This window comes from Typopeltis vanoorti, chromosome 4, assembly GCF_054136105.1.
Source record: "Typopeltis vanoorti isolate ZY-2024b chromosome 4, IOZ_Tvanoo_1.0, whole genome shotgun sequence".
Taxonomy (NCBI): Eukaryota; Metazoa; Arthropoda; class Arachnida; order Uropygi; family Thelyphonidae; genus Typopeltis; species Typopeltis vanoorti.
In genome coordinates this window covers 124289752-124578109 of record NC_143552.1, presented here as the reverse complement: position 1 = coordinate 124578109, position 288358 = coordinate 124289752, and the positions used below count along the sequence as shown (strand labels likewise).

Sequence of the window (288358 nt, the reverse complement as noted above, 5' to 3'; positions counted from 1 at the left end):
TTTTGACAAAATTAAATCATTGATTTTTAACTAAAATACTTGACAAATGATCAATATTTAACTTCAGATGTTTAAAATTTTTCAAGCTGCTGAATGAATCACAACTAATATCAATTTTTTTTTTAAATGAAAAAAAAAAATATATATATAAAAACTCACTTTACAATTCTTCCACCAAAATTTTCTTTTCAATTTTCCAGCTTGCTGTTCAAACTGTGAGGCACCTTGCTGTAATGCATCTGTTTCATGAAACAAGAAATGACTATTTAGACTTTAAACAAGAACAAAACTATGATGAAGAGAAAAAATCATGATGTGAAATCATGCATACATAACTGAGAATTTGCACTTTCAAACTGAATATTCAAAATGCACAGTACACTTCCATCAGTTAAAAGTCCCAACAGATACTCATAAATAATCACACTTATATATGGTTTACGTTCAAAACAACGTTAGAAAATCTTTAAAAAGCATGTGTGCACAGTTTGGATATGGTATGGCCTCTGCACAATTAACAAAGGACAAAAAGTTTAATCTGCAAAAGTAATACCTTTACAGAGATAGTAAAGGGTATTACTTTAGAACTAGGTATGCTAGGCATTCACACAAACTCGCAGCAACTGCCTTTGGTAAATGAAAGTAAAGAACAACTAAAGTAAAAAAAAAAAAAATCAATATGGATTGAAAAAATTATATTTAATAAAACTAAAATATAACAGAATTCTTCTCTTCGTTCATTTCTACAAAAATATAAATTAAATGCTAAAATAAAATAGAAAAAAGAAAAACCTCACAATATTTACCTATTATAACAACAACGATTAATTTGTGTTTGTGCTCGTGTAGTAGTTTGTACTTGGGCTGCAATGCTACCAGCCACACTGCACACAAATCACACGTTACCCCTGCTAGGTAGCGGTTTGGTGCAGTCTGCATTGAATGCAGCTCCAGCCCACACAGCACATTGACTATTGCAAAATACAACTATTGCTACAAAATGAATTATATAAAATACTATTGAGTGGTATTGCATTACAAAGAAGAAGAAAACTATTTTTAGATGCATTTTAACAACAAGGACATTAATTTGTGTTGTTTATGCTCGTGTAGTAGCAATGTATCTTGGGCTGCAATGCTACCAGCCCAAACTGCACATAAATCATGCATTACTCCCCCACTAGGTAGTGGTTTGGTGTGGTCTGCATTGAATGCAGCTCCAGCATCGAGTATACTAGCTAGTACTGATACTAGTCCTAGCCTGCACAGCACATCGACTATTGCAACAAAATGAATTATATACAATACTATCGAGTATTTTTTGATAGTATTGTATATAATTCTTCGAATATTTTTTGCAAAGATAGTAAACAACCAGAACTCCATAGTGGTTTAAGAAGTTAAAGAATACGCAGTCCTGAAAAAAGGATGCATACTGAAAGCTCCCAGCAAATAAGTCAAAATGGTCTCTGAAGACTACAAAAATTATCAAGGTGGCAAAATGGTCAACTGTTAATAAGTAAAGCTTAGAAAGAAGGAAAAGTATTATAAAAGAAACAGAACATAAAAACTGAAAACAAAGATATTCTTGATGTCTGGTGATGTAATTATAATTCCTCTGAAAGACAGTAAAATGAAACTAGTAGCAACAAAACACAGTAGAAAATGTTCTTCTTCAGCTGCTCCCATTGCTATATGGGGTTGCTGTTTCTGATGAGTCTTCTCCACTGGTTTCTATTGCAGACTGCATCTTTGTCTAGGTTTTTCTCTTCCAGATCTTTCTACATTATCTTTCCATCTCTTCTTCCTTGTATTTCCATCATCATGATACTTCATCCATCATGTTTTTCATTTCATCACATTACATGCCCATATCGTCTTAATTGTTCTTGTATTTTGTTTGTAATTGCAGTCACTTTTACAGTACGTCTGATGATCTTTCCTTATTACTCCACACAACCATCAAAGCATCCTCATTTCTGCAGCACTAATCTTGCTTTCATTGTACTTCATAGGCAGTGTCTCCATTCCATATAACATCGTAGGTCTCACTACTGTTCTGTATATTTTTCCTTTCAATTTCACTGGAACTTTTCTATCACAAAAAAATTCTTCATATTTCTTTCCAATTCTTCCATCCTGCCTGAATTCTGTTATTGATTTCCCTTTCCACTTCACCTTTACTATTCACTACTGAACCCAGATATTTGAATTTATCTACTTTCTTCATGACCTCTCCATTCTGCACTACATCTTCAGTGTCAACATTTTGACCACACAGATATTTAGTTTTTCTTCAACTAACTCTCTGTCCTCTTTCTTCAAATACTCTATTCCATCTTATCAGCTTTTTTTTCTCACTTCCTCTCTTGTTTCCATGCACAGTACAACATACATTCTGCATATAACATACTCCAAGGTGCTCTCTCTGACTTGCTCTGTCAAAGAATCTATTACCACATTAAAGAGTAAAGGACTGAGTGTTGATCTCTGATATTAACCAACTGTTACTTCAAAACTCCCAAACAGTTCCTAACTGTTGCTTGCATATTTCTTGTATCAGGAAATGTACAGAATCTAACTTGTATCTAACATATTTTTCTGGTACTTTCTTTTCTCTTAGACTTCTCCAAATCTTTTTTCTAGGTACTGTGTCATATGCCTTCTTCTAGATCTATAAAAATGACATGTACAGTCTCTGTCCAAAAAGGAAACGAACTTTTGATAGAAAATAAAACACAGGCCAATTATAATTATTCAAATCATTTATTTCAATCAATATACTCTCGCTAAGCTTCGATACAGTGTTTGGCGAGGTCAATTAATTCGTTAAATGATTTTTTTTTAATCGGTTTTTGGGAAACTATTGAGGGTCATGGTTACTGCCACTCGAATGTTTTCAATGCTGTCATATTGCTTTCCTTTCATTGGCAAATGAAGTCAGAGGAAGAGAAAGAAGTCAGAGGTCGCTAAATCAGGTGAATATGGCAAGTGATCCAACACACAAACTTGGTTTTTGCTCAAAAACTGTCTCACAATGTTTGAACGATGAGATGGTGTATTATCGTGCAAAAGTGACCAGTTGCCAAATGCTGCATCAACATATTTTTGAAACGATTGATAGCAAATTCTCGCTATCAATCGCTTCAAAACTTCGACTTTTGAAGTTTTGGATTTGAAGCAAAACTCACCATTGACCGTTTGGCCAGGCAGAACAAATTCTTTTGAATAATACCCTTGGAATCATAGAAACAAATCAGCATTGTCTTTACTTTTGACTTCTCCAACTGACTTTTTTTTTTGGATGCCCCTCTTCTAGTGGTCTCCACTCAGCACTCTGTTTTGGGATCAAACTCAAAACACCACGTTTCGTCACCAGTAACATTTGTTTCCCTTACAAGCAGTTTTAATGAGGTCCTTGCAGTGCTCAATTCGATACATTTTTGGTCATCGGTCATCTTGTGGGGGACAAATCGCAAATTCAATTTATGAGGGCCCAAACTCTCGGTCAAAATGTTGTACACAGTTGATTTTGGAATCCCCAATTCATTTTCAATCAATCTCACGGACGATTTCATATTTTCTTTGATGAAATCATGCACTTCTTGGATGTTAACTCCACTCAGTCCAGTTTTTGGAACGGCCCGACTTTTCGTCGTCCTCAAGCGTCTCACGACCACTTTGAAATCGCTTAAACCACTCGTAAACTTTGAGTACGGGATAAGCATTCAATGCGTTTTGGTAAAACTTTTACCAAGTTTAACACAAAAGTCAATCACAGCTCTCTGTTTGAAACTCATTTTCCAACCGTTCGTCAAAATACACTATCACTCGGCTTCCAATGAAACAAATGTCATAAACAGTTGACACAACACTAATGAAGATGCCACTTTCGACAAGAAAAAGATACAACAGGTGGCGCCACTAGTTTCTTCTATCTTCGAAAAGTTCGGTTTCTTTTTGGACAGAGGGTGTAGTAGCTTTTGTCCTTTTGTTTTTCGATCATGTGTCCCAGAATAAATAAAGCATCCATAGTTCTTTGAGGCATAAAACCAAACTGTCTTTTGCAATATTAACTTCTCCCAACTTTTCATCTATGATTCTTTCCAATAACTTCATCGTATGAGACATAAGTTTAATTACTCTATAATTACTATAGTCATGTATATCTCCCTTTCCCTTATATATAGGTACCACTACACTGTCCCCATTCCTCAGGAATTACCTCTTGACTATAGATCTCCAATAGATTCCATATTAATTCAATGCTTTCTTCTAACACTTTCCATACCTCCACTGGTATTATCTGGTCCAGCAGCTTTTCCACTCTTCATTTTGGCCATTGCTCTCACCACTTCCCCTAGTCATTCCTTCATTTGGTAGTACCTTTTCCTGATTCATCAACTTCTCAAAATATTCCTTCCACCTGCTCCTTTAATCTGCTTCACTTTGGAGATGTCTTTCATTGCTTTACTCTGATATTCAGTCAACCTGTAAACCTTCTTCTGTCCTTCACTCGTTTCTCATCATAAAATTTTTATATGCCTTTGCTTGCACCACTACTTTTTTTTTTGCATTTTTCTTCTATTCTCTATAGAGTTAATGACCTTCATCCCTCTGGGAGGCATCCCAAACTTTCTTTGCTGCTTTCTTCCTTTGTATCGCTGCTAGTACATTTTCTTCCCATGTTTTCTCTTATCTTGCCTGATGTTTCTCCCAGTATCTCCTTGCTACATTTCCTAATTGTGTCTGCACTGTATTGCCACCATTTCTGGACCACTGAAATCTCTTTTTTATCTCTTTAAGTACTATCTCTTTAAATCTGTTCTTCACTGTTTCCTCCCTTAGTTTAAACCATTTTATCCTGTGCACTCCTTGTGTTCTTGTCTTTACTCTTTGGGATGCAAGTCTATGCAAAGCAGTCAATGTTGTGAAGTGACGTGGTCTCCAGGAATTACCCCACAGATCCTCACTTCCTTGAGATGTGTTCTTCTGTACATCAATTTGAGATGTTATGCTGCCGCTCTTGTACATGATCAGATGTTCTTCCCTCTTGCTGAAGAAAGTATTTCTCCAGAGCTATTTCAAATGCAACTGCAAAATCTATTATTCTTAAACCTTCCTGATTTGCTTCCCATATCTCATGACCTCAATATTATGTACTCTCAATGTATTCTCTCACCCTGTTCATTTTTTCTACCTACATGTCCATTTAGATCGCCCCCAATAATCACATGTTCATCTTCCTTCAATCCTTGCACAACTCCATCCATTTGAAAATCTTCAAGGGAAACATTATCAGGAGTACATATCAATACCTGAGATATAAAAGCTATTAAACACCTGAAATGGCAGCTGGAGTAGATGATATTCAACCAGAAATGTTCAAATACAGAGATATAAAAGTTTTTCAGTGGCTGCACTGTATAATTCAAATCTTATTCAGAAATTCAAATTCCAGAATGCTGGAGTTTGAATATGCTAGAGTTAGAGAAAATGCTAGAGCCCTCATAGTACCCATCCATAAAAAGGAAATAAAACAATGTGGGAATAGAGGAATTTCCCTACTGAGTGTTATGCAGTTAAGTTATACAAGCATGCTTAATCTAAAAAAATTGTGGAAGAGAAACTCAAGGAAAAATAGTTCAGACCAAATAATATTTACCATTTCACTGATAACAAAACCCGAGATGTTAATCTTTATGTTACGCAAATGTCATATACTTAAATAAATCCAGTGCATCTCTTTAGGATTCCTTAATTAAACTGAATAATTGTTGCAAAAAAAAAAAAAAAAAAAAAAGTGAAAGTTAGCAATAAAAATAAACCCAAACCATGAAGTCCTCTTAAACGATGACTTCTTCTAAGGCCGGAACAGACCACACTAGGCCTAAATCCTTGATATGCATGATGATGATGAAAATAGACACAAACATGGAAACGTGAACTGCATTTTCTATGTTAAATATATGGAACTAGTAAGATATTTTAATTATTCAGGGTTTTTATTTTTTTATTTTTTTAAATTTAGTGAAGACAGCAAAATCAAAATATGGAAACAATAATAAAAGACAGTAAAATAAATTTGTATGGAATAAGAGAAATCAGTTAAAACACTGAAATAGATGTATAGAAGTGCTAACCAATTTAACCTGCAGATATGGGGGCTAAGTTAAAATTAAAACAGTTGATCAAAGAGATGATGCATTGATATGAGAGCTCTGAGAAAAATTAGAGAATGAAGAGATACCAATGCCAATCATTAGAAATGAACATATTTAGAAGAAACCTGACATTGTTAGCATTTCGGAATGTGTGAGATGAACTAATCTGAAGTGGTATGGTCACTTAAACAGAACGAGCAGAAGGTTAGTAAAAAAAACAGGTGTCTGATGCCTGGCAGAAAACCCAGAGGATGACGAAGTTTAAGTGGAATGAAGTTAGTAATAGTGCTTTAGACGACTGAAATAAGATCTGACAATACTGAAATCATGACAAATAAGACTACTTCAGAGGGAGAATCACAACAAGCACTTAGTAATAATGTAAATTTATCTTGTAGTATCATAATATCCTCTATAGCCCCTTAAACATATATGTCAGAAATTTGATGAGGTGCTTAAAGGTCAAAGTTTCTCCTTCTTGTGGTACACCCCATTTGTAAGTAGATTATCTAAGTGGGTACTAAATGAATGAGGAGGACTTGCAATTTAAGATTTAGCCAACTAAACTCTTATTGGCTGAAACCAAAGATAAATGGTACAACATGATAGAATTTCATGCTGGGCAGGGTGTCATGTAAACGAATACTCCTGTTGTTTCCATTAGAGAGCACCAGGGCAAACAGCATAAATGTCAACTACCGGAACCAACCTTAGCAAAATATCAGATTTTGAGATTGGTGCATCATATATAAGCAAGCAATGGAAAAGAAATGGATAAGTAAACAGATTAATATAAAAGGTGTTGCTGAAACAAAGACAAAAAGCAGGAGAGATTTTTCTGAGCAACAAATACAAGATGTTATATTCAGGCAATCAATAAGGGAACAGAAGGAATAGCTACAGTATTCAACATTAAACACAAGGATAATCTTCTTGAATTGGTGGCAACATCAAGTAGTGATATGATTAAATATCAGAATGAGAAACTGGACAATGTAGATTTATTTGTGCATATGGCCCCATAGAAGGTTTTACTAAGGAAGAAGTGGAGAAATATTTCAACACATTGGCTGATAAAAAAAAAGTATTCTTGTTGGATATCTAAACAGCAGAGCATGAGATGAGTACCAAAATATAGATTTGGGAAATTTTTGAGAAAAGAGCAAAGCCAATGATAATGGTAAGAACTGGCTGGATTTCTGTTCAGGACATGGACTAAATTATTACTAACACAATGCTCCCACAAAGATGTACACAAATTCAGAGAGAGAAGATACAATAAATGAGTATCGCTGACTGTTATTTTTGATAGATGTCTTCACATTGGTTCAGGACAGAAGAATATACAGGGTATGTGAAATTGATCATTTAGTTTTGAGCAGGATAAATTAATATCATATTGAAAAGAAAACTGTATAAAAAATTTCAAAACAAATCAAAGCTTTCAGAGGTGAACTGTAGACTAAAATACACAAATATTATTCTAGAAAAAATGAAAGAATTTCCAAATAAGAACCAAACCCTGAAGAAAACATTGATTTAGCCAGAGAGGCACATGGTAAAGTTGTATATGTGGATAGAAAAATCAAATCTAGATGGTGGGTTCAGTCTGAGAAAAAAGGAAAGCTTATCAAAAGTTCCTGGCAAGTAAGTCAGCTTGCACTCTGAAAGAATACAGAGAAATGTAAGAAAACAAAGCACTGTAAAACTAGCTAAACTACACATCATGGACTTACAGACATGGAAGAATTCAGTAAGAACATAGAAAATAAATATTGGGAAGGTGGAAAAATATTCTGGTGATTATTCAAGAAAGTTCACAAATACAGGAAGTGTACTATAAAAGGAATCAGAAATCAGATGATAAAGGTCACATGAAAACTGAAAATGTCTTGAGTAATTACTTTGAAAGATTCCTAAATGAAACAAATAGTGACAGGTGGTAGAAACATTCAAAAGGAATGCAATCAGGGCAATATTAGAAGTAGAAAAAGCCATCAAAAAACCTAAGATGTGAAAGGCAGCTAGAGTAGATGACATTCAACAAAAATGCTCACATATGGAGGTATAAAAGTTTTACAGTGGCTACATTTCATAATTCAGAAGACCTGATCAGAGGGTCAAATTCCAGATCCATCTCTAAAATGAGAAATAAAACAATGAGAATCAAAGCAATTCTCTAGTGAGTGTTTCTGATAAGGTTTATATAAGTATACTTGAGAAAAGGAAGAGAATTGTGGAAGGGAAGCTTGCAGAAGAATAAGTCAGGTTCAAGACAAACAGAGGTTGTCAGGATCCGATTTTCACTTTGAGACAAACAGTTGAAAAATCACAGGAATATAACAAGGATTTTATCTAAGTTTTGTACGAGGGTGGTCTGAAAAGTTCTCGGCCTAACAATGAAAAAAAAAAACAAATTTATAATTTAAAAATTATTTTTATTTTCAACATAATCTTCCTTAAGACTAATACATTTATTCCAGCGATGCTCCTGCACCATTATCGCATCCCTGTAGTGGTTCTCAGCAAGATCTGCAAAATACCCATCTACAGCTTCAATCACTCTTGATTTGAAGAAAAAATGCTGACCAGCAAGGAAGAGTTTTAGTTTTGGGAAGAGATAGAAGTCAGAGAGAGCCAAATCTGGGGAATAGCATGGATGTTCCAATAATTCATAGTACAGATCCCTTAATTTTTCCATTGCCAAAACACCTTTGTGGGCAAGTGCATTGTCCTGATGAAAGATGATTTTTTTTCTTCTGAAAACGGGTCTTTTCTCACGAATTTTTTCATCTAGTCTGGTTAAAAGATTGGAATAATATTCCCTGGTTATTGTTTTACCCTTTTCAAGATAATTAATAAACAAAATACTTTTAGCATCCCAAAACATCTTTCCTGCTGATGGAACAGATTTTGTCTTCTTTAGTGCTGAACAACCAGCTTCTGTCCACTGTTTTGGCTGCAGTTTGGATTCTGGTGTGTAATGGTGAATCCAAGTCTCATCCATAGTAATAAATCAATGCACAAAATCTGTTTTATTCTTGTTAAAATGGTCCAAGCAGTGTTCAGAGATTTTCAAGCGAGTGCGTTTTTGATCTGCTGTGAGCAAGTGAGGTGCTAATCTTACGCAAAGCTTTTCCATTTGCAATTCTTCATGCAAAATATATCCTACACGTTCTTTTGAAATGCCTATAGTCTCAGCATTTTCACGCACTTTAACTCATCAGTCATCCAATACCATATCGTGCACTTGATCAATAATTTCCAGTGTTGTTACACTTTGCGGACGTCCTTCACATGGATCATCTTCAAGGCTGGTACAATCAAGTTTAAACTCGGCAGCCTATTTTGTTAATTGTCGAAAATGAAGGAGAAGAGTGCCCATAAACTTTTATGAAATTTGAATGAATTTCTTTTGACGTTAAACCTTGTTTTAAAAAGAATTTAATAACCGCACGATACTCATTTTATCCATTTCAAGGGATACAGAGAACACTTTTTGCTTCAGACAGCTGTATAAAAAAAACTACTTGATAGAATGACTTGCAATTTCACATGGATGCTTATGACAGATGTACCAACTTAGAAAAAAAAATCCTGCCGATAGTGTTACCATCTATGGTCGAGGCCGAGAACTTTTCAGACCACCCTCGTAGATCTGGAAAACGCATATGACATGTGTTACGAAAAAAGCTGTTTAAAATATTGCAGTTATATGGTGTAAATGGGACATCATATAAAGCAATACATAGTCTATATTGAATATGGTTTAAATATGGAATAAGGCACAGGAATATGGTTTAAATGTTGAATCAAGTGTGAGACAAGGATGTATATTATCTCAACTATCATTTCTCTTCTATATTGGATCATACTATGAAAGTGGCATTAAATCTAATATCAAACTTGGAGATTTTACACTCCTAAATAAATAGTAAGGATTTCATAACTAAACTGAATAACTGCTATAATACATCTGGTTTGAAAATTAAAATCAGCAATAAAAAGACAGAGGAATACAAGCAGAAACATTGAAAACATCAAATGCATCATGAATGAAAAATTCATAGAAATTTCTGTTATTTAAGCACAATTTTTTAGTGAAGATGCATATTAAATTTGGAAATAGACAACAGAATTAGCAAAGCTGGTATGTGTTAGGAAGTCAGATGAAAAAATTGATGGAATAATATAGAAATCAGTAAACTAGCATATAAAAGAGTGTCCAAATAATATTCTAGCATATGAATCTGAGAATTCTTTCTTACATAGTGATCAGCATTCATTTCAATTATGGAGATGACTAATATGTTATAGAAATAACTTCAGTTTAATATAAACCAAAATAATCACATGAAGTTTTAACCTTCTTATTAAAGTGATCATCTTGGGTATACAAAGAGACAGGCAACATTACATATAGTATGCTATGACCAAATTAATGGTCAATAGTTGACCATCAATTTGGTCAACTGTTAATGCTGTCCTGACCTCTGGTGGAAAAACAAAACTTCTACATCAAAGCTAAAGTTCTGTTAATAGTTTGGCTAGAAATTACTAACAGATAAATTAACAAAAGTCAGTTGTTTTTTTTAGTACCCCCCCCCCCCACCAACCATAGATTAGGCCAGTGTTAAGAGGTAACCAAATTAATCTGTATCTTTAAGTGGACAATTCTGTTCTTCACACACTGTGGTCACAGTCAGAATAGGCGCTTTTCTGTATAGCATGATAATGCACCTGCTCACAAAGCAAGGGCCATAGCTACATGGTTTCAAGATATGGATGTGGAAGAACTAAACTAAAATGCCCTGACCTCAATTCTGTTGATCATATTTGGTGAGCTGGAACAAAAGGTTGCATGCCAGACCTACTTACCCAACACTCATCAGCTGTTCGCCACACTACAAGAGGAATGGAAATGAATTCCAGAAGCAGTTTATCAGAACTTAGTGGAAACTACTCATATTGACAGCAATGTTGTAACAACAGTAAATATAAACAGCTGCTGTTTGGACACTTTTGGCAGCATAGTGTATATTACTAGCTGTTAAGCACAACTAGTCATATAGCTGTACAACTATATGGCCAGCTGTACTTAACACTGCAAATATGAATGCTGTGCAGCAGAGGATAAATGTCGAAAATAAATTTTATGAAAAACTGTAAACAATATGATTCTTTTCTTAGACACATGATCATTAGCAGAGTAGACATTCTTTGTTATTATAATGAGTGGACAAAAAGACTTGAGTCCATTCGAACATGGTATGATAAATTATGATATCTATTAAATTATTTATGAGAGACTAACACCAAAGTAGGAAAATAGACAAGACACAGACCAATAACTGGTTCAGAAAGCCTGCATAACATCAGTAATGACAAGGAGATTAGAACTAATCACTACTATGCACACTTCAGAGGACTTGGTAGCATATCTTCCCAGAAGTAATATCCATAAATTTTGTCTTCTCGACATGTAACAGTAAGCAACCAAACAGACAATGAAATGATAGACAAGGCATGCATAAGAAACTATCGTACCTACAGAGGAGCTGATGTAAATTGTTTTCAGCCTTCTACTAGGAGAGAGAAATCCATTTCAAGTCAAATCTTCTATATCTCAATATGATGTCCAGATGTAAAGTATGTAATTTTTTTCACATTCTTATCAGATTTAGCATCTCTATGGCTGAAAACCATAGAGATGAAAAAACTTATAGAAAAAAAAAATCAGATAGGTTGGAGTGCAATAATTAATTTTTTTTTTGTGCTCTACTACACGTCAGTAAATCATGTAGCATACTTTCTTTTGTTTTTTCCCCTAAAATTCAGCCAAGCTCAGCTCTGATGACTTTTGTGTTTAGACATTCATTTTTCTTACCTGCTTATTCATTTTTTTCCTAGACTTCCATGGAAGTTCTATCCAAGAACATCTATAACTTATTATACTTTCTCCACATCTTGTGACAAAAATGGTTACACTTCAGATAGCTCTATACAATGATATTAGTAGAATAATACATCTCTAATAATAACTTTAATTCCTTGTTAAAAACAAATGGTAGTGCCTTTTTTATAAAAATTAAGTGGATATTAAATCCAGCATTATTTCAAAGCTGAATATAGAGACTATAAAAGTTTTGTATGAAATTTGACAAGAGAGCTTACAGGAATACACTCGCCGATATTTACGAGTTGCCCTACGTTATAGGAGAGACAATCGCTATACCCAAGCGTCCATATATTCCCCTCCTATTGATCCATTTTGAAAAGGTTTCACTGGCCTGACAGCTGTTTTAAACTTGGTTTTCATCAGAGACTAGGCAGAAACCTTAAGAGAGCAAAAAACTCTCAGTACTAAGCAACTTGAAATATCAGACATGTATTTTTTTGTAAGTGAACTCTATTAAGTTTGAATTTGTGATATTTTGATGGATTTCAAACCATCTTAATATATAGAAACACTTGTCACAGACCAAAGGAACTACAAATTGATTCCATGGTTATTTGACTAAAGTGCACTTGGTCCAACACCTGTATTCTGCGATTGTGCTCTTAGTGAGGATGCAGTTTTGAAATTTAGCAAAATATCACAAACTTAAATCACTGATTTTGCTTTTATGTGGTGGTGTTAGTCAATACTTAAAAAGCATGAAATTCTTCTGGAATAAAATTCTTAAAAATCCTAAGGCTGATGTATGTTTGTATATAATTCACTTTCAGCAGTAACTTGAAATCCAGAAAAGCTAGGGTCTTTATTCTTGCCTCCTCAATTTCCAATACCACAATTTCCCCTGAAGCATACAAAAGGATTAATTATAAAACTATTCAAATGTTTGTCTTTCTCTCTTGCAATTATTTAGTTATTTATATCTCTACATTTTAATTTATATTTCAAACCAACATCCTCACTCAGAGAACAAACATTTATCACATAATCAATGAAGTTAACTTAAGGAATGTAGAATTCCACATATAGAATTCTACATCACAAGTTAATTTCTGATGGTATCTTTGATATCCCAAAAGCAAATCCATTTTCTTCTTTTCATCAGTGGATGAAAGAAAGTTAAGAGAAAAGAATTTATGGTTGATTTTCTCTCACCTTTTTCAGTGCAATAGTCAAAATGTTGCAAACCTATAGTACATTAGTACTGCAAGTGAGTTACTTTAATTTAAATAGTTTATATATTAGGGTTATCAGAACTTTTCAGGCCACTTCAATCTTCCAGTAAGAGGGGTACCAGTCTCACAATGGGAAATGAAATTCATCTATCTTCTAAAGACATTCACAAACAGATTCAAACCTACAGTCTGTTAGTTGTAGAATGGGTTTGCTATCTACTCGCCCAACCATGCCAGCAATTCCGATTTCTGATTTGTACACCTGTTTTGCAACAGAGCTCCTTACTGAGTCTTGTTGTCACCACTGACTAGTTAATGGGGCCAAGATGGTGAGCTATCAACAAGTATCACCATTTTGACTGATCTGGTCTTAAGTTACAATTGAAAAACCTTGCTGCCACAATCACTATTTTCCAACTAGTCTATCAATCAAGCCCACCAGACTTTTTATGAAGATCACTGAAATGCATCACACCTATTTCTTCTGGAGATTTCTAATTGAAATGTCCTCAGAGGAACAGATATGATATACAACGAAGTGTGGATGCCATTACTTTTGAGCAGGATGGCAAGCTTCTTTTACATCCTGAGGATGGGATTCCCCCATGGATAAGATCCTTCCTTGTCCAAAGCAAACTCATATGCCAACAGCTCTGAAAGTCCAATGCAGTTCTAATGGCTTTGTGCCATGTAAATTTCAGTCTTCCCATGGGTCTTGTACCATTCAGAGTGCCCTCAAATATCAGGCAAGGAAATCTGTCTGGTTCTATTCGCACAATGTGGCCAAACCAACAGAGCTGATGCCTTTTAACTGTCGTTAAGAATTGTTGAATTAGAGATATTAAAATCTTGTAGCACTTATGCATTACTGTTATGTTTTGTCCAATAAGTTATGTTTATTTTCCTAAATTGATTTACTACTAAATGATCATGTGAATTTATTTTTATAGTAAGGAACATAAGTAATTAATGCAAAGACGTTAAAAAGCAAATCATTTTTACATTGCATGCAGATATTAAGAAAAAATTACATTCTCAGATTCCCTATAAAAACTAAAAATAATTATGAGTTGGAGTCAGTTGCCACTTTTTTCTAAACAAGCTCATCTGAATATTGCCAAATTACAAATGTGTCATTGACATAATTAAACAAGAATGTTGAGGATGATAGAACTGAAATAAGTTCTTACAAATGTTCATGAAGAGAGTGGGCTACCTATGAAATTTCCGGCATATTGTTTATAAATTGTTTTTCTAAGTTAAATAACCAGATTATAACAAGACAAAGCTTGAAAATATATATCATCATTACATAAAAATTCCAGTGTCTGCAGTGGTGAGCTATAGAAATTTTAACAAAGGGCTCGCATTGTCAAGCAAAAAAAAAATTTTATTTCACACAAAAACTTATTAATACAGCTTGTGTACAAATTCCAATCAATAAGTATGAGAGGACAATCAACCTCTAAAGGCTATCATTTTTAAATAAATATTTCATGATCTAAACATGAAATATTTGCACACAATCAACTGTGTTAATTTATCTCACATAAGAAAAACATTTTTCAACTATCAAAATATAATAAGAATGAAATCTTTATAATCTTTTATTAAACATTTTGGCTACTGATTTACCATACGATTGGCTACTAGAAGAGAGTAGGGTAAAGATAGCACATGCGCTTATTTTATTTTCAAACTTGGGCGCATTCATTATAGATGAGTTGAAACAATAATTCCAAATAATCTATACACTGCCGAATAGACTCATTTTTGTTAGGTTACAGTATGAGTTTGTCGCTTAATATGTTTCAAAAAAAAAATTTTTTTTTTAAAATAAAGAAGTAAACAAGAACAAGAGGTTCGCAAATTTGAGAAAATTTAACAAAGGGCTTGCGCGAGCCCCTTATAGCTAACCACTGAGTGTCTGTCAAAACATATGAATAAAAAAGAATATATGTTTGAAACTAACTACAATTTCAGTATTACTGTTACCATTAACTTGCTTGTTGCTTAATTCACTTAAACATCAGTTTAGTTTATTTCACCCACCTGAAGAAGTGTACTATAATGCACAGACAGTGGAGGTTAAAACTTCACAATTACTATTCAATAAACAGTCTCCATTTGAAATGTACAAGACAAACTCATTACCATTCATTCCCAAACTACTGTACACCTCAGACATGGACCAACACAAGTTACAAGGAAACAGCCAGATCACTGAAAGAGGGTAAACAGAATTAAGAATGAATTAATGAAAGAAAAAGATTGAAAGTAAGATAATTTCTTCTATGATGAAGCAGTTTCAAGTGTACACTAAGAATCAACAAGGAGAGAGCTGTAAGATCTTTGAACGACAATGTCACGCATGAGATATGAAACAGGGTAGCTTACATGAATGGATAGAAAATTTAAATTATCCACCAGATGTGTAAGAAGGTGATGAACTGCCAGTTGTATTTGGAATGCAACTTTCCACTCATTATATTTTTTTTTATATACTTCATGGATTTATGCAACTAATATAAAAATTATTGCAAATAACTTCTAAATACATATACTTCAATTTTTCGCCGAGTTCAGTAGTGATATAAAATTCAGAACCATGGCCCTGTAGACTCTAACATTAATTGATACTTAATGTAATATTTCAAAAACTTTATTTCAAACCATAACTCTTCATAACTCAGAAAAATATGCAATTAAACACTATAAACTACTCGTGAATATTGACATCAATATTAATAACAAAAAGCTATCAAAATTAATTTCAATCAAATATTCAAATGAAGAACTTAAACTATTTATGATTTACTAAATTATATAAAAAAAAGAATTGCAAACAGCCACTATAAAGAACAGAACAGCATTAGAATATATCATAAAAATTGAAAATATTACCTGCACGATCATCCAATTCAGACAACTTCTGATCTCGTTCCAATACTTTCTCCACATTGGTACGCATGATATCCACAACCTAGTCAAGGATGTGGTCACCAATCCAAAAATGCAGCAACAAAACAAAAGAAAAATAGCAAAATTAGTATTTAATTGACAGGACAGAATTCCACCAATAGCAAGGCAGGGCAAACTTTATAATAACTGTCAATAAAGATGCTTATTTGTATATTGCAATTTTATAATCCAGTGTTTTACGAGTTGCCTCAATTTTCAGATTCAAGTGTGGACAGGAATTTCTAGAATATGATCATCTTTGCATGACTAAAATGACTTGTGACAAAGTTTGGGTTATAAATATATGTTGAAGCCTATTATATCTGGCAAATGCAACCATAAATTTCATTAAAAAGTATGTTGATAGCTTATGAATAAGGAAGTGGTTACACAATTTAACCATTTTTAGTCAATCCTGTATATTAACACATGGATAAATAAGACAAATGCTGCTTCAGTCTCAAAGTCAATTCTGTTTATGAGGAAAGTATTAAAAGAGTTAACTAGATTTATCAGCAGTATTTAACAATAAAAGAAGGACTTCACCTACCAATTCATGATCAATTTCTTTCTGGAAACAGTATCATTTATATGACTTTCTAACCCATGATTATAAGCTTTTTTTTTTTTTTTGGACACGTTTATTTTTTGCTTGTGTATGTAATTATGAAAAACTACTGCTGTAATAAAATTAAACTATCAATCACTTCCCTGCCAAGCATTTTGGCTGAATTCAACCCTGAACATGGTAGGTAGATGAGTGCTCACCTGCACGGTCATCCAGATCGGATAGCTTCTGATCTCGTTCCAGAACCTTGTCTACATTGACACGCATAATTCCCACCACCTACAGCAGTAATAAAAGTGGTTTTCCTGATTTTTTTCATAACTTCAATGGATTTGATGGAATAAAATTATATAAATAAAAGTAACTAAAGAAAATTAGTACACACAAAACAGATGTACATATTGGGCCCCCCAAAAAAATAAAATAAAAAAATAAAAACAAAAACTAATATATAAAAATTTACCTTGCACTAATGTAGTAAAAACAAAAGGCAAGGCAAACACTTCTGCTAAGATGGTGGGAACCATTTAGTCCATGCAGTCAGCATGCTCTCAAAAACCATCACCAATGATTTTTGAGAGCAGTCATACTGATGTAATTCTAGGCATCCTTTCAACATATGGCTATAAACTACTTTCTTGCAGAAGATTGAAAATTTGAAAGTGTAAATTTTTGACGGTGTTAGATAAATGAACTTTAGTCAATTCTCAAATGTGAACTTGCATCCAAATGTACACATTACTGGGTTGGGGGGGGGGGGGGCAAGAAGTCTGAAAACAATAAGCAGAGCTTAGACGAAGCAGCAAAATATGGAGAAAACACTGATATTTAACTGTGGAGGACAGGGACACATGAAATTGCCTCCAAGGATAGAAAATTAAGAATTCTATGATGGCCACAGGAAGTCAAAGCAGCTGATAAAAAATAAGTCAATAACATTCCTGGTTGGCAAGTCAGAATGCACTATTAGAGAATATACAGGAAAATATAGAAAGGCTATGTGTGTAACAGAACATAAACAAGTCTTAGGAAAATTTCGGAAAGCATGCCCAAAAGATAAATATCATGAAGATATAATTGTCTCATATTATGTCAGTATAACAATATTTTGGAGAGGGGGAAAAAAAAGTAGCAGATTAGAAATAACTGGAGAAAAGAATATACAAATCAGACAATGGTGATATGAAAACTGGAGATAACATTCTGAAATTATAAATTACTCTGAAAAATTAACTGAGGTAGTAAGAGCCAAAAAGCACTAATAGAACATATCTAAGAGGAATGCAATCATAAGTATACTTCAAAATGGAAATAGAGAAAAAAGCCATTGGAAATTTCAAATATGGAAAGGCAAAAATATAAATGGCAGTTGACAGCATTGCTAATCTTCAACTAATGGGGAAGCAAGTTCAAATCCCAGTAATAATTATGGATGCGTCTGTAAGTGATAGATGAATTTCATTGTATAGTATGAGACTACCACCTGTTACTAGAGAAATGAAGTAACATGGAAAAGGTCTGCACTTGGTCTCAGATTACCTGCACCTTGATCCACTTGTAAAAATGTCACAATTATTTTACTTACCGTATATTTTCGCGTATAATGCAATCCACGTATAATGCGAACTAGAAATTTTGTTTGAAAACTAGCCCTAAAATGTCATGTCCACATATAATGCAATCTGTTAATCTTGTTCCCTAACATTATAAATAAAACAATACGAATTAAGAAAGAAATATTTTAAAACAAAATGTCAAAATACTTTAAATTCTTCTTTATATTTTGAGTCATCAAGCATTTCATTTATAAATTCATCTGTAGACATTGCATCATTGTCATCATGCTCTCCATTTTGTTGTGCATCATCCTCGTTTTCATATATCTTTGGATCCATCCAATGAATTACTTATTCCACATTTAAGAAATGAGCATTAAATCATTTCAGATGGTATGGAATCCCAAGCTTCTTTATTTAAAGAAGCCATTTAAAGTGATCTTTAAACAGCTTAATCAAGCGGCTACAAAATGGAAGTTAAACCACCCGGTATGAATGCTAGGTCTGTATACGTAGCTCATGCTTTCTCTTTGCTTGCCTCCGTTAAATGTGCCCGGAACATATCCAAGACTAGCATGTTTTGTTGACATAACAAGCTACCTGGATGTTCCATACCTGATCCAGACACAATTGTACACCTTCTTCATCCATCCAACCTTTCTGATTGGCGCGAACAAAGACACCTGGTTGAAATTTCATATGCTTCGGAATTGTCTTCCTTTTAAATATCACTGTCGGCTTTAATTTGGTTCCGTCTGCCATGCATGCTAGAACAATGGTAAAATGCATTTTTTCATGTCCCATTGTTTTTATGAGGACACTCTTTTCACCAACTGAGTTTACTGCTCAATTCCCAGGCATATCAAAATGCATGGGCATCTCACCCATATTGCCTATTTGGGAAAGTTCATATCCGTGACACTTCCGAAATTTTATGATAAATTTATGGAAGGAGTCCACTTTTTCTTCAAGCTGCTTTGGTAACTTCTGCACAATTTTTGTTCGGTGTCGTAATGTTAATGCTTCGCATTCCATAAATCTGTTGCACCACCCAGGCAAAGTAAGAAAAGATTAAATACCTGGTGTGTCCTTGAATTTACCATTCTTGAGTTGTAGAGCTCAAAAACGTATAATGCCATCTTGTCAGTGCATCAAAATCCATTCATTTAGCTCTTCTTTGAGTTCTGGAAAGGATGCTTACATATCCATGATGGGCACGTTTCATTTTGGGGATTTTTTCAAGACACTTTTTGCTTACCCCCAAAGTCTAATATTACTCTCTACTACACCAAATTCTCTCATAGCAACACTGTTATTATGTTCTTCTGCAAACTGCACGACACGCAATTTAAATCCTGTTTCAAAAGATGAACGTTTACATTTTTGTTGGCTCATTTTCAGGCTAGGTTTGTGTAACGATTAATATTTAAAATGAACTGTGGTTAAACCGATATAACTGTGCTAATATCCCACCAAGGGGGCGAGATATTAGCACTACTTACATTAACGGGCTTTATGTGCAGATATGATGCACGCTCAGTCGCCAAATGTGAGTGGGTCAAGTAGATTTGGTTGCATAGGCATTAGGTAGTATATATTGTGTGCGTGCCAGTCTAATAAGATGTTATATTTTTTAAGATCCGTATATAATGCGAACCCCTAACTTTAGACCAGAAATTTTAACCATAAATTTCTTGCATTATACGCGATAATATACGGTATGTCCATTTCTGAACAGTATTATATATATATATATATATATATATATATATATAATAAAATCAAAAAAGGTTTATGTTAATGGATAAAGTCATCTTTAAAAATATATGTATGTGTTCGCATTTAATAACATAATTGTATATGTTAGTATTACCAGATACCACCATGTGGTTAACCGGTGGTGATGGAAAAGATTTAAGATGTATTTAATTAGTCAAGAACATATCTAAGAGGAATGTTCTTAGGAATTTATACAAAAATTGCATGTATATTATTGTGTTTTTTTTTTTCATAGTAGTATTCTCATGTCATGCATATTACAACATATGTGCACTGTGCTAATAGTTTCCATATTGTCGCTAGACTTACACTTTGAATCTTGGTAATGGACATGCACATTAGTAACGAGTTTTTAGAATAGCTATTGCTGCACAATGAGAACACTAGCAAGCAAGTAAGCAAGCTAAAAAGGAGGAAACAAAACTAGTGAGTTAAGGGACCTTTTTATATAGCTGATATTTTTAAATAAAATATATATAAATGGACAAATAACAATAGAATGGAATACAAGTATAGTAATACCTATATTTAAAAAAGCAGATAAAAGAAAACCTGCTAATTACCAAACACGTTACAAAATATATAGTGAAAAAATATTAGAACATCAAAATGAATTTAGTAAAGGACACTATGATAGATTCACAGTCTTTTGTACTATTTACAGAGAAAAGAGAATTTAATTTAGAAACTCACCTTTTGTTTACAGATCATGAAAAAGCACGTTGGAGGCTTAATGGATTTTTTAGAACACTCAGAAAGGATTAAAACAGAATTTACTACTTCCTATATTTCGTCCTAGTCACTAGAACATCTACAGGGATTACAAAAACAACTAATGTAACATTAACACAAATATCATACAATACTAAGCCCAACCACGTGGGTGACACTAAAGTCCTATCTAGGTGGAGCACCCTCTAAGGGCGGTTGTAGCTGGCCTGGAATGTAAGGTGGGACACGTCTGGTGATGAGTGTTTCCCAAATCTTCAGAAGCTTAATGCAACCGTATTTATTAAGATTTGGTTGATTTCTGAGTGCTGCTCTCTCTTTCTTGAATTTGCTGTGGAGAATGGTGGTTTTCTTCCACAATATCCTGTGGATGGTGTCCAAGACATGGTCAGCCAAGCCTGAATGACCATAATTGTGTTTACAGATGTAAGACTTGTGTTCCTCCAGGCAGATGGATGCTGATCTGCTGTCTATCCAAAGTACCCCAGCTTACAGGAACAGGGTACTTTGTAAACTCCAGGCAGAGAGAGAGAGAGAGAGGAGGGAGCTGATCTTTCATAGAAGGGATAAGGGTAGCAAGTTTGCGGTGGGGCTTATATGCTGTGTGTAGGTTGTACTTTTTTAGAATCTTGGTTATTTTTTGGATGTGCCACGAATGTAGGGTATGGCGATGGCATTTTTAAAATCTTGTTGACGAGAAGGACGGAGAATGGGGGAGGAACTGATAGCCAACAACATCAGACTTGACGCAGCCAACATCCTCGCTCATTCTTTGCCTCCAAAAAGTAATTTATCGTATGAATAAATTACTCTCCTGAAATTACGGAAAGAAAAAAGTATCGTCATCACCAGAGCGGATAAGGGTAATGCCACAGTCGTTGTTAATACCAATGAATACAATCGTAAAATGAATATTATCCTCCGCGGTCGCACTACCTGCATCCAGCTAGAACACGACCCCACAAAAACACAAGTTAAGAAATTAAAAATCTTACTTAAAAAAGTATCTTCCTGGTCTCCTGACATCACGAAAAAACTTAAACCTTTCCACTCCCGTCATCCCGAATATACGGCTTACCAAAAATCCACAAACCCAATTCCCCACTCAGACCTATAGTAGATGCCACCAATGCACCTTGCTACAGACTGTCTAAACAACTGGCCAACTCTCTGATCCCCTGCCACTGGAAGGTCCACTTCCTATATAAAAAACTCGACCCACTTTAAAGCCCTCATAGAAAATTTAACCTTGAATAACTCAGACATATTGGTAAGCTTTGATATCTCCTCTTTGTTTACCAATATTCCCTTAACTGACACCTTATCTCTCTTAGAAAACGTTTTTCCGTCTGACATCTTAGATCTCTTTTCCTTTGCCATTAACTCTGGGTATTTTTCTTGGAAGAACAAAATCTACAAGCAGATAGAGGGAACCGCCATGGGTTCCCCCCTCTCGCCAATTTCTATATGGAAGATTTCGAAAAACGAGCCATAGACTCAGCCCCACTCAAACCTTCTATCTGGCTAAGATATGTAGATGATGTGTTCTCTATTTGGCCTCATGGCCCAGACACGTTAGACTCCTTCCTCAGTCATCTCAATAGCCTACATCCAAGAATCCAGTTTACTATGGAAAAGGAAAAGAACAACTGTTTATCCTTCCTAGACACCTTAGTTACACACCTGCCTAATGATACACTTGCCTTCACTGTATACAGAAAACCCCCACACACAGGCAGATACATTCACAAACTTTCCCACCACCACCACCCCTCTCAACAATATGGCATTATTAAAACTCTTACCAAGAGAGCCCACAATCTTTGTTCCGGTGGAACCGCCCTCACTACTGAGCTTAACCACATACACAGCACTTTCCTCTCCAATGGCTACAGTGATCACAGTATCAAAAAAATAATCAGTTCCTCCCCCATTCCCCATCCTTCTCGTCAACAAGATTTTAAAAATGCCATCACCATACCCTACATCCGTGGCACATCCGAAAAAATAGCCAAGATTCTAAAAAAAGTACAACCTACACATAACATATAAGCCCGACCGCAAACTTGCTACCCTTATCCGTTCTACGAAAGATCAGCTCCCTCCCCTCTCTCTCTCTGCCTGGAGTTTACAAAGTACCCTGTTCCCGTAAGCTGGCATACTTTGGACAGACAGGCAGATCAGCATCCATCTGCCTGGAGGAACAAAAGTCTTACATCTGTAAACACAACTATGGTCATTCAGGCTTGGCTGACCATGTCTTGGACACCATCCACAGGGTATCATGGAAGAAAACCACCATGCTCCACCACAGCAAATTCAAGAAAGAGAGAGCAGCAGCAGCTCTCAGAAATCAACCAAATCTTAATAAATATGGTTGCATTAAGCTTCCGAAGATTTGGGAAACACTCATCACCAGAGGTCCCACCTTACATTCCAGGCCAGCTACAACCGCCCTTAGAGGGCGTTCCACCTAGATAGACTTTAGTGTCACCCATGTGGTTGGGCTTAGTATTGTATGATATTTGTGTTAATGTTACATTAGTTGTTTTTGTAATCCCCATAGATGTCCTAGTGACTAGGACGAAATATAGGAAGTATTAAATTCTGTCTTAAATCCTTTCTGAGTGTTGTAAAAAATCCATTAAGCCTCCAACATGATGTCCTCATAGCACTTAAGCCTCTACACATGGATTATGAAAAAGCATTTGATGAAGTAAAAAGATATTGTTTGATATATTACAAAGAATAAGTATACCTAATATTTTGTCACAGGCAATACTGAATATATATATTATATACAAAAGATAATTAAATAAAAATAAATGAAAATGTCTGAAAAACAATTTATAAACCAAGCAAGTGAGATAGGGATGTCCTCTATCTCCAACACTTTTTAATATTTATATTAATGAAATACTAATTAGAAACCTCCTGGAGTAATAAAATAAATGTCATTTGCAGATGATCAGATAATATCAGCTAAAGAAGACACTTTAAAAAGAGCAATACAGGAAAACCTCGCTTAACACAATTAAGTAATCCATCAATAATGAGCACTAAGCGAATACAATGAACATTTAATAATAATTCATCCATCAGTGAGAGTAAATTTAAAAAAATTATAAGCTATATTAGAGGATAAAATCATCCAAGTTAATAAAAATCAATTACCTAAAATTTTATTTAATGTCTAAACATTTGATTACTTAATTTTTTTGTAAAAAAGTAGCTCAACTTTTCATCTTGTCATTAAGATTTCAGCAGACTTTGAAGCTTTTCTCCATATCAGGATCAGCATAAAAGAAAATTTCCTTAGCATGTTCAATATGATTGAAAACTAGCTCAAGTTCTTTTGAAGTTAGCATCTTAGTCGTAACATTCTTGCTTAACTGTTCTGAATGGGAATCAAGCAAGTTTCTCACATCTTTATTATCCAATTCATTAAATCCAATTTTTTTCCCAACTGGGCTGATTTCTCCAATAATATTATCAGCTGGGTTATTAAAACCAATGAAATCATTTGCACAATGAGGTAAGACCTGCCACACGGCTCTCATATTGCTGGCAGTGACTTCCTCCCATGCTAAATGAATATTTTCTACTGCTTGCTCGATATGTTATTTTTTTTTACAAAACTCAGGTAAAGAAATTGCATCTTCTTTACTTATTGCTTCAAGGGCCTGGGCAAAGGTTCTATGAAGGTAGTATGCTTTAAACGAAGAAGGTCTTACCTCATTGTGCAAATGATCCCCTGGTCCATCTGCTGAAGTAAAGAAGTTTTTTACTTCAGCAGATGGACCTTCAAAAAAAAAAAAAAAACAATCTTCACATTTTCATTAAGATAGGCAAGCCCCCTAGGATGACCAGGAGCATTATCCAATAACAAAAGGACTTTAAAGGTAAGCTTATTTTTCTTGCAGTAGTCTACGACTGAAAGACAAAAATAACAGATGAACCACTCCTTAAAAAGAGTTTATCACCCAAGCCTTCTTATTTGATTTCCAAATTATTGGCAGTATTTATTGGTTATATCCTCTTAATGATCTTGGATTTTGCACACAATAAATAACATAGGCTGGAGTGTAAAGTCTCCTTCTGCATTGTTTGCTAATAAAAGAATAAGACGATCTTTAGATACTTTGTATCCTGTTTGAAATGCTTCAGTTTTAGCTAGGAAAGTTTCTGTTGGCATACATTTCCAAAGAGACCAGTTTCGTCGATGTTGAATATTTGGTGATCATCATAATCACCCTCCTGAATTATCCTGTGCAATTATTCAGGAAACTTGGCCACAGAATCTTTATCAATACTAGCAGATTCCCCAGTTATTCTTACTTTATGCAGTCCAGTTGGATTTTTAAAATGGTCAAACCATCCTGAACTCTAAGTAAAGCTTTCACATTCCTCTTGAAATTTAGTCTCTTTTCAATGATGTAAAAATATTGAAAGCTTTTGTCTGAATATTGCTTGTACTAAGAGGTATTCTTTTTTGGTTACAATCCTCAATCCAGAGTAATAGAAGGCATTCTGTCTCGATCATTAAATGGCTTCTATTTGTGTGATCTGCATGCTTAAAGAAGCAGAAGCAAGTTTTCCTTGTTCTTTGCTCTTATTTAATACAGTAGACTCGCTGTATCCCAGGTCTCGCACAATCATTGTATTACTAGCACAACTTTCATGTCTCTTAATAACTTCCAGCTTCTCCTCTAACGTAATTACTTTTCTTCTCTTTTCCACATCAGGAGTTGAATACAATAAAGCTTTATAGGTATCTAAATTAAAGTAAAATGAAGGAAAAGTTACTGAGCAAAAGAACAGTGTTTGCACGTATGCTTGAGACAAAAGCTTTGAGTCAACTGCCAAGTGTTGCCAGCCACAGCACTGCCACCACTCGCTGCAGATTGGTGACAAAAAATTTCGCACACCATAAAAAAAAAAAAAATCACGTTAACTGATTATTGTGCATATTGAATTCGCATTAAGCAAGGTTTTTCTGTATGTAATTTAAACATTACAGTAGAACAGTTAAGAAAAAAAATATCCATAAATCAACTAAAACAATGGCATTTTGTGGACAACCTCCAGTTACAAGTACAACAGTTAATAATGAAATAATTGAACAGATAAATATTTTCATCTATCTTGGATGTGAAATATCATATGAAACAGAAAAAGGCAAAATTAAAAACTTTTTTTTATAGGTTATAGGCCTGATAAATAGAATACTCAATCTGAATATTGTACAAAAAGAAACATACCTGAAAATATACAATATTTTAGTAATACCTACATTATTATATAGCAGTGAAATTTGGACAATAAACAAAAAGATAAAAAATAAAAAACAAGTGAAATGAAATTCATGAGAAGAGCTGCAAAATAAACAAAAAAAAAAAAGGAACAAAGATACCTTAAAAGAACTAAAATTAAATCAATAGAAGAAAAAACTAAACAAATATAAACAAAATTGGATAGCACATGTAACTGAATGGCCAACACCCGATAACCTGAACAATTAAAATATAAACCAAATGGGAAGAGAAGGCCACAAAAGAGGCGATTAGATTAAATGTGATATTAGAACAGATCATGAAGACTATATCTGTATTAAACATGATGATTTCATTTGGCACTTTGCCATATGCCTTTTCCAGATATACAATACAGATCCTTATTATATTCCAATACCCAAACTATTTGTTTTGAACTTATGACTGTTAACCAGCCTCTATTTCGTCTGAACCCAGCTTGTTAGTCAAGTTTCCCTTTAACACTTTCTCTTCCTAAGTATGACTGCATAAATCTTACCAAGAACACTCAGTATGAAAATTCTTCTAATTCTCACATTATTTCTCTTTTTATAGATGGGTATGAGGGTTCTATTCTAATCATCTGGAGTTCAACCTTCTGACCATACTTTCTGTGCAGCAATGTAAATTAATAATATATGTACTCTTGATTGCATTCTTAGCTATTTTTTTTTATGGTAATTACTCCAGATATATAGAATATCTTCAGTTTTCATTTTACTTTTATCATCTCATTTCCTCCATTTCTAAGCTTTTTTAATGATCACCAAAACCTCTTAATCACTTTTACATACTACTTCACTTTCTTATATTTTTCTCAGAGCACATGTGAATTACTTAATAGGAATCTCAATATATTGAGGTTCCTTGAGCATCCACGGTGGAGTTCTGATTTTTCTATCTTTACACACAAATTCACCACAAATCTCAATGTTTTCTGCAGCATCCACCACTGAATCCCCAAGGTCTGGTTCTTGTTTTTAAATTCATTTTCTAAAAACATGCACATATTCACATCCTCCATATATACTTGTGTCTTGAACCAATGTGAAGTTATTGCTATCAACAATAACACAGTCAATGAGACTCTAATTACTTGTCTTCTCTTCCATCCAAAGCAATATTATTATTCAGGCCTCCATGGAGTCAAAAGACTCATCGTGGGAGGTCCTTCCTAAGAACATAAAGTCTGTCAAGAATCATCGAGGGGAGATCCCCCCCTAAGAAACACAAAGTCTATCATACCACTCTTTAAACTCATTGACCTTTCTCGCTCCCACCACTCCATCAGGCAATGCAATCCACGATTCAACCACCCTCCACGCAAAGAAACCATTCCTTACCCTCTTGCTCACAGTTTCTTTTCGTAACTTCCAGGGATGGCCTCTTGTCATCACTCCTTCCCGCTGTTCAACCAAGCAAAAGAACTCCCCAGTGTCAACCCTGTAACCACCTCTCAACAGTTTAAAAGTCTCAATCATATCACTTCTCCTTCTATCCACCAAACTGCAGTCCACATTCCCTCAGCCTATCCTCATAACTATCCTTGTACAGTCCTGAAACCATCTTTGTCATCCGTCTTTGTACCCTTCCCACAGTTAATTTATCCCCTTCAAATCCTGGGGACCAAATCTGAGAACAATAGTCCAAGTGTGGTCTGATCAGAGACTTATACAACGGAATGATAACCCTCTATCTCTGCAGGTCAGTGTCCTTCTCATAATTGCAGCAATCCTCTGTGTCACCTTCACCACCTTTGCAATATGTCCCATAAACTTCAGGTTTCTATCAATCAACCCCAGATCTCGTCTCCCCTACTTACTCTAGTATAACTCCTCCCATAGAGCATGCAGCATCCCATCAATGTGTCCAAAACCTCAAGACCATACATTTTGCTGCATTAAACCGATACCCCCATTCATTTGCCCATCTATCTAGCTTATTTAAATCCTCTTGCAGGGCTACCACATCTGCACTATTACTAATAATCCTTCCCAGCTTCGCATCATCTGCAAACAACTGAATATCCCCTTGCAATGTCACTGATATAAAGGTTAAACAATATAGGTCCTAGTTCTGAGCCCTGTGGGACCCCACTTGTAACCCTCTGCCTCCTTGAAACTGCTCCACCATACACAACTCTGAAATTATAAACATCTTTATAGTGGAACATTATCATTAATCAACTATTCCATGCCCTGAACAGAAAGCCACCAGGTACTTAACATTAGTTTCACTCTTTTCTCTAAATTTTCCCAAATGTTTCTATACATCCAAAATTCATTTCTGAATACTATGTAGATCTCCAACAAGGACCAGCTTTTGGTCAGATGCCTTCTCGAATGCTTAGAAAAATTCCTCCACTTCTTTCTTAATAGATTTCTGTGAGACATTAGGCACAAACAAGCCACTAGTCAATTCTCCATCCTTCCTTAATTATTACCACCTGAATATAACACAGTATTCATCATTTAAAAGCATCTCATCTTTCGTTTTGGTAATTTCAATTATGCTGATCATGGTAGCTGATGTTAAATTATCCAATTTAGTGCTTGTGACATGTATCTATATGAAGACTGTTCCCTAATAATCCCAATTTGACTCTGGTGAGAGATTGGAAGTATTATTATTTTTTTTTAATTACTTTACCTTGTATGTTGTAATTATCCTTCCTAAAAATATCAGTATTATGAATGATCAATGTAAAAGTGTGCCCATTAGTCTTAATTCTAAGATTAAAGCATATTTCATATTCACTCATACCACAACTTGACAGAAAAACTGGGGTCACTTTGAAACAGAATTAAAAAAAAATCAGTCATTTGGTACTATCAAGCATGCAAACAGTTATAAAATTAAATCTAATTAATTTGAATTATTTTAAAATTTTCTTTCTTAAAAAGCAGAAGTATTGTGTTTTTGCAACAAAACATCTGAGGGATCCGGAAACCTTCTCCAACTGCACTTGGACCAATTTTACTTGTCTATGAATTTTGTGACCTTTTTAATATCATGTCATTAACTGAACTTGAATCTTATACCCTGAAGTAATGCAGAACATTAAAAAAACATTCCAAATTACAACTGAAAAGGTACAACTCTTGTAAATGCATTTTTATTTTGGGTTTAAAAAACAGGAAAAAAAAATTTTTCTGTCATTTTTGTGAAGGATAGTCTGGTTCAGTTTTTAAAATATCTAATCACAGCTCTAACTGGAACATTAAGTTTAAAGGAAAAAACCTCAGTTTAATTCTGCAATTTTTCACTTTTTTTTTTCTTACTTTCATTTTAAGTAATTTTTTTTGTGTGTTCTGCTCACACAGGATGGCAACATTCACCAAGCTATGTGGATAATAACTTTGCTATATGAAATCAATGGGTTGGCATTGGAAGGAATAATTATGAATTTACCAACTTGCAAAGCTGTCTTGAGCACCAATAAACACTACAAGGGCTGAGAGCATGATGTAAAGAGTAAGAATCAAAGCTGAAAAATTCCATGATAGTCATAACCTATAAATTTAATGACCTTTGTGTTTTAAAATTTTGGTAAGACATCAGAAAATGAGTGCTGCATACAACAACTAACACTCATTCAGCATTCTAGGATCAATTCAATTACATTTTAGAAAGGAAATAATCATTCAATTACATCTGAAACTGAATCAGTATCGGGTTTTGATTTGCATCTAGAACTGTCTGTGCAGTTAGTTCAAATTCATGGATCAATGTTTTTGCATTGGCAGTTGCGAAATCATACATCTTCAATCTCGCATAGAGTGTCATCCGAGTAGGATGGCCTGTGACTTGTCTGTGTTAGGCTACTTGTGCTTAAAATATTATTATGCTTATGTGAATACCCACGGATTCTAAATGACGTGCATCTGGTGACAGACAAAAGCTAAAAAGGGCCAAGAAAGTGATGACTTTGAAAGAGAAAGTACAAATTCTTATAAATATTGAAAAGGGCTCATATACCCTTGATATTGAATAGTATGTTTGATATCAATGAAAGTACTGATACATAAGGAAACAAGATCAGATATAAAACTGATCACAAAAGCAGTGTGCAACTTATGAATGTGACAAAGTGATGTTAAAAATGTAGAATCTTTTGGATTGAAGACTAGCACAAGAAAATCTTTCCTGTGAACATTGGCATAATTCTGCTAAAGCCCTTGTACTTTATAACAAGGGCCTAGCAGAAATACCCCTGTACTTGCAGCACCACAGAAACCACTTGCACTGCCTGCCAGTAAAAGGTGGTTCAAGAAATTGAAAAGGCTTTATTCACTTTGTAATGCAAAGATTATGGGTGAGTCTGCTTCAGCTGATAATAAGACTGCTAAGGCTCATCCTGCACAACTGAAGAAGTTTGAGAACAAAGAGATATAAACCTGAACAAGGTTTCAATGGCAATAAGATAGCATTATTCTGGATGAATATGCCTCAGTACACTTATAAAGCTGTTGAACAGAAGAAGGCCCAGATTCAAGGCAACATGAGATCAGGACATGCTAGTTGGAAGTAATGCAACAGACTACATGACAAAGACGCCTAATTTTCCATCAGCTGAACCCAAGAGCTCTTAGAATGTAAGAAGAATATACTGCCTATAGGATGTGGAATGCAAAAGACTGGATGACAAAGAACCTCTTGCTGAATTGGTTCCACTAGTGCTTCATCCTCCAAAGTCAAGGCATATCTAGAGAAAAGGCATATCCAGTACAAGTTTGAGTGTCCTAATGTATTTTCCAGTACTCCTTGTACTGGAAAATACATTAGGACACTCAAATGATGCAGAACACTATGCAAATGAAGATGGAGAGATGGTCTTCCCACCCCTCTCCCCAATGTTACCTCCCTTATCTACCCACTGACCAGGGGATAATCAAGGTCTTTAAAGCCAATTACATGAAGAGGAGTATGAACCAAATCACCGAGGCCAAGGACAGCGACAACTTCAATGTTCTTCAGTTTTGGAAGGACTTCATCATAGCTGAAAGTCTCTCCCTAACAAACTGCATGCTGGAAGACCTCAAGGACAGGTCTGCAAATGCCTGCTGGAAGAACCTGTGGCGCTTGGGGTTGTACATAACTTCAGTCCCTCACACTCCTGAATCAGAAAACATGTAGAAAGGCTTATGTGTTCATCGTACATGGTGATTAATTTTAACGGTATAGATAAGAACACAGACTGATAAGAAATAACTATTTATTAACTTATTGCTGATATTTCGCTGGTATTCTATCCAGCATCTTCAGAGCACAAAAATGGTTTGTTACAGTACACGGAACAACAACAATCCAGCAGTATAACAATGGGACTAGTTTGAACAATTGTAACGTACAACAAAGATTAAAATCCTAATTAGGCACCATCTATATCGGGGGGGGGGGGGAGAAGGAAAGCAGGTATTAATTAGGCCTTAAGATAACTGTCTCTCAAATCTTTGGCAAATTTATACTTGAGGTTTGGAGTATGTTTCAGGGCTTCTACTGATTCCAAGAACAATCTTCCTGACTTACAAGAACTTCTGTGCAGTACTTTGTTTGTTTTTTTCAATTGATCCTGTGTGCAGGAGCTGGATGTATTTTTTAAGTTCACTGAGGCAGATGTCCACAGTTCTTCCAGTCTGTCTATAGTAGGCTCAATCACATGAACAGGACACTTCGTAGACTCCTGGATGTGATGAAGAGATTCTGTCCTTGGGTGAATGGATGACAGTTGGCAATTTGACATATGGTTTAAATAGTGTAGCTGATGTTTCTTAAGCATTCCAGATATCTCTTCAGATGTGCCTTGAATGTATGGGATGGTGACAGTTTTGCCATAGTCTGTGGTAGACAGTGGGGAGGGGGATTTCTGGGGAGCATTTAGTATTTTGTCTATTTTATTGGGATTATAGCCATTGGCTAAGAAGGTGTGATGTAAGTGAGCAAGTTCAGCAGTGAGAGAACTGTCATTGGAACAAATTGCTCTAGCTCTGTGGGTTAGTGTTTTTAAAATACCTTAAGATGGGTGATGGTGTGATTGTTTGTGTAAATATCTCCCTATATGTGTTGGTTTTCTATAAACCTAAAATGATAAGAAACCATCCGGAAGATGTGTGATTAGTGTATCCAGGAAGGGCAGACAGTCATTAGCTTACAGTTTCATTATAAAGTGAATTTTTGGGTGGTGGCTATTTAAATGCACTAAGAGTGACTGTGTTGATAGCTAGCTTTTTTTAAGTGTTCTATGTACGTTTTCTCTGTTTTAATTTTTTTTTTTTGCTGGATAGAATACCAGCAAAATATCAGCAATAAGTTAATAAATAGTTATTTTCTTATCAGTCTGTGTTCTCACCTATACTGTTAAAATTAATCAAAATCCTGAACCACAAGTGTCTACATCAGCCAAATTTACTTCAAGCTTCTGAGACACCCTTACTATTCAGGAATACTGAATCCTATGGTGAATATCCTGGTGCATGCCTTATTCTTCACTATGTAACAAAATTCTTATATAGTATTTTCAAAACATGGGCCTAAAATAAGACATTTGTATCTATGGTCCCACAGAAGGTTCTACTAAGGTAGAAGTGGAGGAATTTTTTTGAAGCTTTAGAGAAAGCAACTGACACAATGAAAAAGGAAAAGTTGGTCCTTCTTGTGGATCTAAATAGCAGAGTAGGAAATGATTGTCAGACATATAAAAATATTTTAGGAAAATTTGGAGAGAAGAGCAAAGCTAATAATAATAATGGCAAATACCTATTATATTTCCGCTCAGGAAATGGACTGATTATTACTAACACAATGTTCCAACATAAAAATATGCACAAATTCACATGGAGAGAAGAGGCAAGGAATAAGTAATGTCTCATTGACTATGTTATTGTCGATAGTGATGTTTCCTCCCTGGTGCAGGACACTAGAGTGTACAGAGGATTTTAAATTGGAAGTGATCACTATTTAGTCATGAGCAGAATAAAATTGAAAAGAACATGTAAGAAAGTTTTAAAGCAAATCAAAGTTGAGCAGCTCTCAGATGTCAACTGTAGATTAAAATACAAACATTATTCAAGAAAAAAAATGAAAGAGTTTAAGAACAGGAACCAAACCTTGGAGATTCAGTTGCAAGCCCTGAAGAAAACACTAATTGATTCAGCCAGAGAGGCATGTGGTGAAGTTGTCTACAAGGATAGAAAAATCAGAACTCCATGGTGGACACAGGAAGTTAAAGAGGCAGTGAAGGAAAAGAAGAAAGCATATCAAAAGTTCCTAGATATGTCAGCTTGTGCTCTTAGAAAATACAGAGACAAATCTAAGAAAGCTAAACACTGTGTAAAACTAGCTAAACAAAAGTCATGGGAAGACTTTGGTAAGAACATAGAAAATAAATATCAAGAAGGTGGCAGGATATTCTGGAGGTTGTTGAAGCTCAGAAATGGAGGAAAGAGCACTATAAAAGGAATTAGAGATAAGGGTGACAGGAAAACTGGAGAAAAAAAGATATCCTTGCATAGAGTAATTACTTCAAAAAATTGCTAAATGAAACAAGCAGTGATGACAGCACAGTGGTAAAAAAACACTGCCCAGGCATGCAGTCAATACATATTCATACTTGAAGTAGAAAAAGCTATCAAAGGCCTGAAATGTAGAAAGGCAGCAGGCGTAGATGATATTCAACAAGAAATGCTCAAGTATGGTGGTATAAAAGTCTTACAGTGGCTGCACTGCATAGTTTAGAAGGCATGGACAGAGGAACGAATTTCGGATGATTGGAGTAGAACTCTCATAGTACCCGTATATAAAAAGGGAAATAGAACTGAATGCGAGAATTACAGAGGTAATTCTCTACCGAGTGTTCCTGGTACGATTTACGCAAGTATACTTGAGAAACAGTTGAGAAGGATTGTGGAAGAAAAGCTTAGTGAAGAACAAACTGGATTCAGCCAAATAGAGGCTGTCAGGATAAGATTTTCACTTTATGACAAATTATTAAGAAATCATGGGAATATAACAAAGATCTAAAGGGTGGGGGGGTTTAAGGTATGGGCAGTAGGGGTAGCACTACTGTCCATAACTGAGCACCTCTGCCTGCTCAGCAGTTGCATGAAAATATTTGGTGGGTGGGTGGAATTGGTCCCCATTGCTAATGCAATTCTCACTTATGGTTCCAAGTAGCTGGTAGAGTGCACCAGTGGCCAAACCCTAGGACCATGCCTCGACTGGCATGCAAAACTAAGGATATAAGCATTTTATGCTGTAGTGAAGGAGAACGTCTCCTCCTTGTTGCACTTGAAGACTAGAATGGTAGAGTTAGCAGGTGACCAAATTTTAATTTGACAAATGTGACATAGTCCAGGACCACTCTGAGATAAAACAGAGATATGGCCAATCACAGTGGAAGAGACAGTAACCTCACCATGTAACCTTCCGTAATAAACCATGAAACAGAGAAAAATGTCAGATTTAAGCAATAGAGACAAGGTTGGACCCTCTGCAACTTTTGTCTCTTGGAAACATTACAATGAAGAAGAAGAGAAAGAAGCTGGGGAACGTAAGACAGATACTATGAAAATAGCATATGATGAAGATACCTTAAACCCTCCAGGGAGGGTATCTCCTGATCCTTCACATCTGAACACCAAGAATCTTCTCTTAAGGCTTGCAACTTGGAATGTAAGGACCTTATATGAAGCTGGGAAGTTAGATAACCTTATACAAGAACTTGAAGCAATGAAAATTGACATTGCTAGTATCAGTGAAATGGACTAATAGTGGAAAAATAAACAGAAAGAGCCATTCAATTATATATACTCATGTGGAGACAGTCATAGGAATGGAGTGGCATTTGTACTAAAAAATAAGATTGCGCAATCCTTACTTGGATTTTGGCCCATAAGTGATAGGATAATTGCATTAAAAATTGCAGCTTAACCTTTTAATATTTTTATTGTCCAAATATATGCACCTACTTCTGATTACCCAGATGAAGATGTAGAATGTTTCTATGAAGGCATTCAAAATGCACTTAACACTAAATCAGATGACATACCTATCGTTATAGGGGATCTAAATGCTAAAGTAGGCTCAGAAAAGATCTCTTCCTGCATGGGAAACCAGGGCCTGGGACATAGAAATCCAAGAGGAGAAAGATTAATACAGTTCTGTGAAGAAAACAATCTGTAATAACAAATACTTTATTTAGCCACCCTCCTACAAGACTTTACACATGAAAAGTCGCAGAGACAGCTGTCGGAACCAGATTGACTAGATAATGATTAATAAAAGATTCTGGAATCTTACGAGCTAAAACATATCCAGAGGCTGATATTGGATCAGACCACAACACTGTGGTCTGATCCAATAAAATAAACCAGCAATAAAATTAAAGAAACAATGAAACCTATAAACATAGAATAATATGATCTTGGCTCCCTTAAAAAAATCAAGAAATACAAGATAAATTTTTAAAGGAACTGACACAATCCACTGCTGCTAATGTTCCTGATTCCACCAAGTATCCTTATCCTAAAGATGAGATTGAGAATAGATGGCAGAAATTTAAAGAGGGCATAAAAAAGGCAATAAAACAATTCCCAAATTTGAGAAGAAGATGAGTAAACCCTGGATGAATGACAAGACACTGAAAATGATGGAGAAAAGAAAGAAACACAAAAATCATCCTAAATAAAAGAACTTAAACAAAGAGATCAGGAAAGAATGTAGGATTGCAAAAGAACTATGGCTCAACAACAAATGCAAGGAAACTGAACTTTTGGAGAAAAAGCACAAAATCAGAGAACTTCATGAAAACGTTAGGGAGCTAACTAGCAAATCTGGCAAAAGGATAGGTTCTCATTGCATTGACGATACCAGTGGAAATATCCTAATGGAGAATGACAAAATAAGGGATAGATGGGTAGAGTATTCAAAGGAACTCTACAATTATGATAGAATAGATAAGCGGATGCAAGAAGATTTAAAGGGGGGGCTACTATTTTTACCTGGGAAGTAACAAATGCCATTGGGAAACTGAAACCAGGAAAAACCCCAGGAATGGATGGAATTATAGCAGAATATCTAAAGGCTTTAGATGATAAGGCTATAAGATCACTTACTGATATGTAACAAAATATATGAAACTGGACACCTGCCAAAAGATTTTAAGCACTTGACATTCCTACCAATACCTAAAAAATCGAAGACAATCAAATGTGAAGAGTACAGAACAATCAGTCTGATCAGTCAGATAGTTACGTCAAAAGTTACGTCATATATCATCCTAGAAAGAAAGAAATATAAAATCAAATTGGAAATAATCAATCTGGTTTTCAGGAAAATAAAGGAACCAGAGAAGGAATCTTCAACATTAGAACTATTATAGAAAGATATCTGGAAAAGCAGAAACACGTGTACTTATGTTTTATTGACTACACAAAGGCCTTTGACAATATACAACATGAACAACTAATCAAATGCATCAGAAAATTAGGAGTAGATGGTAAAGATATCAGATTACTGATAAATCTATATTGGGAGCAAATGGCCTCAATAAAAATATCAGGAGAAAACCTCGGAGGAATTCCCAGTAAAGAAGGGTGTCAGACAAGGCTGTGTTCTTCTCCTATATTGTTTACCCTCTATACTAAAAATATCTTCCAGTAATTAGAAGAATTTAAAGGAGTCAGCATAGGAGACAGGAATATAAACAACTTAAGATATGCAGACAATACAGTACTGCTAGCTGAAAATAAAAAAGATCTTCAAACCTACTAGAAGAGATGCTGAAACTAAGTGAAAAATATGACTTAATTTCAACTTCAAAAAAACCAAAACTTAACAAGAGAAAAACTGAAAATATCCGATATAAATATTAAGATCAGAGGAAATGCATTAGATAAAGTAGAGAGTTATATATATTTGGGTCAACTAATTACAGAGAATGGAAAGTATGATAAGGAAATATTAACAATACAAATTGCTAGATCAACCTTCAATTAGCATGAAAAGCATTCTAACTGGAAGGGAAATTCACACAAAAACAAGAATTAGGCTGTCCAAATGCTACGTATGGTCAACACTGCTATATGGAGCAGAAACCTGGACAACATCAAAATATGTGTGGACAGACTTGTGTTCGTCGAACATGTTGTTTATTATTTTAACGGTATAATAGAACACAGAAACTAAGTAAATAATTAATTTATTAACTTGATGCTGATATTTCGCTGGTGTTATAACCAGCATCTTCAGAGCACAAAAACACTGTTTGTCACAATACGCGAGACTAAAACAAAATTGTAGCAGCAACACAAAGACTAGAGTCCTGATTTTGGCGCCCTCCATGGAGGGCGCCAAAATCAGGACTCTAGTCTTTGTGTTGAATAATATGAGTCCTGATTATATGAGATTATATGAGTAGTTGAATAATATGAGTCCTGATTTTGGCGCCCTCCATGGAGGGCGTCAAAATCAGGACTCTAGTCTTTGTGTTGCTGTTACAATTTTGTTTTAGTACACCATGTTGTTTTAGTCTCGCGTATTGTGACAAACAGTATTTTTGTGCTCTGAAGATGCTGGTTATAACACCAGCGAAATATCAGCATCAAGTTAATAAATTAATTATTTACTTAGTTTCTGTGTTCTATTATACCGTTAAAATAATAAACAACATCAAAATATTGTGAAAATAAACTAAAAGCCTTTGAGGATCCTCAGAAGAATTCTTAGAGTCCCATGGACTGCCAAAAAAACTAATTTAGAAATATTAGAGATGATTGGAGAAGATAGGACTCTGTTGAGAACTATTAAGAAAAGAAGATCACCTACCTTGGTCACATACTAAGGCATGAATACCTGAAAAACACTTCTAGAAGGAATGATACAAGGAAAAAGAAGAAGACAAAGTACAGATTAGATGAGAAATATTAAGGACTGAACTTTTTTTGTCCTATGAAGAATGTAAAAGAGAAGCACAAAACCATACATGGTAAAAGCTCATGGTAGTCAACCTCCTGGAAGGAGATGACATCTGACAAGACAACAAAGATCTGTATTTAAGTTTTGTAGATCTAGAAAAGGCATATGACAAGATGCCAAGTGAAAAGCTATTCAAAATGCTACAAAATGGTCAATGGGGCATTATATCAAGCGATACTTATAAGGGTAGTTTTCTCAGCCAAACAATGAAAAATAAACAAACAAATTTATAATTTCAAAAGAATTTTTATTTTTCAACATATTTTTCCCTTAAGCCTAATACATTTATTCTAGTGATACTCCAGCACCATTATCCCATTCCTGTAGTGGTTCTCAGTAAAATCTGCAAAATACACCTCTACAGCAACAATCACTGCATGATTTGAAGAAAAACTCTTACCAGCAAGAAAGAGTTTTACTTTTGAGAAGAGACAGAAGTCAGAGGGAGCAAAATTTGGAGAATAGGGTGGATGTTGCAACAATTCATGGTGCAGATCCCTTAATTTTCCCATTGCTAAAATACCTTTGTGTGTAGGTGCATTGTCCTGATGAAAGATGTTTTTTTTCCCTTCTGCAAACGGGGTCTTTTCTCATGAATTTTGTTTGTCTAGTCTGGTTAAAAGATCAGAATAATATTCCAAAATCAGTTTTATTCTTGTTAAAATGCTCCGAGCACTGTTCAGAGATTTTCATGCGAGTGCGTTTTTGATCTGCTGTGAGCAAGCGCAGCACCCATCTTGTGTAAAGCTTCTTCATTTGTAATTCTTCATGCAAAATATATCCTACACGTTCTTTTGAAATGCCTATAGTCTCAGCAATTTCACGCAATTTGACTCGCCAATCATACAATACCATATCGTACACTTGATCAATGATTTCTGGTATTGTTCCACTTTTTGGACGTCCTTCACATGGATTATCTTCAAGGCTGGTACAGTCACATTTAAACTCGGCAGCCCATTTCTTAATTGTTGAAAAGGAAAGAGAAGAGTGCCCATAAACTTCGAATGAATTTTTTTTGGTGTTAAACTTTCTTTTACAATGAATTTTATAACCGCACAATACTCAATTTAATCCATTTCAAGGGATACAAGACAACACTTTTGCTTCAGACAGCTGTATAAAACAAACTACTTGATAGAATGATTTGTAATTTCGAAAGTTTATTTTTCACTTGGTCAGACTATAATAAATTTAGTTTAATCCTTTATCCAAGTGTGTGCAAACAAAGTTTGTGCCTGAAAGTATCTTCAGGACTGGGGTAAAGTGGTACAACACCGGGCAACTCCTTGCAAAGGTGGAGCAAGCTACCAACACTCCTATCTCGGTATCTCCCATAATGCAAAACACATCTCCTTGCAAGATATGTATAATGTTATGCATTAAGGGAAAGGCCACTACCCAGACTAGTTTCGACCTTCATTGAGGTCTCTTCGGTGGGAGCCAGGCCCAAGTGGAGATACCAAGGCAGAAGCATTAGCAAGGTCATCTCCTCCTACAGGAGCTGCCAAACGGTGTGCCACCTTTTTATTAAATTACTCTGGATTTATGGGTAGTGGCCCTTCCCTTAATGCATAACATTATACATATTCGCAAGGAGATGTGTTTTGCATTATGGGAGATACTGAGATAGGAATGTTGGTATCTTGCTCCACCTTTGCAAGGAGATGCCCAGTGTTGTACCACTTTACCCCAGTCCTGAAGATACTTTCAGGTGCAAACTTTGTTTACACACACTTGGATAAAGGATTAAACTAAACTTATGATTTGTAATTTCATATGCATGCTTATGACAGATGTACCAACATAGAAAAAAAAAATCATGCCAATAGTGTTGCCATCTATGGTCAAGGCCAAGAACTTTTCAGATCACCCTTGTAGTCTTTATTTGAGTTGTAAGTCAGCAGTTAGAACTGAAGCAGGAAGATTGTTTAATGTTAAACCTAGTGTGAGACAAGGAGGTACATTATCCCCCTCTGTTATTCATTATCTATATGGATCACGTTATGAAGGAAAGTGGTATTAAACCTGATATCAAAATTGGAGATGTTAATCTCAGCTCTTTGCTTTATGTGGACGATGTTATTCTTTTAAGTATAACAAACTCTGGCAGCTTATTCCACTCATTCACTACTCTCTAAGTAAAAAAAAACCCTAGTTCTAACACCCTTGCTCAGTTTCCATGGATGGCCCCTAGTTCTCCCATCACCAGACCTGTTAAGAAAAATTTCCTCTGAATCAATCTTGTAAAAACCCTTCAGTAATTTGAATGTCTCAATCATATCACCCCTTTTCCACCTATCAACCAATTTCTGTAAACCCACAGATCTTCAACCTGTTCTCGTAAGGTTCTCGTAAGAATTCTTGGTCACTCGCCTCTGGATCCTCTCTACCTCCTCCCCACCAAGAAGAAACCCAGGGACCCAGATCTGGACACAGATGGGGGGTCTTATCAAGGCTCGATAAAGAGGAACAATAATTTGCTTATCTCTGCTCGTCAAAGTATTCTTCAGTAACCAAGTGATCTGATGAGCTGATTTAGCCACTTTTGCTATGCGCCCCCAAAACTTCAACTCCATATCCACCAATACACCCAAATCTCTGGCTTCATCAACCTCCTGAAGTACAGTTCCACCAATGTGATATACTGCTAATTTTTTCACCACAAAATGCATAACCTTACACTTTGCTACATTAAACTGACATCCATTCTCATTAACCCAGACTACCAATCTATCCAAATCATCCCGCAAAATTTTGACAACATATGCATTCACTATTGCTCTACCTAACTTTGCATCATCAGCAAATAAATGAACAGTTCCTCTCAAATCGTTTCCCATATCATTAATGAACAAATTAGATAGCAGTGGTCCAAGAACAGAACCCTGCGGCACACCCCTAGTAACTTCATGACTTATTTTTCACGGTATTAACACCACCACAAACACTTTTATCAACAAAGATGTTTTATTAACGCTTATATTTCGCTGATTTTCAACTCAGCATCATCAGAGCACAACACACTAGTAAATGCGACAGTGAGTGAGTGAAACAATATAATTGCAAAAGACAAAAGATCTAAAGTCCAATTTTTGGCGCCCTCTAATGAAAAAAAAAAAAAAAAAAAGCAGTTATCCAGGAGTTTTTCTTAGGATAACCGTCTCCCAAATTTTTGGCAAATTAATGCAACCATATTTGTTAAGGTTGGGAGAATTCTTCAAAGCCATTGCTGACTCAAAAAATAATCTTTCAGATCTATAACGACTTCTAAATAGCACATTCGTTTTTCTCCATCTAATCTTGTGTGACGGAGTGTCCAAAGCATGGTCTGCCAGTCCCGACTTGCCATAGTAATAGTAGCGAATGTATCTTTCATGTTCTTCCAGGTGGATGTTCACTGATCTTCCTGTTTGCCCATAATAGGAAGATCAGTGAACATTGACATGAGGTTTGAAAGTGATGCGTAGGCCATGTTTCAACAAAACTTTGGCTATCTTTTCCGATGTACCTCTGATATAGGGAATAGAAATGGTCATGTTGTATTCTTGTGTATTAGGGGAGGGCAGAGTAATGGGCCTATGCAGTATTTTATCCATTTTGTAGGGATTGTAGCCGTTGGCTAAGAACGTATGGCGCAGGTATTGGAGTTCAGTGGTCAGAGCTGTATCGTTAGAACAAATGGCTCTGGCTCTGTGTGTAAGTGTTTTTAATGCCGTACTGTTGGACTGGATGATGGTGTGATTGTTTATGTAGGTATCTTCCTGTGTGTGTGTGTAGGCTTTCTGTAAATAGAAAAAGATAATGATCCATCTGAAAGGCGGGTGACAGCCGTGTCAAGAAATGGTCAACAGTTATTTGATTCTTTTTCTACTGTGGACAAAAATCCACAAAACTAATATTCCCCTACACCCCATAGTTGATAGCATAGATAGTCCCACATATAAACTGGCCCGGCATTTAGCCAAGTCGCATTTAAGTTTTGTCGATTTGGAAAAGGCATATGACAAGGTGCCAAGAGAGAAGCTATTCAATACGCTGCAGTTATATGGTGTCAATGGGGCATTATATCAAGCAATACTTAGTCTTTATTTGAGTTGTGAGTCAGCAGTTAGAATTGAAGGAAGTACAGGAAGATGGTTTAATGTTAAATGTGGTGTGAGACAAGAATGTACATTATCCCCTCTGTTATTCATTATCTATATGGATCACATTATGAAGGAATGTGGTATTAAACTTGATATCAAAATTGGAGATGTTAATGTCAGCTCTTTGCTTTATGCGGATGATGTTATACTTCTAAATAAATCCGCTACAAGTCTGCAAGATTCTCTGACTAAATTCAATAGCTGTTGTAATAGATATGGTATGAAGGTGAGCAATAAAAAGACAAAGACAATGAAAATAGGCAGTATCATTGAAAATGTCAACTGTGTTGTAAATGGAGAACCTGTGGAACAAGTAAAACATTTCAGCTACTTGGCACGATTTTTACTGAAGATGGTAAATTAAATATAGAAATAGACAACAGAATCAGCAAAGCTGGTATGGTGGGAAGTCAATTGAATAAATTCATATGGAATAAAAAAGAAATTAGTCGGAAAACTAAATTAGCTGTATACAAGACAGTGTTCAAACCAGTTTTAACTTATGGATCTGAGAGCTGGGTCAGAAGTAAAACACTTGACCAAAGACTAGAGACCGCAGATATGAGAGTCCTGAGAAAGATTAGAGGCGTGAACAGATGGCATCAATGGCAATATCATATTAAAAATGAGGATATTAGGAAAGAACTTGACATTGTCAGCATCCTGGAATGTGTTAGCAGAGCTAATCTCAGGTGGTATGGTCACTTAAATAGAATGGGAGAGGAAAGATTAGCAAAACAAGTGTTCTCTGCCAGGTTGGCAGGAAAACGACCCAGAGGAAGACCAAGATATAGGTGGATTGATACGGTACAAAGTGCCTTAGACGATAGAAATATAATATCTGATAATGTTGGAGTCTTGACAAGTAACAGACTGATTTGGAGGAAAATTGTAGATAGGAAGTTAGTAATGATGTAATTTTTTCATGTAGTACTGTCATATCCTGTACACCCCTTGAGGGTACATGGCAGGAATTTAATGATGATGATGAAAGCAAACAGGACAACACTCTACAAAGGAGTCATGACTATCAAATGTGATGTGTTTAATAAAGATATTTCATACTATCTTAATATCTTTGATAATATACACATCGCATTTGGTAAAGTTAACCTTCAATGTGCTCTGAAAAGAGCCTAGATGACATCCTGAAGAGAAAGTGAAAAATTACCTTCATTCAACAAAAGAATGAATGAATGAATGAATGAAGGTCATCAAATGCTGTGGAAACAAACTGAAATTAACCATATTGCCTACAAAACAATTCCATCCACAAATTCAAGCAGACATCTGAAATGCTAAATATCCTCATCAAGAGTAACGAAAATGGAGGACTCATTTTACATTAAATCTAATTCCCCTTATAAAAGATCAATCTACAGATTTAGACTATGATGGACATTATGCTTTTTGCTACAAGAATACTCTATGCATGCACATATAATTGAAATTAATTAGCTGTTTATTAATATACCTGGATTGAATGTTATAACAGCTTCTGAATTTTTTTTTTTTTTGGTCATCCATATCAGTATATATTTCTGCTGAAGAAGTACACTCAAGTATAACCTGGTTAAGTATTACCAAACAGTTTTTCTTTTAAATTTGCTTTACTTCCATGTGATTAACACTAGTAATCCTTAAATACCATTGAAGAGTTTAAATGACAATCAAAGTTGGTCAAATCATCAAGCATTATAACAGATTAACTAATCTGTTATAATTTTGTTCTTATATAAATTCTGAAATATGATAAGTATATATGAGGTGTGGTAATTTAATTCCCAGAATGCACATGTAAAAAACACCTATGTTCAAAACTACTGTCACCTTCAAAGTAGTCCCCTTGTGCATTTATACACTGGTCTAGACAGTCTTTCTATTTTTGGAAACAGGCCTGGAACTCTTTCCGGAATACTCTCGAATTCCTTTATCACATTATACGAAATATCAGCAATGTGAGAAAATCTTTGTCCTTTTAGCACAGTCTTTAATTTTGGAAACAGCCAGAAATCACAGGGAACTAAGTCAGGTGAATAAGCAGGATGACTTAATTTGGTAATCGATTTTTTGGCCAGAAACTCTCTCACCATGAGTGCACTATGGCTTGGTACACTGTCGTGATGGATAATCCACTTGTCATGTCACCATTCAGGTCTTTTTCTCCTTTCTCAATTCATCAGCCATTAATCGGGCATTTAATCGTCTGTCAGATGATTAAATCTCACTATGTTCACATTTGCATCCAGCATTTTTGTTTTTGGCTGCTAACTTCTCGGATCGTCGTTCACATCCTCTCGCCCCCTTTGAATCTCTTATGCCACTCGAAGATACTTGACTTTTTCAGAGCATCCACACCATATGCCACTTTCAACAGCTCCAACATTTCAGTAGCAGTTTTGCCAATTTTCATACAAAATATGATGTTAACGTGCTGCTCCAAATTTTGATCACACATTTTTACATCAAAGTTGTCACGCAGATTCTCTCTTTTTCTCTCTCTTGTTTTTGCAATAGCCAACTAGCAAATGGCTCTATCAGCTTGAGTTTACACATGAATTAGTTAAAAGATATACAAACATGATTACTCAAGTGACTTCAAATCACCACATGGGCAACACTATATGGCTGATCCGAGAATTAAACTGTCACACCTTGTGTATTATGTTGTAAAGTATACGGATGTTTCACAAACCTCAACATACTGTTGGTGCAGCTTTTATTCCAATCACAGATGTCAACATCTGATTAAATTTGCCACCGAATGTTGATAAATGGATACAGATATTTGTCTATAATTGCACCATAATAAATCAGTTCCTGGAGTATCATTGGATGTGGTCATGCTTTAATATCTGCTTCCCAAACTGTAGAATTTAGACAGATCACTGGCCAGTCTAACCCTTGTTTTCATTTTCTCAGAACAAGTCACCGCCATTACAGTATAACGGTGCATTATCATCATGTAGATATTCAAATGAAACTATATCCACAGAAATGCCACTGTGTAGAAAATTCTCCATTCAATAAAGCCTTCTCATTTTTCCCAAGCACTATAAAATTGGGTCTCTGGTCAACCAGGAGAAGCATCCTCACACCATAGCAGTGAGAAAGATGATAGCTGGCCTATGGAATTGCATGAGGACAGGATGGAATGTGGGCTTCAGCTTGAGAAATAAATGTAGAGGAGAGATGACAATTTACTCTTTAGACAGTTTGCAACAGAAAGAAAGCTATATTAAAGCACCATGCTATTTAATTTCATTTAAAATACTTGCATGTCTATAAGGATTTGAGTAGGACTTTTCAAAAAAGTTTGTTACTTTGAATTTGCTATAATCAAATGTATACTATTGCCACCACTCAAACAGAATGATGCTCTAGCAAATAACAAGCTCCTAGCAGCTACCATGGCTGAAACATATCTTATGTATCATGATTCAACACTCCATTATCACAGTACACTGTCAATAATGTAGTGTTCATCCTCTCTGAACTATGTAAGTTAAACCAAACAATGCATGAAACAACATTTGGCTGTACACAATAACCTTTCCATGGAAACCGTTAGATAATGTTCTGGCACAAACATCTATGCTGATGCAAAACAGGAGGAATTTATATCTTTTTCAGCACCCTTTCAATAGTTTATTTGCTCTAATGTTTTCATCATACTGCTCAAGTGCTAGAATAAAATGAGGAGTAAAACCTTGTTGGAAGTCTTATTAATTAAACTATATTCCATTTCTAGTAATGCCTAAAATCTGCCATTATTTGGTATGTCTTCTTTACTTTCATATTTTGCCATGTCATATGGTTGTACAGTTATGTGTGATATTCAAAAAAGAGGGGATTGTATCTTTGCAATAGTATACATATATATAAATATTATTGGATTTTACAACTATATACTCTGAAAGGTACTCGAAAAAAAATTCTTCATTGATCTGAAAATCAAATCATAGTAGTCAACATTTTATCACATTAACGAATTATGTATAATGTTGGGTGAACAGAAACATTTCAAAAGATTAAATGACTGGAAAAATAAACAATACGTACCTCATCTACTTGGGCTTGTGTTTGTTGTAACCTTTTTTGAGCAGCTTGGTGCTGTGGATTTGGCTGCCTAGGAGGGGGTGAACCAGGCTCGGCACCATTTTCTGCAGTTGACCTAAAAATATTTTCATGAACACATGGATATCTTTTTATAAAGAAAAATCACAAATCTTTTATGAAAAAGGTTTTAATGAAGATTATAATAATGAAAATGTCAAACATGCACAACATTATTTTTACAGAGCTCACAACACAGAAATCTGAACTGTGGTAAACTTGCATTCTGTACAATCAAACAATAATACTTGCACTAGGATCAAAACTACAGAATTCTTAAGTTTCCTATATAAAATTTTACATTTCTCTTGTTATATAAAATTATTTAAACTAAATCACAGCATTTTCTTTACCCTTTCTCCTTTACCTAAAATTTCAATGGTGATTCTTTAGCATTATCTGGACTGCAGTACTGATTGTTGTATCCAAAAAAAAAAAAAAAAAGTGAGAAAGACTCCAAATCTATCATGCATTAGTGTGCCATGATAAAAGAATGGGATAATCCATAAAACTTCCAGAAACCAAAAGAAAACGCACATTGGTGATCAAAATCATCTACAACCTGGACATTAATAAAAATCCCTGTTGTGGGATTCTAATCCACTATTCAATTCAGTAATAATAGGAAATCAGGCCTTTGTGATCATGCAGCAATACTACAGTATAACTGTAGTGAATTACAACATAGCTTGTATGTGTGTACGCACTAAAGAAATGAATGTGAAGTCATTGGCCTCCTCATACAAGTAGCCTAGTCATGAATACTTCACATGCAAACTTTGTTTGCTTATACTTGAATAAAGGATTAAACAAGAATATAATTATTTGTCAAGTTTAATTTAATGTGTGTGTGCGCGTGCACGCACTCCTGATTTTTTGTATCTTAGTATGAAATTCAAAATGTGGAGCATTTTATTTTGAAGGTATTAATCCAACAGTATAATTTCCATAAGCTTGCCATAAAGAAACATTCCTTATTGCCCTTTCTAACTTAGCATTGGCAAATAGCTGGATATCCAATACAAAATTCATCAGCAAATTGAAAATAAAAATGCAAGAAAGAATTTTTAAAATACATTTAAAAAAAATACTATTTTGAGGCCTTTATAAACTAATGTATATGTTTGTAAAAGAGAAATGCATCAGCACCAAAAGGCATTTAAAAATGAGACCCATTATTTCTAACATAACTCAAAAACGGAGCTTCAACTATCTGAACAACAAAGCACAAAATTCCATTTCTCAGAGAATACTAAATTCTGATATGCTCAAATATTTAGCTTTGAAGCATGATTTTATAAAATCCAAATAATAACCAAGGTCATCTTCCTTTTCATAATTTAACTATCGAGCTGAAAGAGATGCTAAAATCTTTGCTGTTACTAATGGCCTAACACACATCTATTAAGCTTTGGAGAATAGACAATCACTGTCACTCCAATTTCTCACAGATCTCATACATTGTTTCTACTTTTTATGTGTTCCACTGAATTGGTCGTCACCATTCTTCCACTTTCCTCTAAGCAAATAAGCTATTTTAATAAAAATGTGAAGCTGCTGGACAACATCCATACACAATTCAACTGCAATGATAAACATCCTTCTGAATCCATTTAATAGTGCTGTTCTTTGGAAAAATCCTATCTTCAATTTTCTCCATTTGTATGGGTTTTTTTCTGTCCAATCATATGCAGAGTTGATATGTTAAAAAAAAAAAATAATAAATCTCCCCCCGTTCAAACCATTTCTAATATGATTCACAAAGTAATCAATCAGTGGTGAAAGCCATATAGTATATCACTGAGCACACTAAGAAAATTAGTGTGCTCAACAATTGTAGAAGTCATGGGACAGACCAAATGAAGGGACTTGTTCCAAACTTGGTCAAAAATCTTGGAAATAAAGAGCAGCCACTTGAGATTCAAAATTTTTTTATGACATTTGTCCAGAGATGATCAACATAAGCAGATCCTATGTTAATCGACAATACGATAATCCATACCAGCAACTATTAGTTGAATGCCTTCAAACAGCATCACAAAATTTGTTTTGATGGTACTTTAGAGAAGAACAAGGTGAGAGAGAAATTTGGCAGTTAATAAGCCAGTTACAGTACCCAGTCTTTTTTTTTTTAACTTGCACAGCCATGACAACCAACTCCAGTGATGTTAAGTATTATGCATGATCAGAAGGCCGAAAACAATTCAACCAAAAGAATGAGACACAGAGGTTATAACGATCACCTCCACCAGACATTCTTATAATGCCAGACAACTTGTGGATGAGAGTGGCTGTGCAACTGGGAAGAAAAGATCAGTTTTATTTTTCCTTCAATAACATTTGTATATTTGAGTCTATAATTCACCTCTGAAAGCTACATGAACTTTTTTTTTTCATACTTATTTTTGAATATCATGTTCACTTTCATCCTGCTCAAAAACAATGGTATTACTTTCTATTTCAAATCTTTCATATACTTGTGTCCTGAAACAACCATGAAGATACTGCTATCAACAATAACAGCTAATGAGACTTTTCTAATTTCTTATGTCTTTTCATCATGTGAATTTGACTAACATCTAAATGACAAACCATTACTATCCCCTGTGAATGATCTGCTAGCCCAAATTTCCTTGCACTTCATTGCATTCATTCGCCACATTCAACGTTACTGATGTGAACAATCATATCAGTACCATTATTAATTCTCCCAAACACACATGCCAATATCAACATCGATTTCCTGATATGATACAACAGGTGTTCAGCCACTATGACAGCACTACATGATTAAGTTTACATTATTAATAACCACTTATCAACAATTTTCCAACAAATTAGCCTACTTCTCAACCTTCCAACATTGTCATATCCAATATTTTGTTCTTCTAAGACACTTCTGATTGAATCAATCCAATCCACCCTAGACCTAGTTTACACCTGTCTTTTTTCCTGCTATCTTGGCATCAAACACCTGATTTGCTAACATTTCCTCTCCCATTCTGTTTAAGTGACCATACCACCTTAGATTAGCCCTGCTCACACATTCTTGAATGCAAACAATGTCCTTATATCCTAATGTCATCATTTTTCATACGATTCTGCAAATGCAATCTGTTCAGGCTCATAAATTTTCTAAGAACTCTCATATCTGTGCTCTCCAATCTTTGATCAAGTGTTTTATTTCTAACACATTTCTCAGATCCATAACTTAAAACTGGTTTTAACATTGTCTTGTATACTGCTAGTTTAGTATGTTTGCTAATTTTAATCTTATTCTATATAAATTTATTCAAGCGACTCCCCCACCCCAGATTTGCTTATTCTGTTGTCTATTTCCAGATTTAACTTGCCATCTTCACTAAGAACTGTGCCTAAATAGCTGAAATATTTTACTTGTTCTATAGGATCTCCATTCAGAATGCAGCTAAACTTTTCCATGTTCCTGCCTATTTTCATAGATTGTCTTTTTATTGCTGATTTACATGCCAAATTTGTTACAGCTGTCATTCAATTTAGTCAGAGAATCCTGAGGAGTTACACTAGATGTGTTTAAGAGTAACGCATTGTCTGCATAAAGCAAAGAGCTAAGTTTGATATCTCCAATTCTAATATCAGGTTCAATGCTATTTTCTTTCATGATATGTTTACATGTAAAGATAAGGATGTCATTTTGCCTTTTTACAAGGCCCTGATAAAACCTCACTTGGACTATTGTCTGCAGTTCTAATCTTTTGGTTTCAGTTGTGATTCTGATACAGTGAAGCGACTAACAGAGAGTGCTAAAAATGATATCAGGATTGTGGAATACTGATTATGAAGACAGATTGAAAATTTATAAGCTGCAGACAGTAGAAAATAGGAGTGATATAATTGAGACTTACAAACTTCTTAAAGGATCATACAGGACTTCAGTTGATGGAATTTTTCAATTTATGGAGCATGAGGAAAGGACAAGAAAGCATCCTTGGAAGCTGGGAATGAATGCTGCTAAGAAAGGGGCGGGGGCTAGATTTCTCTTTCTCACAGGGTGGTGCGTGATTGGAATGGATTGGATGTTGTGAGTACAAGCAGTGTGAATGAATTCAAGAATAAGTATGATAGCTGGTGAGTATAGTATGTGGCCTCCCTCGATGAGTCCCTGACTCCCTGGGGGTCTCTCTTAATAATATTATTATTAAACCTTGATGGAGTCAAGACTCACTGCAGGTCCCAATGTCACAGGGTATCATACCGCATATCAAACAATGTTCACTGTCTCTGCACTCATAACGCTCAGGAAATGTATTCCAATTGCTCACATCACCATGCAAAAAATCTGTTCCTGAACCCCCTTCCTTATACAGCTTACAGGGATGACCTCTTGTTCTCTCCCTGCCTTCACCCATTATGTGTATAACCTCCCCCACATTAATCTGGTAAGAATCCTTTAACAGCTTATATAGATGAGATATGATGATGATATCTCAATCATATTCCCCCCCATTCACCAGTTTTTGCAAAATGCATTTTCTCAATGTCTTCGTACTCAACATTGCAGATACCAGAAACCACCTTAATCAATTATCTCTGGACCTCATGAAGGTTATTTTCTTGATCATAAATTAGTAAATAATAATATTTGGTTAACCGATCAAGTGTTGATCAATTTTATTATTAACTGAACCAACTAGTTTCGCCACACTTATCTGTTGGCATCTTCAGGGCACTTACATATAGGTTTAAACACTCTCATAATTATGCGTAACTGCAAAACTGACAAGAATAAAAACCGACTAGAATAATTACAAATAAAATAGTATCGAACGTGAGTGAAACACGTATCGCGTGTACAAGATCAGCTAGCCGTTGCTGAGGAACTTTCTGTAGTTTGTATTAAAGTTCATTTCTTCCGTTTTTAAGGTTCTGATTAGGGTTTTCCATATCTCTGGGAGTATTAGGCCTTGATTTCTGTTAAGGTTCACAGTAGAACGGGCGACTGTGGCTGCTTCTTTGAAAATTCTTGAATGGTAATCTTCCTCTAAGTAAGGGGAACAGCTTTTGTCCCACTCGATGACATGGTTAGTTGTGGAGAAATGAGACGATAGGCCAGAAATGTCCTGTCTGTTGTTTTTGACATAGCCAATGTGCTCCTTTTGCCTGATTTCGAGGCTTCTCGAAGTCTGTCCGATGTAATTAGAGCCATGAGCATGGAATATTATAAACTCCAGCATATTTATAGAAAGGATGGTTGTCTTTTGGAGATCTTAGTAGTTTACGAATAGATTCTATAGGTTTAAATGTTACTCTTATTTTGTGTTGTTTGAGGAGATTGGCGAGCTTGTTGGAGATGCCACTTACAAACGGAATTGCAATCGTTTTTATATATTGAATCTCTTCTTGTTCTCTTTGTGGTGGTTCAGAGAAAAGGATTTTATTGACTAGTCTTCTTTGATAGCTGTTCAAGTACAGATTGTTGGAAATAAATTTTAACTCATCTTGAAGGGTCTTGTTGTGCATTGTGATGCAAATAGCTCTTTTCTTTAACATGTGTATAATGCTGAGTTTATGTGATATGTGGTGAGAGGAGTTAAAATGTAGGTAGCGACCTGTATTGGTCGGTTTTCTGTACACCGATAGATTTATACTGCCATCAGTTTGTTTTTTGATTAAGATGTCTAAAAACGGAAGTTGTTTTTCTCTTTCAAGTTCCAGAGTGAATTTAATAGAATGATGGAAGGCGTTGATCTTTTTGAGAAAATCATATATGTCATCTTTGTTATTGTTCCATATGATGAAGATATCGTCCACATATCTAAACCAAATTTTAGGTCTAGGAAAAATTTGTGATAAGATTTTGTTTTCTAAGTCTTCCATAAAGAGGTCAGCACATGAAGGTGAGAGTGGGCTTCCCATTGCCAAGCCTGTTAATTGTTGATAGATTTTATTTTTCCAAGAAAAATAATTAGAGTTTAGGCAGTGAGCAAACAATGCGGTTATATCTTGTGGGAACAAGGTACTTAAGATGTCAATGACCTCTACTACAGGAACGTTTGTAAAGAGAGAGGTGACATCTAAGCTGGCTAGAAGATTATCCGATATCTTGATGTTTTTTAGCTTTTCCACGAAATGTCCAGATCCAGAGTTTTTGATGTAACTCTGAGTTGTGGATGTGTTGCTGTAGGAGTTTCGAGAGATGTTTTGACAATAAGTAGGTGGAGAGTTGATTGCATCAACGATTGGGCGTAAAGGAATACCCTCTTTGTGCACTTTTGGAACGCCATAGAGTCTCGGAGTTAAAGGATGCATCGATTTTAGTTTTTTAATCAAGTCTGTTGGCCAGTTGGATAAATTGCGTAGTAATTCGTTGGTATCATTGTGATTTTTTAATGTTGGATCTTTTGTTAAAAGACGGTATACAGACAAGTCAGATAGCAGATGGTTAACTTTGTCCTCATAGTCCTTTGAGTTCAGTATCACAGTACTGTTTCCTTTATCTGCTTTAAGTATTATGATGTCTTTGTTGTTTTTTAAATCACGAATAGTTCTTTTATCTAGTGATGAGAAGTTTTGTTTTGTGGAATAGGGCGAGGAAAGTATTATTGAACTCAAAGGACTATGAGGACAAAGTGTATATCACTAGGACTTGATAATATGAAATATTATCAAGTCCTAGTGACATACATTACAGTTCCTCCTCCTCTCCTCCCACTGCATTCAATTTCTGCATGATGTCACATTCACAAGAATGAAATGCCTTTATAAATTGCTTATTGAATCCATACAACTTATTAACTTACACTTGATTTCACATCAAACCGTCATCCTGTATTCCCTTCAATTCTAACTGCTGACTTACAACTTAAATATAGACTATATATATTGCCCTAAATAATGTTTTATTTACCCCATATAACTGTAGTGTTTCAAGAAACTCTTTCCGAGTACCTTGTCACATGCCTTTTCTAGATCTACAAAAGTACAGATAATTTCTCAACTATCTGTTGAAAATGAAAATCTGATCCTGACAACCTCTATTTGGCCTGAATCCAGATAGTTCTCCCAGTTTCTCTTCCACAATTTTTCTCAGTCTCTTAAGTATGCCTGGAACACTTTGTAGAGAAATTGCCCTGTAATTCTCACATTCAGCTTTATTTCCTTTTTTTTATAGATGGAAACAATGAAAGCTCTACTCCAATCATCTGCAATTTGACCTTCTGACCAGGTACTCCGAATTATGCAGCACAGCATAATTAAGAAGGTCTGGTCAAATATCATCTGCACCAGCTGCCTTTTCACTAAGTTTTTCTACCTCAAGTATTGATATGTACTCCTGTTTGCACTTTTCATAAAAATTTTCTATTACAGTACAGTTCTGTCACTGTTTGTTTCATTTAACAGTATTTTCAAGTAATTACTGGAGACATCTAAGATATTCTCAACTTTAGGTTTCACCTTTATCAACTTTGATTTCTTTTTCAATAGCCTCTAGAACATTTTGCCACCTTCTATCATATTTACCTTCTATACTCTTACCAAAGTCTTCCTATGGCTGTTGCTCACCTGTTTCACACACAGCTGAGCAACAGCCAGAGGAAGACTGTTTGTTAATAAGTTGGCAGAGGCTCTAAAATAATACATTTTTTCTGTATTCTTTTAGAGCATCTGCCAACTGATTAACTTTACACTTTCTTCTTTTCCAGGACTGCTTCTTTAACTTCTTATGTCCACTATGGTGTTCTTATTTTCCTATTCTTGCAGACAATTTCTAAAGTCATCACTAACCTTCCTGATGACATTTCCTTCTGGCTCCAGATGTGTCTTGGCTGCCATCCCCTCCCCCTTTGCAACATATGTACTTCCTTACTTCTGCTTGGACTCATCTCTCTTCCAGTACTCTCCTCCATCTTTCCAATTTACCTGCCACTTCTCTCGATTCTGCACACAACATTGTCCAAAGCGTGTCTTCTCTCGCCACCTCCATCACAATATTAAACAGGAATGGATTAATGCTGACCCTTGATACAAACCAACTGTCACTTGAAAGCTTTCTGTCTCTCCCAGGCAGGTCCAAACTCGTCTTCACATTTCTGTACATCTCCTACGCCAACCTGACATATTTCTCCAGTACCTTCTCCCTCAGACACCTCGAGATTTCTTGCTTTGGCACTATCATACACTTTCTCCAGATCAATAAACACCAGATGTAGCTCCCGTTGTTTCTCTCGAAATTTTTCCATTATCTGCCGTAACCCAAAGATAGCATTCGTCATTGATTGAGCAGGCATGAAACCAAACTGCTTCTTTGCAATCTCCACTTCCTCCCTCAGTCTTCCATCAAGAACTCTTTCTAGGATTTCATTGTGTGAGACATCAACTTTATTCCTCTGTAATTCTTACAGTCTTGTTCATCCCCTTTACCCTTGTAAGAGACAAGAGTATTTTACTTCCACTCCTCAGGCATTTTTTTCCCTGTTGGCAAACTTTTATGAACAGATCCCACAGCAGGTCAATGCTTCCACTGGGATCCTGTCAGGGCCTGATTTTTCATTCTCTTTACAGCCTCCTCAACTCCCACTCTACTGATGTTCTGCACCATCCCTCTCATAAGGCTGCCCATCTTTTCTGCGAGTCTTCACATTTTCCTCATTCAAGAGCCCTTCAAAGTGTTATTCTGGCCTATGCTCTGTAATTCATCACATTTCTCCCAAAATTCCTTCCACAGCATTTTCTTCATATAATTTTTTAATGTATATATAAAAAAATCTTTAATCTTTTTATTATTATTATTAAACCAGTAGAATTAAAAATTAATTCCACTAGTAAAAGGTTGTAAACCTACTGCACTACCAAATGTGGGTGTTTTGATGTCCAGTTTACTTCATATCTAACCATATTTTGATGATCTAACCTTATAAAGGTTAGATCATCAATAAAATACTGCTCTATAGATCACACATGACACTGTTTCAAGCTTTCCCCAATGTAGAGATTACATAGAAAAACAAAAATATTTACTACAGTTTCAAAATCCAACTTTATTACTGAATATTTTTTACAAACTTACTCTCACTTGCAAAAAGTTGGGTATGTTAGTGCTAGGGAGTCAAGTATATAAATTTTTACTATGTTCTTAACACCCATGAAAAGTTTATTTATAAACATACAGTACATTCATTTGTATACTGCAAGCAGACTAAAGATTTTCCCCTTGATTTTTATTGTTATTTGAAAACTGTCTTTAAATAGCTCACTTAGTGTTTTGCTAATTTCTGTTATACCATATGATTTATTCAACTTGTTCCCTAGAAAATCAGCATTGCACATTCTATTACTCATTGTTCTATTTAGCATCATTGTCAAAACTGGACCTAAACAGCTGAAATATTTTACTTGTTCTATAGTTTCTCCACTGACTATGTTTACCATAATCCCAGTCTATTTTCAGTCTGTCTTGTTACTGATGTTCAGCAAACTCGTCACAGCAGATATATAATTCAGATAGCCCTGGAAGCTTAGATTTATTTAGAAATAGACATTACATAAAGTAAAGAGCTAAAAAATACGACAGTGTGTTTAAGCCTGTCTGCTATGAAGTAAACTAGACAAAATACCTAGTCTAGCTATAAATACTGTTACAACTTGAACCATGCATAAACTTTTAATCTATAAGTAAATCAATTACAGCTTTTAGCATATACAAGCCACATGTATAATGTGCATATACCAGCACTCAATGTTTGAAATGCCCCCACCCATTCTTCTGTTTTCTATGAAGCCACATATCGATGACGACACACAACATCCAAACAGAATGCCACTGCTTGTTCCATATCCATCTTCAAGCTGGTGATGGGGTGTTTTGTTCCTTGCAGGCTACTCTCTCAAGCTCCAACCACAATTTGAAGTCTAATGGATTCAGATTGGGACTTCCAGAAAGCAAATCAAATGGTGATACGTGTTCGGGCACTTTCACCTCCAACCACAGTTGTGTAGTAGTCCTAGCCTTGTGTGCAGGGACTAAGTCCTGTTGGAAAGTCCACTGCCTACTGTTGTTGTTCAGGGGCCATATCACAGATTCCAGCACAGTATCTTGATACACTTTGGTGGAGGTTTTGACTCTTTTCTCACAGAAATGCAACTTTGATACTCCCTGATGTCACACACCCTAACAAACCATCACTGACGGGGCGATGACTTCTCTGAATAATCCTGGGTACTATGGCACATGCTGTGCTACAATCCAGGCTATATACCCAAATGTTCTGACAGTTAACTCTTCAATGGTGAAAATCTATCTCTGTATCTGTTTGTGTACTGCTGGAGAAGTGTGTTTGATTTTATCACCCTCTGCCACATAAGTTGTAGTGTTAGGAAATGCAATAGGCTCTCAACTCCCAAGTTCATCAGTTAGTACATCTGGCATCATCCTCTGAAAAACTTTCATCTCTTATGACATTACTTTCTGAGTTCTCACAGGATTACAGCAGAGGAGTGCTTTCACAGATCTCAAGAGTTGTGATCTAATGCAGTGTGAAAGACTGTCAAACATGTCTTCTGTATCGTTATAATGGTTATTCTTGTTGAGAGGCTTATACGCTGGTTACACACGATAACTAATAATTAAGGAATCGACAGCGTACACTAGAAATATAAATTAAATAAACTTTAATATATACTTTCCGATATTTCGGCAAACGTCACGTTGCCAGCTTCTTGGGAATTTAATACAAAGACAAGTGCACACAAGTACTACATAACAGCAAATGAGAACCGAAGCTAGGAAGCTAACGTTTTCGTAAAGTCCTGATGGTGCCCCCTGGTGGGCTATATTGGTAGTTCTTGGCCTTTGGGCTGAAGTTCTTCTGATAAATGTTTCCCAAATTTGGGGCAGTCTCATGCATCCAAATTTGTTGAGGTTTGGCATGTTCATAAGGGCTGAGGCTGATTCCATGAATAGTCTTTCATCTTTGAACTTGCTGTGGTGTATTACTGTGGCTTTCTTCCATCTTATTCTGTAGCGAGTATCCAGAGCGTGGTCTGCAAGCCCAGAGTGGCTGTACTGGTGAAATCGGATGTAATCCTTGTGTTCTGAGATTCTGATATTTGCTGTCCTGTCTGTTTGGCCAAAGTAGGACAGTTTATAGCTGCAAGGGACCTGGTATACACCAAGTAGGTCTAGGGGAAGTGGTTGGTCTTTAGTGGAGCGAATAAGGGATGCCAATTTTCTATGTGGTCTGTAACAGGTGGTCAAGTCATGTTTTTTTAAAATTTTGTTGATTTTTTCCGAGGTGCCTCGGATGTAGGGAATGGTGATAGATTTAGAGTAATCTTTTTTGTGAAGGGGAGGGGATGGTGGGTTGTGAATAACTGGGTTAAGTATTTTTTGGATTCTTTTTTTTTGGGGGGGGGGGGGTAGCCATTGGCTGAGAAAGTGTCACAGATGTGATTTAGTTCAGTGGTTAGGGCTTGATCATTTGAACAGATTATTTTTGCCCTGTTGAATAATGTTTTAATAACTCCATATTGTTGTGAGGGGGGGGTGATGGGATTGTTGGTGAATGTATCTGCCTGTATGGGTGGGTTTTCTATAAACTGAGAAAACCAAGGTTCCATCAGGTTGGCGGGTGACTAGTGTGTCTAGGAAGGGGAGGTTATTGTTTTCCTCTTTTTCCAGGGTGAACTTGATTCTAGGGTGTTGGTTGTTTAAGTGTGTTAGGAAGGAGAGGAGTGAATCCGGGCCATGTGGCCAAATAGCGAACACATCATCAAGGTAGCGAAGCCATATGGTAAGTTTTAGTGGGGCTGAGTTTAAGGCTTTCTCTTCAAACATCTCCATAAAGAAGTTGGCCAAGGGTGGGGAAAGTGGTGAACGCATGGCTATCCCCTCTATCTGTTTGTAGAATTTTTCCTGCCAAACGAAATAGCCTGAATTCATCGTAAACTGAAATAGGGCTGAGATATCGGGAGGAAATTTAGCTTGGATTAGCTCTAAGGTTTCTTTGAGAGGGACATTCATGAATAGGGAGGAGACGTCAAAACTGACCATTATGTCATTATGTTGGAGTGCAAGGTTTTCTATACTGGCTTTGAAGTGGGCCGAGTTTTTTTATGTGTGATGGTGTGTTGCCAGTATAGTGTGAGAGCGCTTTGGCTAAATGCTTGGCTAGTTTGTAAGTGGGAGAATCAATGCCATCCACTATGGGACGTAACGACCCATTGTGGATGGCATTGATTGCCATCAATGATGGTAATCTCAGAACACAAGGATTACATCCGATTTCACCAGTACAGCCACTCTGGGCTTGCAGACCGCTCTGGATACTCGCCACAGAATAAGATGGAAGAAAGCCACAGTAATACACCACAGCAAGTTCAAATATGAAAGACTATTCATGGAATCAGCCTCAGCCCTTATGAACATGCCAAACCTCAACAAATTTGGATGCATGAGACTGCCCCAAATTTGGGAAACATTTACAGCCCAAAGGCCAAGAACTACCAATATAGCCCGCCAGGGGGCACCATCAGCACTTTAGGAAAACGTTAGCTTCCTGGCTTTGGTTCTCATTTGCTGTTATGTAGTACTTGTGTGCACTTGTCATTGTATTAAGTTCCCAAGAAGATGGCAACGTGACGTTTGCCAAAATATCGGAAAGTATATATTAAAGTTTATTTAATTTATATTTCTAGTGTACGCTGTCAATTCCTTAATTATTAGTTATCATGTTATAATGGTTAATAGTCCGATACACAAACATGCTACTGATCCAAGAGTTTTTAGCAACTTGAAAATAACAGATGGTTGCATCCCAACCCACTGCATGTTAACCCATAAAGCAAGACAACTTTCTCTCTACTGATAAACATTGAATGTTGACTGCACTACGTCACTAACAGAGCTGGGCTCATGCAATTCTATGGGCAGTACAGAAGTTGTAAGAATATTTATGACAAGACTGTGTACATAAGTGATACTACTACTACAGACCTGGATCTGCTGAAGAGGAATGAGCTGCAAAGATAAACCTCATAGATACAAAGGTAAGACTCATTGGGCAATTTCAGCTATGGGTACATAGACCAGAGAGGAGAAAAGTACAACAAGGGAAGTGAATTTATAGTTACTGAGGGATAACTACCAAAAGTAGCATGCGATGGGACTTGTGGTGCAACAATACTGGATCTAGTAATTTGAGAATCTGTATACAAATTAGTCAGCTGTTTTCTTCTGATGCAGGGTTCATATAGTTTTAACTTTAGCAATAACAAATCATGATGGTTTTGAATAAAAACAGTGTTTTGGAAAAGGTTAATGGATGATTAAACTACTTGGGTTTGAAGCCACATTTTCTCATCATGGTTAATATTGAAAAAAAAAAGTAAATAGATATCTGAAGAAAGCTACCACTCAGATTTTTTAGCAAGAAAAACTGTAGATCAAATACCAGGAGAAAGGCGATGGCCAGCCCAGGAGCAATTAAAAGTCCAGCAGGGTAGCAGCCATGAGGAGAGCAAAATCTCACTACGAAAAGCAGTTAGCCTTACAGACAATAGGAAATCTAAGAGAATTGTTTTGTTACGTGGCAAATAACAGGATGAATGACCACAGAAGAATAACTTTGATGAATGCAGAAGATAGGAAATAATCAGATATCTCGTAACTAGAAAGGCTGTTAAGTGATCACTCAAAATTCATTAAAAGTTGTGAGCACAAATGAATACTTGACTGATTAAAGGTTTAAGATTATAGTTTTTCTGCTACACATGGCACTTCGTTTAATAAACAAAGCTATAATCTTCCAAACAAATCAGTAATCTTATCAATAACTCAGGAGCTTCAAAATCCTCCAGTCAATCTACATTCTTGTTTTCATAAACACTTTCAAAATAATATCCATTCGCACTTGCTCTGTGAAGGGTTGGTTGTGCCTCACCAACTTGCTCATGTTTTATAACACAGTGACAGCTGAGTTGGATAAAGGTAATGTGTTACAGTGATGCTGAACTTCACAAAAGTTCTTTGACAGGATACCACATGGAATTCTAATCAATAAACTGCAGCACATAGGTATGTATGTAGGGTTGGTGAGGTGGATAAGAGGGTGGTTGATGGAGATAGCAGTTTATTTAGGAGTAGTCCAGAAGGAGAGCTCTGTTCTGGGCTGCTACTGTTTAATTTGTACATTAATGATATAGGAAAGGATCAGAGAAGAACTCGTGGATAGGCTTACATGTTCATCGGACATGTAATAGATTTAACGGTATTGATATGAACACAGATGGATAAGAAAATAACTATTTATTAAATTAGAAGCTAATATTTTGCTGGTATTATATCCAGCATCTTCAGAGCACACAACACAAAGTTTGTTACAAATGCAAGACAACCACAATTCGGTGTAACAGTGGGGCTAGTGGCGCCCTATTAGGACTTTAGTCTTGTGTTGCACGCTGCAATTACTTATACTAGCCCCACTGTTACACCGGATTGTGGTTGTCTTGCATTTGTAAACTTTGTGTTGTGTGCTCTAAAGATGCTGGATATAATACCAGCGAAATATTAGCTTCTAAGTTAATAAATAGTTATTTTCTTATCCATCTGTGTTCATATCAATACCGTTAAATCTATTACAACAGAGAAGAACTGTTCAGTTGTTTACTGATGATGCAAAACTGAGTAGAGCAATAGTTAATACAGATGATGTTAAAATAATTTTGCAGGATGATTTGGACAGACTCGCAGTCTGGGCAAAGGAGAACAAATGTAAGTTTAATATGGCAAAGTGTAAGGTTATGCATTCTGGGGTGAAAAGATTACGAAAGATATACCAAACTGATGGAACTGTACTCCAGGAAATTGATGAAGCCAGAAATTTGGGAGTGTTAGTGGATAAGGAATTAAAGTTTAGAGGGCACATAGCAAAAGTGGCTAAAGCAGCTCAGATTACTTGGTTACTGAAGAATACTTTCATAAGCAGGTTATTATTCCTCTCCATTAAGCCTTGATAAGTTGACATCTTGATTACTGTGTACAGATCTGGTCATCTGGGTTTCTTGGCGAGGAAGAGATGGAGAGGATCCAGAGGTGAGTGGCCAATATTAGCAAATCTATAGAAAGAACCTTATAAGAACAGGTTGAAGATTTGTGGGTTACAGAAACTGGTTGACAGGCAGAAAAGGAGTGATATGAATGAGACATACAAATTACTGAAGGTTTTTTTTTTACAAGATTAATAGAGGAAAATTTTTCAGAACAGGTGGTGGGAGAACTAGGGTGTTAGAACTAAATATTTTACTTCTAGATTGGTGAATGAGTGGAATAGGTTACCAGTGTCTTGTGGGTGCCATGATTGTGAATAAGTTCAAAGCAAAGCATGATGTTTAGGGATTTTTCAATGAGTCTAAGGACTCCATAGTATAGCCTGTAATAATTTAACATTAAATTTTGAATTCTGTTCACCTGTCCCCTCTTCCAATTATTTACAATCATCCTGTAAGGAATTGAGATGTGAAGAATTATCTAGTCAGGTTCATGTCAGCAAGCAAATGGAAAAATTGACTTAATAGTTGAACTTCAGGGGCCACTTAAGGTTTGAAGCCAGATAACTGGAAAGAAACCTCTATATAGCCATTTAAGAAATGGAAATTAATGGAAATTTTTCTGTGGTCCATTAGTAGGTATTGTTAAATCTTGAATAGAAGGAAGTTTAGTAATATAATACCTATTGTTCAGATTTAACAAGTATCAAAAATCCTGCTAAAATACTTGTCTGTTAATAAGAGAAATTGAGTGTAAATGAAATATCGTTAATGTCTTTTCCTTTAAGTTTTGAATATTGTATTATCAAATGTTTTGTATGAGAAAAGTAGAAATTGTATATGTGGTGAATTGTGCATAAGTATACCAAGGTCAAGCTAAAGCTCCAGACAAAATAAGAGGATTAATTCGTGACCTGCGGCTAAAACAAATGCAAAGGTCAATGTTGCGTAGGGGTTTCCCGTCAAAATGCAATGACAAGCAACGGTATTGGGTGCAGAGTGGACGATGACTTAAGAGCGGGAAGGTCATCGGAGCCGAATATATAGAAGTTTACAAAAAAGTCAGAGAGGAGGCCGTCCGGTCCACCGTCGCCGTCAGAGAGACTGCCCGGATGCACGTTGCATGAGAGAGGAGTTTCGCGCTTCTAGAAAGGAGCTTCTCGGTTCAAGATGTCGCTAGAGAGAAACTACTTCCATGCTGCAGACAAGGTTTCAAATTGCCGAAAGGAAGAGTTCCAATTGCCGGAGAAAAGTTTCCAGGCCAGGTTAATGTCAGACATTCACCAGTGTGTTGCTTTTTCATTACAATTTGATGAATCAAACGACTTCATTGATATTGACCAATTAATGGTATTTATTTGCATGGTATTTCAAGATTATTCAAGTAAAGAAGAACGTTTGAAAAGTATACCATTATTGGGAAAGATTGGGGGGGGGGAGATATTTTCTGCATTTGATGAATTTGCGAAACACCACAAACTTCCGCTTTTAAACTTGTGTCTATTACTACTGATGGTGCTTCTGCAATGATAGGTAACAAATCAGGCTTCATTTCATTATGTAAAAACGATGACAAATATCCAGATTTTTTAATGTACCACTTTATTATTCACCAACAAGTACTGTATAGTAAAAGATTAAACACAAAAGATGTTTGGATATTACATTTAAAATTGTAAATTCTGTTCGAGGAAAAGCCCTGCAATGGCAGTTATTTAAATTACAGGCAGATGATGATAGGAACTTCTGTTGTACAATAATGTTAGCTGGCTCAGCAAAAGTCAATTTTTAGAAAGATTTCTTGTAATTAACGATATAAAAATTTTTCTTGATGAAAAAGGAGATATTTATCCACAATTGAGTGATAAAAGATGGTTGTTACACTTATCATTTTTAGTAGATTTCTGTATGAAATTAAGCAATTTAAATTTAGAGTTACAAGGTAGAGATAAAAATTTAATTGACATGTTAAGTTCAATAAAAACTTTCCAACAATACTTACTTTTATTCAAGAAAAATATAAATGACCGCAAATTTAGACATCTCCCATATTGATTAATTTTTTTTGAACAAAATCAAGAAATGCTTCGCTATGATTTAAAAGAATTTATTCGTGAAATAGAATTAGTTTAGGAAGAAATAAATTCAAGATTTAAAGATTTTAATAAAACTGAAATGATTGTATCTTTTATCAATAATCCATTTCAAGAAAACTTGAACATCACAGAACTTTCGAAATAAAATTAGTGGGCTGTTTGATATAAACCAAGCTGAAGTAGAACTTGAGATAATAAACATTCAGAATAGTTTACATTTAAATCAATAAACAACGAAGTCATTTGGAAGTATGCACATGAAAAATTCCCAATATTAACTGATACTGCGAGAAAATTCTGTCGTGTTTCGGATCGACATACTTGTCAGAATCTGCTTTTTCAAATATAAACGTCATAAAAAAATCAATTAAGAAACCAAATTACAAATGATCATTTGGATGATTGTCTGCGATTGGCCACTCTTCATATCAACTTCATTACGAAAATATTGCGAGGTCCAAACAATGCCAAATTTCACATTAACTTTTTTTTTTTTTAATCAACCAGCATTTCCTGTAGCTTGTGAGTTTGTAATCAATCTGTTGTTTTTTCTAACTTTGGTTTTCCAAAATAGAGAAATAAATATTTTATTACAATATATATATATATATATATATATATATATATATATATATATATATATATTTTTTTTGTATTAAAATAATTAAAAGTGATAAATTTTTAAATACACAAAGTTTTTAGTTGTGTATTTGTGCATAATCAGATATCAGGTTGGGGGAACGTGATCTATATACGAGAGGAGATTGCCGAATAACTTATATATAAGAGAGTAGATTGCCGAATAATTTTTTATAGAAAAGTAGCTCAAGTAGTAAAAAAGATTGAACACCACTGATATATGTTAATGCCCAAGATTGGTTGTGTAGATAATCGATGCAAGTCCTGTTTAATAATTTGCAGTATGTAGCAAAGAAATTAGAGAGCTGAGCATTAGTCTGTAGGTGCATAAATGAATGGTGGAAGTTTGTATATTGCTTGTGTTAACTAACACATAGAAAGGTTACATATATTTTGTCTTAATATAAAATTGAATGCAAGGCTTTGCAGGCTAGAGACTTTTCACATGATAAATAAGTTGAGTATGAGACTTCTTTGTTTAATGTCTTAAGTGATTAACTTTACTTCAGAAATTGTAATTCAAGCACGTGATATACCCATTGCTGTTTGTAAAAATATTTGTTTTAGTTAAAATAAATGTGTTTAGTTTTGGAAGTAGCTTGCCTGATCACTGTTATCCAGCGCACTGTCTCCAAAAAAAATAATCGGACCTATGTGATCAAGGTAAAGTAATCGTCACGACTGTGCAATTTAGAGTTACTTGAGATTAATGAAAAAAGGGTGTATATATATATATATATATATATATATATATGCTTAGCAGATTCTCATGTTAGTAAAGAACAGAAAATTTACACAGACCTTCTTCATGCCACAGTCATTAATTGAAACAAATTTTTCAAGGACTATTAAACATGAGCATTAACGTTTGAAATTGAGGATTTTCCCTTAAATAGAAGTTGTTTTTTTTTTCCAAAATTCGACACTAGCACGTGTAAGGCAATGCTATAACCTTACAATATTGAGGTGGCGGTTAGTTAAGCGGATTACAAGTGGACTAAGCTCAAGTAATAGTATCAGACGCAAGTTTTAAGATTTAGAACATCTTAGGCAAAGACAGAGATTATCGTCTCCGAAGGAACTTAACATATGCTCAAGCAGACATAGATATTAATGTAAAGGGGGGGGGGGACTCTTAAAGGTAAGAGTAACTTGAAAAACAATGAATATTACAAAGGTGCAACTGACATTATATTTACACAGATATATTATTTTGAAATAAATAGATAAGTATTCTCAAACATTTTATCTTGCATAACTTGCAAGTCATCGCCATTATTATAAAATTCAGAGATAACAATAAACAAAATAATAATAATTTAAGAAGACTGATTTTCATTTATTTCACCTGCCAAATGTAATACAAAAGACAAATTTATATTCTTTTATTCTTCCACCACTCTTTAGCCCTTAAGTAGCTATGTGATAGTAGTGTATTATTGGAACAAATATTTTCACCATGTGAATTACCATATTTTCCCATGTATAAGACAAACCCTCATTTTTCAAACCGAAAATTAGGAAATCAATATTTTAAACATAAAACAGAACAGATCTGATATTTTTTTAAATATTTAAAGTATATTTAGTAATTTGGTAATATTTTTAAGATACATACTAAGAAATTATGTATCTCTCTCAGTTCCGGACATATCACTTTCTTCAACCTCTACTGCATCACTGCTGTCTTCTGAGTTACTGTCTATATATATATATAAGATCATCCTCAGTTCCATCCATAGCATTGCTGATTTCACATTTCTTGAAGGACTTCCATGAAAGCATGAAAATGTCTTCATTTCATGAAGGCATTTTCTGGGCTAACTTGGTTCGTATTATCATGGCCAACCCTTCCTTCCTCATGAAGTTGAAGCACCATTTTGCCTTTCCTGTGACATCAACAATGTCCATTTCTCTTGCAAACCTTTTTGCCTCATACTGAATAAGCTTGGTTGACATACATATCCCACTCTGGTACTGCTCCATAATCCAAGTCTTAAGCCTCTGCTCCAAGTTTGGCCATTTTGCTGGTTTTCCTCTTAAGGCCCTCTTCTTTTTTGGCATCTTGAGTAGTTGTTCTTCCTGTTTTCTCCACTGTCTAATCATACACTAAGTGGGAGGAGGCAAACTGTCTCTCTGAAGCTTATTACCATGTTCTTTTGCATAATTGATAATCTTTTAACTTGAATTTTGAAGAATATGACAATCTTTTTTTTTTACTTTAGGACATTTTTATGGGCTAGCGCTCAAAATATTGTTAATGCATTAACTTACTCTGCCAAGTTGCAAACGTATGAAGGAATTTGTTGACAGAGTTAAAGGCTAGTGATTGGTGGAAGCCTGTTCACGGAGACAAGGTACTGGCAGTTTCGCCACGGGTCTCTCTGAACCGGTTACCCCCCCCCCCTCCCATATAAGACGACCCCCAATTTTTGGTCTAAAAATTTTAGAAAAAAAGTATCATCTTATACACAGAAAAATACAGCAACTTAATGCAATTATATACTTGAACATTTTTCATAACGAAAAGCTTTTCAATAGTGTTATTTAAACCACTTCTCAAAGTGTAATCTGAGGCCCACTAGTGGACTGCTTAGTTATATGCTTTGTAGTGGACAGCCAGAAAAATTCGAGAAACAGCGATTTAAAAAACAATTATCTTGCAAAGATGCGTCATAGATAAGAACATGTTATTGACATGATATCATGAAAAAAGAGTTTGGCCCCACAGCTGGTGCTGAAAATTTTCTGTTGTCGTAAACTCCATTCTTACTCCTTAATTTCACTCTTCATTATGGAACAAATGAAAGAAAATGCAAACTACACTTTCTAGTTCTGTGAAACAGTGTAAAACAGAAAGCAAAGGTAAGAGGCCAGAAAATATTAAAAGCACTATAGAAAATATTTTTGTTGCACCATCAACAAAAACTAAAGACAAGCTTTCCAAGACAAATGGCTCAAGGAATTCAATAGGTGTGCTACAATGAGGAAATTGTAGCACACCTATTGCGCTACAATTTCCTCATGTAATGTATAAAAATTATCCTGTGACATATTGACAGAAACTCCAGATTAATACAAGGTTTAAGGCCTTTGTAAAGCAAAGATCATAACACATTCAATTTCACAAAAAAATTCTGTGGCAGCCTTTACCAGAAATAACCAGCTAAGATAACTCACTTTTAGCTGCCTCCCAAAGAAAGATGAATTCTAAAATATTTAAACACCAGAAGTGCCTTTTAATAGAGTATGTTATAAAACTGAATTCAATAAATTACTTTTTACTGTCTTCCAAAACTTATAGGCCCAGCAGTAGAGCAGTATCAAGAGATTCATCGTGGGAGGTTCCTCTTAGGAAACACAAAGTCTATCATACCAGCCCTTGAACTCATTGACCGTTCTTGCTCTCACCACTCTCTCAGGCAATGCATTCCACGGTTCAACCACCCTCCACGCAAAGAAACCACTCCTCACCCTCTTGCTCACAGCTTCCTTTCATAACTTTCAGAGACAGCCCCTTGTCATCACTCCTTTCCAATGTCCCACCAGGCAAAAGAACACTCCCAATGTCCACCCTGTAAGTGCCTCTCAACAGGTTAGAAGTCTCAAACATATCACCTCTCCTTCTATCCACCAAACTCTGCAGTGCACATTCCCTCAGCCAATCCTCATAACTGATATTGTACTGATGGATAACCATCTCTCTGTACCCTTTCTACAGTTAATTTATCCCCATCAAATCCTGGGGACCAAATCTGAGAACAATAGTCTAAGTGTGGTCTGATCAGGGTCTTATACAATGGAATGTTAACGCTTATCTCTGCAGCTCAGCGTCCTTCTCAGTACTGCAGCACTATGGGTTACCTTCACCTTTGCAATATGCTCCCTGAATTTCAGTTTTCTATCAATCATCAACCCCAGATCTCTTGTCTCACATACTTCCTCCAGTACAGCTCCTTAAATTGAGTATGCAGCCTACCATTGATGGATCGCAAACTTCAAGACTTTACATTTCGCTGCATTAAACTGACAACTCCATTCATTTGCCCATCTGTCTAGTTTATTCAAATCCTCATTGACTGCTCTTGTCACTTTATTATAAAAGGCAATCATATCACTAAAGCAAGAGCACCCCCTTAACAAATCCATGCTGATTCTCACAGATAACATTATCCTCATCTGCCCATCGCTGTATATATATATAGTCCCTCACTAATTTCTCCAAGACCTTAACTACTGACCCTAACACACAAACTGGCCTATAATTAGACACTTCCAGTCTGTTACTGCCCTTATGCAACTGCACTATCTTACCTTCCTTCCATTCCTTGGGTAGCTTTCCAGCAGCCAGACTTTTATTGAAGAGCCAGGTCAACGGAGCTGTCAGTTCTTTAGCACATTCTCTCAAAACCCATGGTGAAATACCCATCCAATCTGGGACTGGATAAAGACATCCAGAGTACTCAGTATTTGGAACACTCTCCTCTTGCACCTCTAAACCCTGAACTTGCCCTATCCCTCTAGTATTAAAACCTTCTTCTCCAGGATGAAATACACCAATAAAGTGTTCATTGAACAACTCCACTATGTCATCTGCATCAGTCACTCTATTCCCATTTTCATTCTGCAATGTCATTCTTGACACAATCATTTCTCCTCCTACTGGCCACATAGCTAAAAAATTCCCTAGGATTTTCTTTGGATCTTAGTGCCAATCTCTTCTCATATTCCAGTTTCACCTTCCTTACCATACTAGTCACTCTTCTAGCCTGTGTCATATTCTTCATGCATCTTCTCTTCGCCTGTCTCCTTATATCACTTCCATAGCCTCTTTTTCACATGCAGTTTCTGTTTAATGTTGTTTGTCATCCACTTTACACCAAATTGTGTTCGCTTCTTCACTCGTGGAATATAGCTTACTATTGTGCTAACAAATATTCTTCCGCAATTTCCAAAGCACTAATGATATCCTGGTGTTCTGATTCTGCCCTCCATGGAACAGCCCCAAGTTCATGTTTAAGACCACTTATAATCACCTGCCTTATAATTCCACATATGTTCCCTTTTCTTTGATACTCCTGCATGTCTATTCATCTTCCAAGTCAAAACCACATGGTCACTCTCTCTAACTGGTGGAAGAGATGTCATCTCAGTTATTATCAGCTCTTCTGATGCTATGACCAAATCCAAAACTCTTGAACCTCTTGTTCCCTTTATTACATGTTGCCTAAGACATTTGTCCCTCAAGAATTCTAGAAATTCCATTCCCTTATTACTACATACATCTTCCTCTTCCAAGCTTATACTGCTGTAGTTAAAATCTCCCATAACAATTATTCGTCTTGCCAAGCTCAACTACCTAAATATCTCCTGATCCCCCCCCTCCACCCTCTGTGCTCCTTGGTTTGCAGCAATGCCCTACTAAATATCCTGTCTTGGCCACTTCTACCTTACATCATATGCTTTCAAAACCATTAATGTCACTGCCTTCCATTTGTGTAAGCTCTTGCTGATATCATTAACCAAAAATTATCTACGAAATCAAAAGACTATTGTAATGAGTCGTCTGCTATATACTTTTACAGATACTTCAAATGGGGAAAAACTTAAAAGACGTTTAATTTTCTTGACCAAAAAGCTCTGGAAAAAATTTTATTGGGATTACATTGATCAAGTGTATATAATAAACAACTAAGTTATACCAACTAGTTTCACCAACTAAGTCTGTTGGCATCTTCAGGGTACATAACTGATGAAAGGCACTAAAAAGTAAAAAACTGTTACAAACTAAAATCAACCGATTCCAATTACATTAAACAAAGAACAGAGCGCATACAATACATTCATAGAGCGTGGATGATCTCACTTGTTGTTATTTAGGAACGTTCTATAGTTGGCACTATAATTCAGTTCTGGCGAGTTGAAGGATCTGATAAGGGTCTTCCAGATCACGGGCAAGATTAGTCCTTGGTTCCTGTTAAGGTTTTGTGTACAGCGGGCAACTGTTGTGGCATCGTACACGTTTCAAACGCATGATGATGTCAGTCAGTCACGTGGCCCAACAGTCTGCTATTTTGTCGCCTTAAAGTTGAAAGCACTGCTACAAGTTAGTCTTTGCACAGTGTTCGGGTTTGTAGTTATGATTACAAGTGGGAAGTTTTCAAAGACTGATCGTAATTCGTTGCAGTAAAGAGTTGTATATCCTTCTTCAAAAATGAAGAAAGAGAAAAATAAAGCTTAGAAGCAAAAATTTAGGAGGTAGTGGTTGCAAATGGAAATATTTAGTAATATTCCCAGACCGGGAACTTTGAAGGTAGATTAAAATTATTTCTTTGTTGTCACTCATCATTCAATAGTTGCAATCATCTAGTAGATCATTGCAAAACATATCATCCCAGATAGTCAAATTAAGCCAAAGGTAAAAATGCACCAAACTAAGTGCTCTGCAATTGTAAAGAATATTCTAAGTGAGCATTTTGAAGATCTAATCGCGGACACTGAAGATGAAAATTTCAGCTAGCTAATAGACAATTAGAATGAATAAGATTTTAGGAATGGCCGTCATTTATTATAGCAAAAAATTCAACAAAATTATGCATACATTTCTGAGCATGGTGGTTCTAGAAAAGTGTGACTAGTGGTATTGTGGCTGCACTGAAAAAAGAGCTCTTGCCCAAGAAACTGGACATTAAAAATCCCATTGCAACTGGTACAGACAATGCCAGTGTTATGGTTGGTGTCAATAAGGGCGTTTATGAACAACTGAAGACATATATTCCCTCCTTAATTTTAATTAGATGTGTATGCTATTCATTGCATGTCTCACACTTGTGCAGAATCTCTCCCAAGAAAATTAGAATTTTTAGTTGCCGAAACGTATAAGTGGTTTTCACATTCTTCTTCAAGACAAGCAGAATACAAAGAGCTGTATCAAACTATCAACAAAAATGATGCTCCTCTGAAAATTGTAAACAATTGTGTAACAAGGTGGCTCTCCAATGAACCTGCAGAGACAGAATTCTCAGCCAGTGGTTGGAATTAAAAACTCACTTCGAAGTCATGAGTGTGACTGAGAAATGTTACAAAACTCAAATTTTTTATGAGAGTAGGGGCACGCCAAGGGTTTTTGCCAACCGGCTGCAAACTTTTATTGGCTGATCCTAATACTGCATTGTATAATCCAAATTAGATATTAGCTGCATAAAATGATGCTGCCGCCCTATCAGTGTTGCTGCCAGGGTGCGGTGCACCCCTTGCATCCTCTGGTTGGTGCGGCCTGTATGGGAGATATACAAAGATGAAAGGAATCTGTTGTACCTTTTATTTTTGCATCCTGTTTTAGTTCAAGTTCAGCAAGTTAACAAAATTTTAGAATCTAACAATGCAAATAAGATGAGATTATTTTAAGACCTTTCTCGTCTGATTTGCTCTATTGCTAATATGTTAGTGCTACCATCATCCACAGTCGACTTTCTAGAGTCAGAGATTGATGACTATTTGGATCCCAATCCAAATCTTGGTTACAGATTTGAAAGAAAAATTTCAGCGCTGATGGTACAAAAGAAAACTCAAAATGATGAGCGAAATCTTAGAAGTAGAACAAGACAGTTTCTTCTTGGTCTCTTCAAACAGCTTAAGCAAAGGTTGCCTGAAAACTTGAATATTTTAAAAATGATGTCTTCTTTATCTGTTGACAATACTCTAAAACATATAAAAGAACCTTACTCCATCTTAGAAATCATGCTGAAAAAGATGTTGCTGCTGCTGAATACCAGTACAATACTATCCACTTAAATAAATGGACAAATATAGAAAACACTTGAGCTATTCTGGACTGAAGTATGAGAATATAAAGATGCATCTCGAATGAATACATTTAAAGAAATTGCTCAGTGTACAATAAATTTATTAATACTGCTAAATTCTAATGTGGAAATTGAACGAATTTTTAGTTCCACGAATGTAGTAAAACTAAATTAAGAAACAAGATGAAATTTCCAATGCTGACAGCTATTTTGTCAGTCAAATATGGCCTCAGGCATAACAACAAGTGCGGTACAGACTATCATTTACCAGTATCTACACTGAGTAATATTGAAACGATGGCCACATAATAAAGCTGAAAATCTAAGTGAAAATGTGAGTGAATTAAGCATAGAAGACCACATGGAAGATGTACTTAGCCACTTATATGCAAGTGGCTAAGTACATCTTCCATGTGGTCTTCAACTTGAATCAAGTAAGTAACTTAAAAGTATCAACTACTACTTTTAAAATTTTAGCTTCAATTTTTTATTTTCAACTACTTTTTAGCTCTCTCTCTCTCTCTTTTTTTTTTTTTTTGTGTTTTTTTTATGACAAATATAAATATAATTTAATGACACATTAAATTATATTTAATGTGTCATTTATGTTCTTTTTGTCTGATAGGAATTGTGCGTCCTGTTTCCCCTATATATGGTATGTTACAGGTGCAATAAATACGGTATACTCCAGGGTGGGCCAGCGGAGGAGTGGGTCTTTGGATGAGTTGAGTAGGATTTTTAATTTTGCAGGAGGTTTAAAGGTGGCTTTGAGGTTGTATTTTTGTAATATTCTCTTTATTTTATCTGATGTACCTTTAATGTAAGGAATGGTTATAGTTTTATTATAGTCTGGTTTATCTTTGTTTTTTATTGAGGTCTTGTAGAGAATTTTGTTAATAGTATTTTAGCTGTAACCAATTTTTAGAAAAGTATTGCCGATAACTTTAAATTCATGTTTTAGTGCATGTTCACTCTAGCAGATCTTCAAAGCCCTGTTTTTTAGTGTTAATGACACCTAGTTTTTGTGTTGGTGGTGATAGGAGTTTATGTATATATATTGGCTAGTACGTGTCAGTTTCCGGTAAACAGTGAAAGAAAGATTACGAGAAGGAAGACATGTGACAAGTGTATCTAGAAACGTGTGTGCTGCTTTTCAATCTCAATTGAGAACTGTATGCATTTGTGTTGTTTGTTTAGGTGGCTAAGGAAGGTGTCTAGTGTTTGGCGGCCATGGGACCAGATCACGAAAACATCGTCAACGTATCTAAGCCAGACTTTGAGTTTTAAAGGAGAGGAATCTAAAGCATGTTGCTCAAAATGTTCCATTTAAAAGTTAGTGATGGGGGGGGGGGGGGGGATTTAATGGCGAGCCCATGGCTGTGCCTTCTTTTTGTAGGTAGAAATCGTTTTGCCGTACAAAATAACCAGAATGTAATACATGCGCAAAGAGCACCGTGATATCTTGTGGGGAATTTGTTCTGCAAAAGAAGGATTGTGTCATTGATTGGGACATTCGTAAAGAGAACAAAGATGTCAAATTACCACATGGCCTGAAGATGAGGTCAAAAAACTATTTCCGCACTATGCTCGTTCCCCAAGAATTTTTGGGCTACTGAAAATACACAAACAAAACACACCACTCCGGCAGATAGTCAAAGGGATAGATAGCACGAAATATCACCTAGCAAAGAAATTAGCAGCAACACTCAAGGAGTTGGTAGGTCATTCCCCCTTCTATATCAGAAACACACAACACTTCATAAACATCATCAAAGACATTACATTAGAAAACGATGATTTATTAGTCAGTTTTGACTTCTTGCCCTCTTTACGAATGTCCCAATCAATGACACAATCCTTCTTTAACAGAACAAATTCCCTCCAGATATCACGCTGCTCTTTGCGCATATATTACGTTCTGGTTATTTTGTATGGCAAAATGCTTTCTACCTACAAAAGGAGGCACAGCCATGGGCTCGTCATTATCCCCCTACCCTATTGCTAACTTTTAAATGGAACATTTTGAGCAACATGCTTTAGATTCCTCTCCATTAAAACCCAAAGTCTGGCTTAGATACGTTGACGATGTTTTCGCGATCTGGTCACATGGCCGCCAAACACTAGACACCTTCCTTAGCCACCTAAACAAACAACACAGATGCATACAGTTCTCAATTGAGATTGAAAAACAGCACACATGTTTCTAGATACACTTGTCACACGTCTTCCTTCTCGCAATCTTTCCTTCACTGTTTACTGGAAACTGACACGTACTGGCCAATATATATACATAAACTCCTATCACCACCCAACACAAAAACTAGGTGTCATTAACACTAAAAAACAGGGCTTTGAAGATCTGCTAGAGTGAACATGCACTAAAACATGAATTTAAAGTTATCAGCAATACTTTTCTAAAAAACGGTTACATCTAAAACACTATTAACAAAATTCTCTACAAGACCTCAATAAAAAATAAAGATAAACCAGATTACAATAAAACTATAACCATTCCTTACATTAAAGGTACATCAGATAAAATAAACAGAATACCACAAAAATACAACCTCAAAGCCACCTTTAAACCTCCTGCAAAATTAAAAAGCCTACTCAACTCATCCAAAGACCCACTCCCTCCGCTGCCCCAACCTGGAGTATACCGTATTTATTGCACCTGTAACATACCATATATAGGGGAAACAGGATGCACAATTCCTATCAGACAAAAAGAACATAAACGACACATTAAATATAATAACCATGGTGATGCTGGCCTTTCTGATCATGCCCTGAATACCTTACATAGAATTGACTGGAAAAGCACTAGTTGTTTACATCACACCAAAACATGGCATGAACGCAAATTTAAGGAAGCCTGTGAGATTATTATCAACCATCCCCAATCTTAACAATAATGGTCTAAAAATCCCAAACATATGGAAGGCACATATTCGACCCACGAAACCTTCCTCTCTAAGAGTGGTTATAAACAGGACTGTAGATAATCCAGGATAGTAAATCAAATATAACAATTGTAATGCTAAAAATTGGACATCAATGTTACTGAAAGAAAACTATCTATAAGAAAGAACGTTTGCTGATGTTATCATAAATAAATTTAGCTTGATGTAGTTTTTAAATTAATTTGTAATTATTATTTTTTTCCACTAGAGGTCATGCCTGTAAAATAACCTGTGATCAAATCATTGTTTCTCGAGCTTACTGTATGTAATGTAACTCAGATTGTCTTGTATATGCTCCAGATGATGATCTTAATATGAAGATCGAAACGTCGGGAAATTAAGAGTTATTTATAACTGCTGTAAAGTCCATAACTCCAGAGTACCATTTCCCACGCTCTTTGCACCAGGCCAGACAAGTCATCTTGTTCATTATGTTCAACTGTGTGCTGCTGCTCTTCCATAAAACCAAGTAAATGGAGTTCTTTTCGTACAGTATTGGTGCTCACCATGGTGTTACTGGTGCTCTGGATCTTATCATGGATGGTCTTGGCCAACTGTAGCCTCCTGTCCCGTTCAGTCATTTTCTGTGGCCACTCTGGGTGTTTTCCTGCACTAGTGATGCCAGAACGTCTCCATTTATTGATCACATCACAAACCATTGATTTGGATGCTCCAGTTGAGTGGTAATGGCACATATGTACATGCCACCAATCTGACAGCCCATGATGATCACACCTCTTGAAGTCACCAAGTTCACGTTGCGTTACTATACCACCTGTATTCAATGATTACAAATCTTGCTCTGCCAAAAAAATAAAATAAAATAATCCAGACTAAGATTTGTTATTGGGCATGATAACAAATAGAGCTATGACAGCCATTTTAGGCATGCATTTCTGTAAATCCCTAATCCACTGAAATTCTGTAAATTCACATTTACAGAATTTCAGTGGATTAGGGATTTACACTCTAATAGGACAGTTGAGATAACCTGCTTTTACAGATGCTGGAGGCTTAGGTGTATCTAAAGTAAGGATGATGTTCCTGGTTGGAACCAGGCGACTATCTCTCCATAATTGGATGTGCCTCACACCTGTCACTTCCTGATCTTTAAGCTCTGAATGTATCTCCTCATCAGGAACATTAAGGAGAACCCATTCTGATATCACTCCTCCTCTACAAGAGGAGTGTTTTATGAGGTGTTAATGTGATTGGCATTCCTTCCAATGACGTTGTTCCCAGTAGTGTCTTGGAATGTTGCTGACACAATGTTTCCACAAGGAAATCACCAGAACCTGATGTACAAACTGAATACATAGTTTATGTATTCATTTTACATAAACTATGTAAAATGCAGAAGAATGCAAGTGATTTGTGGTGTGTTACAGGGCTCTATGTAACACACCACAAATTATAGGCTGCTATTTAATTTGTACATTAACGATATAGGAAATTATCTCAAGGAGATAATTCCCTATTTTGCTGATGGTGCAAAACTGGAGAAGATAATAGTTAACCAAGGGGATATGGAGACCTGCATGCTGATTTAAAGAGACTGAAAGTGGAGGAAAAATAATAAAAGACGGTCAGTTTAATGTGGTAGAGTAAGGTAATCTTTTCTTCTCACTTTAGGATAAAAAGATTACAAGATGTGTAATGAACTGGACTGCAGGAATCAGATAAGGCTAGAGGTTCTCTGTACTTCAGAGAGTCAAGGTTCAGAGAATATATTGGACAAATGGACAAAACAACTTAAAAGGTTCAGTTGGTTGTTGAACACAAAGGTGCAGGTATAAAGATTATTTCTCTCCACCCCTCTATAAAGTTTTTATACAATCACAAACATCATTACACACAAACAGATTTGTTTGTGCATAATGATCAGGATGGTGATGAGGCTGTGGAATGCACCTATGAGAATATACTGAAAGTTTGTGAATCACAATTTAGTTATTATTTGTCACCTCCAGAGAGTTCAAAGACTCATCAAGGGAGGGCATCTACTCGACAACTCTGTTTCCACCACTCACAATCAACCAACTGACCGCAACTATACCAACACCATCTGTCGCCTTGGAAGTTGTGTAGGGATGGTTAGAAAGAAAGTAAGGAATCAACATTTTTGCTTGGAGAGTGGTAGAGGAAGAATAGGTTGCCCAAAGTATTTGCAAGTGCCTTGTCAATAAAATAGCAGATATGATAGGGCCTGTGTGAATAATGGTTACTGTTGGTCTATTGCAATGGGTCTTGGGACTGTGGAGATGCCTATATAACAATCAAACAGGAATGTGTATTTCACGCAAGTGCAACACACAGTAAATGAGGAACGAAACTGGAAGCTATTCTTTCTCCTAAAAGTCCTGATGGTGTCCCCTAGCGGGCAATGTTGGTATTCTTGGCCGATTGGGCTGAAGGTCTTCTGATGTAGGTTTCCCAAATTTGGGCAGTCTCATGCACCCAAATTTGTTTAGGTTTAGATTGTTTTTTTAGGGCTGAGACTGAGTCCATTAATAGTGTATGGCAGGAATCCAGCGCATGGTCTGCAAGACCAAACATGTAGTATGGTCTTGCAGACCATGCGCTTACATCAAATAATTTATAAATTCAAGACAATTCTGAATATGCAATATTAAAATATTGTTACATGATTTGTCTTCATGTTAGACAGGAAACATGAAATAAATGTCTGACTATGACTTGAAATTCCAGACCATCCCTACAGTCCAGGGAAATTAGGATACATCTTTGTTTTAACATAGCCAAGAGGTTATAACATATGTAAAGCAATTAAAATTGAAAAATGAAATGGGAGAATATAACTAATAATGAATGCCACATAAGGAGATCCTCCCCCCCAAAAAAATACAATTACAGAAAACACAGAATAAAGTTTGTGCTTCTGCATTCCATAATTTCTCTTTAAAAAAAAAAAAAAAGGCAAATTGCAATCTGAAAAAAAAAAAATTAACTTTCACAAACAGTAATTTAAAAAATTTAATTTGAAATTTATGACATTCATTTTGTGTAAAATGAAAATTTTTCATGTGTCTCTACAACTGCCCATGAATAAGAATGCCAAGATTTTAACTTGGTGACTAGACTAATCAGATAAGCTGATCACCTACTCCCAGGCTATACTGTTCAAAATAATTTAAAGAGGACAGTCTATAGTTGAAATTCTAGAACAAAACTTCTGCAACATACACCTGACTTAAAACAACCTGTAGTTTGTATGAATTCTAATAGATTTACTGCAATACTTTGCATAAACTTGATTTGTTTTTCTTAGAGTTGGATAAACTGTTTTCTAACATATTCTGTGTAAAGCAAACTTATCAATTCCCGGAGAACTTCTGCAATATGATGAAAAGATTTCCCAAATTTCCAATTATGTCTGAACTGTAAAAACTCAACAAACACACTTTCCAGAAATTTCAGATGGATTTACAACATACGTTCTTCTTCTAGCCCTATGTTAAAATCATGCGTTTTGTTTGCTAAGGTGATTTATTCCAAACTACACGATGTTAATTTACAATATATCACATATTAGATATTACTATAAGACAATCTTCGTAGATGTTAAAAATTTTTCCACTTGGTTATACTATAATCTCTAATCCAGAGTATATTAGTAAAAAAGCGAAATTATTTCACCTTGGTATCACTTCTGCATCTTGCTCCTAGTGATGAGACCTCAATAAACATTAAAACTAGTCTGGAAAGTGACCCTTCCCATGTATAATAGCATTATCATCTGTACTGTGAAATTGATGACTAATCAAGGTTGCATGAAACTTACGGCATTCATTAATTAATTACAGAAGTTATAATCAAGCGTTTCACATAACATTTTTGTAGCAAGTTAATCATGTCTATGAATTACATTGGCAATCAAATTTCACAGTACAGATGATCAGTTCTACTCATCAAACCAACAGAGTTGTAGTACTAAATTCCTTTATTTTACCTATATTTATATATTAAACAAACAGGATTAAGGTTAGAAAAATTAACTGCTGCAAAAATTTTCGGCAAAATCTCAGTCATCATCAGTGGAATGTAGCTTTGTTACTTGGATGAAACAGAAATCAAGGAAAAAAGTTAAATTTGAATAAAAATTCTTCTACCATCCAAGTAACCTATTGATATTACACTGATGAATGTCATGGGAATTAGTAGTGTTTGTCAGAAATAAAATTCTCGTCAAGTCTTTCTGGTACAGGAGTATTTTTTTTGTCATGTGCTTAACTCATGTTTCTGTACATTTCATTTGGATGTTTATTGTTTCATTTTTTTGTTTTGGGCATCGGGATCACTTCCTGAAGAAATAAGTCAGGATGAATCTGAGAGTTTTTAATTTCCGTAAGTCCAAGCAACATTTTAAGCATTCAAATTTACATTTATCTAGGGAATAGCTTTAACAAACGGATACATCCCAAACACTTTCCCAGTTTATAAATAACTGAGAAAAAGAAAATCCCATTTCAGCACCGACAGCTTGGATGTTTAATAATCCCATTTTAAAACATCCACGTATTCATCCAACAATTACAGCAGCTTTCATATGAAATAAAATATGAATATTTTATTTCGCAATTATACAAAAAAGCAATAGTTTCATATTTTTCGTTTCAGATGCTAGAATAAACTCCCATCTACTATACATTACATTTACTAAAATTTAAACAATTACCCTTCGCATTTCTTCAACTAGAGCTAATTAGATTAATCAAGCACGTTACACACCTACCAACAACCGTCCGTCACAACTTGTTTACAAAGCATTTACAATCAGCTTCTGAAGCCTTAACACTTAAAACAGATTATAGTAGTAATTACTAAAACAACAACAAAAAAAAACCTCTTTCAAGAGCAGATAACTTTGCATTTTAATGCGACTGATTAATCTACAGTTAATTTTTTCCTTAATAAATGTTTGCGTTTATATAAGCCGAGACGGATATAATACATTAAGACCTCCATCTAGGAACAGATACTAATAAATAAATATAACGCTTAAAACTTACATTTTATTTCCCTATTAAAGTCTTCTTGCTTAACAAATATACACTATAGCTGTCCAGAATAACCTTAGGCTGAAATAACTTGAAAAAATCCAGTAAACACGTAATATACCTCTCACCACATACGAACCACAACCTTTAACAGCAATGGCGACAGATAACTCTGTACAGAGCCGTGGTGAAATACATCCGGGTATACATCATAAACAGAGTACTTGTCATCCGCTAGAGGCCAAAACATATAGCATTTTATGTTTGAACTACACAGGTCCATCATATACATATAATTTACTAGTGTGTGTATATATATATATATATATATATACATACAGCATATATAATTAAATATCTTATGTAGAAAAGATCAACCGGTAGGATTTCTTAACATCCAGGTACAGAGATTACTTAAACATTAAAAAAAAATTAACTAACACCTTTTATTCCGTTAAATGGAGTAGACTAGGCCGTTCTAGCCTTATCTAAATTTTGCACGCCGAGTGGAGAGGTCAGTCTCCCCTGGTCGCCAATCAGACATAGCTGGCGTAAGGCTATCACTAATTTAAACGGCACTCAGTGAAGAGACGGCTAATAAGTGCCGCTATCTCTTGGTCCAAAACCTTAACACAGTATTTTTAATGTCTGAAATAGTGGGGTCCTACGGTCGATTTTCTTGAGTTTCTGGGAGAAAACACCGGCCTGCTCGTGTAGGAGATCGACTAACTCGGTAATCGGTCGGAAAAAAAAAAAGGGGCTTAGAAAAAATTCCTCTAGTCGACGACTAGAATCGAAGTCATGACGCTCTTTCGTCGGGCTGTCAAGCACTGGGAAGTGTAAACACAACTTCCGCTGAGCGACACAGGACCTATCACATAGACATTAGTTATCTCAGCATTGGCGAAAGACGACAAAGGTGTTGTGTTCACAGTGGTGATGATGCTCATGGAGAAGATGCCTCCTCACATTTTCTTTAAGCTGCAAGCAGGTGATCAGTTGCTTTCCCAGTGTAGGTATCATTCTGTCTGGCAGGTGTATTGGAGATAAAAGTCATATATTTTTGCTTTCCCAGTAATTAAGAGATAGTTCCAATCTGGGTGATTTAAAGACTGTGTATGGACAAGATTGAAGAATTCTTCATCTGAGTGTAGCCTGCTGCAGGATAGAGTTGCATTTTCCCAAATGGTTCAATTCGTTGTTTACAGAACATTCCAAGTAGATATGACGAACTGTTCCAGTACATTCGCAGAAGAGTTGGGAGCAAAATTTTTGAAGTATAGTATGGATGGGGATGGGCATTGTGCCACATTCTCCACTGCATGACAGTCTCAGGTTTTATAGCTCTTCTTTGGTAAGATAGATCCAACTTAATGGCGGTTTGTTGAAATGAGGAAAGAGTCCACTGTGAACTTGACTGTTGTGATCTTTCGATTAAAAATTTGAATTCATATATTTGTGCATGTTGGATGTGCAGAGTGCTACCACTGTACTGTTTGTTTTCAAGAGATATGTAGGCACCAGATTTTCGTCTATTGGGTCTTGAAGGCCTGTTTCAGATAAAATATTTGGCAAGACTATCTCAAGCGCAGATATTATAGGTCCATTTGTTCAGATTGATTGCAATATTAAAGGGTTGCTAACGATTCTGGTCAGCGTCATATAAGGTTTGTGGATAAAACATCTGGTATGACTCTTATCTTCTCCCACTCCATGTTGGGATAAAAGCTGTTGGTTAGTGGTAGAACTTTGTATCATGTTTTTATGAAGCAGCAGCTCTTTGAGCATTTCCTAAAGTGAAGCTGCTTTCACTGTGTATTGTACATCGAGGTTTTTCCACTTTTGCACGGAATTTCTGTAGAAGGTGCCCAGATGTATTGGCACATGTGCAGTTACCATTCTTAGGACAGCAGAGAGGAAAAGATCTCTGGTGACAGAGGAGAAGATATATCCTGCTGTCTCTTTACGTAACGTTTCATGCTGTTTCTATGTTAGAGAAATCCTTATCATGGTGGGCTATAATGGTAACATTATCAGTATATTGCTTTGCTTGATACCAGAGATTAGGATGGCTGTTTTATCGACTCAGAAAGGATTTTGTAGCAACTATATAAAGAGGACCAGAAAGAAGACAGCCTTGTTTAATTCTTCAACTGTATGATATAGGTATGGTGAGGCTGTTGTTTATCTTCATGCAGAAGCGAGCGTTAATGTATAACATCTTAATGGTTTGAATGATATCTGGGTCAAAACCGAAGGCTTCTAAGCAACTGAAATTTAGGGATGTTCGATGCCGTCAAAAGCTTTCTCTTGGACAAGTGTTACAAGGTCCATAGTTTCATTGTTGTTGTTGTTGTGAGCTATTCTTATTAGGTCCGTTATATGATGTAAGTTTTCATGGATGGATCGTCCCGGAATAGAGTAGCTCTGGTACCTATCTGTTATTTCCTTCAGAGTGGCCTTGAGTCTGTTGGCAATAGCTTTTGATCTTATCTTACAGTCAGTGTTTATAATAGAAATAGGTCGCCAGTTAACTAAATTTATAAGGTCTCCTTTCTTTGAGATAAGCTTAATAACAGATGTTGTCCACACAGGGTGGTAAGCCATTGGCAACATTTGCGTAGCTCAATTGAAAGAATGACGTACATTGCTCCGTTTGATTGGAATAGGCCTAATTTCGATTCTCGTCGTGACGGGAGGAATCTTTATGTGGACTTTTTCAATCGAAAGTGAGTTAGCCGATCTCATACAAAGGTGGCTGGGTTTTTTCTCCTCGAAACTCGGGTTTTTCATCCCGCACACAGACAAATCGGCCCTTCAGAACACACGCAATTTACAGACAAAAAATACTAGTTGCGACGGCGGTGAGGGATAGATGGCGGCGTTAATGCAGATGATTGGTAGCAGAGGTTCTGTGTAATGGTGGAGACAGTTGTATAATGGGTGTCCTCTATGTGTTTTATAGTAGTTTTTATTATTATTGAAATTATGATTGTATATTCTGATTGCATATTTACAACACATGATACTACATATTTACAACAGGTTTAGTTCTTTTTTTTTTCTTTTCTGTATACTGTATTATATTCTTTCTTTGGGGGGCATTTCTGATTTCTTCCTCGAAGCTTAGCAGAGCTTATCTGAGGAAGATAATATATGGTGGTGTTTCAGATAATGTTTCTATACTGGTTGCAAACCAGGTGTTGATTTTACTATTTGTTGGTACGTGCTTGGAAGACTTCAACTGCTATTACAGTTTAACTTTTCTTTTCTTTCTTTTTTTTTTTTTTGCAAGTAGGGTTGGATTTAGACATAGTGTGTTTGCTTGTGTTCTTGAAGTGATGGCTTTTGAGAGGGGTTTGTCATAAGTGTGTGTGTGTGTGTGTGTGTGTGTGTGTGTGTGTGTGTGTGTGTGTGTGTGTGTGTGTGTGTGTGTGTGTGTGTGTGTGTGTGTGTGTGTGTGTGTGTGTGTGTGTGTGTGTGTGTGTGTGTGTGTGTGTGTGTGTGTGTGTGTGTGTGTGTGTGTGTGTGTGTGTGTGTGTGCGTGCGTGCGTGCGAGGGGGAGAGAGAGAGGGAAACAATATATAATATTTATAATATTTAATATAGCACCTGTTTCGGCTCTCTGTATGTTCCTAGGTTTCTATCGTCGAACGGCAGTTTGTTTGTCATGTCAGGTAGTAGAAGTTTCGGTGGCTTTGCGTCGTGATTGTTGTACTTATATGTTATGTAGTTTGTTGACTGGTCTTGTATGTGATATGTTGTTCTGGTTACTCTATAGGTTGGGCTGTAGTAATGTTTTAACATGACCATGTAGTGACATAAGTGTTTCACCTTAAATATTTTGTGTTGTGTCTGTGCTTCCTGCATAAGTGTGGGTTGTTCCCAGAATATCAGTTTTACCATTTTATCTTGCAACCATTGTAACCTGTAAAGTCTGTAGTCTGCGCAGAATGCATATGATGTAATTGCATACCTTAAAATGTTTTCACATAATGCTTTATAGATTAATATTTTTATGTGGATTGAGGCAATGTCTTAGGATAATAGCATGCAAACTATGTATAGTTTGCATGCTATTATCCTAAGCTTGGTATGTAGGTAGTTTGTATGGCTATTCCAACTTTGATCAGCATCGAAGTGAAGTCCGAGATAGCGTGTTGTTTTCATCTGTGTGTTGGTTGTGGTTTTAGGTTCTGCGCTTTGTGTATAGGAGGATGAATGTCGGTTAGCGAGATATTTAGTTTATATGGGCAGGGTTTTGGGGTTTTTGAATATCATTAGCTTTGTTTTTTCCGGAGTTTATATATATTCCGTTTTCGGTTAACCAGTTAGTGATTTGATTGATGTCGTGTTGCATATTCGTGTAAGCGATATTTGCGTTGTTGTGAATGGATACTATGGTCGTGTAGTCTGCGTACTGGAAGATTTTACTTTTTAGGGGGGAGTGGCTTATGTCGTGTGTGTATATGTCAAATAGAATGGGAGATAGGACAGCTCCTTGCGGTACTCCACAGGTTACATGTGCCTCTTTGCTATAAGTTGATCCTATACGTGTGGTGTGCTTTCTGTTTTTCACATATACTTTAAACCACTGGAATAGACGACCTCCAATTCCGATACGGGTTAGTTTCGTTAACAAGGTTTTGTGTGTTAGTGTCAAATGCTTTTGTTAGGTCAATGAATACCACTAATGTTATTCTGCTTTTATCCAATGCAGCGTTTATTAGGTCTGTGAAATCTTGCAGGAGTGTTGCTGTTCCTTTATTTTTTTGAAAACCATATTGTGTTTTGGGTATGATGGTTAAAAACTTTCAATGTATGTGGAGAGTTTGTGATCCATGATGTGCTCCATGATTTGGTTGATTACAGACAACGTGGCGATGGGTCTGTAATTACTTATAATGTTTATTTTTCCATGTGTTTGTATGGGTGTGATTAATGCAGTCTTTAGTGTTTCAGATATGTGTCCCGTTTCGAAGATTTTATTTAACAGTTTTTGTGTAACTGGAAGTAGGTTGGTTGAGTGTGTCTTGATGTGTTTTGGTCTGATTCTGTCTATCCCCGGTCCTTTGTTAGGGTTAATTTGTTGAATTGCCAGTAATACTTCTTCTTTTGTTACTGTGGGAAACCACATCAACAGAGCTGCTTTTGGACCTAGTGGAGAATGTTCGTTTGTGTGAGGAAAGGTTGTTTCTTGTAGCTTTTGGACAGAGTTCACGAAGTGCTGATTAAAATTGTTTGCCAAATATTTGAAGGATTTGGAGTCGCAGGCAAAACAGTGTTTTATTGTTTCTGAGGCAGTGGTTCTGTGTATATTGTCCAGAATTTCATTAATCAGGTGCCAGGTTTCTTTTATGTCATTCTGAGCTATTGTTAATTTGCTGCTGTAATAGTTTCTTTTTGCCGTTCTACTCTGTGTTGTTAGGACATTCCGTTTTCTTTTGTATTCAGCTTTTAAAGCGATATTCTTTGGCGACTTTTTAAGTTGTTTTCATAGAGCATCTTCTCTTTGTATGTCTGCAAATATGTTGTCTGTTATCCATGGATTTTGTTTCGTTTGGGGAAGAATTTTTTTTTTTTTGTTAATGCTTTGTTATATATTTTGTTAAATGCAAGTTTAAGATTATTATACGCAGCTTCAGCAGGGTCTAAAGATGCTATTTGCATCCAGTCTGTTTTTCGGATTTCATCATATACTATTGTTTCGTTTAATGTTATAATACTGTTTTGTAGTCTTAATGAGTTTTATGGGTTCTGGTTCAGTGTGTAACTGTAGTGCTGTGGAATAATAGTCTGGCAGTTTGCACATTATGACGGCTGCTGTGTGGCTGTTTGGAGGGGCCGTAATATTTATATGATCAATGCAGGATGAGGTTGTATTTCCGACTATCTCTTCTCGTGTATACGACTGTATGGATGGGGTTATGTTATATGCCGATAAGAGGGTCTAGGTTTTGTTCTGTGTTGTTATTTATGTTCCTAATGTTTATATTCATGTCTCCTATTATTATTAAGTATTCTGAGGCGCCTACTTCTGTGACTGAAAGCCATCTGTTTAGTTCATCTAGAAATTTTGTGGTGCTTAAGATGGGTGGTCTGTATATTGCATTTAATATCAAGGAGTTTTCTTGATTGATGTTTTTAATTTCGATGCATATGTTTTCTGCGTATTCTAATTTATAGTTTATTTCTGTTACTTCTAGTTTATGTTCGTAAATATTATTATACCACTGCCTAGTTTTGTTTGTCTGCAGTGTTTGTGTCGTTGGAATTGTGGCATTTGGTAGGTGGAAGCCTCTTCCTTTGTCGTGGATACTTCAGTCAGTATTAAAATGTCTATGTTGTCTATATCTTCATTCAGATAAGCTTGCAAGGTCAGCCAGTATTTTTGAATGCTTCTGATGTTGATGTGGAGAATAGATAGTCCTTTTTTGGGGATTGTCACTTGTTTCCATTCTGTTATTGATTTCAGAATGTGACAGTTATCATGTTCCGGGTTGATTACATCTACTTGATTGTCTGCATTCATGTTAGTTGGTGTGCTGTTCCTTCTTTACGAGTTGTCAATATTCCTTTCAATGTGGCAGCCTGTTGAGGTCTTCTATGGATTTTATTTGGATTGGTTTTGCGTCTTGTGTCTTTCTAAGGAATATTTTGCTGTCTCTTATCCATATAAACTGGTAATTGTTTTCTGTTTTTACTTTCCTTGCTTGGTAGAATAGTTTCTGATAATATGGCGTTAAGTATTCGGACAAGTATATTGGGGTATTGTCGGGGTCTCCTTTCAAATCCTTGACTATTGGTTTTTTAATCCTGCTAGCTTTTATAAATGTAGTTTTTTGTTGGGCTGTTGGTGAGTCGCACCAGGATGGGAGGAGGACGGGAATTATTTTCTCTTTTCCTTTTTTGTGGTAACCGATATACTGACTGGATATCGTTTGATTCAACGGGAGCGCCAATTTTTTGGCTTAGTTGTATTACGATGTCTCTTAGATGTTCCGTTGCAATTTCTGGGAGACCATCAATGATTAGATTATTTTTGTAGTGCTGTACAACAACAACAACAACAACAACAATAATAATAATAATAATAATAATAATAATAATAATAATAATAATAATAATAATAATAATAATAATAATAATAATAATAATAATAATAAATTCAGTAGCGAGACCGTCTATGCCAGGAGATTTATCTTTTGGTAATGACATGCAGCAGTTGTCTAATCAGGTAGCATGACTGAAAGTTTGTCTTATGCTGCATCGCGTATGACAGTGTTTTCCCATCAGAGAGGATTATACCAGTGGCATCGATGGGTGTCGTGTTTAGCTTTGTATAAGTTTTTATAGTATTGTAGAACATATAGAAGGTGCACCTTATATGTGAGCGCATCTGTGAAGTTTATATGCCTGCGTCATGTTCGTATTACGGCTCCTCTTGCAGAGCGCTCTAGATGGGAATGTACGGTGGTTTTAAGGGACTGGTATTCCTCAGAATCTGTATGATGTAATTGCAGTTGTTGTTGTTAGAGACGATGTAAGGCTGTATGTCTATTTAGATTCCTCTGGTAGCTATATTTTTTGAGTAATGACCTTTACTTTAGCGTTAAAGAGCGACCACCAATCAGAGATTGGTTGGGAAGTAGTCATGTCTCTGATTATAGTATTGATATAATTTCTGGAGCATCATAGATATTTTGTGTCCTGTAGGAAGAAAGATTAAGTATGCTCCATTGTGTTCAGTGTAGGGATGCAGATGCTTAGAGAGATGGAAATCATGATCTGATGTATCAGATGGAAGATATGTAATGCTGCTTATGATGAGTATTATGTACATGAATGGAAAACATCTGTCAAGCCATGTTTGGTTGTTTGGTAAAGAGTCCTAATAAGACCACCTTTATCCCTGCAGGAGAACACTTTTTATATGGATAAGGGTGTCTGAAAAATCAGTCAGCTCATAGTTATTGATTAGATCCTGGCTTAGCCAGTGAAAGCAGATATTTCTTGCATTGATGTCTGTCTATTTCAGAATCCAGAGTGCAGTTAAAATCCTCTGCAACTACGAGGTGGTCCTCATTAACTTCACTGAGGTGATCGTGAACAAACTCCAGGAAGTGCAATGCAAGGTATTCTTCCAGTAGTATATATACAGTAATTATATGTATTCTTTTCCCACTCTGAGTTGGAATGATTGGATAAACTGCACAACCTGGAAAGGTGTAAACGATCTGTAATTTTAGGGATCTTTTTTGGAAGATAACAACACTGACTCTTGATCCATGCAGTTCTATGAGAGAGCAGCATCGCATGGTATATGGCCAGTGCTTCCAGTTATTTTAAAGGATCAATTCAAGCCAGTTGATCAAGTAATATATTATTTTTTCTAAGATTCATGGCTTTTTTTCCTTTTTTCCAGAACAGTTCATAAATCTTCCAAATTGATAATTAGACCATAAGATGTGAGAATGTTTTGTGGTGAGCCTCGAACTTTTTTAAGGAAGTTCTGAGGCTGTTCAGCTGTCAACGGGCCTTCAGTGTGAGGAAGACCTGCATTTTGAGTTTCTTCTTCTTCGTCATCCGAGTACTCGGAAATCTCGTTCTTCTCATCCCTCCCTGCAGTTTGTTGAGAAGCTTCTAGAATGCTTGCAGGCAGGAGATCTCTAATGAACCGCGGTGGTTTATCTTTGGTTGTTTGGGCGGCTGTTTTGTTGCATTTGTTGTACTACTATTTACTTGCTTTGTTCATTATTTTTCTTATGTGGGTTTATTGTTTTTAGGTTCCCTGCTTCCTTTTCTTTACGGTTGCTTGTCAATGATGCAGTCAGCAGTTTTTCCAAATGTTTTTGGCGGCTTGATGTTGATTCCTTGCTGTTTGGCGAAATGTTTGGTGTCTGAAGCGTTTGCTCTTTCCTGAGAAGGGGTGTCTTTTTTTTACTTGATTTTTTTGATGTTTCTTGTTTTCTAATCATCTGGATCTGGTGGATTTGTAAGTTGATGTCTCATTGTTAAGAATGAGATTCTTATATGGCCTTCTTCATGGCAGCAAAAACATTGCACAGCCACAGATAGACAAATAGATATTATTTTATTTATTTAACTTGATAAAATATACTTTGGAAGATAGGCAACAAAAGGACTATACACATATTATAAAAATATATTATAGAGAAAAGGGATTTTCTTTTTTGGATATACAATAGAAAGTAGAGGCAAATGATACATGAGTGATAGAGAGAATTTGTCTTTTTAGTAAAAGAGCCAACATTACAGTTCAATATCATTATTAGCTATCTTTCAGTCAAAGTGTGTCATCGTCGAACATTGGCCTCCACGTCCTGAAGCAGAACCCCAGGCCAGGATTTTTGGCGGGCCCCCTACCTGTCGCTCAGGTTAAGGACAACATATTGTTATACAGTCAACAAGGTTTAGGATCAATTAATTTAAATGATAAATAAAATAAATCAACTAACCCCTTTTATTCCCTTATAGGCGAGGCCTTTATACCCTATCTAGCTTTTTGGAAACTGAGTGGGCAGTTCAATCTCCACCAGTAGCCAATCAGAGATAGCTGGCCCATGTCTGTCACTAATTATAGCAGCCACCGATGAAGAGGTTTAAATGATAACAAAAAAGTAATATTTATTTAAAAAACTACCAACATCTACATAACACAAACTAATAATAATATTCAAAATTACTTTAAAGTATATTTTCTAGTTTTTGTCGACGCAAATTTATCAATAGTGTCAGTAAAATCAATTCGCTTAGCCAAATCATTTTCGATGCACAAAATTGCTAGGTGATTAAGTCGTTCTTGGCTACTTGTGCTTCTGTGCCATGTTTTAAATGAATTGGCCAGTCTGCTGAATGATCTCTCAGCTGAAGAAACAAATAACTGGTATTGTTCAAAATAGTTTAATGGCGAGACAGATACTGGCAAATATACCTTGGAGGTTTTTCTCATAAATTGCGTTCAGAAGTCTCACCGGACTTGTTTCTGTGCCAAAAACTCTCTTATGAATATTTCTAAGGTGAAGAATTTCATTTCAATAACTCTTCTGACAGATCTTTTTCATACATATTCGCAAGTTTTGCTGGTTTTGCGATAAGTTGACCATCGTTCAAGTTGTGGAAATTTAAAATAGGTGAGAATAATTCACATATATCATCTGCTGCTTCAAACCTTGTTTTTAAATCATTCATAATGAAATTCAATACTGGATAAATTATGAAAATTTTGAAATCTTGTTCAGGTTCTACAGTAGTTTCTTGATTTTCACAAAATTGAGGTTGCACACCGATTGCTTCAGCAACTACTTTTGCTTCTTGTACAATACTTTTCCACGAGTCACTTAAGAGTTGTATCTCTTGCACTAATTCTCTTATAAGTTCAAACTAGACCTCAAGAGATATTCCTTTACTTTGTATAATAATGTTCTTATTGTCAATATTTGCTAATATTATGTGCCAAAACGTTGTCATTAGCATACCTTTATAAGATCTGAAATATTTTCCCAAGCCTTTAATTGGGTTCAGTGTTGAAGGAGAAAGCAAGATGGGCTAACGAAAACTAAAGTAAATCCTTTCAAATGGGATGTTCAGAGGAGTGACCATAAGTGTGAAAAGATGGATAATGGGTTGAAAATGAGTGCAAAAGCTGGTCCCTTTCAGCACATATTCATTCATGTTTTATAAAATTTCTTTTTGTCTTTTGTTAGTCTCACTTAACTGGCTGACCCAACAAGATGGGCCCCCTAATTCAGGGCACCCAGGCTAGAGCCCTGTCAGCTCCACCCTTGTGGGGGGCCATGTCATCGGCAATCCAAAACACAGTTCAATGGCATTTCATTCCTGAACGAATTTGGCTACAGTTTTTGTTTCTTTGTGATGATCATATTCCAGCAAAAGCCTACTTTGTAGTTTCCTATCTAGGTTCCACATGAGGGTTTATTCTGATTCGGTGATAGATGGTGGTTATTTCTTGTCTGCTTAATGTAGAAGTTGCAGATGACAAGGCCTTAGCATAGAAGAAGAGGAAGTTCCATATTCTGTGTCTCTTCTTTTCTGTATGCATTAAATTCCAGTATTCTTCTTGGTTGTGTCAAGGCATATCTGATCATCGTTTTGTTTTCAGGACAGGTTAAATATGTATGTTTACCTGGAACTTTGCAGAAGATACACAGATGCTATTCTCTAAGTTGAAATTTGTGGAGCTTAGTGGGAGTTGGCAAGATGTTTTGTATAGCCTCAACTGTATGTTGGATTCTGATTTGGTACACTTCGAGATTTGTAGATGACAGGGATACAGATGAATATGCGAAGGACAAAGTTGGAAGCACTGACATGAGAAAGTGGTATATTTTCTTGTAGTTGGAAGGAAGAATTGGAAGAAGAGCTTCTGATAATACAAGATGAAAGGTGAAGTCCCTGCAGTTTCTAGACGGAATTCGAATTCCCTGAGGCATAGCGATACCTGGAAAGGTTTTTTTAATAGCAGCTTGCATCTCTTGATATTTTATGGTTTTAAGGTTTTCCAGTGGTAGGCTTGTGAATATTCTCTACTTTAAAAAACCTTTTCATTCCCAGAAAAGAGTATATAGAATTGTTTGTTTTAAAATTTATATATCGCTTTGTTCTCAACTTTCAAGATCGCAGTAGCTGAAAATATTTCTGCTGACCTGCTAGCTGAAAGAAGATAAGATACGAAAGCGAAAGACTACCAAAATCTCGTACTCTTAATCGTAATTAACAATATTTTTGTTCTGTTCTCGATTTTTAAGCTTCAGAGTTAGAAACGTTGCTCTCCTTGAGAGAGAAAGAGAGAGAGCATACTAGTCAATTAGCCACCGCAATTATTGTGATAATCACATACACAAGATACTGTTCATTATTCATGTTCACCTTATTGTGAACATGAAGGTGAAGCGAACGAAAAATTGTGTTAAATTCAGTTTGAAGTCTAGTGGACTGTGTCGTCATACATCTTGGGAGATTCATGACGAGAGAGAGAGTGTTGCAGACGATGTTTTTTGGACTCTTAGTTGCAATGAAGGAGTATTGAATTGCTGTTGGATATGTTTAAACATATTTACAGGAGATAAGGGGAAATTATTAATGTATCTATGGAAACATATGTACAGAAAATGAGCATCTGTGTGAAACGTGGTGGTGTTGTTTAGAAATATTGTTCATTAAGTAGCCTAATTGTTCTCATGTTGATGAAATTTCTAGGGACGACTCTTAGATGAACAACCCTGATTCTGATAGAAGCATCTTGTAGGCAAATGGATTTGTGACTGTGAACAGTTAATACTGGAAAACATCACTTAACGCGACTAATTAATCCATCAATTAATGCACGCTAAGCGAAATCGTGTGAAGCGAATTCAATAAACAATGACAATAATTATAATTCATCCAATTTAGAAAAAAATTACAGTAGGAGCAATATTAGAGGATAAAATAATCAAAGTTAATAAAAATTAATTCCTTACATTTTTATTTAATGCCTAAATATTTGATTGAACTACTTTTTTACAAAATAATTAAGTAAAGATATTTGAATCGTGCTCGACTTTTTCATGTTTTCATGCAATTTGCGATAGCTGGCGATAGCTTTATGAAGCTTTCGGCGGCCTTCGAAGCTTCGTTCCATATCAGGATCTGCATCAAACAAAATTTCCTTAGCGTGCTCAATGTGATTGAATATTAACTCAAGTTCTTTTTCAGTTAGCTTCTTAGTCGTAACATTCTCTTCTTGTTCGAATTCATTTCTTCTTCTTCCTATGCACGTTGTTATTCTAGTTGAAAGAAATCATTCTCGCTTAAATGTTCTGAATGGGAACTGAGCAAATTTCTCCTATCTCTATTATCCAGTTCACTAAATCCAAGTTATTTTCCAGTTGTGTTGATTTCTTGTTGCTATGATACAACAGAGAAAAAAATCTCGTAGTCATTGGAAACGGCATTAGATGCTAAACATCTAAATATTAACCCAAATACTACCTTGTCTGAGTACATCTGAGCCTTTATTAGTCAAACACGTTCACGTGAATGCGTAAACACAACAAGTTTATGAACAATTAGAAATATTTTAAAATTACATATCTCTTCTATAACTGCACACCAGTTGTTAAAGGTTACTGTATTATCTACTAGTTTGTATATTTACAACTGAAGAAATCCTGTTCAATTAGGATGAAACGTTGTTGTCAATTGTAATAAATGTTATCATTTACTAAAATAACTAAGTCTATCTTTGGGCAGGGGCGCTAGAAGATAGACTTCTAGTCCAAGTCTATTCGCCGACTGGAGGAACTTTTTCTATGCCTTTCTTCGACTGATTCTAGACTTAGTCGATCGCTGGCATGGACAAGCAGGTGTTTTCTCCCGAAAATTGGATTTTTTGTTCCCGTAAACTAAACAAATTCGAACTCACATTATTTCAGACAGTAATGCACAGTGACTTGAAATCGTGGGAATGCTGCCGCTTTCGAAATATAGATATACACTGTAAGTACAATGTATACGTGTTTGGATAAAATATAAAAATTATGGTAAAAATTAAAAAAAAAAATTAAACATAAAAAAATATTGTTTATTATCGATAAAATTATACAGTTTCGTATAATTCAAAATTACTTAAAAATAAAATCCATTCCTTTAATTGTAATTAAAGGAATAGATTTACAATTTTTGGACATTACAATTAAATCCTTTAAGTGTAATATCCAGATATTTAAATAGATGGAGTAAACACGATAAGCACTACGAACACTCTACTACTTGCGCGAACTACATATAAACAAAAGTGGAACTGGGCGATGGACAGTGCTGCATTACGCTAATAACTCGTATCTCACGATGACGAGCATATGCTTGTCGCGTAGCAATATGACACTGTGGTAAACACAGTGCCGCTAGCGTCCTTCACCCTCCTGAGTGCTACAAGATGGATTTTTATTATTTTTTTATACAAAATAAGAGAATTGTATAGGATTGTTTGATGATAAAAATAAATATTACAAGCAAATATAAATGAATTAATAAATATATTTATATATCGAGAAACACAGAGCCTGTGTAGCTCAGTGGATGTGGCGTTTGCATACCACGGCGCTTGGCCGCACGAAGGAAGACTTGGTTTCGAGTCTAGTCTGCGACTAGAGGAAATTTTTCGACCGGTTCCCGAGTTAGTCGATCTCTGACACGGGCAAGCGGATTTTTCCTCCCGGAAACTCGGGTTTTTCGTCCCGTAAACTCAAGAAAATCGACCGTAGAACCCACATTATTTCAGACATTAAATATATTGTGTTAGGGTTAGGGATCACGAGATGGCGGCACACTTGAGCCGTCTCTCTTCACTGTGTACCGCTTAATTAGTGATAGCCTTGGGCCATCTATCTCTGATTGGTACCAGTGGAGATTGAACTGCCAGCTCAGTCTCCAAAAGTTAGATAGGGCTAAATGGCCTCGCCTACTCCCGTATACGGGAATAAAAAAAAAAATTTAAAAAAAGCGTTAGCTGATTTTTTTTTTTTTAGCTGAAAAATTGGGCTCACCTACACCCTATATGGGAATGCAAGGCGTTAGTATATTATTATTATTATTATTATTATTATTATTATTATTATTATTATTATTATTATTATTATTATACATATAATACAATATTATATTTATTAGAGCTGAAATAATTGTAAATATTATATTTACAATTATTAGAGCTATATATAAATAATATAGCGAGAATGAAAATTAGAGAAATTCCTATTTCTCTCTCTCTCTCCCTCACACAAACACACACACAAAACCTATGATAAACCCCTCTCAAAAAAAAAAAAAACACTACAAGGACACAAACAAACACATCAAATCCAAATCCAACCCTACTTGCAAAAAAACATTAAACTGTGTAATAGCAGTTGAAGCCTTTCAAGCACGTACCAACAAAAAGTAAAATCAACACCTGGCTTGCGACCAGTATAGAAACATAACCACGAAACCATCGCCATTTATTATCTTCCTCAGATAAGCTCTTCAAAGCTTGGAGGAAGAAATCAGAAATGCCTCCCAAAAAAACAAAAAACAAAAAAATATAAATAAATAAAAAAATCAGCTAACGCCTTTTTATTCCCGTATATATAGGGAGTAGGCGAGGCCGTTTTTAGCCCTATCTAACTTTTGGAGACTGAGTGGTCAGTTCAATCTCCACAGGTACCCAATCAGAGATAGCTGGCCCAAGGCTATCACTAATTAAGCGGTACGCAGTGAAGAGGCAGCTCAACAAGTGCCGCCATCTCGTGGTCCCTAATCCTAACAATATATTTAATGTCTAAAATAGTGTGGGTTCTACAGTCGATTTTCTTCAGTTTATGGGACGAAAAACCAGAGTTTCCGGGAATTATTATTATTATTAATATTATTAATTGTGTATATGTATATAGGCTGTAGTGTGCATAACAATAAGCTATGATATTGATACTGAAAAAAAATTGCGTTTAAGTAAATGGGCTGTATAATAATAAACTATGATATTGATATTGAAATTAAAAAAAAATTTACACTTATATTTAAAAAAACAAAATGTAGAGTACAAAATGTACTCTACACACTTTGTACTGAACAGAAAATGCAATAGTATGCTTTATTGTATACTGTATATGTAAATACCCTGTATGATGATAAATAAAATGTTATTACAGTTAAAAAAAAAATACACGTGGGTGGTCTGAAAACTTATCGGCCTTAACCATAAATGGCAACACTATCGGCAAGGTTTTTTTTTTCTAACTTCGTACATCTGTCATAAGCATCTATGCAAAATTGGAAATCAGTTTATCAAGTCGTTTTTTTTTATATACAGCTGGCGGTAGCCAAAGTGTTGTCTGTATCCCTTGAAATGGATAACATTCAGTATCGTATGATCATAAAATTCTTTGTAAAATAAGGTTTAACGTCAAAATAAATTCATTCGAAATTCATAAAAATTTATGAGCACTCTTTTCCTTCGTTTTCGACAATAAAGAAATGGGCTGCGGAGTCACACCAGATCTCGTTGATCAGTGGACGATATGTTATAGGATGACCACCGAGTCAAAGTGCGTGAAATTACTGAGACTATAGGCATTTCAAAAGAACATGTAGGACAAGCATGTCAACCTCAAAGGCTAACTCGGGCCAAATAAACGAGGTTTAAGTTTGTGCGAGCCACAAAAAACAAAAACTTCAATTTTCATAAAAACGCAGGTTTATTTATCAAGGTGAATGTCAGGAATTCTTGATCTGACAGGAGATTTGTTTCCCTTCCTAATTGTAAATAACTGCTCACACCGATAAGTACTTCCAAACATGGATATAATTTCATATGCGAATTTACGCGTATTTTTAAACCTGGCAGGTAAATATTTGTAAAATCTAGGCACGCCAACTTCACTGAATTTTGCCTTCAAATCTGAATCGCACTGGATCTCAATTACCTCAATTTGCATTTGATTAGGTACTGATGCAATATTTATTAAAAAAATCGAAGAAAACAAACAAAACTTGTCTTCCAGTAATTTAAAATCTGCAAACTTTGTTTCAAATTCAGTTCTAAGGCTTAGAATTTTTTCTGCGTATTTTTGATACGATGCAGTTTCACTTAAACTTCATTTGTTCATGTTGCATGTCTGAAAGTGCGAATTTTCATTTTTCAACTGCTTTTCCCAAAGAACTAGTTTAAATTTGGATGCCTTAACTTGGTCATACATGTTCGTAATGATCTGATCTTTTCCTTGCAGTTTTAAATTTAAATCATATAAGTATTTTGTTATATCAACCATGAAGGATAAATCTTGCAACCATACTGTTTCAAAAACCAGGCTTGTGTCTCGATTTTTAGTTATTTCGAACTGAAATTAAACATATTTCTTCTTTCAAGTCGCAGAATTATTTATGAATCTTGGAGCAGGATAGCCAACGTACCTCGGTATAGTAGGACAAATCGGAATATTCGCTGTCTAATTCACTTAAGAAAGCAGAGAACTGTCGCTGATTTAAGTGTCGAGATTTTATGAAATCAATGATTTTTTTGATAGATGTCAACACATTTTCCATGTTTATTACTTTCGCGCATAATACTTCTTGATGTATAATGCAATGCGTATGATGAATCTTGGATCCGTCATAAATTTCACTTCTTTTTTTTTTTTTTGCAGTAATGCCACGAATTTTCCAGTCATAGAAGGAGCTCCACCTGTAGCTACAGAAGTTAATTTTGACACAGGTAGATTGTATTTTTGTAGAAGTTCAAAAACACAATTACATATATCTTGTCCTGTACTAGTGTTATGCATTGGTACTAGTTCCAATAATCCCTCAAAAATGCTGAAATCCGTGTCGCAAGCACGAAGAAACAACTAACTGAGCTACGCCTTCAATGTCTGTACTCTCGTCACAAGCAATGGAAAAAGCTTCGAAACTAGATGATTTTGTTTTGATCTGAACACTTAAATTGTCGGCCAAATCAATAATTCTTTCCACAACTGTACTTCTAGACACAGAGATTGTTTGAAAAGCCTTCATATTTTCAGGACAAATAATTTCTGTAGCTTTAATTAGACATTCCTTAATGAAATCACCTTCAGTAAAAGGTTTCGAGTGTTTAGCTATCAACTCCGACAAGATGTAGCTTGCATGCACCGCCGCTTCACTTAGTAACATGAAGTGTGTTTTTTCAGTCCCGACTTGAGCTCTTTCAACTTTTCTTGTCTCGTTAATCCCTCGTAATTATCATATTTTGATTTATGTTGTCCATAGTGACGATTAATGTTGTATAACTCTTTTGTACAATGATAACATTATTACATATTAAGCAGATTCTTTTACTTTTTTACTTCACAGCAAAAATACTCCAATTTACCACTTTTCTTGGAAATGTCGATGTTCGTCAGCAATTTTTCGTTTATTACTATCACTTGGTTTCGATAGAGACATGCTGAATACAAAGGAATGATAAAAAGTAATAATCTTAACATAAAATAATAGAATATTTTAATAAAAATTGATATTTTTTCTTTAACATCAACTTTCCAGACACTTTCCAGCACTAAATAACTGCACAAATTAAAAAGCGAATCAAAATAAACTTATTTTTCTTGTTCACCGAAAGCGAAATATTTCCTATTACGCACACCAAACAAGTCAGTTCAAACAAGACTGACGACTAGAGGTGGGCGTGGCACTGGCACGTGATAATAGGTTCCGGGTGATTATAAAATACCTTATAAAATACCGTCAAGTGTTCAGATCCCTCTAGCGAATTATTTATTGGACGAAACACACCAATATCCGGTAGATGTACACAGTGGAACATGGGGATTCGATTTAACGAAAAAAAATAGTACCAAACATCGCCAACAGGGGAAATTTTGCCGCTGCCAAATTAATTTTAGTAGGTGTGACTAATGAATGACTAAATGGCAAATGAGAGTGGCAAATGAGAGACAGCACACATCAATTTCATGACTTATTGAACCTCATTTGTTAATTACAAATGAGGTTCAATATGACCACCATTCTGATGTTCAAAGAGCTGCATACGGTGCACGACATTTTCCACAGTGGCTCGCAACATATCGGAATCGATTTGTCTCACGTGTAACGTTATTCGATCTTTCAAAATTGGAATATTGGGTACATGTCCTTGATACACAATGCTTTTCAGAAATCTCCGCAGCCAAAAGTCACAAGGATTGAGATCAGGCGATATTGGTGGCCATGGCGGGGGAAATGCATGACTAATGATTCTTCTGTCAGAGAAATGTTGTCTCAAAACACGCTGTACCTGAAGTCCAATGTGGGGTGGTGCACCATCCTGTGAAGATGGTCGAATCGAGACATCCTTTTTGCTGCAGTTGTGGAACCACAAAGTTCTGTAGCATATTGGCATACCTGTTAGCATTGACGGAACAGGTCACTGGTCCATTTTGGCGATTTTCCTCTTAAAAGTATGGACCGATGATAAAAGATGCTGTAAATCCGCACCACACTGTGACTTTGGGCGAGTGGATAGGCATCTGCAGACATACGTGCGGATTAGCTGCAGCCCAAATGTGACAGTTGCGTGTGTTAATATCGCCGTTCAAATAAAAGTGCGCTTCGTCACTCCATAAAATCTGCCATGGCCATGCATCATCCACTTCCATGCGCACTAAGAATCTCAAAGATAAGTCGATTCGTGTGGTCGCATCACCAGGGTGTAATTCTTGAACGTGACTGATTTTATAAGGGTAAAACTTCAACATCTGATGCAGGATTTTCCACACCGTTGTGTATGCAATATCCGTTTGCCGGGATATTGCTCGTGCACTGCTGGTACCCTGCACATTCGTCATCTCCTGCTCCACAATAGCAGTTGAAACTTATTCAATTTGTTGGTGATTGATTGGTTTGCATCCCCTGCCTACCTGAACTGCTAGAGTTCTAGTAGTTTCAAATCGCCGAATCAGTTTTCGTAAGTTTTTTACGCTAATCAGTCCTTTTCCTAAATTTTTCATTATTAGCAGAGGCTTATGTTGAAAAATAAAAATAATTCTCAAAATCAAAAAATCAGCAAACGCCTTTTTGTTCCCGTATAGGGAGTAGGTGAGGCCATTTAGCCCTATGTAACTTTTGGAGACTGAGTGGGCAGTTCAATCTCCACTGGTAGCCAATCAGAGATGGCTGGCCCAAAGTTATCACTAATTAAACGGCATGCAGTGAAGAGGAAGCTCAACAAGTGCCGCCATCTCGTGGGCCCTGACCCTAACTCAATATTTTTAATGTCTGAAAATAGTGTGGGTTCTACGGTCGATTTTCTTGACTTTAAGTGACGAAACACCCGAGTTTCCGGGAGAAAAAACTCGCTTGCTCGTGCCAGAGATCGATTAACTCAGGAACTGGTCGAAAAAAGGCTTAGAAATATTTCCTCTAGTCGCCGACTAGATTCGAAAGCAAGTCTTCCTTCGTGCGGTCAAGCGCTGTTGAATGCAAACGCCACATCCACTGAGCTACACAGGCTCTCTATAAAAAGAAATTTGAAATTATAAATTCATTTTTTCATTGTTAGACCGAAAACTTTACAAACCGTCCCCATATAATCATCGAGATTGTGTAAAAAACTATTTAAAAATGGTTCTCATTTTACACCATTCCAATCTTTCGTTTCTGAGATGTAAATGCAATGTAGAAAGAGAAGAACGTGATTAACTATCTTTAAAATTTTTAACTTGACTTCGTATTCTCGGTTTGAAAAGCGTACTTAAAATATCTTCAGCGCTGGTTTCCATTCATGTTCGAGAATGATAAAAACAATTGTCAGTTTTAAAAAATATATGCAGTTATTTACCATAATAGGAAATCACAAGGAGTTACTAACTGGTTTACACTTCTCGGTTGCAGATTATTCACTGAATAGAACCAAGCTACCTGTGCTGTTGTGTTCCAACCCGCCTCTAATCACCGTGCATTTTCCCAGTATACATGCGCCAACGTGTATACTGCATAATTTTCAATTTCAAATGCAATTAATGCACAGTAAACTAGAAGATATTAATCCCTAAATGTTCAGTAACGGTTTCCATACCGTAAGTATACTTTCAACGTACTGTATTTCCAATTTCCAACTTACTGTATTTTCTAACTACAGTTAATACTTAGTCATCTAAAATATTTTTATTAATCTACCACACAGAAATCGCACAGTATGTGTGTATTAATTTCACTATTTAATGATTTTTAAACGATGAACGTATGCTTTAAACTTCGCGCTTAAGTATATATGAAAAATATATGATACAATTCACAGAGCCCTTTAATATTGGCTGAACTCCATTATGTGTATACCTGCTCTGTTATTGTTTCAAATATTCTTTAACATTACTTTCACTCAAATGATAAAATTTTCCCTTCGTTTCCATCCCAAATCTTTACAGAACATTATGAATCTTAGTGGTTTCGTCGGCATTTTGATCATTAACAAAGTTTCACAAATTATAGTATGTACAGTCACATACAGCACAGAATTTGATTTAAACACAATTAGCTGTCACTACAATAATCATAGCTATGATTTGAATCTAAGCGATATTGCAAACGTTGGTTATCACGACTGTCCAACAAATTGCTTGCATCCATAATTTAAACCACCTACGAATAACTGTCTGGACACTTTAGCAAATTAGAATTGATACCAGCAGGCAAAACCTAATATCGGGTATGTTCACCTATGGCTTCAATCACCTCCTGCGTCCTTTGAGGGAGGTCCTCCACCAATGAGCAGAAGACAGGTGGAATTACTCTCCATTCCTCCGTCAAACAGCATTGATTTCAGCGACAGATCGATCGCGTGTTGCTCTGGACCTTAATCGCAAAACCTGTTCTTCCCATGGGTGTTCGATGGGATTGAGGTCACGACTCTGTGCAGGCCAGGGCAGTCGATTACCACCAATTTCTTCATACCATTCGTAACAGCTACAGCATTGTGGAATGGGGAATTGTCGTCTTGATAGTAACACGGTCTGTTTCATAAAAACTTCACAGTGTAGGCAGCACATCATTATCCAAAATATGGACAACGACCAGTGGTCCCACTCCAAACCAGCTGAATGCACCCCACACCATTACTCCTCCACCAACAAACTTTACTGTGGGTACAACACACTGTCGTGAAGAAGTGTTCACCAGGCTGCCTCCACACTCAAACCCTGTCATCAGACTAGAAACAGGTAAACCTTGATTCGTTTCTCCAGAGTACCGTTTTGCACTGGTCAATTGGCCAGTTCACACGCTCTTTATACCAGGACAGACGAACCACCTTGTTCTTTGTTGTGAAGTTCAGTTTGTGTGCCATTGCTCTTCCGTGGAAACCCAGTAAATGGAGTTCTTTTTATATAGTATTACTGCTCAGCATGGTGCTACTGGTGCTCTGGAACTCACCAGGGATCATCTGTGCCGATTGTGGCCGGTTTTGCGTGCCACCTCATTTAACACCCTTCTGTCCCTGTCAGTCATTTTCGGCGGCTGCTCTCGGTGTTTTCCTGCTAGTGATGCCAGAAGTCTCAATTTCTTGATCACATCGCCAACCGTTGATTTCAGATGCTTCAGTTGAGCAGCAATGGCACGATTGGAGATGCCATTAATTTGACAGCCCAAGAGGATACCTCTCTCTCGGGAATAAAAGCCGTTAACTGATTTTTTTTTTAATAAAATCAAATCAAGTCAGCTATCACCTTTTATTCCCATATAGGCAATAGGCGAGGCAGTTTTAGCTCTATCTAACTTTTGAAGACTCAGAGCTTAGTAAACGTTCCTCCTGTCGGCGACTAGAATAATAATAATAATTATTATTAGGTGACACCTCCAGGGAGTCCAAGGAGGCTACCTACTCTATAGCTCTCTGCTCCACCGCTCAATCCACCAACTACAGAGAACTGCACCATCTACACCAACGCCATCTACTGTCCACCACCACTAGCATTTTCACAGACATCCATGCCTACGGCGGGATTCGAACCCGCAGTCTTTTGGCGGGAGAGCGGATACGATAACCACTCAGCTAACCAGGCCGGCAAGGTATAATAAGCAAATGACTAAAATATAACTTTCTTTAGAAAACAATCCATCAAACAGAATGCCACTGTTGCAACTCGGTTCTGAATCTTAGTATATGCTAAACTCTCCAACAGTTTAGTGACAACATCTGACATAATTTGGCTTACAATTTGAAGCATGTCTTCTCGCCTTCCTTATGAAGAGGTATTAACTTACCTTCCTTCCACTCCCTTGAAACTTGGCCAATTAGTAACAAATATGCGAGGGCGGATGTCATCCTCTAGGCACATTGGTACATCAAATCCCACAGACTTATTAACATCAGCTTCACTGAATTCCGATATATTTCCTCATATCGAAGCCTTATACACAGAAACCATAACATTCTTACATCAACACATCATGTTCCATGAATCTTCTTTTTTTAAGATCTATTTCTTATCGGAGGTCGGCGACCACGTTGACAACGTTTGAGCGATCTTCAGTCATTCTGAATAGTATTTCAGAGGTTCACTGTCTGATGTCTGCCTGCAGAGATCTTCTTCGTCTTCCTTCTTCTCTTCTTCCATTTATCCTCCCTTTTATAATCAATTGAAGTATCTTATACACAATCTAACCAATAATTATCTGGACACCCCCCCTGTTATTTGAAGTTATGGAACATTCCCGATTTGTTAATAACATAGAAACCGGTGTACAGATAATAGAAAGCAGTATTTCATCGTAGCATTTGAATACAGGTGATATGGCAACTCGATGTCAACTTAGTGAATTCCAGAGAAGTGTCATCCTGGGCTGTCACATTGGTGGCATGTCCATACTTGCCATTGCCGCTCAACTGGAGCATCCAAAATCAATGGTCGGCGATGGATCAAGAAATTGAGACTTCTGGCATCACTAGCAGGAAAACACCGAGAGCAGCCGCCGAAAATGACTGACAGGGACAGAAGGGTGTTAAATGAGGTGGCACGCAAAACCGGCCACAATCGGCACAGATGATCCCTGGTGAGTTCCAGAGCACCAGTAGCACCATGCTGAGCAGTAATACTATATAAAAAGAACTCCATTTACTGGATTTCCACTGAAGAGTAGCTGCACACAAGCTAAAGGTCACAACAATGAGCAAGGTGGTTTGTGTGGCCTGGTACAAAGAGCGTGTAAACTGGACAATTCACCAATGAGAAAAGGTGTGTGGAGCTTAAGGCTCACCTGTTCCCAATCTGTGACAGGGTGTGGATGCAGTCTGGTGAACGCTTGTACCATATTATGTTGTACCCACAGTAAAATTTGTGGTGGAGGAGTAATGTTGTGGAGTGCATTCAGCTGGTTTGTAGTGGGACTACTCATCGTTGTTCGTGATTCCATGAAGGCAGCTCAGTATGTTGGTATTCTGAATAATGAGTTGCTTTGTACATTGTGGAGTTTTGTGTTTCTATCAAGACGACAATGCCACAAAGCTGCAGCTGATATGGAATAGTATGAAGAGATGGTGTTAAATGACTGCCTTGCCCTGTGTAGAGTTCTGACACAATGAATCTAACATCTGTGGGACAAACTGGCGCGCCGATTGAGGTCTAGAGCAGCACATCCTCAATTAGTCGCTGAATTCAATGCTGCTTTGATGGGGAAAATGGAGAAAAATTCCACCTAATGTCTGTTGCACATTCGTGGCATGCATCCTTCAATGGGTGCAAGAGGTGATTAAAACCAAAAGGTGAACATATCCGTTACTTGGGTTCACTTTCTTGTTTCAATTGCTAAAGTGTCTGGACAATTATTGCTGTATAGTGTCTTTTTCATTACGAAGTAGGTGACCAAGGTATACAGTTTTTGTTCTTTTTATGGTATCTAAAAACCTTATATGATTTCCCTGATGTCTTTATCATTTAATCCAATTATTTTAATAATTAAATCATTTTAGTGTGTTGGACTTTGTCAAATGTTTTCTCGAAGTCGATGAATCAAATGAATGCTTCCTTGTTTATGTTACTAAATTTTTGGAATAAGATTTGAGAACATAAAGGAGCCTCTGTTGTTTCTAAACCGCTTCTAAAGCCGAATTGGGTATCACTGATGATGTCTTCACATTTTCTGTATATTAGTTTTTGAATTATTTTCAGAAACACTTTGAGAACATGACTCATTACAGTCATCATTCTATAGTCATTATGTTTTCGCATTTGTTTTTTTGAGGTAGAATGATGAAGGTCGGCTGTAACCAGTCTTCAGATATTATGCCTATATCGTATATCTTATTAAATAGCTTTACCAATATATTAATGTGATCGCCTTATAATAACTTGACTATTTCTTTATTATTTCTTCTACATATTTCACCCATTCTTGTATGTTCTCATCCTTTTCGTATATTATTTCTCCCTTTTTTGTTTCGAAGGATAGCTATTTGCTTTTTCTTAAATATGCCTGAGGTCTATTTCAACTTTTTGTGTAGATTAAAACTGTAATGCTTTTCCTACAGACATTCTATTTCTTTTTACTTTTCATTCAGCCAGATGATTTTTGCTTCTTTCATCTCGTTTTTAATAATTTTCTGCATCTCCTTATATTTTGTTGAACTATATTTTTATATGATCCGTGTTGATCCATGATATAAGGAATTTCATCAGTTTTTTGATGTTTCAGTTTTTCTGATGAATTTCATCCGATCTTTCTTTTCTGCTACTCTATCAGGAAAAGGAGTATTGAAGCATTTTTCTATTTCTATGAGGACAGATTTTAATTTGTACCATGACTCATCAACCCTCATGACGTCATCATTCTTGGTAAAAGCTATCTCTTGATTGATATCCTAACTCAGATTTTTCTTATCTATGGCTTTCTTAACTTTCCTAGATCAAATCCTTTTTTCTTGATGTTTCTTAAGTATAGCTTCCAGTCTAAGTTTTTAACTCTGTCACCAGTAGATTATGATCAGAATCAATATCCACACTAGGATAGGTTTTGTGCTTTTCATGAAACTTCGAAATCGCTGATTAATTAGCAAGTAGTCAAATCTGACTATATTTGACTTATTATCCTGTGGGGTTTGCCAAGTATATAGCCTTCCGGCTAGACACTTAAACTTCGTGTTTGTGATTATTATTTTGTCTTCTTGGCAGAATTGAATAAGACGATCTCCTCCCTCATTTCTTGTTCCCAGTCCCAGTTTGCCAACTATCACCACTTCCCTTTCCCAACTTTAGCATTGAAATCACACATGACGATGTTAATATAATTTTTCTTTGTATTTTTTGAGTTCTTTTAATTTATTAAAATTCTTTGATCTTTGTATCATTCATGGCAGTAGTAGGGACATAGATCTGTAAGATTGATACCTAATGGTTGACTCTTTAATTTTAATAACATCATCCTGCCTGAGTAGGGGATGAAGTTCAACAGTGACTTATTGGCCTCTTTATTTAATATTATTCAAACTCCTTTTTGGTGATTGTTTTCACTGCTTCCAGAGTGTCACATTTTCATATCCAACATGTGTTTTTTCGATCAGAAAACTCCTAATTCCAAATTTAATTTCTTTGATGGCGTTTCTTAGCTTACCTGTTTCATACAGGGTTCTAAAATCCAAGACCGGATATTCTTCATAACCCTGTCCCAATTAAGGGACGCCGGGAATTTGCGGCCATTTTTGTAGATTTGTTTGCCATGGTGGTTAGTCTGGAGAAAATAGAGTAGCAGTTTCTCCAATTGATTTCTGTGCCACAGTATGACAGAGGTGCACAATAAACGGTATTGCCACCTGCCATTCTCTAATCACATACTGTCATTATGAGATTTCCATCCTGTGTCACTACTTCCAAAGCTGCAAAAATGGCCACAAATTCCCGGCGTCCGTTAAATGGGACAGAGTTACGAATAATATCCGGTCTGGGGTGCTATAATCCTGTATGAAACAGGTAAGCTAAGAAACGCCATTCAAGAAATTAAACTTGGGATTAAGATTTTTCGAGTGATCGAAGTTAGTTGGCAAAGATCTGGAAAAAACACAAGTTGGTGATATGAAAATGTAACACTGGAAGCACTGAAAACAATTACCAGGTACTACCAACCAAATCCAGCTGAGTCCAGGTTGTTTATAGAAGTTTGCTCCTCTCAAGATTCTTCTGCGCATTTCACCAGTGCTATATGAATCCTCTTCCACTGATTTGCCCATTGTTCTTCACAGAGGTCTGTTAACATCCTTATGTAACCTATAGAAGGTCCCAGGAAGCACTAGAGGGATTTGGACTTGCCTCACTCCCCCTGCATAATTGCCTGTGCTGGCCTTCGAGTTTTAGCAGTGTGTCTCCGAAATTTTATTCGCTTCGCAATCATATGCCTGGGAAAGGAGTGCCCTGGGTTCGATTCCCGTCGATGATGTGAGGAGCTTAGGATCTTTCTCAGACAGCCAAGTTAGTAGGTCTTGAGCGTGGACTACAGAGTTTTTCATCCTGAAAGCAGGCAAACTAACAGGCCTTGAGAACTCAACGCTTCTACGTACATAGGATACACCGGGAAGCATAGGGCTAACCACCTTATCATTGTGTACCGTTGCGGTTAAATGAATAGAAAACCCTCGACACCGCAAGGTAAAAGAGGGGGGAAAGGAAGAAGAAGAATAAAACATACTCTCCTTCTTCTATAAGTCAAGTACTCTCAATAACCACTAATCTCCTTCTTCTATAAGTCAAGTACTCTCAATAACCACTAATCTCCTTCTTCTATAAGTCAAGTACTCTCAATGACGACAGTTAACCTCATTCATTCTACTCTTTTGATAGATTGCGTTGTTTTTGACATCTAGAACTTGAAGATCTATATTTGATGCCTTAAAACACTGATCTACATACCGTCCTTCAGTGGGTCAAGGATAACCTGTTCACTTTGAATGCTACCAAAACGCAATGTTACCTCTATTCTCTCGCAAAAAAAGCGAGAATGAAGGTCACCGAAGCTTATTTTCCTATTTCACGTTTAATCAACTACCTCTGTTTTTTGAAACAGCATTCTTCATGATGTGTTTCCAAGCAACCATAAGCCTTTCAAGAAAAATGTCAATATACCGTATATGTCGGCGTATAAGACGACTCTCAAATACTACAGAAAACCCCTCCAAATCATGGGTCGTCTTATACGGCGAGTATAAAAAGGGAAACTTTGATGAACATTTAGGTAGTTACAATACATCGTTATATAAGAAAATAGGCAGTGTTTATAAACAAAACAGAATAATTTTTTGTTACATCAATTTATTTAAAATATTACAATAGATGTGTCTTAAAAAACAAATAATAATTATTAACCTCAATTTTCATGTTAATTTTCTTCATCATCTGTTGAAAACAGTTCTTCAGATTCATTGTTTAAATGATCGTGATATGGATTCCATTTCGAATCCGGTGAATTGATTTCGTTTTCATCATCTTCCGTACCATCCATAAGATTAGAGATACCACACTTTTTAAATGATTTTATTACAGTCTCTACTTTTACTTTATTCCACGCTTTGATATCAAGTGATGTCAATAGATCCACCTATAGATCCACCGTTTGTAAATGATTTTTCACCAATCAACATCCAATTATTCCACTCTTTTCGCATGTGATCTTTAAATGGTTTGTTCAAGCAGATATCTAGTGGTTGCAATTTAGAAGTTAAATCACCTGTTATAACAGCAATTTTTGTGTTATATTATTCTAGAAGACTTTTAGTATTCTCAGTTAAATGACTACGAAATATATCCCATACTAATAAACTGCGTTTCTTCATTAGACCGCCTGGTGGCGTGTTCCACACATTATTTATCCATAATTTCACGCCATTTTCGTCCATCCATCATTTTTCGTGAAAATGTACAAAAACACCCGAAGGAAATTTTATCTTAGGTTTAGTTTTACGTTTGAAGATGATCATTGGTTTTAACTTGGTTCCATCAACCAAACATGTCAACACAACCGTAAACCTTGCTTTTTCGTGACCTGTACTTCGAACTAGCACACTCTCACTACCTTTAGACTCCACTGTTTTATTTCTAATCATATCAAAGCTCATAGGAGTTTCATCCATATTTTCAATATTTGACAATATAAATTATGTTCTTGTCTCAACTGAATAATAAATTTATGGAAACTGGTAAGTTTGTGGTCAAGATCTGCTGGTAGTTTTTGAGCAATTTTCTTTTTTTTTATTGTATTACCAGATTTTGTCTGTTCATTAAACGATTACACCATCCTGAAGTAGCTTGAAATTCTATACTTTCATCCGGATTCAATCTTGGCCATTTTAGTGCATATGCTGTAATCATATTTCTTGTAACAAGATAACCATTCTGCCTTTGTTCGAATACCCATTCTGCAACGTGACTTTCCAGTTGCGGCCATCGGGCTATCCCCGTTCTCCTGGCACATTTTTTCTTTGGAAACTTTTTTTTTTTTTAAATATCTTCTTTCTTCCTCCATTCTCTTACGAGAATGGAGGAAGAAAGAAGATATTTAAAAAGTCATATCAAACTTTCTTTCGGCAGCACAGTTATTAGTTTGCTTTGCCATTTCAATTACCCTTATTTTAAATCGAGTTATTAGTTTGCTTTGCCATTTCAATTACCCTTATTTTAAATCGAGCTTCATACCTTCTTCGTTTTGTTGCTGGTTCCATGATTTTAAATTATAACAATTTTAATAATCTTAAAATTAAAAAAAATGCAAAATTAATAATTAATTATAATTGTGGCTAATCACTTTTAATTAGAGTAATTATCGTAAATACTAAATCTATGCAATGCAAAAAAAATAACGGATATGCATAGATATAAAAATAACGGATATAACAACAATACCTAAAGTTGCATTAATACAAAAAAGAAGAAATTGGAGGGGGTCGTCTTATACAACCGACATAAGCTTAAAATCTAAAAATAGCCTAAAATTAGGCCTCGCCTTATATGCCGGTCGTTCTATACGCCGACATATAAGGTATTTCTTTTTTACCCCCCACCCACTGCCATCACTGTTATACCTTACCTGATTAACAATTTGAAAATATCGTGATAAAGGAAGTTTTTTTTTTTTTTTACATTATATAGAATCATGTCTTTTACATGGAAAAGTTTTGCTGCAATAATGAGGAGTTTAGTATGTAGGTATTCTATATGTTTTGTCCATTTACAGTGGCAATCTATATAAAGGCTAAGGTATTTTGCATGTGTTACGGGTGTGATTTCGGGACATTGGCAGCTATTTTTGTTAATGATGCAGCGGTATGTGTGACAGTGTAGCGATGGCGGTGAGGGGCGCATGATTCTCGGATTATGTATAATTAACATCTGCGTTTTGGTGCTATTCATTATAATTGAGTTTTGGTAGGAAGTAAGTTGTGATTTCATTTAGGTCTTTGTGCTTTGGAAAGAGCGGTGTTGATGTCTTTGTGGACTGCTAGTAGCACGGTGTCGTCTGCGTATTGATATACGGTATTTTATTTCGTGTGGTCAAGATGCGAACGTCATTAATGTTATAAAGAGTCAAATGGCCAAAAAGTCCGATATAGGTAATGTAAGGCAGCCGTTTTCAGAGATTAAACATCTTGAAACAATGGTTTCTATTCTACTTAGTAAAAATAAACTGGGCAAATATTTGAAAACAACATTTGACAACTCAAGTGACAGTGTTATAGATAACTTGGTATCATTAAAGGATAAGGAGTCAGACTTGCCAAATGAGTATGGTCATCTAAATGAACATTCAAGTGGCCTTGATCTGGTTACTGAAGGCCAACTGTCAGATGAAGGTGTACATAACAGTGTGTTGTCACTTTCAGTTTCTGATTCTTCAGCTAATTCTCACCTGCTAATCAAAATCTTGGGTAGTGATGACATCAATCCTTCATTTTCTAGTTTTTATATGTCATCTGAGTCAACCATTTCTTCTGTAGTTGCTAGGGATGTCAATCCAGTTTACTTAACATCTTTATCATCTTGTGTGCCTATGGTATCATCTCTTGAATCTGAGGTCATGGTAGAAATGAAAGATAATGCAGTCCATTTCACATCTTCTAATGTATCAACTATTTTGCCTGTATTAATTGACTCGTATAAATACCGAAGGTTTAGTGTAATATATGATGATACATCTGGTTTGTCTAATGTCCCAAGTTTAAGTGATCATCAAGACTTCACAGTTAGGTGCCATCAGTCTCATAGGAAACATTCCTTTTTATACAGCCATATCCCAATGTAACTGATAGAAGCATGTGGAGTAAACTGTGTTGTGCAAGTTCTCCTGAGAAAAAGGAACTGGCATTGTTAAATGACTGTAATATATTTTATAATTTTGATCTGACCATATTGTATAGTCTATCTTTCAGCATTCCAATATGTTCTAATGTTTTTTATGGAATAGAAAGTATGGCGTGATTAAGAATGACATGGAATGAGAATGACAGATTATTTAGTAACGGATTAAGTGAGTGTGTGCATGGAATAAATAGTGCAGAAATAAATACACAGAAATTGCTGAGAGATATACAAAAGAATGTGGGAGAAGATCAGGGACAAAAAACAAGCATCAGTGGGGTAAAGGATGTCAAGTTAAAAAGGAGCAGAAAATATATTGTGCTGTATGGGGATTCTATAATTAAGGCTCTGAAGGACGGTAGAGTAATTAAAGCATGTTACCCAGGGTAAAAGATTAAGGATATAATTGAGGCTGTGAAATTGCAGAAAGATACAACGAGTGAGATTATTGCAGTTATAGGTACCGATGATCTAGGTAGTGAAAGATTTTCTGTGAGATAGGATTTGAATGATTTAATGATAGCAATGAATGCAAAGAGCGAGTGTGTAAAGATCATGAGTATGCTACCAAGATTTGATAGTGATGAATTAAACAGAAGAGCAATTATAGCAAATGGAATGATGTCAAGATTGTGTAAAAGGTTCTGCAAAGAAGTGAAATTGAATATTCATTTCATGAATGTCTGGGATGAGTTTCATATAAGAAAGGAGTATTTTAAGAGAGATGGTTTGCATTTAAATGGATTGGGCGCTTGGCATTTAGAACATTTATTCGCTGTGAATTTGGAATTGATTGTTCGTGTAGCTCAGTGGATGTGGCGTTTACACACCACGGCGCTTGGCCGCACGAAGGAAGATTTGGTTTCGAGTCTAGTCGGCTACTAGAGGAAATTTTTCTAAGCCTTTTTTCGACCGGTTCCCGAGTTAGTCGATCTCTGGCATAGGAAAGCGGGTTTTTCCTCTCGGAGACTCGGGTTTTTCGTCCCGTAAACTCAAGAAAATCGACCGTAGAACCCACATTATTTCAGACATTAAATATATTGTGTTAGGGTTAGGGACCACGAGATGGCAGCACATTTGAGCAGTCTCTCTTCACTGTGTACCGCTTAATTAGTGATAGCCTTGGGCATCTATCTCTGATTGGTACCAGTGGAGATTGAACTGCCCACTTAGTCTCCAAAGTTCAATAGAGCTAAATGGCCTCGCCTACTCCCCGTATACGGGAATAAAAAGGCGTTAGCTGATTTTTTATTTTATTTTTTTTTTTTTTTTTTGTTCGTAGAAAATTAACAGTAGAGAGAGTGGGCTAATTCACACACAGGGAGATTATGGGAGGAAGGGAGTTTTGCAGTTCATGTATACGAATGCTCGAAGTATTCGAAATAAGTGCGAAGAATTTTTGTCATCACTTAGTACAATTTGGCTAAAAATTATAGGAATTAGTGAGACTTGGTTAACTAAGAATGATATAGTTACAGGGATTGAATGTAAGGGGTCCAGTATTTTCAGGCAGGACAGAGATGACAGAATGGGAGGGGGGGGGGTTACTAATGATAGACGAAGCATTAAAGCCAAAAAAGGCAGAAGTGCCTCAAGGTGACGGTATGTAGAGGGCAGCTCATTCGAAGCTGTTTGGTGTGAGATAGAGATTAACAAGGCGAAAAATATAATCGGTTGTTGCTATAATCCAAGGAGTATAAGGAAGAATGTAGATAGTATGTATTGGCAAATTAGCACGATGAGTGAAGGCCGAGTAATTATTATGGGAGGGGGAGTTTAACTTTGGGGACATAGATTGAGAGAAGGAATGGTCTCAAGGAACAAAGGAAATGGAGTTTATACAGTTGTTAAGAGATAACTACCTGAGACAGCATGTAATGGAAAGGACAAGATATTCTAGAGTGTTAGATCTGGTCATAACATCGGAGAACATATCAATCATAAAAAAAATATATATATATAACGCCTTTTTCAATAAGTAATTTAATTACACTGTCTCCACTTGGGAAAAGTGATCATGTGGTCTTGACCTAGGAGATTGTAAAATGTGCTGAATATTCTGTTAAGAAGGGGTATATGTGGAATTACAAGCATGGTGATTATGACAAGCTGAGAAGTCAGCTTTCAGCAGTGCTATGGCATGAGAATTTGAAAGGGAGAGATGTTGATGGTGAGTGGGAGATTGTCAAGGAGTATTTAAAGAAAGCTGTATCAGACTGTATTCCCAAAGTCAGAAGGAGAAATCAAGTAGGAGGAAGATGGGTGAATAATATTATTAATTAGGAGTTTCAGATAAAGAAAAGGTTGTGGAGGAAGTATAAAAAAAAATGTGATGAGCGTTCCCATGACCAGTACAAGTTACAGGCAAAGAGAGTAACCTGTATGGTAGGGAAAGTCAAAGCTAATTATGAGAGGAACCTAGCTGATAAATCCAAAAGAAACCCTATGGAGTTTTTTCGCTATGTGGCAAGTAAAAGGAAGAATAACCATGGAAAGATTACTTTAAAAAGTGTTGATGGTAGGGAAATTACAGAAGCAAATCAAATAGTTGAGTTGCTTAGTGATCATTTTGCAAAAGTGTACCATCCTAGTTGTTATAATGCAGTGTCAAATGTGTCATTTCGTCTATCTCTAGACTGATGAGAGTCTAGAGATAGACGAAATAGAGGTGCATAATATATTACAGAACCTTAATGCTAACACTGCCATTGGGTTAGATGCAGTGCTGAGCTATGGAAATTTTAACAAAAGGCTCGCATCATCGAGCAAAAAAAAAAAAAAAAAAGCCTAACTTAGCCCTTATAATATATACATATTGCGACTTTGTAGAGCTTCTGACAGATATATGATAACTCTTGTAGGATATCAATAATTAATGATAGATCTTTTAAAAATTCCAAATTGAGAAGTCGGTTTAAAAGTTCTTATATTTATCGTTCGATGTAAAACGTTTGCATAAAGCTGGGTAATTTCTCTACAAAGCAAGAGCCGTTCGTAAACTGCAAGCTGCCCATCGCGGTCCAAACACACGGCTGATCTTTAAAATTTCGATACTAAGGTCTTTTGCAATCGTATTTAATTCTCGTTGATTTTTTGGTGATTGATGATAAAAAGCATATAATTTATTTATAAATATTTCAAAATGATTTATTTCTTTAATACTTTTATCGAATCGTGTAATGCTAAGTGTAAACGATGAGGCAATGCCAAATCACAACGTTGAGAAATTTTGTAGAAGTTTGATTGCAACACCTGATTTGTTTCCTAACATTACACTAGCGCCATCAGAACAAAATGCAATTAAATGATTTTTTATATAGTTATCAGAAAATCCATATGAATTTAAAGTAGCAATTGTAGTAGCATGTATACATTCCACGATGGTATTTTCTTGTTCTACAAGAGTATTAAACAAGAAGAAAAAGGGGCTCGCAAATTTTAGAAAAATTTAACAAAGGGCTCGCGCGAGCCCCTTACACTCACCGCTGGTTAGATGGCATATCGGCCCATGTGTTATGAGAATGTGCAAGAGAATTAGCACCTCCTCTAACCAGTTTAATTTAAGCTTCAGTTCTGGTAAAGTACCAATAGAGTGGAAAGAGGGGAAAATAATTCCAGTGTACAAGGGAGGCTCCAAGACTGAGATTGCAAATTATAGACTAATCAATATATCTGGAGTGGTGGTTAAGGTTTTGGAGAAATTGGTAAAAATTAGAATTCAGGACTGGGTGGACAGCAATATGATACTTTATAAGGGGAAACATGGTTTTTTGAAAGGTAGGTCTTGCATCAGTAACTTGCTTACTTTCTATAATAAAGTAACAGTAGAGTTGGATAAAGGAAATCCTTACTCAGTGATATTGCTGGAGTTCGCAAAGGCATATGACAAGATTCCGCACGGAACTCTGTTGCATAAATTAAAGCAAATGAGTATGGATCTGAAGCTGATGATTTGGATTAGAGGATGACTGGTGGATAGATACCAAAGAGTGGTTTATGGAGGAGCTGTGTCCAGGAGAAGGCAGGTGACCAGTGGTGTACCTCAGGGCTGATTATTCAAAATTAGGAAGAGCGATAGTCAATTCAGATGATGTAGATATCTTGCAGGATGACTTAAATAGGCTGACTGTATGGACCAAGGTAAATGGCTATCGGTTTAATGTGGTTAAGTGTAAGGTGATGCACTTCAGGAGGATGAGATCACATGTTGTTACTATATTATATATATACCAAGCAAGGGACTTGGGAGTTATTGTGGACAGAGAACTTAAGTTTAAAGGGCATATTGTAAAGGTTGCCAAAACATCACACCAAATTACATGGTTGTTGAAGAACTGGTCACCTGGATTTATTGGTGATGAAGAAATGGTGGAGAGGATTCAGAGGCAAGTTGCAAAGATTGTTACAGGTCTGTGGGATGTTTCCTACGAGGATAGATTGAAGATCTGTGAGCTCCGAAAACTAGCTGATAGACGTAGGAGAGGAGATATGATAGAAGCATATAAATTATTAAAGGGATTTTACAGGATTGATACTGATGTCATTTTTAAGACCAGTGGAGGAAGGAGAGAACGAGGGGTCATCCCTGGAGATTATGTAAGAGTGTGGTTAACAAGGGTGTTAGAACTAGATTTTTTATTTGGAGGGTTGCTAAGGGGTGGAATGCGTTGCCAGAGGTGGTTATGAATGCTTCGTCTGTGAATGAATTTAAGAAGTATGATAGGTATTGTGTAAATAATGGTACGTGTGTCAATGTGGGGTCTCCCGCGATGAGTCTTTTGACTCCATGGGGATACCGTTATAATAATAATAATAATAATAATAATAATAATAATAATAATAATAATAATAATAATAATAATAATAATAATAATAATAATAATAATAATAATAATAATAATAATAATATTATTATTATTATTATTATTATTATTATTATTATTATTTTTGTTACTTGTGTTCTGTTTGAGAGATAATCCATGAACCAGGTAGGCAGTGTTCCTCTTATTTGGACTGAATATAGATATATCAACAGTATGTCATATTCAAGTATATCAAAAGCTTTAGTTAAGTCAATCAGTATAAAGACAGCGAACTTGTTTTTATCGAGAGATATGTTTATCGCGTCGGCAATATCTTCTAATAAGGCGATGGTGCTTTTTTCTTTATGCATGCCGTATTGATTTTTGTGAGATAATGGTGTACATTTGTAAATAGTTCTGTAGTGTACAGTGTGATATTTTTCAAGAATTTTGGAGATGTCTGGTAGGTTAGCTATTGGTCTGTAGTTCTTTGTATCGTTTCTTTTGCCATGTTTGTAAATTGGCGTAATTATCGCAGTTTTTAGTTGTTGTGTGATAATACCAGTGTCGAATATTATGTTCACGAGTTTAAGAAGTATAGGATTTATTTGTTCAAAGGTCTGCGACTTTTATTTTGTCTATTCCTGGAGAGGACTTTGTTTTTTAGCTGTAAGACCGCTTCCTCCAGTTCCTGTTTTGTTGCTGGTGGAAAACACATGGTTTGCTGTTGACTTTGTGTTGGTAAATTTTTCTTGATCGTTGATAGATTATCTCTTTTGAGTTGTGTGATATTGTTTGTGAAGGAGTAGTTGAATAGGTCTGCTAGTTCCTTTTGGTTCATATACTGACCAAAACTTTTTGATAAAATCATCCGGTGAAGTTTTCTTTTTTCTATTTAGTAATTCGTTAAGTGTTGCCCATACCTGCTTCATATTTTCATTACATTCCGGAAATTTTTGATAATAGTAGTGTCTTTGCCCTACGAATTTTTGTTGTTAGTTGATTTCTTGTATTTTTGTATAGTGTTTGCGGATGAGTGTTACTGGGTTATTTTTTAATCTTTCCCATAGTTTTCCTTTACAGTAATACTGTTTAGAATGTCGCCATTTATACATGGAATATCAACGGTTTGTCACCTCGTTTGTGTAGGCTTTGTTGCTTTCTTCTATATTTCTATGAACATTAGGTGGAAGTTCTCATATAAAGTTACAGGATCATTTATTTTGAATAGGCAATTTCAGTCTATATTTCTGACAATGTTGACGACAATGCTCTTTAATACGATCGAGTTTTGTCGAGTTTTGCAGTGTTGGAAGGGATGGGGGGTAGGCGTCATAACGAAGTGAAGTTGAGACAAAGTAATGATCCGCAATTTTGGCGTTAATTACTGATAATGTATATATATGGATGGGAGCCCGTATGTTGATATGGTCAATGCATGATTGTGTTAGTGAATGTTGAGTATTTCTTCTCTTGTAGGGGAGTTCACTAGCTAAGGATATCAAGGTACATGTTAGTGGTTTAAGAAGCATAGTCAAGAGTATTTATTTTAATATCTCCTATTTGGATGACCCAATGTGTTGTACGGGGTTGATTTCATTCCGCTTAACCATGATTCTAATTCATGCAGAAAGCTGGGTGGATTATTATCTGGAGTTCTGTATATTATGTTATTGTGCATTTGATGATATGTGTGTCGTTATTTGTGATTTCCAAAATTAGTGTTTCCTCATGTTGGAAGCGAGTTTGTTTTTCGGTCACATTGTATTTTTCTTTGATAAATCAATGATGCTATGTTTGGTCTACATAAGTTGTAGGACTGGTAGTTATTAATGTTGTATGCTTAAGTTTCTGTGTCGTTTATGGCCTTTGGTCAGTATTAGAATGTCTATATTTGTCAAGGTGTAGTTGCTCATTGTCAATGTAAGTCAGCGTTTCTTTTGTACTTCTTATGTTTGTGCGTATGATAGTGAAGTTGGTATTGGTGGATATGTTGTCTGTCCATTTCTTAAAAGAGTCAAAACTTAGAAATTTACATTTTCTGTCTGAATACCTAGATTTGGGATCTAGGTATTCAGACAGAATTCTAGATTTTGTCTAGATTTGGGATCTCTATGATATAGTTTTCAAATCTAGTTCTTAAGGAACCGGTCGAAAAGATCTCTTGCCTTGTCAGAGATTGACTTTTTGACGAGTTCCCGAGTTAGTCGATCTCTGGCACGAGCAAGCATATGTTTTCTCGCGAAAACTCAAGGAAATTGACTGTCGAACCCACACTATTTTCAGACATTAAAAATATTGTGTTAGGTTGGGGACTACGAGATGGCGGCACTTGTGAGCCATCTCTTTACTGCGTGCCGATTAAATGGCATAGACTTGGACCAGTTATCTCTGATTGGCTCCCCAGTGGAGATTGAACTTCTCACTTAGTCTCCAAAAGATAGATGGGGCTAAACGATCTCGCCTACTACCTATACGGGAATAAAAGGCATAGACTGCTGCTGATGATGATATTCTCCTGCAATTATATAAACTAGAGTGTGTCCATTCTATCTCATAAATATCTGTGAATCCTTACTCCACAGGAACTTGTAGATTTTCTCTGTTTTAGTTTTACTTGCCTGGAATAAAAGATTTTTTAAAGTATGGAGTCCAGTGTTCGGATGTACAACGTTGAACACAGAAAAAAAACGAGACTGTGCCCTTATCTCTTTTTATTTAACCAAAAACTGAGAAAATCAAACACAGTCTCATTCAGAATAGTTTCCTTCTGAATTGGCATACAGCTGCATAAGATACAGCCAACGTTCAAAGCAATTCTGCAGATAATTTTTTGAAGGGCTGTTGAGGATCTCCGTCGTTTTTGCTTTCACATATTCTATCGACAAAAAGATGGATTCAATTTGAGCACTGATTTGATCTTTGGGAAGAGGAAGAAGTAGCAGGGAACCAGGTCTGGCGAATAGGGCGGGTGCTCAAGCACAGTAATGTTGTGATTAGCTAAAAACTGATTCACAGACAAAGCCTTGTGGGCTGCCCATTGTCTTGGTGCAAAATCCAACTGTTTCTCCACAATTCTGGTCGTTTCCTTCTCACGCTTTCGCGCAATTTCATCAAGACTTCAAGTAATGCTGCGGATTTACCGTCTGGCCGCTGGGAACCCACTCTGACATTACAACACCCTGAATAATGAAGAAAATAATCAACATGGCCTTGAACTTCGGACGACTCATGCATGCTTTTTATTTATTTTTTTGGTCTTGGAGATGTTGTTGACTTCCACTGCATTGATTGTCGCTTGATTTCCTCATCATACGTAAATATTCAAGTTTCTTCACAAATAATTACCGAATTCAAAAAATCTGGTTCATCCTTAATAAAAAGTTCACGAATTGCTCGATCACAGCGCCCTCTAACGGCACAATGACGAAATACCGTATAATTCACGTATACTATGTCCTGCTCTGTTCTTTATCAATCGCTGCGTTAAATTATGCCATATATAACGAAAATTACTTTAATAGACTCAAATTGCTTCAATTAATAGCGTTTGTGTCAAAAACATGAAATTAACGCTCTTGTGCACTTTTGCAAAAGTTGCATTTTTTCGTGTTTTCTCTTCAAAAAAAGCTTGATTTTCACCTTGTATTACAGCAGACATGGGCTATTGTTTACTGGGAAATGCTTATATCGCTACGATAATTTTTCTGTAGCTATATGGCAGTGCTAACTATCAAACTGCGCAAATAAGAAGTTAATCAGTTAATTTTGATATGCGTTGCAAAAGATCCGAACATAATTCCCTACGACGTTCTTTATGTTCATCTGACAACATTTTCGGAACTATTTTTGCACAAACCTTTTTCATATTCAATTCTTCCGTTAAAGTGCGTCGAACATTTCCCTGTCCAAATGAACTTTCTCGAACATGCAACCTTCTGTCTTTTCGAATCACATCTCTCATTTTTTTTAATGTTGTTATCGGTAACTGTTGTGAGTGGGCGGCCAGGGCGATCATCATCTTTCACGCTTTCTCTGCCTTCTTCAGTTTCACAAGAAACTTGATGTTAATTCGCATTTTCCGACCGAGGGTGAGAAAACGTCTATATTTGAACAAGCCACTTCCACTCGTACTGAGCAAAGCGATGGGGTTGAGCCTTGCGGTGACAGGTTAGAACATGCTCGGTAACCATCTCTTTGTCTCTTCCCTCCCATTCTTAGTTTCCCAAGCTATAGGGTTAGTCTCGTTGTTTTTTTTTGTGTATGTGTGTGTGTGTGTTGTCTGACTTATTTTCTTGCTTGCTGCTAGAATGCGGTCTCTCACACTTCTGCTGGTAAAACGAGAGATGACTGGTGGCACTCTTTTTTTTTGTGTGGTCCTCGGTTAACAGAGGAATTGGCTTGGTTGTGACTGGAATCCCAATTTTGGTGTGCCAATCAGTTGCACTATGGTGCTTAAATCTTCTGTCTTTTCTTTTGGTATACCTTCTATTTGAAGTTCTTTCGTTCTTTTTATAGCATGTGCTCGATTTGGAGCAGCCATATTAGCTGGCATGCACTTGTGTTTTTTTATTTTATTTTATTTTATTTTTTTTTTACACATACGGTTTTGTTGATCAACCTATAGTCCATTAGTACCTTATATGGGTAGTGGGTTGGGAAAGGAGGAAGTTGTTTACATTTGATTTAAATAACTGTAAATTGTATTCAGTGGGAAACACAGCAGGGGGGAGACTGTTCCACAGTGCAGCAGTTGCAGGGATGAAGGAAGAGGAAAAGAAACTTGATCTATCTGTTTATTTCTAGGTGTACTATGAAAGGATGTTGAGCAGCAGCTGCACGTATTCCAACGAGCTTAGTACTGAGTTGAGGAATTATTGATGTTATTTCAGATGAGCATTTCTCATAGAAATATTTATAGAATATACATATTGCAGAAACCAAACGTCTGTGCGAAAGTGTGGGGAGTGAGTTGGAAAGAGATGCGTCATTAATAAGTCTAATTGCTTTCTCTCCTCTGTTTTGAGTCAAGCATTTGACAGAGCTTTTTAGGGACCACCCGATATGTGGCAGCAGTATTCAATATATATTCATATATATTAACGCCCTCTCTCTTAATCTTGAAGGTGCTGTGTAATATAATAATAATAATAATAATAATAATAATAATAATAATAATAATAATAATAATAATAATAATAATAATAATATAACGCCTATTTCCCCTTATAGGGAATAGGCGAGACCCAGCTTTTGGAGAGTTGAACTGAATGGGCAGTTCAATCTCCACTGGTAGCCAATCAGATATAGTTGGCCCATGACTATCACTAATTATAGGAGACAACGGATGAAGAGACCGGCAAACGAGTGCTGCCATCTCTTGCTACCCTAACCTTGTGTTACTGTCTGAAATAATATCGGTTCTGTGATCGATTTTCTTGAAGTTACGTAGAAAAAACCCGCTTGCACATGCCAGAGATCAACTAACTCAGGAACTGGTCGAAGAAAGGTTTAGAAAAAGTTGCTCTAGTCGGTGGCTACACTTAAACTAAAAGTCTATCTTTGAGCAGCCTAGGGCATAGGATGGAAGCTTAATAATAATAATAATAATAAGTGAATAAGAACATGGTACTTTGTGAAGGGCAGGTCATGCCTGAGTAATCTATTAAGATTTTTGTAATAGGATGAAAGCTGAATTGGATAAAGGTAATGGCTACATGATGATGCTGATGGATTTTGCAAAGGTTTGTCAAGATACTAACTGGAACTGTTATGCAAACTGCAACAAATGGAGATGGATACTGGTGATAATAATGGATAAAAGGATGACTGATGAACAAATAGAAAAAAGGAGTATATGGTGGAATAGAATCTAGTAGGCAGGTGACTAATGATTTGCAACAAGGCTCTGTGCTTGGACCTACTGTTTAATTTGTACATGAATTAGGATACGATTTGAAGGGAGATATTCAATTATTTGTTAATTGTGCAAAGATGGGTAGGGCAATAGTTAATCAATGCTAGAGAGCTTCTAGTAACATTTGAATAGACCGACAGTATAGGCAAAACATAATGGATGCAAAGATAAAGTGGAAAAGTGTAGTTATGCATTTTGGGATACAGAGATTACATGCTATATACCATATTGATGGAACTGTACTCCAGGAAACTGATTCAGTGAGGAATTTGAGGGTCCACTCACTATCTTGGTTACTTGCCTCCAGATTCTCTTTACCACTTCTTCATTCCCAAGATATTTAAGGCTAGACCTGAGCAGAGCAATCCAGGAGTAGATGTACCAAGTCTTAAAAAGCAGTCAGTGACCAAGATGGTGAGTGATCTATGGTATGTTTCCTTTAATGATAGAGTGAGGGTTTCTCAGTTGTAATAGTCGTGTGATAAGCGAAAAGACACGGGGGATATGATAGAAACATTTCAGTTACTGAAAGGATTTTATAGGATAGATGCAGAGGAAATATTTCAGCACTCGGCAAATGAGAGCAGAACAAAAGGTCATCCCTGGAGGTTGGATAACAATGAGGTTAGCAAAGGTCATCATACTTTTACGTTAAAGCATGATCACTTCATGCTTTTACATAAAATGATGCCATATAATGAAAAACCTGAAGTTCACTTCATTTATTATCGTTTTAGTAACGGCAATGTGACAGCTGATGTTGAGGAAAATTGGCAGCGATTGGTCACTATATTGCCGTAACGATAAGTTTTATTAATGCAAATTGATATCTGTTGCAAAGCGGATCATTTGTCGTTGTATCAGAATGTGATACCAATCCCTGATTTACACTCACAAGTAGACCTACACTTTTTACCGTGTAGGCATCCGGAACTGAAATCCTTCGGAATAGGTTGGTTACTCCTTATTCTTGAAGGTATCCTATGTCAGTATAAGGGTGTGTTCACGGGACCGGTTTGCCTACATGTGGGAGGAAAACCTCAGATAAACTGGGGAGAAAAACCTTGCATCCCATGCCCAAGACCGGATAACTTGACTATGTCCGAGAAAGATCCTTAAGCACCTCACTTCGGTGACGGGAATCGAATTTCCCAGGCATATGGTTGCAAAGCGCATAACCACTCAGCTGACTGGGCGGACGATACCAATCATCAAATTTAAAATATCCTACTTCAAGCAGTATGTTGCAGGCCTCGATATTTCGTGTGGAGTTCCTAAAACTGCTTGGAGAGCATTACGTAAGAAGTATAAAGATCTCAAACAGAAGGAAAGCATCTGATGTATGCAGGAACACTTTGTTCGTCGAAGCAATTGACCCAAAATAAAAATATGTACTGCTAATTTTCGTCCAATGTATGATTTGGAGTGGTTGCGTACCAGCATTATTGAACCATGCATGTTTATCAAGGCTTTTTGGGAAATTGTTCCAATTTCTCCATAAACGATGAGATAGAAAGACGACGACACAAGCATTATCTCGTTATTTCTGAAAAGCAGACGCGTTTAGCAACCATCAGGACCGTCGCCACATCAGATCGCTCCCTGAGGCAAACAGCTAAATATCGCCCATGATGGGTTATAAGACAAAAATAGAAGAAAATCTCAAATTGCTATTTTGTTTTTATTACAAGAGAAACATTAATGCAAAACGATTACATAATCCATGGAGAAAAAAGACAGAAAATGTATTTCGGTTGAAGAAAAGATGGCAATTCTGCGACGTGTAAATTGGCATGCTGGAACACGTGTGCGTGCATTTAGCAAAAGATATTGGACTCTCCATGTCCACCTTGAACACATAGTAAAAAACAGGTCAAGCATTGAACTCAATGCAAAGCAATCTGGCGCTATGTCAAAAAAAAAAAAAATGAAAAGCAAAATCAATAAACAATTAAAAATTTTTTTAAATAGATTAAAAAAAAACAGCTAACGCCTTTTTATTCCCGTATACCGGGAGTAGGCTAGGCCATTTAGCCCTATCTAACTTTTGGAGACTGGGTGGGCAGTTCAATCTTCACTGGTACCAATCAGAGATAGATGGCCCAAGGCTATCACTAATTAAGCAGTACACAGTGAAGAGAGACGGCTCAAATGTGCCGCCATCTCGTGGTCCCTAACCCTAACACAATATATTTTTAACGGCTGAAATAATGTGGGTTCTACGGTCGATTTTCTTGAGTTTACAGGACGAAAAACCTGAGTTTCCAGGAGGAAAAACCCGCTTGCCCGTTCCAGAGATCGACTAACTCGGGAACCGGTCGAAAAAAGGCTTAGAAAAATTTCCTCTAGTCGCTGACTAGACTCGAAACCAAGTCTTCCTTTGTCCAGCCTTCGTGGTGTGCAAACGCCACATCCACTGAGTAAATAGATAAATGTAAATAATTCTAAATTCATTTATTTTCAGTTATTAAATTTTGTAATCTAGCATGTACACTCACATACTAGTAGGAAGTCATCGTTTAGCCTTTTTTTAATGTTTTTTACATTTCCTGCTATTTACACTTTTTTCCACCAGTACCCTGAAAAGTGCAAAAAAAAGGGGTTTTACTGTGTATATATATATATTCAGAATTCATTTTTACTCGCACCACCTGGAAGCAAACACCTCTGACCTGCAGTCCTTCAGATCTAACCTGACCCCCCCCCACACACACACACAAACGCGCGCGCGAAAGGAATGAAAACAAATCACAAACGCCATTATAATCAACCTGTGCTCCTAGAAGTCAACATCTCCAACCTATGGGCTCTCGCGAGCTAAGCTGGCCACATAAAGTCAGTAAAAACAAACACACAAACACGTCCCATACGCTACACCTAAAGAATGAAATAAAAGGTTTCACTTGAGCCATGCTTACCTGATTCATTATATAGCCTGGGTAAGTAAAAATATAATTTTATAGTATTTTTTTTTCCACTGGAAATTACAGTTTTTATGTCATAGGGAAAAAAAAAGGCATTAGCGGATTTATAATTAAATCTGTTAATTCAAAACTTTTTTTAGTAGAACAAACAGAGGAAAAAAACCGGGAAATTTTCGTGATTTATCTCTAATTTTAGACAAAGATGGCATTGTTAGGTTAGACTGATTCATCGTCATCAGCACTGGTTTCTTCTTCTTTAACACTGCATGATCATTGAACCAACTGCTAGTGAAATAACATCAGATTTAAACTTTTATTGAGAGGCTATTGTTGTATTTTACAGCTTGGGATTGCTAGTTTTATATCTATTGAAGATTGTAATTCGTTTATAAATGATGAAAACTCGGCACATCTACATGAACTAGAGGAAGAAGTTTCTGATCAGTTAATGACTACTGATGCTGTTCTAGATGTGATTTAAGTTTATGAATGCAGGAGCTAAAGGACTTACAGGATTGTGCTGTGTGCATGCAGTCTATTCTTTTACAGTTTATTTATTTATTGAATTTCTTATTCACATTCCATCATGATCCTCTGGATATATATATATAATACATACACCTGAAAGTGATTGTGCAACTCATGTACAAGTGGGAAGTGAATCGTTCTGCATGACCAGTTGTCTATAGTCTTTAGTTCTGCTAAACGTAAATGTTTTCCAGTATTAGTATTAGTATTTTCCAGTATTAGTCTGCATGAGAAATGTGATCAACACTCAAGTACCAGGCCTTGCTACACCAAAAACCGCAGAGCACAGAATTATTCAGTAATCATGGAACTACACACACACACACACACACACACACACACACCACCACCACCACCACCACCACCACCAGAGGTGCACATGGCTATCAGTTAAGTGAGGAGGCACAGTGGATCTCAAGATATACAAGGTTAGAGTTATTGGTACTTAACTATCTACTGACTCAGTTTTATGTGCCTCATTCAAATATGCATCCTATTCGACTTGGAAATTAATTTCAGCTATAAAGAATTCGATGGTCGCAGAAGATCGCGAAATGGCGAAGACAGTAATTGAAATAGAGGAATCTCAGTCAAACTGTACAGACAACGACAACAGATAGTTTAACTATATCGTCGGACAGTCTGCACCAATGTTTCATATTGGTGCCGACTGTTACCAACACTGTTAAGACCACTTCAATAGTATTAAGAATGGACAGTTAAGCTTCCCATTCTTAATATCGTTAAGTTGTTGACACTCAACCTTACTCCTGAAATCAAGGGCATACGGAGACATTCAAGTATTATTTCTTAGTTCTATTCTACCTAAGCTATCCATGTCCATTCAAAGTATGTGGAAAAAATCTAACGCTTGGAAACAGAAAGAAGCATCGACACTCGATCACCAAACCGTACAGGTCTTCATTCCATTGAATAGCTTGAAGCGGAGTTTTGCACCAGTCATTCATCCATTTCTCAAACTTTTGTTTATCTAGAATCTAGAGCCCTGTGAGAATGGTTTGCCATCTGTTTCTGGCCATACACTGGCTGAATTATAATGCCTAGAAAATGGAGGTAGTCAGAAAGAAAGGGACAAGTGTGAAAACTATGTAGATGGCAATGAATAGAGAGATTTGGATGCTTGAATTAGTTTAGTTGAAGCCTCAATAAGAGAAAAGGGAGTGAATGGTGAAGTGAATGTGAGAATAAGGGAGAAAGTGGAAGTGACAAGAATTAAGAGAATGAAAGAAAGAGCGGGAATGAGAGGATGCTGTGAAGGTACGGGAATACGGCAAAGGGAGATGAGAGGACGAAATTAAAGCAAGAGAGCAATATGGAAGGAAAAAGGAAAAGAGAGGGTGAAGGATGCCCGTATGAGTAGAATAAAAGCTATGAGAGATATAACATGTTGATTCAATGAACCACGGTTTGCAGATTAACATTCGATGATTTCCTGCCTGATGGAAAATAGAGATGAAGAGCTTTAGCGATGAAGAAAGGAAAGAATATCAAGGAAATGATAGCGATGGTACTGACTTGAGAGGCAACGTTAATCGTGTGGAGAAGGATTTTAGCACAATATTAGGGATTGAGTAACAGAAAAGTGTGAAGAGTAGAATAATGAGCGTCTTTCCACGCTTAATAATGAGGAGTTAAGTAGAAGTGCGGTAATAATGAATGATATGATCGCACGCATATGCACACAGAGATGTGTGGAATATGCAGGACCGGCTGAAGCGGGCATGCGGGCACCGCTAGGAAGGGAGCGCCGCCGCCGGGGCACCGTTTATAAGTTCACTTTTAAGAAACAAATTTTTATCATGAAAACAAAAAATTCCTAGAATGATCAATATTAAAATAAATAAGGCTGGCTACACCGAATAAAAATTAAAAAAAAATTGTATATTGCTGCCTCTTTGATCAGCCGGCTGTTTGCAATTTTGCAGTGAGAGCAGGCTAATGCTTGCCTGCAAAATGTTGTGTCTACTGCAGTCTATCTGAAGTGAAACGGTGAACATGCAGAAACGAATTTTCGTACAAAACATTTATTACTGGGTAAACCAGTCAGTAGCCTACTGAGATGGTACGCATCTCAGTAGGCTACTGACAGTAGCGCAGTGCGGACTATTATTTCGTCTCTGTGTCGTGTTGTGTAATAATTTCTTGTGGGTATAAAATAGAAATGGAATCAAAAATTGAAAAAAAGTTATCCGGCGCACAAAATTGTAAGCATCATGCTACGAAAGAAGCAGATGTTAAGAAACAAACTGGGGCTCTTAATAAATTTGTTAAAATATTAAAATATTCTGATGCAGATTGTAACCAACTCGATACATCAGAAATCAGAGTTGAAGTACCATGCACATCATCAAGTTTTCATGAAAGTACTATTTCAACTATTGAACAAGATAACAAGATGCATGATTTAAGTGAAAAACAGTTAGGAGAAGATTTAGTTGAAGTTGACCACGAAACTAACGCATTGTTCTCTGTAAATTTAAAAGATCCAGGTGAATGGGGAAATATTGATGAAAAATTACGAGTTGTTTTAATTGAAATGGGAGCCTGTTCAAAAGAAAAATATAATATATCCCAGAGATACATATGGTCATTAATTTGGCGACACGTATTATAATTGAAAAATGGAAAACGGTGACCTCGTGCCAAGAACATGGCTCATTTATTCCGAAACTTTAGATTCTGTTTTTTGCTTTTGTTGCAAACCTTTCGCACCTACCGAATCAAGTAGTCTTGTAGAAGGTTATAACGATTGGAGAAATGTAAGTACAACTTTGCATATACATGAGACTAGTTTAACTCACATGAAAAATTTCTTAAAATGGAAGGAAGTTGATAAAAATTTAAAAAACAAAACTACTATTGATTGCCAGACTCAACGGAAAAGAAACATTGGCCGAGTATTTTAGAACGCTTGATTGAAATTATAAAATTCCTTGGTAGCCAAAATTTAGCTTTTCGCGGATCATCTGATAAATTATATGAAAGGAATAACGGCAATTTTTTATAATTAGTCAATCAGTTGTTTGCGAAGTTTGATCCCGTTATGGAAAATCACGTTAAAAGGACCCTACAACGAAACAATAGAGTACCCTATTTGAGTAAAGACAGTCAAAATGAAATATTGGAAACTTTAAGTAACGCAATCAGGGATATAATTTTATTATCAATTCGAAACTCTAATTATTATTCCATAATTTTAGCACACCTGATGAAAGCAAAACAGAACAAATGACCATTATTATTCGCTTTGTTTCCTTTGACAATGGAATTGTCAAGATCGGGAAAACGTTTCAGGTTTTGCAGATATATCAGATTCCACAGGACGTGGTTTATGTGCAATAATAATGGAATAACTGCAAAAATGGAACATTCCCATTGAAGACATGCGCGGTATGACAATGGAGTATGACAATGGAGCAAATATGAAAGGAAAAATATGAGCTCCAAAATTTGCTTTTAAACAAAAATACTCGAGCTTTTTTTACGTGCCATGTGCTGCTCATACTCTAAATTTAATCATCAACGATGCAGCCAGAGTGAATGCAGATACAATTAGTTTCTTTGCAATTATTCAAGAAATATACAATTTCTTTTCATTCTCTTACAAACTTTGGGCAATCATTTTAAAGTTCGAAAAAAAATTAACATTGAAACAGCCATCAGAAACGCGATGGGAAAATAATATTAATGCAATCCGCCCTCTACGATATCAGTTAGGAGAAATTTACGATGTACTTTTTGAAATTTTAAATAATGAACATTTTAATAAAGAAACTCAGTATGAAGCACAAACATTATGTGCTAAAATAAAGGACTATAAATTTATTTGCTCTCTTGTAACTGGGAAGGATTTACTTAACAGAATAAACCCTATGAATAAAATGCTTCAAGACAAAAATATGAACATTACACTTGCTTTAGAATCTATCGAAAACGTAAAAATATTCTTACAAGAGCATCGATCAGATACAAATTTTAAAGAAGTTCCAAAACGGCAAAAGAACTGAGTGAAGAGATGGACAGAGAACAAGAATTTAAAACTGGTACGGAAGTCCGACGACGAAAGAAGACACGGCAATTTGACTACGAGCATCATGACGAAACGCCACAATCGCCAGAATATAAATTTTGAGTGAATGTGTTTTATACACTTCTAGACGTTGCAATGTGTTCGTTAATAGAACGTTTTGAACAACTAATAACATATTATGATACTTTCAATTTCTTGTATAGATTACTATAAATTAATAACGAAGATTTAGGAAAAAATTGTGACGATTTAGAGATTCTCTTGAAGGACGGCGACAATAAAGACGTAAATGTAATAGAACTAGATGACGAGTTATGTGCTTTCGGGATATTTTTCGGAAGGATAATTTAAATATTCAAAACCCTTTCGATATTCTTAATTTTATTGTGTCCAATAATTTATCTTTCCCTAACTTTTCAATTGTTTTAAGAATACTATTAACCTTACCCGTTAGTGTAGCGTGCGGTGAACCTTCCTTTTCCAAGTTGAAATTGGTTAAAACCTACTTAAGAACAAGTATGTCACAAAAAAGGCTTGTTAGTTTGGCGTTAATAGCTATTGAAAATGATATATGTGTGGAATTAGACGAAATCAAAAGTCCTAAAATTTTAATTTAAAAAAATTTTCAAGTATATTTATGTAAATTAATTTATTTTCTGCTATTCTGTAAAGATGTTATTTTTTGAAAACCTGCATTAAATGTTCTAATTATTTCAGAATTATTTTCTTATTTTCTCATCTATCTCGAGTTTCTCTTATTTTCCTAAAAGATAGTTCCACTTATAAAAATTATTAAAAATTCTTTACATGTTACTAAGAATTTAGTAACTTGTTAAATGCAAGAATTTTTTAAACTTTAGTTGAAATAAATTTTAACTTTAATTAAATTCATTTTAATTTTTTAGCGATTCAGATCGGTGAGAAGGCTATAATCCCTGTATCATTATATTCAACGATTAAAGTGAAGTGGTTTTATCAAAATTTGCTTTAACGTTTGAGAATTTTTAATATTCGGGTTTTACGATTATCCTGTCTAGTCAACACCCCCGGTTCGTTACATTTAGCGAACCAACGTGTGGCTGTTCTGTCAAAATTTATTTAAGAAATTTCAAATAATTTCAATTTTTATTATCGTAAAAAAACCACACACGCCCGGATCGTTACAGGGGCGCTTAGATAGACATTGCATGCAGGCGGCAAAGATCCTAGCGCCGGCTCTGGGAATATGTTGATATTTGGAGTGCATTCGATGGCAGAAGAGAGCTGTCTTCAAAAGATGGGGCTACATCTGAAAAGGGAAAGACAAATATTTGAAGCATCTTAACAGGAGATGACACAGCCCATCTAGAGCTTGTTCCCTCGCTGAGCATGTGAAAACTAGAAATGGCAGGAAACTAGAATTGACAGTGTTGAAAGCAGGAGGGAGAGCCTCACGTGGGGAAGATGTTTCAGGAGACAAGGTACCGTTGAGTACATTGGAGACTACAGCCGAAATTAATAGGTTTATGACTGAGAGTGCTGAATCAGCTGGCATATGGCATATACAGAGAGAGAGAGAACTGAGAACGAACAGCTTATCTGTCCACTGCCAGGAATGAGTGACTCAATTTCTCCTAAGATTATTAGTGAAACTTGGACAGCAGGGGATGCTGTCCTGACCGGAATATATGTGGAATACACATTTCTCCTCATCTCCTCTTAGGATAAGAGGAGAAACATAGTGGGGGTGGGGTTTTGCTTATGAAAGTTGATGAGATGCACTCTCTCTCAGAATAGAGAGCCAAAATGGATATACTATGCATGGATTTGAAGGTATTTGGTCTGAATTGGGGTCAGCAGGCAGAATATATGTGGTTGAATATTGCTATAGGCCAGGAATGTAGAGGGTGATTAAGAGAAAATTTTCAGGCAACTAATGTTCATGGAAACTAATTAAGACTACTTGTTAACATCAAGGCCAAATTGTATATCAGGAATGAAAAAAAGGGGAAAACTGGTTGACCACTGATACCAAAAAGAAAGAAAGAAGGGGTGATGACAAAAAAAAGTATAGAGTGAGAGGTGATGAAGAGTTGCATGAAGAATGTAAAGTTCAAGAGAAGAGTGACTATATAGAGTAGGAGAAAATTAGAATATGAGTGGAGATAAGCACAACACTCAATGAATAATCCTAAGGATTTTTTATGTGAACAGCAAAAGAAGGAATGCTTGTAGACGAATGATTTTGCTAGATGGAAGAGTTGACACAGTTACCAAAGCGAATAAGGCCGGTTAGTGTTTATAGTTTAACTTTATTAGAGTGTTTTATTCTGGAGAAGCAAATTTTAATCTGAAGGGGATGTATTTAAATTATTAAGTTATCGGGTTGGTTGAAGGGCAAAGTCTGACTGTCGCCTCCACGTGGTTCCCTCTGGATAATCTAACGACTCCCATCATGGAGACAAATTTCAGTGATTATAACTATGCTACCGCGTACGAGAGGACATTCCACGCATTTCGAGAAATATTAATATCATCCAATGTAAATTAAATGGTATCGTTACTCAAGCAAGCAAAGAAAAACTAAATGATCTGTTACTACTAGCTGAAAAACATGATGCTGATATCTGCATACAGGAAACCAAACTTCGACAAACCAGTAGACTAAACATTAAAAAGCAATGATATAATACGACAAGATGTTACTGACCAAAATGGAGGAGGACTTCTGACGCTAATCCGAAACTTGTCATAAAATTGTTGAAATAGATATTGTAGCAGAAGGAACTGAAATACAAGGAATATAAATACTGGAACTAAGTAAAAGGCCATTAAACATATTCAGTTGTTATCATCCTCCTAACAAACCCGGACCAAATCTTTCCAGCCGGTCCAATCTCATTGAAGAAAACTCAGTTATCTTAGGAGCCATGAATAGCAAACACCTGTTATGGGGTTCTGAGGAAATAAACTGAAGAAGAGAAAACCTCAGTAATTTCTTAGATGAAACAAAACTAATAACTCTCAACACTTATCTGTCACATTCTTATGGTACAAAAGATGCCCAAGATATTGCTATGGCGTCTCCATATCTTCACCACGAAGCTATTTGGTTTATTTTGGAACCAAATGAAGCGACCATATCCTAATATTAACTAAACTGAACCCGAAAATGACCAGATCCACCCAAAAAGAAAAATATAATTGGAACTTCCAAAAAGCAAATTGGGAGAAACACAAGTATGAAGTAAACAAAATGCTGAAAGATCGCACATACCATGATGACCAAGAGAAAGACTACATAACTTGGAAGAATACTATCCTAAATGCAGCAAAGAAAAGCATCCCAAAGGGCTACAGGAGAAAAGTTTTTTCAAACTACACAAAGGCTGACCACGACCTTGTCAGTAAAATAGCTGAAAGAAAGAAAGAAAGAAAGGAATTATTTAGCATCTTAAAAACTAGAAGCTCTCCAGAAACCAGGTTAGAGTACAACAAGAAAAATGCTGAAATAAAAAAAAATATATAATATATTACAAAGAACTAGGTGGCAAGAATTTTGCCACAACTTAAATCCAACACTTCGGATACCAAACTGGAAACAAACTGACTGCTAATTTAGAAAGAGACCCACCAGAGTCAAGTGAGATTAATATGATAAACGACCCGGATGGAAATATAAAAATTAGAGACAGGGAGATCACAAATACCTTGGCGTTTCATTTTCAAAATATAAGCAAACTAGAGATGAATACTAGCAAAGATCATCAAATATCAAAATAGGCTCAATAGAGAAATTTGCAGAAAAACGCTGCAAATTCCCCAAAATATAAAAACAAATTATTCTGGGACCCATTTGCAATCTCTGAATTGAGAGCTGCCTTAGAGAGATAGATATAAATAAATCATGTGTACCCGATAACATACAAGTAATTATGATCAAGCATCTTCCTCTCCTAGATTGGTTACTTCGCCTATATAACAATAGCTTAAACAAGGAAAAGCTTCAAAAGACTGGAAAACAGCCACCATCATACGAATTTTAAAACCCAACAAACCTGAAGACCAACTGAGAAGTTATCGACCAAGTTCACTGACTTCAATTTCAGGCAAATTGATACTCCAACGTTTGAATTATTATCTAAACAAAAATATCACATATAATACCACATTTTCAGGCTGCCTTTAGAAGAAATCACTCAACAACTGATCAATTTTCTACTTAACCCAGTCAATTCAAGATAACTTCCAGATCAAACTTACCATATCCACCATTGAAGATTTTATAGATTTTAGCAATCATTTTGACAAGGTACGGAGGCAGAAACTCTTTTCTAAACTTTGTCATATTGAAATAAAAGGGAAAGTTCTAAACTGGATTTATGATTTTCTAAGAAAAAGCACAATTCGAGTTAGAATAAATAACACCTTTTCCAAGAAAATTTCTAACGTAACCTAATCTTTCCAAAATGCTTCCTTTTTCAAGGAAGCATTTTGAGTTTACTTCTGTTTTCCATCTACTTAAAGGACTTAGAAAAATGTAAATCAAGAAACAACGATAGCTATGTTTGATGATGATTTAGTCCCATTCTCAGTTCTCAACAACTTAGAAACAGCAGAAGGTCACTTAAACATAGCCATTGAAATTTTATCTACATACTGTAAAAACCAAAAACTCAAAATTGCATTACTCACAAAGTATTCCTGGTGAGATTTTTACAGGGTAGTTCACCATTGCTTCCCCCAACCCCTCAGTTTTATCCGGGCTCGGGACCGGATAAAACTGAGGGGTTGGGTATTTATGATTGTAATCCATATGTGTTCACAAGGCCGGTTTGTTTGTTCTGGGGGACGAAAAATCTGAGTTTCCGGTTAAAAAACCCCTACCTCCATATGAGACCAGCAAACACACCTTTAGTCGAAAGAGACCAGATAAAGGTTCCTCACGTCAATGACGGGAATCGAACCCAGGTCTTTCCGACCAATGGGCTTCGTCTATACCAGGGGTCAGGTACCGGCGGCTCTTGGCTGAACAAAGTGCGGCTCTTTTATATTGAATTAAAATATACATAATTAATACAAACAACTAAATATTGTTTTTTGATACGGCCTGTTCGTGGCGCTAGATACTATGCATGTGACGTGTGTTATTTTATGACATGAACAACCGACAACTACGTTACATTTGAAATACTGCTAAATGTTAACCCTGCCTAAGGGAACTAGCGCCACGGCGAAAATTTGAACTAATTGATCAGCTGTCCTGTCAAACAGCACGATTTTTAGATATATAACGGATTTTAGCTGTCAAAATAAATATTCTATTAGCTAATTTATTTAATTTATCGTGGTACTAAACTGGTGTTTAATTTAGTGTCAGGTAATGTTATGCACAAATTAATTTTTATTATGTTATTATGTTGAATTTGTGTTTTTACTTGAAGGTAAATTTGTGATAATAACCCTCCTCATATGAGTTCAAGAAAAAGAAAAATAATCGAAGAAAACACAGGACTCAATAAAATGTGGATAGAGAAATTTGCATTTATAGAAGTAAATGGAAATCCATAATGTTTCATTTGCCAAATATGATACTTACCATATCATATTTGCGATTTGAAGTAACATATGTTACTTCAAAATAACAAATCAAGTAATGTCGAACGACATTTTCGAGGAAAACATTTAGACTTCAGTAAAAAATATCCTCAAGGTGATAATAGGAAAAAAGCTATTGAAGAATTACAAAAGAAAACATTGCTTCAGCAAAGAAATTTATCAACTTGGACGAAATCTTCGTCCAATACTCCTGAAGCAAGTTTTTTGTTATCCGTTGAAATAGCAAAAGCGGGAAAAACCTTTTACCCATGGTGAATTTCTAAAAAATTGCATGTATAATGTCTCTGAAATTCTATTTAAGGATATGAAAAATAAGTACGGGATATGTAAAAATATTAAAGATTTACCTCTTTCGGCTAGAGCTGTCAAGGAATGGATTGTAACAATTTCTGCAGAAGTTTCAAATATGCAAATTATGGATATTAATTCTGCCGATTTTATATCTATTGCGGTTGATGAATCAAATGATATTTCCGATATGACACAATGTTGCGTGATGGTTAAATATATCACATCTTCCGGTATTCGAGAAGAATTTCTTGATCTGCTATCACTTAAAGGACACACTACAGGTCAAGATATTTCAGAAAACCTTCTAACAAGTTTACAGAATAAAAAATATAAATATTAATAATATAGTATGCATTGCGACCGATGGCGTGCCTTCTATGATTAAATTATCTCCATTTCTATCCACATGGAGTTATTTCATTTCATTGCATTTTGCATTAAGAAGCTTTAGTTGCAAATTCTTTGGGATTATTACCACAACTAAAAAGAGTGATGATGTTGTTGTGCCAATGATCAATTTCATCCGATTTCAGGCATTGAATCATAGACTTTTTGACACATTTTTAGAGGAACTAGGTAGTCAACATAAAGATTTAGTGAGATTTACATCTGTACGATGGTTATCAAGAGGAAAAACATTAAAATGTTTTTTTTTCAGTGCTTAAAAGAATTAATAATTTTCTTAACCACTAAATTTTATAACGTAAATCATGCAAAACTTCTTAGTAATCCCGAATGGATACAAAATTTTTGTTTTTTTGCTTGATATGACAAAACATTTTAATAAGCTAAATTTGAAGTTGCAAGGGAAGGGAAACACAGCCTTGCAATTACTAGAGGAAGTCCTTACCTTTGAACAGAAACTAAGAGTGTTTTTTGAAGATGATACTGAAGAAAAATTTATATATTTTGAAAATCTAAAAATTATAGATTGAATTTAAATCAAGAAAAAGTTAATTGCAAAATATTCGCTGAAATGATTACTGTAATTTCAGATTCAGTGTAGCTCAGCGGATGTGGCGTTTGCACACCGCCGCGCTTGGCCGCACGAAGGAAGACTTGGTTTCGAGTCTAGTCGGCGACTAGAGGAAAATTTTCTAAGCCTTTTTTTCGACCGGTTCCCAAGTTAGTGGATCTCTGGCACGGGCAAGCAGGTTTTTCCTCCCGGAAACTCGGGTTTTTCGTCCTGTAAACTCAAGAAAATCGACCGTAGAACCCACATTATTTCAGACATTAAATATATTGTGTTAGGGTTAGGGACCACGAGATGGCGGCACATTTCAGCCGTCTCTCTTCACTGCGTAGCACGTAATTAGTGATAGCCTTGGGCCATCTGTCTCTGATTGGGTACCAGTGGAGATTGAACTGCCCACTCAGTCTCCAAAAGTTAGATAGGGCTAAATGGCCTCGCCTACTCCCGTATACGGGAATAAAAAGGCGTTAGCTGATTTTTTTTTTTTTTACAAGCAGATTTCAGGATTTTTAAAAACATCAAGAGATGATGAAATGTATATTACATCCATTAAATTGCAATTTAAAATTAATACATATTGAAGCTTTTCCCAGAATATCAATTGTAGAACTACAAATGGAGCTTCTGGAAATTCAGAATAAATGCATCTGGGTACAAAAACTTCAGGAAATGGTAGCACAAATTGAAGAAAATGAGGAAAGTATGGAAGAAATACCATGGGAAATTATATTTAAATGTTGGAATTTTTTCAAAATAATTATTCAATTGCCAGGCGACTTTCTTTTGGGGTTTTGACTCTTTTCGGTTCAACGTACAACTGCGAACAATTTTTCTCTTCAATGAATTACATTAAAATATGTATAGGAACAAATCGACTGATGAAAGTTTGGAAGCCGAATTACTATTAAAGTGCACGACATACAATCCAGATTTAAGTAAGTTGGCTGAGAAGTTGCAAAATCAAAAGTCTCATTAGTGAATTTTAAATTTAAACAATCAAATATCTATTAAAATACAAAATATTGTATTTTTATTCGGACTAGTTCTTTTTGCAATACAAATTCTGACTTTTTTGCAATATTATACTTACTTAAACATGTTTTGTGATTAAAATCTTAATCAAACTTAATGTTGTTTTATTTATTGAACATATAAAAATTTATATACGAACATAAAAGTGTTGTTTGATATCTGGAAGTACTGAATTAAAAACAAATTTATCTAATTTGAACTAACTGCAACTTTGAGTCACCAGGAAAATTATAAATGAAGTTGCGGTACTCAATATTTTGTTTCAATTAATTTTTTTGGTGGAATGGCTCTTTGGTTCAAAAAGGTTCCAAAACCCTGGTCTATACTGACTGAGCTACGGAGGCACTAAATCAAAATTAACCTACTAATTCAGAAATTTGTGTATTTACCATTAATAATCACCTCAGAAAGTGGAGAACAAAGATTAAGCTAAACAATCAACTAATTGCATTTAATAAAAACTCCAAATACTCTTCAATAAACATATCAACAATGTAGCAGTCAGTAAGAGCAAAAAAAAAAAAAAAACTAAATATCATGAAAAGTATGTCTGGCAGAGAGCGGGGAGTCAATGTTAAAATCTTAAAAGTCACATACACCTCTATTAGCCGACCCATAATGAAATATGCTTCGCCCATCTGGATGCAAACATCACAGACCAGTTTAGATAAGCTTAAAAAAATTCAGAAAAATGCAGCTAGAATCATATGTAGACTAAGGAATACAACTCCTGGAAAAATAGCAGAATTCGAAATCCTACCTTGTTCCTTTAAAAACTAGGTGGCAAGAAAATCGCACAAAATTTGTAGAAAAAAGCTAACCTTGCACATTATTGAACAATTGAACTTTTTAAAAAGTGGCAACCAACAAACAGAATAAAGAAAACATCGACAATGCATAAAATCATGGAAAGTAAAATTCCCTTGCATTTTTTTCAAATAAAATAGCCAACTACCCAGCATTTCCTCCAAAGCAAGACAAAAAAAAATTAGTTATTAATTTTGAAATAGGGTAACACGGAAAAAAAAAGCCTAGAAAACCCTAAAATCCTGAGATAATTAGCTCTCTCAAAAATAATGAAATATGGACCTGGCGCAATAAAGATCTACACAGATAGCTCCAAAAATCCAAATGGCAATTCTGGGAGTGGCGTACTTATCTATAGCTCTCAAAATATAGAGCTAAAGCAATCAACAGTATAGGATGCAAATCATATCATGGAGAATTAATAGCTGTTAGCACTGCAACATTTGGATAAACAAAACTGAAAGGAATATATATTTTTCACAGATTCATTAGCAGCCCTTCAGGCTATTAAGAACTACACTAGCCATCAAGAAATATTTAGAGACATATAAAAAAAAAATAAACAGACTACCATGAGTGGCTCGTGCATAGGCACTGTGGAACTGCAGCATCCCCAATTTTTCTCTCTATCCGGTTCCCGAGTTAGTCGATCTCTGGCACGGGCAAGCAGGTTTTTCCTCCCGGAAACTCGGGTTTTTCGTCCTGTAAACTCAAGAAAATCGACCGTAGAACCCACATTATTTCAGACATTAAATATATTGTGTTAGGGTTAGTCACCACGAGATGGCGGCACATTTGAGCCGTCTCTCTTCACTGCGTACCGCTTAATTAGTGATAGGCTTGGGCCATCTGTCTCTGATTGGGTACCAGTGGAGATTGAACTGCCCACTCAGTCTCCAAAAAGTTAGATAGGGCTAAATGGCCTCGCCTACTCCCGTATATACGGGAATTAAAAGGCGTTAAGCTGATTTATTTATATTTGCTTGTAATATTTAATTTTATCATTAACAATCCTATACAGTTCTCTTATTTTGTATAAAAAATAATAAAAATCCATCCTGTAGCACTTAGGAGGGCAAAGGACGCTAGCCGCACTGTGTTTACCACAGTGTCATATTGCCACACGCGCAAGCATATGCACATCATAATGAGATGCGAGCTATTACCATAATGGGGCACTGTCCGTCGCGCAGTTCCACTGTTGTGTATATGCAGTTTGCGCCACTAGTAGCGTGTTCGTAGTGCTTATCGGGTTTGCTCCGTCTCTTTAAATATTTGAACATTACAATTAAAGGCATAACATATGTTATAGTTTTTATTTTAGAACATTATTGGGATTAATGGCAAATATGACCTCAGAAATGCAACCTCAAGAAATAGGTTCTGTGACAGTAGTGACTTTAAGTGAGGTTCAAAAGCTTAAATTTTCATAGTTGACTCTCGCTGAGAAAGTTTCTATTAAAATAAGAGGCCGTCCTTTACCTGATATTCAAATATCTCAGCCAGGAATAAGGAATGATTAGAAGTACATTAGAAGTTTTAATACAAAGTAGTATAAAAAAAAAGGTTAAATGCACTTGCGATGATTTCAATGGAGAAAAAATTCATCAAGGAAAAAGTTACTGACCTTTTCGCTCGAAACAAAACAAGAAGAAAGGATTTTATTCTTAAGTAATTTCATACTAAACTGTATAATTTTATGATAATAAACAATATTTTTTTCACGTTTAATATATTTTTAAAAATTTTTTACCATAATTTTGATATTTTATCCAAACACGTATACACTGTACTTACAGTGTGTATATATATTTCGAAAGTTGCAGAACCCCCCACCACCACGATTTCAAGCCACGAGCCGCCACTGCAAACTACATAAGGATTCCGAAATGATTTTCCAGTGGATATCATCCCATGTAGTATTAAAGGGAAATGAACTGCAGACGAAGTAGCAAAAATGGCTGCAACATCAACCACAGATTTTGATATATTTAAAACAACTGAAAAAGAAAACAAAAAAGAATGATTCTCCAGGACATGACTCACCATTGGAATTTAGCAGAAAAACAAGGAGCTATCATCAACTCCAAGATATTTACATGCCAATATCATGATATCTTGTCTCAAGACTGGCGACACAAGACCAATAAAGTTTAGCAATAGCACAAAGGTTTTCCCTACCTGCAAAATCTGTAACATCGAGGAAACGTCATCATCATCATCATCATTGTATTCACATGAATTTGACCTCTATGATCTGGTGTAATAACACTGTAGGATAATAATAAAAAAATTCTCTGGAAGTCAGCAAGGCGTTGGAATTTCTCTGCATGCATTAAGGGAATGTATCAGAGAACTGACAGCTGTATAATGAAAGTCTTACAACTATAAAAATCCCCGGGAGTGAAATGAAGGTAAGATAGTGCTACTGAGTGAAGGTGAATGGAGACATCAAATTATAGAAATAAATGTATTTTATAGTTCATAAGGTATTGGAAAAATAAATAAGGGCTGGTATACACACTTGAGTAGAAGAGAATAATATTATCTCGGGAAGTCAGTACTTATTTGTTAAGGGGCGCTCTTGTGTCAGTAATGTGGTTAATTTCTTTGATAAAGAAACAAAAGCGGTTGATGAGAGAAATGTATAGGGTGTAATATTTTTTCATCACCCACAACATTCATTCGAATCGTACACCACCCTATCAGAAAAAAATCTAAACTCTCACGCCCCCCACACCCACTCTAAGCGTCATTCATTTTCGGTTTCGAAGCATGCCCTCTCGTCCTTTCCCTGCTCTTCATAAAATGAAAAATTCATCACTTTCAGAAGTTTGTAAGTTGCAATCATATCACCTCTCTTTCTCTGTTTGCTAGTGTCTGCAGGTCTACAAATTATCAATCTGTCTTCATACATTATATGTATGAAGACATGTTTTTAACACTCTTCTTTGCACTCTCTATTCACTGTATCAGAATCAAAACTGAAACCAGAAGACCAGAACAGCTGACAATAGTCCAAGTGAGGTCTTATCAAGGCCGCATAAAGAGGAAAATGACATCCTTGTCTTTACATGTAAAATTTCAACATTGCAATTATCGTTTGAGTTGTATTTGCAAATGCAAATACAAATCAAAAGATAATGGTCCCTGAACTTCAACTTGCAGTATACTGACACTTCAAGATCCGAACCTGATCAGGTTCTTCTAGGATAATCCGACCAATATAATACAACACTGGATATCTAATCACGCATGACTTGATAAAGTGCATGCCTTTACGTTTACTAACATCTATTTTCCCATGCTCACAGTTCCAGCCTATTGAAATCATTCTTCAAGTACTACTTATCAACAGCATTCCTGATTACCATACTTATCTGTGCATCATCAGCAAATAGCTGTATGTCACCTATTAAATCCTTCCCAATATCATTAATGTATTTCTCGTAGACAGGCTTATACGTTGGTTATGCATTACTAAATCACTTAAGGAATTGACAACGCAGATAGGAATATAAATTAAATTACACTTTAATAAATATTTCCGATATTTCGAAAACGTCACGTTGCATCTTCAAAAGGAACTTACAAAAAGGCACGTGTACGTAGGCACTACAACACAGTAACTGAAAAAATGAAGTGATGAAGCTATTGTTCTCCTAAAAGTCCTGATGGTACCCCCTAGTGGGCTTTGTAGGTGTTCTTGGCTGTTGGGCTGAAGGTCTGCTGATGTAAGCCTCCCAAATTTGGGGCAGTCGCATACAATCAAATGTGTTGAGGTTTGCAGAGTTTCTTAGGGCTGAGGCTGATTCCATGAATAGGCTTTCGAATTTGTATTTGCTATGGTGTATTACTGTAGCTTTCTTCCACCATATTCTGTGGCGTGTATCCAGAGCATGGTCTGCAAGATCTGAGTGGCTGTACTTGTGAAAACGGATGTAGTCCCTGTGTTCCGAAATCCTGATATTCGCTGTCCTGCCTGTTTGGCCAAAGAAAGACAGTTTACAGCCGCAGGGGATCTGGTATACACCAGCTAAGTCTGTGGGAAGTGGTTGGCCTTTAGTGGAGCGGATAAGGTATGTCAATTTTCTGTATGATCTGTAACAGGAGGTCAAGTCATGTTTTTTTAAGATTTTGGTAATTTTATCCGAGGTGCCTCGGATGTAGGGAATGGTGATGGATTTAGAGTAATCCTAGTTGTGGAGGGGGAAGGGGGTTGTGGTTTGTTGGTTTCAATATTTTTTGGGAGGTAGCCATTCATTGGCTGAGAAAGTGTTGAGGATGTGATTTAGTTCAGTGTTTAGGGCCTTTTCGTTAGAACAGATTAGTTTTAGCCCTGTTGTATAGTGTTTTCACTCCACAACAAGGATTACTCTAAATCCATCACCATTCCCTACATCCGAGGCACCTCGGAAAAAATTACCAAATCTTAAAAGTGAAAACACTAAACAACAGGGCTAAACTAATCTGTTCAAACGACAAGGCCCTAAACACTGAACTAAATCACATCTTCAACACTTTCTCAGCCAATGGCTACCTCCCAAAAAATATTGAAACCAACAAACCACAAATCCCCCCCCTCCACAACAAGCATTACTCTAAATCCATCACCATTCCCTACATCCAAGGCACCTCGGAAAAAATTACCAAAATCTTAAAAAACCATTTCTTGACCTTCTGTTACAGACAATACAGAAAATTGGCATCCCTTATCCGCTCCACTAAAGACCAACCACTTCCCCTAGACCTACCTGGTGTATACCAGGTTCCTTGCAGCTATAAACTGTCTTACTTTGGCCAAACAGGCAGGACAGCGAATATCAGGATTTCGGAACACTAGGACTACATCCATTTTCACAAGTGCAGCCATCTGGTCTTGCAGACAATGCTCTGGATACACGCCACAGAATATGGTGGAAGAAAGCTACAGTAATACACCATAGCAAATAGAAATTCGAAAGCCTATTCATGGAATTAGCCTCAGCCCTAAGAAACTCTCCAAACCTCAACAAATTTGGTTGTATGAGACTGCCCCAAATTTGGGAGGCTTACATCAGCAGACCTTCAGCCCAACAGCCAAGAACACCTACTTAGCCCACTAGGGGACATTAGGACTTTTAGGAGAACAATGGCTTCATCACTTCATTTTTCAGTTACTGTGTTGTAGTGCCTACGTGCACGTGCCTTTTTGTAAGTTCCTTTTGAAGATGGCAACGTGACGTTTTCGAAATATCGGAAATATTTATTAAAGTGTAATTTAATTTATATTCCTATCTATGTTGTTAATTCCTTAAGTGATTTAGTAATCATGAATGTATAGATTGAATAACAGTGGATCAAGCACTGGTGCTTGTGGTACACCACTAGTTACCTTAAATCTTGCAGGCTCACATGCCCATATACAAATATTTGATATCTGTCAGTCAGCCATCCTCTTAATGAAGCTAATATTTTGTAATAAAATCTCATATTATCCAATTTATGCAACATTCTTCCATGCTGTATTCTGTCAAAAGTCTTAGCAAAATCCACACTATCATGGCGTGTCCATTTCCTTGTCTATTTCAACGGAAACATTATTATGTTATGTGAGCAAGTTGCTAAAACATGACCTTCCCTTAGTAAACCCATGCTGTACATTACTAAGTAGAGATTCACTATTCAACCCATTTCTGAATGCGAGCACAAATTGATGTTTCAAAAATCTTCAACACCACTCCCGAGATACTAATTAGTCGATAGTTGGATAAATCGGTCTTTGCACTACCCTTGTGTTATGGAATTACCATACATTATTTCCATTCCTCCGTAATCTTCCCTTTCTGAGACATATTATGTAGTCTGATCAAGGAATGGCCAGTTCAGCTGAATACTCTTTTAGCACCAGTGCTGATATCCCATTAGTAGCTATTTCTGAATTCTTATTCAATCTGTGCAACAGGTCTAATACCTCGTCCTCATACGCTAGCGTTTTTTTCATGCAGTGAAAAGTTAAAGTGAGCTCAATGTTGTAGACACCAGGTTGATAGCGTTTAACAAAATGGGCACTCATTAGTTGAACAACCTATTCTTCATCTGTCATCTTCATGCCATCTGCATTTAGAAGAATTGTTCTTTCATATTCATTCTTTCTTTCTTTTACTTGGCATATCGATAGAATTCATGTAGGTTGTGACTCTTCTATCCTGTTGCTTATAATTTTCATAACGGACGTCATCCTTATGCACACGGAATTCCTTTTGTAGCAGCCTTTACTTAGGAACCTCTTGTTTAATAAGATTACACACCCATTTGACTCCTACCCTATTTATTCTTCGAACTCTCGGGACACATTCTGATATTGCATGATTTAAATAATTTTAAATGTTCCCCATGCACTGTCGATATTCTTCCCATCCAACAACAGAGCCCATTCCACTAAACTCAGTATACTCTTCAGTTGGTGATAGTTTCCTGCTTTGTAGCAGGAAACTATCACCAACTGTTAAGCATGTAAAGATAAGCATGTTAAGCTAAGCACCAACTGTTAAGTATGTAACCTTTTCCGAATGCAACATTCATAAACTTAGTCACTTCCCAAGTCAGTACTGCCTGATCATTGTCACCAACCAGAGGCAGAATAGTCATATCTTTAACTGAAACTCCCTCTGACGCTATAATCAGATATAAATAAGCTCAATAAATTCATTTTCATTTTTCTCATGAGAATTTACTGCTACGCAATCGATATTTGGATAATGAAAGTTTCCCATTATGATTACTCTTTTTTCACCCATCTTTTCTATTTGGTGATGTATATCTTCATCGTTAGCAATCGAGCCACCAGGTCTGTAACAACACCCATTATGTAATTGATCTTATTAGATACCAGCCCATACCAGATGGCTTCAAACTCTCACCACATGAATGATTGTAGTACTCTTACTAGTACTACAATCATAGGTCTCAACACTAACTGGATTCAAGTCATTCGATCCATAGCAGCTCATCCCCCTGTCCTATCCTGTCTATCTTTCCTAAAAATTACTGTACCCTTTATACTCAATACCGTTTAGTATGTCTGAATCTGATAGCCAGGTCTCATCGATGCCTACAATCTGAGGTCCTAACATACTGACCAAGGCAATAAACGCTACCCCTTTTCTGATACTCTTAACATTCGTGTATAGAAATGACAATCTACCTGCATGTTCTTTCGTATACCATTGTCTGGATTCTTCATGACACAGTTTGAAACTTGCAGGTTTCTATTCTTCTATAGTGCCTTATACATGTGGACATCTTTACACGTTTGATGGTTCCGAACAGGACGAACACAAAGTCGAAATCATTCACTCCTCGTAATGCTTTCCAAGATAATGCTCATTCCCATCATTAGCACAATTATATAACATTGTCGCTCTTACACTCATATTCTCACCATTCCTCTAACAATTTAATTTCTCCAAATCTCTGTGTTAGGTCTCATGCCAGTTATTAGTTTTTCAAGACTTCTGATACCAAACGCATTCATGTGTAGGCTGTCCCTCTTATACAAATCCAATTTTCCCTCAAATTCACTCGATACATTCAAAAACTCGCATCCATTCCTTCTACACATCCTATACATCGAATCGTTTGCCATCATAGCCCTTCTTCGTAATTTATTTTTATAATATCGAGATAATATACTTACTATTCACTATACTTACTATTCACTATACTTACTTCGAGATAATATACAGTACTTACTAATGATAATATCCTTCTACTGAGCTACACAGGCTCCGTGTGTAGCTCAGTAGAAGTGGCGTTTGCACTCTACAGCCCTCGACCGCACGAAGAAAAGTTTGGTGGTTCAAATCTAGTCACTGACTAGAGTAAATTTTTGGATGATCCTGTGTAGCTCAGTAGAAGTGGCATTTGCACTTTACGGCGCTTGACCGCAGGACGAAAGATTTTCGTTCGAATCTAGTCACCGACTAGTGAAACATTTTCTAAGTCTTTTCTCGATCGGTTCCCGAGATAGTCGATCTCTGGCTAGGTTTTTTTGCCGGCCTGGTTGGCCGAGTGGTTAGCATATCCGCTCTCTAGCCAAAAGGCTGCGGTTCGAATCCCGCCGTGGGCATAGATGTTTGTGATTGTCTGTGCAAGTACTAGGGGTGGTAGTCGACTTTGTGTTCGTTCATCACTAACACCAACGCGGTAGATGGCGTTGGTGTTAATGATGAAGGGTGGTGGAGTAGTGAGACAAAGAGTTATACAGTACATGCTCTCCCTTGATGAGTCTTTGGACTCCCTGGAGATGAGATGTAATAATAATAATAATAATAATAATAATAATAATAATAATAAGAAGAAGAATTTTCACTTTCTCACTCTTCGCTCTCGCCTCTTCCAACAACACTTTCGTGTCCTCTCTCTCAATCATTGAGTAAAATGATTTCAAGATTGTTGAATGTTAGCTATGAGAATAGATTGAAGTCATGTAATCTGTAGTTTCACAGATAGAAGCGAATGGGTGATGTGATTGAGATGTTTCTGCTGTCGACAAGTATTTACCAGATAGATAAGAGAGGGACTCGTCAGCGACCTTCTGTGGAAATGGAAACTGCATAAAGGAATGGGGAATAGTAAGGTGAAAAGCATTTTTATTTTTATTTATTATTATTTTTTTAAAGTGGAGAGTGTTGGTCGAGTGGATGCATTACTTGATTATGTTGTGAATGCTGAGCGTGAATGATTTAATCTTCAATATGATAGATATGTTGAAGACAGGAGAGATTTTCCTTATAAACTGTGTAGATAAGAGATTTTCTTATAAACTGTGTGTAATTGTTAATGGCATAAATCTCTCTCTCCCTCGATGAGTTTTTGATTCTAAGAGTTAATTTAATAATAATAATAATAATAATAATAATAATAATAATAATAATAATAATAATAATAATAATAATAATAATAATAATAATAATAATAATAATAATAATAATAATAATAATAATAATAATAATAATAATAGCCTGTGTAGCTCAGTGGATGTGGCGTTTGCACACCACCGCGCTAGGCCGCACGAAGGAAGTCTTGGTTTCGAGTCTAGTCGGCGACTAGAGGAAATTTTTCTAAGCCTTTTTTCGACCGGTTCCCGAGTTAGTCGATCTCTGGCACGGGCAAGCAGGTTTTTCCTCCCGGAAACTCGGGTTTTTCGTCCTGTAAACTCAAGAAAATCGACCGTAGAACCCACATTATTTCAGACATTAAATATATTGTGTTAGGGTTAGAGACCACGAGATGGCGGCACATTTGAGCCGTCTCTCTTCACTGCGTACCGCTTAATTAGTGATAGCCTTGGGCCATCTGTCTCTGATTGGGTACCAGTGGAGATTGAACTGCCCACTCAGTCTCCAAAAGTTAGATAGGGCTAAATGGCCTCGCCTACTCCCGTATATACGGGAATAAAAAGGCGTTAGCTGATTTTTTTTTTAGCTGATAATAATAATAATAATATACAGTGCAGTTCCTGAGCGGCGAGCTTTACCTATTTATTTTATACATTGCCAAACCCCAATTAAAACAAACAATGTTTATAAGAACCTCCCTCCTTCCAACTGTCTTTTCTCTGGCTTGCACATTGGTGCAACGAAAAAAATGTATTCATGTTATGTTCCAAATATGCCCTAATCTGCATCTTTTATGCTATGTATTTCTCGACCACATCAGCTCTCCCTAGAAATTCCTAAATTCCTAGGGGCGGCCCTGGTCTATGACCAGACATCCCTAGGAATTTTGCCGCCCCTTCTCCCTTATTTTTCGTACAGTTTATGCCAACTTTGCGGCCCCCAAAAAACTTGCTGCCTCGTTCAAATGCACGTCTTGCACCGTCCGTAGAGTCGGCCCTGTCTATGACAACTAAAATTCCGTAGGTGATGTTACTATGGCTAAACACAAAACATACTGACCTTATCCTTGTAACTTAACTCACAGTGTTCTTTCAAATTTCCTTCGCAGAAAAGAATATCAGGATTCAGTACTGAGTGATCCAATTTTAGATAGTATGCGCTGAAACGAAAACCGTAATTCATTAAGAATTCAGTTTAATCACATAAAAATAATTTTCAAAAGTTTTTTTTTTTTTTTAATTCCTGAATTAATTTCGTTAATCTTGCATCTATGGCAAAGTCATTCATAATTAGTCTTTACTTGTAAACGTTTATATGACGGAGGACATAAACAGGAATACTTAGCTTAGCGATATGCACAGTGAATGTGTCTTATAATATATCAATGCATATACGGCATTAATCAATATCGTATTAGATAAGTTTAGCGATATCTTATATATATTTAGTTAGTTATTTACATTGTGCTCAAAACAGTATTACAATTTCTTTCTTTTTTTTAAAAAAAAAAAAGAAAAAAAAAAGGAAGTGATGTATTTATAGGACCCTTATGAAATAATAGTTGAGTAACGTTGGTCACCTAGAAATCAAAACCCGTACGTAACTTAGATACATGGGATAGCAACGTAAACATTTCTAACATATGTATTACTTATACGAAGCCTGTTTATCTGTTTCGGAAATCGCCGTACTGTTTTAACTTTACATTTTCTCTCTCATTTATGTTGTAAACATTTTGAACGGAAAGATAGTTCTTCAGTTTGCTTTAGCGGTGGTTCTTGTTTCTTGGCTTGAGGTGTGGATAAAATGCCGGCAAAAGCAGAAGATATCTTAAAAGGTTTTAAACTGTATCCTTTTTTTGATTCAATGGTAGAATGCAGTTTTTCATGTTGTTTAATTTAGACTTGCTTTTATAAAGTGCGACAACAGTAATCCATTTAAATTCCACCTGCGGTGACATCCCCAGAAAGTTCGCCAAAGGTTATCAGTATTTTAAAAATAATCATGAAATATATCCTGAATGTGTTTCGACTCTCGATTGGAGGCAGGTATTGCTAAATGTAAAACTGTTTTGTCAGGCGTAAAAATAATAAATACATGAAATATTTTGTGACTTAAATAAATACTGTTTAACGGCAGACTAATTGGTGTAGAGTGTAAATATATAATGATGTTACTAGACTTGTAATACTTAATCCTATTATAAGTCCATAAGTCTTGGTAACAAAGTATGTTGAAACTTGTGAATCCAATCTGTAATGATTTTATCGTAAAAAAAAATAATATTTCAGATTATATTGAAATATATTTGTATATGTTGAAAATATGATGATTTGACATAGAATTAACTAGCTCTTCTAGAGTGAAAAGCAGATTTTATCGCTTTTGTTAATAAATATTCAAGTTTACAGCATTGTGTAAGTATAATTTGGACACGATTCCAGTGATTGCTGTTAAGAAATTATGTTGAATTATTATTATAATTATTACATTAACTCTCCATGAAGTAAAAAAATCATCGAGGGAGAGAAACTTATACCGAATAATAAAAATTAGATTGTTATAAAAGCGAATTTTTTTTAGTTGTCTACAAATATACTCAGCACATGATAAAAGTAGAAGGATAAAGAGCACTCATTTTGGGGAACAGCATTATCATCTGAAAGTAGCATGTTAACATGCTGTTCCCCAAAATGAGTGCTCTTTATCCTTCTACTTTTATCATGTGCTGAGTATATTTGTAGACAACTAAAAAAAATTCACTTTTATAACAATCTTATTTCCTGCCTTCAGTCTGTCTATCTAAAGTGAAATTATCTAGATAATTGGCTGCTAATCTGATTTGCCTAAATATATCTTAGTCACTGCCCTTGACATTCTTAAATTGTTTATAGCAATATGCTATTAAACATTGCACTCGCTTGTATCAGATTCATACTAAATACTGTAACTTTAAAACCATTGAAACTAACTTTATTTATTTATTTATTTATTTTTGTGTCCACTTTGATTAGTGGAACCCCTCTTTTGTTGTTTCTGTCTTCCTTGAAAATGGGTTTGTTAAAGAGACATGCTTTAGCAGTCTGCTTGCTTATTATAAGAAGGTGACAATTGTATGGGGTGATGGATACACAGTGGTATATGTAGATTTTGAAAAGGCCTTTGATAAATTGCTACATGACAAGCTGGCAATTAAGTTGGAATGGAGATGGGACTAAACAGTAGATCAAGCACTGGATTGGAGATTGGCTATCTGATCGGTGAGTTGTCAATGGAGAAGCAATATCCCAGAAGGGAAAGTTACTAGTGGTTTATTTCAAGGGTCTGTTTTGGGTCTGTTGCTATTTAATTTGTATTTAAATGATATTGAGAGAAGATGATGATGCAAAGTTGGGGAGAACTATCGGGAGTAGAGCAGATGCTGTGGCTTTGCAAGAGGAGTAGAATGCACTGGCTGAATAGGTAAATGAGTGGGGATGTCAATTCAATGTTGCAAAGCATAAGGTTTTGAAATTTGGGAAGCAATGATGGGATGTAGAGTATACAGTTGGTGGAAATATCTTGGTAGAGGAGATGGGAGATCTGGGAGTGATTTTGGACAAGAACCTGAAATTTTAGGGACATGCAGGGCCTGATTGGCCGAGTGATTAGCGTACCCGCTCTCCAGACAAAAGGCTGCCGGTTCGAATCCCGCTGTGGGCATGGATGTTTGTGATTGTCTGTGAAAATACTAGTGCTGGTGGCTGCCGGTGGATGCCATTGGTGTAGATGATGAAAGTAGAGTGATTCATTGTGGTTGGATTGAGTGGTGGAGACGGAGAGCTGTGGAATGGGTACCCTCCCTCGATGAGTCTTTGGACTCCCTGGAGGTGTCATGTAATAATAATAAAAATAATATTGCTGAAATTGTGAGGACAGCACAGCAAATAATGGGAATGATGTAGAGGGCACTGACTTATAGAAGTAAGGATGTCGTGGTTCACTTGTATAAGGTTTTTATCAGGCCATGTATGGATTACTGTGCACAGATTTTGTCACTTGGTTTTCAAAATGATCAAGATGCATTGGAAAAGGTCCAGAGACAATTGAATAAGGTGGATTCTGGTCTTTAGAATGTTGAGTATGAAGTCATATTGAGAAAATGCAATTTGCAGAAATTGGTGGACAGGAGGAAGAGTAGACGGGATGTGATTGAGCTATATAAGCTGTTAAGAGGTTGTTACCAGTTTAATGTTTGGAAGGTTTTGTATAGAATGGGTGAAGATCCATTTAGGTTGGTTGATAGGCAGAGAAGAGGAGATATGATAGAAACATTTAAATTACTAAAAGGTTTTTCTAAGATTGATGCAGGGGAAATATTTCAGCTGTGTGATAGTGATGGAAGAACAAGAGGTCATCCCTGTAAATTAAGGAAAAGTGTGGTTAACAAGGGTGTGAGAACTAGATTTTTTGCCTGGAGGGTGGTCAATGGGTGGAATGCATTGCTCAACTCAGTTGTGAGTTCTTCGTCTGTAAATGAATTCAAGAAGAGGTATGATAGATATTGTTTTGATAGTTTGGGTCTCCAGCGATGAGTCTACTGACTCCATGGAGATACCTGTAATAATAATAATATAGACAGAGAACAAGAGATTATCCCTAGAAGTTGAATAAGGGGAGTGCGAGGAGCAGGTTTCTTGCATGGAGAGTGGTAAGCATTGAAATGCATTGCCCAAGAGTTTGGTGAGTGTGGAGACAGTGAACATATTTAAGGTGTAGTATGATAAACTGTGTGTGTGTGTGTGTGTAACAGCGGGACCTCCTGCAATGAGTCTTTTGACTCCATAGAGGTTTAATAATAAGAATTAATGCTATATCTTTCACATTCATTCTTTCTTAAGACATCATCAGTAGTGAACAAGAGGTCTTGTTCCTGATTTTTTCCAGCATTTCCTGACAACTTGCTGTCAGACATATGAGCCAAAAGCTTTGTTATTTTCTTTTATATTAGAGCTCGCCTATAGTGCATTATTAGATCCCATCCTGCCCTACATTTAACGTGTGTGTGTGTGTGTGTGTGTGTGTGTGTGTATGTATATATATATATATATATATATATATTTATGCTTAAAGCAACCCTCATCCTTTTAACTCCAACATTCTTTGCGAATGCACCATCCTGATTATTGTAATTTCCCTGCCACATGCATTTCATCTCTTAATGCTTATGATGTAGTCACTTAACTGAATGCACAGAATATGTTTTGGAACCTGTTGTTATCATGGCAAAACAGATATGAAACATTTAGTTTTGCTATTTTCTTGTTTTCTTTCTGTTCAACCCATTCTCCATATGCTGATATTGAAAAGATCTGATGAAGGATAACTTAAAAAAAAAAAAAAATCACTGTGGGTGAATACGTGCTGATTAATGATTTACTCTCAGTTGGTAAGATTACATTATAGTGAAGTATTGAGACCACACTGTATTTCATCATCAATTTCCTGATATATATCTTAATGGAGTGTATGATTAACTGATACATGATTAAGTTTACATTATTACTAATCTACTATCAACAATTTTCCTCGAGATCAGTCTGTTACTTGTCAGCGCTCCAATATTGTCGTATCTAACATTTCAACATTCTAAGGCACTTCTGATTAAACCAGTTTACCTAGATCTTAGTCTTCCTTTGGGTCTTTTTCCTATCTTTTTATATCTGTATTGGACACACCTTTTTGACTAAATCCTTCCTCGCTCATTCTGTTTAAGTAATTATACCACCTTAGATTTGCCCTGCTCACACATTCTTGAATGCTAACAATGTCAAGTTCCTTCTTAATATCTTAATTTTTAACATGTTTCTACCATTGATAACATCTGTTCATGCCCCTAATTTTTCTCAAAACTAGATTTGAAGACTGTCTTGTATACTGCTAGTTTGGTGTTTTGGCTTATTTTTCTCTTATTTCATATAAATTTGTTCAGCTGGCTAACTGCATACCAACTTTGCTTATTCCGTTGTCTATTTCCATATTCAATTTGCTATCTTTATTAAAAACTGTGCCTAAATAGCTGAAATATTTCACTTATTCTGCAGGTTCTCCATTGAGAATGCACCTGAAATATTCTGTGTTCCTGCCTATTTTTATTGCTGATTTTCAAAGCTCAATTTGTTACGGAATCCTGGAGATTTGCTGAATGTGTCAGGACCACATCATCTGCCTAAAGCAATGAGCTAAGTTTGATATCTCAGATTTTAATATCTGGTTTATTGTGACTTTCATTGATTATGTGATTCATGTAGATGACAGATAAGAGTGGAGATAGTGTGTCTTATGCCTGATTTTACATCAAAACCATCTTAATATATTCCCTTCAATTTCAAACTTCTGACTTACAACTTATTGTTCTATATAATGTTCCATTTATGCCATATAATTGTGGCATTGAGGCAACAAAGCCAGGAAGCCAAGACTCGATTTGGGCTGTAGAGCCATAAGAAGAAGAAGAAGAATTGTAGCATTTTGAAATGTATTTTTTTTTTTTTTATTTAATTTAATTTTTATTTTTTATTTTTGTCATGATTGTTGAAATGATTGTCATGTGGTACATCAGGAGGGAGAATGAAAGAAAATGTGAATTGGGAAAAGATGAAACTGCAAGAAACTGGGAGTAAGGAGAAAGTATTTTATGAAGATTCAGTGATAAAGGTGTACCTAATGAGAAAGATGTTAGTGAAGCTGTTAATTTGCAAAGGGGAGAAGTGAAAGAATTGATTGGCATCAATGACTTGAAAGGTGATTGAAGATTGATGACGACTGCAGGTGACTTTGTAGGCATTGCCCACAAAGTATTCCTGGTGAGAGTTTTACAGGGTAGTTCACCATTTCTTCACCCCCCCCCCCCCTCCAATTTTATCCGCCCTCGGGACTGGCATACGGCTGGGACTTATTCATGACTGCAATCCATGTATGTTCACAGGGCTGGTTTGCCTGTTCTGGGGGACGAAAAACCTGAGTTTCAGGGTGAAAAATCCCCTACCTCAGTATGAGACCAGCTAACTCACCTTAAGTTGAAAGAGACCAGATAAAGGTTCCTCATGTCACTGACAGGAATTGAGCATAGGTCTTTTCGACCAAAGGGCTTTGTCTATACTGATTGAGTTACAGAGGCTCAAGAGATATACAATGAGAGAAAACATAAAAGAGTTGCTGATAAAGAAGAGTGAGAAAGTAAAGATTATGGGTCTGCTGGTTTGGTATGAGGGGGAATTGAGAAGAATGGCCATGATTGAGAATGAGTCAATGGAAAAATTTAGCAAGAGGTGTGGTGTGATGTGCAGTTTGATATATGGAGCGAATTTGATTGATGAAAGGACTTGTATATGTCTTATGGACTGCATTTGAATAGTTTTGGAGTTAGAGTTTGGAGAGAATGTTGTTCAATGAGAGGTTAGAAGTGCAAAATCAGGGAAACTAGAAGTACCAGGGGGAGAGATGCAGTCAGGTGTGCATTCAGCATGTGACAGATGAGTGTGTGTGTGTATGTAAAAAAAAAGATTATGCAATGCTGAATCCAGTTCCACATGTTTCAAATCCAAACAGATTGGTTATGACATTAAACAAGGGTAATAACTGTGGGTCCAAGGGGATGTTGAAATGTATGTAAACAGATGCCAAAAATATCAGAAATAGAGAAGTTTTTGGCTAGCTGAAAATTATGGGTATCAATGAGACCTGGTTGACAGAAACTGATATAGTTACAGGAATAGAATGCATAGAGTATTATATTTTCAGGTAGAATAGGAGGTGGATTATTGTTGATGATAGCTGAAGAACTTCAACAAATAAAATTATAAATTAAAGATGATTTTAAGTCTAGGGGAAATCTTAGGCTATCTGGTGTGAGATTGAGGCCAATAGGACACAATATGTTCATTTCTGTTAAAGACTGGAGAGGGGGGTCCACATGTAGATGTGGATGCCATGCATTAGCAGATGAGCTCAATGAATGCATGCTGAGCAGTTATTTATTATTATTATTATTTTTTTTTTTTTTGGAGGGGGGAAATTCAACTATGGGGACATAGATTGCTGGCTAAGGAGAGAGGTTGAAGAGATGTGGATTACAGAGTTTGGTGGATAGGAGGAAGAGGGGTGATATGATAGAGACATTTAAGTTAGTGAGAAGATTTTATCAGATTCATCCAGAAGGGATTATAAAAAGAGTAGAAGGTGAGAGAGGAAGAACCAGAGGTCATCCCTGGAAGTTATATAAAGGTGTGGTGAAGAGGGGTGGGAGGAGTAGATTTTTAACATGGAGAATTATCAGTGAATGGAATGCATTACAGAATATGTGGTTAATGCAAGGAGTGTTAAGGATTTTAAGATTCTGTATGATAAATATGTTGTCAATTGAATGAACCTCGCACGATGAGTCTGCCAACTCCATGGAGGATGTAATAATAATAATATACAACTTGCTGATACCTGTCAGATAGCAATTCTCCAATCCAATGCTCTAATCTAATATCTAACCCCATCCATTATAGTGTAACTATTAATTTATGCGGCAGTCTGTCAAAAGCCTTTGTAAAATCAAAGTATACTACTCTGTATCCATCTCCCTTGTCCAATGTACCTGTCACTGTATTATAATAAATAAGCAGATTACTGAAACATGGCCTTTCTTTGGTAAATCCAAGCTGTCCATTGAAGAGAATACCACTGTTGTCAACCCAATTCTGGATCCTGATTGTCACTAACCTCTGCAACTCTTAAACCATAACAAATTGGTCTGTAGTTTGAAGCTGAGTTCTGTCACCTTCCTTAGTCTTGCATCCGTTCTAGTCTTTTGGAACTTACACAATGTAAAATTGATATTAAAAAAGTATGGCAAGGTAAATGAAACTTTTCCTTGCACATTCCCTCAGAACATGTGGTGATATATCACCAAGTCTCACAGTGTTATTAAAATTAAGTTTAGTCAATTCAGCATTTAACCGTTTGTTCACCTACAGAGAGTCTCTCTTCTTCCTCTTCCACTGATCTCAACTTCTACACGACCTTTACGAACTGCTCATTTACTATCTCAACTATCCCTTCATAGCAGTTAACCTTTTATAATTTTCTTCAATCGGTGTCATTGTCCCTAATCATTTTTTTTATTTTCTGCTGACTCCATATTGAAAGAACCTTTAGAGTTTTTGTGCTATGTTAGCTAACTACTGCTAGTACTGTATTTTTGATATTCGTACCAACCAAGTCACCCTCTTTGCTTGTTCTTTGTACTCTTCGTGAAACTGATATTACCACTCAACTTATGTTGGCTCTGTGCTTTTCTGCCTTGTTAGTCCATATTGCTTGCTTAATCTCTGTATTTATACATTTCACACCTACCTTATTTAACCTTCTGACTCTTTGAATATATTTAGACATTGATTCTACTAAATGCTTCTTGAATGGCACCTAAGCAGCTTTGACCTCCTTTCCATTCAACTCCTCATTCCATGCTACAACCGCAAGCTCTCTTTTGAACTTTTCATAATCACTAACCTTGTATTTCCACATATATCCTTTCCTCACAGAAGTCCTCACATGGCTGGAAACCACCCATGTAATCACTTCAACTTCATGGTTACAGTGACTAACCGGAGGGAGATTTGACGCCTTATTTATGATGACGTTGATTCATTCTATTCACCTCTATCTCACACCATACTGCTTCAGAATGACTGCTAACTATTTCTCCTTTGCATGGGCATAACTGCTTTCTATAATCAACAGCACACTTACCTCCCTTTTTACTTTTTCTTTTTCATGAAAAATATCATATAGCTTTCCTTTTCTGTTCCTGTCAGGATGTCATCCTCGTCCAACCATGTCTCGCTTATTCCAGCAATTGGATGAACGAACTCAATCAATAAGACAATTTTTGTTCCCTTTGTTTCTGATACTTCTAGCATTTGTATATTAACATAATACTTCATTTCTGGATCTATAACGAGTTTTGCTAATTCATGCCTTCCTCGAGCCATTCCTCACTTCCATTATCCATCCTAGAATCTTCTTCAAACCCAACTGTTTTGCCTACATCCCAGATCATCCCATTCTTTTCTTCTCTACTTTCACATTCACTTCCTTTTTGGTCCATTGACCTCTCACACTGTGTTTCCCTGTTCACCATGACTCCCCCCCCCACACACATTTCCATGTCTGTTTTGCACACTTGTTCTTTCATTCTCTATACTCCTACTATCCACTTCTCCATTCATAAGCATCTTCAGTTCCATCCTTCTTTACTCTACTGCTCTTCCATATCACTTCTCACTTTCTCAGATCCATTCCAGCCTCTCCAAATGATTCCTATCAGAAACATTCAGATGAAGTTTGTCACTCTTATACAGTTTCATTCATCATTCAAACTCATTCCACACATTCACAAGCCACACTCCTTTCTCTTTGCACATTTCTGCTAACATATCATTCATAATCCTTGCACTCTGCCTCGACTCATGACTGTTAATCCTAGGCAGCACTGACTAACTTTTTTATCACACTATCTTTTATTCTTCTTGTCAACTTCCCAATATCTAACGTACACTCTCGTTGTTTCTAATCAAGTCATTTGTTCCTTCTACCACTACCAGCTCTTTTGTTCGCTTCTCATATCCATTGCCTCAATCACTCCACTAATTTTACTTCTCAGTAAACAAGCCTTGTGCATCTTCTCATTTGCCACACCTCTAATAATCAAATCCCCATACAGTACCATCAAGTGGTATTGTATGGGGATTTCTTTTTATTAATTATTAATAAAAAGAAGATTTATTAATATCAGTTTTCTTTGCTCTTCCATACATATTTACAATCATTTTCATTTCATTCTGCATCATCTCTTTCCTCATCTTCATCAACTCTGCTTTAAATCTGGCATAATTTTTTTTGCTGTTTTTCACACTTGCTATCTTACCATCAGTCGGACATGCTTTTTTTGCTGTCATTTTTGCTCATCATCTTACCATTAGATGCATTATGTTCTTACCATCACTTTCACACTCTTTTCCATTAGATTCAGACACTTTTCTGACATTCACAAAACTTTCCTCGACATATGTTTCACTTACGATGACATTTTCCCTATTCTAATTGATATAAGTTTTATGGTCCATCAGCATATTGCTCTTCCTGCATATCCTAATTCATTCCATTCTCTTATACATCCGCTGCACACATAAACATCTAAAACATCTCCCCATGCATATGTATTGCATTCATGGCACTACACTATTCTCAAAAAATTCATGCCATCACTTTATTTGTGTTTCATGCTGACTCATATAACAATGTGTGTCTCTCTCTCTCTCTCTCTCTCTTTCTGCCATTTTGTTCCATACCACTAAACAAGAAACAAATAATTTAGAATAATGTTATCTAATAAAATTGAACAAACACATTGTTCTTATCACAAATATCACACAGCAACACTCAATCTAAAAATTACACAGTGTCATCACACAATAAATCTAAAATTTATCATGCTGCAGCACATAGACTACTGTCATCATATAATCTCTGTCTGGTGACTTCTTAACACCTCCATATTTGGGCATTTCCTGGTTGAATATCATGTGAATATTCAGACTATTTATAGCTCTTTTCCTATCTATAGTATTGATATGTATTCCGTTTGCATTCCTCTTGAATTCCTCTTCTGTTTGCATTCCTCTGGAATATTTTGTACGACTGTTCTGTAACTGCTTGTTTCATTTAATAGTCTTTCAAAATAATTACTTCAGAGACCTAGAATGTTATTATCATCAGTTTCCTGTCACCTTTTCTCTCTGTATTCTTTCAGGACACATGCTTACTTACTTGCTAGGTACTTTCAATACACTTTCTTCTTTTTTATAATTGCTTCTTTAACTTCCTGAGTCTATCACGGTATTCTGATTTTCTGTTTCTAGTGGACATTTTCACCACATGCCTCTAGCTGAATAAGTGAATCTTCTTGTCCATCTGCTGCTGAATTTCCAAAATTTTGTTCTTGTTTTCAAAATTTTTCATTTTTTTTTCATAATATTTATATATTTAAGTTTACAATTCATGCTCAACTTTGATTCTTTTTTAAAATAATCATGTATTTGTTGAAAACTAGCTATGCTTTCTTTTCTCGTTATAATTGTCTGAATATAGCATCTTGAATGAATATAGTGTCTTATGAATGCTTTCTTGCACAGTTTTCTTTTCAATATGATATTCAGTTTTATCCTGCTCAAAACTGAATGGTGAACACCTACTATTTCAGATTATATCTTGAATCAGCATGAATATATTGCTATCAAGATTAGTATAGTCAATAAGAGTTTTCCTATTTCTTGTCTTCTCTGTGAATTTTTGGATAACTTTGTGTTGGAACATAGTGTTAGTAATGATTAGTCCATGTCTCGAACAGATTAGCTCTGCTTCTTTTCTCCAAAATTTTACAAACAATTTTATACAATGTATATTCATTTCTTACTTTGCTGTTAAATCTCCAAGAAGGACCAATTTTCCTTTTTCTTTACGTCAGTTGCATTTCTAATGACTTGTAAAATTTCTCCACATCACTCTACTTGGTATTTTTTGCCATTCAAGAAAGATTATCCTCATATCTGGTGTTGAAAGCTGTAGCTATGCTTTTTTTTTCTCATTATAATTGCCTGAATATAGCATCTTGTATTTGTTATTTAGAAAATTCTTGCTTGTTTTTGTCATCTTTGTTTTGGTAACACCGTGATCTTAACTTGGTACTTCTCTAATTCTGCCATTTCCACTTCTTTTCTGTATATACTTAGCACTTCATCATCATCATACTTATCAAGGATTTAGGCCTAGCATGCCTGTTCCGGCTTTAGGAGTCATCGTTGAATCGTTTAAGAGGACGTCCTGGTTTTCTTTTTCCTAATGGCTTGTACTTTAAGGCTTGTTTTGGTAATCTTTCTGTTTTCATTCTTTGAACGTATTCCATCCATTTATGTTTATATTTTTTAATTTTTTTCTATTACTGGTTCTTGGTTTAATTCTTTCATAATATCTTCGTGTCTTTTGTGATCAAATAGGGTATACTTTGCAGTTTTTCTCATAAACTTCATTTCTGCTGTTGTTAATCTTTGTTTGTCTTTTTGTTTTATTGTCCAGATTTCGCTTCCATACATTAAGACCGGTAAGGCTAATGTATTGTATACTTTTAGCCTGGTTTGTTTTTGAACTAGGTTTGGTTTAAATATAGAGTTAATTACACCTGTTATTTTTAATTTTGCAATTTTTACGTTTATATCTTTTTCATTTTCATATGTGATCATACATCCTAGGTAGTTAAATGAATTCACCTGTTCTAAGATCTTGTTATCTATTACTATTTTAGTTCTTGCTGGGTCTTGTCCTTTAAAGGCCATAGGTTTTGATTTTTCCATTGATATTATCATACCATAATCTTTGGATATCTCATTTAGATTTAAAATAGCTTTCTGTAAATTATCTTCAGAATTTGTAATTATTATTTGGTCATCTGCAAAGAGGAGAGTGTTTAAGTTTACTGTAGGCGAAAGTTTAATTCCTTGATGTAAATTTTTACTCCATTTTATTATTATTTCATTTAAGTAGATATTAAAAAGAGTTGCTGAGAGGGGACATCCCTGTCGGACCCCTTGGTTTATCTCTCTTGTATATGATAGCTCGTGATTTAATCTTATTTGTATTTGATTATTTTCATATATATACTTGTGATAACTTTTAGGATATTATTTGGTATTTGTCTTTCTTTTAATATGTTAAATAATATGTTTCTTTTAACTTTGTCAAATGCTTTTTCAAAGTCAATAAATGCAATATGTGTTTCTAAATTATATTCTCTTCTTTTCTCTATTATTAATTTTAGGCAGAAGGCTGGGTCTATACATGATCGTCCTTTTCTAAATCCATTCTGTACCTCTAGAATAAAGTTTTCGGAATATTTCATTAGTTTGTTATTTAAGATTTTGCATATTTTGTAACATGAATTTAGTATACTGATACCTCTATAGTTTTTAGGGTCATCTCTATTATCTTTCTTAAAGATAGGAATCACAATTGCTTTTTCCCATTCTATTGGGGGATACCAGTTGAGTAAATTTTATTTAAATTTTATTTAAATAAATAAATATTTAAATAAATACTTAGCACTTGAGGCTTAAAATAATCTAATTTCTTCCACTTATTGTTGTGTGTATCTCTGTGTGTGTTGTTACAATTTTAATATTGTATTGTTGAAGATGTCTTTGTGACAGACTAAATATCAGAATGATTAAATCTATTGTTTAATTATTTCTCTGTGCTGTATTCAATCCATTAAATTTAATTTTGAGTGTAAACTAGGACCTAAGCCTAAATATGCATTTACTAATTTTTCGTTATTATTGTTTATTATTATTATTATTATTATTATTATTATTCAGGAGTCCATGGAGTCAAAAGATTCATCGTGGGAAGTCCTTCCTAAGAAACACAAAGTCTATCAAGACTCACCGAGGGGAGGTCCCCCTGAAAACAAAATCTATCATACCACTCTTTAAACTCATTGACTGTTCTCCCTCTCACCACTCCATCAGGCAGTGCATTCCATGGTTCAACCACCCTCCATGCAAAGAAACCACTCCTCACCCTCTTGCAAACAGTTTCCTTTCGTAACTTCCAGGGATGTCCTCTTCTCATCACTCCTTCCTGCTGTTCAACCAAGCGAAAGAACTCCCCAGTGTCAACTCTGTAACCACCTCTCAACAGTTTAAAAGTCTCAATCATATCACCTCTCCTCCTTTTATCCACCAAACTCTGCAGTCCACATTCCCTCAGGCCGATCCTCATAACTAATGCGGTAGAGTCCTGAAACCATCTTTGTTATCCGTCTTTGGATCCTTTCCACAGTTAATTTATCCCCTTCAAATCCTGGGGACCTAATCATTAGTCTAAGTGTGGTCTGATCAGAGACTTATACAACGGAATGATAACCTTTTATCTCTGCGGGTCAGTGTCCTTCTCATTATTGCAGCAATCCTCTGTGTTACCTTCACCACTTTTGCAATATGTCCCCTAAATTTCAGGTTTCTATCAATGATCAACCCCAGATCTCTTGTCTCCCCTACTTCCTCCAGTATAACTCCTCCCATAGAGTATGCAGCATCCCATTGATGTTTCCCAAACCTCAAGACCTTACATTTTGCTGCATTAAACCGACACCCCATTCATTTGCTCATCTATCTAGCTTATTTAAATCCTCTTGCAGGGCTACCACATCTGCACTATTACTAATAATCCTTCCCAGCCTCGCATCATCTGCAAACAACTGAATATCCCCTTGCAATCCATTAACAATGTCATTGATATAAAGGTTAAACAATATAGGTCCCATTACTGAGCCCTGTGGGACCCCACTTGTAACCCTCTGCCTCCTTGAAATCATACACCATACACAACTCTCTGATACCTATCGGACAGCCAATCCTGAATTCATTTGACCAATCCGACATCCAGACCCACGTGCTGCAACTTAAATATCAGCTTATCATGTGGCACCCTGTCAAATGCTTACACTAAGTTGAAGAAAATGGCAGTATATGCCTTTCCCTCATCTAATGCTCTTGTAACTTTATTATAAAAGGCTAGCATATTGCTAAAACAAGAGCGCCCATTCTCAAATCCATGTTGACTCTTACGGATAACACCACCCTCATTTGCCCAATGCTGTATACGGTCCCTCATTACTTTCTCCAAGATCGTTAAGATCTTGGAGAAAGTAATGAAAGATGTATTACTAATGAAAGGAGAAAGTAATGAAAGTAATGAAAGTAATGAAAGAACTACTGATGACACGCAAACTGGCCTATAATTAGACACTTCCAGTCTGCTACCCCCCCCCCCCCCCCTTATGCAATGGCACTATTACCTTCCTTCCATTCCATGGGCATCTTTCCTGTCAGCCAGACTTTCATTGAAAAGCCAGTCAAAGGCACTGTCAGTTCCCTAGCACATTTCTCTAAACTCATGGTGAAATACCATCCAGTCCCATCCATCCATCCATCCCTTTACCGACATCCAGAGTACTCTGTATTTGAAACACACTCTCCTCCTGTACCTCTAAACCTCAGACCTGCTCTATCCCTCTAGTATTAAAACTGACTCCTCCAGGATGAAATACTCTAATAAAGTGTTCATTTATTGGAGTATTTATTGGGAATAGAGTGACTGATGTCCTCTGCATCAGTCACTCTATTCCCATTTTTATCCCACAATATCATTCTTCCACAGTCATTTCTTCTCCTACTGGTCACATAGCTAAAAAATTCTCTAGGATTTTCTATGGATCTTAGGGCCAATCTCTTCTCGTATTCCAGTTTCACCTTCCTTACCATACTAGTCACTCTTCTGGCCTGTGTCTTATATTCTTCATGCATCTTCTCTTCACCTGTCTCCTTATAACTCTTCCATAGCCTCTTTTTCGCAAGCAATTCCTGCTTAATATTGTTTGTCATCCACTTTACTCCAAATTTTGTTCCTATTCTTCAGCCGTGCTATACAACTCACCATTGCTGCTAACAAATATTCTTTTACAATTTCCCATGCACTAATGATATCCCAGCCTTCCAATTCCTCCCTCCATGAAACTTCCCCAAGTTGCTGTCTTAGACTATTATAATCACCTGCCTTATAATTCCACATACATTCCTGTCTCTTTGATACTCCTACATGTCTATTCATTTTCCAAATCAAAACCATATGGGTCACTCTCTCCAAGTGGTGGGAGAGATGTGATCTCAGTTATTATCAACTCTTCTGATGCTATAACCAAATCCAAAACTCTTGAACCTCTTGTTCTCTCTATTGCATGTTGCCTAAGACATTTTCCCCTCAAGAATTCTAGAAATTCCATTCCCTTATTGCTATATGCATCTTCCTCTCCACAATTTATACTACTGTAGCTGAAATCTCCCATAACAATCATTCTTCTTGCACTTGCTAAACTCAACTGTCTAAACATCTCCTGGTCCCCACCCTCTGTGCTCCTGCATCTGTAGCAACACCCCACTAAAAACATTTAAAGCTAAACAGTACAGTAAGTGGAAGCTATGTTTATCCAGGGAACTTAATTGGTTAACCTTTCTATAACGATGCATGGCCAGTGGAATTATACCCATCTGTGTCAAGTTTAAAATAAAATTTTGCTAATCTAAAGCTCTCCATATATGCTTTATATGCTGCCTGAGATCTCCCAAGAGGAGAGGTTTTCTTGTAGGATGGAGGAGATTGAGACTTTTGTCTGCCAGCATGGTTGGCCGAGTGGTTAGCTATCTGCTCTCCAGCCAAAAAGCTACGGGTTCGAATCCCGCCATGGGCATGGATGTTTGTGATTGTATTTGAAAATACTAGTGGTAGTGGTCGGCAGTAGATGGCGTTGGTGTAGATCAGTTTTTCTCAAAAGTGTGGTACATGTACCCCCATGGGTATGCGAAAAGTCGTTAGGGGGTATGTGACAATTTTCGACTATGCATAATTAAAGGAGTCATTATATTTTTCAATAAACAGTGCAATTAGAGACAATTGGGATAAAACAGCACTAACTAATGTATCACATCTCCTCTCCAACAGAAACTGCTGTATAGACCAAGCAAAACCATACGTTGCCGGTGGAACATATCGTTTTGCTTGACACCACCCCCATCATTAACCTGTTAAAACTAAGAAATATATAGTGAATGTGTTTCATATATTATGGAATTCGATTGAAGGGAATTAGCATTTCAACTCAACTGTTGAAATGCTAATTTGTCTTTTGTTAATACCGTACCAATCATATGCAGTTCTTCACTGCTCTACGTATCTCAAGTCTTGTAAATTACTGGTAATTTTTGCTTGAAATAATGGGAAAGAAGATGATGCTAATTGGGTAGATGACTTTGACGATGCACACAAAAAAACTGTTCTCGATTCGATGCCAAAAGTAGTGATAGTGAGTAGGAACTTCTTGGTAAGGCGCACCATTTTCAGTTTTTTTTCTGGAAACTTTAGTTTCTGAAAATTCTTGCACGTATCTCGCAACACGATTTTTTAGCTTTCATTTTGGGAAAAAATGAGAGTTATATTGGAGTAAATACAGTATTTTTTTTTAGCTTTCAAATTCTTACGTATGGATCATTGGTTAAAGATTGGATTTATAAAACCCCCAAAAGAGAGCAATATAGCAAATGCAAGTAGCTGTAAGCAACAAGAAAATGTTGATATTGCATCTGGATCAAATGAAATTGATGAGTGTGTCGTCTGACATCTCTAGAGAACCAAAATTTAAAAATAAATCATATTTTTTGTTTATATGAATATATAAATCCAAATAAAATAGATATTTAATTTTAATTAATATTTTAAATTAATTTAATTAATTTATTTATTGATTTTTTAATTAATTATTTAGGGGGTACTTGGTAATAATGAAAATTTAAGAAGGGGTATGCAGATATCTGAAGTTTGAGAAACACTGGTGTAGATGATGAAGGTAGTTGCAGTTAGTAGATTGGTGGGGTGATGGAGATGGAAAGTTGTAGAGTTGGTGCCCTCCCTCGATGAGTCTTGGACTCCCTGGAGGTGTTATATAATAAAAATAATAATAATATCTCAGATTGCACTAGCTGTGCTTTTTTTTTGCTTCAAGAACAGATCACTATTACTTGTACTAACTTATTTGATCCCATTAGCTCTCTACATCTAATAGGTACTACATCTAATACTCTTCATGCAACTGATTACCATTATTCATCTTGTGCTGTCTCCAAAGTGCCTTCTTCCAGATTTCCTATTTAATCCCCTCGTTCATCCATTTTAAACCTTCCTTATTCAGCCTTTAGACCTTCAGAATACATTCACACATTGATGCTGTTATTTATTTCTTTGTCAGTTCCTAAGCAGCATTTATTTCCTTACCACTCAACTCCATTTCATGCTATAGCTCCAAGCTGTTTTTTAAGCTTGTTATAATCATCAACCTTGTACTTCCACATATATCCTTGCCTTACAAAAGTCTTCATATGGCTAGCCACAACCCATGTGATCATTTCATGATCATTCCCACCAACTGGAAGTGCAAAACTCTATTCACATTACATCCTCTGATGAAATGATCAGATATAAAACTCTCAATTCTTGCATGCCCTCCTTTATATGCTGCCTGAGATCTCTCAAGAAATTCATTTTCCTTATTTCCAAATGCTATCCCTTCATTCCAATCTATACTGCTATAATTAAAATTATCCATAATAATCACCCTTTTTTGTTCGACCTTGTATAAGCAACTTAACTGAAGTTGCTTATACATTTCTTCATCACTACTCCACGTTCCCTGGCCTATAGCAACATCCAACTAATCTCTTAATACAAAGCTTGCACCTCTCATTTATGTCATTTATGATATTCTTCCTCAGATCATCTCCATTAGGATTAATATATAAATTGAATAGCATCAATCCACAGACTTAGACCACTACTGTGTGGCTCACCACTGGTTACCTGATTCATTCTTAATCTTGCTTCATCACTACTCTTTGTGGGATTGCTACTTGTGTGCACTTTTTGAGCTGAAGACTGTGGTTTTCAAACAGTTTTTCTCCAGTCTGGCAAATTTTTCATTTGTATTTTACCAAGTAATTTTGGATATGCTTTAAATTTAAATTGGCAGTGAGCAACTGAAATCATATCACTATCATTGAATCATATTCAGTTGCCATTTTTTCAAGCGAGTAAATCCATTTTACTTTTAGAAAGTGATTACATCAGTGGAATTATATGATGTGATGCAAAAAGTTGGGCTAAGAATAAACAAATTAGAATAAAAATTTTGGTGCAAAAGCTAGAGATGTTATACATAAATTTACTATATCAACAGACAAATAAACGCTACTTATCAATGAACACTTGAATTATAAATATGTCAGTACTATGAATTCAAGTTCATTCTCATTGCACATATATTGTGTTTGATTATGGGCCATTCGATAGAGTCACAAGACTTGTCACAGAGGCCCGTCTTAGACACAGTCTATCATACCACTCCTTATACCTGTTCAGTTCTTCATATTCATTCTGTCACACAATGAAATCATGGTCCAACCACCACCCCCACACAGAAAAGCCACTTCTCAATGTTATACTTACGACCTCCTTTTGGAACTTCCAGGTATGACCTCTTATCCTTCTTCCTTTCCCTTGTTCTGCTCTAAGAAACCTCATCACTGCCAATCCCAGAAATTCCTCTCAAGAATTTAAATGTCTCGATTATGTTATCTGCTTTGTCTTTTAACCACCAGTACAGTCCTGATATCACGTGGATAACAAAATTGTTATCCACCTCTGTACCTTCTCCAAGGTTAATTTATTTTCTTCAAATCCCCATGACCAAATCCGAGTGTAGTTATCCAGATGTGATTTCTTTGTGATTCTGTTTCCTTATACATTTCATAACTGACATCATCCTTATGCAAATGGTATTCCTTCCACATTATCTTTTCATACACCTCTTGCTCAGTTAGATTACATATCCATTTCTCTCCTACTTTATTTGTTCTTCAAACTCTAGGGACACGTTGCAATATTTGCATCATTTAAGTATTTTTTAAATGCTTCTTATTCACACTTCTGATATCCTTCCCATCTAGCTAAGAGTACCATGGGAAAGAACCTAGTATAATACTCCTCATTTGGTCATAATTTCCTGCTTTGTGGTTCAGCATGTAACCTTTTCTAAATGAAACATCCATAAACTTAGCCAATTTACAAGTCAGTGCAGCATTATCGCTATCACCAGTCAGAGGGCAGAATAGTCAGGGGGTTCTTGAACTAAAACCCCTCTGACACTATAATCAGATCTAACACATTTTTACCAATTATATATTTGGTTTAATCCTTTATCCAAGTGTAAGCAAACAAAGTTTGCCCCTGAAGTATTTTCAGGACTAGGGCAACTCGTGGCAAAGCTGATATAACTTCTCATCACTTGCTTTAGTATCCCATAATGCAAAGCACATCTTCTTGCAGACATGTATAATGCTATGTATTAAGGGAAGGGTCACTACTTTCAACCTTTATTGAGGTCTCATCAGTGGGAGTCAGACCCAGAGGTGGTGATACCAAGGTGGAAGTACTGGAGAAGTCATATTTCCATATACCAGTTACCAAAAGGTGTCACACCTTATTATTAAAATTCTCTGGATTAGAGATAAGTTGATGGAAGTTTTTTCACTTGGCTATGCTACCAATTATATATTTAGTTTAATCCTTTATCCAAGTGTAAGCAAACAAAGTTTGTGCCTGGAGTATTTTCAGGACTGGCACAACTCGTGGCAATGGTGGTATAACTTCTCATCACGTGCTTTTAGTATGCCATAAGTGTGACACCTTTTGGCAACTCATATATGGAAATATGACTTCTCCATTACTTCCACCTTAGTATCACCACCTCTGGGTCTGACTCCCACTGATGAGACCTCAATAAAGGTCGAAACTGGTCTGAGTAGTGACCCTTCCCTTAATACATGTCTGCAAGGAGTGTGCTTTGCATTATGGGATACTAAGGTAAGTGATGAGAGAAGTTATACCACCTTTGCCACGAGTTTCCCCAGTCCTGAAAATGCTTCAGGTGTTTGCTTACACTTGGATTAAACCAAACATATACTGTTTTTGCCAGCATATGACTCACCCCTTTTTTGTACACATTTTTTAGGAAAAAAACTTTATCACTGAATATTATAATGAACTTACAGTATTTCAAATATAAAGTAATAAGTAGGTCTGCTTTCAACAAATACCTAATCTAACTAGGAAAGAGTACCCACCTTTTAATCTTCTTCGTCAAAACCCAGAAATTCATCTCCAGAGCTAAATGAAGAGACACTTGAAACCTCTTCTAAATCAGAATCTGAGTCCTCATACAACAAATTGTTCTCTGTACCGTCCAGTGCATTACTAATGCCACACTTCTTAAATGATTTAACCATTGTCTCAGTTTTCACAGCATCCCATGAAGTTTTGACCCACTCACAAACTTGCGAAATGCTAGGCCTCTTCCTTCTTCCTGGTGGCATAACCTCAAAATCTGAAGACCGCATCCAGCTGTTCCACTTGTCCTTCATAAATCCCTTAAATTTATTAATACAGACATCTAAAGGTTGAAGCTGACTAGTTAGACCTCCTGGAATTACAGCTAACTGAGTTTTCAATTCCTTGAGCTGATTTTTAACATCTTATATTCTGTGAGTATCTGAGTATCGGCGTATAAGACGCACCCTGTTTTTCAGCCCTATTTCCAAAGAAAAAAAGTGCATCTTATATGCCAGCAAATATGGTAATTGGTAGCATAGCCAAGTGATAAAACTTCCATCAATAGATCTAACACACTTTGACAAGTTTCATCTGTCCCATGCTGCTTGAGGAATTGTCTTGCAACAGCTCACTAAATTCAATTTCATTCTTCTCATGAGATTTCACCACTACCCAATCATTGTTCAAATAATTAAAGTCACTCATGATTATTAATTTCACACCCATCATGTTTATTTGGTAATATATTTTGTTGGCACTAGCAACTGATGTAGGTCTGCATTCCACTCCACTATGCATTTGGTCTTGTTAGACTCAAATGTTAAACTCTCCACCTCAAACCAGGTTCAAACTCACTATAAAAATTATTAGGTAATTTTTTACCTAAGGTATCCATATTATTATTGGTATGTGCTAATGTTAACTGGTATGCAAAATAAAGTACTTTATTAGTTATTTCATTTGATTATCACATGATTAGACATTTATTTAGTCCCAGTGCATAAAACCATCTATATTGTTTTGTAGTTCTCTGCTGAGGTACTTTTTTAAATAGCAAGAGAATACGAAAACTTTAATGCAAATGACAGTGCTCACATTTATTTCTGTTAATGGCTGTTTCAGTAGCAATTGTTACTATAATGCATTATTAACATATTTCAAACATAAGTGTAAACTTATTTTAACTTTGATTTTTCAGTTACATATCTCTATTTATCACGAGTTAATGTGATCAGTAAGGTTTTTTTATGTTCCTCTTTAATTATCAACTATCTTATATGCTATGAAAACTGAATAAGAAATAAATATCCAAATTAGCTAAATGTTTAGGTTACTGAAATATCATGACATATCCCAATAAATAGAATTGTTTCCATATACAGTAGTTCTAATGGAATTTTATTATGGTATGTCAGTTGATGGCTGTCTGTGGAAAGAGATAAAATGGTGCTATATTCAAAAATTGATAGGCAATATATAATTTTCAATTATCTGATTGTGTAAAATCTCTTAGGGCAGTTCTTTTCTTATATTAACAAATAGTAAAATCTTAAATATGAAACTTGCATAATCTGTTTTTACTTTAACATAAAATAAAGAAATTGGATGAATCTTAGAGATGCTGATACTGGTAAAATTTTGTGGCAGGGCACAGAGGATCTGTAAGTATTCTAAATTGATTAATTTTATTAGTTTAGAATATTAGAGAAAAATCTTATATATACTTGAAAGTCATATTTTTGAATTATATCGTGAGGTTGAATAAATCAAACTTTAGTTATCATTATGTCCCCTTATTATCATTGACTTATTATTGGGCCCAACTCTCTTTCCATATGTGGAAACTTTCCAAGTTTAACCATGAACATATTCATTGTATTTTTTGGAAGGTTTTTGGAATTCACAGCCCTTAAAAATGGAACTGACATAACTGTAAACTTAATTACAGTGATCTCTCAATTATCTAATGTTCAAATGAATGAACCTTGAATTAGCTGACTCTTGAATGGGCTAATGTCTGAAATGACTTCCGGTACAGCACAACGAATATCTTTAGTTATCCAAATCTTCAATTATCTGACAGTCAAATTGCTCTCCTGCTGTAATTGAGAGATTATTGTATGTGGCAGCCTATATTTTGTTAGTCTACTAATGATATCTCCAAATATACAACACTATAATTTGTCACCTCAAGGGCTCACTTTAGTGAGTACAGGAGCAGCGAACCTAATGCTGGAATGTGCCTTACTTCATGTAATACACATCTGTATATTATCTGTAGACAGGTCCCTACTCTGCTTTCTTTTAGTTGCTCCTCTTGCTCGTCCCCGCCAATGCTATTAAAGTAGTCGAAGGCTACGGGTGAATCTTTCCTATTAAACTATTTTCTTTCATTTCACACAGTGGGAGGCTGCTCTCCCTCCCAGAAGGCTGGTTCGGAGGCCTTAAGGTGGCAGCCCCATCACTGAATTCACCCTGTGAAAGGTTGGTAGCCTATCCAGGGGAAATTCACAATTACTCGCAATGCTCTGAAGAAGAAAAATGGATGGATTTTATTGGAATTGACTTGGCTGATGAACAGGAACTTCTCTTTGAAATATTAAAAATAGCTACTTGGAATGTTCGTGGAATCGCACATGAAATTGACGAGCTAAACAGAGAACTAAAAAATAGAAACATTGATATAGCAGCAATAACTGAGACAAAAACGAAAAAGAAGGGATCTCAAATTCTGGAAGATTATGTCATGATCTTCTCTGTAGTCCCAGGTTTCACATGTTGTTGCAGTTTGGATTAATAAAAAATGAAAAAACAAAACTTCAGATTATACTTGGGTATCAGACAGAATAATCAAACATTCAATATTTTTGGAATTTATGCACCAATAGATGGAAAAGAGGAAGAGACAAGAATTTTATGGAAAACTTCAGGAATGTATTGATGAAACAAATAAAAATGAAGTGACAATCTTGATGGGAGATTTCAATGCTAGAGTGGGAAGTAACCCAATAACAGGATGCATTGGATCAGAGAGAGAGAATCAGTCATCAATAACAATGGAATTTTATTAAGAGACTTCTACATATTTAACAATCTAAAAATCTTCAATACTTTCTTCAGGCATAAAAATATAAACTAAATCAATGATAGATTACATTATTATTAACAACAAACTAAATAATAATATCAAGGATACAAGGGTTTTTAGAGAGAGTGAAATTGATAGTGATCACATGTTAGTTGAAAGCAGATTTATAAAAAGAACCCATACTTCAAAAGAAAAAAGATAAAGAATCAACGTCTAATCAACAGTTTAAAATTCACATCCTAGAACAGGAGAGAGTTAGAAACTTATAAAAGCAGAATAAGAGATAAAATAAAACCAACCACAAACAATATTGATTGTGGTTGGTTTTATTTGAATATTTCAGCAATAACTGACTGAATAATATAAAGGAAACTATACTAAAACAGCACAAGAAAGTTTAGGTTACAAATCAAGGAAAAAACAAAAAAAAAATGGCTAAGAACTTGGAATGATGACTTAAAGGAAAAAACAGGTTTTTAAATATATCTGCAGAGTAAAAACATTGCTGACTATATAAAATATAAGAAAATACGGGCTGAACTCAGAAAGCTTTCCGGAAGTATGTATAGAGAAGATTGGAGTAAATATGCTAAATCATTAGAGAAGGATATCACTGGACCACAAAGAACAGGTTTTAAAATTTTCAGGCAACTACAAACAGCAGAAAATGATCTATTAAGAAATAATCTAATTTCCAAAGAGGATTAGATAGAACACTAAAAATATTGTGGAATGAAAAATCAGAAATAGAAGACTATGACAAAAGTCACAAAAAAGATATCAATATGCAAGAAAGTACGGAAGAAATAGCAATGAACTACCCTCCATGCAAAGAAACCACTCCTCATCCTCTTGCTCACAGTTTCCTTTCCCTTTCCGCTGTTCAACCAAGTGAAAGAACTCCCCAGGGTCAACCCTGTAACCACCTCTTAACAGTTTAAAAGTCTCAATCATATCACCTCTCCTTCTTCTATCCACCAAACTCTGCAGTCCACATTCTCTCAGCCGATCCTCATAACTAACATTGTACAGTTCTGAAACCATCTTTGTTATCTGCCTTTGTACCCTTTCCACAGTTACTTTATCCCCTTCAAATCATGGAGACCAAATCTGAAAGCAATAGTCTAAGTGTGGTCTGATCAGAGTCTTATACGGAGGCTGTTCAATAAGTTATAAGACTATATTTATACAGAAAACAGATTACCTTTAATCGTCATCATTTACATGGTCTTTTTCGACGTAACTACCGTGAGACGCGATGCATTTGTCTCAATGTTGCGTCCACTTCTTAAACATGTGAAAGTCCGTTTTTTGAGAGTTCTTTCAAAACTGCCTCCGCAGATTTTACACATGCTTTGTTGCTTTCGAAATGGTGGCCACTTAGTGGTTTCTTGAGCTGAGGAAACAGCCAAAAATCGCACGGTACAAGATCAGGACTGTATGGTGGGTGTGGTAGGATATCTATGTTGTTCTTCTGCAAAACGTCCAGCAATATGTGGCCTTGCATTATCGTGGTGCAATAAGAAGCCATTCTTCAGCAACGGACGCTTCCTTTTGACGTGCTGTACCATTGTCTGTAAAACATCTGCATAGTATGAGCCATTTACAGTATTCCCGGGTTCTACAGCGTGTTGGTAAGCAATGCCTTCGTAGTCAAAAAACATTATGGTCATAACTTTACCAGCCAATTTTACAGTTTTTGCTTTCTTGGGGGGGGGGGGGGGGGGGCATGCGAAGACGGGTGCTTCCATTCACTGCTTTGTTGTTTCATTGTAGGGTCATAGTGATACAACCAAGCTTCATCTGCTGTAATGATGCATTTTCAGAAGTTGTCGCCTGCTTGTTCCAGTCTTTCTTTCCATTCTGTGCACACATCCACTCGATGCTGCATTTGCTCCAGTGTCAAGAGTTTGGGAATCCATTGGGCGCAAACACGTTTCAGTCCCAAATGTTCAGCCATGATTCAGTGAACACTTCCCACAGAAATATTCAGGACAACATGCAGCTGGCGTACTGTAATTCTGCGATCATCCTTGATGATAATCCCTGCTGTGTTGATTATTGTTTCTGTGATGGACGTTGAAGGTCTTTCCTCACTTTCAAGATCTTACACATTTTGCCTTCCTTCCTTAAAAGTTTTATTCCAGTGAAAAACACTTACCCTCGACATTGCTTCATCATGGAAAGCTTCGTGTATTATGTTAAAAGTGTCTGATGCCGATTTTTGCAAATGCACACAAAATTTAATTGCATAACGCTGTTCCAAGGACTCTTCCATTTCGACGACTGGTCCTCGTAGGCTCGCAGAAACAAGCTTGCATTTAGTCACGTGACACTCTGGCACATCAGCCCATATACGCCATCTATCAACCTCTTTTGTTAATACAGACAGCAACATTTCTTTATTCTACAGAAATTAATATTGTGATGAGTGGTTTCGTGACAGTAAAATTAGTCATTACTTATTGAACAGCCCTCGTACAATGGAACGATAGCTCTTTTATCTCTGCAGGTCACTGTCCTTCTAATTATTGCAGTAATCCTCTGTGTTACCTTCACCACCTTTGCAATATGTCCCCTAAATTTCAGGTTTCTATCAATCATTAATGCTAGATCTCTTGTCTCCTGTACTTCCTCCAGTATAGCTCCTCCAATAGAGTATGCAGCGTCCCATCGATGTGCCCCAATCCTCAAGACCTTACACTTTGCTGCATTAAACCGTAACCCCCATTCATTTGCACATCTGTCTAGCTTATTCAAATCCTCTTGCAGGGCTACCACATCTGCACTATTACTAATAACCCTTCCCAGCTTTGCATCATCTGCAAACAACTGGATATTACCCTGTAATCCACTGACAGTGTCATTGATATAAAGGTTAAACAATATAGGTCCCATTACTGAGCCCTGTGGGACCCCACTTGTAACCCTCTGCAGCCTTTAAACTGCCCTACCATACACAACTTTCTAATATCTAGCAGTAGCAGACTGGAAGTGTCTAATTATAGGCCAGTTTGACTCTCGCAGATAACATTACCCTCATCTGCCCAATGCTGTATACGGGTCCCTCATTAATTTCTCCAAGATCTTAACAACTACTGATGACACACAAACTGGCCTATAATTAGACACTTCCCATCTGCTACCACCCTTATGAAATGGCACTATCTTACCTATCTTCCATTCCCTGGGCACCTTTCCTGCAGCCAGACTTTCATTGAAAAGCCAGGTCAAAGGTTCTGTCAGTTCTTTAGCACATTCTCTCAAAACTCGTGGCGAAATACCATCCAGTCCCACAGCTTTACTGACATCCAGAGTACTTGGTATTTGGAACACACTCTCCTCCTGCACCTCTAAACCTCAAACCTACCCTATCCCTCTAGTATTAAAATTTACTCCTCCAGGATGAAATACTCCAATAAAGTGTTCATTGAACAATTCCACTATGTCCTCTGCATCAGTTCCACTATTCCCATTTTTATTCCACAATATCATTCTTCCACAGTCATTTCCCCTCCTACTGGCCACATAGCTAAAAAATTCCCTAGAATTTTCTTTGGATCTTAGGGCCAGTCTCTTCTCATATTCCAGTTTCACCTTCCTTACCATACTAGTCACTCTTCTGGCCTGTGTCTTATATTCTTCATGCATCTTCTCTTCACCTGTCTCCTTATATCTCTTCCATAGCCTCTTTTTCGCATGCAGTTTCTGTTTAATGTTGTTTGCTATCCACTTTACTCCAAATTGTGTCCTCTTCTTCACTTGTAGAATCCTTCACAATTTCCAAAGCACTAATGATATCCCGGCCTTCCAATTTCTCCCTCCATGAAACTTCCCCAAGTTGACATCTTAGACTATTATAATCACCTGCCTTATAATTTCACTTACATTCCCATCTTTTTGATACTCCTGTGTGTCTATTCATCTTCCAAGTCAAAACCATATGGGTCACTCTCTCCAAGTGGTGGGAGAGATGTGATCTCAGTTATTATCAACTCTTCTGATGCTATAACCAAATCCAAAACTCTTGAACCTCTTGTTCCCTCTATTACATGTTGCCTAAGACATTTGTCCCTCAAATGCTACATGCATTTCCTCTCCCCAATTTATACTGCCGTAGTTAAAATCTCCCATAACAATCATTCTTGCACTTGCCAAACTCAACTGTCTAAACATCTCCTGGTCCCCACCCTCTGTGCTACTTGGTCTGTAGCATCACCCCACTAAATAGCCTGTCTTGCTTACCTCTACCTCACACCATATGCTTTCAAAATCATTAATGTTACTGCCTTCCCAAGCCTCCACTCAGAGGACATAAGTTGTCACTTATCATAAGCAGTACTCCACCACCACGCTTTCTCTTCCTATCCTACCAAAAAATGTTGTCCCCAGCTATTTCTATTCCTGTTATTATATCCTCTTCTGTTAACCATGTCTCAGTGATCCCAATAATCTTTGGGCAAGCCGATGCTATCAGCACCACCAATTCCTCTCCCTTATTCCGGATACTACTGCAATAGTAAGCTGTATTCCACGAGTGAAGAAGAGGACACAATTTGGAGTAAAGTGAATGACAAAGAACATTAAACAGGAACTGCATGCGAAAAAAATGCTATGGAAGAGATATAAGGAGACAGGTGAAGAGAAGATGCTGACGTTGGCCCCCTTCTCCCAAGTACCCATTCCCACAAGAGGCCACCCCTGCTACCATCCACCCTGGGACACACCAACTCTTTCAGAACAGCAATCTCTCCAGATGCCTACATCCTTCCTCATTCAAATGTAAGCGGTCTCTCGCATACAGTTCACTTCTGTCCTCAAACTACCTCCAAGCATCCACATATTCCAATCCTCTCTTCTGACACATTCTAGCTATTATGTTATTCAATATTACTGCTCTTCTGCTCAGCTCGTCACTATCATACCTAGGCAACACGCACACTATTTTTCCTCTGTGTCTTCTTTTATACAACCTGAAGCAAGAATCTCATATCTCTCGCTGCCCAATTTACATTATCACTCAAGTCATTTGTTTCTACCATCACAATCAACTCATACACCCTTTCACCCCTCTTAATTGCATTAGCCACACTTTCTATTGTTCCTCCAAGCAAACACTCCTCACGCATCCTATCTTGAACCACGGATCATTGAGTTCCCCATACATTACACCTGTTACCACCCTATTCCTCGATTGCTCACATGCATCCCTCACTCTCTCTCTCTCTCCTCTAACACTTTCTCTCTGTGCTCCCCACTACTTACCTGCTTTCCTGACATTGCTCTATCTCTGGTTCCAGTGCTCCCTTGCATTCCTCTCATTTCCTCTCTCCTCTTCTATCATTCCCATAACTCTCTCTCTCTCATTCCTTCTCTTCCATTTATCCTATTCTCTCCTCTTCTATCTTGCCCATATATCTCTCTCATTCCTTCTTTTCCATTTATCCTATTCTCTCCTCTTCTATCATTCACATAACTCTCTCTCATTCCCTCTCTTATACTGTTCCTATTCTCTCCTCTTCTACCATTAACATAACTCTCTCTCATTCCCTCTCTTCTACTGTTCCTATTCTCTCCTCTTCTATCATTATTCCCATAACACTCTCTCACTCCCACAATTAAAGCAATACAAAGTCTATAGAGAGAAACAAAAATTTGCATCAAATTTGCTTCTGGGACTCACTAGATTAGATAAAAAGAAAACCACAGAAATAAGAAAACGATTAGATACAAAAAAGCATCATACAAGAAATAGAAGAATACCAACAAAATTCATTCTTTCCAAAGAATGAATAACTAGGATTCTTAAACTATCACTAGAATATAAACCCACAGGAAGAAGAGACCGTAGACCTCCAAGATTAAGATGAAAAGATCAATCTCATCTGCAGAGCAGGAACAGGACATTAAAAGCCTATACCTAAATTTAATTTATTTAAACAACAACTATAATTTGTATTATAAAACAAACAAAATAGAGCCTCTATAGCTCAGTCAGTATAGACGAAGCCCTTCGGTTGGAAAGACCTGGTTTCGATTCCTGTCAGTGACACTAGGAACCTTTATCTAGTCTCTCTTTCGACTAAAGGTGAGTTAGCCGGTCTCATACATAGGTAGGGGGTTTTTTCCATCTGGAAATTTTTTTGAACAATTTTTCTGGAATTAGGAGTTGTGCAGAGGTAAAATTATTATTATTATTATTATTGTTCCGGGCAACTCCAAGGAGTCGACAGACTCATCGAGGGAGGCCCTAACATCATGTCAAGAACAACTATTTGACATTCACACAGTATCTATCATACCTTGCCTTGAACTCATTCACAGTCGTAGCACCCACAACTGACTCTGGAAGCTTATTCCACTCATTCACTACTCTCCAAGTAAAAAACCTAGCTCTAACACCCTTGTCAACCACGCTCTTGCCCAGCTTCCATTCATGGCCCCTAGTCCTCCCACCACCAGTCATATTTTCAAAAATATCTTCTGGATCAATCTTATAGAAACCCTTCAGTAATTTGAATGTCTCAATCATATCACCCCTCCTTCGCCTATCGACCAATTTCTGCAACCCACAAATCTTCAACCTATTCTCATAAGGTTCATTCCACAGACCTGTTATCATCTTGGTCACTCGTCTCTGGATCCTCTCTACTTCCTCCCCATCACGAAGAAACCCTGGTGCCCATAACTGGGCACAGTAGTCCAGATGGGGTCTTATCAAGGCTCGATACAGAGGAACAACAACTTGTTTGTCTCTGCATGTTAAAGTATTTTTCAGAAGCCAAGTGATTTTGTGAGCTGTTTTAGTCACTTTTGCAATGTGCCCCCTAAACTTCAATTCCCTATCCACCAACACTTCCAAATCCCTGGCTTCATCAATCTCCTGGAGTACAGTTTCACCAGTGCGATATACTGCTGCTATTCTTTTCACCCCAAAGTGCATAACCTTACACTTTGGCACATTAAATTGACATCCATTTTTCCTAGCCCAGTCCTCCAAACTATCCAAATCATCCTGTAAAATGTTGACATCCTGTGCACTCATAATTGCTCTACCCAACTTTGCATCATCAGCAAACAAGTGAACACTTCCTCTCAAATCCTTTCCTATATCATTGATGAACAAATTGAAAAGGCAGTGGTCCAAGAACAGAGCCCTGTGGCACTCCACTAGTCACAAGTCGTCTTTTAGACTCCACTCCTGAATAAACCACTCTCTGGTATCTCTCCTTCAACCACCCTCCTATCCATCTCACCAACCCTATATCTATACCCATCTGCTTCAATTTACTGATTAGGGTTCTATGTGGTATCCTATCAAAAGCCTTGGCAAGGTCCAGTAGTATTACTGTAAACCCATTACCCCTATCCAGTTCAGCCGTCACTGTGTTATAAAATGTGAGCAAGTTACTGAGGCATGATCTACCCTTCACAGAACCATGTTGTCCCCCATACAATATCCCATTTTCATCTATCCAATCCTGTATTCTTTTCTTGACTAATTTCTCTAAGACCTTGACAATGATTCCTGATATGCTAATCGGTCGGTAATTTACAACAGCAGTCTTGGAACCACCTTTATGCTGCAGTGGAACTATTTTCCCCTCTTTCCACCCCCTTGGGACTAACCCAGACCCGAGACTCAAATTAAACAAAATGGTCAAGGGTACTGACAATTCTTTAGCTGCTTCTCATACGACATGAGCTGGTATACCATCCAATCCCATGGATGTATTGACATTGAGGTTATGCAATAGACTACTCACCTCCACTTCATTCACCACAATTCCCGTATAATCTACTGGTACATTCGTTTCTGCAATGTTACCACCTGGATGATATATTCTTGCATGCTCACTCAGTAACTCAACTATATCAACTGATTCAGTTACCTCCCTACCATCGGCATTCTTTAAAATCATTCTGCCATGTACATTTTTCCTTTTACTTGCTACATATCTAAAAAAACTGTTTAGGATTCTCTTTAGCCTGCATGGCCAATGTTCTTTCGTAATCCTTTTTTGCTTTTCTTACCACACTCGTTACCCTTCTGGCCTGCGCTTTATACCGTTCGTGTGCCTGCCGGTCACCTTTCTCCTTAAATTCCCTCCATAGTTGTTTCTATTTTTGCAGCTCAAGCTTAATGGTGTTATTCATCCATTTAACCCCTACTTGATTTATTATTCGGACTCTAGGTATACAGTCAGCCATTGCTTCATGCAAACACTTCTTAACTACCTCCCATGCACTATCGACTTCTAGTCCTTGCAGTTGTACATGCCATGGCACTGAACCAATTAAACTCCTAAGCTTGTCATACTTTCCAGCATGTGCTGGAAAGTATGACAAGCTTAGGAGTTTAATTGGTCATAATTCCACATGTGCCGTGTCTTAATTGAAAATTCTACACCTTTAGCCACCTCCCAAGTCAAGACCCTATGATCACTCTCACCGATTGGTGGCAATGTGGTCATATTTGTTACAGCCAAATCCTCAGATGTAATTACTAGGTCAAGCACTCTCTGACCCTTAGTATTTTCCATTACATGCTGTCACAGATAGTTATCCCTTAATAACTGCATAAAATCCAATTCCTTCCTCCTGTGTGTCCTCTCCTCACTCCAATCAATGCAACCATAGTTGAAATCTCCCATAATAATCACCCTCCTTCCACTCATTTCTTCTATTTGCTTGTGCATACTGTCACCACCATCTTTTCCATCACCTGGTCTATAGCAGCACCCAATTGTATATTTAGTTCTGCTAGCCACAATCTCACACCCAATGGCCTCAAATGTGCTCTTTTCTCTATCCTGCAATTCATCTTCTATTCTTCTTGGCTGCAGCTCTTCAGCTATCATCAACAATATTCCTCCCCCCATTTTATTCTCCCTGTCATTCCTGAACACACTATACCCATCACATTCAATCCCACTAGCTATATCATCTACAGTCAGCCATGTTTCACTAATACCAATAACCTGTGGTCTGGAAGTGCCAACCATGGCCAAAAACTCTTCCTTCTTGTTCCTAATACTCCTAGCATTAGTGTACATGAATTTAAGACCCCCATTAGCCCCAACCCTAGCTTGATGCCTTATATTAACTATCCCACTCTGATTTGTTGTCCTTATTTGCTCGGGCATATTATATTCATTCTTACATTCAACTGCCTCCCTAAGGACTGTACATCTACTCCCCCCCCCCCTTAATAAATCTATTTTTCCTGAATTTGCACATCCACCATATTCAGCAACATTTTCTCAAGTCTTCTTACACTGTAACCATTCAAATGCAAGCCATCCATCTTATATAGATCCTTTTGCCCATTGAACTCACTCCACACGTCCACAAATTCCACACCACTCGTCATACATAACCCACGCATAAAGTCATTCGCAATTATGGCCCTCCTTTTAAACATTTCACTGTCATACCGTGGCAAAAGACTAATCATTCTAACTATCTCACTCTTTTCTTTTGCTACCTCAAACAATTCATTCAGGTCTTCTATCATTTCCATTTTGTCTCCTTTCAAATCATTCGTACCTGCCACAACAATCATTTCTTTCATCCTTTCCTTTTGCTCTCTAATAGACTCAGTTACATCCTTTATGGTCGCACCAGGTTGGTACGATTTTATTGGAGGAACTTACTCCAAGAGGTGTATGAAGCAAAAGATCTAGGATTGTTGATGAATAGGGATCTGAAATTTGGGAATGTATTGCAAAAGTTGAGAATAAGATGGACTTTTTATTAATCTATATCATCATCATCAAATTCCTGACATGTACCCTCAAGAGATGTACAGGATATGATAGTACTACATGAAAAATTTACATAATTACTAACTTCCTATCTACAATTTTCCTATCTACAATTTTCTCCAAATCAGTCTGTTACTTGTCAAGACTCCAATATTATCGTTATCAGATCTTATATTTCTTTCGTCTAAGGCACATTGTACTGTATCAATCCACCTATATCTTGTTCTTCCTCTGGGTCGTTTTCCTGCAAACCTGGCAGAGAACACTTGTTTTGCTAATCTTTCCTTGCCCATTCTGTTTACGTGACCATACCACCTGAGATTAGCTCTGCTAACGCATTCCTGGATGCTGACAATGTCAAATTTTTTCCTAATATCCTCATTTTTAATATGATATTGTCGTTGATGCCATCTGTTCACACCTCTAATCTTTCTCAGGACTCTCATATGTGCAGTCTCTAGTTTTTGGTCAAGTGTTTTACTTCTTTAAGGGGTGCTTAAGGGTCAAAGCTGTATAACTGAGAGGAGACCTACACATAGCCTTTAAAGGAATGCGGAGAACCGACCATGGCTTCTGACCTAATGTCCAATCCTCCCCTTCTCGTGGTGCACCCTGTTGGGTATCTACTTGGATACTGAACGGACGAGGATGGGCTGTCAATTTGGGATTTAGCTGACCAAATTGTATTCTTATTGGTTAAACCAAAATATAGAATGATGGTACAACATGACAAAATTTCATGCCGGCTGGGGCGTCGCCCAGTTAAACAAGGCCCCCGTTGTTTTTGCCAGGGAACCAGGGCGAACAGCGAAAAGTCAGCTACTGGAACAAATCTGAAAACAAACCCCAACTCAACATCACCAGAGTTAAAGATCGGTACTATCAACGTAAGAAGCCTGAATGGCAAAGAAATGGAGCTAGCTGAGGAATTAGATAAGTACCAGATCGACATAATAGGGGTGACTGAAACAAAAAAGACCAAAACTGGTGAGATCTTTCTGAGCAATAAATACAAAATGTTATATTCAGGCAATGACAATCAAGGAAAAGAAGGAGTAGCCATAGTATTCAACACAAAATACGAGGCTAATCTTCTTGAATGGCAGTCAGTCTCAAGTAGAGTAATGTGGGCAAATATGAGAATGGGGAACTGGACAATGAGACTTATTTGTGCCTATGGTCCCACAGAAGGTTCTACTAAGGTAGACGTGGAGGAATTTTTTGAGGCTTTAGAAAAAGCAACTGACACAATGAAAAATGAAAAGTTGGTCCTTGTTGGGGATCTAAATAGCAGAGTAGGAAATGATTGTGAGACATACAAAATATTTTGGGAAAATTTGGAGAAAAGAGCAAAGCTAATAATAATGGTAAATATCTGTTGGATTTCTGCTCAGGACATGGACTGGTTATTACTAACACCATGTTCCAACATAAAAATGTGCACAAATTCACATGGAGAGAAGAGGCTAGGAATAAGAAAAGTCTCATTGACTATGTTATTGTTGATAGTGATGTTTTCTGCCTAGTGCAGGACACCAGAGTGTACAGAGGATTTGAAATTGGAAGTGATCACTATTTAGTCTTGAGCAGGATAAAATTGAATTTCATATTGAAAAGAATAACATGTAAGAAAGTTTTAAAGCGAATAAAAGTTGAGCAGCTCTCAGATGTGAGCTATAGACTAAAATACACAATTATTAAAGAAAAAATGAAAGAGTTTGAGAACAGGAATCAAACCTTGGAGATTCAGTGGCAAACTCTGAAGAAAACATTGATTGATTCTGCCAGAGAGGCATGTGGTGAAGTTGTCTGTAAGGATAAAAAAATCAGAACTCCCTGGTGGACACAGGAAGTTAAAGAGGCAGTGAAGGAAAAGAAGAAAGCATACCAAAAGTTCCTGTCAAATAAGTCAGCTTGTGCTCTTAGAGAATATAGAGACAAATGCAAGAATGCTAAACACTGTGTAAAACTAGCTAAACAAAAGTCATGGGAGGACTTTGGCAAGAATATAGAAAATATATATCAAGAAGGTGGCAAAATATTCTGGAGGTTGTTGAAGAAGCTTAAGAATGGAGGAAAGAGTGCTATAAAAGGAATTAGAGATGATAAAGGTGACATGAAAACGGGAGAAAAAGATATCCTTGGAGTATGGAGTAATTACTTTGAAAAACTGCTAAATGAAACAAGCAGTGACTTCCTGACCAGGCGTGCAGTCAGGAATACACATCCATACTTGAAGTAGAAAAAGCCATCAAAGGCTTGAAATGTGGAAAGGCAGCAGGAGTAGATGATATTCGACCAGAAATGCTGAAGTATGGTGGTATAAGAGTCTTACAGTGGCTGCATTGCATAGTTCAGAAAGCCTGGACAGAGGGACAAATTCCCGATGATTGGAGTAGAGCTCTCATAGTACCCATATATATAAAAAGGGAAATAAAACTGCATGTGAGAATTACAGAGGTATTTCCCTACTGAGTGTTCCTGGCAAGATCTATGCAAGTATACTTGAGAAACGGTTGAGAAGAATTGTGGAAGAAAAGCTTGGTGAAGAACAAGCTGGATTCAGGCCAAATAGAGGCTGTCAGGATCAGATCTTCACTTTACGACAAATAGTCGAAAAAGCATGGGAATATAACAAAGATCTGTATTTAATATTTGTCGATCTGGAAAAGGCATATGACAAGGTGCCAAGAGAGAAGCTATTCAATACGCTGCAGTTATATGGTGTCAATGGGGCATTATATCAAGCAATACTTAGTCTTTATTTGAGTTGTGAGTCAGCAGTTAGAATTGAAGGAAGTACAGGAAGATGGTTTAATGTTAAATCTGGTGTGAGACAAGGATGTACATTATCCCCTCTGTTATTCATTATCTATATGGATCACATTATGAAGGAAAGTGGTATTAAACATGATATCAAAATTGGAGATGTTAATATCAGTTCTTTGCTTTATGCGGATGATGTTATACTTCTAAATAAATCCGCTACAAGTCTGCAAGCTTCTCTGACTAAATTGAATAGCTGTTGTAATAGATATGGTATGAAGGTCAGCAATAAAAAGACAAAGATAACGAAAATAGGCAGAATCATTGAAAATGTCAACTGTGTTGTGAATAGAGAACCTGTGGAACATGTAAAACATTTCAGCTATTTAGGCACAATTTTTACTGAAGATGGTAAATTAAATATAGAAATAGACAACAGAATCAGCAAGGCTGGTATGGTGGGAAGTCAATTGAATAAATTCATATGGAATAAGAGAGAAATTAGTCGGAACACTAAATTAGCTGTATACAAGACAGTGTTCAAACCAGTTTTAACTTATGGATCTGAGAGCTGGGTCAGAAGTAAAACACTTGACCAAAGACTAGAGACCACAGATATGAGAGTCCTGAGAAAGATTATAGGCTGAACAGATGGCATCAATGGCAGTATCATATTAAAAACGAGGATATTAGGAAAGAACTTGACATTGTCAGCATCCAGGAATGCGTTAGCAGAGCTAATCTCAGGTGGTATGGTCACTTAAACAGAATGGGCGAGGAAAGATTAGCAAAACAAGTGTTCTCTGATAAGTTAGCAGCAAAACAACCCAGAGGAAGACCAAGATATAGGTGGATTGATACGGTTCAAAGTGCTTTAGACGATAGAAATATAAGATCTGATAATGTTGGAGTGTTGACAAGTAACAGACTGATTTGGAGGAAAATTGTAGATAGGAAATTAATAATGATGTAATTTTTTTCATGTAGTACTATCATATCCTGTACACCCCTTGAGGGTACATGGCAGGAATTTGATGATGATGATGATGTGTTTTACTTCTGACCCAGCTCTCAGATCCATAAGTTAAAACTGGTTTGAACACTGTCTTGTATACAGCTAATTTAGTGTTCTGACTAATTTCTCTCTTATTTCATATGAATTTATTCAATTGACTTCCTATACCAGCTTTGTTGATTCTGTTGTCTGTTTCCATATTTAATTTACTATCTTCACTAAAAATCGTGCCTAAGTAGCTGAAATGTTTTACTTGTTTCACAAGATCTCCATTCACAACACAGTTGACATTTTCAACAGTTCTACCTATTTTCATTGTCTTTGTCTTTTTAATGCTGACCTTCATACCATATCAATTACAACAGTTATTCAATTTAGTCAGGGAATCTTGCAAACTTGTAGCAGATTTATTCAGAAGTATAACATCGTCCGCATAAAGCAATGAGCTGACATAAACATCTCCAATTCTGATATCATGTTTAATACCACTTTCCTTCATAATGTGATCCATATAGATAATGAATAACAGAGGGGATAATGTACATCCTTGTCTCATACCAGATTTAACATTAAACCATCTTCCTGTACATCCTTCATTTCTAACTGCCGACTTACAACTTAAATACAGACTAAGTATTGCTTGATATAATGCTCCATTGACACGACATAACTGTAGCATATTGAATAGCTTCTCTCTTGGCACCTTGTCATATGCCTTTTCCAGATCGACAAAACTTAAATACAGATCTTTATTATATTCCCATGCTTTCTCGAGTATTTGTCGTAAAGAGAAGATCTGATCCTGACATCCTCTATTTGGCCTGCATCTAGCTTGTTCTTCACCAAGCTTTTCTTCGACAATTCTTCCCAACCGTTTCTCAGGTATACTTGTATAGATCTTGCCAGGAACACTCAGTAGGGAAATACCTCTATAATTCTCACATTCAGTTTTATTTCCCTTTTTATATATGGGCACTATTAGAGCTCTACTCCAATCATCGGGAATTCGTCTTTCTGTTCAGGCTTTCTGAACTATGTAGTGCAGCCACTGTATGACTTTTATACCACCATACTTCAGCATTTCTGGTCGAATATCATATACTCCTGCTGCCTCTCCACATTTCAAGCCTTTGATGACTTTTTCTACTTCAAGTATGGATATGTATTCCTGACTGTATGCCTGTTGAGTGTTTTTTACCACTGTGCTATCACTGATTGTTTCATTTAGCAATTTTTCGATGTAATTACTCCATACTTCAAGGATATTTTTTTCTCCTGTTTTCATGTCACTTTTATCATCTCTAACTGCATTTACAGCACTCTTTCTTCCATTTCTAAGCTTCTTCAACATCCTCCAGAATATCTTACCACCTTCTTGATATTTATTTTCTATGTTCTTGCCAAAGTCCTCCCATGACTTTTGTTTAGCTAGTTTTACACAGTGTTTTGCTTTCTTACATTTGTCTCTGTATTCTCTAAGAGCAAAAGCTGACTTATTTGCCAGAAACTTTTGATATGATTTCTTCTTTTCCATCACTGCCTCTTTAACTTCCTGTGTCCACCATGGAGTCTTCATTTTTCTATCCTTGCAGACAACCTCACCGCATGCCTCTCTGGCTGTATCAATCAGGGTTTTGTTCAAGGTTTGCCACTGAATCTCCAAGGTTTGGTTCTTGTTCTCAAACTCTTTCATTTTTTCTTCAATAATCTTTGTATATGTTAGTCTACAGTTCACATCTGAGAGCTGCTCAACTTTTATTCGCTTTAAAACTTTCTTACATGTTATTCTTTTCAATATGAAATTCAATTTTATCCTACTCAAAACTAAATGGTGATCACTTCCAATTTCAAATCCTCTGTACACTGTGGTGTCCTGCACCAGGGAGAAACATCACTATCAACAATAACATAATCACTGAGACTTTTCTTATTCCTTGCCTCTTCTCTCCATGTGAATTTGTGCTCATTTTTATGTTGGAACACGATGTTAGTAATAACCAGTCCATGTCCTGAACAGAAATCCAATAGGTATTTGCCATTATTATTAGCGTTGCTCTTTTCTCCATATTTTCCCAAAATATTTTTGTATGTCTGACAATCATTTGCTCCTCTGCTATTCAGATCCCCAACAAGGACCAACTTTTCCTTTTTCATTGTGTCAGTTGCTTTTTCTAAATCATCAAAAAATTCCTCCACTTCTACCTTAGTAGATCCTTCTGTGGGACCATAGGCACAAATAAGTCTCATTGTCCAGTTCCCCATTCTCATATTTACCCACATCACTCTACTTGAGACTGCCTGCCATTTAAGAAGATTAGCCTTGTATTTTGTGTTGAATACTATGGCTACTCCTTCTTTTCCTTGATTGTCATTTCCTGAATATAACATTTTGTATTTATTGTTCAGAAAAATCTCACCAGTTTTGGTCTTTTTTGTTTCAGTCATCCCTATTATGTCGATCTGGTACATATCTAATTCCTTAGCTAGCTCCATTTCTCTGCCATTCAGGCTTCTTATGTTGATAGTACCGATCTTTAACTCTGGTGATGTTGAGTTGGGGTGTGTTTTCAGATTTGTTCCAGTAGCTGACTTTTCGCTGTTTGCCCTGGTTCCCTGGCGAAAGCAGCGGGTGCCTTGTTTAACCGGGCGACGCCCCAGCCGGCATGAAATTTTGTCATGTTGTACCATCATTTTTTATTTTGGTTTAACCAATAAGAATATAATTTGGTCGGCTAAATCCCAAATTGACAGCCTATCCTCGTTCGTTCAATATCCAGGTAGATACCCAACAGGGTGCATCACGAGAAGGTGAGGATTGGACATTAGGTCAGAAGCCCTGGTCGGTTCTCCACATTCCTTTAAAGGCTATGTGGAGGTCTCCTCTCAGTTATACAGTTTTGACCCTTAAGCACTCCTATTTATATATTACCCCTATTTATATTTATATATTTATATATTAATCTATATAAATATTTAAAACTTATATCAATTAGTTTCACTTACACATAACTGGCAGTTTCTTCAGAGTTATAAAAAGCACATAAAAATAACAACAGAGTTGTTCATTGTCAGAAAAATCTCTACAGTGGAAATGAATAAATTCAACCTGAAGAAGAATGTAGAGTTGTGTGGCATGAATTAGCTGTCACCAGGTAAAGATTGAAGATAATTGTTAAAAAAATTGAAATGTGGATAGGGCCTCTCCAATCCTGTCACTTTTTTTCTTGCAGTGATTTTACTCAAAAATGCTAATATGGTTTTGTCTTATAATGCATCTCATGCTGCATTGGCATAGTGACAAGGAATTCAGATGGTATAGGATTAATCTTAGAGGCTAATTTTACATAGGCACAGGAATGTTCAGGGTCTACAGATGTGGGCTCTTGATATTGTCTGTAAAGAGATGGAGAAATATAAAATTGACATCCTGGGAATTACAGAGACTAGATGGAATGGAGAAGGTCACTTCAAAAGACAGGATGGTAAGCTAGTTGTTTATTCAGGAGGTGACGCAAAGTATCATAGGGTAACTGTAATACTGAAGATAGTTCAGGCAAGAACCCTGTTTGATTATAATCCTGTTAATGACAGGATACTTTGTATTTAAAGGCTCATCTTACCAGTGTGTCAATTATGGTAGTTTATGTACCCCCACAGATAGGCCTGAGGAAGAGAGTGAGGAATTCTATGAAAACTTACAGGTTGTTTTGGACTGCCTACCAAGGAGAAATGCTTTACAGGTAACTGCAGTGCAAAAGTGGAAAAGAGTATGAGAGTCAGGCCTAAGTGTGGCATGTTTGGTCTGGGTGAACATAACACCCATGGTGAAAGACTCTTAGAATTTGCCCATGCTAAAAGATTAGTTATTACCAATACCTGCTTCCAGAAACACCCACAACGGACCTATGCTTTGACATCTAACATCGATAGGTCAAGGCACCAGAATGATTACATCCTTGCTCTCCATTGGTGGAAGACAAGCATCTCTGATGTACATGCTTATTCGGGAGTAGACTGCGGTACAAACCATCAGCTAGTAAGAGCCAAAGTAAGACTGAAACCTTCCAAGTCAGCCATATCCCACTAGACTGGATCTTATAGTAATTCCTAGTGGGTCCACAGAAGAAACATCAACTCGGTTGGATGATTTTTTGGAGACTAGTGAGGAGAGCTCACCAGCAATGCTTTGGAAAGGAGTCAAGGCTATAATACATGATACAATCAAGAAGTATCTTGGCTCAATAAGAAAACCAAGAAATCCATGGATATCAGATTCAACTTGGGATCTAATTGAAAGAAGGGGGTTGGAAAAACAAAGAGACACAGGGACTGAAGAAGAGCGATCATGCAGGACAAGGAAAAGTTTTATACTAATAAATGTGAAGAGATAGAGTTCATGATGAGGAGGCACAATTGTAAAAGGATGTTTCATTTAGTTCTTAACCTAAAGCACAAGATTAAGTGCAAATTGAACGTCATCAAAGACAGGAATGGAGCAATACTAACAGAAGAACTGGAAATCAAAAACAGATGGAAAGAATACTGTGAGGAACTGTACAACAGAGAGGATAAAGAAATTTTGGAGGAGCCCTCTCACCAGGAAAATTTAGATTTGGAACCTACTCCACTTAGGTATGAGGTTGAAAGAGCAGTTAAACAGCTTATGCAATAAGGCCCCAGGTGCAGATGGAATCCCACCAGAGTTAATTAAGGCTACAGGGGATGTAGAGATAAGAGTGTTTGATTAATTGCAAGGATATGGGAGACAGGATCATGGCCTAGAGACTGGAAGAAGTTGGTTTTCGTATCACTAATTATTAGTTTAATATCTGATGCCAACAAGATTTTATTAAAGATCATTCAGATAAAGATCATTCTAAATAGGACTGTGGCCAAAGTTGAGACAGAGATGTCCAAGGAACAAGCAAGTGTTAGGAAAGGTAAGGTTACCAGAGATCAGTTCCTTTGGCTTAGACAGATCATAGAAAAGTATAAAGAATTTAGACTCCCTCTGGTAATGTGTTTTATAGACTACTCTAAAGCTTTTGATTGTTTTCAGCATTTGAAACTGTGGGAAGTAATGGAAAGAATGGTTTTCCTCAGCACACTATCAGGCTGATAGCTAAATTGTACAGGGAGGGAGCCATGGTAAGAACAGGTGTTGGATTAGCTGATTGGCTTCAGGTTGGAAAGGGATTTAGGCAAGGATGTTTACTTTCTCCTTACGTTAGTATCTATGCTGAGGACATCATGCATATAGCATTCGATGAGCTCAAGACAGGAATTAGGATAGGTAGGCCGATCAGTAATCTGAGGTATGCTGATAATACAGTACTCCTCTGTAATGACAAGGAAGAACTAGGACATATTCTTGACAAAATCGACAAGATCAGTATGAGCAGATAGTTTCAGCTCAGTTCCTAGCAAGACAAAGATTATGGTTCTCGAAGGGACTACAGACAGGGGAACTCCTGAGAAACAAGTTTACCTTAATGGAGAAAGAATTGAGGAAGTCAGCAAGTTCGAGTACCTGGAATCCATTATTAATGTGAAGAAATGCTGTTCAGAAGATGTCAGAAGATTAGGAATGGCTAAAACAACAGTCAGAGATGTCTAAAATTTGGAAGGATGGATCTATCTCCGTGAGAACAAAGTTGAGGATTTTGGATGCAGCAGTTTTTTCCAACAACGACTTATGGTTGTAAAGACTTGGAACCTAAAGTAGTCCGATAGGACTTCGATGTCTCTAGAGTGACTTTCAGATTAGTTCAAAGTGTTTGCTGCCTTCTCACATCTCCTAAAGATAGCACCCCTTTTTACAAACATCCAGGAGTCTATACAATAATGTGCCCATGTAGTTTGGTTTACATAAACCAAGTTGTAGTTTTGCATTAAGAAAGAAGGAATATGTTGGAGATATTCAGCACAAAAGAAAAAAGTCTAGTATGACCACCATATTTCAACTACTCCCCATATGGGTGACCAATGTACTCTGCAGAGTTAGCAGATGAGAAGAGAGGTGATATGATTAAGACATGCAGGTTGGCAAGAAGAACTTGTTAGGGTGATATACAGGAGATATGGCTTAGGTTAATAACAATGGTCTCTCCAAGCTGTGTACTTGTGTGCACACACTAGTCAAAAAATGTGGAGTGCACACCCAAAATTTTTGCTTTTAGAATTTCTAATTTACAGTCAGTTTTTGAATGTATTATAAAAACATATATAAATGATGTGATAAATCATAGTTCTTGCTTATTTTATTTAGTAACTTCTTCAGTGTCCCCACTCCAGTATTACTCTAATCCATTCCAACTTAATATACTCTAATTAGTTACTTTTAGTCTGTGCCATGTGGACAAACTGGCAGTGATGTTAGCAAGTTGCAAAGGCATATTTGTCTAGTGTCTGCTGTCTAGACCAGGGCTACCCTACCTTAGGTAATCCGAGGGCCACATTAAAAAAAAAAAAGATTTATCTGAGGGACGCATCACAGTGCATATTTAATAATTTGGTGAGCAGCAACGACACAACCTTGATAGCTGAACAAACAAACAACACTAATCGTGCATTCACATCCCCGTAAGCGTCCAGAGCATGCACATGGAAACAAAACAGTGTGAGAACGCTTCTTTCACACATCTAATATTTGAAAAACATGTGGGTATATAGTGATGTAAAAACACCAAATAAAATTACCAACATCCAGATTATCGATTAGTGATAGAATTAAAATATCTAATACTCATTCGATTCAAATTGTTATTTTACTTTTTCGCTTGTGAAAATCAAAAGCTACAGGCAGGCCACACAAAATCATCCCACGGGCAGTGTTTTGGAAGCCCTGGTCTAGACAGTACAGTCACTTGAACTCATGCAAACCGGGGTGGATTTTTGTAGCTATGCAGATTTAAGTGAATTAATTTAGTACTTGCAATTTTACAGGTATAGCTAGACAAAAAAAAGGACAACATGAGAATTATTACATTATGATTTTATTTGTTAAATCCTCAAAATGTTGCTATCTAAATTAAAGTGGAAAATAACTGCAAATTCATTTAAATTTAAGTGGCTAGACAAATGTGACATAATTTGTTTATAAGCTGCATGTGTATGTGCAGTATTTAAGTAGCTGAAGGAGTAAGCATTTAGATTGTTCTTATAGAAATATTTAGCATGCAGTGTACAAGATTTTTGAACTAAGAGGTTATCACCAATTTTAGGCTTATCAAATTACGAGCCTGTTACTTTTACTATGGTGAGCACAGTCTATTGCATTCATTGATTGTGAGACTGGAAACTTGCTCACAAAATGTTTTTCATGTGCAGGCAAAAATCAGAGGGAATATTTGGAAAGTAGGTAGTAGGAAAATGAGAGATCATCCTGGAAACTTCATAAGAGTCATGTGAGCAAGGAAGCGAAAAAAGTGATTTTTTACATTGGCAAGCAGTGGATGAGTAAAATGTTATCAAAGTAGGTTCTGAACATCCGAATGCTGAATGTTTTAATGCAAAATATACTGTATATTGTAGTCTGTGGTCTGTAATACTAATACCAGAAACCTTTATGTAAAACAAGTATGGATTCAAAGACAATTGGATTATTTTTGTACTTGTTTTACTTGTTTCTGGCTGTGTACTGCAGACAACTTTATTATCATCTGTAATGCTATTTTTCATCTTAAGTTATATTGTTAGGAAAAATGTCCAGTTGAAACTAAAATTGAGATAGCCTGACAAATTTTAGGAATAATTCCAGACAACAAATTTCAGTAAAATCTTGCTAGCCATATCAGAGATAAAGCATATGAACAGCTGCCACCCTATTAGCTGAATACTGTCTCATCGCACCAACAGTGACACTGTTACATAGATGTTCATGAAAGTCTTTAGGCAATAGATGGTTTTTGTTACCAAGTTGAAAGCACTGAACTGATTTATGCTTTCAGACTTCCTACTACTTACTTGGAAGCATGATTATCTTAAACAGGTTTTGTTGTTTAGGCTCCAAATTATGAGTTATAGTATACAAATTTTCTGAAACTTAGTTTCTTGTCACTCCTGATTTTAAAAACAATAATAAAAATTATCAGGGCTTATTAGATAATGGAACTACTCCACTTTTCCAATCAGAGGCTAAGTTTAGTGATTAATATAAAATTTTTATTTTATATTAAGAGAGTAATTAAAATCATACCTAGTTCTATTTTTAGAAGATAGAGATAGCCAAATATTCGGAACCAAACTGCTTAATCAAGTTTGGCTCCAAATATTTGGCCATCTTTGTCTTCTAAAAATAAAACTAGCTATGTCTTTTTTAATTACTCTCTTAATATAAATTTAAATTTTATATTAATTGCTAAACTTAGCCTCTGGTTGGACAAATGGGGTAGCTCCATTACCCCTAATAAATTTTGCTATTTTTTTATTATTACGAGTTGTTGTGTCGGAAAAAGGACTGATTCACTCTGTAAGCCAATTTGTTTCCAACCTAACACAGAGACAATGAAAACCTAACGATAAGGACATGCTTATACTTCCAAGAACAGAGCTAAGGGAGTACTGTATATATATTCACTCAAAGGTATATCAACTCGACTGAAATTATTAATATTAAATAAGCTAAGGAAATCTGTGTTTAGAACTAATATTGTCCTTGTAAAATAAGGAAAGGAAAACTGTGTTTCAGGACCAAAATTGTTGTTGTTAAATGTGCTTAAGAGATCTATGTTTTAGAACCATGTTAAAACAGTTCAGACTTAAGGTGCACAATCGACCGTAGCTAAGTGTATGACGTAGACAATGAGAGAGTGTGCTCGCAAGGTAGATATAAGGCGCCGCACAAGACTCAAACGCTCTCTTGTTTTCTGTTCTGTGTTCCCGTCCAAGCCTGGATAGCTGAGGAAGCTTGTCGCCAGTGCCCAGCAATAATCTCCCGGTTGCTGTTGTAACCGAGTCGAATAAAGCTACCTGAGGAATGAAGTCAGAATTTCAGTAAGGAGCCATTGGTGAACCACGGCAATGTAAAGCCAGTGAAGGGCAACCTTCGAAGAAAGCATAAGTAAGTCGCAGAGGCCATAGAAACACATGGCTAGGGAATACGGAAGTCTTGCCATATCGGAAGTGAAAGCGTGGGGGAAGTCACGGAAACCCCATAAAAAAGAGGACAAGATGGTAATGTACAACCCTTTCATATATATTCTAGAATTGTAAATCTAAAAAAGAAAAGGAGCCAAGGATTTGAGGAGCTCCATACATTGTCTTACCCGTAGTGTCTTAATGACTGTTTGGACTAATTGTCTGTGTCAAGTAAGCTGGTGCCATTCCAAGCTTGTGCCGAGAAGGGAATCTAACTTTTGAACTGTTTGTTAGGAAGAAGCTATTTGCTGTAGTGTTAAATATTAGCCTGATTTTCACTTAAAATGTGGGGCATAGAGACTTTGCAGAATTGAAATTTGTTTTCCATGTTAGAATATAAATTAGAAAGAGTTTGATATGCTATGTATAAAGTTTATATCTAATTGTGCTTAGAAAATGAGCATTGAGTAATTCTGTACAGATAAGTCGAGTCTGAGCTTAATCATAAGACAGAGATATATCATTGAATTACTTAAGCATGAAGATTGAAATTTTGGATATCTTAATCTAAAAGAGGGGGGGGATTCAGACTCTCAATTTAGTTCAGAGAAGGTAACTTAGCATTGATATTTTTATTTAAAGTGTATCTTGAATGATTATTCAAAAGTGTATCCATATTAGTGTTTTAATAAATGTATTCTTTTATATCAAAATTCATGAGTTCTGTTGTTCTGAGACTGCCTTACCACTTATAAAAACTTTCGGACCTGTGTGAGTAAGGGAGGGGAACCAATTCATGTAAGAAAGAGAGGAGGGAACCATGACTGCACATCACGTGATCCCTATGTTAATTAATGTTAACTATTTGAGTATCAGGAATTAGTTGCCGGCTGGTGCAGTTGTTCTTAAAATAAATTTGTCGGCAACGAAATCTCTGATACGCATGAGAGATAAATAAAGCATAGAATTTAAGGAACGATAAGATAGAAGGTAAAAGAAATAACGTAAAAGAAGTGAGACACCAGACATAACAGAGGTAATTAACCTGTAGCTTTTAGCCTGGATTATTTAACGTTTATTCTAAGAAAGGTTACTAGCCTTTTTTAAGTGCGTGTGTAGAGGCTTAAGTGCTGTGAGGACATCATGTTGGAGGCTTAATGGATTTTTTACAACACTCAAAAAGAATTAAAATAGAATTTAATACTTCCTATATTTCATCCTAGTCACTAGGACATCTACGGGGATTACAAAAACAATTAATGTAACATATACACAAATAACAAACAATACTAAGCCCAACCACGTGGGTGACACTAAAGTCCTATCTAGGTAGAGCGCCCTCTAAGGGCAGTAGTAGGTGGCCTGGAATGTAAGGTGGGAACTCTGGTGATGAGTGTTTCCCAAATCTTCGGAAGCTTAATGCAACCGTATTTATTGAGATTTGGTTGGTTTTTGAGAGCTGCTGCTGCTTCTAAGAAAAGTCTCTCTTTCTTGAATTTGCTGTGGTGGAGCATGGTGGTTTTCTTCCATGATACCCTGGGGTGGTGTCCAAAACATGGTCAGCCAAGCCTGAATGGCCATAGTTGTGTTTGAAGATGTAAGACTTGTGTTCCTCTAGATGGATGGATGCTGATCTGCTTGTCTGTCCAAAGTACGCCAGCTTACAGGAACAGGGTACTTTGTAAACTCCAGGCAGAGAGAGAGGAGGGAGCTGATCTTTCGTACAACGGATAAGGGTAGCAAGTTTGCGGTGGGGCTTATATGATGTGTGTAGGTTGTACTGTTTTAGTATCTTGGCTATTTTTTCGGATGTGCCACGGATGTAGGGTATGGTGATGTAATTTTTAAAATCTTGTTGACGAGAAGGATGGAGAATGGGGGAGGAGTTGATTATTTTTTTGATACTGTGATCGCTGTAGCCATTGGAGAGGAAAGTGCTGTGTATGTGGTTAAGCTCAGTAGTGAGGGCAGTTCCACTGGAACAAAGATTGTGGGCTCTCTTGGTAAGAGTTTTAATAATGCCATATTGTTGAGAGGGGTGGTGGTGGGAGAGTTTGTGAATGTATCTGCCTGTGTGTGTGGGTTTTCTGTATACGGTGAAGGTAAGTGTATCATTAGGCAGGCGTGTGACTAAGGTGTCTAGGAAGGGTAAACAATTGTTCTTTTCCTTTTCCATAGTGAACTGGATTCTTGGATGTAGACTATTGAGATGACTGAGGAAGGAGTCTAACGTGTCTGGGCCATGATGCCAAATAGAGAACACATCATCTACATATCTTAGCCAGATAGAAGGTTTGAGTGGGGCTGAGTCTATGGCTCGTTTTTTGAAATCTTCCATATAGAAATTGGCAAGGGGGGTGAGAGAGGGAACCCATGGCAGTTCCCTCTATCTGCTTGTAGATTTTGTTGTTCCAAGAGAAATACCCAGAGTTAATGGCAAAGGAAAAGAGATCTAAGATGTCAGAGGGAAAAACGTTTTCTAAGAGAGATAAGGTGTCAATTAAGGGAATATTGGTAAACAAAGAGGAGATATCAAAGCTTACCAATATGTCTGTCTTATTCAAGGTTAAATTTTCTGTGAGGGCTTTAAAGTGGGTCGAGTTTTTTATATAGGAAGGGGACCTTCCGGTGATGGGGATCAGAGAGTTGGCCAGCTGTTTAGATAGTCTATAGCAAGGTGCATTGGTGGCATCTACTATAGGCCTGAGTGGGGAATTGGGTTTATGGATTTTTGGTAAACCGTATATTCGGGGGGGGGGAGTGGAAAGGTTTAATTTTTTTCATAACGTCAGGGGGCCAGGAAGATACTTTTTTGAGTAAAATTTTTAGTTTCTTAACTTGTGTTTTTGTGGGGTCGTGTTCTAGCGGGATGTAGGTAGCGCGATTGCGGAGGATAATGTTCATTTTACGATTGTATTCACTGGTATTAAGAATGACTGTGGCATTACCCTTATGTGTTCTGGTGATGACGATACTTTTTTCTTTACGTAGTTTCAGGAGAGCCGTGCGTTGGGCATATGATAAATTACTTTTTTCGCTTGGGCATATGATAAATTACTTCGCTGCCAAAAAGTAATTTATCATATGCCCAACGCACAGCTCTCCTGAAACTACGTAAAGAAAAAAGTATCGTCATCACCAGAGCGGATAAGGGTAATGCCACAGTCATTCTTAATACCAGTGAATACAATTGTAAAATGAACAACATCCTCCGCGATCGCGTTACCTACATCCCGCTAGAACACGACCCCACAAAAACACAAGTTAAGAAACTAAAAATTTTACTCAAAAAAGTATCTTCCTGGCCCTTCGAATATACGGTTTACCAAAAATCCATAAACCCAATTCCCCACTCAGCCTATAGTAGATGCCACCAATGCACCTTGCTATAGACTATCTAAACAGCTGGCCAACTCTCTGATCCCCCTCACCGGAAGGTCCCCTTCCTATATAAAAAACTCGACCCACTTTAAAGACCTCACAGAAAATTGAACCTTGAATAAGACAGACATATTGGTAAGCTTTGATATCTCCTCTTTGTTTACCAATATTCCCTTAATTGACACCTTATCTCTCTTAGAAAACGTTTTTCCCTCTGACATCTTAGATCTCTTTTCCTTTGCCATTAACTCTGGGTATTTCTCTTGGAACAACAAAATCTACAAGCAGATAGAGGAAACTGCCATGGGTTCCTCCCCTCTCACCCCCCTTGCCAATTTCTATATGGAAGATTTCGAAAAACAAGCCATAGACTCAGCCCCACTCAAACCTTCTATCTGGCTAAGATATGTAGATGATGTGTTCTCTATTTGGCATCATGGCCCAGACACGTTAGACTCCTTCCTCAGTCATCTCAATAGTCTACATCCAAGAATCCAGTTCACTATGGAAGAGGAAAAGAACAATTGTTTACCCTTCCTAGACACCTTAGTCACACGCCTGCCTAATGATACACTTACCTTCACCGTATACAGAAAACCCACACACACACAGGCAGATACATTCACAAACTCTCCCACCACCACCCCTCTCAACAATATGGCATTATTAAAACTCTTACCAAGAGAGCCCACAATCTTTGTTCCAGTGGAACCGCCCTCACTACTGAGCTTAACCTCTCCAATGGCTACAGCGATCACAGTATCAAAAAAATAATCAACTCCTCCCCCATTCCCCGTCCTTCTCGTCAACAAGATTTTAAAAATGCCATCACCATACCCTACATCCGTGGCACATCCGAAAAAATAGCCAAGATACTAAAACAGTACAACCTACACACAGCATATAAGCCCCACCGCAAACTGGCTACCCTTATCCGTTCTACGAAAGATCAGCTCCCTCCTCTCTCTCTGCCTGGAGTTTACAAAGTACCCTGTTCCTGTAAGCTGGCGTACTTTGGACAGACAGGCAGATCAGCATCCATCCGTCTAGAGGAACACAAGTCTTACATCTTCAAACACAACTATGGCCATTCAGGCGTGGCTGACCATGTTTTGGACACCACCCACAGGGTATCATGGAAGAAAACCACCATGCTCCACCACAGCAAATTCAAGAAAGAGAGACTTTTCTTAGAAGCAGCAGCAGCTCTCAAAAACCAACCAAATCTCAATAAATATGGTTGCATTAAGCTTCCGAAGATTTGGGAAACACTCATCACCAGAGTTCCCACCTTACATTCCAGGCCACCTACTACTGCCCTTAGAGGGCGCTCTACCTAGATAGGACTTTAGTGTCACCCACGTGGTTGGGCTTAGTATTGTTTGTTATTTGTGTATATGTTACATTAATTGTTTTTGTAATCCCCGTAGATGTCCTAGTGACTAGGACGAAATATAGGAAGTATTAAATTCTATTTTAATTCTTTTTTAAGTGGAATTGATGTAAAAAAAAAAAAGGATGGGGTGGGGGACATATCTAATAGGCATTTTGTGAAATGCACCTCAGCCCAGTACTGAGAAAATACAAGATGGTCTACCATGGCTTTGGCTGACATTATTGTTGAAAATGTATCTTAACTGTACAATGCCTTAAGATAAAAATGGAATAATATCTGGACACATACAATTAACAGACAAAAATATTATTATTGGGCAGTCAATGGTATAGTGTATGGTGTATTTTACTTCTTCTTCTTTAGTCCTTAATTGGAGATTGATGAGCAGTTTGACCTCTCAACCAAAAGCTATTATAGGTGCCACTGGATTCTGTATATCATTCACAATATGCTTCCATTTCTGGTGATCGGTGGAGACAACTCTGGCCACGTTAGTCGTCAGCCGCTGGTTCCAGAGATCATCCTTGACAAGCCCAATCCATGTTTTGCACAGTGCTGCTCCGCGAACTCTCCAATGGGCATGTCGTTTGCACCGAAGCAGCTTGTGAGGCTGCCGACTGGTGTTCGTTCTGCAGATGTGGCTAAACCACCGCAATCTGTTTTTGTATTTCTTATTTCTTCTTCAACAGCAGGTTGGTTGTCACATCTTGCCTGAATAGTCTCATTACAGCGCTGATCATGAAACAAGATGCCCAGGATCTGTCACAGGCATCACATTTAGAAGACTTTGAGCTTGTTCATGTCTGATACAAGCAGAGTCACTATTTCTGCTCCATACATGAGGATTGGCATGATCATTGTCCAGAAGAGGTGAATTTTGGTTTTGGTGGAGATGTTGAACTCTTCCTGCTGTGGACTTCAATAGTGGATGCCACTTTCTTCTCCTGCACAAGTGACCCCAGATATTTGAATTTGTCAACCAGCTCGATTTGGACACCATTAAGATAAACATCAGACTGTGATCCGCTTGTGGTCATAACTTTGGTCTTGTCCACATTGATTCTTAGACTATATAGCTGGATGATATGAGCAATGTGGTAAAGGATGTTGGTAGCCTCTGTATCTGTGTCAGAAAATATGGCACTGTCTCAAATATGTCAGCTGCCTCAAATATATCATCCACAAACATCAAGTCAATCAGGAAGTTGTTTGCACTGTACTGAACTCCACATCTGTCTGCAAAAGCTTCTCTTATAATGGCGTCAGTCAGAGTGTTGAAAAGCAGGGAGAAATGACATCTTCCTGACAGACTCTAGTTCAGACAGGAAAATCCTCAGATAATTCATTTCTAATCCATACACTACTGGTAGAGCCAATGTATGATGCTTTGAGGACTATCTTCAGTGGCACATGCCTCATTTTCTAATGTCTTCCACGAGTTGGACCAGTGAACATAGTCAACTGCAGACTTGAAGCCAATAAAGACAATCACATTTTGCTTCCCACAACTGATTCTTTCTTCCATCAGTTGGCAAATGGTGGTTGTGTATTAGTGGGTAGTAGATGGCATAGTGTAGTGTGGTTTATGTAATGTTTATATGATGGGTGTGTGGGTAAGTTCCTTCTTGTGATAAGTGTTTGGACTCCTTGAAGCTTTTATGTAACAGTAATAATAATATCATAATATAATAAAATTAGTTTAATCCTTTTTCCAAGTGTGAGCAAACAAAGTTTGCACCTGAACGTATCTTCAGGACTGGGGTAAGGTGGTGCAACACCAGGGCAACTTGTCGCAAAGGTGGAGCAAGCTACCAACACTCCTATCTCAGTATCTCCTTGCGGATATGTCTAATGTTATGCATTAAGGGAAGGGCCACTACCCAGACTAGTTTCAACCTTTATTGAGGTCTCTTCAGTGGGAGCCAGCCCCAAGTGGAGATACCAGGCAGAAGCATCAGCAGGTCATCTCTACCTATAGGAGTTGCCAAATGGTGTGCCACCCTTTTTTAATAAACTTTCAACATCTTTCTCTAAATCCAGAGTAATTTATTAAAAAAGGGTGGCACACCATTTGGCAACTCCTATAGGTAGAGATGACCTGCTAATGCTTCTGCCTGGTATCTCCACTTGGGGCTGGCTCCCACTGAAGAGACCTCAATAAAGGTCGAACTAGTCTCTGGGTAGTGGCCCTTCCCTTAATGCATAACATTAGACATATCCGCAAGGAGATGTGTTTTGCATTATAGGAGATACTGAGATAGGAGTGTTGGTAGCTTGCTCCACCTTTGCAACGAGTTGCCCTGGTGTTGTACCACCTTACCCCAGTCCTGAAGATACGTTCAGGTGCAAACTTTGTTTGCTCACACTTGGAAAAAGGATTAAACTAATTTTATTATACTCTAACCAAGTGAAAAATAAACTTTCAACATCTTTCTCTAAATCCAGAGTCTTCTTCTTCTTCTTCTTTCCCTACGCATTATTCCCGCTTCCTCTGCAGGGTTCGCGTGTTACTTAGATGCGACTTCTTTGTTAGTACTACTCCCAACCGACCTGTCGCCTGGTCTGCTGCTGGGGAGGGAATATATTTTTTGACTGTAGAGGCATGTGTTCAAGGGCCGGTTTGCCTGCTTGCGGGATGAAAAACGCCAGATAAACTGGCAGAAAAAACCCTACTGCCTGCGCCCAAGACCGGCTAACTTGGCTATGCCTGAGGAAGATCCTCAAATTCCTCACGTCTACGACGGGAATCGACGCTGGGACACTCCTTCCCCAGCCATATGGTTGCGAAGCGCACAGCCACTAGGCTAACCGTGCGGACCTTCTCTAAATCCAGAGTAATTTATTAAAAAAGGGTGGCACACCATTTGGCAACTCCTATAGGTAGAGATGACCTGTTAATGCTTCTGCCTGGTATCTCCACTTGGGGCTGGCTCCCACTGAAGAGACCTCAATAAAGGTCGAAACTAGTCTGGGTAGTGGCCCTTCCCTTAATTCCCTTAATGCATAACATTAGACATATCCGCAAGGAGATGTGTTTTGCATTATAGGAGATACTGAGATAGGAGTGTTGGTAGCTTGCTCCACCTTTGCAACAAGTTGCTCTGGTGTTGCACCACCTTACCCCAGTCCTGAAGATACGTTCAGGTGCAAACTTTATTTGCTCACACTTGGAAAAAGGATTAAACTAATTTTATTATACTCTAACCAAGTGAAAAATAAACTTACAACTTCAATTATCAAAATAATAATAATATCATCCGAGTAGTGTCCAATGTGCAGGAACCACCTACTTTTTTAGCTCATTTTATATACATGTGAATGATCTTTAGAGGATAACTTTTTTTTTTAATGCGATGAGTTATAGGCAATCTTATCTGGTTGGCCACGTAGATAGTATATCTACTCTCCAATCGACAGACTGTGGATTTGAATCCCACTCCTTAGGCATAGATATTTCTAAATGTCTTTTGATGTTAGGATACATTTTATCCAGGAGGGGACCACCACTCTTCTTATTAGAAAAGCCTGAAGTGACTGGAGAAAAAAAAAACTATAATAAGTACATTAGTATCATGCATTAACTAGTGTACTTATTATAGTTTTTTTTCCACCTTTTATGGGTGGGAGTGGCATAAAATAATAATAATAAATAAATAAATAAAATTGAAAATACCTGGTTGAAATGAGATGAATGATGCAACTGGTAGAGGACTTTGTAGCATTTTGCTTTCCATTACCACTATTACAACCTCCTGTTTTGGTCAAACAGTACTGACCAAAATTTTAGGAGGACTTTATTAATGTACGAAAATTGCTACATTCCAAATTTTATTTAAATCATTTGGAATGATGCAAGTTATAAAGGTGGCTGTAGAGGAGGAGGAGGAAAAAAGAGATATATCAGATGAAACCTTTTTCACATATAGTTATTGTTAATTTTAATTACTACAATTCAGTTTTCTTCCCATGTATTTGCTCATGCACTCACCCTTACTATAGCACTCTTGTAGAGACTACAGAAAAAGATTATTATAGTGTATAGTTTACGTTGAATTTACTTTAAAAGGAATAGTGCCTTTGTAACTTACTTTGGCCTTAGGTTTTTCATTAGTTTGTTATATTGAGTGAGTTTGATATAATGGTGTTTGCTATACTGTTGACCGTAATCATAGTGCTGTTGTTGATTCATTCAGTTTAATGTATGTGACTTATGTGAATGTATTTATGTATGTGATTGTATTTAATTTGTATTTATGTATTTGATTGCATTTAATTCATATTGATGTATTTATTTTAAGGTCAAAACCTGATGTTGAACACGAAGGTAAGTGCTTATTACTTTCTTATAATACTTATGCTTATTGTATGAGGGACGTCCAGAAAGTAAGTTCTGATGGGCTATCAGAGAAACAAAAATATACTTACAAAAAAAACTTTATTGGAAATTAAAGTAGACATCTTTCACTACTTTTCTACATAATTTCTGCCATTGTTCAGGCACTTATTATAACAGGGCACCAAGAGTTGTATACCTTCATCATAGAAGGTTTCTGCCTGTGATGCAAACCACGTATTGACTGTTTCGTTGATCTCATCGTCATCTTGAAACCTCTGGCTACCAAGCAAAGATTTCAGATGTTTGAACAGGTGAGTCGCTTGGCACGAGGTCAGGACTATATGGGAAATAATGGAATTGTTCCCAGCCGAAGTTGACGAGAAGTTGTGTTATGCCGGCTGTGTGTGTGGGGGGGGGCGGGTGTTATCATGAATCAAAACAACGCCTCTGGTAAGCATGCCACGTCATTTATTCTGGATCACACGATGCAATTTCTTAAGGGTTTGGCAGTACATACTCGCGTTGATTGTGGAGCCTTGACTCAAGAAATCTACCAGCAAAATTCCTTGTCTGTCCCAAAACAGTGCTGTTAGATCTGAAACGTGTGACCTCACTCTAAATGAGGTCACCCTTCCAGAGTCTAACAGAAGATATCCATTAAATGAGCATACTTATCATTTGGCACAATTTAACTGTTTTAAAAGAAATAACAACTGGCAAATTAGAATAAGAACTGTCTGTATTGTAGTTAGTGTGTTTATACTTTAATGTAACTGTAAGTCAATAAAAAGGGCTCACATGAGAGCAATTATCAGTGAATTTCTACACGTGAAAGAATGCCAATAATTCGGTAAGAATGGACAAAGGTCGCAAAATACTACAATAGCAGTGTAAGCTTCCGTGGGTGCTACCTCCAAGAAAACATCAAGATGAATTCATTCGCAGAATTGGAAAGCCCCGTATGAGGATCGGTGAAGTCACCTAGTCTGGGACGAATCGGAAGGGCGAAAGGAGAGATCAAACTTGGAATGGTGGCACTCTTGGGGAGCGTACAAAGCCTGCAACACAGAATTGAAACCCCTCATTTTGTTTGTTCCTGTATTCTCGCCATGTGCTTCGAGTGGTCATCGTGATTCAGTTCTTATCTTTAAGAACTGACCTTCCTAGAAATCCCAGTATGGCACCGCCACAGAGCACGGCAAATCTTGAATGCAGGCTGCCGGTAAGGAATAGCATCGACATAAATCCTTAATAAAGAAACCGAGCACCCGATCCAGGGAGAGCATGTGATTCCCATGTGGCAGCAGAACCAAGGCAGCCAGAACTTCGTAAGAAGGAAGGACAGACGGAGAAAATCCCGAAAGAACCTAAGATAGTGTAGATAAGTGCTTTTACATATTCTAGCCCTTTAGAGAATTTAACTATCAGAAATGGAAGAAAGTGTATCTCAAATTTATGATAAGGATAAGCATGAAGAATTAATATATGTGTGAATGACTCTATACCATTAGAATGAATTCTGAGAACTATTAACTTACTGGAGATTCTGTCGTGACCTACTCGAGGGAGATTAATAATGTGCCCAATATCCTAGCTGGCTCCTATTAAGTTGTAAACTAAACATTTGATGATAAGTTGAAGGAATAGCGTTGTAGAGATTAAGAAATCCATGTTTATCTAAGAATGAGAAAGTGAGAGAAACGTAAAAGTTTTAACCTAGCATTAATATCAATTTTCTCTTTGTATTGTAATTAATTATGAATTCATTAAATTTGTTTGTTACCTTCCATGCTTGCTTTTCTGACCATGTTGACTGACCTAGATCCTTCATAAAAAATACAAACCTGGTGATCATATACGTGTGCGGGGACATCCTAAGTAAGAAAGGAAGGGGGGCACGACTGCAAATAGACAAAAGGAAAACCTACGGCTTCTGATTTCAAGCGAATTATATTAGTAGCATCTGATACTCTATAACCATCCTTTGGCTGAGTTTGACTCTGTCCTTACAGCCCAGCTGGCGCAGAAAATAAATTTGTCTGAGCGAATGGATGACTTATAGAGATCAGGCAGTAGGTATTTTCTGGGTGCACAAAAATTTAGAAATTGTCAGGTAAGCAGTAAGATCATATACTCAGTGTTAGGCAGACAATTTAGGGATATATAAGGGTTAAAGATAGCAGACAGAGACCAACATATATAATAAGGTAAGGGAAAGAGTAGTGATCATTAAATCAAATAGCATTATACAAAGGGGAGATAAAAAACGAGACATAACAAATGGCGTAGCCGACAGCAGGATGTGTTTGATCCATGGAAAAGAGAATAAATTAATCAAACGCAGTGAAGTGGTGTCAGTCACATGAGAAGAAAAGAAAGGATTTTAATTTTGGAAGGGAAAGTTTGAAATTTTGAAAAATATTGTAAGCATAAAGGATAAGTATGTCGCTACCAACCAGTACAGAACTAAGTAATTTAGAATTCCTTAAAATGGTGGGACCCCATCAGATTCTCCCTCAGTACTCTGGAGAAGATTCTGAAGATGTAGGGATATTTTTCAAATACGCTGAAGAGCTTAGGAGGGTGAGTAAATGGAGCAAATTCCAACTTTTAGCGTTGCTTCGTGGCACCCTGATAGGGAAAGCCAAGAAATTCTTACAATCACACCCCATTCTAGGAAGGACCATAAGCTATGAGGAGTTTAGAGAGATACTCTCCCTCAAATATTCAATAAGGGGAGGGACTAATCAAACACTAAAAAATTTATACAAGTGCTTGCAGGAGAAAGGGGAGGGGGGTAACTAACTTCCTTAACAGAATATTGTCACTCACTCGTGAATTAAAGGCCTCACCCAAGGAGGAAGCCCACATTGAATGGTTAGCACTCCAACAATTCCGATCGGGGCTCATACTCAGATTGCAAGAGAGTACCTGCGTAAGAAAGGCAAAGGGCCTAGATGAGTGTTATGAAGCAGCTAAGGAAAGGGAGAGGGTGTTGGAAGAGTTAGATCAGGCCCATGAGATGAGGAAACTAATGACAAGAGAATCAGAGGAAGGAAATTCCAAGGAAGACAATCTATTGAACACAAAATTAGATAATAAATGCAAACCACTTAGGATGCAGAGCGTCACCCCACCACAGGCACAGAATGAAGGAAACCTTACCATGGTCGGAGAACTCAGAGGGAACACCATGTGAAATTCTGTTAGACAGAGGTGCACGAGTTTCGGTTGTTCCTCACTCACTGTTTAAGAAATTTGATCCCCTCAGTCCTGAGAGTCTCATAGAGCTTGAGAAACCTCGCGCTCTAATAGGCATAGCCAGGATAGAATTGTGCTCCATCATGAAGGTAAAGGTACGAATATCTATACCTTGTTTCCCCGTAAATCTCACTCACGAACTACTAGTTCTCCCTGAGATGGCGGACCTAAGCAATCAGGTTGTTCTGGGCCTGGATTTTTTGAAAAGGAACCGTTTTGCATGCGACTTCGGAAACCAATCCCACTCTCTCTCTTTGTGGGAGAACTTTCCCACCCGGTCACAGACCCAAGGAGGGAAACAGTGTGAGTGAAACCATGAAGGTTGAAATAGGCAGTATAAGTAATAATCATGATGAATGGAAGGAAAGGCTCACACACGATGCCATGGAGCTGCATGACTCTAAATTAGTCGAGGAAGAAATTTGGAAATTCTTCCACACCATCTACAAAAGTTTCCCCAGGGTGTTCACAGAAGGAATCACTTCCCTCTGCTGCACTAATGTAGTGGAATATTCCGTACAGGTCACTTCGGAAACTCCAATATATACAAGGCAGTACAAGACCCCTCTGAAACACCAGGACAAATTGGATAAACTCTTAGCAGAATATGAAAGGGCAGGAATTATTGAGAAATCGAATTCTCACTGGAACAACCCGTTTATCCTTGTTGAAAAATCTAATTGAGATCTAAGGTTTGTGCTGGACCTTAGGGAGATTAATAAGGTCACCATACCTATTGATTTTCCTGTGTGTATGATAGAGGAGTTGCTAGTTGGCCTGGAAGGAGCAAGGGTGCTCTCAAAGGTCGATTTAAACTCTAGCCACTACCAAATCCCCCCCCCCCCCCTTTAGAAGCAGGACAGACAGTATTTTGCCTTCCACTAAATGGCAAAAATACCAACTGTGCCGTCTTCCCCAGGGAGCAGGGAACTCAGCCGTGAGTTTTCAGAGCCTCATGAACACCGTGCTAGCTGATGTATTGGGCAAGGGAGTCCTGTGCTTCCAGGACGACCTGCTAATCTACTCGTCCACACTAGGCGAACACAAGGAGATTCTTCTGAGAGTTCTACATAGACTGAGCGAAGCCCACCTGTCACTCAAGTGCTCCAAATGTAAATTCTTTTTAAAGGAAGTCGAGTACCTTGGACACATAGTGAGTGGCATGGGAATGAAACCTTCCAAGGAGAATGTGAATGCTGTCTTGGAGGCAAAGCCTTCCTCCACAGTCAGACAAGCCAGGAGATATCTGGGAATGGTGACTTTCTATAGGAAATTTATACCCCAGTGCTCCGAGTTAATGGACCCCATAGTGAAGCTTACGAGAAAGGGGGGGGGGGGAAATTCACATGGGGGGAGGGGCAGCAGAGAGAGCTCACCAAGCTATGAATAACGCTGTGGTTTCAGTGCCGGTTCTCACTCATCCCAAGATTGGACAGACCTTCTTTCTTGCTGCCGATGCTTCAAGCAACACCATTGCCGCTGTTTTAGAACAGACTGAGGGGAAAATTGTAGGCCAATTGCCTTTATGATTAGGAGATTGTCATCTTTTGAACAGAACTACTTTGTGATAGAGAGGGAGGCCCTGGCAATCGCCTGCAGCCTTAGGAAGTTTAGATATTTATTGCTGGGACAACGCCTTAACCTCAGGTTGGATCACAAATCCTTATCCTTCGTCTCCTTAATGAAGGATAAAAATCAGAGGATTGTGCATTGGTTCCTAGAGATGCAGGAATACAACATGGAGGTTAGTTATATTCCTGGCAAAGAAAACGTGGTAGCTGACTATTTATGCAGGTCGCTAGACCCCAACCCTGACGAGAACAGCTGCGCAGATATGAGGGGATGAACCCTGTATTGATAATGAAAGAAAAGGGGGGGACTCCATATTCATCGACAAGGACGGCCTTCTGTTGTCAAAATAAGGCGTCACTGGAAAATGGAGGGAGAAGATTCTTGTTCCAAGTGTCATGATCCCTTGGGTATTATACACCCTTCATGACACGGACCTAGCTTTCCATCAAGCCATCATAGAACCTGGAAGAGGGTGACGGACAGGTATCTATGGAGGGGATGAGGGGTGATGTTGAGGCCTACGTATCATCATGTCATCTGTGTCAACAAAAATCCCCCATCACTGATAAAGCACCTCTCCGACCTTTCCCACTCCCCTCATGCACCTTTCAGGCTGTGGCTATGGACATAGTGGGACCACTCCCCACTACCTCGAAGGGGAACAGATACATACTTGTCGTAATTGACATGTTCACCAGGTTCCCTGAAGCCACAGCCATGAAGGATCAGACAGCAAAGACTGTGGCGAACAAGCTGTTCAAATTGATATTTTCAAGATATGGAACACCTGAGACGCTCCTGTCGGACCAAGGCACAAATTTCACTACTGAAGCGATGTTACAACTCTGTAAATTGCTGGGGATAGAGAAGCTATTCACCACCCCATATCATTCCCAGGGAAATGGGATGTGCGAGAGGATGAACCGCACTCTGAAACATACCCTATCTAAGCTGACAGAGGGACAAATTTCAGAGTGGCACTCTCACCTCGCACACACCCTTTTTGCCTGTAGGATAGCCCTCCACGCTGCCATTGAGGAGACCCCTGCGGTTGTGCTATATGGTTTTGAGCCCCTTTTCCCCCAGCGATTTCAGAAGCTCCACAGCAAATACCGGGTTTTCAGACATTGACCAACATCTGAACAATTTTATTCAAGAGAACAGGTTAGCACACGAATTAGTAGCTGAATCCAGCAACATGTGTTCCCAGCGTGCCAGAACATATGCAAACAGATTGAGAAAATTCAAGGATTTAAATCTTGGAAATCTGGTTCTATTTGGAACAGAATTCAGCAAGGAAGAGAGGAGGTGAGTTTGGAAAGGGTGCTGATAGGCCCCTTGAGATAATAGAAAAATTGTCACCGGTCACCTACAAGATTAGAGAAACAAGAAATAAAGGAAAAGCTTTGATCGTCCACTCAGATCAGTTGAAGTTGTATAAAAATAGATTGGATAGGATAGTCTGTTTAGGAGATTCACTGGAAAACATCTGGGGTAGACAAAGAGGGCAAGAAGGGGGAAAAGAACGCTGATAAAACAAGAGTACAACCAGGTCCAGAAATCACAAGAGGAAGGACAGAATGCATCTGAAGAATACCTCCCCAGCATGTCAGATATAAAGAAAGCTTAGATGAAAATTATAGGGAGGACGCCCACCGTGGGAATCAGAAAAGAGGGGGGGATCAAATTATGGAGAGAGGATGAAAAACCCTCCTCTTCGGTACGCACTCAGACCTAGACATAATGGAAGGGTCATATCAAGGAGGGAGACTGAGGAGAAAAATTTTTTCGGGGACAAAATTTTTTTAGACGGAGGGGGCCCTTTGTTAGATCTGAAACGGACGACCTCACTCTAAATGAGGTCACCTTTCCAGAGTCTAACAGAAGATATCCATTAAATGAGCATACTTATCATTTGGCACAATTTAACTATGTTTTAAAAGAAATAACAACTGGCAAATTAGAATAAGAACTGTCTGTATTGCAGTTAGTGTGTTTATACTTTAATGTAACTATAAGTCAATAAAAAGGGGCTCACATGAGAGCAATTATCAGTGAATTTCTACACGTGAAAGAATGCCAATAATTCGGTAAGAATGGACAAAGGTCGCCCAATACTACAATAGCAGTGTAAGCGTCCGTGGGTGCTACCTCCAAGAAAACATCAAGACGAATTCATTCCCAGAATTGGAAAGCCCCGTATGAGGATCGGTGAAGTCACCCAGTCTGGGACAAATCGGAAGGGCGAAAGGAGAGATCAAACTCGGAACGGTGGTACTTTTGGGGAGCGTATAAAGCCTGCAACACAGAATCGAAACCCCTCATTTTGTTTGTTCCTGTATTCTCGCCATGTGCTTCGAGTGGTCATCGTGATTCAGTTCTTATCTTTAAGAGCTGACCTCCGAGAAATCCCAGTATGGCACCGCCACAGAGCACGGCAAATCTTGAATGCAGGCTGCCGGTAAGGAATAGCATCGACATAAATCCTTAGTAAAGAAACCGAGCACCTGATCCAGGGAGAGCACGCGATTCCCATGTGGCAACAGAACTTCGTAAGAAGGAAGGATGGATGGAGAAAATCCCGAAAGAACCTAAGATAGTGTAGATAAGTGCTTTTACATATTCTAGCCCTTTAGAGAATTTGACTATCAGAAATGGAAGAAAGTGTATCTCAAATTTATGATAAGGATAAGCATGAATAATTGATATATATGTGAACGACTCTCTATACCATTAGGCTGAATTCTGGTGATTCTGTTGTGACCTGCTCGAGGGAGATTAATAATGTGCCAAATACCTAGCTGGCTCCTATTAAGTTGTAAATTAAATATTTGATAAGTTGAAGGAATAGTGTTGTAGAGATTAAGAAATCCATGTTTATCTAAGAATGAGAAAGTGAGGGAAATGTAAAAGTTTTAACCTAGCATTAATATCAATTTTCTCTTTGTATTGTAATTAATTATGAATTCATTAAATTTGTTTGTTACCTTCCATGCTTGCTTTTCTGATCATGTTGACTGACCTAGACCCTTTATAAAAAATACAAACCTGGTGATCATATACGTGTGCGGGGACATCCTAAGTAAGAAAGGAAGGGGGGGGGGCACGACTGCAAATAGACAAAAGGAAAACCTACGGCTTCTGATTTCAAGCGAATTATATTAGTAGCATCTGATACTCTATAACCATCCTTTGGCTGAGTTTGACTCTGTCCTTACAGCCCAGCTGGCGCAGAAAATAAATTTGTCTGAGCGAATGGATGACTTATAGAGATCAGGCAATAGGTATTTTCTGGGGCAATAGGTAAATCTAAATGAACTTTAGAAAAAAAAAATTAAAAATAAAGTTAAATGAACTGTTGTTTGGATTCAGGGGGTTGCGTGTGACATCCAAGTCTGCTCAGGAAAGCATTGCCATCCTCATGGTAGCATGTCAAGAATTCCAATACACACTGCCCAGCTGATTCACTTTGTGTTGTTTTGTAAGCAACTTCAGCACAAGAAATGGATAAGTGATCTAATTTCATATGCGACGGGCAATTCGATTTTCTTAGGCATTATAAACACACACCAAGAAGCGTACTCACTGCGTAGTACCAACGTCTTGCTAACGAATCAACAAACTCAGCACACATGCGCACCATTGCGATTGCAGCACTGCAGTGAAAATATTTAAAAATGAAACATTACTTTCTGGACAACTCTCGTAATTAAAATTTGACTGCTAATTTTGTGATTATCACTTAAATTTTTATATTAGAGAGAGAGAGAGAGAGATTGATTAACACATTGCAAAATATTTTACATAAAAAGATGTTTTAAATGTTTCAGCATTTTTTTTTTATTAATTTTAACATGTTTTATGTTATACTTGAAAAATTATATTCTTGTTTTCATCCATATTTTACCCAAAACAAAATAAAAGTATCTGAAGTATCCTCACAACTACTATTCAGATATAGAACAGTTCACTTCACATCAGGTTCTTTTTCTATTGGATACAGAGAGCAAACATTTGCCCTTCATATCCAATAATGTACACTTCCTTCCTTTTGCATGTATACTGCATGTTAATATACATGTCTGAGAAGGGAATGGATTGTGCATTTTTGGGATACAGAGCAACTTGACAAAGCAACTTGCCTCCACACTACCTGTCAGTAGCTCTATATACAATCAGTCTTGTCATGAAGATCTTTCAAGTGCAAACTTTTCCTTATGCTTTTGTAAAATAAGAGTGAAAACAACAGTATGAAACAATTCTGATAAGTAGAAAAATATTTCTTCCTCATGCTGCTTTTAAATTCTTATTCCTTATTTAAACCATAATTCTCTAAGAAGTGTGCCAAGGCTATTCAAGAAAATAATCAGTTATGCTGCAGCTGGTATTAATTAAAATCTCCATCTTTCTTTTCTGTCTGTTAAAACTTGAAATAGTTGCAATTTCCCCACTCCTGAACCGATTTTGAAGTACCAAGAAAAAGCAGGAAACCTGCATCAAAAGCACGACTGCTGTTCTGGACAGGAAACTTGCATCCTGACCAGAACAGCAGTCATGCTTTTGATTCCTTATCAAAGATTTTTTAACGAGTGTAATTCTTACTCACGAGAGGTAAACATATCATATATTTTTAAGTAACTTTGGATGAGTTAGATTAAATAATCTGGGAACCCAGCTCTGACTAAATGTGGTACTTTTTAAGCCACTTCAAGCCTTCATTGAGAAATGAAGGGAATGGAGGATGAAAATTGTCTTCTACCTAAAGACTTACAAATGTATCCATTCCACGATGGATATGAACCCACAGACTGTTGGTTGGAGTGATATCTACTTGCCAAGCAAACATTTTGTTAGCTATAAATTTTGTCCAACTCTGCTTCCACCTCATCTGTACTGAAATGGTTTCTGTTGCATCATCACCCACAGATCAAGCTGTTCTCTTTACTACTTACTCTTCCTTCAGTAATTATGATAATATTCCAGACATATGACATTGAATGTGTCCTTTCATATTTCACCAGAAAGATAAGGAAGAATTTGGTCCAAATTTCATAGCAAAGCCTTCTGGTCTTGAATGATATATTATTATTTTGTGAAATCTCCAAGAAGTCTGAAGACTCATTGATGGAGGACGCTTACTCTACAGCTCACCACTACACTGAACCTCTATTACCATCATCATCTACATTAATGCCATCTATTGCCCACCACTATCACCACTAGTATTTTGTGTATGTGAATTGTGTGTGTTCTGAAGGGCTGATTTGTTTGTATACAGGATGAAAAACCTGAGTTTCTGGGAGAAGAAAACCCTGCTACTTCTGCATGAGAATGGCTAACTCACCTTCAATTGAAAAAATCCATATAAAGATTCCCCCTCCCCCTTCCTGACAAGACTCGAACTTAGACCTTTTCCAGCACAGCATACCGTCGTTCTTCCAATTGCATTACAGAGGCTCTTATATATTGCTCCTGAGTTGATATCAATTTTAATTAGCCCGAAATTAAAAGGATCCCATGTTACTTTTGGGTGGCATAAACAACAGAGGATCCTTTTACTGATGGCAACTATCTTTGAGATAAGGATCAATCTTTGCAACTAGTGCTTTAGTACCACAAGACTCGATTCTTTTGCTTGCTCTTATTTCTGTATATAAGTGGTCTTTTCCAGTTGACTGCACATCCAGTTTACTGTTTTATGATGATAGTACATTGCACCATTCTTTTCAATTTGACAAACCATGCACTACACAGCCAACAACACTTCTAGAAAAATATATTTATTTCTACATCCCCTAAATTCTGATCTCTAAAAACTTTTCATCAGTGGAGTTTTAACAACCTTGCTAATTTGAGTCTTGCAACTCAATTCTTTCTTATTTCTCATGAAAAAAAAAAAATGTATATATATATATATATATATACATATATATGTAATAAATTTTTTAACTTGGGGATATTGTATATTAGGATAACCAAGTTATTTTATAAACTTGGTTATTTTAACTCCTAATCCCAAGTATGCAAACAATTAAGTTTGCGCCTGAAACAAAGTTCAAGTCTAATGATGGTACAACACCAGGGCAACTCATTGTAAAGGTGGGTAAAACTCTGATCACTATTCTTAGTATTTTCCCATAATGTAAAGCGCATCTCACTAAAGTATGTATACTGCAATACGTTATGGGTGGGGGTCACTACCCAGACCGGTTTCAATCTTTTTTGAGGTCTCCTCAGTGAGTAGCTAAAAAAAGGTTGAAACTGGTCTGGGTAGTGACCCCACCCATAATGTATTGCAGTATACATATTTTAGTGAGATGTGCTTTACATTATGGGAAAATACTAAGAATAGTGATCAGAGCTTTACCCACCTTTACAATGAGTTGCCCTGGTGTTGTACCATCATTAGACTTGAACTTTGTTTCAGGCACAAACTTAATTGTTTGCATACTTGGGATTAGGAGTTAAAATAACCAAGTTTATAAAATAACTTGGTTATCCTAATATACAATATCCCTAAGTTAAAAAATTTATTACATCTATCTGCTCCAGAGATTTTTATTAAAAATAAAAACACCTTGTTGCAACTTCTATATTTAAAGTTGATAAGGCTCCCTATTACTATAACCTTGGTATTTAGGGTCTAGCTACTCACTGAGGAGACCTCAAAAAAGGTTGAAACCGGTCTGGGTAGTGACCCCACCCATAATGCATTGCAGTATACATCTTCTAGTGAGATGTGCTTTACATTATGGGAAAATACTAAGAATAGTGATCATAGCTTTACCCACCTTTACAATAGTTGCCCTGGTGTTGTACCATCATTAGACTTGAACTTTGTTTCAAGTGCAAACTTAATTGTCTGCATACTTGGGATTAGGAGTTAAAATAACCAAGTTTATAAAATTACTTGGTTATCCTAATATATATATATATATATATATATATATATATATTAAATAATAATTTTTCCACTTTAATCTTGTCTAAATCTCTGGGCAAAGATGAACGTTTTCTTCTTGGGATAATTTTACTCCCCAGTCATTCTTTGCACATACATATTACAAATTGTTTAATTGTTTTAAGTTTTTTTTTTTTCACTCTAGATATTATTTTGGAGAGGATCCAGAGACGAGTGACCAAGATGATAGAAGGTCTGTGGAATGAACCTTATGAGAATAGGTTGAAGATTTGTGGGTTGCAGAGATTGGATGATAGGCGAAGGAGGGGTGATATGATTGAGACATTCAAATTACTGAAGGGTTTCTACAAGATTGATCCAGAAGATATTTTTGAAAATATGACTGGTGGTGGGAGGACTAGGGGCCATGCATGGAAGCTGGGCAGGAGCGTGGTTGAGAAGGGTGTTAGAGCTAGGTTTTTTACTTGGAGAGTGGTGAATGAGTGGAATAAGCTTCCAGAGTCTGTTGTGGGTGCTACGACCGTGAATGAGTTCAAGGCAAGGTATGATAGATACTGTGTCAATGTCGAATAGTTGTTCTTGACATGATGTTAGGGCCTCCCTCGATGAGTCTGTCGACTCCTTGGAGTTGCCCTGAACAACAACAACAATAATAATAATAATAATTTTACCTCTGCACAACTCCTAATTCCAGAAAAATTGTAATCCTGGCAAATCATGGAATAATGTTTTAACACTTTGTGTGATGCTCCTAAGACCTCTCTAGAAATTGTTGACTTAACACAGAAGGGAACAGTTAGGTTGATGAATTACCCATCTCTCACCTGGTGGGGGGGGAGAGGTTGAGTTCTAAGAGCCAAAGGTAGATAACTGAGAGGAGGTCTCCACACTGCCTGCGAGAAATGTCAAGAACTAACTGGAGCTACTGATCAAATGTCGAATTCTTACTTTTTCTTGGTGCATCCCATTACTAGCTGTCCATCTTACTGAATGAACGTGGATGGACTGGCAGTTTGGAACTTAGCTGACCAAATTGTATTCTTCATCAGCTTAACCAGAATTTATTTATTTTATTTATTTATTGTATGGCATAAAAAAAAAACATGCAGTACAATACACTGTCATTTTAAAAACATATAAAATTAAAAGCCATTTTTAAAAAAACAGTAAAATTAAAAGGTTATATCCATATTAGTCAAATAGTTCATAGCTTCGGGAGTAGCACTTAAGAGGTCCGTTTTGTTGCGTGAATATGCTCTAAGATAACATTGGGTCACAATATGGTGTCCATGGCTTGTCTTTGAGCTCCACAATCACAATGTGTGGACAGTCGTTTAGCCCATTTAAAAAAAGCATGTCCACCCATATGCCATGACCAGTTCATATTCTCTTAAGCAGAGTCCAGGATTTTCGTGGAAGGTTTGAGCAAGCATCAAAACTTTCATGTAATTTGTTGAGAAAAAAATTTGTAATATCCTCTGTGTGGCTCTCCCACTGTTCTTGCCACTTTTGCTTCAGGTCAAAGTTAGATTGTAGTAGTTGTTTGGCTAATTGTAGTGGTGGATGTCTCGATCTCAATCATTGTACATATAAGTCTAGGAGATCTAAATGTATGTAGGGCGGTGTTCTCCAGAATCTTCTTATACTCCTGCAAGAGAGCTTTAATTCTGTGCAGACTTGGTGGAGCAATGTTGCTAAGAGCCGGAAGCCAACATGTGGACATTGATTTAATTGTACCAGAAATAAGTCTCATTGTATTATGTTAAAGTGAGCACTTGGTCACAGCAATCCCATTTTTCTCTAAAACCAGCTTGTTCATTCAGGACGTGCCACATGATTGGTATAAACAATCTGTTGTACAGAAAGCGTTCCAACATTTTATAAGTGTTGAAAGTTTATTTTTCACTTGGTTAGAGTATAATAAATTTAGTATAATCCTTTATCCAAGTGTGAGCAAACAAAGTTTGCACCTGAAAGTATCTTCAGGACTGGGGTAAGGTGGTACAACACCAGGGCAACTCGTTGCAAAGGTGGAGCAAGCTACCAACACTCCTATCTCAGTATCTCCTATAATGCAAAACACATCTCCTTGCGGATATGTCTAATGTTATGCATTAAGGGAAGGGCCTGGTGTTGTACCACCTTACCCCAGTCCTGAAGATACTTTCAAGCGCAAACTTTGTTTGCTCACACTTGGATAAAGGATTAAACTAAATTTATTATACTCTAACCAAGTGAAAAATAAACTTTCAACATCTTTCTCTAAATCCAGAGTAATTTATTAAAAAAGGGTGGCACACCATTTGGCAACTCCTATAGGTAGAGATGACCTGCTAATGCTTCTGCCTGGTATCTCCACTTGGGGCTGGCTCCCACTGAAGAGACCTCAATAAAGGTCGAACTAGTCTCTGGGTAGTGGCCCTTCCCTTAATGCATAACATTAGACATATCCGCAAGGAGATGTGTTTTGCATTATAGGAGATACTGAGATAGGAGTGTTGGTAGCTTGCTCCACCTTTGCAACGAGTTGCCCTGGTGTTGTACCACCTTACCCCAGTCCTGAAGATACTTTCAGGTGCAAACTTTGTTTGCTCACACTTGGATAAAGGATTAAACTAAATTTATTATTTTATAAGTGTAACTCAGTAAAGCAATAGGTCTGTATTTTTGCCTCGTGGGACATTTTTCCAGGTTTAAGAATAGCAAGTATTTTTGACTTCTTAAACTGGCTGGGTAGTCAGCCAGTCAATAATATATCAGAGAAGAATTCAGAAAGCTGTTTTATAGTATTTGGGCCCACTATTGATCAGGAATTCAGGACGGATAATACCGTCAAAGCCTGGGGCATTGCCTGCTTTGACATCTTTTATGATGGCTTTTACTTCATCTATAGCAAAGATTGCGGCATATTGTGAGAAAGCAGGGACATTTGTTTTTAATGCTCTAAGTTCTTTCTTAACTTTCTTGGTATGTTCATGGTCCCTAGGTGCCCTTGATATATTAACGATTCGATTAGCTATTTTCTCAGGAGAAATCGTTATCTATTTGATTGTTTGAAGTCAAGGTTTTCAACCATATCAATCCATTTTGTTTTTCGAGATGAGTTCAGGCTATGTAGTAATTCATCTGCTATTTCAGGATCTTCACTTTTGATGAAACTCTTTATAAAGATTTTCACTCTCTTCATTCCATCTGGGAACTTTTCTGTAACTTCTAGGGATATATTTTTTCGCAGTTGATATGATTGCTCCTACAAATCTCTTGTACTCCACGACTCTAGCAGATATCCATCGAATACATTTATCCAATTTTCTTTTTTAAGATTCCAACGCGGTTGTGGAAAGGATCTTGCTATAGGTAACGGCATACCAATTTCTGGTAACACCGGTTGATGTTGACTATATGGGAAGTTAGAAAGTACGTATCGTCTTGCTGGTAATAGTTGTCCTTCTGTGTTTAATGAAACAAAACATAAGTTCGGATTAGAATCCATTTGCCATGCTGCTAATCTAAAGCTATTTCTATCCTCCTTAGCATCGAATACAAGGTGTATATTATTTATTTCTGCCCATTGAACGAGGGCAGTACTGCAGTCATTGTTATCATGGTACTTCCATTCTTCATGAAGGCTATTAAAATCGCATCCATACTGTTGGATGTTGATAAGTGGGTATCACATCTGTAGATCATAATGTTAAAGGAGGTTTATAGACATTGACTATTGTTATGTTCTGGATTTTCACACTCACTATCGTTATCACTTCTCATTATTAGGACAATAGCGTTTTCTATATCATCCTTAATATATGTTGCAATGCCATAATTCCAGTGTTATGTAGCACCAATCAGGGTGTAACCAATTATTTTTCCTCTTCTGTTAAGGTCGTCTTCGTTTTGAGCATGCATTTCTTGAAGAAGCACGATGTCAATGTTATTTTCTTGTAGTATTTTGTGGAGACAATCACATTTTGTTCTGTTAATTCCCTCGATATTCAGTCGGCACATCTTAAGGCTAAATCCCAATTTTTTGTCAGTATCATCAATAAAATCAGAAAAATCAGTATTGTTTGACTGCATGCTTTAGCCAGGAGAACTAAGTGTTAGACTGGCTGCCAAATTGTTCTAGCTTAATTAGCGTTACCCAGGGTGCACACCACGAGGAGAGGAGGTCTCCACACTGCCCGTGAGAACTGTGAAGAACTAACTGGAGCTACTGATCAAATGTCCAATTCCTACTTTTTCTTGGTGTATCTCATTACTAGCTGTCCATCTTACTGTATGAATGTGGATGGACTGGGCAGTTTGGAACTTAGCTGACCAAATTGTATTCTTCATCAGCTTAACCAGAATGACATAACCCAATTAGATGTCATGGCACAGCCTGATTAAATGAGCCTCTTGCTGTTGTAATCAGTGAATGAGGACAAAGACTGACTAGAAACAAGACAGATAGGCACTATTAATGGTAAAGAAGCAGTTAGTTCAGGAATTATAGAAATACCATTTTGTGATACTAAGTCCTTTGATGTGAAGTATCTAGATTTTGGTTGTTTACACTTGGATAAAGGATCAAGAATATGATTTCTTGGCAAGTATTAATTTATTGAAATACCATATTGACATAATTTGTGTTTTGAAGACAAAAACAAGTGACTTACTTTTAAATTTAGGATATTATGTTCAGGTAATAGTAGTAAAAAAAAAGTAACTATAGCATTCAATAATAAACTTCTTAAATTGCTGTCGGTTTGAAGTAAAAATATGTGGGTGAATTTCACAATGAGAAATTGAACAGTAATTTATTTGTGCCTATAGTTCACAAAATAATTTGCAAAGGACAAAAAGTAATGACCACCAAACTTTGAACGCCTTCTTCAGCTACTTAAATAATCAGCACAAACATATACAGTTACTGCTGAAATTGAATATCAGCTTCACCTCCATTTCTAAATACACTTGTCATGTAGATTCTTGCCACCACCCCACACAAAAAATAAGTATAATTTACTCCTTGGAAAAAAAAAACATCCCTTGATGAAAGCTCTAAAAAACAAAATACTGATAATCATCAAAATATTTATAAACATTTGTGATTGTCTTTGGATGGGATATGAATTTCATTTGCCAAAGTGTGAGACCACTGCCCTGCTTATAGGATGCCTGAAATGGCTTGAAAAAGTTCCACGTTTAGTTTTTAGAGAACAGTTTCCAAATGATGTAAAAAATAAATAAAAATACAAAAAAATTTTAAAAAATTAATAAAAATAGAAAAACATTCTTAACCTACCCAGAGTACTAATGTACTATAGGTTTACAATGTTTCATGGTTGAGAGGCACATAAAAATAATAATGGTTATAACAAATAAAAAACAGCCAGCAGAATTCTCAACAAGCTAAAAGGAATAAGAATACAATACGGCCATAGTCGCTCATTGCTTAAAAAGACTTATCTAAAAGAATAACTAATCTGTGTGTAGAGGCTTAAGTGCTGTGAGGACATCACGTTGGAGGTTTAATGGATTGTATACAGCACTCAGAAAGGATTAAAACAGAATTTAATACTTCCTATATTTTGTCTCAGTCACTGAGACATCTTCAGGGATTACAAAAAAACTAAAGTAACATATACACAAATAACACACAATACTAAGCCCAACCACGTGGGTGACACTAAAGTCCTACCTAGGTGGAGCGCCCTCTAAGGGCGGTTGCAGGTGGCCTGAAATGTAAGGTGGGATTTCTAATATAAATGCCGAGGGCTTTTTTCTATCAACTTTCATTCCAAAAAAGCCTTCCACATATATATCAGAAATCCCACCTTACATACCAGGCCACCTACAACTGCCCTTAGAGAGCGCTCCACCTAGGTAGGACTTTAGTGTCACCCACGTGGTTGGGTTTAGTATTGTGTGTTATTTGTGTATATGTTAATTAGTTTTTTTGTAATCCCTGAAGATGTCTCAGTGACTGAGACAATATATAGGAAGTATTAAATTCTGTTTTAATCCTTTCTGAGTGCTGTATACAATCCATTAAGCCTCCAACATGATAAACTTTGTTAGCTTTTGAAATATTGGTGTCTGCCTGTTAAATTATACTCTTAATGCTACCTTTAAATCCCCTATAAAATTAACAAGCTGATTCAGCTCCTCCAAGGATTCCTTCCATGCTTGATCCACTCAAGGTAAAGAGTGCACAAGTTATAGGTGCATATGATTTAGCCTGAATTGTGTGCTAAATTACACAGATGAATCAGGATGAATAATACCAATACAAAAAAGAACACAATAATTCATATTTAAAGGCTATGAGCTGCTGATCATATGCTTGGACCACAGAATATATTAGAAAAACACCCAGTCATTACTTCATACCAGTATATGGTATAAAGTTTTGTGAAGTGCTGATCAACCATCCGAATCTAAACAGGAATGATGGTTAAAGATCTCCAGAATACTATAATAATGTCTTGAAAGAATTAGAATGTTTTTCACCCATCAGCTTGATTAACAAGAAGACTCTAGGTTATCATCTTAATTAAATTCATATCCAATTCATAACCAAATATTGAAAATAGATTAGGAATGCCATGTCTCCAACAGTTTTCAACTTCAAGACTGTAGACTCTCACACACCTCTCAAACCCATGCGGTGGGTAAAGATGCAAAACCAAGAATAGGATTCTAGGCTATCATACTAAGGAATTCAACTTTATTAAGCTAGTGCTTTTGAAAAACCTTAGCTAGCTGATAGTGAAATTCCCTTACTCTTAAGTTAGAATGTTATCCATTCATCTAAAAATAACAGTACTTTAGCTAAAGAATTTCATCATCCAGTGTGGAAACACCTCCCTGCTTATTGGAGATTTATTTCTAATTTTTCACTGAAACAGTGCTATATACTGTAGTCTCACATGTAGGACCAGAAGAAGCTTAGGCCTCCAACAATATCCTGTGCTATCCTCCATGCTACCAGTGTGTGTATTTCCTGCAAGGCATGCAAAGAGATTATCTTAAAATTAGCCTAAGAGCATCCAAAGCTTAATAAGTCCATATAATTCTTCTGACATCATACACCTTTAAAAGATACAGTTGCTTCGATAAACAAAAGATGTTCTTCCTGAAGCAGCTGTACCAAGTCTTGGTTTTCAGCATGGTAGATAGCTTTCTCATGATTGAGGGTAGTGCGCAGTTGCCCGGCACCCACAACTTTGTACATCAATAACAACTAAGTCATCTCCTCTCTTTACTACAAGGTCAGGCTTCCTTAATCCTTCTCTATAATCCTCCACTATTGCATTGTATCTTCTGACATGTACTCTAATTGTGTTCAGTAACAACATTGGTAGTTTCCATATTCTGACAGTCTGCTCTGCAGTTCTTGTCATCACTTCTTCCCTGAGTTATATGAGGTTGAGTTGGTAGAGCATTTATTGTTGTCCTAATTAAATCTATATATTCAAAACCAGCAAGAAGTGAGTTCCATCCTTGATCCATTGATGCTGAGAGTGAACATGCTTAGATTCTTGTAATGCAGGCCCCATCAACTGAGTGGTGCAACATTAAAGCCCATTTCCTTTGTTCAGCTAAGGCAGTCATAATCTGTGTCCTTCCATCAAGCACCCATCCAGAGGTATGTCGATAATCATCCTCAATACATGAAGTCCTAGAGGCAGCAAGATACTTCTGAAGTGCAGATACGAAATTTCTGCAATCTGAATAGACGTAATCTAGGCACTAACCATCAAAATGAGGGAATCCCAAGATCTCCATGGTTTATAGTGGCTTGGTAAAATGCTAGTGGCACATCGTGAGGAAGATGCAACTACAAATGAACTGCTACATCCATTTGGGATAGTACTGAGAGGGAGAGACTTTACATAGAACTAACCCATGATAGAGAGAGGAAGAAGGAAATAATTCATAATGAAGAATCTCTGGTTGAGATCTAAGTGAAGCTTTATGGAGAGAAGAAGCAAAAGATCCTAGAGGGGATGAGAAAGAGGAAAGGCCTGTCAAAGAGAAGAGAACATCAGGGTATTTCCATTCCTCCAGAACTGAGATATAATGCAAGGACATGCGATATATGCATGAAAAACTCAAAGTTCTCAACTTCTAACAAGAGATTGTCTTCTTGTCTCTACCTGAGGGGAGGCAAGAGAAACCATACTTGACTTTGTCACATTAACATTGCAGGAACTCCGTAATCTGTCAAATGGGACAGATTACAGAATTCCTGCAAGCCTTCTCTAGTAGAAGCTGTGAGTATATGGTCATCATCAAATGCGATAGCATTAACAGTGGTTGTGTCAAAAGAGGTTGCAGTGATGCCATAACTAGGCAGGTGCACAGGCACAGTGCCCAGGATGAAGTATCTTCATGATTTGGGATACTTCATTGGGATAATTAAAAAAAAAATAAATAAACTAACGTATTTTTATTCCCATATAGGGAGTAGGCGAGGCCATTTTAACCCTATCTAACTTTTGGAGACTGAGTGGGCAGTTCAATCTGGTAGCCAATCAGAGATAGCTGGCCCAAGGCTAATTAAACAGCATGTAGTGAAGAGGTGCATGCTGCACTCAACAAGTGCTGTCATTTTGTGGCCCCTAACCCAATATATTTAATGTCTGAAAAAGTGTGGGTTCTATGGTCGATTTTCTTGAGTTTACAGGACAAAAAAAAAAACACACTTGGCCTTGCCAGAGATTGACTAACTCGGGAACCGGTCTTAGAAAAATTTTCTCTAGTTGCTGACTAGATTTGAAACCAAGTCTTTTTTCCTTCATGCGGTCAAGCGCTATAGTATGCAAACACCACATCCGCTGAGCTTCACAGGCTCTTGGGATAATTTTGGGGACCAAAAAAAAAATCTTGCACCAGGTCCATGAAAAGGTAGTTACGGCACTGAGAGGTTGTGCCATTGTTGAGTTTCTTTGCTCTCTTCCAGTGTGGTTCAGAAGAGAGCAAAGAACCTCAACAATGACATAATTGAAGAAAATAGGGTGGGGGGGGGGGGTTCCTTGATGTACACTCCTAGGTGCTGGGATGGATGTCTGGAGCCCAGGGTAATAGTAAGGGAATTTGCCAAGTAAATCTCTAATATATCAGTGACAAAAGCTTCTGGACATCCTGCAGTAGACAGAGCTTGAAGGGAGACACAGTCAAAGGTCTTTTGGAGGTCCAGGTATGCCATAAAGAGAGGCCAAAGTTGGCATTGGGATTCAGAGAGAAGAGAGGAAAGTATGGTGTTTGTTCTCAGCACAACCATCTACAGGGATGAAGGCACTCTGCCTAAAATCATGTTGGATGTATGACTGCAGATGTTTAGCTAACATTTTATGATGAACGAGACATAAGAGAACAGGAGCAAGTGTAATTAGACGATACTCAGAGGGTACAGATACATCATTCCTTCTTTGGAATGAACCCTGTTCTTGGCAAAGATATGATGGTAGACATTTGGCAAACAGAAGTAGATCAATTTAATCTTGCAAGATAGGCAGAGGACCCACAAACTCTGCAGCAGTAAAGCCATCTGTTGTCACAACTGATGTACTAGTTGGAAGTGAGGACTTTATTTCATCAAAAGAAGATGGATGGAAAAGTTCTGCTTCCAGAATGGACCTTGAAACAGAAGAAAGAGCTAAATCAGGTAGATATGGTAGTGGAGTGGAAAACACATCCCTCTAAAATTGGACAAACACCTCACACATCTCACTTGGAGGTGGAGATGCTTCATCTAGTATTATTCTAGCACAAACCCTTCTATTCTTTTTATAATAATACCTGCATTTGGGCATAAAGAAGCTTTCTCTCTTTTCACTTGGATTGAACAAATGATGGATTATGCTTTGCTGTAATCGATACTTCGTTGAGTTATAATTCTAATAATATTCACTGACTATACTGAGAGAGAGAGAGAGGAGGCTGATCCTGAGAATTTGAAGGTGTACTTGAAGAAAAGATTGAATTGTACTGGCCCTATTCTTCTCTTGAGATGGTTGCAAAAGAGCAAGAGGTACAGGGGTATTTTATGCTCTTTTGAGATCTTCTAACACAGATATCTGCATTTGCATCACTAGTTCTGTAGAGAATTTACCAGGATGATAATTTACAATGCAATTTGATTGCAGCTATTGTCTGCCCAGATAGAACCTCTGCCGAAACCTGATTGATATGAGCTATATTGTTTTCTGTAGCTAATGAGGCTTCAGGGAAGGCTAGATGATGTTCCTATTTAACAGTCCACCTTGCTTTCACATGTTCAGTACAAATTTCATCATTAACAGCAACTGGATGTTTTGCATAATGGTGAACACCAGACTGATAGAGGTAGTCAAATTTTGCTGCCATTCTGGGCAGAACAGAGTGTCTTTGAGATGATGTTCCTGGTTGGACTAAGATATTTTGATAATTGGATGTTGTAGGAACACTGGAAGTTGCAGAGTGTTTCTCTTCAGTTGTCCATTGTACTTTTGTCTGCTCAGTATAAACTTCAGCAGTAGCGGCGTTGGGATGTTTTGCATGTCAGTGAATGGTAAGACCAATAGCAGTGGTAAAGACTCTGACAGTCTGAGCAGACAAAATGTCTCTGAGATAGTTAAACCAAGATATTTTGAAAAGTGGATGTTATAGGAAGAGTTAAAGTTGCAGAAGGGTTCACAAGGGGGGGGGGTGATGGAATATTTTGCTCACAATGCATACTCAGGCTTGCTAGAGTAGTAAAGGCCATGCTGCAAGTGGGACAAATATATTGTCTCTGTGTTGATGGTTGCAATAGAGTCATATTCATTATGGAATTCAATGCTGATCTAATAGCTGGTCTTCTCATGAAGTGGTTGAAGTTACTTTGTATACATTGCAGAGACAGATGACAGAGATGTCACATATCCAAGTCAAGTGGAAGGTCAATCACAGGAATGATCCCTCCCTAAGTGAGAGAGAGAGAGAGAGAGAGAGAGTGTCCTCATTTTGCTTTGTTGAACTCATAGCAATGGAACAAACTCTAGCAGGGCTACTAACCCCAGAAGCGAGAAAATAGCATGGTGGGCAACTTAGCCACCCAAAGGCACCCAGGTCCTACCACCACTAGGAGATAGCATACTTCTACACTTGTAACGTGTCTCAGACTCAATGTGATGTGCAGCCTGGATTGCAAAAGTTCCATGTTTGATGTCTAGAGCAAGGTTTCTGGACCAGGTAAAAATAAAATCTTAATCCGCCCACAGTAGAAATGTATTGTAGGTTCACAAACCTTTCAGTTAGCAGGGCTACTAACCCCAGAAGGGAGAAAATAGCATAGTGGGCAACTTAGCCACCCAAAGGCACCCAGGTCCTACCACCACTAGGAGATAGCATACTTCTACACTTGTAACGTGTCTCAGACTCAATGTGATGTGCAGCCTGGATTGCAAAAGTTCCATGTTTGATGTCTAGAGCAAGGTTTCTGGACCAGGTAAAAATAAAATCTTAATCCGCCCACAGTAGAAATGTATTGTAGGTTCACAAACCTTTCGTGGATGGAAGCTACATAAAAAAATGAATCCAAGTGAATCTTATCCACTTTGCTATTCATGTAAGTTATTTTATTTTATTTATTTTGCACCAAAGGTTATAGGTTCAATGGCTGGTTGGTTAATTATTAATGCTATGTTTGCTGTGATGAGATGTAGTTCAGCTTGTTTCTCTACACACATAGATGTCTACCCCTCCTTAGATGTTGCCCTTAATGTAAAGGTCAAAACATTACTAACATAGACACATTACTGATCTGGTTGGTTGAGTGGTTAACATAGCAGTGGTAAAACAGTGTGTGTGTTCAAATACAACTTGGGTTTTTATGATTGTCTCTCAGGTGTGAGATGAATTTCATTCCCAGTGTAAGATAACTGCTCTGCTTATTGGAACAGCCCCAAAGTAGCTTGAAAAAGTTTTATATTTGTATTTATATTTACGAATTTAGGGACACAAAACACACATGTTGAAATCAGTCGATTAGTTAACAAGGAAACACGTATCTTTAGCTTACCGTAGAGGCTGCACTGCTTGTGTGTCAAATCTCCATGGATTATGATGATCTTTTAAGTTTACATGGTGATCAGCATTCATATTTATGAATTTAGGGACACAAATCTTATGCCCCTGCCAATAAATTCGTAAGTATGAATGCTGTTTATCGTGTAACCTTAAAAGAAAGAGTTTTATATTTGGTCTGGTCTAGAGCTGCATTTCTAGACTATGTAAAAAACACTGTAAAATACAAAAAAAAAAAAAAAATAAATAAATAAAAAAAATAAAACAGTCCTTGTGGTACTAATGTACTATTAGGTATCATGAGAATCACGTAAAAAAAATGATCTGAAATTTATTACTCCAACACCATACCAGTCTATAAATTTTTTTATATAATGAATTTTTGCATCATGTTTAACAATGCTATGCTTTTGTAATTGGTACTTTTCTTCACAATTTATTATACTTGAAACATATGAGTCATGGCTATCTGTTTCAAATGCACCACCCCATCAATGTTGTCACATGCCACACTTAAAAAAAATTTAAAGACTCTCAGACTACATATCTCCTCTTTTTTATATATTTGTATATTAACCATGTGGATATATATATATATATAAACCATATACTATTTAACCATATCATCTCTTGTTATGAAGAAGATATGATGGATTATATTTTCCTTTGGGAGGGCAGATTGACATCCAAACATACGGATTTTCTGGTGTAGTAAACCATATACTATTTAACCATATCATCTCTTGTTATGAAGAAGATATGATGGATTATATTTTCCTTTGGGAGGGCAGATTGACATCCAAACATACGGATTTTCTGGTGTAGTTTTTGAAATTTTTCCAATTAAAAATCAAATAATTTTTAATAATAAGTTTTATGCAACATATCAAATTTCTGTGGGAAGAAGATCCTCATTTCTAATGTGTACCTAGAATACTTGAAAAAAAAATTCTATATTCAGCTCTCTGTCTCTGTTTCTGTTCTAAACTTTTATGACACCCTGTTTTTATTTATTTTTTTTAATGGAATAAAAGCTTCAGTAAAATTTTTATATTTTCATAACCAAACATTTTGTAACTACTTTGTAAAAAATATGAAAAAATATTTTATAATAGTAAGATGGGAAGAGCGAGAAGAGGACATCACATCTTTATAGAACTTCCAAGGATGGTCCTTGTTCATGTGTGAGGAGTAGATTTTTTACATAGAGAGTTGTTGGGTGAGTGGAATGCATTGTGAATGCAGGAGTAAATTATTTCAAGGTTCAGTATGATAAGTATGTTGCTTGTTGAGTGGGCCTTCTATGACGAGTTAAATGACTCCATGGAGGCTACTGCAGTAATAATATGTATTTCCATCCTTTTAATAAGTTTCACTACTAAGTTAAAGTTGTAAAACTTTTTAAGCATTCTCTCCATGCAAAAAAGTTTTAAAACTTTTTCACATGGAGAGAAGAGGCAAGGAGTAAGAAAAGTCTCATTGACTATGTGTTATTGTCGAATAATTTCAAATCCTCTGTACACCAGAGTGTACAGAGGATTTGAAATTGGAAGTGATAACCATTTAGTCTTGAGCAGAATAAAATTGAATTTCATATTGAAAAGAAGAACATGTAAGAAAGTTTTAAAGTGAATAAAAGTTGAGCAGCTCACAGATGTGAACTGTAGACTAAAATACACAAACATTATTCAAGAAAAAATGAAAGAGTTGAGAACAAGAACCAAACCTTGGAGATTCAGTGGCAAGTTCTGAAGAAAACACTAATTGATTCAGCCAAAGAGGCATGTGGTGAGGTTGTCTGCAAGGATAGAAAAATCAAAACTCCATGGTGGACACAGGAAATTAAAGAGGCAGTGAAGGAAAAGAGGAAAGCATATCAAAAGTTCCTGCAAATAAGTCAGCTTATTGTGCGTAATATAATAAAGGATTTTGTGGTATGCAGTGCTTGCAGTATGTATGCGTTCCGGAAGATGGATATGTGGCAGGTGAGAGAAGGGGAAGTGCGTATATGCGCGAAATGTAGACAATGAGAAGAATTTAATGAATTAGATATTTCGATAACTGACCTAGTTGTGTCAGGGACGGGAAATGAATGTCGGGAGACAAGTAGTGTGATAGGATAGAATGAAGAGTGAAATATGAATGAAAAAATAAGAGTCGGGAGTGTGGAAGGCTTGAATGACTGTGAAGTTTTTGGAGATAGTCTTGATTGGGAGAATGAATGGCGAGTAAGAGTGACTAATTTGCAGAGAGAGAGATAGATGAGCCGAATGAAGAGGTGGAATATCTCGGGAATGAGATGAGAAGTATGAAAGATGAGATTAGGCAAATGGAAGAGATGAATGCAAGGCGAATCAGAGTAGGAGTGAGAAAGAGTTATGGGAATGATAGAATAGGAGAGAATAGAAACAGTAGAAGAGAGGGAATGAGAGAGAGGTATGGGAATGATAGAAGAGGAGAGAATAGAAACAGTAGAAGAGAGGGAATGAGAGAGAGGTATGGGAATGATAGAAGTGGAGAGAATAGAAACAATAGAAGAGAGGGAATGAGAGAGAGAGATATGGGAATGATAGAAGAGGAGAGAATGGAAATAGTAGGAGAGAGGAAATGAGAGGAATGCAAGGGAGCACTGGAACCAGAGATAGAGCGATGTCAGGAAAGCAGGTAAGTAGTGGGGACACAGAGAGAAAGGATTAGAGGAGAGAGAGAGAGAGAGAGAGAGAGTGTGTGTGTGTGTGTGTGTGTGTGTGAGGGATGCAGGTGAGCAATCAAGGAACAGAGTGGTGAGAGGTGTGATGTATGGAGACGCAATGATCCATGGTGTGCAAGATAGGATGCCAGAGGAGTGTTTGCCTGGAGAAACAATAGAAAGTGTGGCTATGGCAATTAAGAGGGGTGAAAGAGTGGATGAAATGATTGTGATGTGGGCACAAATGACTTGAGAGGCAATGTAAATCAGGCAGCAACAGATCTGAGATTTTTTTGATTGAGGTTGTACAAAAGAAAACACAGAGAGTAAAGATTGTTTGTGTTCCCAGATATGATAGTGAAAAGCTGAGCAGAAGAGCAGTAATACTGAATAGCGTAATAGCCAGAATGTGTCAGAAGAGAGGATTGGAATATGTGGATGCGTGGAGAGCATTTGAGGACAGAAGGGAACTGTATGCGAGAGACTGCTTGCATTTGAATGAGGAAGGAAAAGCCATTTGGAGAGATTGCTGTTTTCTGAATGAGTCGGTGTGTCAATGCAGGGAAATTAGAATTTTCAGGGTGGATGGTAGCAGGGGTAGCCTCTTGTGGGAATGAGTGCTTGGGGGTAAGGGGGACGACATCAGGTAACACTGAGCCCAGTGGAGGTCCAGAAGGGATAATGATAGATATAGAAACAGTGACATTTTTATGCTTTATACTAATGCCAAAAGTATCTCAAATAAAGGAGATGAATTGGTGGCGCTGATAGCATCAGCCTGACCAAAGATTATTAGGATCTTGGAGATGTGGTTAATGGAAGATGATATAATAACAGGAATTGAAGTAGCAGGGTGCTGCATTTTTCGGCAGGATAGGAGAGGAAAATGTGGTGGTGGAGTACTGCTTATGATAAGTGATGACTGATGTCCTCTAAGAGTGGAGGCTTTGGAAGGCAGTGACACTAATGGTTTTGAAAGCATATGGTGTGAGGTAGAAGTGGCCAAGACAGGATATTTAGTGGGGTGTTGCTACAAACCAAGGAGCACAGAGGGTGGGGAGCAGGAGATGTTTAGGCAGTTGAGCTTGGCAAATGCAAGAAGAATGATTGTTATGGGAGATTTTAACTACAGCAGTATAAGCTGGGAAGAGGAAAATGCATGTAGTAATAACTGAGTGGAATTTCTAGAATTCTTGAGAGACAGATGTCTTAGGCAACATGTAATAGAGGGAACAAGAGGTTCAAGAGTTTTGGATTTGGTCATAGCATCAGAAGAGCTGATAATAACTGAGATGACATTTCTCCCACCAGTTGGAGAGAGTGGCCATGTGCTTTTGACTTGGAAGATGAATAGACATGCAGGAGTATCAAAGAGACGGGGAACGTATGTGGAATTATATGACAGGTGATTATAATAGTCTTAGATATCAACTCGGGGCAGTTCCTTGAAGGGCAGTATTGGAAGGCCAGGATATCATTAGTGCTTGGGAAATTGTGAAGGAATATTTATTAGCAGCAATAGTAAGCTGTATTCCATGAGTGAAGAAGCAGACACAATTTGGTGTAAAGTGGATGACAAACAATATTTAACAGGAACTGCAGTTGAAAAAGAGATTATGGAAGAGATATAAGGAGAGGAGTGGAAAACAGATGCATGAAGAATATAAGACACATGCCAGGAGAGTGACAAGTATGGTGAGGAAGGTAAAACTGGAATATGAGAAGAGATTGGAACTAAGATCCAAAGAAAATCCTAGGTAATTTTTTAGTTATGTGGCCAGTAGGAGGAGAAATGATTGTGGAAGAATGACATTGCAGGATAAAAATGGGAAAAGAGTGACTGATGCAGAGGACATAGTGGAGTTGTTCAATGAGCACTTTATTGGAGTATTTCATCCTGGAGAAGAAGGTTTTAATACTAGAGGGATAGGGCAAGTTCAGGGTTTAGAGGTGCAAGAGGAGAGTGTTCCAAATAATGAGTACTCTGGATGTCAGTAAAGCCATGGGACTGGATGGTATTTCACCATGGGTTTTGAGAGAATGTGCTAAAGAACTGACAGCTCCGTTGACCTTGCACTTCAGTAAAAGTCTGGCTGCAGGAAAGGTACCCAAGGAATGGAAGGAAGGTAAGATAGTGCCATTGCATAAGGGCAGTAGCAGACTGGAAGTGTCTAATTATAGACCAGTTTGTATGTGTCGTCAGTAGTTGTTAAGATCTTGGAGAAATTAGTGAGGAACTATATACAGCGTTGGGCAGACAGATTACCTTTGTCTGCCCAACGCTGTATATAGTTCCTCTGTGAGAGTAAACATGGATTTGTTAAGGGGCGCTTTTGCTTTTGTAATACGATTACCTTTTATAATTAAGTGACAAGCAGTTGATGAGGGAAAGGTATATACTGCCGTTTTTTTGGATTTTGCAAAGGCATTTGACAGGGTGCCACATGATAAGCTGATATTTAAGTTGCAGCACATGGGTTTAAATGTCTTGTTATTCAACTGAATTCAGGATTGGCTGATAGGTATTAAAGAGTTGTGTATGGTGGAGCAATATCAAGGAAGCAGAAGGTTACAAGTGGGGTTCCAAAGAGCTCAGTACTGAAACTTGTATTTTTCAACTTTTATATTAATGACATTGTCAATGGGTTGCAAGAGGATATTCAGTTGTTTGCAAATGATGTGAAGCTGGGAAGGGTTATTAGTAATAGTGCAGATGTGGCAGCCCTGCAAGAGGATTTGAATAAACTAGACAGATGGGCAAATGAATGGGGATTGTGGTTTAGTGCAGCAAAATGTAAAGTCTTGAAGTTTGGGATCCATCGATGGGAGGTTGCATACTCAATTGCAGGAGCTGTACTGGAGGAAGTAGGGAGAGACGAGATCTGGGGATGATGATTGATAGAAAAACTGAAATTCATGGAGCATATTGCAAAGGTGGTGAAGGTAACCCAGAGGATTGCTGCAATACTGAGAAGGATGCTGACCTGCAGAGATGAAAGAGTTATCATTCCACTGTATAAGACCCTGATCAGACCACACTTAGACTATTATTCTCAAATTGGATCCCCAGGATTTGAAGGGGATAAATTAAATGTGGAAAGGGTACAGAGGCAGATAAGAAAGATGGTTTCAGGATTGTACACTATCAGTTATGAGGATTGGCTGAGGGAATGTGGACTGCAGAGTTTGGTGGATAGAAGAAGAAGAGGTGATATGATCAAGACTTAAACTGTTGAGAGGTAGTTACAGGGTGGACATTGGGAAGTTCTTTCGCCTGGTGGAACAGTGAGAAGGGGTGATGACAAGGGGGCCATCCCTGGAAGTTACGAAAGGAAGCTGTGAGCAAGAGATTGAGGAGAGGTTTCATTGCATGGAGGGTGATTGAAGAATGGAATGCATTGCCTGAGAGAGTGGTGAGAGCAAGAACGGTTAATGAGTTCAAGGAGTGGTATGATAGACTTTGTGTTTCCTAAGAAGGACCTCCCATGATGAGTCTCTTGACTCCATGGAGGCATGAGTAATGATAATAATAATAATAATAATTGTGCTCTTATAGAATATGGAGACAAATGTTAGAAAGCTAAACACTGTGTAAAACTTGCTAAACAAAAGTCATGGGAAGACTTTGGTAGGAACCTAGAAAATAAATATCAAGACGGTGGCAAGATATTCTGGACGTTGTTGAAGAAGCTCAGAAATGGAGGAAAGATTGCTGTAAAAGGAATTAAAGATGATAAAGGTGATATGAAAACTGGAGAAAAAGATATCCTTGTAGTATGGAGTAATTACTTCGAAAAATTGCTAAATGAAACAAGCAGTAATAGCACACTAATAAAAAAAAAAAACGCTCAACAGGGATGAATACGTATCCATACTTGAAGTAGAAAAAGCTGTCGAAGGTCTGAAATGTGGAAAGGCAGCAGGAGTAGATGATATTTGACCAGAAATGCTCAAGTATGGAGGTATAAAAGTCTTACAGTGGCTGGACTGCATAATTCAGAAGGCCTGGATAGAGGGATGAAATCTGGATGATTGGAGTGGAGTTCTCATAGTACCATATATAAAAACGGAAATGAAACTGAATGTGAGAATTATAGAAGTATTTCCCTACTGATTGTTCCTGGTAAGATTACTTGAGAAATGGTTGAGAAGGATTGTGGAAGGGAAGCTTGGTGAAGAACATACTGGATTCAGGCCAAATAGAGGAAGTCAGGATCAGATTTTCACTTTATGACAAATAGTTGAGAAATCGTGCAAATATAACAAAGATCTGCATTTAAGTTTTGTAGACCTGCAAAAGGCATATGACATGGTGCCTGGAGAAAAGCTGTTCAAAATGCTACAGTTATATGATATCAATGGGGTTATATCAAGCAATACTTAGTCTTTATTTGAGTTGTAAGTCAGCAATTAGAATTGAAGGAAGTACAAGTTTAATGTTAAATCTGGTGTCAGACAAGGATGTACATTATCCCCTCTGTTATTCATTATATATATCAATCACATTATGAAGGAAAGTGGTATTAAACATGATATCAAAATTGGAGATGTTAATGTCAGCTCTTAGCTTTATACGGATGATGTTATACAGTACTTCTAAATAAATCTGCAAGATTCTCTGACTAAATTGAATAACTGTTGTAATGGATATGGTATGAAGGTCAGCAATAACAAGACAATGAAAATAGGCAGAAACACTGAAAATATCAACTGCATTGTGAATGGGAAACCTATAATGTTTTACTTGTTCTATAGAACAAGTAAAACATTTTGGCTACTTAGGCACGATTTTTAGTGAAGTTGGTAAATTAAATATAGAAATAGACAACAGAATCAACAAAGCTGGTATGGTAGGAAGTCAATTGAATAAATTTATATGAAATAAGAGAGAAGTTAGTTAAAACACTAAATTAGTTGTATACAAGAGTGTTCAAACCAGTTTTTACTTATGGATCTGAGAGCTGGGTCAGAAATAAAACACTTGACCAAAGACTAGAGACTGCAGATATGAAAGTCCTGAGAAAGATTAGGGGCATAAACAGATGGCATCATTTCATTATCATTAAAAACGAGGATATTAGGAAAGAACTTGACATTGTCAGCATCCAGGAATATGTTAGCAGAGTTAATCTCAGTGGTATGGTCACTTAAACAGAATGGGAGAGGAAAGATTAGCAAAACAAGTGTTCTCTGTCAGATTGGCAGGAAAAAGACTCAGAGGAAGACCAAGATATAGGTGGATTGATACGGTAAGAAGTGCCTTAGAAGATAGAAATATAAGATCTAATAATGTTGGAGTCTTGACGGGTAATAGACTGATTTGGAGGAAAATTGTAGATAGGAAGTTAGCAATTATGTAAATTTTTCATGTAGTACTATCATATCCTGCACACCCCATGGCAGGAATTTGATGATGATGATGAACTTTTTCTTCACAGTATATTATTTTTTGAACATATGACTCATGGCTGTCGGCTTCAAACACCTGACCTCATCCATGCTGCCACATGCCACAGTTAAAAAAACTTTGTAAAGACTCTCAGACTACGTATTTCCTCTTTTTATATATATCTATATATAACCATGTGTATTAACCATATCTGTGCCATGTGGGCAAGTCGTGTAAAAGTAAGCACATGTTGATATGTTTCTTGAATAGCTGAAGATTTATTTATTTATTTAGTATATGGCATAATAAAGACACATGACATCAGAACATGTAAATACATATTTGTGCAGACAATAAAAAGAGACAAGTAATGCACATATACAAATATCAGGTAAAAAAAGTCACTAAAATTTTAAGTTTAATTCAGATAGCCAATCAAGAACTGAAGGATCTGCCTCAGAAAACTCTCACATCACCAGGGTAGGCCCTTATGCTGCAGTTCTACACAATGTGCTGGATTGTTTGGTTTATGGCCCCACAGTCACATTGGGGTGTATGTGATCTTCCCCACTTGTGTAAGCTGTCTGTGCAAATACCATGTCCTGTGTGTATCCTATTTAGGCTTTTCCATAGATGACGTGGAAGCTCAATCCCTTTTGGATTTTGGTTGGGAAGGGTATACTTGTTTAAATCTGGTGGTGATTTTTCTTTCCAAGTTTCTAGCCATTTCGAATTAACATCGAAATTGCTATTTACTATTCAGCCAGTATTAGTGGAGGCCATTGGGATTTAAGGCGATTTATATATTTTAGGTTTTCCTGTATTGGCAACGGGGATTGCTGTTTATTTTTTTGTACTCTTTTACTAGCATCTTGTCTGTGCCGGTTCGGTGGTGCAATATTGCTCAAAATTGGAAACCAGTAGAGGGTGTGTATTCCTAGCTCGCCTCCACTTGTTGCACCCTGGGTAATGCTAAATAATCTAGAGCGACTGCTGGCAGCCAGACCTATCTTAACGATCTCTGGCTGTTGACACATGAAGTTGCAAGCTATAGCTGAAGGTAATCTTTGGGGAAAACAAGGGACAGAGGTAGATGAAATGAGAGTTGGGTTTGAAGTTGGTTCGGTAAGTTTAAAGCTGGACTGTGAATGGATACTGACCAGCAGCTGCTCCTGTTTTATAGGTTTAGAGGAAAGTGCCGGAATGATGGCCAAAATAACATGCTCCTATTAAAATACCTACAGAAAAGGTAAGTCAGGAACAGAGATCATTTATGAGAAAGTGATTGGAGTGAGTCCATGAGAGTTTATGGGTCATCTCTTAACCAGATTGTCTTCTTCTGGATAGTATCAAGTATAGTTAAGAAAAGTCAAGGGTCTTTGGAAGGATGGAGAGTATTCTGGTGGGGGAGGTTCTTAACGAATATTTGTTATTTGTTTATATGTTTTTGTGTGTGTGTGTGTGTGTGTGTGTGTGTGTGTGTGTGTGTGTGTATATACACGCACAGTTTATATATTTACTTTTTAAAGGTATGTTTAAACTCTTACATCAGTTTATTTTATGTTCTAGAAACTATTTATGTGCCTACTTCATTAATTAGATTATTAATGAAAATGCATCATGATAATAAATTTTCTCTTAAAACTGCTGATTGGATTATTTTACAGCACGTGTCCCAAAGAAGATATTAAAATGTCGAGCTGTTTCTCGGGAAATAAATTTTTCTTCTGTTGAGCCACTTGCAAAATTTAGATTAGAACAGAGAGTTCTCTTTAAAGGACGTTGTATAGAAGGTATGGCTCTTATGTATTCAATTGTCAAGAATTATTTCTAGTTGGATAGTTATACAAAACAATAAACAATATTTTGTTGATACCTAGTTAAATCTAGATTTGTATTTTTTTTGCAGTATTCAATATTGAAATATTGAAAATTCCTTGCAATATAAATTAAGAAACATTTGCCACTGAATATAACTTAGTAATATATTCAAGGTTTTACATTTCACAAATTAGAAGTACACAAATAGATAAAGACCTCAAGTATCATGCATCTGTCTGTGTGTGTGCGTGCGTGCATGCATGCATATAATCAGTTTTTGTTGTAGCAAATTCATGAGGAAAAGAAATGGTTTGTTATAGTGAATTTCATATATAGAATAGCATGTGATGATGCCGTGAAGTTTTGACTGAAGCTTCTGAATAGTTTGTTATAGTGAATTAGTTTGCTGTATTGCTGTTTGTAGTGAGTGTCGATTTTATACATATACCTCTTCTTATAGCTCTATAGCCCAAATCTGTTTTGGTCTTTGACTCCTGGATTTGTTGCCTCCAGTCCTATCTGTCCAAAACTTTATTCTCCAGTTTGAACACGGTAGGATGATGTTGCTATCGTGATTAATGGTGTCTATCCATCTTGTCTAGATTTTCCTTTTGGTCTTTTACCAATAATTTTACTACTGATTATCTTTATAAGAATACTATCATTTTTCCATATGAAAAACATGTCCTGCTCACTACATCTTTTTGAACTTGATTACACTGTATACTGTGGGTTGTTTATAAAGTTCATACAACTCATAGTTGTATCTGATATTCCAGAATCCCTTATCATTCACTAGTCCAAATGTTTTTCTAAGGATTTTCCTTTCAAATGCTGAAATCAAATTCTCCACTCTTGCTGTAAATATCCAGGTTTCACATTCATAAATAACAGTTGACAAGTTATCAATTTATGTATTTTTACTTTAGTCTTTCAATGAGAGAAGAGAAGAGAAAGTCTGATTATCTCTCTGTATTAGATTCTTCATTTCTACCATCTCATTTGGTTGGCTAGTGATCCTTACTCCTAAATATTTAAATTGTTCCACTTTTTTTGATTTCAACTCCTATTTTTACATTTTTATCAGTTAACTGATTCTGCTTAGTATTAATCATTATTTTGGTCTTTGTTGATTAATTTTTAGTCCTATCTCCTGTGCTGATTTTTCTAGTTCCAAATACATTTCTTCTGCTTTCTGTTTTGTTCTTGACATGATGTTAATGTCATCTGCATACACTATAATTGTTTGTGAATTGTTTATTAGAATGTCTTTAGCATCTATTGGCATTGATTAAATAAAGTATTCCAAAGCTAAGTTGAGAAGTATTGGAGCTAGACCCATCTCCTTTTTTTAATCCTTGAGTTGTTGGAAAGGGATCTGTTAAATCATTTTGTATTTTAACCTGTGCTTCCATTGATTTTTCATTGTTAACCTTGTAAGTCCTACTAGCTTATCTAGTATTCTAAAGTGTACCATAATCTCATATAATTTTCCATGTTCATGCTATCATATACTTGTTGCAAATTAACAAAAATCTGATGAATATACTATTCAACAAAAAGTCATGAGGCATTTCAATATTATTATTACAGGTATCTCCATGGAGTCAGTAGACTCATCGCGGGAGACCCAAACTAGCAAAACAATATCTGTCATATCTCTTCTTGAATTCATTTACACACGAAGAGCTCACAACTAAGTCAGGCAATGAATTCCACTCGTTCACCACCACCCTCCAGGCAAAAAACCTTGTTCTGACACCTTTGTTAACCACACTCTTCTTTAATTTCCAGAGATGACCTCTTGTTCTTCCATCACTATCACACAGCTGAAACATTTCCCCTGCATCAATCCTATAAAACCCTTTCAGTAATTTAAATGTTTCTATCATATCCCCTCTTCTTCGCCTATCAACCAATCTCTGCACTCCACAAGCTCTCAATCTCTCAATGTAGGGGGCATTTTTTATATCACTCACCAACTTGGTCACTCTTCTCTGAACCCTCTCCACAGCCTCCTCATCTCCAAGGAATCCAGATGACCAGACCTGAGCACAGTGATCCAATTGTGGAAGTATCAATGCCTTATAAAGGGGAATAATAACCTCTTTATCTCTGGATGTCAGTGTGTTCCTCAACAACCAAGTAATCCTATGTGCAATCTTGGACACCTTAGCAATGTGTCCTCTGAACTTCATCTCCCTATCTACCAACACCCCTAAGTCCCTGGCCTCATCAGTCTCTTGGAGTACCTTTCCATCGATGTAGTACACAGCTGGTAATCTTTTAATCCCAAAATGCATGACTTTACACTTTTCCACATTGAACTGGCATCCATTATCTTTTGCCCATTTTACCAGCTTATTTAAATCATCCTGCAAACTTTCAACATCAGCTTGATTTTTTATTGCGCTACACAACTTTGCATCATCAGCAAACAACTGAATATCTCCCTTTAAGCCATTTCCTATATTATTTATATACAAATTAAACAACATTGGCCCAAGCACAGAGCCCTGAGGCACACCACTGGTCACCTGCCTCATTCCGGACTCGGCTCCTCCATACACCACCTTATGGTATCTCTCCCTGAGCCATTCTCCTATCCATATCACCAATTTAATATCCATTCCCATCTGCTCCAATTTGCGTAATAGTGTTCTATGGGGTATCCTGTCAAAAGCCTTAGCAAAATCCAGAAGTACCACTGTGTAGCCTGTTCCTTTGTCCAACTCAGATGTTATTCTATTATAAATAGTTAATAGATTGTTAAGGCAGGATCTACCTTTAACAAAACCATGTTGGCCTGTATAGAGTATCATATCCTGATCCATCCATTCTTGAATTTTGTTTTTAACCAACTTTTCCAATACTTTTACCACTACTCCTGAGATGGTGATTGGTCTGTAATTAACTACCGCAGTTTTAGAGCCACCCTTATGCAAAGGAACCACTTTGCCTAACTTCCACTCCCTAAGGACCCTACCAGAGTTCAAACTTAAATTAAATATCCAGGTAAGAGGGGTTGACAATTCATTTGCACATTCACGCAACACCTGAGCTGATAGTCCATCTAAGCCTACAGCGGTATTTGCATTTAAATTTTGCAATATGTTTAATACCTGATTTTTTAGCTTCAGTTCTCACATTAGGTATTGCTACAGGTATAGAGATATCCTCACTTGGGTGATAGACTTTTGAAAAGTGATCACTCAGTAACTCGACTATTACATCTGATTTTGTCACCTCAATACCATCAGCACCCACTAAAGTTATCCTTCCAAAGTCATTCTTCCTCTTACTTGCCACATAGCGGAAGAATTCTTTGGGATTACCCTTGATCTCTTTGGCTAAGGTCTTCTCATAATCTGATTTAGCTTTTCTTACTATGCTGGTAACCTTCCTAGCTTGAGCCTTGTACTGCTCATGGGTGTACTGGTTGCCTTTCTCCTTGTAAATTCTCCATAACCTTTTCTTTTTTTGCAGATCAAGCTTGATACTACTGCTCATCCATTTAACGCCTGCCTTGTTTGACCTCCTGACCATGGGGACACAATCTGATATTGCTTTCCTCAGATACCCGCTGATTTTATCCCATGCACTGCTAACATCTTTCCCTTGCAATATGTTCTGCCATGGGATGGCTGCAAGCTTGCTCAGATGCTTGTTATAATGCCTAACCTGTAGTTCTGTATATACCCCTTCTTAAGAAAAATCCACAGATTTTGCAACCTCCCAAGTCAATACTACATGATCGCTTTCACCAATTGGAGGTAACGAGGACACCTTACTTATGCATATAACCTCTGAACCAATAACCAGGTCCAACACTCTCATACCACGTGTCCCCTCAGTTATGTGCTGTTTCAAGTGATTATCTCGTAGAAGATGTATGAACTCATTTTCCTTTTTGCTACATGATATTTCCTCCTTCCAGTTGATATCACTGTAATTAAAATCTCCCATAATAATCACTAAGCCTTCACTCATTGCACTAATTTGCTGATGCATGAATTCAATATCTCCTCCTGTACTTCCTGGCCTATGGCAGCATCCAACTGTATATTTGGTTGCATTGGTCACTATTTCGCACTAGACCCTCAAATGAACTCTCATTCACATGTCTATCATCTTGATATACTACTTTCTTTGGCTGCAACACATCAGCTATCATCAATAGTACTCCTCCCCCTGTTCTGCTATCCCCCCTGAAAATACTGTACCCATCACATTCAATTCCAGAGACCACATCTTCTGCTGACAGCCAAGTTTCACTAATGCCTAAAACTTTTGGTGAGATTGCACTGACTAATGCCAAAAATTCTTCTCTCTTATTTTGAATGCTTCTAGCATTGGTATACAAAAATTGCAGATTCCCTCTAGATCTTGTACTGGCTTTAGAACTGATATATAAGTCACTAACTTCCGTAGTCCCATGCTGATTTTTATCCCCTCTCTTCTGCAATTTATTCTGCATATAAGGATCATTAAATATACAATCAGTGCTAAAGTTTCTCTCTCTTACACTCAACCTTTTCAATATTAGTTTCCCTACCCAATAACTTCAACTTGTTCCGAAAACAATAACTTTTTCAATTGCTTATGTCCTTCCATGTCCATCTCTAGCATACAACTGTCTTTTTCTTTCAAATACACACCAAACATCAACAAATTCCAAGCCTCTTTTTTTGCACATTTTTGCAATCATATCATTCATTATCATTGCTCGTCTACTTAACTCGTAATTGTCAAAACGAGGCAGCACACACACACACTATCCTCCCATTGACACTTTTCCTCTTCACAATATCTAATAATGTTCTTAAATCTTTTCCTACCTGATTTATACTACCTCTCAGGTCATTCATACCCACCATAACTATCATCTTGTCTGCTTCATGCCCTCTCTTTATTGCTAAAGCCACTCTTTCTGTTGTCCCACCAGCCAAGCACTCCTCATGCATACCACTCTCCATACCCTTAATCATAGAATCACCATATATCTTGCCACTCTTAACTTCATTCAAGTCCACACTCATGGACTCATTCTCTATGTTATTCAGCATGACTCTCCCAGCTTCATTACTCAATGCTCTATTACTTACCCCCCCCACTCTCATGACATCTCGTTTCTTCTAGGCCACTTGTGGCTTTATTTTGTTGACTCCCAATTACTCCCATACTATTTATTACTGCATCATTCACCAAAGACTTACCCATATGTAATCCTGTTCTAGTTACTTCAGCTAATGTAACCTCTATAGTCCTGATTTCTCTGTTTAACACATTAAACTCAGTTTTAACTTCCGGTATCTCCTTACCGAGCACTTCCACTTCCTCATGAAGAAGATGAAGGTCATTTTTCATTTTCATAAACTCCCGCCGAAGTTCTTCCGCTATGGTCACAATGTCAGCTTCCATTCCTAAACGCTCCAGCCTATCCAGACACCTCACATACGTCAACATTTTCGTTCTTCTCATTTAGCCAGACCGACCACAGATCCTTCACATTCTTTGGCGCATACATGTAGCAGTTTCCACAACACATCCATTGCGAAAAATCTAACACTGAGCCAGCCTTTCGTGTAGAAGTAGAAATCCTGCGCACCGCTGACGTACGTTTCTTGTTGGACGCCATCTTTACACGTTGAAATAGTGAAACAAACGGCAATGAAAACACAATATATACAACACAATTCCAAACAATAATACCACTGAAGGACACTTGTATCTAACCGATGCACAACTGCAGCACAATTTGTGACAAAAAGCCACACTATATTTAACTTTAAAAACACGTTTTCTAGACTAGCTAAACACGACCGCCACATTTACCAAGGACACTAGTGAAGTGAAAATGCCTGTCTATGCTTAGATTGCTTAATTGCTGTGTTATATCCTATAGGTGACATTATGTACTATACATTTTGAAATTTAAACATTAATTCTGGATATAAAAAACACCCATTGTTTTTAGACAATAATTAATAACAATTCCGTCATTGTAATAACTGCTTTTTAAGCTGTTAATTTCTGGTTGTGCTCCATCCCTGCTTTATAGCATTAGTAAGTTCTGCTAACGAATGGAGTTGTTTTTGCTATGTCCTATTTCTGCATTCTATTTCATTCCACAGATATTAGATTGGATTCAAGTTGGGACTCTGATCTGACCATTACAATGTTCTAATGTTCTCTTCAGTTCATAATTGTTACTCTGTGATAATTGTGAACATTAGGGACTAACAGTCATGATTCTGTATATTTTCAACAAGTAGACCTAATTCATTCTACAAGAGGAAATCCTGCATTATTATTGTGACTTTCAAACCTCATTGTCAACTTAACAACACATGGATAAAAGCCATTCTCCAGGCATCCTCAGTACCTAAAATGTCATCAGACTGGAAGAGCAGATTCTGTGTGCCTTGACTCACACCAGTTGATTAATCATTACTATTAACAAAAGCTGTGGACCACATCTGTTCTGAGAAAATTTGTGTAATGCATTTCTCTTACAAATATTTCTGGGATTGTTATATGTACTTTCTGCATCTTGAAGCACAGTTTTAAGGATCTGGTGGTGAGATGAGGTAAATCACTCTTTTCAGAAGAATCGTTAGCTCATCTACCCTAAAACTGACTAACAGCTGTCAACCCTTTTGCAGAAGGGTTGGCTCCTGTTAGTCAGCTTTACGCCTACTTAGTCACATCTCCAGTTTGTTTCACCTGTGGCTTGATCAAGTGCTATGCTGTTTACTTGAAAGTTTTTTGATCTTTTATGTTACAAGATGAGTTATCTGTTACACAGAAAGAGTTAAGAGTTTTTCTGAAGGAATAACAGTCTGATGTCATTTTGGTGAAAATGCCTGTCTATGCTTAGATTGCTTAATTGCTGTGTTATATCCTATAGGTGACATTATGTTACTCTACATTTTGAAATTTAAACATTAATTCTGGATTTTCATTCTTATAATTTCATAGTCTTCTAGTTCTTTCTTATATCTCCCATTATTGTGCATTTCTACTTTGTTATGTTCTCATTTTGTGCGATTCATCTGTGGTTCCTGCAAATCCTTTGTGTTGTTCTGTTGTCAGTGCATGCTTTCCCATGATTTCCTTTGTCTACTGATTGTGGCATTATTATTTACTGTGAAATTTAGTTCACGGTTGTTGAAGGTTTTGAGCTTTTTACTATTTGTAATAGTAAGCTTAAAATAGCATTGGTTCTATGGGACTTAGGTCTGGAGTTCAATGTATAGCTGTTTTTGCTATAATGCACATCTACCATGATTATCTGTTTCGATGTGATTTGAATGATCTGAGTGGGTAAATGATTCTTTGTTTCCTTTTAGATAAGCCAGTTATATATACATACATTACATATATGTCTACTACTTCAGAGAATATCAGGATGCATTGAGAAAGGGTTCCCCCTTTTCTGTCACCCAGTACATATATACTTACGTCATATCTCTCCTTGAAATATGTTAATGAATTTGTGAAGATGCATTCACAAATGCATTATGAGGGCTTATCAAGTTCCATTGGTGGAGTGAATTATTTGTTCCATTGGTGGAGTGAATTATTTGTTCCATTTGATGGCTTAAACACTGACAGATATCCCAATTTTATAAAGAAAAAGATTGCTTCAGTTAAGAAAGTTTGATCCATACCAAATTTATTTTGCATTTCCTTGCTAAGAACTTTATATGTCTCGTTTAGTGTGAATATCCTTTGTTAATTTTCCAAATTCTTTACTTTATGCAGATGACATTTATACTCTTAAATGAATCCAGTACAAGTCTGCAGATTTCCTTAACTAAATCGAATAACTGCTGTAACAAATTTGGCAATAAATCAGCAATAAAAAGACGAAAACTATGAAAATAGGCAGAAACATATAAAAACATCAGCTACATTTTCAGTGGAGAACTTCAGATCGAGTAAAACATTTTAACAACAGTAGAACTTTGAAATGACGAGATTAATGTAATGAGCAAAAAGCCATAATGATTTTAATTTACACATATTTCCAATACATATTAGGAAAGTATTCCCATTTACACATATTCCCAGTATGTAATGGGAATTGCTCACTTTTATAACTACTATGTGCAAATTTTGGTAACTATTCAGGCATTTTTAATTGCTCAGGTAGTTATTGGAATAGACAAAAATGAAAGAAATCATTTAGTTTTTTGGGCCAGTTTATAACCTAATCTTATCCTTGGGAACCAACCCCTCTCTACATACTTTTCCAGTAAATTAAAGATGTAAGAAATTATATTCTTGGTTTAATTCTTTATCCGAGTCTAAGCAAACAAAGTTTGCTCGTGAAGTAACTTCATGACTGGGCAACTTGTATATAGAGGCTAATGACTTCACATCATTGCTTTAGTATCCCTTAATGCAAAGTGCATATCCTTATGGACAAATATAATGCTATATATTATTGGAAGGGGTCATTATCACTACCCAGACCAGTTTTGGACTTTATTGAGATCTCATCAGTGGAAGCGACCCAGAAGTGATACCAGGGTTGAAGTAATTCAGAAGTCATATTTCCATATAATGCTTTGCATTATGGGATACTAAGGCAAGTGATGTGAAGTCATTAGCCTCTATATACGAATTGCCCAGTCGTGAAGTTACTTGACATGCATGGATAAAGGATTAAACCAAGAATATAATTTCTTGCAATCTTTAATTTATAGTATAACTCAGTGGAAAAATTTTCAACTACTTTTTCAGATCCAAATACTGCCACAACTATAAAGTCAGTTAAAAATGAACCCTTCCATTGGAAACATCTACTAAAAGATAATGGCTCTGGGTTTGCAAAAAAAGTCAATTATTTGTGAGTTAGAAAGTTGGTTCACTTCAGTGGTTCACTACACAAACAAGTGCTGGATTTTCAATAGACTTCAAGATCATTTGAAATCTGTTGATTTCAAATGATCTTGAAATCTTAGGTGGAAACATTTTTTAAACAATTTGGACATCACGATTTTGTATGTAACAACGATTGGCTGGACTAATTTTAAAACTAACATAATGACATTATGTCGGTTTTTAAAAGGACTAATTGAAATTGTGTTTATCATTAATTAGTACTGGTTTTAATTATAGAGAAATAAACTGTAATTTGTGTTTAGTATTAAGTGTATGGTTTTAAAATTATGGATAAATAAATTGTGTTTAATATTAAGCATATTGTTACTTATACAAGCATATTCATATAATATGCTTGTATAAGTAACATATACAAGCATATTATATAATAATATCATTTTCATCAAATTATAATCAAATTGTAAGTGCTAATTGTAATCAAGTTAAACTGTATTGAGTACAATTTTTAGTCATCATCATACGTATCAAGGATTTAGGCCTAGTATGGCCTGTTCCGCCCTTAGAAGTCATCGTTGAATCGTTTAAGAGGACGTCCTGGTTTTCTTTTTCCTAATGGCTTGTACTTTAAGGCTTGTTTTGGTAATCTTTCTGTTTTCATTCTTTGAACTTGTTCCATCCATCTATGTTTATATTTTTTAATTTTTTCAATTACTGGTTCTTGGTTTAATTCTTTCATAATATCTTCGTTTCTTTTGTGATCAAATAGGGTATACTTTGCAGTTTTTCTCATGAACTTCATTTCTGCTGTTGTTAATCTTTGTTTGTCTTTTTGTTTTATTGTCCAGATTTCGTTTCCATACATTAAGACCGGTAGGGCTAATGTATTGTATACTTTTAGCCTGGTTTGTTTTTGAACTAGGTTTGGTTTAAATATAGAGTTAATTACTCCTGTTATTTTTAAATATTTTGCAATTTTTATGTTTATATCTTTTTCATTTTCATAAGTGATCATACATCCTAGGTAGTTAAATGAATTCACCTGTTCTAAGATCTTGTTATCTAATACTATTTTAGTTCTTGCTGGATCTTGTCCTTTAAAGGCCATAGTTTTTGATTTTTCTGTTGATATTATCATACCATAATCTTTGGATATCTCATTTAGATTTAAAATAGCTTTCTGTAAGTTATCTTCAGAATTTGTAATTATTATTTGGTCGTCTGCAAAGAGGAGAGTGTTTAAGTTAACTGTAGATGAAAGTTTAATTCCTTGATGTAAATTTTTACTCCATTTTATTATTATTTCATTTAAGTAGATATTAAAAAGAGTTGCTGAGAGGGGACATCCCTGTCGGACCCCTTGGTTTATCTCTCTTGTATGTGATAGCTCATGATTTAATCTTATTTGTATTTGATTATTTTCATATATACTTGTGACAGCTTTTAGGATATTATTTGGTATTTGTCTTTCTTTTAATATGTTAAATAATATGTTTCTTTTAACTTTGTCAAATGCTTTTTCAAAGTCAATAAATGCAATATGTGTTTCTAAATTATATTCTCTTCTTTTCTCTATTATTAATTTTAGGCAGAAGGCTGGGTCTATACATGATCGTCCTTTTCTAAATCCATTTTGTACCTCTAGAATAAAGTTTTCGGAATATTTCATTAGTTTGTTATTTAAGATTCTGCTGTATATTTTGTAACATGAATTTAGTATACTGATACCTCTATAATTTTTAGGGTCATCTCTATTACCTTTCTTAAAGATAGGAATCACAATTGCTTTTTTCCATTCTATTGGGGGGGATACCAGTTGAGTAAATTTTATTTAAAAATAATAAGAGTCTTCCTTTGAATCTTGTTCCTGCGTATTTATATAGTTCTGAACCTAGCTTATCTTCTCCAGGTGATTTTCCGTTTCTTGTTTCTTTCAGGCTGATTTCTAATTCTTCTTCAGTTATTTCCTTTTCATTTTCGTTAATTGTTGCCAGTTGTCTTTTTTAAAATATTTGTCTGTCTACAGTTCTGTGTAGTAATTTAGAAATTCTTCTAATTTCAATTCAGTGTTTAATTTTATGTTTTCTTTGGTATCTGCATTTAGGTGTTTCAAAATCTTATATACATTGGGTCTTATTTTATATAAATCATGTTCTAAATTAGAAACAAATTTATTCCATGATTCTCTGTCTTTTTCTGACTTCTCTTTTAGCTATGGCTCTTATTCTTTTATATTCTATTTCATCTTCTAATCTTTTACTTCTTAACCATTTGTGATAGGCTTCTTTTTTCTTTTTGATTATTTCTTTGATTGTATCATCCCAGATCTTCAGTTTTTTTCTTTTATTGAATTTTTTGGTCTTTCCTAAGCTTTCATTTGCTGCTGCATTTAGTATCGTTTTTATATTAAGCCATTCTATTTCTATTTCTTCATTGTGTTTTATTTTATCTAGATACTGGTTAATTCTTTGTTCATATAGCCATTGTACATTTGTGTCATTCAATAGTCTAGTTTTATAAACAAATGTTTCAATTTTTCTTTCTGTTCTTGTTACTTGTAGCCATTTAGGTGGTAATCTTAATTTTATTTTAACAAGGAAGTGGTCACTGCTTATTTCATATCCTCTGTGAACTCTAACATCTAGCGAAAATTTTGATGTCTTTTCATTTAATATGAAGTAATCTAATATTGATTTCCATCCTCTTGCTGCCCAAGTATATTTATGTATGTCTTTATGTTTATAGAAGGAATTCATTATTTTTAGGTTATTATAAACTACAAAGTCAATCACTTTTTTTTTACCATTTCTGTTTAGAGTGTGTTCTCCATGTGTTCTTATATTATTATTAATTTTCGTGTTTCCAATTCTTGCATTTAAGTCTCCTGCTAAAATTATGTAATCATTTTTATTTATTTTATTATATATGTTTTGTAGCTGATTATAAAAATCAATATTATCCTGTTCTCTTCCTTCTTCTGGGGCATATAAACCAATTATTGTTAAATAGCCTCTATCTATTTTTATTCTAGCTTCTATTATTCTTTCATTCCATAATTTATAATGTTTTAACTGTTTTGAAAGGGAGTTATGAATCCAAATCATGACTCCTGCTTGTGCTCTTTGGTCTCTGTCGACTCCACTGTATATCACATTAAAATTTTCAGTTCTCATAGTTCCTTTTAATTTCTTTTTTGTTTCAGTGATTACTGCTATTTTAAAATTTCTTTCATTTAATAACTGGTCTAATTCTATTTCTTTATATGCTATTCCTCTTACATTCCAGTTTGATATGTGTATTATATTTTGTCGTTTCATTTTCGTTTTCCCTTTGCCATTCCAGGGTTGTTTCCCATAGATTCAATCCGATTGTCTTTTTCTGTCAGCTTACAAGTATGGTTATGTTCTCCATGTCAGGGGACTAGCCTGACGATGGAATAGTTCAGTGGTAGGGCTGCTACCTTAAGGCTTCTGAACTCGCCTTCTTCTGAATTTAAACCCATAGGAGGAATAGGGTATATTGAAGGGGAAAGGGTAGATTATAGAAGAAATATAGTAAGGTTTATAGAGAGGACATAGTTGTAAGGCCAGAAATGAAAAGACCCCATGGCCCTCGAGTACTCTAATAGCACAAGGGTCATAAAGTAAGAAGAGTTGACTGATAAGGCCTTATAGAAAGATTAAAGTAAGTGGGTCTTCCTCAAAGTAGAAGAAGGAGAGGATAGATCCAGCTAGGGGTCCATGGGAGTGCCGCTTCCCTTACAATCAAGATGATTGCCCCTTATGGCCCTGTTGGTCCACGAGTCCTTATTCAGTATATTCGGACAATTTTTAGTGAAGATGTGAAATGAAATATGGGAATAGACAATAGAATAAGCAAAGATGAAGTTGTGTGGATGCAATTGAATAAATTTGCAGTTGACCCTTGAACAACATGGGGTTGAACTATGCGGGTCCACTTATACATGGATTTTTTTCAATAATTATATGGGAAAATATTTTGGAGATTTGCGACAATTTGAAAAAACTTTCAGACAAACCGTGGAACTTAGAAATATCGAAAAATTTAAGAAAAAGTTAGGTGTATCATGAATGCATAAAATATATGATACTAGTCTATTTCATCATTTACTACCATAAAATATACACAAATCTATTATAAAAAGTTAAAATTTATCAAAACTTTCACACACACAAACACAGACACTTGCATGGTGCCTTTTGTAGTCGAGAGAAATGTAAACAAATGTAAAGATGCAGTATTAAATCATAACTCCATAAATTAACTGGTATTAATTAATGAATCAGTTTTGACTCCTTTTGACTTTATTTTGAGACTCCTTTTGAAAAATGCACATATGACTTTTTGACTCCCCAAAAATGTTTTTGGGGAGTCAAAAAGTCATTGTGCGTTTTTGACTGCATTGGGGGTCGGCTTCCCTAACCTCCATGTTGTTCAAGGGTCAACTGTATATGAAATAAGAGAAAAAGTAGTCAAAACACTGAACTAGCAATATGCAAGGCAGTGTTCAAACCAGCTTAACTTGGGGATCTGAGAGTTGTCTTGGAAATGAGAGTGTGTCAAGGACTAGAGCTTGGATATGAGTGTTCTGAGAAAAAATCAGGGCAGTGAACCAATGGCATTTCTGGCAGAGTCATATTAAAATTGAAGATATTATAAAGGAACTTAACATTAATAGCATTCAAAGAATATGCCTGCAGAGCTAATCTGAAACGGGTAAAGAAAGGTTAGCAAAACAGGTGTTTGATGCAAAGATGGTAACAAAGAGACCAAGAGGAAGACCTAGGTCTAGGTGTATTGATTTGGTCAGAAGTGCCTCAGAAGCATGTAATGTTAGATATAACAATATTGGAGTGCTCACAAGTAATAGATTGATTTGGAGGAAAATTGTCGATAGGAGATTAATAATAATGTAAATTTAATCATGTAGTTTAGTAACCTAAACATCCCCTTGGGGTTACATATCAGGAAATTGATGATGATTGGGTTATTTGCCTTGTTCATTATTTTATTGGCTTTATTATCAGTTTAATTTATAATCATTTGCAGTGCAATGCATATTTGTCATCATAATCATCCTTACAGGAACCTAGTGACCTGTTCCAGTCTCATTCCATCTTTACCTCGACGTCTATATCCTTCAACCAGGCAGTATTAGAGAATATTTTTGGGTAGATTTAAACTCCATTTTTTAAATATGTTCAATCCACTTCTTTTGATATTCATATATTTTGTCCAATACTGAGTCTATTTTTAATTCTTTACATATTTCTGCACTTCTTTTTTTTTTAATCCAGAGTGTATAGCCTGCTGTCCTTTATAAGAATTTAATTTCTCCATTTTCTATTATTTTTTCTTCTGCAGTTTTGTATGGTCTATAATTCACTTCCATTCAGTAGAGAAGGTCTTGCCAAAACCTTTTATAAACTCTTATTCTTGCATGCTTTTGAACTTGGTTAGGTTGGTTTGAAAATATCATTGATTATTCCTTGTTATTCTGGTTTGAAAATTTGATATCGATGTCAGATTCTTTTACAGCACATCTAAGGTATTTGATGTAGTTAATTTGTTCTAAAATTTTATTTTCTATCACAATTTTACTTCTGACTGGAGATAGAGACTATTTAAATTTTTAAATAAAATATGTACAAATGGACAAATACCAATGGAATGGAATACAAGTACAGTGGTGCCTCATAGTTCGAACGCTTCTAACTTCAAACGTTCCAGAGTTCAAACGCTTGAGAAAGCAAGAAATTTGATTCACAGTTCGAACTATAGTCAGGAACTCAGAGTCATATAGCATTAGACAGTTTTGGCACACCATTGGGTATGCTGCTTCCCCACTAATTTCCCTCCCTCACTTTCCCGCCCACTCAGTGTGTGTCTGTCTCAGTTTGCTATGCATTGTCTCTTACTTTACACAGTCTAGTCATTGCCCGATATGTTTGTGTAGAGAATTTTTAACTATTTTTGGCATTTTTTTTATTGCCCATGGCATCCAAGAATGTAAAAAGAACAAAACCTAAAAGAAAAGTTGTAGTATCGATAATTGAGATGAAAAAAGAAATTATCATGAAACACAAAAGCGGTACACATTTGATGGATCTGGCGACGATGTTTAAAATGTCAAAGTTAACAATAAGTAGTATTCTTAAGAATAAGGAAGCAATAAAAGCAGCAAACATTACAACATTGACCTCCAGGAGATCACTTGTTATTGAAGAGATGGAAAAACTCCTTTTAGTCTGGATAAACGAGAAGCGATTACTTAGTGAATTACTTAGAGAGAATTATTTGTGAGAAAGCCAAACATCTGCATAGTGAACTTAAGAAATGCATACCTGAGACCAGTGCTGAAAATGGGGAGTTTAAAGGAAGTAGATGCTGGCTCGATAAATTCAAAAAACAAACTAGGATCCATAGTGTTGTCATGCACGGAGAGGCTGCGAGTGCTGATATAGAAGAAGCAGACAAATTTGTAAAAACCTTTAAGGAGTACGTGGATAGTGAGGGATTTGTATCTCAACGGGTTTTTAATTGCGACGAAACAGGTCTTTTTTGGAAAAAAATGCCCAAAAGGACCTATATCACAAAAGAAGAAAAGACTGCACCAGGATATAAACCTATGAAAGATAGAATTACCATGCTGTTTTGTGGTAATGCTAGTGGAGACTTTAAGATAATGTCTTTGCTCATTCACCATTCTGAAAATCTATGCATTTTTAAAAAGAACAATGTCATAAAGAGCAAATTCGGTGTTATATGGAGAACATGAATGCGTGGGTTACCAGAGAGTTTTTCACTGAGTGGATTTATCAAGAATTTGCTCCCACTGTAAAAGATTATCTTACTGGAAAAAAATCTACCATTAAAAGCTCTTCTAGTGAAGGACAATGCTCCTGCTCATCCCCCAAATTTAGAGGAGGATTTAGTTGGTGAATTCAGTTTCATCAAGATAAAGGTTTTGCCACCCAATACCACTTACAAGGACCAGCAAGTGATTTCAAACTTCAAAAAACTGTATATTAAGGCTGTGTTTCAAAAGTACTTAGAAAAACCAATGCCACAGAACTGACGCTTAAAGAATTTTGGAAAGAGCATTACAACATTCTTCATTGCTTAAGGATCGTCGATAAGGCAGGGAAAGAAGTTTCTATTAAAACAATGATTTCTGCTTGGAAAAAACTCCGGCCAGATTGTATTTCAGTCAGTGAAGTAGTAAGCTGTGAAGAAGAGTCTATTGTAAATGAAATTGTGTCTTTGGGTAAAGCTATGGGATTAGAGGTGAGTGATGAGGATATAGAGGAGTTAATAGATGATCATAAAACCTAACTCAGCACAGAACTTCAACATCTTCATGATCAACAACAAAAAGAAGTGGAAAAAAGAAATTTTTATGGAAGAGAAGGACGCCAAAGGATGTATTTCCAATGCCAACCTTCAAGAATTGTTCTCTGTTTGGGTTAGAACACAAGCTATTGTGAAAAAATGGCACCCTAATAAGACAGTAGTGACTAGGAATATCAACTTATTCGATGACAACGTGATGGGTTATTTTTAAAATATCAAAGAAAATCGTCAGCGTCAAACAACATTAGATAGATTCTTCTCTGCAGAAAAAAGAAAACGTGAATCAACATTCTCAACTCCAGCTAAGAAGCAGAAAGAAGACGCTTAACAACGGGAGCATTATTTTCGTCTGATTTTTATATTAAAAAAATATTCTTCACTGTTATTTTTATGTTGTAATAATTAAAATAATAAAATAAATATAACAAAATATTTTGTTTAATTTTTTCTAAGTTATTAACATTAAAAATATAAAATAGATAAAATTAAAAAAAATATTGAAATTTTTTGGATATGGGAACGGATTATTTTGCTTTCCATTATTTCTTATGTAAAATCTTGATTCGGACTTCAGACGATTCATAGTTCGAATGGGTTTCTGGAATGAATTAAATACGAACTACGAGTGCGGCACCACTGTATATTAATATCTTTATTTTAAACAGGAGATAAAACATAACCTGCTAATTATAGAGGTATTAGTTTATTGAATACATGCTACAAAAATATATAGTATAATACTTAATGAAAAATTGAAAATATACAGTGAAATAATATTAATAGAATGTCAAAATGGATTTAGAAAAGGATGCTCTACAATGGATGCAGCTTTTTTGTTTAAAACTACTTATAGAGAAAAGATTTTATTTAGAAACTCATCTTTTTATAGATTATGAAAAAGCATTTGAAAAAATAAAAAGATATATACTGTTTGATATATTACAAAGAATAAATATACCTAATATTTAACTACATGCAGTATTGAATATATACAAAGATAATGAATTAAAAATAAATGAAAAAAAATGTCTGAAAAACAATCTATAAGCCAAGGAGTAAGAAAGGGATGCCATCTCTCTCCAACACCTTTTTAATATTTATATTAATGAAATATTAATACAGTGGAACACCTGAAACAATTCCATTTTGGGCCTGTATGCAGACGATACAGCAATACTAACCAGATCTCTCAAACCCCATTTCATTACCAGAAAGCTTCAAGAAAACATTCTAAAGCTGGAAGGTTGGTTCTCTAAGTGGAGATTGGAAGTCAACCCCCAGAAAAGCTCAGCCGTTCTTTTCTCAAAAAGGCCAATGTCTTCTGTAGGAGATGTGTTACTATTCAATACTAAAATTCCCTGGCAGACAGAAGCAAATTACCTGGGTGTGATTCTCGACAAAAAGCTATCTTTCAATCAGCACACTAAGTCTGTGTGCACAAAGGCATCTAAAGCCATAGCGCAGATCTATCTGCTAATTAATAGAAATAGCAAGCTCAGCAACAGAATCAAATTGCAACTATACCTGATGACAATTCGTCCTATAATCACCTATGCCTCTCCGGCCTGGAGCCACACCTCTAATGCTAACATTATCAAAATACAGCGAGTGCAGAACAAGTGCTTGAGAATGATTCTGAACGCCCCATGGTATGTTAGAAACAATCGACTCCACAGAGACACAAATATTCCCTATATTTTCTCTTTTCTACAATCCTTAGCATCCAAGTTTTTCCTAAAGACGTCCACACATCCCAACGATTTGGTTCAGCAAGCTGCAGCATACGATCCAACGGACATATTCAAATATAGAAGACCAAAAGCTATATTAGCCTCCTTTAGTGATGCATAATCTCCATGTCCTTTCAGGGCGAGCAATCTGCTCATAAATTTTACCTTCACTGTAACCACAACAGATAGCGGGGAATATGAAAAGTATCTTGCTTCACCCCCAAAGTCATAAATGTCAATTGTTAACAATCCAGGTATAGAAATTTCCCCAGAATAACAAAATGAAAACACTGTTATTTGCAGATGATCAGGTAGTAATATCAGATAAGGAAGACATTTAACAAAGAGAGCAATATATAATTTAAATGTTATAGTAGAACAGTTTGGAATGGAAATTTCCTTAGATAAAACTAAAACAATGGTATTTTGTGGATGGACAAATGCAGACAAACCAATTTAGAAGTTCAACAGTCAATAATGAAATAATAGAACGGATAAATACTTTCATCTATATTGGATGTGAAATATCATATGGAGGAGAAAAAGGCAAATTTAATAAATTCAAAATTTTTACAGATTATAAGCCTGATAAATTGAACACTCAATCCAAATATTGTACAAAAAGAAACATGCTTGAAAATATACAATACTTTAGCAGTGCCTACATTATATGGCAGCGAAATTTGGACAATAAACAAAGAATAAAAACAAGTGAAATGAGATTCATGAGAAGAACTGCAAAATACACGTTATTAGACAAAAAAAGGAACAAAGATAATTTAAAAGAACTAAAAATAAAATCAATACAAGAAAAACTAAACAATTACAGACAGAATTGGATAGAACATGTAAACCAAATGGCCATCGCCCAATATCCTAAACAATTAATAAAATATAAACCAATTGGAAAGAGAACACCAGGTAGACCTCAAGAGGATATTAGATGGATAATGAGACTGGAACAGACCAGTATGGTCTAGATCTATAATTACCATTATGATGATGATGATAATAATAATGACAAATAGAATATAATATATGCATAGAAATATTCTTACCTATCCATTTACTGCAGTCACAAGAATTGCTGAATAATCTGTGAAGCCTTCTGTTTGCAACCTGTCCACTTAAAATCAAATACCTTCCGTTATACATTAGAAACAGAAACATGATAAAACTCAAGATTTTTAATTCTCCAGTCAATTGATAGTTTAGAAAATTATCAAAATAAAAAATGCAAATGTAAAGTAGCTCACATACAGTTCTGAATGGTCAGTGATCGCAGATATCACATTTTGTGATTACACACACACTGTTGCAGCTATATCTGAATAAATAATTCGCGTAACAGTTCTGCTAATTTAAAATCTTGTTTCAGTTATTTTCAACATCTATCCCTGGAAGCTTTAAAGATATGTTTTTTTTTTTATGCAACTTCCTACCAGTGAAGTGCTGTAAACTTATAGTGAATTAGTACTGTGGGTGGATTAAGGACAATGAAATGCATCTCCCACCTAAAGATAATCACTAACATTTCAAACCATGATGGAATTCAAATCCACAGCTTGTTGGTTAGAGAGTGGATATGGTAATCACTTAGCCACCCAGGCTGGCAAGCGGCTTATTTATTGCTTTTCATATCTTTAGTTAAATAAAGCAATTGCTTCAAAATAATTCTAAAAACTCGGAAAAATTTATATTTAAAATAAAGTTTTTTTTTTTTTTTTTTGTAATATTTGTTTTGTATTCTTCATTTTCAGAGTGGTTTTTTGAATTTGGATTTGTAATACCTAATTCTACAAATACTTGGCAATCATTAATTGAAGCTGCACCCGAGTCCCAGATGATGCCAGCTAATGTTCTAAAGTAAGTACAAATGACAAACCTTACTCTTTGTTTTCCATAATAACTATAAATATCTGAAAGTTGCTTTCATTTTCTCAGTTTTTGACTACAAACATGCTGTTTTAAGATAAACTTTAATTTTCTTTGGAACATCTTTTGAAGCTAATGTTTGAGAGAAGAAATATTTAATTGCTAATTTAATTATTTGATGTGTGTTGCTTTTTGCTACATTTGCATTAAAAGCATAAGAGCATTGACAATTGTTTTGGCCAGACTGTAAACTCAGCACTGGCAGGATCCTAATGGAGTGAAAATAGGTCAAGATATAGCCAGTTATAGACCACTCAGTATCTCATAAGTAGTGGGTAAAATATTTAAAAAAAAGGTTAGTTAAGAGCAAAATTCTAGAATGGAATGTGATATTTGTTTTGTATACTTCATTTTCAGAGTGGTTTTTTGAATATCCCAATGAGGAAAGTCATAGCTTTTTTTGAAGGATAGGTATTGCTTAGTAATTTACTCATTTTATTATTGTATGGGTGCCTCCATGGAGTCCGAAGGCTCATTGAGGGAGATCCATGTTGTCCACACAAAATATACAGTGAAAAAATATTATTAGGATGTCAAAATGGATTTTTAACCAGTTGGTTAACCACGCTACCTGGCTGGTAGCATGGTTAACCAACTTCTATAGATAACTATAGATCAATCTCAATCTCTCCTCATAGGGAACATTTCAGAGACCACTCACTATCTTGGTCACTTGCCTCTGAAGCTGCTCCACCACTTCCTCATCCTCAGGAAACTCAGGAGACCATACCTGAGCATAGTAATCAAGATGTGGATGTATCAAGGCCTTATAAGAAAGTAATAACTTATCTCTACTTGTTAGTGTTATTCAATAGCCAAGTAATCTTACCAGGTACCTTAGCAACATTTACAATATGTCCTCTAAACTCTCAACCATCTGTCAATCACTGCACCTAAATCCCTAGCTTCATTTGTCTTCTGGAATACAGTTCCATCATTGTGGTACACCATCGAATCTGTTTATCCCAAAATGCATAACTTTGCATTTATCTGCATTAAACTAATATCCATTATCTTTTGCCCATACTGACAGCCTATTTAAATCATCTTGCAAGCTCTCCATATCATCTTGATTAACTATTACTCTACCTAATTTTGCATCATTAGCAAACAACTGAATAATTCCTTTCAGATTATTTCCTATATCATTTATGTACAAATTAAATAGTAGGTCCTAGCATGGAACCTTGCTGCACACTATTATCCACATGCTTTCTCCTGGGTTCTGATCTTTCATATACCACTTTTTGATATCTTTCCAGCAGTCACCCTCATAGACACCTAACCAGTCATATCCATCTCCATTTGTTCTAATTTGTGTAACAGTTTCATGTGGTATTCTGTCACATGCCTTTGAAAATTCAGCAGAATCATTGTGGAGCCATTTCCTTTATCCAACTCAGCTATCACTCTATTATAAAAAGTTAATAAATTACTAAGGCATGACCAACTCTTCACAAAGCCATTTTACCCCTCATAGAATATCATATTTTATCCATCCAATTAAAATGGAATTTTTGAAACCTTGGTAGTCTCATACAGGGCAGTAAAATTCATTGCACTTAAACTACAAACATCCATGCCTACTGTGAGATTCAAACCTGCAGCTTGTTGATTGAAATGTGAACATGCTCACTGCTTGGCCAGCTATATTTTGTATAATAAAGTAGCGGTTAAGTTGGATTAAGGGAATTGCCACCATGATATTGCAAGACATTTGATAGGCTACTGCATATGGATGCTTACTACATAAACTGGAGTAGATGGAGATTGATATGAATTTGGTGACATGGATAAGAGGATGGTTGATGGGCAGACATTAAATATTAATATTACACTCTACAGTATTACCCTTTATATTTGGACAACTGCTATTTAAGTAGCATGCTAGGTGTGTGGAGTGATTTGAGCGAAAATATATAATCGTTTATACTGGTGTGAAAATGGGGAGGGCAGTATTTAATAAATGTGATATATGGATCCATGCAGGGATGGTGGAACCAACCAGATTATAAGAAATTTAAGAAAATAGTGATTTGAGGGTAATTGTGGAAGAGAAGTTCAGAAAGCACATTGCAAAAGTAGGTATAATAGCTCAAAATATTACTTGTATGTTGATGAACACACTGAGTAGAAGTAAGGAAGATCTCTCTCTCTCTCTCTCTCTCTCTTTCTCTTTGTGTGTGTGTGTGTGTGTGTGTGTGTGTGTGTGTGTGTGTGTGTGTGTGTGTGTGTGTGTGTAAGGCTTTGATATGACTATATCTGGAATACTCCATACATATTTGGTAGCCAGCATTTCTTTGAGGATTGGGAAGCAGTGGAGAAGTTCCATAGGCAGTGACCAAGTTTGTGATAGGTCTGCAGAATGTTCCTTCTCAGGAACATTCTGCAGATTATGGGTTTGCAAGCTATAAAATTTGGTTGATAGGCAAAAAAAAAGACCAGATGTAATTAAATAATTGAAACACATGTTGCTAATAGGAGTTTAGAGAATGGATACTGAAGAAATTTTTCAATACATGAAAATAGGAGATAGAACAAGGTGGAGGGGTGTTCAACACTGGAAGCTCATACCAGGCATTAAAATTCATCTCATCTACCTCTAATGATAGTTATCCAATTAATAAAACAGAAGAGTGTTGAATGGATATTAGTTTTTTCTATAATATATCCCAGAATTTTTTCTTTCTGTTTGTTTTTGAACTCTGAGATTGATTTCATATGCATGAAGTCTCCCTACTGAGAATGTAAGATTTATAGTTATAAATTCTCAAATTGATATTAGAAATGCCACAGTTGTTGCAATCAAAATATATTCCATGGTTTTTTTAGTATCAACTATATAACATTAATTTTCATAATTGGAAACACCTGTTCCTTATTCATAACTAAATTTTAACAGTATTACAACAATAAATTATAAAAGAATATTTATTAAATGGTTTATATTTCCCTGGATTTAAAACCAGCATCCCTAGAGCAAAACAACATGTTACAGTTTAATGCTCTATAATGTTATGTAAAAGAAATACCACAGTTGTGTAGGAGTTGATCTTAAGATGACTCTCCCCAATTTCTGAAGATTAATGCAGCCATACTTGTTGAGATTAGGAGAATGCTCTATTACCATTGCTGACTCTAAAAATAGTCTCTCTGACCTGTAAGGACTTCTATATAGCACATTGATTTTCTTCTAACCATTCTATGTGAAGAGTGTCTAAAGTGTGGTCTGCCAGTCCCGACTTGCCATAATAATGGTAGCAAATGTATTTCTTATGTTCTCCAATGCAGATGTTAATTGATTTTCCTGTCACAGTCACAGGGAACTTCATTTACACTTTAGGATGTGCTAGAGAATGGAGTATGTCCTTAGAAGAACAGATCAGAGTTGCTAATTTGACACATGGTTTGAATATGGTGTGAAGGTTATATTTTATTACTATTTTGTCTATATTTTCAGATGTACTTTGGATATATGGAATAGAAATAGTGGTGTTTTGTTCTTGTGTCTTTGGGAAGGGAGAAGTAGGGGAGACCATATAGTATTTTATCTATTGGGTGGGAGCTATAGCCATTGGTCAGGAAAGCATGGTAAAGATAGTTGGGTTCTGGAAGGGGGCTGCATCATTAGCCGTGGATTTGTGCATAAGTGTTTTGAGAATTGCACACTGTTGAGCTGGATGACAATGTGATTGTTTATATAGATATCTTCCTATACATATTGTCTTTCTATAAAAAATGAACCATGTGAAAGGCAAGTGAAGGCTAACGTTTCAAGAAAAGGCAAACGGTTATTTGATTCTTTTTCTAATGTGAAGTGAATTTTGGATGTTGGCTGTTAAGGTAAGTTACAAAAGAATCCAAAGTATCTTGCTTGTAGAGCCAAATGGAAAACATGTCATCATATTAACAAAGCATAACCACACCAAGGATATGAAAGTATGGTAAGTATTTTCTGGAAAAAGTTTGCTAAATGGGGGGGCGGGGAGGGTAGGTATAGATTAATGGCAGTGGATTCTTTCTTATAAATGGATGTTCTTATAAAAGCTGCTCAGCATTCTGTAATTCCCACATTGTCTGTCTAATAGTCTGTTTTAACTTTGTAATTTTGGAAGTTAAATCATTTCAACATGCTCTTTACTGGAGCAGGCATTCCTATTCTTCAGTACTACTAAAACAAAGTTTTTGCAGTACTGAAGTCGAACAAAGTTCTCTCACCCTACTAAAATGACAAGGAGATTACTATTTAAGCTTTTTTTGTTTTATTTACTAAAATAAAGAGCCAAAAGGCTTCAGTTCAGCAATGCAAATTTATATAAATCAAGTGGACATTAAATCCAGCATTATTTCAAAGCTGAATGTAGAAACTATGAAAGTTTCATAAAAAAAAGTTGACCACATGTCCTACGTATATTACACTTTTGGCAAACTGCTCTAAAGCCAAGTTTCCAGATTAATCCTCAAATTACCGTGGTGCTAATACTAGTGCACTATAGGTTTACAACATTTTGTGGGTTTGTTTAACATAAAAAAAAAGCCAGCATTATTTCAAAGCCGAATGTAGAAACTATTAAAGTTTTGTAAAAAAAAAAAAAAAAAAAAAGTTGACCAGAGTGCTTACGGGAATAGACTCCCTGACATTCACGAGTTGCCCTAGCATGGACCACTTAGAAGACATGAGTGCTTGCCCAAGCATCCATATATTTGCCTTCTTTGCAAAATGAACTAATGTCTTAAGTGGTAAGACATGAGTGCTTGCCCAAGCATCCATATATTTGCCTTCTTTGCAAAATGAACTAACAGAAGGCGAATATATGGACGCTTGGGCAATCGCTCATGTCTTCTAAGTGATCCATGCTAGGGCAACTCGTGAATGCCAGCGAGTGGATTCCCGTAAGCGCGCTGGTCAACTTTTTTTTTTTTACAAAACTTTAATAGTTTCTGCATTCGGCTTTGAAATAATGCTGGCTTTTTTTTTTTTTTATGTTAAACAAACCCACAAAATGTTGTAAACCTATAGTGCACTAGTATTAGCACCAAGGTAGCTGAGGATTAATCTGGAAACTTGGCTTTAGAGCAGTTTGCCAAAGTGTAATACACATGGGTATGCAAAAGGTCTGTGTGTGTGTGGGGGGGGGGGGTATGAGGCAAGCACTTTTTTTTGTTTAATGTTGATTACTTTTTTTATTTTTACTTTTACATTTTAGTTGCCATATTGTTACAGATAAGTGTAAGTCTATCATATAATTAATTTTTCAGTAAAAAATCTTTAGACAAAAGTATTCTCACCTCCATAGTGTCTACTTGACAGCACGACTGCATTCCAACTGTATGTTTCGAACAACTGTTTGCATTAAAAGTATAACAGTCAAACTACTGCACTATAGGTTTACACCATTTTGTGGGTTTGTTTAACATATAAAAAAAAAAGCCTTATATTCAAATATTTCCAACAACACAGTCAGAACTCTGCTAGATTTTGGAATCACTTATATCCTAAACTGCAACAACCCTCGGTGACTGTTTCATCACCTGCACATGCATCTATATATCTCAATCAGTGTTTGTGTCACAAAAGTGTTCTTGAAATGGAGCCCCACCCCCACCCCATGGCTAAATATAAAAAATATAGACCTGGATTTCAGCAAACTAACTTCATCCCAACAGAAACAGTTTCATTCACCTTAATGTTCATAATTTTTGTTTCTGCTGTCGAATTCATATAACAGTCTATTTAATCATTTAAAACAAAATGTTTCATGTCTGCAATTTATTATAATGCAAATATTAAAAAATAAACATCTTTATAATTATTTGTCTTTGAATGAAATTATTATTATGACTACTTTCAAACTGCCTTTGCCATATTCAAACTTGAAATGCTTGGGCACAGCAAGTATTGTCAATGAGGAATGGAGTGTACTATCAACATAGAACTATGGATTTGAGACTAGTGAGAGCAATCCTTTATGTATGTAAGGAAGAGGTGAATGAAAGTACAGATTCCTAGGTAGTACTCTGGCAATTAGCAAGGATATTTGAATCTTGAACTGCAACAACCCTCGGTGACTGTTTTATCACCTGCACATGCATCTATATTCACCATGACACAGTGAACAACCAAATGGAACTTTTACCATCTACTCTCGGTGCAAATGTGCTATAGGTTTCTAAAAACTTTTCATGGGTGAGAGCCACATAAAAACTTACTATGTTAAACCATCTCAGATATATGAGATCCCCAAATTCACTAGCAAAATCACTTTCTCCTCCTCACAAGCAACTGTCCTTGCCTTACTAAAAATTCTACCTTTAAAAACAATAAAAAAAAATCTTAACCTGAAAGATATTGGTCAGTTTTGATATTGAAACCCTTAACCTTATTGAGTTACATTTTCCCCTGGTATATTTGAATTCTAGTTAAGTGGGACTACTGTAGGTCTCACCCCCCCTTCCTCAGCCAGTTTCTGCTTGGAATTTCTAGGGAAAAAAACGAACTCAACACAACTAAAAATAAACCAATAGTTTGGTTATGTTCTGATAATGTGTTTGCTATTTGGTCTGGACATTAGATATACTTTCAGTATATTTAAACAGCCAACATCCAAAAATGCATTTCACTGTAGGAAAGAAACTAACATACTACCCTTCCTAGCCATGCTAGTTATGTAGCTACTAAATTGTTTGTTATCCTTTTTTGTTTATAGAAAACATCCATGTACACACATTCAGACTTTGATATGAGTGTGACTATATTAACTTGAGATCTGGGAGATAGTCATTCTTGTCCATATTTAGCCTGACTTCTCTGAATTTACTGACTATTCTGAATTATTCTGAAACCTTAGTAGGACATTAGACATCTAATTAATGGTTTGTCAAAGTTGTAGTTTTTGTATTATCCATATAATGTTAGAAATCCAGCAAAGTATTGGTAAGTTCAGTAATTTAATTTCTTCAGGTGGTGTTTATATCATGAATCACTGATGAATTGTTCCATATAGTGTCCTCTTTATGCCATACAAAGATAGCATTTTGAGCAGTTTTTCCTCTTGACATCTTATACCTTTTCCAGATCTATAAAATGTAAGTAAGTATAGATATGGGAACATCGAGTGATGTTCCCATATCTATACTTACTTTTATACATGATTTCTTAACTATTGTGGCAAAGAAACAATGTAAATTTCTCCTCGTTAGTTTTTCTTAGTCCCTTGCAATTATAATTGCATAAATATTTCCTGGAAAACTTAGTAGGGAAGTTCTCCTGTAATCTTCACATTTAATTTGTTTCTTTTTATAGTTAGATATTATGAAAGATACTCTTGTAATTTGAAATTCAGTTTTCTGACCAGGCATTCTGAATTATGCAGTATAAAGATGTGGTTCAGAAATTGAAGTTTCTCTGTGAAAAATGGAGAAAAATATGGTCAGTGTTCACTTAGAGACCATCAGATGTTTATACCTTGCAGCGTGTCAATTCCATTTTCCATATCTTTCATAATATCTAACTATAAAAAGAAACAAATTAAATGTGAAGATTACAGGAGAACTTCCCTACTAAGTTTTCCAGGAAATATTTATGCAATTATAATTGCAAGGGACTAAGAAAAACTAACGAGGAGAAATGTACATTGTTTCTTTGCCACAATAGTTAAGAAATCATGTATAAAAGTAAGTATAGATATGGGAACATCACTCGAAACTATACTTAATGGTCTAGTAATGCATGGAGACCTATGGATAGACCAAATAGATGATGATAAAATGAAAACTAAAAGGAGAGTGAACTGAATAAAATTTGGAGGATACCCTCATTCAGCAGTGCACTGATCTAGGATGAATAAGAAGAAATAGTAATTTACTCTCAATAATTTCGTACGATAATCCTGGTCTTCGGTATATTCTGAAATGTAATGAAAATTACATTATACAGTGAACTCTATTATCCAAATAGCTTGGGAAATGATGGCTTTAGATAGTGGATTTTTTTTCACATAATAAAGGTCCCTAAAATTGCACTTTCCTGTGATTTCAGGGTGACAACAAATTTCATTATCGCAGTACCTAGTGCTCTTGATATCATTATAAATTTCATTAACATCTCTTTATCATCTCTCTAAATAAAACTTTTCTTTTATTTCCATTTTATATTTCAATAGATTTGAAGAAAATAAACAAAAAGGTTGTCTTAAGTGTACTTTAGAGGGAAGAAGTGATAAGTGTTATTTTAGAAGTGATGATTATCCTTTTGTAAAGTATGGTTCTAAAGCCTTTTAGGGACCTTTTTTTTTGCAGAAAAAATTGTTTATAAGAATGATTATCATAAATATACCTGATCCTAAATTTTGCCAATAAAAAATATTGGCAAAAATACTGTGCAAGTTACATTTTGTTTTTCTGCAACTGGTTACAATTTATTTTTCAGTTTTGTGCAACTTCTATTAATTTTCCAGCACTGAATTACGATGTACTATAATAGTCACTATAAATTACAAAATTACTATGGGCAATTTCAGAAGTATCTTAAAGTGACAAATTTGATTCATCTGTTTGTTTACACATTTAAGCATAACATTATATATTGCTCAGGTTAGTTATGACCTAAGAATGCCATTAGTAGTAAAAAAAAAACCTTCTGAAACATAGTTTTATTTTTTAAATTACCACTAGCAAATATTAATGTTATGGTAGCCATTTTTCTGTTTTGATGATTCTATCTTTTGCAGTAAAAAAAAAAGATGCAAAATCCATTATTCTGAAAGGATATATATATGCATTGAACTGTCAGTCAGTAAACTTTTCAAACTAAATATTAGTTAATGATGGAACCTTTACTGTTCTCATATTATAAGTATTGAAATTACAAACGTGGAAAAGTATATGCTTGTTTACAGTAGAGAGTTTATGTGGAGAGTAGCTGGCATAGTAGCTCTGAGATGCAGCTATGAAACTAAGTTAATAGTAAGTTAATAAATTATTTGCCCCCCCCCAGTCCATTATTAACATTAGAGAACATAGCAGTTATTACTGCTCAATTTGAACATGAGCAATTACAAATCTGGGTCACAGCTTAAAACTATAACTATGTTAGTAAATGTTGTTTACTAACATATTGAAAAGATTTATATTTTAATTTATTGCAAAATACTGCAGCAGGACAAAATTTCATTCTTGATATTTTATTTTTAAACAATGACAAAAATTCTCAGAAATTATTTTTTGTTAAGATTAGCATGATTAAAAAATAATCTTATAGTAGATAATTTTATTTTCATGAATGCAAAATAAAAAGCTCAATACAGGAAAATGATTCAAATATGTACATGTAACAAGCAAGCAAGTACAGAGTGGCCATAAAATAACTTTCCCTCTTTGGAGGCATCTGTAGCTAAAACCAATAAACAGAATGAAACCAAATTTTATATTGAGACTTTTGAAGGCATGGGGAGATGATTTCCATGAAAAAAAAGCTGAGGAAATAATGATCCAAATAGAACTTGGGATCCGCAACATTCCTAACCATATCGCCAACAACGTCAGACTGGATGTAACTGGTATTCTCACCAAAGCAAGACCTCCAAATACCAACTTATCCAAAGACGAATATGCAGCACTACTAGAAATGAAGAAAAACAAAAAAAAATAGTAATCAGCAAAGCGGATAAGGGAAACGCCATGGTGGTTCTCAACTACACAGGTAAGCTTAAGGCTTTATTATTAGACCGTACTACCTACCTCCCTATTGAATATAATCCTATCAGCTGTCAGAACCCTCCACAGACTCCTTAAGAAGGTCACTTCTTGGCCTGTGGAAGTTACTAACAAACTAAACCTTTTAACTCTAGACCCCCACCCCCCAATTATATGGACTTCCAAAAATATATAAACAAAATGTGCCGTTACATCCCATAGTGGATGGCATTGATTCCCCCATATATAAATTAGCCAAACATTTAGCCAAAGCGCTCACACACTATACTGGCAACACACCATCACACATAAAAAACTCAGCCCACTCAAAGCAAGTATAGAAAACCTCTCACTCCAACACACTGACATAATGGTCAGTTTTGACATCTCCTCCCTATTCACAAATGTCCCACTCAAGGAAACCCTAGAGCTCATCCAAGCCAAATTTCTGTCCGATATCTCAGCCCTATTTCAGTTCACAATGAACGCAGGCTATTTCGTTTGGCAAGAAAAATTCTACAAACAGATAGAGGGGACATCCATGGGTTCACCACTTTCCCCACCCATGGCCAACTTCTTTATGGAGACCTTTGAAGAGAAAGCCTTAAACTCTGACCCACAAAAACCCACTATTTGGCTTCGGTACGTGGATGATGTGTTTGTTATTTGGCCACTTGGCTCAGATACACTCCACTCCTTCCTAACACACTTAAACAACAACACCCCAGGGTCTAGTTCACCTTGGAAAAAGAGGAAAACAACACCCTCCCCCTTCCTAGACACTCTAATCACTCGCCAGCCTGATGGATCTTTGGTTTTCTCTGTTTATAGAAAACCCACCCATACAGGCAGATACATTCACCAGCAATCCCCTCCTCCTCACAACAATATGGGGTTATTAAAACACTATATAACAGGGCAAAATTTATCTGCTCAGATGATGATGCCCTAACCACTGAACTAAACCACATACTTAACACTTTCTTAGCCAATGGCTACAACCCCCAAAAAATACTAAAACCAGTAAACCACAACCTCCCCCCCCCCCTTTCACAATAAAGATTACACTAAATCTATCACCATCTCCTACATCCTGGGCACCTCTGAGAAAATAACCAATATCCTCAAAAAATATGACCTAACTTCTTGTTATAGACCATATAAAAAGTTGGCATCCCTTATCCGCTCTATCAAAGACCAACCATTTCCCCTACACCTACCTGGTGTATACCAGGTCCCTTGCAGCTATAAATTGTCCTACTTTGGCCAAACAGGCAGGACAGTGAATATCAGGATTTCAGAACATAAAGACTACATCCAGTTTCACCAGTACAGCCACTCTGGGCTTGCAGACCATGCCATAGATACCTGCCATAGAATTCGTTGGAAGAAAACTAAAATAATACACCGCAGCAAGTTCAAGTCCAAACCTCAACAAATTTGGGTGGATGAGACTGCCCCAAATTTGGGAGACTTGCATCATAAGAACTTCAGCCCAACGGCTAAGACAACCCAATTAGCCCACTAGGGGGCACCATTAGGACTTTAGGAACAAGATTAGTTTCTTGCCTTCTTCCTCATTTGCTTTTGTTAGTGCCTGCGTGCACATACCATATTTGTATGTTCCTGAAGATGGCAATGTGATGTTGCCGAAATATTGAAGGTATTCATTAAAGTTTCCTTTAATTAATATCCATTTTATGCGTTGTAATTTCCTTAAGTTAATTACCAATTATGTATGATCAACGTATAAGCCTTGCTACAAGTGTTTAATAATAATATTTCTAACCTACTGAAGCAATTTCTGTTTAGATTAAAGGTATCTGTCTTTAAGGATTCAATCCAGAGCACAATTTTTTTACTCCAGTAAATTGTTTTGAATTGGAGCAAAAATATTTTGCTCTCAGAAAATAATACTCTGTTTGAAACAAACACACATACACATATTAAAACAAACATGACTACACACTCACGCACACTGCTTATATCATCTCTTTAAATAAAACTTTTCTTTTATTTCCATTTTGTATTTCAATGGATTTAACTTATGAATATTTCTTTTTCCTGCTAATAGTAACAATAAATTCTTCTTCATCGATCTCCTCGTGCCTGAAGACTCGTGACCTTGGCAACAATGGTTTCTCCATCTACTTCTGTCTCTTGACATGGCAGTTGCTTCTTCCAAGGAAAGTCTTGAGATCCTTTGGATTTGATCTATCCATCTTGGACTTCGTTTCCTGTATTTTCCTTGTACTTTTCCATGCATAATTTTCTTCTTAATGTCATCACCATCTCGTCTGATATAAAAAATAAAAAAAAATTATGTAAAAAATAGTATTATGTGAAAAAGATATGTAAAAAATTATATCATAACAATAAATAAATACTATTTTTACATAATTTTTTTACTATCATAATTCTTAAATTAATCTTGAATAGTCAATAGATAAATATAAATAATTAAATATATAAATTATACATATACAGTGGTGTGTGTGTGTATATATATATATATATATATATATATATATATATATATATATATATATATATATATATATATCATTTATTTATTTAGATGGAGCATTATTTTCTGGGAGTGAAATGTTTTGTTCTCACCTGTCAATTGCCTTTGCAAAATCCAGCAGTATCATGGTGTAGCCATCTCTTTTATCTAGTTCTGCTGTGTCACTTTATAAAGTATGAACAAATTACTAAGACAGGACCTACTCTTTACAAAATCGTGCTGCCCACTATAGCCTGTCATATCTCTATATCCACAGACTGTTGAATTTTACCTTTAACCAATTTTCCAATACTTTAACAACTACTCTGGATATATTAATTTGTCAGTAGTTTGCTACTTCTGTCTTGGAGCCATCTTTATGTAATGGAACTGTCTTACCCTATTTCCACTCACTTGGATCCTTGCCAGAGCTGAGACTTATATTGAACAACTTCATCAGCGGCAATGCTGATTTTCTTGCAAATTCACGCAGTACATGGGCTGACATGCCATCTAGTCCCACTGCTGTATTCACATTGATATTTTTCAATATTATTATTATTATTATTTGTGACACCTCCAAGTAGTCCGAAGACTCATTGCGGGAGGACACCTACTATACAACACTCCGCCTCCACTACTACACCGAACCTCTATTACCAATCACCTACATCAACACCATCACAACCACCACCACAGCTAGTATTTTTGTCTGTAAATTGCATATGTTCTAAAGGGCTGATTTGTCTGTATGCCGGATGAAAAACCCAAGTTTCTGTTAGAAAATATGCTCAACACTTCCTGTTCATCTACCTCAGTTTTGACATCAGTCACTGTCACATTAGCAACTGCAAAAATCTTTACCTGACTCAGCAACTTAACTATTTATTCTGCCTCTGTCACCTTCCTACCATCCACATTGATTAGTCAACTTTCCATAGTAATTTTTCCTCTTACGTGCTACATAATGAAAGGACTCCTTTGGATTTACTTTGGCCTGTTTAGCTAATTTTTTTCCATAATAATTAGTTTTGGCCTTTCTTGCCACTAGTCTTCCTTCTTGCCACCTTGTACTACTCAATGAGTATGCTGATCACCTTTTTTTTTATATTCCCTCCACAGTGATTTCTTTTTTTTTGCAGCGTTTGCTTTATATTTCTACTCATACCACTTAACCCCCACATGGTTTATCATCCTAACTCGAGGTAAGCAGTCTGATACTGTTTCCCTCAAATATTCTCTGACCACTTCCGATGCACTGCTGACATTCTTTCCTTGTAACTTCTCAAGCCAAGGCACTGCTTCAAGATGCCTCCTGAGACTATCATAATTACCAGCTTTATAGTTCAACATAAATCCATTCTTGACAGAGAATTCCACATGTTTAGCAACTTCCCAAAAAAACTGCATGGTCTCTCTCTCTCCCCGATTGGAAGCAGAGCTTTGGTTATGGATATATGCTATTACCAGATCCAGACCTGCAGTCATTGTGCTAATCTGTCAATGCATGGCATCTTTCTGTAGATCTCCTCTGTAGCAGCAAACAACATATTTTGTCATATTGGCCTCTATCTTACACCATACAGCCTTAAATTAATCATTTCCTCCCAGACCTAAAATCTTTAATTCTAATTTTGTTGGTTGTAGTATTCAGCTAACATTAGAATTACCCACCTCCTGTGCTAATTCCCTCTATCCTCCCTAAAAATACAATACCTTTTACATTTTATCCCTGTAATTACAGGGATAAATATAATTTTCTTCATAAAATATTATTACTGGAAGTTTCATAGCCATTCTCAATACAATTATAGGAAAACAAAAAAGAGAACAATGATTCAATTGAAAGTGCGTGATATTATGTGTGCTATCGGCTGCATCAATAGATATCCAAAATAAATTCCAAAAAAATAATTTATGTAATAAATTATTTTTAAATATAAACAAAAATTAATTACAAATTAAGGAACACATGAATGGTGAGCAGCATAGTCAGTATAACCTCCCAAAATTGAGAAAGTTTTAGGCAATTGTTTTTGTTTTAGGTTTGGGTTATGAATGTGTGCTTCACAGCTTTCCTTGTACAGTCTTTTCAGAAGAAAATAGCTTTTGTGCAACATTTTGGTTTTGTTCCAGTGAATCCTGTGTTTTGTAGATAATGCATGGCTTACTAAACTGAATTTGTTGGGTTCTTTAAGTAAAACAGATTCCTGATGTAATTCAAGATGAATTCTTGTGGAACACCAGTTTGTTCATAATAACATTAAAAAAAAAAAATCATTTTCTGTCAACCAGGTCTCACCAATACCTATAATTTTTGGCAAAGTTGAACTGACAATGCCAAAAACTCCTCGCCCTATTTCTGATACTTCAAGCATTCGTGTACATGTATTTCAACATCCCTTTGGACCCATAATTACCCTTGTGTAATTTCATCATCAACCCATTCAGATCTGAACGATGTGAGATTGCTTTCACCATTGCATAATCATTTCTGCTAGACATATACTTAATTGAATCCCCTCCCCCATTTCTAGTTTCCCTGGCTTTGCATTTTGGAACTCTAAGCAGCAGTTTTTCCAAACATCTGACCCCCAAACCATTCAAATGTAGTCCGTCATCCATGAAATTCATTCCATGTATCTATAAACTGCTGTACATTATTCCTCTTACACACCCTTCCCCGTGGGGAAGGGGTTTGGCACCTGTTTGTGGTGGTGGAGGAGAGATCTCTCAGTGATAGTACTGGCCTTTTTCATTCTTTCTCATTGCTGTTCATCCCATATTTTTTGTTCTACTTCTTCTGAGGCTTTACTATCAATTCTTCCAGACCTCCATCACTGGGATCTGACACTCTGCCACCATGTTTGCCATGCAGTGTGACCCATGGACATCTGGAAGGGGGATCTGGTAGTCTTGCACTATTTTGGTCTCTGATTCATCAAGACAGGTAATCTTGGATATAGCCCAGCCATTTCAATTGGCCAATGGGCTTGTCTGCAAGGATCAGGTGTTGCAGTAAATCTCTCACTCTATGGTCTGGGGTCGGGACCTAAGGCTTGCTGTGGTGCTGGTATAGCTTCTGGGGTACCCTGGCATCACACTCCTGAGTACAGTCAGTGAGCATCGTGCATGGGTCTGTGGTAGGTGGGGGAGCTCTGGCACCAAACAAAATAAAAAAAAGTCCATATTTCTGACATTTCAAGCATCTTAGTGGATTAGGGATGTACAGTCTAACAGGACAGTTGAGATCCCTACTTTTACAGATGGTGGATTCATCATGATTGTGAGTAGTCCAGGAGGCTTGGAAACCTTTGGACGCCTTGTTTGAGACATTAGCTTCTTGTTGTCTGTGATTAATTTCTGGGGCTCCTTTTGTTCTGAAACACCAACAATGTACCACAAGGCAACACTACTAGCGGGGGGGGGGTATGTTTGAAATACGATGAGATATGTTTGAAACTTAAAAATCAGGGAGTGACAGGTATGAGGCACAACCTGATCCATAGGAATGGTCATTTAGTTCCAACCAGGAACATCATCCTTACTTTTGATACATCTAAGCCTCCACCATCTGTAAAAGTATGGTATCTCGACTGTCCTGTTAGACTGTACATCCCTAATCCACTAAGATGCTTGAAATGTCAGAAATACGGACATGTCCAAACTGCCTGTCATGGCTCTTCCATCTGTGCCTGATGTGGTAGTAATGAGCATGATAACAAACCTTGCTCTGCAAAGAAAGCTAAATATGTTAATTTGTCAGGGAGATCATTCAGCTTACTCCCATGCATGTGAAGTGGAAAGATGAAAAAGAAATACAAAAGATTAACAGATCAGAATATATCATATCAAGATGCAAAAAGAAGTTAGCCACCATCATAACTATCCTGAGACCCTCTTATGCTGAGAAGGTTACAGTTAACAAAATATCAACAGCAACTCAAACTCGTATGTCTATCCCACCATCTAATAAATTCATCATATCTGAACTTTATGATTGTTAATGCTTCTCTGTTGAGTGCATCACATGACATATGGCCTCACTCCAGAAACAACTTCAAAAATGGTGAAAAAATTATGGCAAGGATATCACTTAAAGATAAACCACCAGACACCTCCACTGAAAAAATGGATACTTCGATATCCACTGAAAGTAAATTAATCTTACCAATTATTAATTACCAACTGATCCTTGGCACATCAGATAATGTATTTAATTTTTTTCCAGAGGAAGAGATGGATATTGAGCCATTCATACTTCCTGAAATCATTTGATGGATATAAACCTGATAGAGGTAAAGATGTTGAAAGGAGATGTTGATAAAGGATTAAACTAAATTTATTACTGATAGAGGTAAATCTCCTTAAAATCTGACAAGTCTACAAAGCCAAAACAATAGGAAAATTTTTACAATGGAACCGTCATAGGTTTCGAAAGAATATTGATGATATTAAGATTTTGCTACAGAAATACAAACCTTTTTGTAGGAAACATATTTAAAACTTAGTGAGGACTTGACCTTAAGGAATTTCTCTGTTGTATGCATGGACAGAACTGGAGATGGTGCTTCTTGTGATTGAGTAGCTGTTCTCGTAGGCATTCATATTCTTTTCCATCATGTCCAGCTTAATACTCTGGAAGTAGTAGCGATTCACTTATCTGTTGGATTTCTTATTACAGTATGTTCAATTTATGTACCACCTGGTTATGAGATAAATGAGGTGGAATTTGATAATCTTAAATTGAAACTGGGTTACTTTAATCAGCACAACAGTCTGTGGGAGTAGTGCCAAAACAAATGGATGAGGTTGTATCATTTGACAGTAATGACCTCTCCTATTTGAATAATGGATATTCTGTCTTCATTGTCTTCACAGGAACCATGCTCTCCTATTTTGATTCTAGAAAACGGGCCAGGCTGTGACCACCTTGCCAAATTTAATGCTGATACAGTCCGTCAAACATCAGTGAGTGAAGCAGTCGAGTATGTAACAGATTGTATTGTCCAGACAGCGACAGCCTCAATTCCATTCTCAACAACACCTTCATATTCTCCTAAATTTTTAATATTGAAAGACCAACAAGGGAAACAGCAGCTAAATTTTTAGTAGGTCTCCAATGCAGTAGGTCCTGATGACATCCGTTATGAAATGATAAAACATCTTCCATCATCTTCTGTGGATCTCCTCTGAAAGATCTCCATAACTAAGATCTCAGAGGACACCTTCCTGTATTTATTAAAAACTTTCTGTCTAGCTGAATTTTCGAAGTAGAGTGGGAAGTATGTCTATTGCAGCCATATCATCAAGAACAGGATGTTCCCCAAGGTGCTATCTTAAGTATGACACTTTTTGTTATCAAAAAGTGTCAGACAACTTCCTCCCACTGTAGATTGCTACACATGCTCTATATGTTGATGACTTCACAATTTACTGTCACTCTTGTAACATGAGGGTAATTGAAAAACAATTTCAACAAGCAATCGATCATGTCTCTTCATGGGCTCTCAGTAATGGGTTTAAGTTTTCAGCTGAAAAAACTGTGTACACTTCTGCCAAAAATGCACTCTTTGCCTAGATCCTGAATTAAGAATGGGACAAACTGTTACTCCAGCAACAGAAACTAAGTTCTTGTTACTCATCTTTGACAGAAAACTTACATTCCTTGCGCATATTTGTCAACTAAGAGAAAAGCAGAAGAGAGCATTAAATCTCCTTCACACACTATCGTCAACTGAATGGGATGCAAATTGATCTTCATTGCTTTGTCTTTATCTTCCTACATGGACTAGTCTTTTTTCTCTGCATTATGAAGCTCAATATTGCACATGTCAGACTGCCATATGTCCTTTTGGTTGGCTGTGCTGCTGTTGTTGTGTTTCCTGATTTTATTATCTCCATTCAGATCCCACTCAATTCCAGTAATTATACAGCAGAGTTGCATGCAATTCTGCTTGCACTTGTTCATATAAAAGAGAACTACCAAAAGTGTGTAATTTGTGCAGACTCTGAGTTCTTTACAGGCTACTTCTCTCCTATGCATAATCAACACCAGTACTTTGTTAAGTGTTATAACTGTTGTACAAAATGAAGACCCTTAATTTGAGGTTAAGTTGTGCTGGATATCCAACCACATTGGAATTAAGGGAAATGAGATTGCAGATGCGACTGCTAGAACAGCTACTTTTACCATGTACTGTTTGACAGTTCCCTGTACAGACATTTTATAAGATCAAAGCTAATTGCCCAGTGGCAGTCATCATGGCAGGAAGTACTGACAAACAAATTGCATAATATTAAGCCTGAAATTAAGCATTGGTAGTCTAGTCAGTGTAGAAACAGAAGAGAGGGAGTTGTTCTTGCTAGGCTTCACATAAGTCACACTCATCTTACACATTCTTATGTACTGATGACTCACCTATGTATGAAAAATGCAACACATCTTATCATTTGTCATATTCTGGTGGAGTGTCAGCACTTCATATGTGAGAGGAATGAAATTTGTACTTATCTACTGTAGCCAAGCCATATACACTCTGACAGATGTTATCAGATTCAGGCAAATTGCATGACATTTTTAATTTTTTACAAAGAATTATTTTATACAAACACATTTGATAATAAATTCTATTTATATGCAGATACTGCATTGCTGAACAAATTTTTTGTACTGTTAAATCTTGAATGAAGATATTTCAATAAGAACTATCTCATTTGGGATTTAACAAGTTTAAAGCACAAAGGGAATATGCTTGTATCTAGGTAAAAATTTGAATAACTTAAAAATCTGTAAAGTAACATATTTTGAAAAATGTTGATACCTATGTATTATATGAAGTTACTATGTAGCTGTGTATATTAGCAATGGAAGAAATTACTATTATTATATGAAATTACTACTAACTTTGTATATTAGCAATGAAAGAAAGTTTTGGTAAGTTATGTATAGCCAAGTAGTAATACAAGTTCAAAGTTCACGAGCCAGACACCAGGATTAGTGAAATATCCTAAAGCAGTCACGTACGTACGGAGCACGTAGCATTCGCGGGGTTTGTGGGAGACGCTATGGGAGAAGGCAAGACCCGCGTGCAGAAGAATTGAGTACAGTGTGGAAATACGTGACGCAAAAAGGGTGCCATTAGGGGTAGATATATAAGAGCTGGGACCACCCAGCAGGGCTCTCTTGTTCTCGGGTTCGACATAGGCGCTTGTCATTCAAGGGTTGCCACCTGAGTCATTCACGATGACAAGCAGATGAAAGGTTCAACGTAGCGGTGTACAGATGGAGAAGTAGCAGCCAAGTAGCAAGCTAAATGAGTGCAGTTTCGTCAGTGTGCTGAGGAAGCCTGCGTAAGTTGATCGATGTGCAGTACTATGTGGACCAACCTAGGCTGAACTATTCCCATCTACACCAGAGAGGAAAGATCGTTATACCGAGATCCAAGCCAGGCCCAGGAGAATCAACAGTCCGGACAAAGAGTTAATATACTGAAGACAAGAAATTAAAGGTTGAGAGAAAAGCTTGATGAAATCATGGATCTGGTAATGTACAAACCTTTAGTTATTTTTGTATAGAAAGAAGAATTGTTGTGTGTTAGAGAACAACGACACTCATTAATAGAACTCTAATTAATTTATAGGCAGGACTGTAATATATATTCAAATAGATGAGTGCTTCAGATCTAGTATTGTGTTTCACTGTATGTTGTGAATGTTAATTAAGTTTGATGTGTTATAGCATATCGTTAGGCACAGATAGTTAAACTAATGCCTGAAGAAAATTGTAGATAAAGGAATTGAAAGAGCATACCACTAAAATTTGATAGTAATGTTTCTTGTTAAGGTCTTTCTGTATAGATTACAGTTTATTACATGTTATTTTCTCTAATCTCGGAATACATTAGCTTAATTAAGTGTAAATATTTTGTTGAAATGTATAATATGAATTTTCTTAATAAATCCTTGTGCTTTTACCTAATTAGTTGCCTGATTTAATGAATCCAATGCACCACTCATAAAAATTTGGATCTAAGCGGAAGTTAATTGTTTAGTTACGACCACGACTGCAAACAATGTTAAATACAGAAGGTATTGATATTTGGAAACTAGGTATATATGTAGAATGATTGATCAAGTGCCTGTCTGAGAGTTCACTCCTTGACTGAGAAGTTTTCCAATCTAAGGGCTCTGGGTGGAGCAGCAGAACAAATACATTTCACAGGATCTTAAGAGGAGGTAACTCCAGATTTTTTGCAACTAAGGAATTGGCTCTACTCAAAGACATTCCTTGTGTTAATTTAATTCACGCACGTGACAATATAAGCAGCAGAAGTACACATAGATCTCTATATAAAGAAATTATAATAAAGGATAAGCAAATAAAAAAATAGAACCAGAACAAAATAAGAGAATATAACAGTACATACATATTATTTACTAATTTATCCCTTTATGACTATTTATTAACACCTTGTGTACTGCTGTAATGCAGTATGACCTTTGCTGTCCTTGCACCGATAAAAGTTAAATCAATCATACATATACACAATCTTTACTTCCTTACTCTTCATTTTCACTTTTTTTAGCAACTTTTTTTAATATCTTTTCTCATTGCACATTTCTCCCCTTTCAAATAATTTGTCCCTGCCAAAACAGTCAACTCTCACTTCTCCTTTCTGCAAACTAGCAGCTTCACTAACATCCTTGATTTTTGCACCTGGGAAACATGCTTTTGTGACTTTCTCACTAAGTATACTTCTTATCATCGAATCTCTATACAAACTGTCTCCTCATTTCCAATTTCTCACATCTTCATACTTTCTTCATTCACTTTTTCTTTCATTCTTCTGCCTGCTGTACCACATAGCAATCGTTTCTCCAGTCACTAGCTATGGTTTTGTCCTATGAAGGATGCAGCATAAACACACTATTTCACTCCTTACTGTCACCTCATCATTCACATTATTTTCAAACCACTTCTTTCATGCTATCATTCATATTTCATGCACTGTCACTATTTTCATATTCTCCATAATATTTTTTGCTTTCTTTACATCATAATATTCATAATTTCATTTTCCTGCTTTCCACATGACTCCATTTCTTGCACTCACACGTGAAATGTTTATGACACACTCTACCATTTTCCTTATATGCATTGGTGCCATGAAAAAATACTTTCTAAATGATATCCTGCATTAAATTTCTGAAACACACACACAACATTACAGTCTAAAGAAAGTAAGTTATTACCAAAAATATTTATGAAAACAAGACTTATCTGTACAACACGTGCAACATTGTTTCTACTGCTATACAGGCTTGCCCATAGCAGTCTTCACTAAACTGGCAGTAGCTTTGATGAACTGAACTGATCTGGACATATAATAATAAGATGCTGTAAGTGGCATCTGTTATAACTAATTAATTATAAGTACAGATAGAAAGTAATAACCTCAACATTTTGGAATACCTTTATTGGTGCAAATTGAAAAACTGATTTCATTACTGATCTGAGAAACTGATTTCATATTAATCTGGACCTTCAGTTTTCTCTTGTTTATTATTATTACTGACCTCCATGCAGTTCAAGGGCTCATTGTGAGAAGCTATTTTGCAGACTTGACACCACCATTCTGCAGTCCAATTGACTCTACTCAGTCCTCCTATTAATTGTATGATGTACGTATTAATTATGTATTCTTCTGACCAGGTTGCCTGTTTCTGTAGGATGGAAACTCCAAGATTTGTGGGAAAATGTTTCTGTCCTTATCTGAGGTTGAAAAAGTTCTTAAAAGTTTAGTATTAAATTGTTATTATAATAATTGTCATAGATATTGAAAAAATAATTTGTTTTTTACTTTTGCTTTCAGTGGAAATGTCATAATCGAAACTAAATTCTTTGATGATGATCTACTAGTCAGTACATCAAAAGTGAGACTTTTTTATGTTTAGTTAAAAGAAATGGAATGCTCATTACCCATCATCACTTCACGTGGACAAAGTGTGAGGAATACAGACTATTTTAAGCAAGTTGATAATTTAAAGAATGAGTTTTCATAGTCACTATCTGGAATATATATATATATATTGAAGTTCATGGTACTAGTTTGTGTTCACTATAAGTGGAAAATTAAGAACAAATACAAATGCCATATTTAATTGCATAAGTGAACTTTTAGACGTAGTCAGTTTGTCTGTGTATGATATATATATATATATATATATATATGTAAAGAGGAGGCATTGCTTTATAGATATTAACTAGTTTTTTTATCCTTAAAAGAAATAGAAAATGACTGCCGTAATGTTTATAGGTTAGAAATTGTATTATTTTATTTCTTAAAAATGCATTCAAAGGGAATAAAATTGAAACATAAAACAGAATTCAAACACTGATATATTCATCACATTTTATTTTTTTTATTTTGTTTGTTTGGATATATGTGTAAGGATAGATACTTCATCTAAAGTACCTTAGTGTGCCAAATGAAAATGCACAAGATCAGCTGCATAGAATTGGAGAACAAATGAAAGAAGACTTGGTTTGTTGATTTCAGAAATGTGTTTGAATAAATTGATCATTTGTTTTAATTCCTAAGCACCACATAAATAACTTGGGTTGACATGCAGTGCCTCCTCCTCCTGTTTAAACACATCCGATCTTGCTCACATCTGGGAAGATGTGTGCATACTGTTACTGTTATAAATGTTACAAAGTGTGCATTCATGTCCAAAGAGTAAGAGCTTTTATAAGAAAATGTTGGCTTATTGTTCTTCTAGTTTTGAAATTAAATGTTTTCTAATTTTCAAATTGAAAAATTAAAAATTCCTTTCTTCTTTTTTCTGATACTGATTTAATTCATACTAATTGCTGGTATTAATTGTAATGCATTTTCCAAAAAATATTATAACATATTTATCAACCTTATTATGAAGATGGTAAATATTTTAAATAAAATATACCCGTTAAATAATTTAGGAAATAATTTAAATAAAAAAAACAACTTTTTTCTTAGTGCTGCTTTTGCTATACTTTTATTGTGTTTAGATGAAACAATCTGCTGATGTATGTAAATGGTAATGCAATGTTTGATTAAATGGGACTGTCTGTGACTTGTTGATTGTTTTCTAATTTGTATATGTTCAAAAGTGAAAACCAAATTATTAATTCATATCAGCTTAGTAAAGCTTTGTTTCTTTTCTTAAGTGTAAATTTGTTTGCAATTGTAAAAGTTGTAATATATAAATATTAATACACTACATAATGTATATGAGTACATTACAATAAATATTTACACTGAATATTAAATTCTGTTTTGTTTTGTTTTTGATAATTTTTGTTTCTAATTCAACTAATTAATGTAGCAGTTTTAAAGTGTTAAACTTTTTTTTTTTAATGTAAGTACCATATTGTTTTCAGATGCTGGTTAACTCAGATTTGTACATATTGATTTTAGTTGTATTGGTAAATTATTCAAGTACAATCATATTTTCTTTCATCCACAGTGAATGTTTCATTGAAAATACCTGACAAATCGGTAAATGCTTGAACAAATTAAGCAAATTTATTTGTTCAAACGTTTGCTGATGAGACCAGCTGAAATGGAAAAGTGGGTTTAAATCAGTTTGCCAATTACAGGTCGAGTACAATTTTATGTATACATTATGAAAAATTATGGAAACAACTATCATGTTACAGCAAAACTTTAGCTTAATATAAACCAAAATGAACACTCAACGTTTCGACCTTTATATCAAGGTCATCATCTGGAGCATACACACATATACAAAGAAACAAGCTGTGCTACAACTACATAGTTTGCTAAAGTTACTGACCAACTGTTACAACAATTATTGGCCTGACCTCTGGCGGGAAACCCCACCCCCTATACTTTTACTTTAGGATTCTAGCTTTGATGTAGTAAAGGTTTTTTTTTTTAGAAAACCATGTAGATTGTAGTGCAGCTTGTTTCTTTGTATATATGTGTATGCTCCAGATGATGACCTTGATATGAAGGTCAAAACATCGAGTGTTCATCTTGGTTTATATTAAACTAACGTTTTGCTCTAACACAGTAGTTGTCTCCATAATTTTGTCATAATGTATTCTGATCACCGTGTAAGCATGAAGGAAAGAATTTTATGTATAATTTCAAAGAAGAAATATGTTTAAGGTACTGGTTAATTGTTAAAATTCTGAAACAATTGCCACAACTAATTTGTGAAAGATTTACAGGTTGCAAATATAATAGCTGAGTAAACTTTTTGATATGTACTCATTGTATGGGATAGTACTACACAAAATAGTTTATTGCTAACTTTCTTCCTAAATGCTAACGATGTAAACATCTCTATTATAAATATGATTATACTGTTGATGCATCTGTTCATTCCCCTAATTTTGGGTAGTGACCATTCCCATAACACATGTCCAAAAGTATGTGTGCTTTGAATTATGGGATAATAAGGCAATTGATGTGAGGTCATCAGCCTCTATATACACGTAGCCTTGTCGTGAAGTGCTAAATTTATTTGGAACAAGAGAAATTATTCCAAAACTCTAAACTAGCAGTATACAAAACTGTGTCAAAACCAGTGGTTTTAATTATGAATCTGAGAGCTGTGTTAGAAATAAAATACTTGATCAAAGACTGGAGAACACAGATATGAGAGTTCTGAAAAAGATTATAGAGTGAACAGATGGTATCAATGGTAGTATCACATTAAAAATGAAGATATTAGGAGAGAACATGATATTGTTAGTATTCAGTAATGTATTAGCAGAGCTAATCTGAGGTAGTGTGGTCACTTAAACAGAATGGTAGAAGAAAGGTTAGAAAAACAAGTACTTTTTTTGCTAGAATGATAGGAAAAAGACTCGGAGGAAGACCCAGATCCAGATGAATTGATAGATGTAGTTAGTACTGTCATGATATCCTGTACCCCTGAGGGTACATATCAGGAATTTGATGATGTAAACATATATATATTGCATGTTCATATATAACATTAATAAAAACAGAAAAGATCTTTAATTCTACCCATGGTACTAATGTGCTATAGATTTACAACTTTTTGTGGGTGGGAGTTGCATTAAAAAAAATAATAATAAATAACAAATTTCTTCAATAAAGTAACATTATGGGTAAGCGTAACATATCAGATAGTGGTGAATATATTAAACAGTTAAAGGAGAAATACAACAGGCATAGTAAATTTAGTGAATCTTTTGTGACAGTTCTTGAGCCTTCATAGAGTTGTCATATTAACAGTAGTTCCTGTTGGATGGATTAAGGACTGATTTTTGTGATACAGTATCTGAACAACTTGTAGGAATTAAGAAACATGTAATATGAGCGTTGATCACGCACTATTGCTTCTTCCTGCTGTGGTAAAAAGCAAAGAATGCTTATGTTGCTAATATTCCTTCCCTCCTCTTTTACCTTGCAGCGTCGAGGATTTTCTACATTTAACTACTACCGTATCAAGGATAAGGTGGTTAGCCCTATTCCCCCTGGTGTGTCCTATGTCTGTAGATGAGTGTGTTCACGGACCAGTTTGCCCATTCTGGAGGATGAAAAACCCCCTTTCTCTGTATGAGACTGGCTAGCTATTTTTAGTCTAAAGAGGCCAGATAAAGGTTCCTCACATCACTGATGGAAATTGAATCCAGGTCTTTCCAACCAAAGGGCTTTGTCTATACTGACTGAGCTACGGAGGCTCCTTATGTTGCTAAACTATGTATCATTAGCCAATTAGGGCATTTTTTTTGAATGCTAAAATAACCTTATCATGATACTAAGGAGTAATCCCTTAATTAGAAGTATGTTTTTCATTTTCAGGTTTTCATAAAAGCTGACTGGAGTGCTACTAATTATTAGTAGTGTGTTTGATATACTCTCTTAGTTTTATCTCCCTTTCTTTGTAATTTCGAAGAGGGGAGAGGATCTGGAAAGTTCTGATAAACACCTAGAACAAAAATGATATTAAAGCAACTGATTTATTTATTCTTATGGCAAAAGGAATGCAGAACAGCTACAGGTCAATGTCCAGTCTGGAAAGCCAATCCAAGGCCTCACCGTCACCTTGTGGATGTCCTGTAGGCCACCACCATGAAATTGGCACCTTGGGCAGTCATTCACAATATGAGTAATCGTCTGAGCCACGGGAGAACAATCACAATAAGGGTAGTCTAACAGCCTCCATTTATGTAGTAGGTAGCCACATCTGCCCTGGTTAGTTCTGATCCTGTTGATTGATGACCAAATTTTCCTAGGAAGAGCAAAACCAGGCTGCAGAGCACAGGGATCTTCTACCAGGAAGCCGTTTGTTGGGAGATTGTTGGACTAGTATTCTTTCCACATGTCAGGTGTTGATGGCAGGGCAGTTGAAGAGAGTTTGTCCATGGACTAGAAAGGCTTTCTAGATTTTAGGTGAAGACTAGGTGGATTTATGAAAGTCTGGTGCAAGGAGTGGATTGCTCATTGCTTTATTAAATTCTTTAATCGAGGCTTGTCTTCTCCGTATGTTTGGTGAAGCAATGTTAGATAGGACAGGAGGCCAGGAGAGAGGGGTGCTTCTGACTGTCCCACTAATTGTGTGCATGATAGAGTTTAGCTGGGTGTCTATAATGTTAGTGTGTGCCCTTCTTTCCCAGACATTTTATTACTATTATTATTATTATGTAACACCTACAGGGAGTCCAAAGACTCATCAAGGGAGGGCACCTACTCTACAACTCCATCTCCACCACTCAATTCACCAGCTACAACTAACCGCAACTACACCAACGGCCTACCCACCACCACTAGTATTTCCACAGACAATCGCAAACATCCATGCTCACGACGGGATTCGAACCCACAGCCTTTTGGCTGAAGAGCAGATACGCTAACCACTCAGTCAACCAGGAAGGCAAATGTCAGATTTGTGTAAGGCATCTGATAGGATACCACACAAAAGGCTGTTGTTGCATAAACTGGAGAACATGGGATTGGAAGACAGCCTTCCTGTGCACCCCCCCCCCACCAGTAGTGGTACATTGCTGGTGCTTCAGACACAAGAAGCCCCAGAGGTGAATCACAGGTAACATGAAGCTAATGTCTCAAACAAGGCGTACCAAAGTACCAAGCCTCCTGGACCGCTTACAGTAGCTATGATGAATACAAAGCAACTGATATAACCACAAGAAAGAACATACTAGTAGCAGGGTTATGACAGTAACTTATGTTCTTATATCCTTGTATGTTCTTTCTTGTGGTTATATCAGTTACTTTAATATCATTTTTGTTCTAGGTGTTTATCAGAACTTTCCAGACCCCCCCCCCCCATATAATTTCTTTTAAAAATAAGTATATGACTATACATTTATTTTAAAGTTTATCAAATTAATGGAATATATTTCATTAATGATTTTATATAATTTAATTCTAAAATATGTGTGTACATGTGTTTTCACACATACATACAAAAAATATATTAAAATCATATGGCTTATAAACTGCTGTGGTGAAAAATGATACTGAAACAGTATGCTATATATTTCAAAGTTCACTATTTAAATTTAATAGTTTTTTAATAATAGATAATAAATTCTAATTCTAATAATAGAATTTTAAAGCATCAAAGCATCCCATACATGACATTCTTACATTGCTAATCATTCCATTGACACTAGACACAGAGCTCTTTGTAATGCTGTCAAAATTCTGCACTGAAATAGAATTTTGATCTGATTTCCTCTTCTCTGAAACCTGTGAAAATCTACACCACCATTCTTACTAATGTCTATCTCAAAGTTTTGGGAAATAATCACGGTTAACCATTCTTTTATGATTTATGTAACCTATATTTGAATTACAAATTGTCATCCATTGTTTCCTTTGAGCTTTATTAGTGTGTTCTCCTATTCACTTAAGCTGTGACCGAGATATATTGATCAGCATTCACATGTTAAGTGACTCATGTCAATTTTGAATGGTATCAAGTGATCATTTCTTCTCTCCCTGATGATGTACATGTAATGAGGAAGAAATGTATATGAGTTAATAAATTCTGCAATCCTTACATGTGCTAGCCATTATTTAATTCATATTAGAATGGATTGAATGGGGGGGGGGAATTAATAACTATTTATCAGAGTGATCCACATCAAGTTCCAATTTAATTTGAAAGCAGTTTTTATTTTCTTTAAGTAACTACATGAGATGTTAACCATTAGCATATCAGTGCCATGTAGGAATAAGTGGCCAAGTCAAGGTGAACCACTGGAGATTGAATTCCTTAAGGAGAATTGTGCGGCGAGGAAGACTTCTAAAATACAGAAGTAAAAGAATGAAAGAGGAGGACAAAAAGTTTGTTCAGTATGTATGTAGCTGGAAAGTAAATGGATGTCAATCAGAAGTTGCTTGTGCATTTATGGACTTAGTGAAAAAGTGGTGGACTGGTGGCAGCCACTTCAGTAGAAACAGTGCCCATGAAAATACCCATAGAAAAGAAATAAAGTGGAAACAGTTTGTCTGCAAGAAAGTTACTAAAATGAGTGTAGGAGAAGGGATTACCATTGAACCAGATTGCTCTCTTTTGAATAGTATCAAGCATTTTTAGATAGGTTTTTGCACCAATTCATAATAATGTGTTAAGTAAAAGGAAGCTATAAATGTGATGTGCTTATGTCAGCAGAGGTTAAAGTTGTAAATCAGTGTGTTTATGCTAGTAGAAGTTAGAGTTGTAAGTTAGTCCAAGAAGTCCAATCTGATCTTGCATAGAGAGCTTGATATTTAACAAAGATGGGAGGTGAAATATGTCTGTTTTTCATGAAATAAGAGAGGGTTGTGCTGGCAAGACTGTCCTTGGCCCACTGAAATATGACAAGGAGGGGTAGTTTTATGGCACTGATTATGGAAAATCTCCTAGCTTGGGATATATATCTATGAGCACTGCAAGATTTTCAAATGAAGAAGAGGAATAGAGGGGTACTGTCATTAGCAGAACTCTGGATAGGATTTTAGGTTAATGATAGGTGAAGTACAGTACACCTGAGAGTACTCCAGCATTGGTGGAGAAATCTGAAGAAAAGAAGTCATCCATTATGATAAGTGAGCAACCAGAGAGAGAAAGTTAGCAATTCAGTTGCAAAGGTTTGACAGTAGGCCATAAGATGGTAAAAATATGTTACCAGAAAAGATATTATATAGAAGTTCATATTAATGGTCTATAATCCATCTCTTCATTAAAGGTCAATCATAGAATAAAATTCGTAACCTGATATAGATTGCTCTGATTTTATAGTTGCATTGTAATGTATAACTAGTTATTAATTCCTATACTGCATCACAGAATTATTTCCCATTTATGTATGGATTTGCATTATGATTACCATGTTTTCCTTATAAAAAAATCTGTGCAAATAAACTCTTTACATTTTAATTGTTATACTCCAGTACAGGAATTAAAAATCTGCTGTACTTGGTAATTCAGTATATGCTTGTTATTGATATATAATTTTTTAAATGTGACTCTCACCCACGAAAAGTTGCAAACCTGGAGTATGTTAGTACTGAAGATGGAATAAGGGTATTTTTTTTTAAAAAAAATAATTTGGAAGCTGTTCTCTGAGACCAAACATGGAACTCTCCAAGCTATTTTAGCCTCTACTAATCAGAATGGTGGTCTCACACTGGATGATGAAATTCATCTTCTATTTGAAGATATTCACAGACATCCATGCCTATGGTAGTCAAACTGATAACCCACAATATAATTCCTTTCAGATATAAATGATATTAAATGTGACTGTTGTCTGAAACCATCTACTTTTCTTATGCCTTAAAATTATTTTAACCATTTTCGTCTTGATGTGTTTACACATATCAAGGCAAATAATCCATGATGTGTAAACCAAGGTTTACACATCATGGATTATTTGCCATGTTTCTGTCAAAATTGAATAACATATGGATGCTATTAGAATAACATGTTGATATGAAGCATAAATTATTTATTTCATCTATATAGTTGTTTGGATGGTAAAAAGATAAAATTATACTAGATGAATTCTATTCTTGTTTTAATCTTTTATACAAGCACGACCAAATAGTTGTTTGTGCGTGAAGTAACTTCACAACTAGGTTTATTGTATACTAGTAGCCTAGTTGTTTCAACCTAAAACTGAAGTCTCAGTAAGAGTTGGGCCTGTGGAGATTTCAAGAGTTAAATCAATGCAGAAGTCATATTTTCTATACATAAGTAGTAGTATGGTGATACACCATATTAAAATACCCTGGATTATAGATATAGGTGTAGAAAGTTTTTCACTTGGTTACAAACTAGATTAAACTCGATCAGAAATTATATTCTTGTTTTAAGCTATTACTTAACTATGAACAAACAAATGTGTGCATTAAGTATCTCCCCAGCTAGGCTACTTGTACATAGAAGCAGACAACTTCACATCCTTCATGTTCCAATAACAACACACTTTCTTTCTGACATGTTAAATGATGCAATATCAGAAGGTGTTGCTAGGGTTTGAAGAATAAATAGAATGGGAGTGAAAGGGATTTGTAATTTTATTAAGCGAGAGAGAGATTCTTAAGAAGAAAAGATGATGTGGAAGGAATACTGTGTATAATAATGAATGGGGAGACTTGCATAACAGCATATGCAGTGTATGTGTGCTGTGTATTTCATTAACCTGTTAATATTTAATAATTTTTTTTTGCAGTTGGTTAAGTTTATTTATGACTACAGTGAAAACTTTATTGATGGGGAGGGAGAGGGGAAAACACCAACATCTAAGCCAGGACTCCTTTTTTTAGGTGAAAGCACTCAAGGTTTAAGGTGATTGCACAGTGAGCTCCATTAAATTTCATGATTATATTTAATTTAATTTAATGTTATTCATTTTTATGCCTTTTTTTATTTTGTGGTTTGGGTCATTGTCTGCTCTTACTAAACTTTGATTCTGTGAATGCATTCACTACTTTAAGCTGTAGACCCCTGATATCTTGTTTACTTAATAGTTTTGTTTTCCATATTATTAAACTCTTTGTTTGTTAATATATTATCAGTATCTGAAAACAGTTTTGGAAATAGACCATAGGTTCCCAAAGTGGGCGGTACCGCCCCCCCCCCCCCCCCCCCCCAGTGAGCGCTGAAGCCTTCTGGGGGGGAGGCTATAGTGGGATCAGAAGCATTTGGGAGCGTTCAGGTGGTGTAGGGGTCGGTGGCTCTTTATAG

General features: G+C 36.3%; 3 protein-coding genes across 4 annotated transcripts in view; 1 reads left to right on the top strand and 2 right to left on the bottom strand.

Moving 5' to 3' along the window:
• LOC150107655 (vesicle-associated membrane protein 3-like) overlaps positions 1–80137 on the bottom strand; it is a 112599-nt gene extending 32462 nt beyond the window's left edge. Inside the window, exons 1-4 of one of the 2 annotated variants that reach the window (XM_090391987.1) lie at positions 79992–80137; positions 46384–46495; positions 17025–17103; positions 160–239 (exon numbers count right to left, since the gene is read on the bottom strand). In XM_090391987.1, the coding sequence (XP_090248113.1) occupies positions 160–239; positions 17025–17103; positions 46384–46495; positions 79992–79993 (273 nt within the window). In that variant the 5' untranslated portion in view covers positions 79994–80137. Of the gene's footprint in view, positions 1–159; positions 240–16199; positions 16279–17024; positions 17104–46383; positions 46496–79991 lie in introns of both variants that reach the window. The other variant, XM_090391986.1, reaches the window with a different exon arrangement.
• Positions 80138–97346: 17209 nt separating this feature from the next.
• On the bottom strand, positions 97347–97691 carry LOC150107654 (EPM2A-interacting protein 1-like). The gene has a single exon (XM_090392158.1). It carries the CDS (start codon positions 97689–97691, stop codon positions 97347–97349), a length of 345 nt encoding a protein of 114 aa, XP_090248284.1.
• Positions 97692–148123: 50432 nt separating this feature from the next.
• PrBP (Prenyl-binding protein) lies at positions 148124–280425 on the top strand. Its single transcript, XM_090391445.1, has 6 exons — positions 148124–148497; positions 170107–170169; positions 203298–203323; positions 236872–236997; positions 256740–256845; positions 278989–280425. The coding sequence occupies exons 1-6, from the start codon at positions 148457–148459 to the stop codon at positions 279068–279070; spliced, it is 444 nt and encodes a 147-aa protein (XP_090247571.1). The 5' UTR covers positions 148124–148456; the 3' UTR covers positions 279071–280425.
• Positions 280426–288358: the final 7933 nt, after the last annotated feature.

What these genes read in the sequence shown, in the direction of transcription:
- LOC150107654 (XM_090392158.1), bottom strand. Translation starts at nt 97,691, where the DNA reads ATGTTACTAAGTGAAGCGGCGGTGCATGCAAGCTACATCTTGTCGGAG.
- PrBP (XM_090391445.1), top strand. Translation starts at nt 148,457, where the DNA reads ATGCCGGCAAAAGCAGAAGATATCTTAAAAGGTTTTAAACT. An exon ending in ATCTTAAAAGGTTTTAAACT is followed by an intron (nt 148,498 to 170,106) that starts GTATCCTTTTTT and finishes CATAAAATAAAG; the next exon opens with AAATTGGATGAATCTTAGAG. An exon ending in TAAAGGACGTTGTATAGAAG is followed by an intron (nt 236,998 to 256,739) that starts GTATGGCTCTTA and finishes CTTCATTTTCAG; the next exon opens with AGTGGTTTTTTGAATTTGGA.